Source organism: Primulina eburnea, chromosome 11 (assembly GCF_022965805.1).
Source record: "Primulina eburnea isolate SZY01 chromosome 11, ASM2296580v1, whole genome shotgun sequence".
Classification (NCBI taxonomy): domain Eukaryota; kingdom Viridiplantae; phylum Streptophyta; class Magnoliopsida; order Lamiales; family Gesneriaceae; genus Primulina; species Primulina eburnea.
The window spans coordinates 6,310,918-6,599,275 of NC_133111.1; the positions used below are offsets into that span (position 1 = coordinate 6,310,918).

At 35.4% G+C, this 288,358-nt stretch overlaps 18 protein-coding genes and 3 long non-coding RNA genes across 37 annotated transcripts in view; 11 read left to right on the forward strand and 10 right to left on the reverse strand.

Annotated features, from left to right (window-relative positions):
* Nucleotides 1-1,040: 1,040 nt before the first annotated feature.
* Nucleotides 1,041-1,954, reverse strand: LOC140804588 (uncharacterized). The gene is made up of 2 exons (XM_073160643.1): nucleotides 1,296-1,954; nucleotides 1,041-1,212 (listed from the first exon to the last, which is right to left on the reverse strand). The coding sequence occupies exons 1-2, from the start codon at nucleotides 1,952-1,954 to the stop codon at nucleotides 1,041-1,043; spliced, it is 831 nt and encodes a 276-aa protein (XP_073016744.1).
* Nucleotides 1,955-14,550: 12,596 nt separating this feature from the next.
* LOC140805048 (xylan glycosyltransferase MUCI21-like) lies at nucleotides 14,551-16,345 on the reverse strand. 2 transcript variants are annotated; one of them, XM_073161233.1, is made up of 3 exons: nucleotides 16,176-16,345; nucleotides 15,966-16,079; nucleotides 14,551-15,859 (listed from the first exon to the last, which is right to left on the reverse strand). In XM_073161233.1, the coding sequence occupies exons 1-3, from the start codon at nucleotides 16,288-16,290 to the stop codon at nucleotides 14,703-14,705; spliced, it is 1,386 nt and encodes a 461-aa protein (XP_073017334.1). In that variant the 5' UTR covers nucleotides 16,291-16,345; the 3' UTR covers nucleotides 14,551-14,702. The 2 variants fall into 2 exon arrangements, with proteins under 2 accessions (XP_073017334.1, XP_073017333.1); XM_073161232.1 differs by having other exon boundaries at nucleotides 15,966-16,345.
* A 1,534-nt stretch (nucleotides 16,346-17,879) lies between these two features.
* Nucleotides 17,880-19,666, forward strand: LOC140804521 (glucan endo-1,3-beta-glucosidase 13-like). Its single transcript, XM_073160556.1, has 2 exons — nucleotides 17,880-19,240; nucleotides 19,491-19,666. The coding sequence occupies exons 1-2, from the start codon at nucleotides 17,914-17,916 to the stop codon at nucleotides 19,508-19,510; spliced, it is 1,347 nt and encodes a 448-aa protein (XP_073016657.1). The 5' UTR covers nucleotides 17,880-17,913; the 3' UTR covers nucleotides 19,511-19,666.
* Nucleotides 19,667-20,168: 502 nt separating this feature from the next.
* On the forward strand, nucleotides 20,169-22,019 carry LOC140804179 (uncharacterized). Its single transcript, XR_012112101.1, has 3 exons — nucleotides 20,169-20,297; nucleotides 21,067-21,267; nucleotides 21,586-22,019. It is a non-coding gene; the product is annotated as an uncharacterized lncRNA (long non-coding RNA).
* A 14,636-nt stretch (nucleotides 22,020-36,655) lies between these two features.
* On the forward strand, nucleotides 36,656-37,741 carry LOC140805108 (ethylene-responsive transcription factor 3-like). The gene has a single exon (XM_073161298.1). The coding sequence runs from the start codon at nucleotides 36,838-36,840 to the stop codon at nucleotides 37,528-37,530; it is 693 nt and encodes a 230-aa protein (XP_073017399.1). The 5' UTR covers nucleotides 36,656-36,837; the 3' UTR covers nucleotides 37,531-37,741.
* A 26,004-nt stretch (nucleotides 37,742-63,745) lies between these two features.
* LOC140805261 (long-chain-alcohol O-fatty-acyltransferase-like) lies at nucleotides 63,746-65,064 on the reverse strand. The gene has a single exon (XM_073161515.1). It carries the CDS (start codon nucleotides 64,981-64,983, stop codon nucleotides 63,934-63,936), a length of 1,050 nt encoding a protein of 349 aa, XP_073017616.1. The 5' UTR covers nucleotides 64,984-65,064; the 3' UTR covers nucleotides 63,746-63,933.
* Nucleotides 65,065-78,437: 13,373 nt separating this feature from the next.
* Nucleotides 78,438-81,297, forward strand: LOC140804729 (uncharacterized). 3 transcript variants are annotated; one of them, XM_073160831.1, is made up of 8 exons: nucleotides 79,006-79,219; nucleotides 79,294-79,415; nucleotides 79,494-79,581; nucleotides 79,664-80,103; nucleotides 80,208-80,499; nucleotides 80,826-80,894; nucleotides 81,070-81,138; nucleotides 81,238-81,291. In XM_073160831.1, exons 4-8 carry the CDS (start codon nucleotides 79,984-79,986, stop codon nucleotides 81,288-81,290), a joined length of 603 nt encoding a protein of 200 aa, XP_073016932.1. In that variant the 5' UTR covers nucleotides 79,006-79,219; nucleotides 79,294-79,415; nucleotides 79,494-79,581; nucleotides 79,664-79,983; the 3' UTR covers nucleotide 81,291. The 3 variants fall into 3 exon arrangements, 2 of the variants coding, with proteins under 2 accessions (XP_073016932.1, XP_073016933.1); XM_073160832.1 differs by lacking the exon at nucleotides 81,070-81,138 and having other exon boundaries at nucleotides 79,008-79,219; nucleotides 81,238-81,297; XR_012112195.1 differs by lacking the exons at nucleotides 80,826-80,894; nucleotides 81,070-81,138; nucleotides 81,238-81,291 and adding an exon at nucleotides 80,582-80,807 and having other exon boundaries at nucleotides 78,438-79,219.
* A 4,341-nt stretch (nucleotides 81,298-85,638) lies between these two features.
* Nucleotides 85,639-95,664, reverse strand: LOC140805737 (protein ENHANCED DOWNY MILDEW 2-like). 4 transcript variants are annotated; one of them, XM_073162020.1, is made up of 18 exons: nucleotides 95,578-95,664; nucleotides 94,433-94,908; nucleotides 94,257-94,353; nucleotides 93,787-93,840; nucleotides 93,576-93,697; nucleotides 92,379-92,475; nucleotides 92,164-92,268; nucleotides 91,204-91,451; nucleotides 91,014-91,112; nucleotides 90,748-90,933; nucleotides 90,437-90,578; nucleotides 90,261-90,362; nucleotides 88,013-88,054; nucleotides 87,566-87,676; nucleotides 86,853-86,924; nucleotides 86,656-86,774; nucleotides 86,499-86,562; nucleotides 85,639-86,403 (listed from the first exon to the last, which is right to left on the reverse strand). In XM_073162020.1, exons 2-18 carry the CDS (start codon nucleotides 94,840-94,842, stop codon nucleotides 85,801-85,803), a joined length of 2,673 nt encoding a protein of 890 aa, XP_073018121.1. In that variant the 5' UTR covers nucleotides 94,843-94,908; nucleotides 95,578-95,664; the 3' UTR covers nucleotides 85,639-85,800. The 4 variants fall into 4 exon arrangements, with proteins under 4 accessions (XP_073018121.1, XP_073018123.1, XP_073018124.1 ...); XM_073162022.1 differs by having other exon boundaries at nucleotides 94,433-94,848; nucleotides 95,472-95,631; XM_073162023.1 differs by having other exon boundaries at nucleotides 90,276-90,362; nucleotides 95,472-95,631.
* Nucleotides 95,665-112,777: 17,113 nt separating this feature from the next.
* Nucleotides 112,778-133,421, forward strand: LOC140805738 (general transcription and DNA repair factor IIH subunit TFB1-1-like). Of its 5 annotated transcripts, none has more exons than XM_073162024.1 (20): nucleotides 112,778-112,998; nucleotides 113,765-113,843; nucleotides 114,309-114,367; nucleotides 114,495-114,558; nucleotides 114,704-114,830; nucleotides 125,272-125,347; nucleotides 125,666-125,758; nucleotides 126,671-126,715; nucleotides 127,456-127,512; nucleotides 129,713-129,868; nucleotides 129,984-130,049; nucleotides 130,467-130,590; nucleotides 131,324-131,380; nucleotides 131,465-131,592; nucleotides 131,663-131,851; nucleotides 131,968-132,081; nucleotides 132,249-132,326; nucleotides 132,757-132,804; nucleotides 132,891-132,959; nucleotides 133,088-133,421. In XM_073162024.1, exons 1-20 carry the CDS (start codon nucleotides 112,921-112,923, stop codon nucleotides 133,172-133,174), a joined length of 1,794 nt encoding a protein of 597 aa, XP_073018125.1. In that variant the 5' UTR covers nucleotides 112,778-112,920; the 3' UTR covers nucleotides 133,175-133,421. The 5 variants fall into 5 exon arrangements, with proteins under 5 accessions (XP_073018125.1, XP_073018126.1, XP_073018127.1 ...); XM_073162025.1 differs by having other exon boundaries at nucleotides 132,267-132,326; XM_073162026.1 differs by lacking the exons at nucleotides 132,891-132,959; nucleotides 133,088-133,421 and having other exon boundaries at nucleotides 132,450-132,805.
* A 4,528-nt stretch (nucleotides 133,422-137,949) lies between these two features.
* LOC140804192 (DEK domain-containing chromatin-associated protein 4-like) lies at nucleotides 137,950-150,701 on the reverse strand. Its single transcript, XM_073160045.1, has 12 exons — nucleotides 150,553-150,701; nucleotides 149,217-149,982; nucleotides 149,054-149,087; nucleotides 142,950-143,029; nucleotides 142,535-142,594; nucleotides 142,334-142,444; nucleotides 142,153-142,230; nucleotides 141,912-141,989; nucleotides 139,216-139,678; nucleotides 138,991-139,103; nucleotides 138,555-138,585; nucleotides 137,950-138,435 (listed from the first exon to the last, which is right to left on the reverse strand). The coding sequence occupies exons 2-12, from the start codon at nucleotides 149,919-149,921 to the stop codon at nucleotides 138,290-138,292; spliced, it is 1,899 nt and encodes a 632-aa protein (XP_073016146.1). The 5' UTR covers nucleotides 149,922-149,982; nucleotides 150,553-150,701; the 3' UTR covers nucleotides 137,950-138,289.
* A 1,587-nt stretch (nucleotides 150,702-152,288) lies between these two features.
* On the reverse strand, nucleotides 152,289-156,493 carry LOC140805120 (mitochondrial import inner membrane translocase subunit TIM50-like). 2 transcript variants are annotated; one of them, XR_012112276.1, is made up of 10 exons: nucleotides 156,113-156,493; nucleotides 154,761-154,852; nucleotides 154,422-154,458; nucleotides 154,190-154,251; nucleotides 153,977-154,090; nucleotides 153,685-153,789; nucleotides 153,477-153,575; nucleotides 153,184-153,340; nucleotides 152,974-153,096; nucleotides 152,289-152,708 (listed from the first exon to the last, which is right to left on the reverse strand). XR_012112276.1 is itself a non-coding variant. In XM_073161321.1 (10 exons), exons 1-10 carry the CDS (start codon nucleotides 156,378-156,380, stop codon nucleotides 152,663-152,665), a joined length of 1,083 nt encoding a protein of 360 aa, XP_073017422.1. In that variant the 5' UTR covers nucleotides 156,381-156,493; the 3' UTR covers nucleotides 152,289-152,662. The 2 variants fall into 2 exon arrangements, 1 of the variants encoding a protein (XP_073017422.1); XM_073161321.1 differs by having other exon boundaries at nucleotides 152,974-153,076.
* An 11,863-nt stretch (nucleotides 156,494-168,356) lies between these two features.
* On the forward strand, nucleotides 168,357-171,289 carry LOC140805680 (uncharacterized). Its single transcript, XM_073161938.1, has 4 exons — nucleotides 168,357-168,720; nucleotides 168,900-169,095; nucleotides 169,263-169,949; nucleotides 170,835-171,289. Exons 1-4 carry the CDS (start codon nucleotides 168,563-168,565, stop codon nucleotides 171,024-171,026), a joined length of 1,233 nt encoding a protein of 410 aa, XP_073018039.1. The 5' UTR covers nucleotides 168,357-168,562; the 3' UTR covers nucleotides 171,027-171,289.
* A 573-nt stretch (nucleotides 171,290-171,862) lies between these two features.
* Nucleotides 171,863-176,540, forward strand: LOC140804308 (uncharacterized). Of its 2 annotated transcripts, XM_073160225.1 has the most exons (6): nucleotides 171,864-172,926; nucleotides 173,700-173,764; nucleotides 173,863-173,985; nucleotides 174,380-175,111; nucleotides 175,411-175,627; nucleotides 175,709-176,538. In XM_073160225.1, the coding sequence occupies exons 1-6, from the start codon at nucleotides 172,644-172,646 to the stop codon at nucleotides 176,101-176,103; spliced, it is 1,815 nt and encodes a 604-aa protein (XP_073016326.1). In that variant the 5' UTR covers nucleotides 171,864-172,643; the 3' UTR covers nucleotides 176,104-176,538. The 2 variants fall into 2 exon arrangements, with proteins under 2 accessions (XP_073016327.1, XP_073016326.1); XM_073160226.1 differs by lacking the exon at nucleotides 173,863-173,985 and having other exon boundaries at nucleotides 171,863-172,926; nucleotides 175,709-176,540.
* An 18,238-nt stretch (nucleotides 176,541-194,778) lies between these two features.
* On the forward strand, nucleotides 194,779-198,653 carry LOC140806276 (zinc finger CCCH domain-containing protein 18-like). Of its 3 annotated transcripts, none has more exons than XM_073162840.1 (8): nucleotides 194,779-195,287; nucleotides 195,999-196,916; nucleotides 197,010-197,180; nucleotides 197,267-197,446; nucleotides 197,647-197,711; nucleotides 197,866-198,030; nucleotides 198,138-198,246; nucleotides 198,384-198,653. In XM_073162840.1, exons 2-8 carry the CDS (start codon nucleotides 196,006-196,008, stop codon nucleotides 198,448-198,450), a joined length of 1,668 nt encoding a protein of 555 aa, XP_073018941.1. In that variant the 5' UTR covers nucleotides 194,779-195,287; nucleotides 195,999-196,005; the 3' UTR covers nucleotides 198,451-198,653. The 3 variants fall into 3 exon arrangements, with proteins under 3 accessions (XP_073018941.1, XP_073018940.1, XP_073018942.1); XM_073162839.1 differs by having other exon boundaries at nucleotides 194,779-195,133; XM_073162841.1 differs by having other exon boundaries at nucleotides 194,780-195,133; nucleotides 197,869-198,030.
* A 646-nt stretch (nucleotides 198,654-199,299) lies between these two features.
* On the reverse strand, nucleotides 199,300-202,307 carry LOC140804430 (transcription termination factor MTERF9, chloroplastic). 2 transcript variants are annotated; one of them, XM_073160457.1, is made up of 6 exons: nucleotides 201,898-202,300; nucleotides 201,465-201,543; nucleotides 201,227-201,396; nucleotides 200,436-201,125; nucleotides 199,932-200,354; nucleotides 199,300-199,837 (listed from the first exon to the last, which is right to left on the reverse strand). In XM_073160457.1, the coding sequence occupies exons 1-5, from the start codon at nucleotides 202,210-202,212 to the stop codon at nucleotides 200,040-200,042; spliced, it is 1,569 nt and encodes a 522-aa protein (XP_073016558.1). In that variant the 5' UTR covers nucleotides 202,213-202,300; the 3' UTR covers nucleotides 199,300-199,837; nucleotides 199,932-200,039. The 2 variants fall into 2 exon arrangements, with proteins under 2 accessions (XP_073016558.1, XP_073016559.1); XM_073160458.1 differs by lacking the exon at nucleotides 199,300-199,837 and having other exon boundaries at nucleotides 200,070-200,247; nucleotides 201,898-202,307.
* A 13,429-nt stretch (nucleotides 202,308-215,736) lies between these two features.
* LOC140804813 (protein NDR1-like) lies at nucleotides 215,737-216,481 on the reverse strand. The gene has a single exon (XM_073160950.1). The coding sequence runs from the start codon at nucleotides 216,367-216,369 to the stop codon at nucleotides 215,737-215,739; it is 633 nt and encodes a 210-aa protein (XP_073017051.1). The 5' UTR covers nucleotides 216,370-216,481.
* A 16,637-nt stretch (nucleotides 216,482-233,118) lies between these two features.
* LOC140805806 (polyubiquitin) lies at nucleotides 233,119-235,228 on the forward strand. The gene is made up of 2 exons (XM_073162112.1): nucleotides 233,119-233,275; nucleotides 233,802-235,228. Exon 2 carries the CDS (start codon nucleotides 233,802-233,804, stop codon nucleotides 234,945-234,947), a length of 1,146 nt encoding a protein of 381 aa, XP_073018213.1. The 5' UTR covers nucleotides 233,119-233,275; the 3' UTR covers nucleotides 234,948-235,228.
* Nucleotides 235,229-236,707: 1,479 nt separating this feature from the next.
* On the forward strand, nucleotides 236,708-238,636 carry LOC140805135 (protein translation factor SUI1 homolog). Of its 2 annotated transcripts, none has more exons than XM_073161335.1 (5): nucleotides 236,708-236,858; nucleotides 237,679-237,772; nucleotides 237,925-238,130; nucleotides 238,217-238,270; nucleotides 238,411-238,636. In XM_073161335.1, exons 2-5 carry the CDS (start codon nucleotides 237,736-237,738, stop codon nucleotides 238,453-238,455), a joined length of 342 nt encoding a protein of 113 aa, XP_073017436.1. In that variant the 5' UTR covers nucleotides 236,708-236,858; nucleotides 237,679-237,735; the 3' UTR covers nucleotides 238,456-238,636. The 2 variants fall into 2 exon arrangements, with proteins under 2 accessions (XP_073017436.1, XP_073017437.1); XM_073161336.1 differs by lacking the exon at nucleotides 236,708-236,858 and adding an exon at nucleotides 236,910-236,934.
* A 5,228-nt stretch (nucleotides 238,637-243,864) lies between these two features.
* Nucleotides 243,865-247,274, forward strand: LOC140804708 (glucose-6-phosphate/phosphate translocator 1, chloroplastic-like). Its single transcript, XM_073160801.1, has 5 exons — nucleotides 243,865-244,663; nucleotides 244,827-245,052; nucleotides 245,663-245,885; nucleotides 246,448-246,661; nucleotides 247,051-247,274. Exons 1-5 carry the CDS (start codon nucleotides 244,181-244,183, stop codon nucleotides 247,060-247,062), a joined length of 1,158 nt encoding a protein of 385 aa, XP_073016902.1. The 5' UTR covers nucleotides 243,865-244,180; the 3' UTR covers nucleotides 247,063-247,274.
* Nucleotides 247,275-260,428: 13,154 nt separating this feature from the next.
* Nucleotides 260,429-288,358, reverse strand: part of LOC140805316 (uncharacterized) — an 85,636-nt gene continuing 57,706 nt past the window's right edge. Inside the window, exons 2-4 of the long non-coding RNA XR_012112305.1 lie at nucleotides 261,133-261,799; nucleotides 260,868-260,951; nucleotides 260,429-260,731 (exon numbers count right to left, since the gene is read on the reverse strand). This is a non-coding gene — a long non-coding RNA (uncharacterized lncRNA). The remainder of the gene's footprint in view (nucleotides 260,732-260,867; nucleotides 260,952-261,132; nucleotides 261,800-288,358) is intronic.
* On the reverse strand, nucleotides 261,978-264,760 carry LOC140805240 (uncharacterized). The gene is made up of 2 exons (XR_012112297.1): nucleotides 264,492-264,760; nucleotides 261,978-263,199 (listed from the first exon to the last, which is right to left on the reverse strand). It is a non-coding gene; the product is annotated as an uncharacterized lncRNA (long non-coding RNA).

The following is a 288,358-nucleotide window of genomic DNA, read 5'->3' on the forward strand; positions in this document are numbered from 1 at the left end:
ATATCAGTGTCTTCAGGCTACATCAATTGAAAACGAAGAATTGAGGTATGTTGCGACCGGGTAACATACGACATGTATCTGTATTTTATGATATATGTTGGATTGATAGGATTGATTGGAATGAGATTATGTGTCTATATGCCTTAATTGTTGATTGATGTGGCATACATGACATTGAGATTGAGATATCGATGTATAAAATAAATGTTTTGTTAACACAAATCATTTTATGCATACATCGATACATGACATACACGTTGAGCTATGATCCTTGGATACCCTGATATGATTTGATTGGATTCCGGGGTTTGTGAACACAATCGCTATGCCGGTATTATATGACCCGTAAAGCATAGACAATTGTGGCCCCATATGATTGGATATGAGATGTTGGGTTTGATGGCGCTTTGCCGACGCTATCATACGTGTATTCCCATATCAGCCGGTGTGCCAGCTCAAGCATTGATTTGATTTGATAGCGATTCGATTGATTCTGACATGTGCTCAGTGGATGGACATTTGACCTGATACCTCAACGACATACATGCATTGCATACCATATATCATTGTTTAGATATCTGTGGTATATATGATTGTTTGTTCCATACGGAGCTTTGCTCACCCCCAAGAGGGCTGTTGTTTTCTTTATGTGTGGACAATGGCAGGTACTCCAGGATATCAGGAGACCGGAGAGGGTACTTCTGAAGGGAGCCACAGCTTGGGCTGAGGTTTTATGTTTATGTCTTGTTCCTAGTATATATGTATATGTATCCTCCTTATCTGTACACATAGGACTCATCCTTCCCAATTTCACCTTTTTTTTAATGGGCTTGTATGCTCATGTGATAAACTGTCGTTTTCAGAGACAATTATATGTCAATTAGCCAATTCAGGATATAGCTGCGATTTCTCAACAACCCGAGCCTTACCGACTTCTCTAGCCCTGCGTTTCCACTGTCTTGACCCGCCAACTGTTAGGCTCGGTGCTAAAGGAGCCTTACCATGCATTTTTTCTAGAAAAGGAATAGACTCAGGAATCATCAAATGGGTTCAATCCAATTCAATAGCAGAATGTCCTGAACTACAAGGGCCTGGCTTATTGATTCCGTATTGTATCTATCAGTGGTCTCATGGTTCTCAGCTTCATCATTCAAAGGGCTATCTGGAGGGATAGAGGATGATTTCTCAGTACTGGACGAACTTTTCCTACTACTGCCAATGTGAGATGATGCACGCATCCAAACCCCGTAAGCCATTGTGATTTTATTAGCCTCCTTGTCGTCACAGTCGCTGACCGTATGCCCAATTCTCCACAGGCATAGCATAAGTCCGGTAGCCTCTCGTAAACCAGCAGAACAATAATGTCTTCTTCTTCCCCATTGGCTTTAATCCGAATGAACTTCATCAATGGTTGAGAAATGTTTATTCTTACCCGAATTCTCACGAAACGACCCAAGAACACCCCATTTTCTCCTGAATCCACTTCCTCCACTTTGCCAATGTGGCGTCCGACTTTGTTTAGCAATTTTCCTTGCATGAAAGCTAATGGCAGGTTATGGAATTGAACCCAAATCCCTAACTCATTGAATACCATATCATTAGGATTTTGCCAACCCATCGGTTCTTTGAAAATCACCAAGCTTTTGAAGAAATTCCAGGGTCCCTCTGTAAGGGCCCTGTTCCTGTCTCTTTGGGATACAAAATCACAAACAAAAGTATTGTCTCCCATAGCCTCGATGTGTGCCTTTCTCGATGCTTGGAGGATGCGTGGCATTTGGTGATGGAAAGTTTCCCTATTCATAGCTTTTGGGGAAAGAATCTTCGCTACCAAGCAATTATTCAAACGCTCATGTCCGATTCGTGTCTCTGAATCATCTAAAATAATGGTGTCCTTCTCCTTTGGAGCTGAGAGTCTCATCTCCTCGGCCAAACGGGAGATCTCATCTGGATCCATAAACTTTGTGACCACCCAACGTTCAATTCGAAGGATAAGGAAGAACGAAACAATCCCGCACAACGCAGGTTCCCAGCCCTAAGAGTCAAAGAACCCTAGAGAAAAATTCCTTATAACTGAAAATTGTTGCGAAAATTTAGTCCTTGCTTTAAAAATTTTAATTAAGTAAGAACTCTTTCCCTTTATTTATAATATCCTTACCATCTATGTTTTTTTCTCCCTCCATCAATTCTTCCGGTCAACTATTCACTTCGATGACGACAACTTTCCTCTACCGATGAGATCATTAAGAGAGTTTGAAGATATCTCTCATTTCTAATTGAGGGCTTCATCTTTATAAAGCGGTGAACAATTTCTCCTTCCAACCCTAGGTTTTTTCTTCTAAATCGACGATAAACTTCTGGTGGTTGTTTCTAGATCGGTAAGGCAAACTTCTAAATATGTCTAATAAATAATAAAATTCATTACGCTACCATTAACTAATTTAATCTCATTAATAATAAAAACCAGATCATGAGCTTCGTTTTGGATCTGTGGACTGTGAATGACAAATGAAGGAGGAAAACATGAGAAATTCTTCCATCAACGACATGTAAATAATTTAGTCTTGGATCGACGACATGTTAATGTATACATTTGAGCTTCGTTTTGAATATTTGAGCTCGTTTGAGCTTTGTTTATGCATATTAGAGTTTTTTTCCCAAAAATTTGTTGAAATACATGTAAGTTTGGTGGTTGACGTTTTGACAATGATGTGTATTTTTTGTGTCATCTCGATCTATAATTTTTAGAAATTTTCGATTTTTTTTCCAGATTTTAGCTCAATATTTATGTGTGTGCAAAATTTGATTCGAGAGCTACTTCGTCGAGATTAAACGATACATCAAGCCCTTAAGTTTTAAATTTTTTTCTTGTATTAACCATTTTAGATTAATTAACCATCCAGGATCATGTTTCCTTCCACACTCACCATCAATATCTATGTTCTCTTGTCTGTCGATTCTCCTCTTTCGGCATTGCACTCCAGCGACTATCCTTTACCGTCGACAGTAGAATATTACTATCGTAGGTCCAACAAATTTAAGAGAGTTTGGAGATATCTCTCATTTCCTGCCGAGGGTTTCGTCTTCTAAAGCATCGAGCCATTTCTCCTTTCCAACCGAGAGTTTTGTCTTATAAAGTGGCGAACCAAACTTTCGGCAGTCCATCCGCGGCGACCCCTTTACATGGAACTATAGGAATTATTGCAACATAGACATTATGAGTGCACACATTGTCGCTACCATCCTAATAGACGAATATAGGTGATTGAAAATGGATTTAGAGGAATAAAAATTCTGAGATAAGGCATGTTTAGGTGGAATTGGTGGAATTCCTATTGTATTTTTTTGAATTGATACGATATTATGGTTGATGACAAGTTTATGTGTATATTAACTATATTGGTACTGCAAATAGGCCTAATTGTACCATATTTTGATGCAACGTAACAATGCAATTTGTATTGAACATATGTAAACGAACCAAGACCATGTTGTTACACATATATGTAGATATACCAAATTTTAACTATATTAATATTGCAAATATGTCGCATTGTGTAAGGACCGTGTACCGTGTTATCGTAAATCTTATGTGATTATCGATAATTAATGAAATTGTCATGTGATTACGTATTTGATGTATGTCGTGACAATGAATTGAGAAATGAGTATTGAATATGAATTGACATTTATTTTTACGTTTGTAATTTTTTAGGGTTTATTTCATCTTGAGAATAAACATTTGTTGACAACATGATTAGTAGTTGGATCAACAATTGTAATTTTTTACGGTTTCAATGATTTCTTTTATGTTGGTGGAATTTGGAACGATTTCTTTTTTTTTTAATTACTAAAAGCTATTTTATACATTTTTGATTTAGATCTAAACCTGGAGCTTTATTTAAAGCTAGTCCACACTTCATATATGAGAAATCATATGATTTCTTTTATGTTTTTTTTAAAAGTTTTTACATATAAAATAAACCTATCAGAATTTTTTATTCGGATAGATTAAGGAAAAGTCTTTTGCATTGATGTTCTCGTAATTTTTTTTTCGAATGTAATAATTAAATTTTATACATATTATTGTCGGATAATCGAAGTTGGTATGATTTAAATTTATATTTTTGCAGTTGTTAAACATGGAAAATGTAAAAATCTCGTTTTATATGTATATATATATATATATATATATATATATATATATATTTTTGCAGTTTGAAACCTCAACTAGAAAGAAAACATTTGGGATTATTTACACAAAACAGAGAAATATAAGGTAAATTTCCTGACCATAATTTATAACTAATATAAAGTCAAATACCAATTCATGAGAAACATACCGTTTGCCTGGGTATTATTCTTGGTGCGCTTGTTATTAATAACCGTAGATCTTGTCAATCTTTTCATTTTGTATATGAATTTGTGAGATGTGTTTCTGAAAGATGGTGGAGTCAAACTTTTCTCTATTTGTCCAGAAAATCTGTCAAAAAACATACATAAAATTAAGAATGGATACGTAAATTTATTTCATTCAAAAAGTAGTTTCAAGTTACAAAATTGAAAAACATACTGTTTATCTTGAGCTTCTGAAAATTTTGTTTTTCTACTTGTAACTTGTAAGAGTAAAAGCTACTTTATAGGAGCTTTTTTTGAAAAAAGTTGCTCGTGCTTGGGGGTTGTGCATATGTGGTTGGCTTGTGTAAATATTTAACATTGGGTTGTGTTTATTCTTTCTTCAATGTATTGAAACTCTAAATAATTTAATGAAATAATTATAATTATTTTCATATTATTTTATTTTTAGTATGTAATTATTGATTGATTTATTAACCAAAATAAAACCTAAGTCCATGATACAAACGTTCCAGTAAAAACTATCTTCCATTTTTTTCAATTTCAACTAATAATTATTGAATGTATATATGATTATTTATAATGTTCACTTCAAAATCTTAAATAACTAATGGGATAATTATTTATAGTATTTTTATATATTATGGCTTTTAATATTATGTAAGAACTTAATTAATCAGCCAAAATAAATTAGTTTTCAAAATCTCAACTTTCGTAAAGTTAGTTTTCATAATTCTTATACATGTACCACTCATTTTTTTAAAAAAAGTTGCTCGTGCTTGGGGTTGTGTGATGTGGTTGGCTTGTGTAAAAATTTAACCTTGGGTTGTGTTTATTCTTTCTTCAATGTATTGAAACTTTAAATAATTTAATGAGATAATTATAATTATTTTCATATTATTTTATTTTATAATATGTAATTATTGATTGCTTTATTAACCAAAATAAAACCTAAGTCCATGATACAAACGTTCCAGTAAAAACTATCTTCCATTTTTTTTTCAATTTCAACTAATTATTATTGAATGTATGATTATTTACGATGTTCACTTCAAAATCTTAAATAACTAATGGGATAATTATTTATAGTATTTTTATATATTATGGCTTTAAATATTATTTAAGAACTTAATTAATCAGCGAAAATAAAGTAGTTTTCAAAATCTCAACTTTCGTAAAGTTAGTTTTCATAATTCTTATACATGTACCATTTATTATTGGTTGTATGATAAATTGTATTTTTTCTTTTTATTAGTAACTCAAATATAACCATAATAAAAATTATAATTCCTTTAAAAAATTCTGTTGGAATAATTTTTTAAGATTTTGTTCCATTGTATTTTACTTGTATGCCCATGATTGTTTTGGGAATAGACATAATAATGGTGATGTTAGAATTGGGTATATGTTGTATTGGTAAAATATAAAATCAAATGCAACTATTAAAAAGGAAATTCTTATAAAGACAACAATCCAACAATAATTAAAAAAAGGAAATTCTGATAAAGACAACAATCCAACAACCAACATAGCTGTGAAACATATCTTGAAGAAAAATAAAGCATAACGATAACTTCAGATAGCAAATCCGAACCACTATTCTTAATTCACTGATCAATGGAGGCATTTTTTAATCTGAGATTTGAGAATCGTGAGATTGATTTGGACAGAATATGTAAAAATGACTAATATTTTATCAAATATTTATACACGGTTCGGTCTTCATTTTAGGCTCTTGGGCTTCCTTATTTGAATTCAAATTCAAATTCAAATAAGGCTATGGCAGCCCAAACGACTGGAATTTAGACTGTTGTCTTAATTTATTGATTTCTTATTGAAAAAAGATATTTAGTCAGACTTAATATATTTAGCAATGAGAATGACAAATCATTTACTAAACAGCCGCACCGACAAGTCAGTAGTTAAACAGCAATTAATAAATTAGAATCTCACTTTATTTCCTTTTTTAACTAATCATTTTGGCGGGATATTTCTATATTTGGCAGAACTGTGCTTTTATATATAGATAGATTGTAAGATCAAGTGTTTGTCGTTTTACCAAAAGTTATAGTTGATGATAACCGTACAACTCACATCTTGATTCAGAACGGGAACCAATCTGCTCAGATAACATGATCTGATCAGCCGGACTCCAATTTGGTTCGAAACATTTTTTTGAAATAGTTTGAATATTTTGTTATTTAATATGTGTCACATTGTAGTTCTACATACAACAAAAAGTATATTTAATTTTCGGATATGTTGGTTGATAAATTACATTTTTAGGTACATATTGATTTAAGATAAACAAAAAACAAATATGATTTCAATCCGACCTCAACCCGATCCTACATATTTATGATTTGGTCAACATTCCGATCAAATTGGTGCAACCCATTTCATTTTGACTCGGTTTTGGATTGGATTATATACTCAATCCAACAAATCTGGATGTTAGGAACGAAAAATATTTAGAAGAATGTGAATAAACTATTGTAAAATATTTTTAAAAACTCGAGTTGCTCTTAATAATTGTTAATGTGTTTCTTGAATGGCTAAAGATAACCAGATCACTTAAACTTGTTTTCAAATGCAGAAATGGTCCAGCTAGATTAATAATATGTATTCAACAATAAACAATCTTTTAACTCAACAACTACATATATAAATTAAAGCTGATAAATAAATGTAGTTTATAAGTAAATAATACACAGATCTACGGATGTTCGAATATAAACATCTCTTACGACAACATTTTTTTAGGAAGTAATCTATTAAAAAAATTTAATTAATAAAACTTTTGTACAAACTCACTTCGACTAATACTTATGACATCATAAATCAAAATTCTTAGTATTACCCAAATAACAATACAACAAGTCTGGTTGTCTATGGAACTTTTGGTTAAGATAGACAAAACTTCAAATTTTTTAACAGGTAGCTTGAGCGGCTCGAGTTACAAATGTAACACAGATTGATCATTGATAGTATGATATAGAAATAAATGTGTGCCATAGTGAACGGCTTTGAGGAAGAAAGATGTAAAATGCTCGAAATCTCAGAGATAGTTGATTAGATATAATCAATAGTTCGTTTCCCATTGTTTTTCTTCTCAATCTGAATCTGCCTGTTTATACATTATTCTCCAACGGTATACGATCATCAACGTTCATGTGTACTGGCTTCTGACATAAAGTAATTTTACTCTGGTTTCCTTTCTATTCATAGTACAACGTAATAAATGCATCAATAAATTCTTCCAAGTACAGTAACCAACGATGTCTGAAAAGTTAATCAGAAAGAGAGACTTTGCACAACATTCTTGTCCTTTTAGAGAACGTTCTTGTTAATTAGACAATATCAAAAAATGTATATTGACAAATCAGAAATACTTATAAAGTTGATGTGATAGGGGTCAGATAGACTTGAATGCACGAGCAATATCTGTTGGATCCCGGTTTTCTACACGCCCAAACGCAGCGGAAGTTTTAAAATTTTTATTGTATTTTGACAATCAAAATAATTTTCTTTTGGGCGCTCGTATGATTTTAACAAACATTCATAGGATGTTAGAAAATTATACCTTTTGTGAATTAAATCACTTGGCTCCAACTATTCCGGGATTAGCGGAGATAGCTCTTCATGAATCCATACGAACGTTCTTCGATCTACTTCGAATTAGGTCCACGACTAGATGGTTTATTCCTCTTCCAATTTGCACTAGAAAATTGGAAGATATTTTACGTTGAGATAAAAACGAGAGACGACTCAAACTTTTCTTCAAAAGAAAGTGGCCGAAATTCTTTGATAGGAGAGGGGAGAGTTTTCGAAAAATCCTTAGGAGATGCAGGCTAGGGTTTTCAAAAATTATGAATGAATTAAATTAAACTATAAGCCTAATACACACATATATAAGCTTAGGGCCCATTAACTTAATTAAATACTTAATGGATTTAATCAATTAATTATTCTAGTCCAACTAGTTTAATTAATTAATTAATTTTTTAAAGTCCAATTAAGAACTTTAATAATATGTATGTTGATCTTGTACTCCTACAAGCTCATTATACGTATACCCATTACATTTAATTTAATTCTTTTATAAATTCAACATTTGAATTTAATATTTAAATTATAAATTCAACTCCTTGAATTTATCACCTCCAAAATTTAATATTTAATAAACTCAACTTTTGGGCTTAATAAATTAAATCCTCAAATTTTATAAATTCAACTCCTTGAATTTATTCTCTCCAAATTTCATAAATTCAACTTCTTGAATTTACTATCTCATAAATCCAACTCTTTGAATTTATTTTCTCAAAATTTAATTATCATAAATTCAACTCCTTGAATTTACTATATCATAATATAAATTTAACTGCTTGAATTTATTCTCTCAACGGGAACAAACGATCCAGTGCTTGTGTGACCCTCAATGGTTCAGGGATACAGCTAGCCGTGTGTTCACAACTCTTTGTGATTCAGGACATAATCCTTTATTCGGGCTTACCCTAGTTAGCCCCATTCTTTTCATCAACACCTTGATTAAGAATGTCAGAACTCATTTCTGATTGCACCCATCGGATCATGGTAAGAGCGTCTAGTAGCATCGCCCCATGATCCCCTAGGTATCACTGATAGTGCCTGCAAGAACCAGTCGATTATGATTAACGTATAGTACGGTCCCTTCATCTCATATATCCCGATCGAATCTGCAACCATTGGTTCATCGAGGGTTGCATATTAATTCGATAACTATGTGATAACTATAATAGTGGCATCGCATGTACTATTTGGAGAACTCCTTCTCCAACGTACATCTCGTACTCTGGCCAGAGATTCCATGCACTATTATTTCATTAGATCACATAGGATATCCACACCCGTAGGTGAGCGGTGAATCCCCGACTACAATGCACTGGCTCCTATATGTGTCGCAACTGTACCCAACCTCGCCACCTGATGACTCTCCTGGAGCCGGTAAACGAGTCAAAGCACAGCCCTAGCATATAGAGCCTCAGTGTTGTCCCGAGTCGTAAGGACTAATGGTGTACAATCATAACCACGAACTTATCCTCTCGATGAATGATAACCACTTGGAAAGTCCGAGGGAGGGTTGTTCGGTATAATCATCATATGACAACCCATCTGTATGTTTGGACATCTCTATGCCCTTACCAAGAAACGCAGTACACAACATCACATATGCTAGTCTCGAGCTCAAGCGACCTTTATCTATGTTTTAGGCGGCTGAATCGACTAGGAACGAATTTAGAATATGCAGTGTTTACAAATGAGTTTCAACATCGAATTACGATTCATTTGTATTAAAGCATAATCAAGGACTTTATCTATGCTGCTTGCATGGGTATACAGATAAAGTATAACGAAACCATTAAAAAGTAAATTATATTAAAATAAAGATTGTTTATTACACTTGAGTCAATAAATTCCCTAGCCAACCGTTGGCTTGCAGGGCATCTACTCTAACAATATCAACTAAAGATCAATTTGCGGCAAGAATATCTAATGCGGTCCAGTTGGAGTCTTGAACGCAGCTTGAACTGAAACTAAGCCTTGTCTGACTTGACTTTATATTGTTCAGCTAGAAACTTGTAATACTCGTAAGTAGTAGCTGGAACATGAAATAACTCGATATTTTTTGTTATCACAAAAACTCCCGACATTTTCAAACTAACACTAGAACTAGTTTAATTCGGTATGCTATCGGATTGAATTGGTTCTAATACTTTATCATCCAAAACTGCTTAAATTTGGTTTGGTTCAGTCCGAATCCGATAATGTCGGTAATATTCTATTTACAATCATAAATTTTATTTAATTTAATATTTTAAATATATATTCACGATATTTAATTTAATATTTTAAATATATATTCATCGTGAATATATATAATGAATAGTAAATAAAGTAACCAAAAGTACAACAAAAAAATTGTATCTTTGAGCTTCCAATCCTTATGGATTATTTTATATAAAAAAATTCATTTCTTCCAAATTTTTTATAAAAATCCAAATTATCAAAAATAATTTTTTTTATTTCAAATATAAATATGATTACTTGATTTAAAAAAAAACTCTGTAATGAATTTTTTATTTTAATCGAGTTTGGAAATTTAATAATATTAATATTTAAGAAAATATAAATTTATATGTGTAAAAATTGACACAAAATTAATAATTCAATTAACAAAATTAGTATCTGTAACGCCCCGAAAATTTTAAAGTCTACGCAAACCACATGCATGCAATTATTAAATTCCCTTGTATTTTAATTAAATGTTTTAATTGCTAATTAATTATGTGACTTACTTGTTTACTTGCTAAATGGGAATTAATTGTCATCATGCATAAAATGATATTTAAAGGGTATTCAAATGACGATCGAGGAACGTGGACCGAGGGCTGAAGAAAATGTAAAATATTTTTATTAAATGATTATTTTTTAACGATTTAAAAGATGGTCGATATTCTAAGCATTTTCGAAAATAAGGAGTTTTGAGATGATTTTATACGCCGGGACGTAGATTTTATCGGTGTTGGTTTTTCAAATAAAATTCGAGCTTTCGGGCATCCCGGCTATTAAATTCACATTTTTATTTAAAATAAAACCTTGTTTCTATTTTATTTAAAATCTAATTAATTTAATTGGGCTTTAATTTATGGCTTAATAGGCCTAAGCCTATTTAGATAATTATATTAGTATATAAAGTGTATTTTTGCTACAATTCTAGAATCACCTAATCGGCCACTCTATTTTATCTTTTAAAAACTCTCTCCAACACAACACCACACACGGCACTCTTTAATTCTGGAAAAGAAAATCGGCAGCAGCCTTGGGAGGGCTTTCGCGTGGAGTTCTAGCCTTGTCATCTCTCCTGTTCTTCGTCGTCGTCGGTTATTCGAGCGTATATAACGCAAAGGCACGCCTTAATCTCCTTTTCTCATCCATCATATCATATTATTGTTCGAATATTTGAATGCATGAAGAACACGAAAATCGTTTTCGATATTTACGGTTTATGGCATGTACAAGAGTAAATTCATGTTCCTATGATCTAAACTCATGTTTTATGTTGTGAGGGGCTGCCATGATGTTAAAAAAATTGCTAAATAGACGTCTGTACACGTTAGAAGAATTCTTAGACACAGCCGATCACCACCGAATCAAGAAAACAAGAAAACAAAAAAAAAAAGAAAACCGTTCTTTGCTGTCATGGTTTGGGTGATCGGGTTCCATGAAAAAAAAAAGGATTTGGCTTGGTCTTGGCTTGGGCCAGGGCTCGGCTAGAGTCGGTTAGGGGTCAGGGAGGAGTCCTAGTCATGCTAGGACTCGAGTCGTGTGGGCTGGGAGGAGGCCTTGCCAAGCAAGGCTCAACCCGAGAAACACTTCTGCCTTGCGCAGACTTCAGGGTTTGCGCAGGAGACGTGGGCTTGGCTTGGGGTTCAAGGGCTGGGTCAGGGTACATCCTAAGAGTCCTAGACGAGTGTTGGAGGGGTAGGTTAGAGGTTCAAGTCGTGGGTTAGGGTCTAGACATCAAAACATAGAACCCATGCAAATAGGTGTTCTCGGCCAGCACTAGCAGCGGGTTGGGTTGTCTCGTTTTTGGGTTTTGGGGGGGTTCCTTGTCGAACTTAGAGTCCAGTAGGTAACTTTGACATGTTGGGCAACTTTTGGCTCGATATGGTTCGGGGGGTAACTCGATAAAATTAAGAGATGGCTCGGGGTTGAAGTTTAGGTGTCAAATTGAGTTCTAAAACAAAGAAAAATTGGAAAACGACTCACGGGGGTCGAGTCGTGATCCATAAGGGCTAAAATAATATAAAAAGACTAAATTTAGAATTTAGGAATTTTATATTAAAGTTTGATATTTTTCGGGATTAAAACACCGTTAAAATAATTAAGAAAAGATAACTGAAAAAGTCTAAGTTTTAAGCCAAATAAAATTACGAAAAAATTCATATAAGCTTAAATAATTATTTGGGACATGTTAGAGTCATGAAATCAAGAAAATAATTGAAAACGAAAAATGTCGAAGCCAGGGGTAAAACGGTCATTTTATACCGGAAAATTAGTAAAGGTCATGGCAGTGCCCGAAATGCTGTTTTATGTTATTATGATGATTTTGAAATGTATATGAATTTCGCATGATTAAATGCTGATTTTTAAATGTCTAAAGAACGTTTATGATTGAAGAAGACATTTAAAATACATGTTGCATGCTTGGTTTCAAAGGAAATGAAAATGTTATGTTATGCACGTTTTTATAAAGTGATGTGAATGAAAAGTGTTGAAGGATGTGAAGTGATTGTGACTAGTTCGTTAATGGTGGCGATATCGTGAGGGTGATGGTCCCAGTGGGAGCCCGACGATCGTGTTTCCATTATTGCGAACAAGAGGTTATAAGGTTTGAGGTTAGGATAGGAATGTCGTGAGGGGAAAGCCCATTGGGAGCCCCGACGATCGTATTTCTATTCGATTCATGTTAGGCCAGGGCACAGTTGACCGGTGAGAGTGTTGCTGGTGTCCCCCGCCGCCCAGTACTGTGGTTATATTTCTGATGGATCCATCGAGAGGTCATGTCATGAGAGGAAAGTCAAAATTAACGAACTGAATTCAACAAAGGAAAAGGAAAAAGGAAAAGGAAAATGTTTATGATCATGTTTAAATGTTATGTCATGTTGAGGAAAAAGGAAAAAGATTAAGGTTTATTTATGCATGTCATGAAAATGTTTATGTTTAAAGTTTTATGCATCATGAAAATGTTTACGAAATTGTTTATGTTTATGCATCTTCATGAAAACGATATTTTAAGTACAAATATTTTTCACCGTTATATGTTGACTGTATTACGTATTACTCGTTACAAAGATTATGGTGTGTTGAGTCTTTAGACTCACTAGGTGTGATGGATGTAGGTGGTTCTGAGGGAGGACTTGACGGGTGATACTACTGGACTGAAGGTGCACACAACCCGAGGACCAGCGCTTCTACTTTTCCGCATTACGCTTTATGATTTCTTTTAAAGATTTTAAGACTATTTATTTATGCTTTTGAGAGATTTTTGAGAGTTTAGTATGTGCTACACTTTTCAACATTTATTGCTTTTTAGGTTTGGTAAAACGTTTTACGATTTCTGGTTTGATTATTCATTTAAATTTTCAAATACTAGTTGGATGATTTACTTTAAAATGATGCAAGATTATTTTTATGTGCATGTGCATGCAATGACCGAAAATGTGAGAGATAAAAAAAAAAATTTCTAGTACTTTTAAAGCAATAAAAGATGAGGACGTTTCAGTATCTAAAAAAGAATTTTTTATAAAATTAATTCCATTATCTATAAATTTTAAATTTTAAGAATTATTTGTTAAATAAATTTCTACGTATAATATTTATTGATTTTTCATCCTCTTACACGATTTTTCTTGTGTGAAAAAATTATATAAAAATTAATACAATTTCATAGTACTTATATAATAATAAATATATGATAAAAAGATAAATTTACATCGTAAATACTGACTAATTTATTGCTCTTATAATAGCTATAATATTTTTAGTTTATAATATTTTATAAACTCTCTTGTCCCTAAAATTTATTAAGTATCACAAAATTAAACTTTACCGGTAAGTTTTACCATAAGTACTAATTACGTAAAATAGTTTAATTAAAGTGTAGAGACAAAAAGTGTGTGGTTGAAATGTTTACAAACTAAAAATAAAAATGTTTTAGTAGTAAATTGTAAGGACTAAAAATGTGTTTTCTCTAATGTTGCTTTTGAATGAGATGCTTTGATATGAGAATGAATTTTAACAATGAATTTGATTCGAGAAGAAATTTCATCCTGATTTGAAATAACTCACGTCACAAGATCATGTGAATATTTCAAGAGTGTGTCTTATGTGAGACCGTCTCATGGATCATAATCTGTGAGACGGGTCAACCATACTCATATTCACAGTAAAAAGTAATACTCTTAGTATAAAATGTAATATTTTTTCATGAGTGACTCAAATAAGAGATTCGTCTTACAAATACGACTCATAAGACCGTCTCACACAAATTTTTCCATATTTCAGATCTATCATAATTAACATTGCATCTGAATGCATTAGTAAGAGGTGAATTTGAAATTGATCCATATAAACTCATCCAAACATGGCAAAAACTTGTGTGAGACAGTCTCACGAGTCGTATTTTATGAGACGCGTCTCTTATTTGGGTCATCCATGAAAAAAGTATTACTTTTTATTGTGAATATTTGTAGGGTTGACCAGTTTCACTTATAAAAATTCATGAGACCGTCTCACAAGAGACCTACTCAACTTTCAAATGAATCAGTAACAAGACTAAATGCTTCAACAAGTGTCTGCCTAAACCTCACAAGATTCAGCCTCACATTCTGCATATCAAGATACACCTTTCTTGCAGCCCTGTATCCACCTTTCCTAAACAAAGATCCCTGATCTGTGAACACCTCATCATCCCGGCTGTATATTTTGGCCAACGAGCTCTCCTCCGGCTCGATCTTGTAGCGTAAATAATGCACCCCCATTGCACGTGCCGTGTCACCGTAGTACGTATTTGACGCCCACTCCGTGCCTAAGAGTTCCACCTGAATCATCACTGCTCCGGTGGGCAAGAAAATCTCATTAGTCAAACCTGCACCATGTGCCCCAACCAGGACACTGCAAGAGTTTATCATCTTAACAAATTTATCCAAATTCGACACGGTTTTCAATCTTTTGACAACGATTAGCTCGAATCCCAGTTCTTTAATCAGCTGGATCATTTCATCTTCATTCAAGAACCGTCTCGAGTTGGTACGGGACAACAGCATTAGCGTTGGTTTTGGTATTTGAGAAACATGGCTGAATTTCAAACTATAAGCTTTTCTCAGAAAATCCTTGAAACTAGTCATTGAATACCCCCCTGGAATTTCGCTTGAATTCAAAGCAAGATTGTCGTGGTATCGTAACCCGACCACGGAGCCTGGAAAGCAATGCACACTGCCGTTTATAGCTGGATTCAGCACCTGGTGCCTCGTTAAACTCGACAAGACTTTACCATATTGACTCATAAGTTTTGGATTATAATCCTCGAGTATCAAAACCACCCGGGATTCAAAATGTTTCGCTGTAATGAACAAAGGGATGATGATTTCATTCATCTCATGGAAAACATTTCCGATGGCTCCTGAAGAAAAAATCACAGCAGGGTCATGGTGCTCGAATTCGCAAACCGGTGGTGTTGAGTTGCCAATTTGAAGGACATGAACTGGTGTGATTCCTGGTGGAAGACCTTCTTGTCTTGCATGAGGACGGATAACAGTTTCTTGAATCCGATTTGGGGCCGACTGTGTGTAGATAGTCATGTTCCTGGTGTCGATTTTTACGGGCTGATTCAATACACATACCACAGAGTGATATGTTCTGTCACATGCAAAGCCTGTTGATTCAAGATTTTTTCTATCTTCACCTGCATCAATTGAGTTCTCTTTTTCAGCAAATCCCAGATCAAGAAAATCTTCTTCCTTAAAAAAAATTTACAAGGAAAAAAAGAAGATGAAGAATCGGGGGGGGACCTCTGACTAGTCTGGATAGATGAAACCTCATGAATTCTTGATCTTCGGCTGTTTGATTGATAATCTTCTCGCCCACGGAGCTTTGTTCTACTATACCAGAAAAGTATCGCATCCCTGACAAAATTTGTAAAAATTTCATTGCGTTGACTATGTTTTCAGATTTTAAGAATAAAAACAGAACTAAATTCAATGTAGAAATTGTTGGCCTACACCGATCGAAAGGGATATTATTTCCCCAAAAGAAATCAATCCCAACACAAATTAGAGGAAGCGCGAGCAAGAAAATTATCGGAGTGGCACCAAAAACAGTTCTTTTTGGCTCCATCTCTCGATGGTTTTGAAACCAAAACCAGCTCTCAAGGGAAGGTATTATTGTTAATAAGCAAGCAAATATCGGTAAAGCTTTGAGTTAATCTAATGGTTATTTTCACGCTTTCAACCTTAATATTAAAATATTCGTTTGCAATGCTACCATCCATATTTTTTTTCCAATTTCCTAAAATATTTATTTATTTAATCCAATTGTTATTATAACAAATTAGATTATAAAAACCATGTTTTTATCGTAAATATTATTTATCCCAGAAACTAAAACCATGTTTTTACAACAAGTTGACATTTCAATCCGAATATTTTTCTTCAAACTTGACTTTCAGGATTATTGAACTGCCAATTCAATGTGTATGTCTTTTGCAGGTCAAATTTTCTTGCTTAAAGGAATCGTACATCGGCGAGTTTCAGGATTATTGAACTGCCAATTCAATGCGTTAAGCATCCATGAGCTTCTTCAGTTTTGCGCTTCTCTTGATCCTGAAAATTACCTCGTTCCCATCCTGCAAAGTAGTAGTGGTCATTTAACAAGTTTCCAAGGCGGAGACAGTTTTCGTTGGAAGTGATAAAAGATATATATAACTTATAAGCTCAAAGTGTAAGACAAATTGAACATTTATGGTCCATTAGAAAATAAACGAAAGGACTCACCCCTCCCATAGTCCCATTCTACGCACAGTTTTGACTCCTCCATTCTGCGAATTAAATCAACCAACAACTCGAGTTCCGATGGAAGGTGGAATCGGGTTTTTGATAGTCTGATAACTGATTTTTTGTGTCATGTTCTGTTTTAATAATTACTAATTAGTCTGTACACGCGATGCATGTGTGTACAGTCTTTTTTATAATTATCGATAGACTAAAGTGATGTTTGACAAATTATAGAGGGACTAAATTGGTATTTGAATTGTTGAAATAAAAAAAAAAAGTATGTTGATTTTTTTTTTAAAAAAAATAAAGTTGAGAGAAAAAATTGATGTCCTTTTTAAGTAGTTATTACTATTATGTTCTCACCTTTAGTAAAATAGAATAGAGAGATATATATAAATTAATAAATGTTAAAAATTTAATGCAAATCACATATAACTAATAGATAGAGCTTTTGTATTCTAAACTTCATGATGGAGGTTCAATTGATCCATTCTTACTTTTTTCATACTATCTTTTTCTATTTATTTTTAATTCATATATCAAAATTACAGTTTAGTCTATGACTATTTCTTATCATTACATTTTATTTCTATTTATTTTTAATTCATATATCAAAATTACAGTTTAATCTATAATTATTTCTTATCATTATATTTTAATCTTCGTTTAAATATAAACTATATAAATTTAAAAAAAATTTATACAAACACACACTACGGTGGATTGTTAATTAATAATTGAAGAAGTCGATGCCCGTTGTAACAGGATCGATCTCCAAATAATTAATGGCCCACTCTGCATTATGAAATATTTTTTCTCGTACAAAAATGTAAGCTGAACTGGCAGATCTAACGTTTATATTTTCAGTAAAAGTTTCTAGCCCACTTCCCCACGACCCACCCCCACGACTCCTGTGTTCTCCCCTATTTAAGCCTTCGTGTGTGCACACAAGGGCGGACATTCAACAATGGAGTCTCCCAACCACTTCACCCACTCACTTTCAGCTTTCTTCTTCGTACTATCCTCTCTCCGCCTTGTTATCGGCGACTCCGGCGTCATAGGTATCAACTACGGCCGCTTGGCCAACAATCTGCCACCGCCGCAGCAGGTGGTACGGCTCCTCAAACTGCAAGGAATTACAAAAGTTAAGCTTTATGACACGGATTCCACTGTCCTCTCAGCCCTCTCCGGCTCTGGGATCTCCGTCACCGTAGCTCTTCCCAACGAGGAGTTATCCGCAGCCGCCGCCGATCTATCATTCACTGACGAGTGGGTGCAGTCCAACATCCTTACCTATTACCCGAACACGCTGATTGAAGCAATTGCCGTCGGGAATGAAGTTTTCGTGGACCCCAATAATACTACTCATTTCCTCGTACCCGCCATGAAAAACGTCTACGCATCCCTCGTGAAGTTCGGGGCCGCTTCTTCCATCAAAGTTTCGTCCCCTATAGCTCTCAGTGCACTCCAGTCCTCCTACCCTTCCTCGTCCGGTGCTTTCAAATCGGAGCTCGCCGAATCGGTAATCAAACCACTGCTGAAATTTCTGAAGCAAACCGATTCCTTCCTCATGATGAATGTGTACCCATTTTTCGCGTATTCTGCGAACGCTGACACGATCTCGTCAGACTACGCCTTGTTCCGCGATAATGCCGGTGTTGCGGACCCGAACAATGGGCTTGTTTACAAGAGCTTGTTCGAAGCTCAAATGGACGCCGTTTTTGCAGCGATGGATGCACTGGGATTCGGTGATGTGAAAATGGTGGTCTCCGAAACCGGGTGGCCATCGAAGGGTGACGGAGATGAGATTGGTGCAGGTCTAGAAAACGCTGCCGCCTATAACGGAAACCTTGTGCGCAGAGTGCTCGCTGGCAATGGGACCCCATTGAGGCCAGAGGAGCCTCTAAACGTCTATTTGTTCGCGCTTTTCAACGAGAATGGGAAACCCGGGCCCATTTCGGAGAGGAACTACGGGCTTTTCTACCCGAATGAACAGAAAGTCTACGATATCTCACTCACGCTGCAGAGTTTGAATAAAGGTCGAGGAGTTGGGCAGACATGGTGCATGGCGAACGGTGAAGTTGGTGAGAAGAAATTGAGAGAAGCACTGGATTATGTGTGTGACGAGGGAGGCGTAGATTGCCGTTGGATTCTGCCCGGTGGCGCGTGTTATAATCCCAACTCGGCGGTGGGTCAGGCCTCGCTCGCGTTCAACCGCTACTATCAGAAGAAGGGTCGCCGGAGTGGCACCTGTTATTTCGGCGGCGCCGCCTACGTGGTCACTCAATCCCCAGGTAAAATTTTCAGTCAATCTCAAAATCTAAACTAAAGTAGTAAAATTGTTGCGTATATATTACTTGTACAAAATCATAATAATTTCAAACATTAAATCTTATTTTAACTAAAATAAATAAAAGATCATCTTTTATGAAAAAATAAATATTTAAATATAATTTTTTTACACTCCTTATTTTTACTCGATTTTTTTAAGCAACATTTAATTGATTTGAAGACTAAACAAATGTTTAATTTTATATCTTGCAGAGTTTGGTGACTGCGAGTGACCCGACCCCTTGGAGACTCGGCTTTTCTCGATCCTTAGTAGTAGTTGGATTCTTAAATCATTGTTATTATTATTATTATTATTATAAATTATTAGTAGTTAATTAATTTGTCTTGTACTCTTTTTCTTGTTTAATTTTGGTGGTGACTTGTCTAGACGTAAATGAATATAATAATTGAAGTAAATAATTATGTTTTAATTTGAAATTCGAAAAAAAAATTCCTTTGAGCTTAAAATAGGATCTTAATCATGCTTATCATATTAGTAGTGTTATTACTCGTTCAATACATAACACGTATGCTGAGTGATGAATCATGATCACTCTTCCATACATAATTCAGATGATTCATGACTTGTTAATTTTATAATATATCAGTAATATATGCCAACTTTTAACTGTTAAACAACACCACAGTTTCAAAAGGTTATGCCAATGTAATATAAACAAAAAATAGTTTTATAAATTTTATAATTAATTTATAAAAAATATCTCTACTATTTAGTTAAAGTAATAGTCTAATAGAACTGTTTGACAATTGTACGATGTTACATAAATATCCTTGTCGGTTTTAACATGGCAGCAGGTAATGATGATCTGTAAGCTAAGGATAATATAGTAAAATCGGTGATCAACTTCCCATTTTCATATCGCGCAGTGTCTTCCTCCCCCCCTTCCTATCTTCCCACCTTGCAAGTTTTCCTTCGACTAAAAACTGATTAGGGTTTCATGCTCTCTGCCAAAGAATTTGTCTTCAAAATCTAATCGCTTCCGATCGAAAATGCCGCAGGTTTCTTCCATTCATTGTTTTTTTTTCATGCGTTAACTATTGTTAAATTTAGGTGTACATTATCCAAATATCTCCGGATTATTTTCTCTTGATCAATCAACTAATTTTATTATTTTGCCCCCCGTTGGTTTTGGGGATAGCATGCAGTCTTTAATTTTTCTTCTCTCGATTCTGATCTTCTCTTGATTCTGATCTCCACAGGGTGTTAGTTTCTACTTAAGCCTCTTAAATTTGGATCATATATGCATTAATATGTGGACTTTTTGTTGTTATCTAGTTAGACCAGATACATTTTTTTTCCCCAACGCCATAGTTCAAATCCATACTGCTTTTCTTGATTGATTTATGTTAACTGTCCCACATCGGTTGAATTAATAACCTTTGAGTGGTATATATATGATTGGAGAATCTTCTCCCTTGAGCTAGCTTCTGGGGTTGAATTAGGTCCAATTCCAATCTTAACATGGTATCAGAGCCCGGGTTTCACCGTTATGTGTTGGACTGTCTATAATTAGGCCACCCGTTCTGCCCATAATTGGGTCATTTGTAAACTCCACGCTCCAGATGTTCATTCCTGGGCGTGAGAGGGGTGGGATTGGACAATCCTCCCCCTTGAGCTAGCTTTTGGGGTTGAGTTAGTTGCAAGTTCCAATCTTAACAATTTCTCCATGGCTGGCCTTTCAATTAAATTTTTATTAATGCAGCCTTTGGGATATTATTAATTGTTATATATTATTGATGATGTTCTTCTCATATTTTATTGGCGCAGGTTGTAATTATACATGTAGCAAATGCCGTAACAAAGAAATAGTGCTTGAGACATAAAAATTTTCACCCACGTCTGAGTTTTTTCAAGCATGTCTAAGCTGGAATGACTTTCTTCAATTTTTGATTCAAGAGCAGAACTTTTTTGGAGTGTATCTAGCCATTTTTGATGTCATAACGAATGTTGCTCTACATATCTTTCATGGTAATTGCCTAATTGGTATTGTGTTTGTTTATTTCTTGAAGAAGCACATTTTTCTGGCCTGGACGCTTCACAGATAACTTAATATATATGCAATTTGATATCCATGCATGTTCTTTTTACCATGGTCTGTTTGATGTTGGCTCATGTTTCTTGATTGCCAACTTTTATGAAAATGTAGATTATCTCACAATTCAAGTCATTTTGTATCAGATATTTTTTCAGCAAAAATGGTTCAATCTAGAGTTTTGATGCTACGAAATCGCAATCCTATGGTGAACCAATGCCAACTTTAATTTAGACGACTTAAAATGCATGCAGGTTTAGACATGTATCATTCAGTTGCTGGAATTGGAACACAATCTGATAATTCAGATTCAGCTTCAAACTAGATATGATCAGTGCGCTATGCATGCTCCGATCCCCGGCCCCTTGGTGGAATGGTACTCATTCTTCCACCTACAATCTTGACTCTTACAATATATTTCATTGGATGCACCTCCACTGTTTCGAAATAAACTGAATGTGCATATATGTAAAAGTAAAAGACAATGAAACAACTGTATTGCTTGCAGAGGCGGAGCCACATGAAAGCCAGGGTGGCTCATTTTTTTTACAAAAAAATTATGTGTAAATTTTGTATAATTTTGAAATAATATGATATTAGTCCGAGTAGATCAATTTAAAATAATAAAAAATTATAAATTTTAAAATTCTAGTCAGGGAAGAGTCATATTTCTGACTCCACTAGTGATTGCTTGTTGTGGCGATGATAAGATTTCTCTACAAATCAGAGGCTTTGGCTATTTTGCAAAGTTTAAACTGTGACACCTCGACCCAATTAAATAAAATACATCGGAATTTAAAATTTTCTTACAACTGGAAGGAGTTTCAAAATACATTTCCAAATATCATCAAGAGTATCAAGATGATCAACTAAATGATACATCAAAATACAAAAACATCATTTTAATGATCATGTACAAAATATTGCTTGCAAAACAAACTTCTTCCTTCCAATCTTCGTATGCATATGACTCCAATCCACAGTCAACGTCCTGGCCCGTCACTCTTATCTGCATCACATAAATAACTGAAATGAGTATAAAACTCAGCAAGTGGAACTCTTACATAGCAATGAACATATCATACTCTGAAAATCATAGCTTTAAAAACATAAATACCATCAACTCTGAAATAAATATCATAGCAATAGCATAGCAATAGGATGGTATTTCTCTTTACTCTGGTATGGATTGATATCAATAGTAACTCTGTCTGTGGTGCTCGTATCCCATCGATATAAATCGACAACTCTGAGGGATATAAGCCTATGGTCGTTGATCAACTAATTGCATGCAATCTCTGACTATGCATCTATCAATCCATAAATCAATTTGAATTCTCTCTTTGGCATTTAAACAAACACTTTGTAAACTCTTTTCTCTTGTAGTCCCTTTTTCAATAATTGAGACATAAAATGACTCCAATATATATAACAAGTGTATCAATACATAAACATGAATCAAATGAAGGGAATAACACATTAAAACCATTGAAATACCATACATATATTATCATGGGAGCACAAGAATGAAATTCCACTTACAAACCACAAGAACACCTTGAATCTAACTCCTTGGTTGAAATCCTACAACAATAATCCATAAATAACACCATCATCAACTCAATAATCAAAAACTCATGCCAATTAATCCATAAATCCAACAAATACAACAAACCCATATCATCTCTCCTCCAAAACCAAGAAATAATACAACCAAAAGCTTACCTTAGCTTCCTAGCACCAAGAAGAACTTCAATCTCAACTCCAATCACCAACTAAAAGCTTGAATCGAAGATAGGAAGTGAAAGAAATAAGAAACCCTAGGTCTCCTTGAGAGAAGAAACGAAATGAAAGAGGAAAGAATGAGAAAAAGTGAGTCAAAACATCACTTAAAATCCCGAACATGCGCGACCGCGGGTGCGCTCTAACTCTACCGCAGGTGCGCCAAGCTCACGGCAACTCCACAAAATTCTGGAAAACGACGACCGCGGGTGCGGTCTGGCAATCACCGCGGGTGCGGTGCTGCACCGCGGGTGCGGTGTCCTCTATACCGCAGGTGCGGTGTCGCTACGGGAAAAACACCAAAATCCAAGAATTACGACCGTGGGTGCGGTCCTTACACTGAGCGCGGGTGCGATCTAGTCACGGCCAAGACAAAATATAATGCAACTGAAATCGAACCAAAACACTGAAACGACGCAACTACCATCAACTAACAATAACAACCACACCTCAAGACAATAATAACCAACAATACTATGGCCCAAAATCACAACTCTTAGCATCACAACTAAACTTAAACTTAATCAATAAATCCATAAACATACGAAAACTTAAACCGTACCGTTCACCAGACTCGGCTATTACAATCTCCCCTCCTTAGAGGAATTTCGTCCTCGAAATTGACGTCACTGCACGAACAACTCAGGATACTTCTCTCTCATCTCATCCTCTGGTTCTCACGCGGCCTCTTCGATCAAATGGTTCCTCCAAAGAACTTTAACGATGTCGATCTCTTTGTTCCTCAAAACTTTAACTTTGCGGTCCAGAATCTGAACCGGAATCTCTTGGTACGTCAAATTCGGCGTCAAGTCCAATGGCTCGTGGCGAAGAACATGGGAAGGATTCGCAATATACTTCCTGAGCATCGATACGTGAAAAACATTATGGACTCTGTCAAGATCTGGCGGTAGTGGCTAACTTGTAGGCTCGATCACCAACTCTGTCCAAGATCTCAAAGGGGCCAATAAATCTCGGACTCAACTTGTCCTTCTTGCCAAACCGCATCACACCCTTGAGAGGTGCTATCTTCAGAAACACGTGATCGCCAACCTCAAACTGTAAAGGCCTACGACGAACATCCGCATAGCTCTTCTGTCTCGACTGCGCAGTCTTCATCCTCTCTCGAATAACAGCAACAACATCAGCAGTCTGTTGGACCAACTCTGGTCCCAACGTCTTCCTCTCACCAACCTCGTCCCAATACAAGGGAGATCTACACTTCCTGCCATAAAGTGCCTCATACGGTGCTATGCCAATCGTCGTCTGGTAACTGTTATTGTACGTGAACTCAACAAGAGGCAATTTAGAATCCCAGCTACCAGAATAATCAATAGTGCAAGCTCTGAGCATATCCTCTAGAATCTGAATGACTCTCTCTCTGATTGACCGTCGCTATGAGGGTGATATGCTGTACTGAAAGCTAACCGTGAACCCATAGCTCTGTGCAAACTCTTCCAAAACTCTGAGGTAAATCTAGGGTCACGATCATACACGATCGACACAGGAACACCATGAAATCTAACAATCTCTGCTATGTAATCCTCGGCATATTGGTTCATGGAATACGTCGTCTTGACTGGAAGAAAGTGCGCTGACTTGGTCAATCGATCGACAATAACCCAAATGGAATTGAAACCCTTCTGCGTCCTGGGAAGACCAGTCACGAAATCCATCGTAATATGCTCCCACTTCCACTGAGGATTCGGCAAAGATAGCAATGTCCCAGCAGGTCTCTGGTGCTCAATCTTCACCTGCTGACAAGTTAGGCACTGAGAAATAAACATGGCAATATCTTTCTTCATACCTGGCCACCAATAAAGTCGACGAAGATCCTGATACATCTTAGTGCTGCCTGGATGTATCGAATATGGCGCGGTATGAGCCTCTGTCAAGACGTCTCACCGAATATCATCACCAGCGGGAACACAAATACGGCCTCTGAAAGTCACCAAACCATCTCCATTTAATCCAAACTCTGAGTTACCTCTCTCCTCTGCTCTAGCCCTCAACTCTGTCAACTGAACATCAACAGTCTGCTCTCTACGGATCCTGTCCGTCAAAGTAGTCCGAATGACCAACGCTGAAAAGCGAGCAATGGTTCCAGGGACTACCAAAGAAATCTCCTCTCGCTGCAAGTCCAACAACAACGGCTTCTGAATCATCGAACTCAAGGAAGAACTCGACTTACGGCTCAAAGCGTCTGCTACAACATTCGCTTTCCCTGGGTGGTAACTGATAGTCACATCATAGTCTTTAACAAGCTCTAACCACCTCCTCTGCCGCATATTGAGCTCTTTCTGGGAAAACAGATACTTCAAACTCTTGTGGTCCGTGAAGATCTCACACTTTTCGCCATATAAGTAGTGTCTCCATATCTTCAAGGCGAAAATCACAGCTGCCAGCTCCAAATCGTGCGTCGGATAATTCTTCTCATAGTCTTTCAACTGGTGAGAAGCATAGATGATAACCTTACCTCGCTGCATCAGAACTGCACCAAGACCCTTCTTCGACGCATCGGTATACACAACAAAATCCTCTGAACCACTGGCCAATGCAAGAACAGGAGCTGTCGTCAACTTATCTTTCAACTCTTGGAATGAACTTTGGCAATCAATGGACCACTCGAACTTCACAGTCTTCCTCGTCAGATTGGTTAATGGCAGGGCAATCTTGGAGAAATCTGAAATGAAACGACGATAATAACCCGCCAAACCAAGAAAACTGCGTATCTCTGAAACAGTGGTAGGAATCGGCCACCTCTGAATCGCCTCAATCTTCAATAGATCAACAACTATTCCATCCTTCGAAACGACATGGCCTAAGAAAGAAATCTGATCCAACCAAAACTCACACTTCTTCAGCTTAGCAAACAGTCTCCTCTCTATCAACAACTGAAGAACCACTCTAAGATGCTCTGCATGAAGCTCTATGGTCTTGGAATAGATCAAGATGTCGTCGATGAAAACAATGACGAAGCTATCCAAATACGGCTTGAACACACGGTTCATCAGATCCATGAAGACCGAAGGAGCATTGGTCAGACCAAAAGACATCACAAGAAACTCATAATGACCGTACCTGGTCCGGAACGCTGTCTTAGGGATATCAGACTCCCTAACCTTCAACTGATAGTAACCAGACCGAAGATCAATCTTCGAAAATACACTGGCACCCTGAAGTTGGTCAAATAGATCGTCAATCCGTGGCAACGGATACTTATTCTTGATAGTCACTTTGTTGAGCTCCCTATAGTCGATACACAGCCGCAACGACCCATCTTTCTTCTTGACAAACAGAACCGGAGCTCCCCAAGGCGAAGAACTCGGTCGAATAAAACCCTTGTCCAAAAGATCCTGCAACTGCGTCTTCAACTCCTTCATCTCGGTAGGGGCCATCCTATACGGAGCCTTAGAAATAGGAACCGTACCTGGAGCTAGATCAATCACAAACTCAACATCCATGTCCGGCGGCAAACCCGGCACATCATCCTCAAACATATCAGCAAACTCTCTCACCACATCAATATCATCAATATTCAACTTAATCATTCTATCCACATCCACAATAGAAGCCAGAAATACATCACAACCTCTACACATCAACTTCTCAGCCTCAAGACAAGATATAAAAGGAAGGACCAGCGAAGTACCTGCACTGGCGAGCATACCTCCCTTATTGCCATCATCTGCAAAAGTCACCGTCTTAGCAACACAATCAATCACTGCACGATAGGTTGAAAGCTAATCCATGCCAAGAATAACATCAAAAGCAACCATAGAGATAACAATCAAATCAGCAAAAACAACTCGTTCCTCAATACGAACAGGGCACGCGTAAACAATAGACGTCGGGCACAACACATCCCCCGAAGGCAAAACAACATTGAACTGGAGGGGAAGAACATAAGGAACTATATCCAACGATCTCAAAAACAATTCAGACATAAAAGAATGAGTAGCACCAGTATCAATCAAAGTCGTACCTACTCTGCCTGAAATTAAAATAGCGCTAGAGATCACAGATGAATCATGGTTTATACCTTCCTTGGTCATCGTAAAGATGCGACCCTGCACCTTATCATTGCTCGCTCCCCTTGGACAATCTTTAGCAATATGGCCAGCCGTGCCACAACGGTAACAAGTATGAGTGACAAATATGCACTCTCCTCGATGATGTCTGCTACACTTAGGACACAGTGGCTTCTCGGGATCAACTGGAACTGACGGTGGTCTAGGACTCGATTCCACCTTGCCCTTTCCTTTAAAACGATCCTTTCCTCTCTGATTCGAGCCCTGACCTCTCTGAACAATAGCTTGATGCCTCTCTTGCCTCTCCCTGGTGATATCCTTCTCGTCTTGTTCGGCCAACAACGCCTTCGACACGATCTCTTTGAATGTCACGGCCTTGGACATGTTGATATCTCTCCTGATCTCTGCACGAAGGCCTCGAATGAAATGAGCGCCTTTGTCCTTGTCGTTTGAAGCAATATACGGAGCAAATAGACAACCCTCCTCAAACTTGAGAATGTACTCATCAACGTTCATGCCTCCCTGTCGAAGCTCCAAGAACTCAGTCACCTTCCTAGCTCGAAGTGCGTCGGGAAAGTACTTGTCATAGAACAGGTCTGTGAACTCTTGCCACTTCAAAGCTGAAACATCGACACCAACCTTAGTGGCATTCCACCAGAAACGTGCAGCCTTTACCAACATGAATACTGCACAGTTGATCCTGTCTTTATCTTCATACTGGAGATGGTCGAAGATTGCTTCAAGCGCTTTGACCCACTCGACAGCCACTAACGGATCAGTGCTACCTGCGAATTCCGGTGGATCAATTCTCTTAAAAGCAGAAAAGACGGCATCAGTGCCAACTGCCTGAGCTACTTGGCCTCTCACTTGGCCTCTACCCTGTCCTGTTCCTTGCAATCGAAGCAGCTGCTGAATCTGCTCGCTATGGACTTTGGCCTGCTCTTTAAGCAACTTGCCGAACTCGTCGACAACTCTCGAGGAAGAACTATCCTCACCCTCTACGGCTTTCCTCTTAGGAGGCATACTCTACAATGTGCTCACAAAAAGTAAATCAATAGATAACAATGAATAGATGCAAAAGAAAACATACCCGGACAGTTGAAAGTAAACGAAGTCATATGCATTGGTCCGAAGAACGGTGCTCTGATACCACTAAATGTGACACCTCGACCCAATTAAATAAAATACAGCGGAATTTAAAATTTTCTTACAACTGGAAGGAGTTTCAAAATGCATTTCCAAATATCATCAAGAGTATCAAGATGATCAACTAAATGATACATCAAAATACAAAAACATCATTTTAATGATCATGTAAAAAATATTGCTTGCAAAACAAACTTCTTCCTTCCAATCTTCGTATGCATATGACTCCAATCCACAGTCAACGTCCTGGCCCGTCACTCTTATCTGCATCACATGAAATAACTGAAATGAGTATAAAACTCAGCAAGTGGAACTCTTACATAGCAATGAACATGTCATACTCTGAAAATCATAGCTTTAAAAACATAAATACCATTAACTCTGAAATAAATATCATAGCAATAACATAGCAATAGGATGATATTTCTCTTTACTCTGGTATGGATTGATATCAATAATAACTCTGTCTGTGGTGCTCGTATCCCATCGATATAAATCGACAACTCTGAGGGATATAAGCCTATGGTCGTTGATCAACTAATTGCATGCAATCTCTGACTATGCATCTATCAATCCATAAATCAATTTGAATTCTCTCTTTGGCATTTAAACAAACACTTTGTAAACTCTTTTCTCTTGTAGTCCCTTTTTCAATAATTGAGACATAAAATGCCTCCAATATATATAACAAGTGTATCAATACATAAACATGAATCAAATGAAGGGAATAACACATTAAAACCATCGAAATACCATACATATATTATCATGTGAGCACAAGAATGAAATTCCACTTACAAACCACAAGAACACCTTGAATTTAACTCCTTGGTTGAAATCTTACAACAATAATCCATAAATAACACCATCATCAACTCAATAATCAAGAACCCATGCCAATTAATCCATAAATCCAACAAATACAACAAACCCATATCATCTCTCCTCCAAAACCAAGAAATAATACAACCAAAAGCTTACCTTAGCTTCCTAGCACCAAGAAGAACTTCAATCTCAACTCCAATCACCAACTAAAAGCTTGAATCGAAGATAGGAAGTGAAAGAAATAAGAAACCCTAGGTCTCCTTGAGAGAAGAAACGAAATGAAAGAGGAAAGAATGAGGAAAAACTGAGTCAAAACATCACTTAAAATCCCGAACATGCGCGACCGTGGGTGCGCTCTAACTCTACCGCGGGTGCGCCAAGCTCACGGCAACTCTACAAAATTCTGGAAAACGACGACCGCGGGTGCGGTCTGGCAATCACCGCGGGTGCGGTGTCCTCTATACCGCGGGTGCGGTGTCGCTACGGGAAAAAACACCAAAATCCAAGAATTATGACCGCGGGTGCGGTCCTTACACTGAGCGCGGGTGCGGTCTAGTCACGGCCAAGAGAAAATATAATGCAACTGAAATCGAACCAAAACACTGAAACGACGCAACTACCATCAACTAACAATAGCAACCACACCTCAAGACAATAATAACCAACAATACTATGGCCCAAAATCACAACTCTTAGCATCACAACTAAACTTAAACTTAATCAATAAATCCATAACATACGAAAACTTAAACCGTACCGTTCACCAGGCTCGGCTATTACATAAACTTTTTGGTTTGTGTTGTGCAATTTTTGTAGACATATATTTTGTCACTTTTTATTTTAAAAAAAATACCATTTATGTAATTGTGGGCTTCAAGTCTTCAACACAATTACAGATTGTATTTTAAAATAACATTTTCTCTTATCCATATTATTACATTTTTTTCCTTTATATTTCATAGCTACCTTAATGAATATATGGGTATATTTCAAATGTTATCTATGCATTATATATTTTACACACGCATCACGTTTCTGCACCATAATTAATATAAAATAATTAAGAATGGCATACAGTTACTAGAGGAGGGCTTGGAGTTCATTTCACCATTATTGTGGGCTTTTGGGCCATGTTTTATATCAAATGTTTTCATAAAATTATATATAATTATCAAACCCTGTATATATATATTTAAAACATCATATGTAACTACCTCGCTAAGGGAAAAAACGACATTAACATGTCTTATAGCAAAAAAATCCTCCATCCCACCATAATGTTATAATAATAAAAAGAGTAAGTTTCTTCTGAGACGGTCGGGTCAACTCTACCGATATTCACAATAAAAGGTTAGCATAAAAAGTAATATATTTAATGGATGACCTAAATAAGATATCCGTCTCACAATACGATCCGTGAGACCGTCTCACACAAGTTTTTGCCTAATAAAAAATCGTAGGAAAATTAGAATACAAAGAGTAATTCATTAAATTTTAGAACAAGTGAGGTCATTCTTCACGCATCTTAGTCTCTTATTTCCATATAGCTTCTTTTCTCTTATGTCTAATCCACTTTACAATGACCAAAAGAATCGTCATATTCCTGAGTTGTTTTTCTTTTTGGTCCAGAATCTTCCCTTGATGTTCGACACAGCTAAGTGAATTGTCCAGCTCCACATCCTTGGTAATCAAGACATGAGACAGATCTGACTCTTACTTTCGTAACATAAATACATTAAACATATTATGTATCGAAGACAAAATTTGCTGCAAGCACAAACGATAAGTTAATGTGTCAATCGTCTCAACAATCGTATACAGACCAATATAACACGAAGCTAACTTTCTTTTATGTCTAAATCTCATAATACCAAACGGTAATACTTTCAAAAAAACATACTCGTCAACCTGGAACTCTACAGGCATATGCCTTTTATTAACATAACTTCCTTGACAACCCTGGACTGTTTTTCATTTTTTTTTATCAATCTAGCTTTATCTTTCATTTTTTGCACAAACGCTGGTTTAGAAATTTGTCGTTCTGTTACATCTTATCAAAAAATCGGAGTTCTGTATTTTCTACCATATAAAGCTTCAAATTGTGCCATACCGATCATTGCCTTAAAACAATTGTTGTAAGATAATTTGACCAGAGACAATGATTCTTGCCAACCACCACTGGAATCCATGACAACTACTCGCAACATATCAGTTGAAGTTTGGATGGTTCTTTTTGACTGATCATCTATCTGGAGGTGATAAGCAGTACTCATGGCCAACTTTGAACTCAAAACTGATTGCAAGCTACCCCAGAACTCCGAAGTAAATCTTGGATCATTGTCTGATACTTTAATTATAGGCACACCATATAGTCTCACCACATGATCAGTGTACAATTTTGCTGTTTTCTTATAAATAAAAGTAAGATCGTACGGAATAAAATGAGCTGATTTAGATGATATATCAACAATCACTCAAATTACAGCATAAATGAGCAATCATGATTGGAATGAGGTATATGTGTCACAAATCCATAACATTATGCATTCTGTCACTTTAAGACTATGTAACATACCACCAAGTCTCATTTTCTCGGCTATAACACGTTGGCATGTTTTACATTTGGATCATTCTTCATACATTCCCTCCAACAATGAGTTCTCAATATGTGATACATTTTTCGATTTCTTGGATGAATGTTGTCTACTACAATGTGCAGCACAATCGATTTTTTTAGAATATTTTAATTGATTTAATTATAATCTGAATATCACCGCTCGGACCAAGATTTTAATTTTTTAAAATTAATTAACAATATAAATTTCCATGCCCATGCCATGTCGAACGGTCAAACCCTGTCCCTTTCTTACATTTAATTAAGGTTAAGTTGAAAACAGAGGTCTAATGGTAATGATTAAACGAAGAATTGGCCTTGTTCCTTGTCATTAGCCAGCTGTAATTTAGTCTTTATTTGCTGGGATAATACCTATTTTCGTCCTTCTCGTTAACCGCTTTTCCCATTTCAGTCCCTTGTGATTTTTGACTGCTTAATTAATCCTTCATGTTTTCAAAATATTCCCGAATTGATCCTTACCGTTAGTTTGGCGTTAGGGGTAACGTTGACTTGACATTAGCGACGGTTTTATAAAAACCGTCGCTAAGTAGCGACGGATTTTCAAAATATTAGCGACGGTTTAATATTTTCATTAAAAAAAATAATTTTAATAATTTTTAAAAAAAAACTTAGAATCGGACTATGCTAACAATATTAATAATCTTAACACACACTTAAAAATTTACAAAAAATTAAAGCGAAAATGTTAACTTAAGTCGAAACTAAAATCGTGTGAGAGAAAAAAAATTTAAGTGTTGTAAAGTGATGTGTATGAAAATGGAAAGAGAGTATATTTATAGACAGTTTACGACGGGTTTTGGTAACACCGTCGCTAATAGTGACGGTAATATTATTAACCTTGAAGTATAGACGGTTTTGCAATCACCGTCGCTATTTTACCAAAAGCATAAAGCAAACTGTCTATAAATATACTCTCTTTCCATTTTCATTCACATCACTTTACAACACTTAAAATTTTTTTCTCTCACATGATTTTAGTTTCGACTTAAGATAAACTTTTTCACCTTAATTTTTTGTAAATTTTTAAGTGTTAGTTAAGATTATTAATATTGTTATCATAGTCCGATTCTAATTTTTTTTAAAAAAAATTAATAAAATTAATTTTTTTATTTTATGGAAATAGTAAACCGTCGCTAATGAGGGACGAGTTAAAACATTGTCGCTAATTAGCGACGGTTTTTTAAATGCCGTCGCTAAATAGCGACGGTTTAAAAACTCCGTCGCTAAGTAGCGACGGTTTCTCATAACGCCGTCGTTAATTAGCGACGGTTTAATATTTTCATAAAATAAAAAATTACTTTTATTAATTTTTTTTTTAAAAAAAACTTAAAATTTATTTTATGGAAATAGAAGCGACGCTAATTAGCGACTGCTTTTGAAAAACCGTCGCTAATTTCTACCATTTTTCACAAGTCAACGTTAACCTTAACGTCAGGATAACGGTAGGGATCAATTCGGGAATATTTTGAAAACATAAAGGATTAATTAAGCAGTCAAAAATCATGAGGGACGGAAATGAGAAAAGCGGTTAACGAAAAGGACGAAAATGGACATTATCCCTTATTTGCTTGACCAATTTTTTTTCTAATATCGTACGACTCTCATTCGGAAAATTCGATGCTATCTGTAGGAGCAGTGTCCCCACAAGATCTGGGTCATTGATCTTAAAGAAATGGGTAGACCCGCATATGTGTAGTTAACTTTGGACTTTTGATCTTTTCATGGAGCAGTGTCTTATAAGATGGGGTGAAATATTCTCTCTCATTGGGGGTAGAAATGTTGCTTTAAACACAAAATTCAAAAACTAAAAGGCTTTTTCTTTCCCTAAAAAAATTTATGGTAAGATCACAATTTTTAAAGTATTCAAATAATATAGAAAACATGTATAGGAAATCTAATCGAACTACAAAACTTAACCAAATTGAATGATTTAGATTGATTTTAAAATAAGCAAAAATTTGTGTGAGACGGTCTCACGAGTCGTATTTTGTAAGACAGATATCTTATTTGATTCATCCATGAAAATATATTACTTTTTATGCTAAGAGTATCATTTTTTATTCTGAATATCAGTAGGGTTGACTCATATCACAATCCACAGATAAAAATTTGTGAGATCGTCTCACAAGAGACATACTCATAAAAATAAGTCAATTCGAAGGTAAACTGAATCAAAACCAATTCAATCCAAACCTATCATATGGATTTAAAAAGACAATGTATTATTTTTTTTGTAATTAAGTGTGACTTTTCTATGATATAAAACATATTACAATCAAACATCTAAATATTAATTATAGAACCGAAGCTCGACTTGTCGGCACCAGACTTGATATATCGACTAGTTAGAAGTTTGCAACTTAGCCACAAAGTTGCATTCATACATCCGTGTCAAAATTCATGGCCAAGCCACGAAATATAGCTTGGGTGTCTGCTAATACCATGGTTGGATTCATTTGCCATACCGGAGGAATACCATATAGTATATAAGACGAAGAAATAAGTGTCCGAAGCACATGAACTTGCACAAATATATTTGTATATTTTTATGGTAAAAATCCATTAATTAATTTTTCCAATTAATTAGTGAAATTTTAGGTGAAATTACGATTATATTTTAACTTAATTTCCAACGAAACCAAAATATTATTCAAATTAATCTTCCTATTTGTTTAGACATTAGATGTTTTCTTATTTACTAAAGTAATACTAATTTTTGTGTCATTTGATTTTTTTTATTTACGAAAATTTCGCTAGTCTATGTAAAATAATAAAATTGATGTTTTTGTTACGTTTTGGTGACTATTTATTTACGAAAATACTATATTTATTACATTTTTTTTAAGATTTTACTATTTATTTTTTGTTTTTGTTTGAAAAACCAACTGTACGAACATAAATTTATATAAAAAAAATGCCAAGAAATTGTGTGAGACAGTTTCACGATGTCGTATTTTGTAAAACAAATATCTTATTTGGGTCAATCATGAAAAAATATTATTTTCTAAGCTAAGAGTATTACTTTTTATTGTGAATATTGATAGGGTTGACTCGTCTCACGGATAAAAATTCGTGATATCATCTCATAAGAGACATAATAAAAAAAATATACTTATGATTTGCACGAAAATTTCCCAAAAAATACAAGCAAACAAATAAATTATTATAGCCAATATAATATTTGAAAAAAAGAAAAAACTTATGTGAGACAGTTTTGCGAGTCATATTTCATGAAATAGATATTTTATTTGAGTCATTCATGGGGATAATGCCCATTTTCGTCCTTTTCGTTAACCGCTTTTCTCATTTCCGTCCCTCATGATTTTTGACTGCTTAATTAATCCTTTATGTTTTCAAAATATTCCCGAATTGATCCCTACCGTTATCCTGACGTTAAGGTTAACGTTGACTTGTGAAAAATGGTAGAAATTAGCGACGGTTTTTCAAAAGCAGTCGCTAATTAGCGTCGCTTCTATTTCCATAAAATAAATTTTAAGTTTTTTTTAAAAAAAAAATTAATAAAAGTAATTTTTTATTTTATGAAAATATTAAACCGTCGCTAATTAACGACGGCGTTATGAGAAACCGTCGCTACTTAGCGACGGAGTTTTTAAACATAGCGACGGCATTTAAAAAACCGTCGCTAATTAGCGACAATGTTTTAACTCGTCCCTCATTAGCGACGGTTTACTATTTCCATAAAATAAAAAAATTAATTTTATTAATTTTTTTAAAAAAAAATTAGAATCGGACTATGATAACAATATTAATAATCTTAACTAACACTTAAAAATTTACAAAAAATTAAGGTGAAAAAGTTTATCTTAAGTCGAAACTAAAATCATGTGAGAGAAAAAAATTTTAAGTGTTGTAAAGTGATGTGAATGAAAATGGAAAGAGAGTATATTTATAGACAGTTTGCTTTATGCTTTTGGTAAAATAGCGACGGTGATTGCAAAACCGTCTATACTTCAAGGTTAATAATATTACCGTCACTATTAGCGACGGTGTTACCAAAACCCGTCGTAAACTGTCTATAAATATACTCTCTTTCCATTTTCATACACATCACTTTACAACACTTAAATTTTTTTTCTCTCACACGATTTTAGTTTCGACTTAAGTTAACATTTTCGCTTTAATTTTTTGTAAATTTTTAAGTGTGTGTTAAGATTATTAATATTGTTAGCATAGTCCGATTCTAAGTTTTTTTTTAAAAATTATTAAAATTATTTTTTTTAATGAAAATATTAAACCGTCGCTAATATTTTGAAAATCCGTCGCTACTTAGCGACGGTTTTTATAAAACCGTCGCTAATGTCAAGTCAACGTTACCCCTAACGCCAAACTAACGGTAAGGATCAATTCGGGAATATTTTGAAAACATGAAGGATTAATTAAGCAGTCAAAAATCACAAGGGACTGAAATGGGAAAAGCGGTTAACGAGAAGGACGAAAATAGGTATTATCCCGTCATTCATGAAAAAATATTACTTTTTATGCTAAAAATGTTTTTTTTTATTGTGAATATCGGTAAGTTTAACTCGTCTCATAAATAAAATTCGTGAAACAATCTCCTATTATTGGAAAAAATAAATAAAATAAAAAGGTAACCCCAATCTTTTTATCTAGGCAAAAACTTGTGAGACATGGTCACACGGATCGTATTTGTGAGACAGATCTCTTATTTGAGTTACCTATGAAAAAATATTACTTTTTTATGATAATAGTATTACTTTTTATTATAAATATTAGTAGAGTTGACTAATCTCACAGATTAAGATCCGTGATACAATATCACATGAAACTCACTCTTTTATCTAAGTGCGTGGATGAAATAAAAAGTAGGAACCATCGATACGTGTGCCAATGTAGACTTGTATTCCAGATGCAACAATGGTGGAAAATTAAAAAATAATTCTTGCCCAACAGCCTACCCCCCCACCCCCTTCTTTTCTCTTTTCACGCACCACACGGTGGAGCGCGCGAATAAATGAGCTGATAATATTGCAATCAAATCTCTGAGCGTTGTTTAATCTGTGAAATTGTACATTTCGATAATTTTCGTGGGTTTTCTTTGGATTTGAGCTATGCCGAGAGGAAGAGTTGCTGCAAGGCAGACGGCGGCGGCGGGGAACGGTGGAGATGCTGACGGATCTGGAGGATCGAAGGAGATCAGGTTCCGTGGTGTTAGAAAGAGGCCATGGGGAAGGTTTGCGGCGGAGATCAGAGATCCTTGGAAGAAGACCCGTGTCTGGCTCGGCACCTTTGATTCTGCTGAGGACGCCGCTCGGGCTTACGATGCCGCCGCGCTCTCTCTCCGTGGGGCAAAGGCGAAGACAAACTTTGGCCCGCCTGATATCGGCAATGGTTACCCCGATTCCAATCCTCAAAACCCTATTCTAGCTCGATTCGATGCGAACCCTAATGATCCTTTCTCGAATTCACGGTTCTACCCTCGGGAGCACCAGATTATTGCTCAGCAGAGGCCTACCTTCAGTGGGATGAGCAGCACCGTGGAGTCATTCAGTGGACCCCGCCAGCTCCACCCGCCGCCGCCTCGGTTTGCACAGAGGAGAAGGAATCATTCGTTGCCGCCGATGGCTCCAGATGATTGTCGCAGCGATTGTGATTCCTCATCCTCGGTTGTTGATGACGCAGAATGTGACATCGCTTCTTCCTCTTGTAAAAAGCCCCTGCCTTTCGACCTTAACATGCCGCCGCCCGTGGATGCCTCCGCAGCAGACCTCGATGAGCTCTATTGCACAGCTCTCCGGCTCTGAGCTATGCCCGGCGATGATAATCTCGTCCTGTGGAAGAAATCCATTGGGTTTAAATTAAATTACTGAATTTTCTTTTATTTTTTTCCTTTTATTATTTGGGAAAAAAACGAAAAAAGAAAGAGAAGATATGAGAGAAGAGTGCTTGTAGAAAGTGGTGAAGATCAAGATGTTATAAAACTTGAGGGAGTTCTTGAGGTCTCGTCTTCTACGAGTATCTGTTGTTTGAAGAGAATTTACATGTTTTAATCTTATAAACTTCAATTTTATGATCCATATGCATAGGAGATAATACAATGTGCTTTCATTGTGCTTCTATATGATATTGTTAATCTGTTTTTGCCATCTTATGAATGTCAAAAAAAGCTTATGTATTTGAAGCTCACTTTTGTGAGCATATATGACTACGTGAAGAATCGATTTTGATCTGTTCCCTTGTGTGCCTCATGGCGTTTTCTTTTTACGTTGGTGTAACAAGACAAACTTTAGTCTACACCGCACACATATATTTCTAATCTGGTTTCATATTTTTCAGACTGTGGGATGTAATCCTGGTTCTAGAGTTTGTGTAATCATCTAGATGTATGTGTAATAGGCAGTGGTTTTGTGATGGTGAGTTGAAATTTAGGTTATACAATCATGCAAGCTCATTGTCATTGTTCAAATCACCAGTCTGCATTATTCATCATGTTGTCTAGCACCTTGTGCGTTCCTTGGGACTATCTCAGTCCAGTTTGAAGTGTACAGATTGATTGCGGAGAGTTAGTTATTTTTCCTTGCTTTTTTATGCATTGCACTTATGTTCTTGTCACATCTCTGATTAGAATTGCAGCGCCTTTTTACTTTGCGTTTGTGCCTGTATAACAAATGAGGTTCTCACAGATTCAGTGCATCTATGTTTACTTGGTTTGTATTTTACTTTTTTTTATCAATTATTATTCATCACTATACTGTAACAACCTTATGTTTGTTCATTAGATCTAGTGAACACTACATGTATGTATTAGGTGTCTCCCGAGATTGAGTCTATCTGTGTAGTGAAATTTTGTAAATGCTCGGGTATTGATGTATCAATTTAGTTTCTCAATGCATTTAACGCAAGTTACCTTATATTTGTACGACTACTTTTTCTTTCTTTTAAGATATTAATTTAAATTGGTTGTGAATTCATTTGATCAATATGTTGATTGTCGTTTTCTTGTCTTTTTGACACGTTTATAATTTTTTACATAACATATGAGCACAGCCATGCATACATTCTGTTGTGGATCTAAGCGAATTGGTAAAACTTTTGGGCAAGTTTGAGGAAGACTATACCTTCAAGTAGAGAGAAGAAGATAGCTCACTCTTTTAAGTTTTGTGACAAGCTTAATTATTCATGGCATTATCTGATTTCTTTCTAGTATTTGTGGTGCGACAAACTGTGCCATTTGAGCTGGAGACATGTATGTACAATGTCTCTGGAAAACTACCACTACTGGCCCCAGCACTACAATTTCAACTGTTCTTAAGGGCACGGGGAAACCATCATTTAATTAGAGACGTGAGGTTTTGCTTACGCACTCACTTACAGATTGTGCTCGTGGGAACGCTCCACGCACACTCACAGTTACGGTTGTTCGATGAAATTTGATAATCGATAGCACGGCTCCAGGTATTTCTGATTACCTGTTTTCTATTTCTCTTGCCTTGTGTTTTTGTTCTTGTTCTTTGCTGCTCAGTTTTCATACACGATTCCATTGTTTACAGTTGACCTTAGTTATCAACCGTCATGTTTGTGCAGTATAGTATGCCTTGCCATAACTTGTAAAAATGAGGTATTAATATGTCCTGGGCAAAGTAGTTTTTTGCTGCGAGGCATGTTATACTTCATTGTTTATTTGAATAATGAGTAGTAAGCTAGTTCGACATATGTGCCAGTGCAACTATAAATGAATCGATTATTCATTTGTGTGCATATATATATATATATATATATATATATATATATATATATGGGCTCTTTGAAGAAGCGTTCAAGGAGTGAGTGACACCTCATCGGTGCTCACAAAGATGTACACGGTAGGTGTTCAGCATATCAAAACTATATATATATATATATATATATATATATATATATATATATACTTCAAAGAGCCCACTTAATTGATTAAAATTTTATTTATTATTTCGGACAATCGGATCTAAATGTTCAAAATTCAACATTTGAATTTTTTCCCTCTGAGATTGCAATCTATGTGTCACCTGCTTTAAAAGATGAAAATATATATAGAGATACACTTCGAAAATTTGAGAGAGTAATAGAAATAGATGAGAGGAGAGAAGATATGAAAATACGTGATGTGAAGCGACAGAGAGAGAGAGTTAGAAGTTTTAAAAATCCATTCAAATCTTTGGGGTGAACCAAATACAATTTTTTACAATTTGTAGTTGTACCTTAGGCTTTAATGTTTGTATGTCAATGAATTTCATGAAGTTATTAAAAGTCCATGAAAAATTTGAATACCTGTAGACTTTTATAGAGTTTATAAAAGTCAATGTTGAATACCACTTGATTTTTTAAAACTCCATGAAAGTCTATTTTGAATACCACAAGACTTCTATAGAGTATGCAAAAGTCTTGATTGAATACCTCTAGATTTTTAAAATCTACAAAAATCATTAAAAGTCAATAAATTTCCCAATAAAATATTTGGATTTTGGTTGAAATAAAATATAATAATAATAATCTGGATATCATGACATACGATTCTTGGGTCAATAAAAAATATATGATATATCTAAAATTTTTAATTAAATAAAAGGGATTTTGACTTTTTTAAATCGAGGAAAGAGAGTCGAATTTTGTTAGTCATATGAGATCATTAATTAGTTCATTAATTAGTTAGTTAGACCCACTCTTCAGACTCTCGACTCAAGTATGAAGAACTCGACCCAAGTGGGTCGAGGTGCTGGTCGAACTCTTCAAAAGAATAATGAAAAATAAATAAATAAAAATAAAAATAAAAAATAAGAAGAGAGTGAGCTCGACCCACTCTTCTAATTTTTTTATTTTTTATTTTTAGTCTTCTTATTGTGGGTAAATGATTTCATAAATGATACATGTAATTTGTATAAATTTCATAATATGATTAAAAATAAAAAATAAGAAGAGTGAGTCGAGCTTTTTAAATAATAAATAAAAAAAAGAAGAGTGGTGAGCTCGACCCATTCTTCTAAAAAAAATTCTTTTTTTTATTCTTCTTATTGTGGGTAAATGATTTCATAAATGATCAATATAATTTGTATAAATTTCATAATTTGTATAGATCGACCCACTCTTCTTAATTTGTATAGATTTCATAAAAGATACATATTATATGAACTCTTAACAATTTTATAGAATAAAATAAGAGTGGGTCGAGTTTTGGGGTTGAGTTGAGAAGGTTGGGTCGAGTTAGTGGAGTTTGGGGTTTGGTTTAGGTTTTGGGTCGATTTTGGGTCGAGTGGATATAGTTGGTAGATTTTGATCTTTTGATATAATATATAATTGATATTTATAATGATCTATTTAAATATAATTAGAATGTATATGAAGTATATAAAAAATTTATAATTATGTAAACATTTTAGTACGGGCTATATATATATTATAATTTAAGTAAGTTGTTAAAAAATTCATAACAATATGGGAACCTTATGTGAAAAATTTATCATTTAGTCGAGCCATATGAGTGGAATATCGACTGAATGTTTAATGTATCTAAAATTCATAACAATTTCATCATTTAGTCGAGCTATGTGAGTTGAATATCAACTGAATGTTTAATGTATCTAAAATTCATAACAATTTCATAATAATAGTGGAACCTAAAAAATTCATAACAAATTTCACTCCAACATGTTCACTCGAATGAATGTTTAATTGATATTTATAATGATCTATTTAGATATAATTGGAATGTATACGTAGTATATAAAAAATTTATAAATATGTAAACATTTTAATACGAGTTATATATTATAATTTAAGTAAGTTGTTAAAAAATTTATAACAATTGTGGAACCTTATGTCAAAAATGTATCATTTAGTCGAGCATGTGAGTTGAATATCGACTGAATGTTTAATGTATATAAAATTCATAACAATTTCATAACAATAGTGAAAACTAAAAAATTCATAACAAATTTCACTCCAATATGTTCACTCGAATGAATGTTTAATTGATATTTTTAATGATCTATTTAAATATAATTAGTATGTATATGAAGTATATAAAAAATTTATAATTATCTAAACATTTTAATACGAGTTATATATTATAATTTAAGTAAGTTGTTAAAAAATTCATAACAACAATGGAACCTTATGTCAAAAGGTATCATTTAGTCGAGCCATGTGAGTTGAATATCGATTGAATGTTTAATATATCTAAAATTCATAACAATAGTGGAACCTAAAAAATTCATAACAAATTTCATTCCAACATGTTTACTCGAATGAATGTATCTCAATGGGTCGATCTTCCATGTTATTCGTGTACTGAACGTGGGTCGAGCCACCTCAAAAAACTCCACTTTGGGTCTAGCCACTCCACTCTGGGTCTAGCTCAACCCAAAACCCCAACCTGTTATATATCGAAATTTACACAACTCATTCAAAATTGAAATATACTATTAAGAAAGTTTTGGATTATAATCAATTGAACTTTTGAAAAAAAATTAATTGAAGATACATATTGATGCCACCCGGGTCAAACGGTCGAGTCGGGTCGGGAACTCTGCCGGGTAGACCATCAAAAATGTTGAAGGAAGTATGAGTCTGAGCGTGGAACTTTGGGTTATGACTCCTCGAGTGCTACGAAGGACCTGAGAACAAGAAAAAAAACCACGTGAATGGGCGCCGAGGGGTGTCCGGCGTGACCACTCCGATGCTTAAGTCAGCAGGTACCCAAGCAAGAAAACCAATGTAACCAAGTGATGGTTGTGGTGATTGGTGTGTAATAAATGAGAGTATTAAATGTTCATTAATATCTGAATGAATGAATAAATGCAGAACCTGGTATTTATAGTAGAGGAAGTAATGATGATCTCGATTTTGGGGGTGTGTGAGCATTAAATATAATAGGGTGGCTGATTGTACCCTATTGTTCTGCCATATCAAATCGTACTAGTCATGTCCCATCTGTCTTGTCACCCATTAATGTTAGCCAAAGAAGGATATGTCGGCCGCGTGCACTCTACTAATGTCAACGCAATTAAATGCTTCCCTCGCATCGAGATGTCAGAGGGGAAAAACTTCTTGGGTAATTGTGCCAGAACTCGGGCGCCAGGCCCTAAACCCACAACCCGGGATATGAGTGTTTGCTTCCACATTTAACTTTAACAATATTCTGTCATGACCCGGGCGCATTCCACATGTCCCGAGAGATCCTGGGCCCTAGCAACGTCCCGGGACATATCGGGGCATCACCACTCCCTCCTTAAATAGTCGGGCTAGAGTCTACTCGCTGTCCCGATTAGTCCCATGTGCCCGGTCAGGAAAGTCATTTTATCATACTGACTGTGCCGTACTGGTACCCCTACATTGCTGAGACATGCCCTATACTGCAACCCTATCCAAAGCGTTTCATGTTCTCGAGGATGATTTATCGCAATATTTCGATATCTATGTACGTCTTTTCAACTGTAGGGTACAACTTCCAATGCTTACCTTACCCGTCCACGTGGTAAAAAGATCAGCGGCTGTGATTAACTCCCCATCCCTATATATATATATCAGCACCTTGTCTCTAGAATTCTATCAGTTAGCCTACTACTCGAAGGATCAATATGGCAAGTTCGAGCATCCAGAAGGCTCTTGTCACGGAGGAAGTTTTGCAAGAATATTCCGAGAAGAGAAAAGCTGAGATAGAAAACGAAGTGTTCCAGAAGATTATTTGCTACCGGGAAAAACTCCAGAAATTACAACTTCTTTACGAATCCGGGGAAGCTACTGCTTCGAGACTGGTGGTAAAGATGGAGAAGTACCGTGATCGCCTAAATGTGACCGAGAAGGTGAACATTTTCGAAGGCGACTACGTATACCAACTGATGCTGTTCAAGGAGAGGAAGATCCTATCGACCATCACGGGCTCCGACAGCTTTCTCAAGACGTCTACCAGAGAGTTAAGAAAATGGAGGACCATGTGGACATTTTTTGTTGAAGAAGAATACTTCAATGTAATTCGCAGAAATGCACTTAAATAAATAAAATCACCTTTCCTGCTTTTTACTTTGAGTCACGTTATAATTTTTGCCGTTAAGTGCTTGCCAGTAATCGAATAAGATATCCGATTGATGATCGAAATAATTAATGACTAATTTTAATATCCCGGGTTTAGAACATCACGCCGGGTTCATATTTCCCGAGAAGGTGATGAGTCATTCGGGCTTTAGTCTTTCGTGTCAAGGCGGTCATAATTGTGCATGAAGGGTCATCGAGCCTTAGCTGGGAACCTTTCATATTCTGAGGCGCTTCGATAACGGCACACACCCTTTTACCTTCCCGATGCGACTTTCGAGGCACTTATTGATCATCCGCGTGTATGCATTTTAGTGGATTTGATAAATTCTCTTTCCAAATAAATGACAACATTCTTTTGATTAGCTATAGGCCTTTCGAATTCCTCCGTATTAAATGCCTCTTCCCTCCTTTCTTCTATAAATAAGTACGTGGGCAAGATGCATTGATAATAATAGGATAATGTCGAGTTCAAGCGATTCTAGCACTTGTAGTAGCGCCATCTCCTCCGTTGGCGTACAGAGTCAGACACCAGCTGAGTTACGTCCATACGTGGAGAACTTCAAAAGGACTATTGACGAGTACATCTTAGCCAAGGTCATATGTACTTGGCATAAACTTCAGTTCATCGGCCTTCTGTACCTGAACGGTACAGCTCTCACCCGTTCTCAGAGGCTGGTAATGAGAAAATACAGGCGAGTGCTGGGGGTAACTCGCATTGAAGAGTTGTTGAATGACCAGAACCTGCTGCATGCCATGTTGTGGAAGGAATGACATCATCTAAATAAGATTTCGAATACCGACTCCTTCGCCAGTCTTCCCATCCAAGAAGTCACCGATTGGATGGATGAATGGAAAGACCGAGTGGCCTCTGAAATATCTGTAATACGACGCCGACCATTTCCTTAATAAAAATTTCAATGATTATTTCTCGCGTCCTCTTAATTTTCTGCCAATGTCTTAACATAAAACAAACTAATCATCAGTTGAAAAGTTGAAAAGATTGGTTTAAAACAACATAAAACGCCAGGCCCTTATGCTGTCCTGACCCATTAGCTGAGTGCTGGGATCACCTATTCCCGGGTTATCACGTAGAATGCCGGGACTTCTTATCTCCCGGTCTGGAGTCTTGTGCTAATTAATGTTCTCGGATTTCGAGGTGCTATTATGATGCCTACTTGGCATTTATATCGCTTTCGTTGTTACATTTCCCCAGAATGTGACAAGTATGACATGTGGATATCTGAGTGTGTCTTTTCAATGACTCGGTTCTATTTTCGAGGTTTATCTCAATCGTCCGTGTGTGTAGATCCACGGCCGTGATTAGTCGCCCTCCTATACAAATGAGAGAACGTTTCGACTGATTCAAGACCTTCCGTCTTGCCCCACATTACACACCACTTGCCTATAAATACGAAGGTAAGAAGAGAAGTAGGTCATTAATTCAAAATGTCGAGCTCGAGTACTTCCAGTGCCTGCAGCAGCACACACGTCCTGGTGACTCTGGACATGCGTCCTCATGTGGAGGAGCTGAAGAAGAGAATTGAACAGCGCATATGGGCGAAGGTCATGGCTGTGCGAGATAAGGTTTACGACCTGGATACTACTTACCGTAACGGTCTTGATCCTACTCGAGCACATAGAGCAAGAGCGAGGAAGTACATCCGGGAATTTGAAGTGGCTCGAGTTACAGACTTGGCTACCGATCAAGTTCTGCTACACATGATGCTTTGGAAGGAATGGCATCAGTTGGAAGAAATTATGACCTCCGAGCCCTTCGTGAATCTTCGAATTCACGAATTAACTAACTGGATAACCGAGTGGCAAGACTCTGTATCTTCAATAATGGACAACTTAACTGTACGCCGCCTTCATTTTCGACCATAATAAAAATATTTTATTGGTGCACACTACCTCTTTACTTTTCCACTCTGGATATAGAAGAATAATCATACGATAAATTGGAAAGTCCCGGTCTTTAAATGTTTCCCGGGATATAAATAAGGCCGAGATCTTGTATTATCCCCATTCTCTCATTCGCTGCTCCAGTCAATTAATGCGCAGTCATAATGATAAAACTTTCTGCTGGTGTGTTGTCAGAGTCTGTACACATTCCCAGCTATCATGACGCCTCGATTTTGGCATCTGTCTTTTCAATTTTCTCACCGAATTATGCCGCTCAAATTCCAAGGCTAATCTGGCCCGTCCAATCTATTTCGGATCAACGGCATAGATTCCTTCTTTCCCCTATATATAGTAGTTCATCGATTTTTCCAAAAATCACTTGTAAATTCATTCTGCGGCGAAGCCCTGTCTGTTTCTTCTTTCAGTCTCTCTGTTACGTAGATCTTTCCGGCAACCTCTCCGGCTATCAACCACTACTCTCGCTTTTCTCTAGTAAGTTCTCCTTTCCTCGCATCTTATTTATTCCTTTTTCCATCATGTCCAACTCTACCTCTTCTACTTCATGTAAGAATGTTAGAGGTCAATCGGAGGACAAATCCCCTACCTCTTCCGAGCAATCTGCTCAAATTTCAAGGGGTGTTCCTACTGTCTCTTCTCGGCCCCTTCCCCAAAAGGTTGCTAAAGCGTCTTCCTCCCGACCTTTGGGCTCCCCGAGTAAGGGGAAAGATAAAATAACAGGGCCCTTTTGATTTTAAACGGTGACTTCCACTCTCCGTCCGGGTAGTTTAGGAGAAATCCGGTCTCTGGGAGCTATTCCCTCTTCTTATGACATCAGAATTCCCGGCCCAAACGACCACCCCGACACCCCTCCCCCTGGATACCATGCTTTCTTCATTGAGCAACTTAAGAGTGGTCTTCGTTTTCCGGTGCATCACTTCTTTGAAGGAATTGCTCGATTTTTTAATCTCCCTCTTAATCATCTTCATCCCAATGCCTTTCGTATTATGGCAGCTACCTTCGTTTTGTTCCGTATGAAGCTTATTCCAATTAACTCCTCCATCTTTCATTATTTCTATTCTTGCCGGTTTAATGATGGGGTTTTCTCTTTTATGGCCCGGATGCATTATCGGTTTTTAACCGACATCCCTTCCTCTTTAAAGGGATGGAAAACAAAATTTTTCTTCCTTCAATTTCCGACTCTCCCAACCTGTGCTTTGGGATTTCTTCCTTCCATGCCCAAACAACCCGAGCTTCCCCGAGATTTCAAGCTTCTTCCTCCTTTCACCGATGCTTGGGATGCTTTAGGAAAGCAATCCTTCTTATCTTCAGTGTTGATTGGGTCGAATAATCTGGCTTATTATGGGATCGGGTCTCGTCCTGAAGACCCTGTAGATCAGATTATAGATGAGTTTGATCAACCCAGGTCGCAGGCGGGTAAACTGCTTTTCTTGGTTTTCTTATCTCTCCCATAGATTATATTATTATTTTTTTATTCGCTATGTCTCTGTTGTAGCCGAAGAAGATATGATCAGAGCGAGCTTCCAAGAGGCTGTCGCTAAGAGGAAAGCGGAGCAAAAGAAAATTAGGGCGGAGAAAAGGGCTAGGGAAGCCCAAGAACAGGAGGAGCGTCGGGCCAGGGAGGCGGCCGAAGCTGGTGAAGCGGAAACACGTCGAGCCAGGGAGGTGGCTGAGGCCCAAGAAACGGAAGAACGTAGAGCTAGGGAAGCGACTGCGGCCCGGGAAGCAGAGATTAATGCCCAAGCGGAGTCCGTTCCTCCCCGTGAGGGGCTTATCTCCTCAGGTATGGAGGAAGATCCGACTCCTCTGAATCGTCGCAAGAGGAAAGCCACGATGGAGCCAAGGGTGGAGACGATAGTGGTGGAAGATGAGCTCGAGGAGATGACTCATTCTCCCTCTTTTGCTGGTTCTTCCGCAGGTGCTTCTGTGGAGAGGCCTTTGGTTCTCCCCAATATTTTTGGGGATACCATCAGTTCAGATTTGATGAGGGTGATTCGAAGCTTCCTCCGGCCTGACGAGGTGGCACATCTTCAGGGGATGCACCCTAATATACTTCTGAGCGAAGGAGCATCCCGGACTTTCTCGGTAAGTCTATTATTTTGGCTTTTTTCTTCGGTACAAGCTTTCCTGACTTCTTTTATTCCCAGGGCTTACAGATGTTACTACATGGGCATGAACGGGTGGCGAAGATGGCCAAGGGAGCTCATGCCCAAACCAAGGCCGTTCAGGAGACGCACGGCAAACTTCAGGAGGAAATCGGCCGGATTAAAGAAATCCACGAGAATGTTCTTGCCCGGGAGAAGGCCGTTTGGCAGCAGCAGATGGACCTGCTCCGGGCTGAATTATCTGATGCCCGGGTAGAGGCGCAGATGGCCAGGGCAGAGGCAGAATCCTCCCGAGCCCGTGCTGAGGATTTCGAGGCGTTAGCTGCTGAGGCTAGGGAGGGGGTGCTGGCGGCCAGAGAAGATGCAGAGTACCACCGGGTCAGGGCTGAGGACTTTCAGGCAGCTGTGACCCTTTTGAAGAATACTCAAGCAGAACAATTATCACATTTCCTGAAGTCCTCTGATTTCAAGCAAATGCTGGCCAGAAAGGCCTTCCCATACTTCGAACAAGGCTTCAACAAATGCTTGGAGCAATTCGAGGAAGCCGGTCTGGTTCCAGCCGATAGGGAGGATTTCCCGGATTTGGAGAAGGCTGCTGCATCCCTCCCAGATGATGAAGAGGAAGATACGGGCAGACAGGATCCCCCCGCGAATTAAATAACCCCCTCTTTTTTTTTTTTTTTTTTTTTGTAATCTTTTTCCCTTGATGAAATATGCACGCTTGTTTTCTCCTCTGATTTTGTTTCTTTTCATGCTAAAGTAAAATCATGTGATCTCGATTGCAAAATGAAATATGGTCCTTCCGGGCCAGGACACGGATCCCTGTTTTTAAAAGATAATCCGGGGTACGGGTCCCCGGGCCAGGGTGCGGGTCTCTGGGCTTCAAAATATAACCGGGGTATGGATCCACCGGGCCAGGGTGCGGATCCCTGGGCTTTAAAATATAACTGGGGTACGGGTCCACCAGGCCAGGGTGCGGGTCCTTAGGCTTTAGAATATAACCGGGGTACGGGTCCACCGGGCCAGGGTGCGGATACCTGGGCTTTAAAATATAACCGGGGTACGGGTCCATCGGGCCAGGGTGCGGGTCCCTGGGCTTTGAAATATAACCGGGGTACGGGTCCACCGGGCCAGGGTGCGGGTCCCTGGGCTTTGAAATATAACCGGGGTACTGGTCCACCGGACCAGGGTGCGGGTCCCTGGACTTTAAAATATAACCGGGGTACGGGTCCACCGGGCCAGGGTGCGGGTCCCTGGGCTTTAAAATATAACCGGGGTACGGGTCCACCGGGCCAGGGTGCGGGTCCCTGGGCTTTAAAAAATGTTCCTTTGAATAACTTCTCCATTTGATGCGATAATAGATACAAATTTTTCTAAACATAATACTTCTTCAAATGAAAGGCATTCCATGGTCTTTTGAGGGCACGTCTTTGAGGATCTTCAAGATAATAAGCTGTGCCCGCACTGATTCTCTTAATAACTTTGAAGGGTCCCTCCCATTTGGCTTCTAGCTTTCCTACATCACCCACTGGCTTGACTTTCTTCATGACGAGGTCCCCTACTTGAAATTCTCTTACCCGAACATGTTTGTTGTAAGATCTTAGTATTCGGCTGCGATAAGCTTCCATTCGAAGAGCCGCCCGATCTCTCTTTTCTTCAATCAGATCAAGTTCAATGGACCGAGTTTGATCATTGTTGTCCGAATAAGATTCTATTCGGGCGGAAGATGACCCAATTTCCACATGGGGGACTGCTTCTGAGCCATAAACAAGACTGTAAGGTGTTTCCTGAGTGGATGATCGTGGTGTGGTCCGGTATGCCCATAATACACTGGGTAATTCTTCCACCCAATCCTTGCTTTTCCCATGGAGCCGGGCTTTTAATGCTTGTACAATGATTCTGTTTGTTACCTCGGTTTGACCATTAGCCTGAGGATATGCTACCGAAGTGAAGGACTGGGTTATCTTCATTTCTCGGCACCAGGAAGTGATTTTCTTTCCTTGGAACTGCCTCCCATTATCTGAGATTAATTTTCTCGGGATTCCATATTTGCAGACAATACTTTTCCACAAGAATTTCATAACCTCGTCCTCGGTGATTCTCGCTAAGGGTTCAGCCTCAACCCACTTGGAGAAATAATCTACTACCACGAGGAGGAATTTCTTCTGTGCCCGGGCTATAGGGAAAGGCCCCACAATATCCAAACCCCACTGGTCAAAAGGGCATGATGCGAAGACTGGTTGCAGACTTTCAGCTGGGCGGTGGTAGAAATTAGAGTGATGCTGACAACCCTGACATTTTTGAACAAAATGAGCGGCATCTTGGGTCATCTGAGGCCACCAGAATCCGGCCAATATGGCTTTGCGAGATAGCGCTGTTTCACCGAGGTGTTCACAGCAGCATCCTTCATGTATCTCCCGAAGGACATAATCCTCCCCGCCTTCTACTAAACATTTAAGCAAGGGGCCCTGATGGGATCGTCTGTACAAGACATTATTTTGAAGAACGAACCTGGGTGCTTGTCTCCTGATTCTTGCAGCCTGGACTGGATCCTCTGGGATTTTTTTATGCTCTATGTATTCCATGAGAGGGGCCATCCATGAGTTTGCTGGAGGCGGAGGTGTTTCTTCTTCAAGAGATGATACTAACCGAGTAAAACAGAGAACCTCTCGGGTGCTGATTTCTGCCAAGGAAGCAGCCAGTTTGGCTAACGTGTCGGCCTCGGTGTTTTCTTCTCGGGGAATTTGTTCGATACTCTAGTCTGTGAAGGATGAAGTTTGAGAAGTAATAAGATCCAAGTACTTGAGCATCTTCTCATTCTTGACCTCGTAAGTTCCTTTAATTTGTTGGGTAACCAGCTGGGAGTCGGAATAGATAATGATTCGGGAGGCCCCAATCTCTCGGGCAGCACGCAACCCTGCCAAAACAGCTTCGTATTCTGCTTCATTATTCGTGACCCTAGAGTCAATCTTCAGATCCAATTTAACTTTCTCTTCTAGTGGGGAGACCGAGACAACCCCCACTCCACACCCTGCTATGTTCGAGGCGCCATCCACAAATACCCTCCACACTCCTTCTTCTTCAGGCTGAATCATTTCTGTTAAGAAATCTGATAATGCTTGTGCTTTGATTGCAGCCCGGGGTTTGTATTCAATATCATACTCCCCGAGTTCCACAGTCCATTTGATCATTCTCCCCGAGACTTCTGCATGAGTCATAATTCTTCCGAGAGGAGAATTAGTGAGGACCACAATGAGATGCGAGAGGAAATACGACCTTAGCTTTCGAGCAGTCATTACCAAAGCCAATGCGATCTTTTCTAATTCACTGTATCTCAACTCGGCTCCTCGGAGGGCGTGACTGACATAATAGACATGCTTCTGATCGGTCCCTTCTTCCTTGATGAGTACGGAGCTAACAGCAATTTCGGTGGCTGAGAGATACACCCACAATTTTTCTCCGGGCTCAGGTTTTGCCAAGACGGGCAGTCCAGCCAGGTGTTTTTTCAAATTTTGAAAGGCCTGCTCGCAATTGTCATTCCATCCGAATTTCTGTGCTTTCCTCAGAATTTGAAAAAAAAAAGGTAACTACGGTGTGCAGATCGGGAAATGAAGCGTGACAGGGCCGCAATTCTCCCTGTCAGTTTTTGCACGTCTCGGACGGACTGAGGAGAGGGCATGTCCACGATGGCTTGGATTTTCTCTGGGTTAACCTCAAATCCTCGATCCGTGACCATGAACCCCAAGAATTTCCCGCTTTTAACCCCAAACACACATTTGGCCGGGTTAAGTTTTATTCTGTACTGTTTCAGAGTGGCGAAAGTTTCTGACAAGTCATCAATAAAATGAGCAACTTCCTGAGTTTTGATTAGAATGTCATCCACATACACCTCGATATTGCGACCTATCTGTTTCTTAAAAACCAGATTCATCAACCGCTGGTACGTGGCCCCCGCATTCTTTAATCCAAAAGGCATCACAACATAACAAAAGGTCCCCCCGGAAGTAATGAAACTAGCTTTGTCTTGATCTTCTGAAGCTAAAGGGATCTGATGATATCCCTGATATGCATCCAGGAAGCTTAACAGTTCACATCCAGAGGTGGAATCGACTAGTTGATCGATCCGAGGGAGTGGATAACAATCTTTTGGGCAAGCTTTATTCAAATCTCTGAAATCAACGCACATTCTCCATTTCCCAGTAGACTTTGGGACGAGAACTACGTTTGATAGCCAAGAAGGGAAATGGACTTCCCTAATGTGCCCGGCCTTTAGCAATTCTTTCACTTGTCTTTCAATTATTTTATCTTTTTCCGGGCCGAAACGTCGCTTTTTCTGCTTAACTGGCCGGGTAGACTATCAAAAATGTTGAAGGAAGTATGAGTCTGAGCGTGGAACTTTGGGTTATGACTCCTCGAGTGCTACGAAGGACCTGAGAACAAGGAAAACAACCACGTGAATGGGCGCCGGAGGGGTGTCCGACGTGACCACTCCGATACTTAAGTCAGCAGGTACCCAAGCAAGAAAACCAATGTAACCAAGTGATGGTTGTGGTGATTGGTGTGTAATAAATGAGAGTATTAAATGTTCATTAATATCTGAATGAATGAATAAATGCAGAACCTGGTATTTATAGTGGAGGAAGTAATGATGATCTCGATTTTGGGGGTGTGTGAGCATTAAATATAATAGGGTGGCTGATTGTACCCTATTGTTCTGACATATCAAATCGTACTAGTCATGTCCCATCTGTCTTGTCACCCATTAATGTTAGCCAAAGAAGATATGTCGGCCGCGTGCACTCTACTAATGTCAACGCAATTAAATGCTTCCCTCGCATCGAGATGTCAGAGGGGAAAAACTTCTTGGATAATTGTGCCAGAACTCGGGCGCCAGGCCCTAAACCCACAACCCGGGATATGAGTGTTTGCTTCCACATTTAACTTTAACAATATTCTGTCATGACCCGGGCGCATTCCACATGTCCCGAGAGATCCTGGGCCCTAGCAACGTCCCGGGACATATCGGGGCATCACATATGTTAACCCAAATTGGAATCAATTAAACTTTACAATATTGCAATGTCCAGTCTTAATACCTGGGTCAAGCTCGACCCAGGTGTGAGTTGTGAAGAGCTCTTGGGTCGAGCTCTTCACAAAATGTGAAGAACTCGACCCAAGCTCTTCACAATTTTGTCAAGAGCTTGGGTGGAGCTCTTCACAAAATGTGAAGAGCTAAATATTACCAAATACCATATTTCTTTAATTTATTTCATTTACAACTCATATCCTCTGAATATTATCAAATACTCTATTTCTTTAATTTATTTTATTTTCGAATGCACATACACACACATATATACTTAATTAATTTCATAATGTATTATTTAATTAAACTTAATTAATTAGCTAAACATGACACGACTACATATGTATTCGACTCGATATATTTAAAAAATACATTTATTTTGACAATAAATTGCAAACAAAAGACTACATTCATCATACATATATAAAATACAAATCAAGACAAACATAAATGACACATATGATTAAAAGAACAGCACACGAATTGACCATTAAAATTACTAATATTCTGAATTATCGTACTCCTCTCACAAATGGTCAATAAGAGCATCTCGGAGTGCATAGTGATCCGATTTATCTTTTATTTTAAGAGGGCGTGCAATAAACTCTTGAAATCGGGCATGCTCATCACGTGCCATTTCAACATATGGGATGGGTGCCTCACGATATTCTGTGGCTGTCACATTTCATTCTCTTTCATCTTCAATAATCATATTATGCATTATAATGCATGTTGTCATGATATCATGCAGCACTTGTTTGCTCCAAACTCGTGTAGGTCCAGTGATTATCACCTACTTTGATTGCAGTACTCCAAATGCTCGTTTAAGATCTTTTCTACAACTTTGTTGTTGTGCTGCAAAATATTTATTCTTTGGACCATGTCGATTGTGAATTGTTTGCACTAGAGTGGCCCCACTTTCACTAGTAGAATTTCCTTGATTTACTTCGCATATTCAATGAAGTAATAGGTATATAATTGCCGAAGTAGACGCACGTGAAGTAATAGGTAATCATTTTACTTCGCATTATCATCGAAATCGTATCCAAGAAATTAGCGAAGTCTTTGGTCGAAATTAGATTGATGCTGAAGTAAAACGTCTTCTATCTCGTCGATTTCGTAAAGTGCAGAAGTAATAGCTTATATATAACTGCATAGTTTACATTGAATGACGGAGTAAATATGTTATATAAATTCACAGGTTTTGTATTTTGTGAAGTAATTGATGCGAATGACTTCGATATTATGGAACTACATTCTAATTAGCGACGGTTTTTGTGAACGTCGCTAATTAGCCACGGTTTAAATACAAACCGTCGCTACTTAGCGACATATTACTTTTACCGTCGCTAATTAGCGACCGTTAATCTCAAAACTGTCTCTAATTAGCGATAAAACCGTTGTTAATTAGCGACGGAATATTTCAAAATCGTCGCTAATGTGCGACAGTATCTAAAAACCGTCGCAAATTATATATATTTTTTTAAAAAAATTATTTTTATAATTTAATAAAAAATATTTAATTTATAATTTCTTATACATATTTTTAAATAATCTCCTCAACTAATCTAAATATTATATTTTTAAATAATATATAAAATTATTTAAATTGCGATAAAATAAACTAACAACAAAATTAAATTCTCGATCATAAATTAAAAATTGAAGCTAAAAAATTTATCTAGAGTGAAAATAAAATCGTTCTAGAGAAAAAAATAGACCGAAAATGTGAAGCGGTGCGGAGGAAAATGAAGGAGGACGGGGATATTTATAGGCAATTTGTGAAGGTGTAGAAACCGTCGCTATTAGCAACGGTTATATTTAAACCGTCGCTATTAGCGATAGTGTTTGCATTGTCGTCGATTCAATTAGCGATGGATTGTATTAAACCGTTGCAATTGAGCGACGGTTGATTAATTCCGTCGCTATTTGAATCGGCGACGGTGCAAAAACTGTCGCTACTAGCGACAGGTTAAGAAAAGCCGTCGCTAATGAGCGACGATTTTTCCAAACCGTCGCTGATACACCAACATTCATGTTTCAAATTTTTAAATGGCTTTGTTTTTTGTTGGTAAATATTTGATCTTTTTTTATTTCACAATTTATATTTAATCACGAAGTAGTAAATTTAAAAGACTTCATTTTTTGTATTATAGTGAAGTAATTAATAGAGAATGACTTCGCAGTTATTGAGTTGTGGTGAAGTAATTCTTTCTTTAACTTCGACACAGTTTTAATATGACGAGTTATTTTATATTTAATTACGAAGTAGTAGATTTAAAAGACTTCATTTTTTGTATTGTAGTGAGGTAATTAATAGAGAACGACTTCGCAATTGTAGAGTTGTGGTGAAGTAATTAATAGAGATCGACTTCGCAATTATTGAGTTGTGGTGAAGTAATTCTTTCTTTAACTTCGACACAATTTTAATATGACGAGTTATTTTATATTTTATTACTTCATCACTTAAGGGAAATAATTAAAATTATGGTTCATTTTTTACTTCACTAAATTTAAGTTTCAAATTTTTTTTATCTTTTCACTTCATTAAAACAATTCTGTCGAAGTAAAATGATACAAAAAATTAGAAGTGAAGCCCGTGTTTTTTAAATTATGAAGTAAAAAATAATGTTTTACTTCGCCGCTGTTATTACCGAAGTTGATTGATATATACTACTTCATAATTAATCATTGCCGAAGTAGCTAGTGGCGAAGTAAAAGCCAAAAATTCTACTAGTGTTTGGATATATACCATCTGCTAGGTAGTATTCCATGATGTATTATTTCCCTTGTATGACATAGTTAGCGGTGGGAGCTAGCCAAATTAACAAAGAAAGAAGATTTTAACAACAAATTAATGTCATTGTTTGAACCTGGCAAACCAAAGTATGCATGCCATATCCACAACTCGTAATCTGCTACGGCTTCCAAAATGATGGTTGGTTTTCCGCTACGACCAGCATATTGTCCAGCCCAACCTGTTGGACAGTTTTTCCACTTCCAATGCATACAATTTAGGCTTCCCAGCATCCCTAGGAATCCACGTTGTTTTCCAATAAGGAGAATCCTTTCAATGTCCTCAGCATTGGGAGACCGAAGATACTAGTCACCAAACATCTCCACCACAACCTGGAAAAATCTTTTTAAACTTTCAATCGCAGTAGGCTCCCCGATTTTAATATACTCATTCGTTGAATCTGCCGCCACACCATATGTTAAGATACACATTGCAGCTGTTATCTTCTGGTATGGGAACAACCCGGGGTCCCTAACACATCTATTTTCTGTACGATGTAATTATCATGTTGTTGAACGGATTCCATAATTTGCAAGAATAGCCGACGAGACATTCAAAAATGTCGCTTGAATATTAATTCATTGTACATTGGAGACTCGGAAAAATAGTTATTGTACAAGCATTGTTCAGCGGCTAATCTGTCTCGATTAATCACAACATGCCCATGGATCAAGCCTTTACGGTGTAAATTATCACATTATTGGAAGTAATTGGAGACAACGGTAGCACTGTTTATGAGTTGACTTAAAATCATTTGTTGTTCGTCAATGCGATTTAGCTCAATTTTTATGTTGGCACTAGGTTGATCTTGTTGGTTTCTCAAACCGAATTTTAAAAAAAATTATATTTTGCGGAAGCTTAGCAAAGATCGAATCGTATAAAACAACATTTTCCACCAAAAAGTTTAACGATCAATACCTATATTAATTTAATAAATAATCAACAACAGATAGGATATACCTTTGTTGAATGAAGTCGAAATACTTTGAGTTAAGACACCGTAATTCTTCCATGCTTACTCTCTCGAACCAACGAAGTGATGTGTGGGTGTCACCAAAATATTGCTCTTCTTTTTTCTTTTTCTCGCTTACCAGTACACTGATATATTTCTCTATTTATAAATCTCAACCATTGAGAAAAATCAAGAGAAAATATATTATTGTGTAGAATATCTCTCAATTTGTTAAGATTTTTTTATCCCAAAATCATATCTTCTATATATGATATAAAAACAAACTTTTTATTTAAAATCACTTCCCTCTTTTTAGGAGAGTGATTTATGTGATTGGAGTGGAGGAGGCAAGATCTCCTCCACTACTCCATCTATTATTATATTATATATAACGTTCCATATCCTTTTATATATATATATATATATATATATATATATATATATATATATATATATATATATATATATATATATATATATATATATATATATATATATATATATATATATATGGATCATCATGAATAATGGAAAAGATCTCATCTCCGTCATAATTCAAAAATTATTTTCTCAAATTTTTTTCTAATAAATATTTCAAAGAGAAAATAATTGATATTAATAATTCAAAATTAAATATTTGGAATGTATATCTTTTTGTGATCTCTACCACAAAATATTGTTTGACAATTAATTCAAAATTAGTTGATTGAGATGAGATAAATGTATTGCTAAAGATAAACATTTTTCTTTACGATTTTCCAAACAAATTGAAATTGAGCAATGACTTAAAATTCAAAAATTTTAAGTTTATAAATAAGTGTCCGAAGTAAATCGGAGATGGCATGGGGAACTATGGACATATAATTTCAAGCTTCAATAAAATTGATAATAAATTAAACTCTTTAATTTACATATATTAATTTTATTAATTCCAAATTTATTCCACTATAAACTTGGAATTGAACTCTTGAAAAAAAGATATAAAATTAGACAACAAAATGAATAGTCCATTGATATAGTCACTACATGTGAATCAATCCTCCATAAACTGTCCATAATTAGAGTTAGATAATTTTCGCTTAACCTTTTAAATTATATCTTTTTCCTTAAGTCCCATTGATTCTCTAATGAATAATATGTTTATGATCTAATCATAAATTGAGCGCTCTTATTATTCAAGTCCCGAATCAACACTTAAAAGAACCATTTATCTATCTTCTTTTACGAAGGAATGGATTTTCTCTTGTATATTAATATTCCCAGCTATTTATTTTATTGTATTTCCAATGTACCAAGAACTTTGACACCATATAATTTGTGTAATTACTCGATATGTCAAAAAATACAATATCGTAAATAGGAGTTTATTAATTACTCAGAATTAAGATTGACTCATATATGACCATCATTGATTAATATTGAAATCTCATGAGATACGGAAATTTAAAGAGATTCAAAATTAATCATGCTCCAATCCTATATAATCAAATTATATAAAGCGTTTTCATAATAATCTCATTAATAATAATCCAGATAAGATCATTCTAAAATGAACCACGCTAACAATTTTAAATTAAAGATCCCAACTTTAATTTCTAATTGCGGACATATTTAGATCATTATATTTTAAATATTATCCTCATGTATATAACACTTATATACAAATATTTAAAATCACATAATAATAATCTTGAGATTCCAGATATTTATAAAGTATCAAAAAATATGCATACAAAAAACAATATTGAAATACTTCTCACATTAATTAAAATAATTTGTTTTTGGGCACAAAACCCAACAGATCTTCGTCGTCAGATGACGACGATGACGAGTAAAAAGAAAAACTTGAAAGACATCCCTCATGAAAATTCATTTTTGAACAAGATGAGTAAATTATCAAGAAGCCACTAGTCTTTAAATAAGTGATTACTTGTTTTTGCATCGAAGCCACAAAAATTATTTTTGTTCTGCAACTATTGATTGGGCTGCTTTTGTTTTCGCATCGACTTGGTTTTGTTTACTGTGTTGAAAAATATTTGTCACGGGCTATGTAGTTCCACTAAAAGCCTACTAAGAGTTGTTTAGTCGCAGTCAGCTGTCACGTGTTGTCTAGTCGCAACTAGAGACAACTCATCTGTCAACTCTTGTCTATATACCAGCTGTCACGGGCTATGCATTTCCACTGAAAGCCAACTGAAGGATTGTCACGTTGCAGTCAGCTATCATGGGTTGTATAGTTTCTAGCAAAGACAAGTCATCTGACACGAGTTTTAACCCACTAATAAAGAAACTCTGTAATATATCAGAGATGGATTGTACATTCAAAACAAAGTTCTTTTAATAATGTAACGCTCCGAAAATTTGAAGGTCCACGCGAACCACATGCATACAAGTTATTAAATTCCTTGTGTATTTCAATTAATTGTTTAATTGAATAAATTAATTATGTTGTGCATATTAACATGTTTAAAATATACTTTTCTACGTGGTTGCATTAAAATATATTTTTAAAGGTAATTCGAGATGTGATAGAGGAACGGAGACCGATGGTTGAAAAATGAAAAATGTTTTTATTAAATAATTATTTTTAATTATTTAAAATATGATTGATGATTTTTATTATTTTTGAAAAAATAAGGGGTTTTGAGCTGATTTTATACGCCGGGAAGTAAATTTTATCATTGTTGGATTTTCAACAAAAATGCGAACGTATTGGTAACCTGGTTAATACACTCACAAAATTTATCAAGAAAAATATTTTAATTAAACATTAATGGGTTAAATGAGCCTAATTAACATGTTAATGGCATAAGCTAGCAATTAAAGTTTGGTTAGGATTTTATTTAATATAAAAAGTGCAAACCCTTCCCCACACCCATCACAAGTCACGGCCCCCTTCCCGAACAAATCCAAAACAATCCAAAACTCTCTCCCACCAGCAAATACACGGCACACACAATATTTTGAAGGGTGAAGCTTCGGTTTTGTCAAGGAGATTTAGTCAAGGTCGTTCGTCGCCGTTCTTCGCAATCGTCAACGTTTATTCATACGTTAAATACGCAAAGGCACGCCATACTCTTTCCTTTACTCATCGTCACACCATATTATGTATTTATTTATGAAATTGATGAAAACAAATTGCATCTTTGGATATTTTCGGTTATGCATAATATGTGAATTTTAAAGCATGTGGTTTCATTCCAAAACATGATATAAGTGTGCTTGAAGAGCTGTCATGATTAGTACTTGTTAGGTGCATGTTTTATACGTTTCTACCGTCAGATCATATCATTTAATTGAGACCGTTGATCCAAATTTCTTATCCAAATTATTTTGGCTATAAATTGAAGTATCATTCAAAGCATTGACACCACTCCTACAAATTGAATAATCATTTACGATCAAATGACTTCATCTAAACGTGGTGTTGCATTCTGAAGTTTTATAAGTGATGAAAATATGAAAAGTCGAAGGAGGTGAATTGATTTTGACTAATATGATGATACAATATTATGTAAGGTCAATGCTCAATTAACTGGTGAGAGTGCCAGTTAATACGAAAGTCACAATTGAGGATGTGTATTCAATAAAAAGGGAAACATATATGTATATGATGAAATGAAATATGAAACAATATGTTGAAAGGAAAACGTTAAAGTTTATGTTCATGAAAAGCTATTTTAAATAAACTTATTTTCACTGTTGCTTATGAATGTATATGTATTGCTTGTTAGCATGATTAAGGTTTTCTGATTCAATAGACTCATTAGATGTGATCGATGAAGGTGAGCTTGATAGTAATAGAGATCTTGATGATTGATCTTGTTGGACTGAAGATGCACATAATCCGAGGACCGTCGCTAGTTTTCCGCAAAATTATGTTTAAGATTTAAGCTACTTTAAAGATTTTATGACTTAGATGCTTTTGAGAGGTATTGAGAGGATGTTAGAGTTAAATTAATTTTTGAAATAATGTTAGTTTAGGTTGGTTGAAATTTTACGAATTTATGCTTTGAATTACTTACTTTTGGATTTTCAAATAATAGTTGGTTGGTTTATTTTTAAATGATGCAAAATATTCATATTTTAAATTCTTAGTCTTTCGGCCAAATGAATTAGAGAGAACAAAAAAATTCTAGTATATTTTAAAGAAAAACGAGTAGTGGACGTTTCAGATATAATGTTTTCAAAACATTTTTTAATCTCACGAGACCTTTTTTCGTATTGTTGATGATGTGAAAAATCGTGATCGTTATTTCACGTAATGGTAGATGTTCTCGGTCGACTTGGACTCTCAATTAATAAAAAAATTACAGCTGCAATACTGATGTTGGCATAAGGTACACCAGTGGATGTTGCTGATGAATATATTAAGATAGGGAATCGACTACAATTCAATGTCTTCAACGTTTTTGTCAGGATATTGTAGAGGTGGTTGCAGAGCTGTACCTAAGGTCACTTACACCCATTGATTGATAGACTACTCTTTATTGGTGAAAAACATAGATTTCTTGGAATGTTGAGAAGCTTGTATTGTATGCATTGGAGAAGGAAAAATTGCTCAAAAACATGGGCATGACCAGGGACGTAGCCAAAAAAATATTTGACCTAAGGCTAAATGACTCGATAAACAATAGTGACATTAACTAGATATAAGCTACTCCTCTGCGATTTTTCATCGAATAAAACTCATCGATTATTGAATCAGTATCTATCCTTACACTACAATTTCTTTCAATGTAGATAATCATATTATCTGTCAATAACTCTTCTTTCATCTTATTCCAGAGTGAGGTCTTAAGAAATTTTATAGCTGAGAATGATCGTTGAGTTATTTACGTAAAAACATGAAGCGTTAAAACAAGACAAATCAAATCTTTAAGAAAAATGCACCCTCATGCTAGGGCGGAAGATTTTCCCCGTCATAGTGCCCCGGCTGAAATTTTCTGCTCGATACTCGCGTTGGGACGGAAAAACAGAAAATCCACTAAAAATATACATCATACGGAAGTTAATCTCAAACTCTATACATACCAAAAATCTAATCTTCTATGACTTCATCACTACATAAGCTGAAAAATAACTACAAAATCAATCAAGCCGTAGTTTGAATCTTACTGCATAATGAATGGAATAAACTAATTAAGTAGCAAAAAACAATCATTTCACCTCATGCAAACTCAATCTAGGCCATCTTCCGCACAAGCTTTTTCAAATCTCTTACCAGAAATTCCTTTCAAATACTCACCCTCACAACTTTTTTCAATTCGAGGTCCTTGCTTACAAAATCACAGTTATTGATAGAGTAATTTCTCTTATGATTAAATGGGTTGAAAATAATTTTAATGGGCTAAGTTAGTAAATATAATTATTTTATGGACTGGATAAAACTTTAATGTAGGCTAAAACTACATATATACTATAATTACTAATAATTTTTTTTTTATCCAGGGCTGGAGCCCACCCCAGCCTTTTGGGTGGCTCCGTCCCTGGGCATGACAATATTCAGACTGTAGTGTTTATTTGACCATTATTTTTGGAGCGGTAGTTGATTATGATCTTTGGATATGACATGCATTTTTTTGGTATGTCATGGTCTAACAATGACATTAATGTTCTCGAGACAACCAATCTATTTTCAAATCTTGCACATAGTATCGCTCATCTGGAAAATTACTTTATTGGTTGGAAAGAGTATCATCAAGGATATTATTTAGTTGATGGTATATATCATAAATAGTCAACTCTTGTGCAAATTATTTAAGATCCAAGTGGTCCAAAAAAATATATTTGGCAATAAAACAAGGATCGTGTAGAAAAGATGTCGAACGCGCATTTGGAGTACTTCAATCACGATTTGCGATTGTAGTATCTCAGACACATGCTTCGCAGGAGAAATGTTTGTAAGATATAATGACTACATGTATTATAATGTCAATATGATTATTGAGGATGAGCGTGACTTGGATACATCAATTAATATGCGATGGAAGCACTGATTCCGAATATAGAAATGGTTACTGATCAAAATATTAGATTTCAATAATTTCTTGTTCGATATAAAAAATTAAAAGATAGATAGGCAAACTTCTCACTACAAGATGCACTCATCGACCATTTATGAGATTTATATAATAATTTAGTTAATTAAAACTTGTATATTTACATTTCATTTATATTTTATAAGTCTTATTTTTAATATGTTGTGTGTTAGTTATTTATATTCAATTATTTTTATTTGTGATTACATTCAATTAAGTAATAAGTTTAAGTATTTAAAACAATAACATTACATATTTAAAAAAATTAAGTAATTCTTAAAATAGATTAAAATAATTTTTTTAATTCATCAGTATTTATAATGAATATCAATATAAAAATTATTTTAGAGATCATTGATATTTTAATTATTGTGTTTAAAAATATTTTGTAGAATAAATTAGTTGTTATGAATAAAATAATAGAGAATATTTCGAGAATATTCTTTTTAGCATAGAGTTTAAAGTTGATGAGTTGAACATAAATTTTGTATTTGATGTAAGAATTACATTATCTTGAAATTAGTACTACAACGAGATAGCGTAATGAGTTAGATATGGCTTTAACAACCAGTCGAAAGGCCTCATACGCCAACCATTATTTCTCATATTTAATTTAAATTTAGTTTAACTTTTATATAAATAATTGATTTTATTCTAATTAGTTTATTAATTATATAATAGTGTATTGACACATATGCTGTATATATAACATAAGATACGAGTTTTATATGTTTGTTCATGTATAAATATATATTCTTTTTAATTCTCAAATTATCGAGTTGGTTCATAAAATGATAAATCGTTGGGGGGCAAAATTAGAAAGATTTATGGGATTGCAAATGTATAAAGTGGAATATCCTCATCCATTGTAACATAATTGATAATATGGTATCAGTCGCCTTTGGTATGTGTTACGTATTTGTATAATTTTTTTATAATTAATTTAAAATTAAAATTAAACTTAAGAGTAAATATTTTGTGAGATGGTTACATGAATCTTTATCTGTGAGACGGATCAATCCTATCGATATTAACAATAAAAAGTAATACTCTTAGCATAAAAAGTAATATTTTTTCATTGATGACCCAAATAAGAGATTTATCTCACAAAATACGACACATGAGATCATCTCACACAAATTTTCGTCGAAACTTTATTATAAAAAGTGAAAAAAACTGAATGATTATGTGAAGAAATACACCAACAATACCAAATTTTAAAGGAATTTCAGTGTAGAGATTACATCCTGTCCCTAATAAGACGTAACAAAATTGAGTATTCATCGATGGCTTTTCGGTCCAACCCGTTCCTAATCACCTGCGGGAAGAACAACCAACCACCCGTCACCGCCACAAACCCCACCGTCAGCGGCCCCGAAACCATCCTGTGCAGCCGCCATCTGCCGGCCAGAGCCTTCTTCGCCGCCACCTCGACAACCACACAGAACCCGTGCAAGACAAAGAACCACGTCACCTCCCATGTGGGACTGGCACGTGACAAGTAATAATAGATCACCTCGTGCATCAGACCGGACACCACAAAAGTAGCCAATATCGCCGGCGGTAGTGCCCACCTGTTTCCCAAGACGCGCGCAGAGACACGGCGGACGGGATGGTACACGGTGGGCCGCAGAATACCGGTGACCATGAGATTCCACCTCCGGCCCCAGAAATCTTGAAGTGATGTGGCCAAATAAGGCTCGTTGAACTGCGGCTCGAGCTCCCATCCAAGAATGGCTCGAACAGGCGCGGCGGTAACGGCGAGAACTAACTCAACGCCGAGGTAAACGTGGCAACAGTAAAGAGCCAATATCACGTCTTGGTGGATGAAGTCCCTGTACTTGTATATGCTGACGATAGCTGCCAAAAGTAAGCATTTGACGGCAAAGATCGACGCTTTCTTCCATTTCTTGATATTTGAGTATGATGTCGGAGATTGGTCCTGTTTGGTTGAGGTTTCTGTTTTGATTGGTAAGAGGGCTATGGAGATGAAATGGAGGAGAGAAAGAGGTGGGGTTGAAGATAAAGGTCCTTGATCGAAGGAGAAGAGGAGAAGCTTGAAGTTACCCAGCCAAACAAAGTAGAAAATGGTGGGTCCGGCGAGGTGGATGTAGGACAGGTGGGTGGGGAGAACGGTGAAGAGATAGATTATCGGTAGGATGGAGAGGAGGCGGGCGGCGCCGCCTGGGATTCTGGCAGGGATCTGGTGGCAGAAGATGAGAGATGTAGTTGCTGTTAGCCATACCTTGATGAAGCTCTGAATCTCTGGATCAAAGTTCATCGACCCCATTGTTGTTTTGAGTCGGTGGTGTGCTATCAGAAGTCAAACTAAAATTTGTATAAATGATTTGATTTCTTTTCGAAATTGAATGTTCAAGGAATCATTTGATTTTTATAAATTTATTTCTTTATTTATAATTTTTTTTTGGGAAAATGAACATAAAAAATTGTTCAAAAATTGCGGTTTACACGTGTGAAACGTCAGCTCTCTCTTAAGAAGAAAAATTAAAAAACTGTAAACAATAATAAAGTTAATAGAATAAAAGCTCAACTTTGAGTATTTAATGTAAGACAAAAACTTGTGTAAGACGGTCTCATGAGTCGAATTTGTGAGACAGATCTCTTATTTGAGTTATCAATGAAAAAGTATAATTTTTTATGGTAAGAGTATTACTTTTTATTGTGAATATGAGTATGGTTGATTCGTCTCACATATTAGTATCTGTGATACGGTCTCACATAAAACCCACTCTTTATTTAAATAACTAAAATTGTAATGAAATCGACATGAAGGGATAAAATTAAATTTGTCCTTCTTTAAAAAAAAATATTCAACCAGGTGATACCTTAATGACAAAATAATATAATTAGTAGAGTAGGTCAAAATCTTCTTAATTATTTTGAACTTAAAAATTCTTTTTTCAAAATAGTTGTCCAAACCATCTTCTAAAAAACCGACGGAACCGCTAAAAAACTAGTAATGTTCTAGTTCCAGTTCCAGTTCCAGTTCCAATGTCAAGGTCCAATTTGAACCGGAAGTCCAATTCGATACCATCATACCGGTTCTGGTCTGGTTCCGAGCCCATGTTCTGCAAAACGGAACATGAAGCATACCCACGCTAAATTCTGGGTGCACCCGTGCTCCAGCTTCTGTCCGATAATTTCCGGGACAGAACATGGAGTAAAAGGCGCTCGTTTTGGGCGCCCCTGCGCTGTCCTTGCTACCTAGAAATTCCATGTAAAAAAAAAGGTGAACCCCACCCACAAGGGCCCTACACATAGCCGTCAAGCCCCGGCGTGAAGGGAGGTAAATCAGGGTTATGCACCGACAGCAGGTACCCAGAGGAGATGTTGGCAGGAGAAATTCTCCATAAAAGAAGAGCCGAGACTCGATCACTCACCAATATGAATTAAAGTATCCTTCACTCCAGACCCTTACCACACTGCCTATATCCTTGGGGGCTAGAAATTCCATGTAGCACCTAACCCAAAAGCCTTTTTTTGTTGTTGTTGATTTCAATCGAGTCTTTCTTGATTTTTGCTGCTTAATTTCAACTTATTCAATTAATATTGCCAACATAATATATTAAAAATTACAAACAACATAAAAAATAAAAATTAATTTATTGAATTTCAATTTATAATAACAACTAAACTCTTTTTTAGAAATATATCTCAATTTTCATCTCATTTAATAAAAAAATTTCTAGAATAATATTCTTCTACTTCATAGTATTGATTCACAAATATATCAAAGTGTCTTTCATCATATTCTTTTTTCAGCGTTAAATCAATCTTTTAGTAATAGAAGCATGACAAATGATTCAGAACAAGTATTGTATATATGATCTCCAAATTTCCAATTACTCGGTCGCATGTTGAGAAGGCTGATTTGGATGCTACACTTAAGCATTGAAATTAAATAATTATAAGCCTAAGAGGATGAACATGGCTCAAGAGATCTCTGAAAAAGAGGAGAGAGGCAAATAATTAGTAGAAATTGTTTTTTTTTTTCAATGGATGAAAAAATTACATAGTCTTGAATTTTTTTACATCATTATAAAATATCGAAGTTATCTCCCATTTGAAAAATGATTAAAAAAGAATTATTGTTTATTTGATGAGCTTGTTGACATTATTTTTCTTTTATATTTTTGGAGTCCTAAAATCCGTAGGAAGTTAATTTCGATTGATTTCTCTACTAAATTTGCTTCCAACTCTGGCTCATTCTCCGATTCTTGTTCACTAGAATACAATTGAAACATTTTCTAAAAGAGATTGCATCGTAGACGTCATTTTATATTCAACACTTTTCTTCGAAAATTTACCATAATATTCAAAAAAAATGTTTCTAATGAACCATCAGCTTTGACTTGGGTCCTATAAAGTTGCTTGACAACACACGTGATATGACCTCCCAACATTTTTAAAATTCATCTTCCATGCTTGCAAAAAAATTGTGATAAAATATCGTCATCTCAATTAGACCTGACCACGAGCCAGTCCGGATCGAACCCAATGGGTCGGGGTCTGAAAAATCCCGAACCATCTAGGCTGTTACAGCCTGAGTTGTGAACTTGGAAGTTCAGGTCCAGGTCAGCCCTCTCATTTTCATCTTGTTTTTCTTTATTTCTTTTTATATTTTGTGTCTGGATAGCGATTTTTGACAAATGATTAAACAAACATCGAACATTCAATTTTTTCGATCGTAAGATAGAACGTCTCGAAATCTAATATATTTCCTTCACACCTTAGGGTAAGTTTGCAATGCATGATAACATAATGAAAAACTTTGAGTGAACATGTGAGAACCCTGTTAATTTAATAATGTAATGATTCACGTTGTTCTCACTTGTTCAAATTGATTTTCCGGATGGATTGGTGTAGTTCCTCTAGGCCTAGGATACAAAGATATATCGAACCATTAACAAACAAAAAAACATGCTTGGACCAACCCCCTCCGTTTGGATTCTTATATTTAAGAAAAAGGGCAGGACCAGTTGGTAAGGTAACGGGTTTGGGTTCGCTAGAGGTTTGAATCTTTCCACAAAAATATTAGTAATGTTAATAACAAATACTTACTGTCACAATCAAATAACTCATATTCAATTTTAATATCGACGATTATATTTTAGGTGAAAAAACATATATCAAAGCAATTTGGATAATAGAAAGAGAAACTAAAGTATATATAAAAAAAAGTGAAAATATAAAACATTAAAAACATATAAAATAATAATTTCAGATTCCGAAATATATACTCTAAAAGTAAATGTTTTTATACAATAATTCACAGAAAAATAATGCAAATTTAATTTGTAAAAAAAAAAACGGGAGAGTTGGCCCTACTTTCTGTCCCTACCGGCAACCCAAATGGGCTGGTAGGAGGAGATTTGAGTTTTTTAGTCGTTTACAACAAATTTCTTAAATTCTTAATAAAATAATGTAAAAAAAAATATTTAACAAACTAAGGTGTCACACCTCTCGAACATGCGTGACTTTCATTTTTTTTTAAAAAAAAAGAAGTCACGCCCCTCTTGAAGAGGCGTGACTTGCCTTTAATTTTTTCTTAAAAAAAAGCAAGTGAGATGGCGTGACTTGCCTATTTTTTTTAAAAAAAATTAATCACGCCACGCCATCTCCATCAGAGATGGCGTGATTTGCGCATGACTTACTTTTATGCAAAAGACGCGGACTCAGCACATGTTAAAAGCTGCGACACATTAACTTTGACGCGGATTCACCACATGTTATGTGGGGACCCGGACGCTAATCATCTTCTTAATCATCTTTGGGATTTAATTATCAATTAAAATAAACAGGGTCTAATTTTTTTTTTCTTTTTTAAAATGTCAGTGCGGAAGGTAATGGAATCATGCTATTATACAAATCAGTATAATAATACAAATTTTGTACAACATTTATCTAGTTCACCTAAGGTTCAGCTACTATACTCAAGTAATGAAACCTATCTATATCCAAGTCCGGCATCACCACTCTAATCTCGATCTCTCATCATCTTCTCGACCCCGATCTTGTCCCACATGTTGTCATGCACACATACAAACAAGACAACAGCCGGATAACTCCGGTGAGAATAAATCCCAGTATAAACAATGTATACATGCAATTAACTGAATTAATATAAAAACATGCATTATATCTTATCACATGTAGCATAATCAAACAACATGTATCAATACCAGTCTGTACAGAAAACATGAATCGTAATCTACGAAACATAAATCAATACAAGTCTGTAATTCAAATCTTGTCTCAATATCTAAGACTCGACTCATCTCTCATTTTAATCTAGGGATCCCGGTGAATAGAAATGTAACAAATCTCCCACCTATATCTTACATTCGCGGTGGTTGAAATGTAACAAATCTCCCACCTTATCTCGCGCATGTGCGCCGATGCTACTGGATGTTCCGCGCATGTGCGCGCATGCAAGTCGCGCATGTGCGCCAATCCTACTCTTCACACAAAATGTGAATTCTTTTTCGGCTCTCCCGATCTGATCCGTTCCGCTTATAATCATATCAATTATCATCCATGATTATAATAATCATTTCCAAATCTTTTCAGATTAACCGGATTAATTTCTCGGGCCTTACATTTCTCCCCCTCTTAGATCTGATTTCGTCCTCGAACTCGCAAGTAATCAACTCAGATATATCAGAAGAAATGTATACAGAGTTTAAATCAGAAACTCATCTCAATGAATCTATTCTGAAATCTCAATCTTATATCAGGTTCTGTCTTTCAAATAGTTCCTTTGAGATTCTAACAATCTTATTGCGTTTTCAACAAGAGAATAATCTTCGTTCTGAAATATTTTTCTTTCACGGATCTCTAATTCCAATCTGGAATACGAATTCAAAAGTATAATATCATAATACCTTTCAAAATAGCTTTGACAAAATCAATCTCGTAATACTGGCTATACAATATCCGTATATACCAAACTACAGCTCATAACAAATCTTTTCCATCTGCTGTTATCAAGTCTGTTTATCCCATTCAAGGATATATTAAATCTTCAGCCTCGAATACCAATCGTCACCATCCGACGTTGGCATATTAAGTCTGTCTGATTTGAGCTATCTTCATTCTTTTCTGAATTAGCTAGCTACATTTTCTTTGTCACATCTCTGATCGTATCAGATCCTATCTCAGGTATCTCCGAGATATTATCCTTATACCAAAAAAATCTGTAGTACTCACTGTACAATGTGTCATCTGTATCTATCTCAATACTCATTTGATAGCTATCACTATATACTAATTCATATAGTGACAATATGCCCTATTAACTAGTGCTAGCATCCAGCACTACAGCTCCATAATTATCTTCCAATATCTGGATAGTACACTTTGGCTATCCTGGCATTCTGATTACTCTGACCACTTCTCTGACATCGATCTGTGTCATTTGGTCATGTTTGTACGTTATCTGGTACAAACTAATAGATATAGATTGAACAATCTGTTAATCACAATCATGTCATATCGTAATCTGGAAAGTATTATAGTGATCTTATTACGAAATTCATCGAAATATACTCCCCGTGTCAAATCAAAATATACAAATTCTGTAATAATTCTTCTGATCTCTATCTTTCTGTCTTCATTTGTTGACAATGCCGACATATCAGTACAAATTCTGCCACATTTCATTACAAATTCTATCATAACAGATTTAATCTGTCTATATCAAAACTGTATGTTCGAATTAACATACACTTTCTGTTACCTGAACGAATACTGAATCTACTACTGTGTATTTCTGACACTATCTGTCATTTCAAATTCGAACGATTTAGTATAAACAAATCAGTTAATATGATAACTTAAAGAAAATTACCTACCTTGTATTCGGTTCTGACTATCGATATCAAATTCTGTTGTAAAATTCTGAAACATTTGACATCACAAGATACTCATTCTCATACAGTACGAATCCCATATCTGTCACTCTGATCGATGCTCTGCTCTGATTATCGAAATCTAGTTCTGAACATTTTGATTACTTTTCTGAATCACTTCAATTCTCGAATTCAACTCTGATTCGGATTGAACTGTATATAATCTCAACTGTTCACAATGATCTGTATTAAATACAGCCGTAGAAATATAACAATACTCAGGCAGACACAAAACAACAATCGTATATGATAATCTGTCAATTCAGACCAAAAATAAGTTTCTGACATTCTGACATTTCTGATCTTTCTGATATCGGTATCATTCTCAGCCACTGATCACAATCGCAACTGTGTCAAATTCAATCAGTATACTAACTTCAGATATCGCATATTCTGAATACAATCTGTTTCAAGCAGGATTCATATCTGAATAATTTTCTGTATACAATAATCACAGTTCTATATTCGATTCAATCAATCAGATACTGCAATTATATCAGAATATCATAGATATAATAATCATGAATCATCAGAATATCTCTGAACATACTGAAACATGCCAAAGAGAAACACTAAATCAGATGTAACTCCTGGTCGGTACTCTTTTACTAATCTTTCAATTCTTTCAATTCATTTGTATCATTCTGTACATTCAATATCCTTCTGTACTGAATTCTAAAACAACAAACAGTACCTGATCTCAATTCAATTCTGAAATCTATCTTTCTGATATAAAGCAAATCTGAAATTTTATCTAGGCAAACATCAGCCAATTCGTATATCATTGGCAAATCTGCCAATGCTAAGCTCGATTTCAGTATGTCTACTGAATACATAAGGATACCATCTGTTTCTTTCTGTATCAATCGAGTTATAAACAACACAAATATTAAAGAAATTCTAAATATAGAATCATTACCGTAAAATCTTTACTCATCAGCCATATCTGGTCTGAATCTTATACTCTCTTGAAAGCAATCTATAATAATTCTGTACTTGTTCAGCATATTAATATCAATAATGCAGTCAAATGAGAAAACACAAGTACGTCATAATCTAATTCAATCTCATTCTCATCTTACTGTAGTATACAATATTTCACAAAAATCTCTGATATCCATTTTTCTTTCCCAAAAGGTAAGGACATCAATACTACAGTAAATACAGACCCAACATGTACAACATATATCAATGCAACTCAGTCAAACTAATCGTAGGGAATGCATTAGTAAATCTCAATACATATGCCATATAATCATAAAGGGAATGCATTAGTATATCTCAATACATATGCCATATAATCATAAAAGAACAGTACCTGCCACTATATGATCAAGTGCCTCTTGGGTCTGTTCCTCGGTCACTACCACCAGATGATTCTGCTCCCTGAATTCTTCGGGAACCTCTTTGGGGACAAACTCTAGCAAAGTGTCCCGTCTGTCGGCAGATATTGCATCTCCCAGTCACTCCTTGGCATTGCTCGGTGGAATGTCTTCCTCCGCAAGTTCTGCAATATACTCCCGTATAACTTGGACTGGAAACACTGGAGCTAGATGAACTACTCGATCCACCACCTAATTCCTTATACTGTTTCTTCCAAATTTTCAACTGTTCTGTCTTTTCACCTCTGCTACTGCCAATCTCAGCTCTGGAAGGCAGTTGTTGTGAATTCGGTGCTGGAAGATCATATGATGCTTCCTTTCGTCCCATCAGGATTGCTTCTGCTCTTTTGGCTCTGTTCAAAGTATCAGGAAAACTAATCGGTCGTTTCACATTCACCAGTGTACGTATCTTTGGATTCAGTCCCTGAATGAACTGACTAGATATAGCTTCATCATTCCTAGCCACGTGAGGGGCAAAACGTAGCAAGGTAAAGAACTGAGCCAAATACTCATCAATACTTAAGTGACCCTGTTTCAGATCTGAAAACTCTGCACTTTTGTCTTGTCTGTATGATACCGGAACAAATCTTTGGTAGAATCAATCTTAAAAATCTTCCACGTAATTAGTGAACTACGCTGTTCTAGGGCTTCTTTGGTTACCAGCCACCAACTTCTTGCAGCTTCCTGTAACTGATGCCCAATCAACTTAACTCTACAATCATCTGTAAACTCAAGAAATTTGAATAACATTTCCATGTCTTCAAGCCAATTCTCACAATCTACCGGCGTCTTAGTACCATGCAGAATCGGCGGTTGAAATAACTGAAACCTCTTCCACTGTATTTCCATCTGAGTTTCTGATACATCTATCTGTTCAGTCGAAGTACTATCCCTTTCTGGAATTCTCCGTGGAGGTATATCTGATTACCAAGACATTAGTACCCAAATACTACAAATCTGTTCCAATTTTCTCTGATCATCTTACTGCTGATCATGAATCAAATCTGATTCATCTTCAATAATACATATTACCAATTCAAATCAGATAATTAGATAACATGTATTTCAAAGCAGTAAAGCGTAATATCATGCTAGCATACACAATGTCAATCAACATTAAAATAGATTTCATGCTAGCAATCACATGCAAGGAAAGAAAAGTCAATCTACCCCGCTCATTCTCTTCTATCTCAGTATAAAGGACCTATCGCTCTGATACCACCTGTTGTGGGGACCCGGACGCTAATCATCTTCTTAATCATCTTTGGGATTTAATTATCAATTAAAATAAACAGGGTATAATTTTTTTTTTCTTTTTTAAAATACCAGTGCGGAAGGTAATGGAATCATGCTATTATACAAATCAGTATAATAATACAAATCTTGTACAACATTTATCTAGTTCACCTAAGGTTCAACTACTATACTCAAGTAATGAAACCTATCTATATCCAAGTCCGGCATCACCACTCTAATCTCGATCTCTCATCATCTTCTCGACCCTGATCTTGTCCCACCTGTTGTCATGCACACATACAAACAAGACAACAGCCGGATAACTCCGGTGAGAATAAATCCCAGTATAAACAATGTATACATGCAATTAACTGAATTAATATAAAAGCATAAATTATATCTTATCACATGTAGCATAATCAAACAACATGTATCAATATCAGTCTGTACAGAAAACATGAATCGTAATCTACGAAACATAAATCAATACAAGTCTGTAATTCAAATCTTGTCTCAATATCTAAGACTCGACTCATCTCTCATTTTAATCTAGGGATCCCGGTGAATAGGAATGTAACAAATCTCCCACCTATCTCTTACATTCGCGGTGGTTGAAATTGATACGTTCCTATTTACGGACTTGGCCCTCGCTGTATCGAATATCTATGATAAGAGCGACTCTACTCATAATCACATCGATACGACCAAACGTCCGGTGTCTTGGAGTATCTACCAAGACTATGCCTAGTCTGACAATGTGCAATGGGTCAGTGACGTCTCTGTCATAGTCTGGACCCTCTGTCAGTGACTCTTATTCAATAGCTCTCTGATTTCTACTTCCTATCTCAGTAGAATAAACATAATCATTAAAACATAAAGGTATAAAAACAATATCATACAAGTATGTGGCTTAGGGAAACTCGAGTAGAATCTAACTCAAGTCGATCTCCCAATAATCATCAATTTATACCTTTCTCTTTGCGATCTGATGAAGACGAAGTCTCGTATCCCAATCTGTCCATATCCAAATCTGATAATGACAATCATATAAATACCATATCAGTATATAACTCAATTCGAGACCTGTTCTGATCAATACTCCAATCGGTATTCAATCTGATCAATGTTAACGATATAATAATGAATCTCAATCAATATCAAGTCTGATCAATCTAAATCAACTGATGTTTCGACGGTATAACAATACAATCTGAATAACCCCGTCAATCTGAACATCACAGATATAATACCAGAATTCATAATCAATACCGGTATAACTCCTAATCTCAATGATAACACAAATCTGATATCGAATCTGTAATGCCCAAGAATTATAGAATGGATAAGACAAGATTATGAGATGTTATCAATTTTATGAGATCCCGAAAAGAAAATAAATTTGATGGCAATTTTGTAATTAAGTGGAAAAATACTTGATTTAAATTTGATGGCAATTTCGTAATTATTGGGGGGCTGATTTGCAAATAGTGAAAAGTTGAGGGACTAAAGTGCAAATATGGAAAGTTGAGTGGGACACTTGGCATATCATGCTTGCTTGAGATATATATTCTCATCTTCTTTAGCATTTCCAAGGAAGACAATCGTGAGTTCTTCTCTCCTTTTCCTTAAAAGTTCCCAATTGTTATAAATTGTGATTTTGAGGAATCCGTGTATCAGAATTTAAATCCGAACACAGTATCGTGATCCTCTCGCTACGAGCTACACAAGGACGTAAGTTTCATTACGTTTTGAGATGATTTGAGAATATGATGTTGTTAGAATTGAACATGATTCAGATATGGTGTTTCTACTACCGTAGGTATTGTATAATCGAAGTCAGATTAAAGAACAGACTGATTATACAATTGTTATGAATTTCAGAAGATATTGATTGAGATTGAACACTAGAATTGTATTGGTCCTAATTCAAGAATAGAAAGATGATTATTCTTATATGTTCTGGATAGATTATTCAGTAGATATGTGAAGTCAGATCGAAGAAATTATACCATATGTCTGTGTTATGAATTTCATTGTTTTCTGAGTATGAATTAGATATGATATCTGTGATGTTCAGATTGACGGGGTTATTCAGATTGTATTATTATGCCGTCAAAACATCAGTTGATTTAGATTGATCAGATTCAGTATTGATTCAGATCGTATTGTGATATCGATGACATGAATTGAATTGTATCTTGTTCAGATATTGATCAGATTATGTACTGAGTTGAGTATTGATCAGAACAGATTGTGAATTAAGTTATTCATTGATACTATGTATTCAATATTGTCTTTTCAGATTGGATATGGACAGAGTTGAATACAGGTCATCGTCTTCGTCAGACAGGGACGACAAAGGTATAATTCATGTGATATTTGGAAAGACATAACTCAAATCAGATCTCATTTGAGTTTTCCAATAAAATCACATACTTGATTATTGTTTGTCTTCTGATATGATTATGATTTGTTTATAGAATTTATATTCAAATCTTTTGAAATGAGCATGCTTTGTTTACAGATTGTTATACATTGCATTTGAGATAGGAAAGTTTGACAGATAGTCAGACTTCTAGACGTTCGGTGTATCGTACGTAGGAGCAGACACCCTCCTATTGTAGATTACTCGATACAGCTCAGACCGAAGTTTAGGAATAAGACGTACAGTCACCCCGATTGGGAGGGTAGGTGACAGCCATTGACGTCGTATTCACACCGGGATCCCTAGAGTTATAGTTGAGTCGAGTCTAGACATGATTTGACTAGAACTGCATGTGTTTAGAGATGTGGTTTCATAGACTATGAAACCCACGTTTATTGCTTTCAGTATGATAGCATGTTTATATGATGTGATTTGAATTGCATGTTTACCTGATTGGAGCTGCATGCTTATTTTGATTTGATTTCATAGATTATGAAATCTATTATATTTAATTTTATTCATGATAGAACGTCTCATGATTTACTTTGTGTATATACATGCTTACCATGTCTTATACTGGGATTTATTCTCACCGGAGTTATCCGGCTGTTGTCTTGTTTTGTATGTGTGCATGACAACAGGTGGAGCAGGATCAGGGTCCAGAAGATGAGGAGAGATCGAGATTAGAGTGGTGATCACGGACTTGGATGTAGATAGGTTTTATTACTTGAATGTAGTAGTTGAACCTAATTTTAAATTAGAGGCATGTTATACAAGATTTGTATTATTATACTAGTTTGTATAATAGATTGATTCCATTATCTTCCGCGTTTTAAAAGAAAAATTTTTAGACCCTGTTTATCTTAACTGATAATTAAGCCCCGAAGATGATTAAGAAGATGATTAGCGTCCGGGTCTCCACAGAATCTCAGTCAAATCAACTCCAAAAATCATAACAATTACAGAAACAATCTGTTCTTTAATCTGTTCTCGGGCCTTACATGTTAAAAGCTGCGACAACAAATTTTTAATAATTTCGAATTTATTATAATATTATAAATTTTCTTCTATAAATTGATTACTTGATTCTCTCCTTTCATTCACTCTTCTCGTCCATCGGTAAGTTTTTGTATAGGTTTGAATTTATCTTTTCACTTTTTTGCATATTTTTCAAAAGACGGGGACTCAGCACATGTTTTTTTTTTGTTTTTGCAGGTTCATTTTATTTGGACAAATTATATTAAGGTATGTATACTTACATAAATTATTATTTTAATTATTAAATTTATAAATGAAATTATTATTTATGTTAGACTAATTTTGTAATGTTATTTAATTTTTTTTTCAATTTTAATAATTACGTGAATTTTTATTCATTAATAATTTTTGTAAACAAGTGACTTCTTTTTTTTTTTTTTTATAATTTTCACACTTCCATTAATAATTTGCATTATTGTAAAAAAAATAATTTGTATTATTGTAAAAAAAAATTAGCGTTATTGTTTTTTTTCAAAAAAAAAGTCACGCCTACCAAGTAGACGTGACTTCAAAAATATAATAATTTGTTTTAAAAAAAAAGGGAAGTCACGCCTACCACTTCCCTTGAAAAATAAAAAAAAAGAAAAAAATCCCTTATTATTTTTTTCGGTTAAAAAAGGAAGTCACGAAAAAAAAAAAATGGGAAGTCAAGCCTACCAATTAGGCGTGACTTCCTTGTTATTTTTTTCCCTATTTATCAAATAGGCGTGATTTTCTTTATTATTTTTTAATTTACACACTTCTATTAATAAAAAACGTTAAAAAAAATAACACTTCCCTTATTTATTTTTTGTGATAAAAAAGGTTAAAAAAATTAATTTAATTATTTTAGAAATATATATTTGTATCGTCCTATCGATACAATACAATGTGATCAAAGACTGCAAATTTATTTATTGATAATTGAATGGTAGTGAAAAGCTGTAAAGTCATATGCTTTATCTGTTTTGGAAGCACACGTGAGTTGATTACTTTTTTAAAAAAAATAATTTGTGATGTTATTGAAGAACCATATTACAGTAAAAAAAAAAAAATGAGTTGTAATTTTATTAATTATTGACATATGCTTGTTTGGATTTTTTTTAATTTTTAAAAAAATTTAATTATAATTCGTGTGTTAGAGTGATATGATTTTTTTAATTATTTTTAATTATTGATATATGTTTGATTATAATTTTTTTAACTTAAATAAATATTTTTTAAAAAATACGCTATTTGATAATTATGAACCACGATAATGTTATATGTTTATTTTGTTGATTATTGTTAATTTTTATAATATTTTTATAATCATATTTTAGGATAAAACTAATTGTTAATATAATATGTTTTGTATTTGTATTTGTGTTCTTAAAAAACCGTGACTTTTGTATTTTTTTTTTTGAGAAATTAATAATAATAAATAAATTCTTAAATATTTTAGTAAAATATATTTTTCAATTGTTATTATTAAATACACTAATGTTAGATTCAATTAATTCTTAAAAAAGATTCGAAAATTTAAATATGTGTCTGTATTTAAATTTTTATTATTAAAATAACTTCGTATTTTCAAAACTCGTAGATTGTAAAAATATTATTTTAATGTAATTATTATTTTTTACTTGTAGTTAAATTTTTATTTTATATTTTTTATAATTGATATTGTATTTGTTTTGTTTATACAATATAATAATATTATTATTATAATAATAATAATAATAATAATAATAATAATAATAATAATAATATATTATTCTTATTATTGATTGTAGGATGTCGTTACATGCTGGACCTGTTGATCCTACTGTTCTTTATCAGCAACAAACACATATATCTAATTTTATTACGCCTAACAACTTGGATCACACCCTAAGAGTGCGTCGATCAGATAATTTAATTTGGGAATTGTGGAAAAGTGGTATACTACACCATCGTGTCCGATCATGTCTAAAGGAAATGGGCTTTTACGGCATCCTCTTATGTGGTGATTATGTTTATGATAATCATTTGATAACCGCTCTTGTGAAACGATGGCGCCTAGAAACTCATACTTTTCACCTGCGAGTTGGCGAGGCCACAATCACGCTACAAGATGTTGCGTTAATTTGGGGTCTGAATGTTGATGGTGATCCTATCATCGGGACTGATATATCTTGCAAGTTTACTGTATGGCAGGTTTATTCTTATGATTGGTTAGGTTTTATGCCACTTCAGACAGACTTCATATCCAATAGTTTAAAGTTGACTACTCTGTACTTACACTGTACACAAACAGTAATTGATTAAAACAGTACAGACATAGAAGTGGCACAATACTCCCGATGTGTTGTAATGTTGGTTATCGGTGGTTGTATGTTACCTGATTCTGAAGGTTGTGCGGTCAAACTGTTGTACTTGCATTTTCTGCAATATATACATAAGGTTCGTAGTTATAGTTGGGCAAGTGCTGTACTTGCATATTTATATCACGAATTGTGTTCCGCCTCTGGGTCAGGAAAACAAGAAATTGCAGGCCCTTTATACATATTGCAGGTATATTTATTACAATTTTTATTTCAATTTATACTCCTTTCTATACATATTTATTAAACTCAATTGTTTTGTAGATTTGGGCATGGTCAAGAATGATTCCTCTATGTCTTGACCGTTTAGGATACAACCTCATCGCTCGACCTGAAAATGAAAATAACGGTGATAATATTCTTCCAATTCCACCATAGGGAGCAAGGTAATAAATACAACATATGATATAAAATTGATAACGTCATCCTTATTTTATAGTATTACGAATTTAATGTGCATACAGATGGAAAAATGTATTCACGTGGACACATACACCTACACATTCTGTGCGAATCATTCGTGATGTACTTGACAAGATGGGAGATTGTCAGGTGTTTACTTCATTAAATATAAATTTCGTATATGTCATATATTATCGCTTGGGTACATGATTCATTTTTTCATTATTTATAGTTCAAATGGCTTGTTTACGACCTCGAAGCTGTGGATGTTTTGTCATTGCCCTTAGAATGTAGACATCCTACTCTCTGGCGAAGTGCGTGCCCATTGATATGTTTTCACATTGTGGAGATGCATCGCCCAAATCGAGTTCTTCGGCAATTTGGAATGTCACAAAACATTTCAATATCAGCACTTGATGGAGATAATTACATGAATGCTCGAGACGAGGACGCAAAAATTACGATTGGGTCAAACATCATAGACTGATGGTGGATGCTTGGTAAAATCGTCATAATCTGATTGTTGAGAGTGATTTGGTTGAAAATTATAGCATGAGATATGATTATGAAACATGTTATGATTCTATAACTCGACGTTTCATATCTCCTATAGAGCCTCAACAAATCGATTACGATTATCAGCCCGGAGATGCATATTTCAGACGTATAATTGTGGTAAGTGCTTGTTAAACAATTTATTTTCAACACTTTGCATTATTCTATTACAATTTAATATGCATGTGTTTGATAAGTTTTTTATTTTTATTTTAAAATAGAGAGATGAGACATCAAATTTGAAGAATTTGTTTGGAGGACTCTCTGTTGATGATCAACCGCGTGAAGCATTAGCTGAAATTGTTAAAAAAACTATCCAGACCTGTGATTTACTGTATGAAATGTCCTTTAGAACACCCGAGCAACAACATCATCATGCTAGGTCTTCAAACAGAAGGCGACGACTGAGAGATGATGATGTAGCCGATGAACCATCATTCTCGACCCCTGACTGGCGACAAAGCATGAGTACACAATCTCCGACGACTCAATCCTGGTCTCACAGCTCACATGGTACATGTTTTTATTATCTAACTACTTTGTTTAAATTCACATTCATGGTTCTTATTCAACAATATATTGATTTCACCTTCAGTGGATGATCCTTCGCATGGTACGACTACACAGTTGCCCTTAACTCTTGGTTGTGCTTCCACTTCACATGGTACATTTTTAAATTTCAACGCAATTTCTTTATATTATCGAAGTATATGTTTATTTCTACCTCCACGTCAATCCTGGTCTCACAGCTCACATGGAACATGTTTTTTTTATCTAACTACTTTGTTTAAATTCACATTCATGGTTCTTATTCAACAATATATTGATTTCACCTTCAGTGGATGATCCTTCGCATGGTACGACTACACAGTTGCCCGTAACTCTTGGTTGGGCTTCCACTTCACATGGTACATTTTTAAATTTCAACGCAATTTCTTTATATTATCGAAGTATATGTTTATTTCTGCCTCCACGTCAATCCTGGTCTCACAGCTCACATGGTACATGTTTTTTTTATCTAACTACTTTGTTTAAATTCACATTCATGGTTCTTATTCAACAATATATTGATTTCACCTTCAGTGGATGATCCTTCGCATGGTACGACTACACAGTTGCCCCTAACTCTTGGTTGGGCTTCCACTTCACATGGTACATTTTTAAATATCAACGCAATTCTTTATATTATCGAAGTATATGTTTATTTCTACCTCCATGTACTTATTGGACATCATATTTTTTAACTTTCAGGAGAGGGTACTTCGCATGGAGATTCTGTGTTTCGAGCTCCACTTCATTCCTAGAGTGTGCCTTCCTCGTATGCTAGAGCTCATACATGTCTAAGACAAAAACGATGTACGACACGTGGATGTCTAAAATCGGGTATCTCCTCAACAGCATTAATGATTCCACGATGTCTATCGGAGATAAGGCACACACCTGTTGATTCTCGAACCACATGTTTGCATAGAAGTTCCAAAAACCACTTCCAGGAGTCGTATGTTTCCTCATCAACTATGGCAAATGCTAAGGGTAAGATTTGGTTGTTTCCATCTAAACCCACAGCTATAAGCATCTTGTGCTTATACTTCGTGTATAAATAAGTACCATCAACACTAATTATTTTTCGACAATGTGCGAACCCATCTATACATGGTCGGAAGGCCCAAAACACGTAGTTTAACACCTTCAATTGAGAATTGTATCTCGGTAAATGGTTCCACTCTACAATAGTGCCTGGATTGTACTTAACAAGGGCACCCATGTACCTTGGCAAAAGACGTACTGAACTCTCCCATGTACCATATACATTTTTCACCATCCGTTTTAAACTGTACCATGCCTTACCATATGAGATTTGATAATTATATCGATCTTTCACAAGCTGGATAACATATTTAATCTCATATGAAGGATCACACCGAACAATACCGACAAGTGTTTTTGCAATCATATTTTTGTCCAAGTTATGGTGGTCTAACCCCACCTGGCTAGACATACGTGTATGTGGACCACCATATTTCATGATCTTGAAATACCCCAATTTTGATTTTAACGATGCACGAAGACCCCACCTACAGTTGATATTTGAATGTTTATTTTTACAACTAACTTTCCACAAAGTCTTTGTACTCTCTACAACTTGATACTCACGTCGAGCAATTCTAACTGAAAAGTCCTTAACTGCTGCTATCAAATGCTTTTTATCTTTAAAAAGCATGTTCGTGCAAAGTTCTCCTCTATCTGCGTTGTAATAAATCAAATTCGATGCAGACGGAATTCCAACAGAATCAGGGCGTTGTTCATCATATATTGTACTAAAGAATTGAGGTATGTCATATAAAGATTGACCGACAGACAGGACAGAAAATGGTAATGCATCGGGTCGGTGTTCAAGATTTGAAATGCCTTCAAAAGGATATGCATGCATATGATCACTGGTGTCGGTATGAGATGGACCAATATCAGCAAATGTGGCATTTTCGTCTTCATGCTCATCTTCATCTATTTAACTTGTAGTTGTATCAGGTTCAGTAAATATTTCAGTGGTGTGAAGGTGAACATCTAATGACAACTCAAGTGATCTTTGTTCATCATGTACGACAGGTGTCAGTCCATAACCCGATCCAGTACGATGTTCACTCAGTGAACAATCCAAACCTACATGATTTGTGTCAACTGAGTACCATCCTCTTGCACCAGAATCCATCCTGGTGCGAAAATCGGCCAACTAACATTTTCTTCTACGGTGTCAGTAATATACCGATCCCATCCCCCAGTCCAATCATGCGAATTAAATCGATTTTCATCTATTGGTTCGAAAAAAACAGCAAGCGGAAGTACCAGCTTCATCATGAAATCACATTGAATTGAACCCTTCAGTTATACATAGAATGTATGATTCAGAAACCTCAAAATCTACATTATGCTCAATCAAATCCTTTTCGATATACAATTCAATACACCGCATTTCATTAATAGAATCCAGCATAAACTGTAAATTGTTGTCATCATTGATGTCAAGATGCACTTCTACGCAATGTGACTTATCCATGTAGGAATATTTTGTTGACAATTTTAAATTATATTTTGAACTTTCAATATTTGTCAGATGGTATACTATTTCTTTCAACTCATGCAAATTAATAGATCTTGGTATTCGTGTTACCTTCAATGCAGTGATACTATATTTTACGGTGTGATGTCCTATAATAACATTACTACATACGAATAAAAGCACCGGCACACTGTCCATTCCAATAAAAAAATTCCATAGGTCACACAAAATAAAATGGTGATAATAAATTTTTTAAAATTTCAATTGAATAACAAAATGTGAAATATAACAAATTAATACACTATAAAATTAATTTATACATGCTTTCATTTTTATTAAGATTAATTATAATAATAATGATGATAATGCTAAATTTGTTTTACTAAACTACTACTATCAATAATAATAATATTTTTTATTTAGTAAGTAAGTAATAATAAAAATAATTATGATAATAAATTTCATACTAAATAGGGAAAAAAATAATAGTAAAATCATTTATATGTATATTTTTTTAATAATGATGATAGGTCCTACTAAATACGAATTAAGTTAATATTTTACTCAATCAACTGTAATATTTTTTTTTATAACATACCTAAATAAAACAAAAAACATCATAATTACAATTGTAAGTGTTATTTTTATTCTAAAATAAAAAATCGTATTTCTTATTTATATCTTACAAGTTAATAATAATAATATAATATTTTTATAATAATAAGTTTTCACAAATACGCACGTGGAATAAAATAATAATTAAATTAATTAATTATACAACTGATTTTATGTTTAATACGTTAAGAACAAAAATATAATATTTATATCAATAAATTTTATATTACTTGTGTAAAATAAAATAACTTTACTACTTAATTTTTTATACGCTACCTTTATAAAACAACAACATCAATAATAATTATAAATAAAAGTATTATTATTATTTTCTAAAAAAAGTTGATTATTATTCTAAAATACAAAAAATCTATTTCTTAGTTGTACCTTATAAGTCAATATTATAAATAATAATTTTTATAATAAAAAATTTTGATCCTACTCATGTCAATTAAAATAATAAGAAATAAAATTAATTGTAATATTTATTTACATGTAAGTAATTAAAAACATTATTAACCGTATTTATAATAAAAACATTTATATTATTTGTGTAAAATAAATTAATCGTTATACTAATTTTTTTTAAATACTATCAATATAAAACATTGAAGAAAAAGTATTGTTATTATCATTTGCATAATATAAAATAATAAGAATAACTGATAATACAAAGAAACATAATTAAGCATTTTAATCATAAACTCGAAACGTAAGATTATGATAAATTCATAATTTATACTCGAATACTCAAGTAAATTAATTTATATCAATGTTTACCTCAAATAGAAGTCCAAATCAAAATTTTATCTGCAAATATATAATCACAAATAAATAAATTAACGGTTTTAATCAAACGTCGAATGAAAAACTTCATTTAAAGCATACAAACCTCATGTGCTGAAATACAATGCCTTAATCGAACATCGAACGAAAATCCACAAGGAATGACCAATAACGATACATTTAAATCAAGCACAAGAATACTGCATTTGAAATGAAAGCAAACGATACATAGCAATTTTCGTATAAAAAACACGCCATGTTAGTCTTCGTCAGGGATACATAAAATCATTTTAATACATGATTTTTAATCATAAATTTTTTTAACGTCTTCTTTGTCAAAAAAAAAAAGAAAGAAACATGCATTAGTGACTGAATTGGATCGTTGTTGTTTCAGATGACAGACTTCCACCACCATCCTCTGCCACCAGGGTCCAGCAAATATTTAAATTAAAAAAAAAATCATGTCAGTTCGATAGACGTGATTTACTTAAAAAAAAATATTATTAAGCAAGTCACGCCATATGAGATGGCGTGACTTGCTTTATATAAAAAAAATTAAAGGCAAGTCACGCCTCTTGAAGAGGTGTGACTTCCTTTTTAAAAAAAAAAATGAAAGTCACGCCTCTTCGAGAGGCGTGACAACTTAGTTTGTTAAATATTTTTTTTACGTTATTTTATTAAGATTTTAAGAAATTTGTTGTAAACGGTGAAAAAGCCCGAGGAGATTTGCTCAATTTTTAATTGAACAAAAACTTGTGTGAGAAAACTTGTGTGACGGTCTCACATGTCATATTTTGTGAGATATATATCTTATTTGGGTCATCCATGAAAAAAATATTACTTTTTATGCTAAGAGTATTACTTTTTATTGTGAATATCGGTAGGATTGACACATCTCACGGATAAAAATTCGTGTGACCGTCTCATAAGAGACCTACTTTTTTAATTGTACCATTTTGATATAATATTTTAACTTTAAAAAACATATAGTGTTTTTACTTATACTCTGACAATTACATTATTTTTTATTAGGTTTCTAATACACTAATTTTAATAAAAATGAGTCTAATGAATAAAAAATATTACATTTATCATGATTGTGTTACTATTGCATGATAAAATCATTCATTTTCCATTCAAAATCATTATGAAATCAAATATAAATTAGTCAAAAATCTTAAATCTAAAATTCTAAAAAGAATCTATGGATGAATATCTCTGAAGTGAAGTCATACTACAAATTTTGTTTACGATATTCAATATTTCTTAATGGATGTACTAAAAGAAGATAAAAATATATTCTAAATGTCCAAATAAACACAAAAACTACTCAAAGCCTGACAAATCATGCAAATCTATTCTTCTAGCCAGCCAGCAGAATTCTGTGGAGAGAAGGGGAGACAAGGGCCTGAAGCAAAGCCTAATGGACGGACTCGAATTTGAGGCTTTGGTTCTTTAGAACCATTTGTTAAGGATGCTTTTGACTGGATACTATCACTGCTCTTCACGATTTTCCCATTTGGTGACTTGTTTGGTGAAGAGGGGTCAGATATAGAACGATTGCTAGCGGAATTTGAACGATCCTCGTCCGAGACCATATCACTTGGTGGCCTTTTCCTTTTCACTCCACTAAACATATTTGGATTCTCCCCCGGTAGACCATTCTCACAGGCCAAGGCTTGGTTCTTCTCCCCGCCACTGCCGCTGCTGTAACTGGTGCAACTTTCCTCCGTAGTCAACATTGTCTCCTGTTCCAGGGTTTCAATATGTGCCAAGTCTTGCTTTTCCTTAGGATCTAGGTCTGTCCGAGTTTCTGACGAGTGACCGTGCATTCTAGCAATAGCTTTGTGTTTTTGGGTCCAATCCGGACTACTCCAAAGATGAAGTATTGGTGCATTCACATTCAAATCTTCAAGTTGTTCTCCATTTATATCGCCAGGTTCAGGTATATAAAATGACTGAAACATGAAGGTAAAGCACATCATGGATCGCCAGAGATGAATTCTTTAGTTGGGTGCAATGGAACTTCAAAACAAAGAAAATAAGCACTTACATTGCCAATAAACATTTTATCATCCTCCCAAATCAAATCGTACGGAAAGTCCTCATTATCTAACCTAAAAGAAGGAAAGAAAACAAAAGTGGTCTTTGGTTCGTACTTGGTTCATTGTTTGGTTTTTTAATCGAATGGTCCAAATTTTAAAACGTACCGCTGCTTCCCCCGAGGAGCAATAAGGATCAGAAGTTTGGGCATAAACTCGAGAGCTTTATTAATGAATTTATCATCAAGTTCTCCACCAGTTCCAAAAGGTGGATGCAACCCCATGATCTATTGAAACAACAGAATCAGGAGTAAATAATTCGATTAAGACATGAAATTGGTTGACGCAGAAAGAGAAGTTCTTACCAACCGTGACCCTTCTAGTAATTCATCCGGTCTTACTTCCATCCAATCCTTTCTTTCAAAGTTGAAATCATTCTGTAAAACCAGGGAGATAAACAGAAACATATCTCAATATCTTTTACTTGTATCCTGAAAGTAAATTTCAATATCATTTATAAAACAAGCATTATCAACTACACCTGCAAAAAATTCATTGCCATGACTAGATTCCTAGACTACGAGGAATAGATTGTGCAAGAAATCTTATGGTAAATGCATTATGAAATCAATTCACTGGGCTACACGCGCAGCCTGTGAAGAAAGTGATCTTTGGGATATTGAAACCATCATGGTTAAAAAAACAAGAAGAAGAATGATATCAGATCTAGGTACTTTTGTGGCCGTTGACACGAGATGTAGATAATGGATGTATTACTATAGTTAATCGAAGTGCCTTTGGGGCAAGGTGATTTTGTTAGTAAGCTCGAATGTCGTTCAAGAGGAAAAAGAAACTATTGATAGCAAGTTTTGGTCCTGAAGATAAGGAAACAATATTTCTGACAAAAAGTTTCGACTCTAGCCAAAACTGTATTAAATAAATCATATCTAAACACGCCATATAGGCATATTCTGGGTCTTATTAACCAAAAAAAACATTCCAGAAAATGTTTCTATGACTAAACTTCTATTCTACAGTCGATTTAAAATACAATAAAAATGGGTATAGAGGTACTGACCTTAGCTTGTAGAATGTCATAGTTTTTATATGAGCAGCTCTTTCCCACTTCATTCAGCTTCTTCTTCATAAAACAGCTGAAATCGCTTGACCCGCAACAAAAGTTTACAACCTGATCACAGGAATAAAACAATTCATCTATCAACTACAACGATTGAGACACTAGGTGGTAGGTACATAATCACATCTCCGTCTAAATTGTTGTAATGGCAGTGGAATACAAAAATATATAATAAAGCAACCTTTTCACATAAAATATGTCAGGGTTCCGAAATACTCAAAACTCTTATCCAACCTGTGGCTGAAGGTTTAACCCATGCTAAGGCAACCCGAGAAAAAGAAGAAGAAAGAAATAACATGAGGAAAGGATAGTGGAAGAAAGAGAACAAGGAAACAAAAATAAATCCACCTAATGGTACATGGAATAAAAAATGATTTAGGCATTTACCATGTCACCGTCTTGAACATACCAATGAAGCTTATCAACTATCTGCAGGATAAGCTCAAACCGTCAACATGTAGTAAAGAAACATAAATAGGATGATCACAAATATTGTGGAATAAAAATACATTAAAACATCATCTAACAAAAGCACAGCATTAACCTATCCGTCATGTTGATTAAGTTGTGGGTGGATTTTAATTTTAATTAAAACAAGTTCATGAGAAGTATCTGAAAGAAGAAAGAATTCTAGCTGGCCAATAAAAACTATTCCTATCACACAAATTTATCTTCTCGAAAAAGGCTAAGTATGATAGACTGACTTCTTTCAATTTTTCCATTTTGGTGAATTGGTGACCAAAGGATGTGTATTTCATTCCTATCTAGAAATGAAGAAAGATATATTTTCATCTTGTTCTGCAGAAAGAGAGTAGCTAAATCAGTAAAACATGAGGCCTAAAGTTAGGGGTTTAAATGAAGCAAGTCGGTTAGCGAACTTTTCGAGCCGACTCGAAAAATATTTGATTTGTATTCGAATTTATCGAACTCGAACATGTTCAAATTTTTTTTTAACTGAACTCGAGTCTAATTTATATTATTCGATAGTTTGCGAGCCATTATATTTTATTAATATTAATATAACATAAGTATATATTAAATAAATAGATTTCTAGCCTTTCGAGTATTTATTTTCGAGCAATAGTAATAGATTGCGAATATGTTCGAATTTTTCGAGCCGTACTTGAATCCGAGCTTTGATTCAAACCAAACTCGAATCAAAAAATTTAAATTTTTTGAGCTTGAATATATCTATTTCAAGTCGACTTCAATAATTACAGCTTTCAGCATATTCGCCTCAGTTCGGTTCATTTACACCCCTAACGTACAGAATTCAGTGTTCCAAGAATTAGATGTGCCACTTATATAAACGTGTGCCAGAAAATTTTGGCTGAGACAATTAACGCCGATGATATTTAGCCATCCAAGTCATTGCTTGATTTCATAAATTGTTTGCCTTCTTCGATCTTTTGGAAGCATGCGACCAATGACAGAACATGTATCTATTGGCTATAAAGCTTAAGCAACCAAACAGTTGAATGACTCAAGTCCGGTAACTAATAGGTCAGCAATATTAGACCACAATTTTTTCCTCACGACCATCATAGAATCTCTTGGTTAGATCTCTTAACTGCATGTTATGTTGCCAGCAACTTACTTTCTATTGTAACATTGACTCCAGTCATAGTAAATTGGAATTGTGGTGGGCGAGGGTTTTTTGTTGGAGACATGGTAACTTGTTTACATTCAGGATACTATTAATTATTCATAAAAACAATATTAACACAAGAAACCATATTTTCTGTCCTAAGTAAAGTCCATCTCAACAGGTCTCGAATCATAGTAACATTTCTGTTTGCATACGCAAATATTTATTCTCTGTTGCACACAATCTCACTGATATTTACTAGCCACAATTTTTACCAACCTTTCCCTACAAGCTAAATTGAATAAACCTACACAAAAGCATAAGAATTTTTTCTTTCAAGTTCAGGTAAGGTTGAAAAGGAACATCCATTTGCAAACTAGCCAAAAAAAATTTACCCAAATTTCCTCAGTTATAGGATTCACATGCTCTCCGAGAATGAAGTAATAAGACCAAATTCCCATGAATATATATGTTTATTACTAGCACATTGACATACGCTCAAATATTTTTTTCTCCGTAATCTGGTTGATTAAGTATTTCACATCTTGGCAAGATACTCTCATCAGTAGGCTCTGGTGAATCCAAATGTGTGTAGCACCCCCCAAACCCCATGCTACCTCATGCTATCTTAATCTTCATCAAAGAATCTAATGAGTGTCTTAAATGCACAGCAGCTCCACATTTACACCTCACTTAAGCAACAAATACAAGTTTTAATTCCTCAGAAACTGGAACTTCCCTTGAAATAAACGTTCGCACCCTCTTTTCATTTTTCCCTGAGTACAGCTTCTCCTATTTTACATACCACCCAAATACACTACAACTTCCTTGAATGAGATTCTAATTCTCCAAACAGTATGTATTCATAAGGTCAATCAAACATGGCTCATTTTCAGAAAGTCCTGAAGGAATTGGGGCCCAGGAGTGATAGCACAAGAGTGGTTTGATTCATTAACTTGACATAAATCCACCAGGTGCAAACAAGAACATAAAGAAAACATGAAAAGAAAGACCAAAGCAACAAGCTAAAACCATAAAACAAATCACCTTCCAGTTCATCACCTGAAACAGAATATCAGTCCCACAAAAAGCTTTGGCATCATCACCACTGCCTCCTCCCTCCAATTTTTGCAGCGCAGCATGTAAAGCCTTCCGAGACACGAGTATTCAACTTTAAATAAATTGGAAAAGACAGAGGCTACCCAAAGGACTTATGCGCATACCTCAACAGAACACTCCTCCTTCCCCGAGGTGAAGTCCACATCAAATGGTGAAGCTTGTGCAAGTGCTGATGGTGCTATTTGATTTTCTATTAATTTTTCAAGCGTTACTGAGGATGAGGCATTTTTCATCACAGTCAATATTCTGCATTATGAGGGAAAAAGAACACTATTTATGATATTGCGCACGAGCATGAGGTGGTTTAATTGTAAAACCATGGGTGCTTATGTATCTGAATACAAAACTAACGGAAATATGGGAATGAGATGGTTTGAGAGAGAGGGGTAACCACAGGTAAGAAAAAGCGCAGCACCTTTTCTTTTTATCAGGATCGAGATTCAATGAATTGTCTGCCATCTTCACAATGAGCTCAACATTTCGAGAATTCTCCAATTCCTCATCAACAATTTGCCCCCTCGAAGACTCCACTGGTTCAGACACTGGGAATTTTATGTGGTTTCTGACCGGTGTCAATGTTTTTAAGTCTATATCATGTTTTCTGATGGGGAGACAAAATGTCGGAATAAAAAATCTTTATATTAAAGAACATTAACTCAAGCTAAGGCTTAGGGTACTCACAAACAGTAAATTAGTATTCGATTATTAGGAATAAGCCCCTCCCAAGCCCTTTGCACAATACCTTTGCTCACATCCACATCCTCTTCAAATGCAATCTTTCTAGTTGATGCATAAGAAACTTGAGCAATCAAACCATGATTACAAGATAAAAAAGTAATCTCCATGAATTTGCTGAGAGGATAAGGAGCACCTTGGCAAACATTTTATGTGGTATGAGCGAGGGCATCGACGACAAATGGCAAACAGCAAATCACGAACTGCACTTACTTCTAATTCCTTGCACCTGTGACATATGTGTCGAGGGCATGCAAACTGTTTGCCCCCAGCTATCTTTTTCCGGTGCTCTTCTGCGGCAGCCTCATCTCCAGGATGAAGAAGTTTTGCAACACAATGTGGATGGTAAAAGTAACCACAAGCTCCGTTGACACAACGAAAGACCTGTAAATGTACAGTGAAACATCTAACTTATTTACAGATGCCAATCTATGGCAACATATGTGACAAACTAAGGTATAAAAAAACTTAGGGTGTGTTTGGATAGTAGGAGAAAACAGAGAAATTCAAGTCATTCTAAATTGATTGCATTATTTTTGATATTATTGAGTTATTGAGTTTTGATATTATTGAGTAATACGAATTTCCCATTCTCTACACGCCATTTTGAGCTTTTGTGCAGATAATTATAATGGATTATTAATTCCCTGACACTGGACTCCAGTCAAATCATGCTCAGATCTTTTCTTTAGATGCAAATCTTTTCATCCACATGCAATGTTAAGGATTGAAGGGTGCGACATTCGTAAGATTTGATGAAGAGTCCAAGACTTACTTCAAAAGGAGTGGGGCAGATATAAAACTTCCATGGTGTAACTTCCAACGGATACGAAATAGAAGTGAGAAAGCCACGAAGTAAGTCAGTTTCTAGCTACACGAGTCACTGAAGTAAGATAGATTTAACTGTGTTGGACAGGTACAGTTAACCAAAAGGTGTTCATTAAGCTTCGTCATAGTCCAACTACAAGCCGAGTCCAAAAATCATAATTTGCTCTGTGCATATGCTAAAAAAGTTCATTTCACATGACAATGACCAATAACAAGATGCGTCTTGTGAAAACCTGAAGCTCTATCAGTATAAAAGGAACACACAAACCTCAGCTCCAGATAACTCATCAGAAGATCCCAAATTCCCACAGCCGAAGCATTGATGTTGCTTAATCTCGCAATTTTTACAATAAAATTCAACCTTTTCAATTGCCTGAATAGAAAATGCAGAGCTTTCAGTCACACCCAAGAACGAAAGGTAAATAAAAACTTAGAGAAGGAGAGGAAGGAGGAGGGAAACAACACAAGCAGAAGAAATCGTACTTCATATTCTGCCTCAGTGTAACCTAGAGATGGACATGAAGAATCAGCACCATCTTCCACAGTTGGATGGAATGACCTAAGGCACTTCCCTTCACAACTGATTAAAAAAAAGAGAGAAAAAATAACAAAAAAGATTAAAACAAGATAAAATAGCTGGATTTAGAAAGAAAAAAAAAGTAAAACATGGTGATGGTACAAAGGTCATGGAAAGTAAAATTTAACGAATATAAGACGATTAAAATGCAATATAGGAGTGATTTCATCTTTATTTCATGTTATAATAAGAAAAGGATGAAATGAATTTGCAGAACCAGAAACACTTTCGATAAAAAAAACTCTCTTGCTAGAGAAACAACAGTTGGCAATATGATTATGCATGCATTTCATCATAATTTTTATTACTGAAGAAACAACTAGAGAAAAGGGTGCATGCACATGATTTCATAAAAAACTACACAATTCGATCTCTAAGGTTAGCAGAAATTTTAACACTTGCAGAAGGATAAAAAATTCGCTGATGGTTTGTACACTTTATCATCTCAAAAACTAACAAGATAATAGAATGCATTCAAATAATCAATAAAATCAAATCGTTGTAAAACCAGTACAGAATGCGTGCATGTAATATTAAAAGTGCAAACTATGGCCACAGTAGTACATGACAAAAATGTTACTGTTTGTGAAAACAAAATATATTGCTATATAACAAAAATTAAATTACGCCAATACATGCACATGTCCAGGAAGTCCCCCCAACCCAAGAATTCCTCTTGGCTCCACGGAAATAATGCGTCACATGCTATCATCTCCTTGCAATTTGCATGAAACCATTTCTCATAAAAGGGGAAAGTTGTATTCTTCCTGTAAATTACAGGCCCCACCCAGAAAGTCTTTCTTTCAGTTTGACCTTTAAAATTAATATAACTTGTTTCTGAATTGCGGTGGGGAAGAAAGAGAATCGAAAACTATCTGGTCACCTTTTTTATAAATTATAGAGTATTGCCATGTTATTTTTATATTTAATCCCATCACATATTTTCCTCTTTCCCATAAACCTGTTTCCCAAACAAACTATTCAGTTACCTCCTTCATTTATGGCAACGTAGATAACGTAGGTCACAAGATACAGACACTGAGAGAAGTGTAAATCAATGTCTATAGCACGATAATGTCAGACTGAAGGAGAGAGTAACATACACGAGCAGTCTTCCACCATTATCACAAATTGAACAAACATCATCTTCCCCCGACTCATCGTCATCATTTTTACCAATCCCATCTTTACCCGCAGAAGCACGCTTTGGAGTAATGCAGGAATGCTGGAAAGCAAAAAATTTCTAGCAGTCAATGATTTTTGTAAATCAAGTTGCGACCGGAAAAGAGACGTGGTGATAAGCAAAAGTACAACCTTGATAGAAGGTTTGATCTTCCGGGGCTTCTCCTTGAGAAATGCAATTAAATGCTGTTTGATTAAAACAATTACAACGGATTAGAACAGAAATGGAAAGTCAGTTTATCAACAAACAAACAATTCTGAACATCTTCAGAGCAATCTTCCAGAACCAAAAAGATAGCGAAAAAACAATTTTGATTCCCAGTTTCATGCCTCGTGTATCTAAGAGTGCGTGTGCGTGTGCGTGTGATGGAAAAATCCTCATATCAAGTCCAAGATATTGAGGAGATTAAGGGAGTAACTTGAACCTCAAAACCTTCAAGATGACCACGAACTTACTCTCAACTCCATGCCACTATTAACTTTTCACAAATTGTTGAAAAAAAGGGGGACAATAAATGATAACACAAGCCTTAGTGATACCGCAACAGCTTGGATCACTGAATATTTTCTTTCTATGTTAAAAGTCTAACCAGAGAACAAACCTCGCATTTTGCCAATGTTTCGTCCCTCTTCACAGTTTCTGTAATCAAAGAGAAGTGGTCTACCAGATCATCCACGGAAGGCTGATACGTGGACATGCTAAAATCGAATGAAAAAAAGTGAAAAATGAGTTGAAAGGTAGAGAAATATCAAACATAGAGCAACTTCAATGTTAAACCTGAGCACGTTTGATAAATGATCCCACAATGCCCTCCAAGATCTTTTTGGATTCCATTTCATAAAGTGCAGGCTATGCACAGTGATCAAGATTTTCCTGATGTACTTCGCAAAGGAATTCCTAGGTTTCAAAAGCTCGATCCAGTAACCTTCTTTAGAAAACACAGAGATCTTAGGTTTCTCAAATGAAATATCAAATCTCCAAGCTATAACCTGCTTATAGATGTTTCGAATTCGACGATCAGTGGTCCCACGTAAAAAAAATTTCTTTTGGTTTCTGCTGGGACTCTCAGCTTTATTCCAGCAGAGTGGTAACTTGGCAAATGAAATGGGAGAATCCTCGTCAGCAACAAATTCATAGTCTGACACACTGCATGGCACTGTTTTATCCTCTTCATCTGGAGGTGCCATCTACTTCTTCAAATGCCCCAAACAAATCAATTTTTTAGACAACCCCGGTGTTATTCCAAGATAACACTACACAAAACAACAAAAAACGACAATTAATTCTGCGCAGCCCAAAGTGATTAATAATTGTCTAGACAATTTTGCAATGACAGTAACTTCAGATATTGAATTATTTGTAAATTGTCCCGAATATTTCTTAGTCAGGTGCTACAAGAATGAATCTTTTCCAGTTCTTTCAAACACCCCCTCCCCAAAGGACCAAAAAGAAACATAAAAACAAAAAGCAGAACAAAAACGAAACCAAGAAGGAAGAAAACAGATTACTAATGTCACGTATCCGTTCATCATTTTTCAACCTATATCTTCTTTAATTTCTCCTTTCGAACCAAAATAAGAAAAAGAAAAGAAACTAGAGATTATTATTAAAAAAAACCCACTCAAATTTCTTTAACCAACGTCTGGTAGAATGTAAAGGTCCCTTCAAAATTACAATTACAAGATAAAACAGAACCATCTTCGTCGAATTTTCACGCAATTCACAGGCATAATCACTGGAAAGTCACAATCCTACACCCGGTTTGACGAATAATAAATCTAAACACATAACAGCGTTTAGAATATCGAATTATTACCGTATGATTAAGAGTAAACGATCACCAAAAATCTCCAGGACATTAGGCAATTAAGGATCCTAGGTTCTTCACAATTTGGCTGTGTTTAAATAGAAGGTTGACTAACCTTGCAGGATTCTTCCACGGGAATTGCTGAGTTCGGTTCGCGAAGTTCACTTTATTTTGGTCCGATAAATTCGATCATCAATTTTTATTATAAAATTTTTACAATAATCAATAATTGTTATAACAATTACCGTAAATATAGATGAATAAATATCAATTTTTTTATTTACATATTTATATTCTACTATTATACCATGTAATAGTTCCGAGTGAATTTTTTTTAAGAAAATTTCATTAAGCATGTAAAGAACTACAATCGTCGTTCAAATGTTCAATCAAACAACGCGGAATCTCAAAATAAGTAGCATGACTAGCATATTCCTTGATTTAAAAGAGATTTGCATTGGCGCACAATAAATTCAAATTTTGTAGCATCATTTGTCGGGTTTTTTATGGCATCGACAACATTTTTCGCGTCAAGCTCAAAAATCACATTTGCAAGCTCCATTTCCTTGATCTAGGTAATAGCTTGGAGTAGCGCAAGAGCTTCGCATTCCTTGACAGCAGGGTTTCCTGCATTGTGTTGCATTCGGCATGCTATAAACTCTCCATTTTCGTCATGCATCACACCACTAAGTCCAAACCTGTTGCTCGAGGTGAACAATACAGCATCTGTATTGCACTTTAGGAAGGAAGCAGGAGGTTTATGACATCTCTTGCAGCTGGTATCGACATTGTTGGAGTTGGGATGCAATACTTTCTTTTTTTCCTTTGCTTGTAACCAATCATATAAATTTTGTAGTGCAAAATGTACCATTTTGTAGGTTTGTTCTGTTGATTATTCTACAGTTTTTCATTCTGTTGTCTCCATAAGCTCCATAAAATCATAACAACCTTGCCCATTTCTTTTGTAGTTAGCGAGTTCGGCATCATAAATATGAATTCTACAAAGCTTTCAACTTGAGATGAGCAGGAGTTTATACTTGACACAAATTGGGTTTCACTCCAACAGCTTTGGGCAACTCGACAGGTAAGATATATATGCCAGGTATTCTCAATATCACCCCCACACTGAACGCATGTAAGAGGAACTTGAATACCTTTACGTTGAAGAATGGCTTGAACCGGGAGACAGTTTCTGGTTGCCCTCCATAAAAAAGTGTTTTACTTTATGTGGGACTTGTAAATTCCAAATCTTCCCCCATTCTCCTGCCACTACATTTTTCTCACTCAAAGAGCTAGTCTCCAAGCCAACCCAATATCTCGACTTAACAGTATATTTCCCAGTCTTGCTATAATGCCATACCCAAGAATCTGGACAGTTTGTCTCCTGCAACGGAATTTGCAATATTGCTTTGACATCTTTGTGATTAAACAATTCATGTAATAATCCAATATCCCATTGTTGAGGGTCTGAACTCATCAAATCCGCTACTCCCAGCTCTTCCATGTTAGATATTATAGGCGTTTGTATTCTGAAATTTGTATCATGTAATAGTTCCGAGTGATTCTTGGAACTCGTTTTTATCTCTTTTTTAAATCATTTTTTATTAATTTTATAACACGTTATCAACACGAATAATTATTTTTTGAGATGTTCTCTTGAAAAGTTAACTCGTTACAAAATATTTTTAATGTTATATCAATTCATATTCTTGACATGGCATAATCTTTTGATATTTTGTTGATGTTCCCGAAGCAATATCACACAATTTTACATTGATATTTAACAGTATCAAATATCGATCTACCAATATTCTTGAAGAATATGAATATTGATTTGAAAATTAGACATCTAGCCAAATATATGATTTATGATCTAAAGATGGTTATATTCCTGAAAAATATTAGACCTAGATTTAAAGATCTAAGATCGACATATCAAATGTAATATGTAATATTATCAATTTCTTGAAGAATATTGATCGGATACAATATCCATGGATATTCATGATGAATATGGAAATCATATATAAGATCCATCAACATTCTTGATAAATACTGATGTAAGATAAAAAATTTGTCAATATTCTTGAAGAACATTGATTTTTGAAATAAGATCTGTCAATATTCTTGATGAATATTGCTCTACGACATAAGTGATAGGATCGATTTGAGAGATAATTGTTGAGCTACAATAGCTCAGGTCTTGAAAAATTGAACACCGCTAAATTAAATCAAGTTTGATTTTCAAACCAAGAGGAAGACACTCAAATAATCTTTCATAAAAACCGATTAAACATTTTGTAAATTATTTAAAAGATATGCAAGTTCAATGAGTAAAAACATTTTGGTTGAAACATTTTATCAAAACTTGATATGTAATATTTCAATATTTTAAGAACACATAAAATGATTCAACAGTGCATTTTTTTAAAACATTAGAAATGATATTGTCGAACTTCTGAATAGCAATTGAAAGTTTATTTTCCTTGGTCTACTCATTTCATTCACACAACTGAATTAGCTTCTCCAAAATTTCATCAGCTGATTTAAACATTTTAATTTTGTTGAATGTATTTTTATTCAGTGTCTTGTACAAGATGTCCTTGGCAACATTATCCAAGTTAGTCTTTCTTTTATCTTTTGAAGTCCACTCATCACGTGGCTTTTCTATACGATGTGGTGTTATGTCAGTAAGAGCAACAGTTGTATTGGCTTTCATAATCTTTATGGGTCCGTCAGTTATGACATACCCCATGTCATCGTCCTGAGAAACTAAATGAGCATGCATTATGATCTTCTAATTGTCGAACTCTTCTCTGGAGAACATGAGAATTTTGTTGAATGGCGACATGATATCAGTTTGCGCATGTGAGATTATTAAAGACAAGATACCGCTCTGATACCACTTGATATGATCGATTTGGGGGATAATTGTTGAGATACAATAACTCGATTTTTTAAAACTAAACTCGATTTAATTCATTGGTGTTCAATTTTTCAAAAATCGAGCTATTGTAGCTCAACAATTATCCCCCAAATCAATCATACCAATAAGATTTTTATTTATTCCTAAAAAATATCATTCTAAAATAGAAGATATTTCATTAATCCTAAGCATATTGATAGAATATCAAATATATAATTTATATCAATATTCCTGAATAATATATATCTTATAATTTATAATCTATACAGATCTATCTTTCTTCCTGAATAATGTCAAATATATCATATAAAATATGAAGATATGTTTTTATTCATGAAGAATATTTGATCTTTAATTATCTATACTATCTATATTATATTATTAAGTGTGAGATACTAAAGTAACTATCTTAGAAGACACCAAAATATTTAATTCCATAATTATCCTTCTTACCCTATCAAAAACATCATCAAGTCACTCTATATTTTACATATAAAAAATCTAAACAAAAATTCCTTTTTAAATCGAAAAACTCTTCTAAATTGAAAATAATTTTGTTTTAATTGTTTAGTATTATTTGATCAAATTTAAAATAATAATAACACATGTAATGCATGTACATCTTTTACTAGTATTTATTAAGAATATTAATATAGTCTAGTATATAATATCTGTCAATATTTTGGAAAATATAGATCTTGAATATTCTTAAAAAATATTGATCATAAATATTCTTGAATAATATGGATTTAGTGTGAATTATATATATATGTGTATTTATATATTTATGTTGTTCTCTCAAATAGCGCATATTATAATAATAAATATTACGTTTAGTGTATATGCTCCATAAGTAGCATAATTCATAAGATTCATATCGACATGAGATATATCTATATTCATGAAGAATGTTGATTTAAGATTTTAAAAAAATTATTAATATTTATGAAAACTATTGATTTTAGATATATTAACATTCCTGAAGAATATTGTTGACTGTTGACCAATGTATTATATCAATGTTCTCAAAGGCAAGCACATGGTCAACTCGGGTCAAAATAGAGATTGATAGGAAGATTAGTTGGCCAAGTTGAAGATTAGTGGTTAAGATGTAGTTAGTCAATTTCACATAAATATATGTGGGGCTTGTGTAAATATATGCGATGCGCTTTCACTTTCGTCCAGCTTGCATCTTGAATTTGTTTTCATTTCTTGACCGAAGCATCTCCCAGTAAACTTATTTTTGAGAGTAATAACAAGATCGATTGGTCCTAGTTCCAAAGTGGATGTAAGCTATTGGCCGAACCACTATAAATCTCGTGTTTCTGATTTCATCCAGCAAGGTTCTTAATTCTTCTTTGTTGTGCTTGTTTGAGTTCTTGGACTCATCTTGGTCGACATTTACTGTGATTCGTACACAACAAACTGGTATTAGAGCTCCGGGCTTAGGGCTCGACGAAGATGTCCCGAATGGGGGTGACCAAGGTAGATATTGAAAGATTTTATGGAAAGTCGGATTTCTCAATCTGGAGAAAGAGATTGAGAGCAATCTTGGTACAAACGAAAGTTGCTAAAGATCTTGAGGGAGAAGATAAATTACCATCAAACTTGAGCTCCGAATAAAGGGTGGATATGTTGGAATAAATGTATACCTCAATTATTCTGCATCTTGGTGATCGTGTTCTTTGTGATGTGGATAAAGAATCTATGGCTGCAGGGGTATGGCTCAAGCTCGAACATTATACACAACAAATACTCTTTTCCATCGAATCCATCTCAAAGGAAAATTGTTCGGGTTTAAAATGATGGAGGATATGTCAATTGAGGATAACCTAGATGAATTCAACAAGATAGTTATCTTCTTGGAAAATCTTGATATAAAAATAGAAGATGAAGACAAATCAATATAGGTTCTGAATTCATTACCCAATGCTTACTCGATCTTTGTTGATACAACGAAATATGCCCGTGAAAGTTTGTCTTTGGATGAAGTACAGACTGCTCTTAAGGCCAAATAAATGAATGGAAAAGCAATAAAAGAGTAAGGAGATGGAGAAGCATCGATGACAAGAGGTAGACTCGAAAAAAGGGATCACAATAACAGTAGAAGAAAGGGAAGAAGCAGATCAAAGTCCCGGACTCGGTTGAAATGTTTTATCTGTCATAAAGAAGGACATTTCAAAAGAGAATGTTCTGAAAGGAAAAGGAAGTGGAAGACAAAAGAGACAGATTCTGCAGATGAAGCCATGGTCTCTGATGGCTATGAAAACTCAGATGTGTTGGCCGTTACAAGTGATCGAGTGGAAAGTGATTGGATCTTGGACTCGGGATGCACGTTTCATATGACCCCAAACAGATAGTGGTTCGAAACTTTCAAGGAATGTGATGGGGAGAGAGAGTGATCATTGGAAATAATGCCGAATGTAAGGTCACTGGAATTGGCTCCAGAAAGCTTTGAATGAAGGATGGATCTTGCAAAACACTATCAGAAGTTAGATATGTTCCTGGCCTTAAAGAGAACTTGATATCACTTGGAAACCTATATGCAAAAGGCTACTCATACAAGGCCGAAGGTAGAATCCTAAAGATAACATCAAGTGCACTAGTGATAATGATGGGCATAAAAATCAACGGCTTGTACATCCTACAAGGTAACACTCTATGTTGGATCGAGAAAATCCTCTAAAAACTTGATGATCTGCAATAGTTCGTATTCTAAGAATGTTTATACCGATAAATTAGATTGAGTTTGAATTTAAATCAAGCAAAAAATACTCGAAGTAATCCAACGTTAAGAAAACTGATCGGTTAAAGTTTTTAATCTAGTGTAACTAATTAACTGAAGATAAGAGGGATCAGTGCTCGCATGTATCAGTTCAGTTATGGTGAGAACTGAACTGATAGACACTCAAACTGATCAAGTTAGTTTAAAGCTAGGGGTTAACAGTTAGAGTGCACAAGATATGTTTATGGATGTTCGGAGACTTTCAACTGATCCTACGTCACCCCTTCTACCACCTCGGGTAGGATCCACTAGAAGTATTTGATTAATTACAGCAAGTGTAATAACCCTCCCAGCTTAGGACTTACCACTGTGAGAACTGATCTCTGAAAAATACCTGAAATGTGTTCTCGCACACTGAGGGAAATATGCTTCTAATCTAAGCTGATAACACGTTGAAGTGTTCCTTCTGGGCTGATTGCTTCTCTTTTGCAAGCTTATATGCAATATGCGTGCCCTTCTTCTTTTCACTTGTCAGTTCTCATCATCGTCTTCACTGAGCTTCGACTTCTATTTATAGGCGTTTGGCTGAACGTACTGTGAGACTCAATTATCGTGACTGTTGCATTTTGAATCTGTTCCTCGAAATCCATTCCGGAACTTTTGGCTTTAAGCTCTGATGCAACGTCTCTTATTGTACCTTGATCGTAGAATACCTTTTGTACCTTTGTGCGCAGCTGGATAAGCTTGTCGTTTCTGCAAACTGATCGATTCCTAACTAATGCTCTGACTGGTCAGTTGAACTGGTCTTGAACAGGTGAGGTGAAATCAGTTGGCTCGTCAGCTGAATTGATTTCACTGATTCAGTTGAACTGGTCAGTTGGACTCTTCATCAGTTGGATGGGCTTCTGAAGGTCTTCTGCTGAACCACCTGTTAACTGAACAATCAGTTGAACTGCTCTTGATACTTCAGTTGTACTGGTTCAATTCGATCAATCAGTTGGCACTTTCAGTTTGCGTCTCGATAGCTTCAGTTTAAGCTTGGTAACTGATCAGTTCGAAGTTGATCAGTTTCAGTTTCTGCGCACTTAAGTAAACTCGTTAGAAACAAATAAACAAGTTTTGTTAACATCAAAATCAAGATTGCGAATATGAAATGTTCCAACACTCTACAACTCATGAACAACTTGCTTTCTGAGACAAAAAACGACATGACTAGGATGTGGCATTTGAGACTAGGACACATCAGCCAAAGGGGCATTGATGAATTAAAAAGACAAGTCGTTTTTGGTATTATTTTCATGAAATGGATTTTTGTGAACATTGTGTTCTTGGGAAACAAACTCGTGTAAGGTTCAACACTGGGAACCATAATACCAAAGGCATAGTTGATTTATTCACTCTGATATATGGGGCTCTACCTCAGTAAAAACTTTGGGTGGGGCGAGTTATTTCATCACCTTTGTGGACGATTACTCAAGAGGAAGGTATGGGTGTATAGGTTAAAACACAAGAGTGATGCATGGAAAACATTTAAACAGCGGAAGTGCCTAATTGAAAATAAAACAAGGAAAAGGATTAAAAGGCTCAGAACCGATAATGGCCTAGAGTATTTGAGTGAGGAGTTTTCTCAAATTCGTAAAAATTATGGAATAGCAAGACATAAAACAGTGAGGCACACTCCCCAACAGAATGGTGTTGCTGAAAGGATGAATCGAACCATCCTAGACAAGGTTAGATATATGTTGAACTTTGCAAACCATGGGAAACATTTCTATGGGGAGGCCAGGCTGTTGCAACTGCTATCCACATCATAAACAGGTCGCCATCCACAACATTAAAATTCAAGCCACTAGAATAGGTTTGGACAGGAAGACATGTTGGCTATACACATTTGAGAATCTTTGGTTGTCCAGCCTATATCCATGTTAATGAAAGAAAAATGGAGCCTAGATCAAAGAAATGTGTGTTCTTAGGTTATCCAGAAGGTGCAAAGGGTTATAAATGTTGGCTTAAGGATGAAAACAAGTCAAAAGTGATCATAATCAGAGATTTGGTGTCTAATGAGCAAGATATGCTAAAAACAGATCCTACAACAATAATATACAATAAGGAGCAACAAAATGATCATCACACTGAAGGTGAGGGATCTGAATATGATGTGGAACAAAGACGAGAAATGAAACCTTGAACATGCATAAGCATATGAAATTTCACATTCTGAGGACCAACCGAGTTTGAGTCAATATCGGCTAACAGGAGACAGAAAGAGAAGGGAGATCAGACCACCTGTCAAGTATGGATATGCTGATATATCTGCCGAGCATTGTCTGTCATTGTTACATCGATAAATAATGAGCCTAGCACTTACAAAAAAGCTGTGAACGGTGGTGAAAGTGAGTTGTGGTAGTTAGCAATGGGCGAGGATATCAAATCCCTAAACAAGAATAATACTTGGATTCTTGTGGACAACAAGATAACCAAAAGTTAATCGCATGCAAGTGGATTTATAAGATTAAAGAAGGAATTTGTGGAGTTGAAAGGGCGAGATACAAAGCCGGATTAGTAGCCAAAGGTTACACTCAACGAGAAGGAGTTGACTTCAATGAAATATTTTCCCATGGTAAAGCACACATCTCTCTGAGTCCTACTCTCTATGGTAGCATTCCATGACCTTGAGCCAGAATAAATGGACGTAAAAACAGTGTTTTATGTGGTGAACTAGAAGAGACAATATATATGTCACAACCAGAGGGCTATGTGAAGGAAGGGGATGAAAATAACGCATGTCTTCTCAAAAGATGCTTATATGGGCTGAAACAATCATCTAGAAAATGGTATTTGAGGTTCGAGAGTTTTATGGTCAGCAATGGATATCTAAGAAGCTGTTATGATAGTTGTTTCTATCATAAAAGACAGAAAGATAAGACCAGAGTGTACCTTGCATTGTATGTGGATGATATGCTAATTGCAAGTAATAGTGTGACAAAAATGGACTCTTTAAAGGATCTCCTAAGTTCTGAGTTCGAAATGAAAGAATTGGGTCAAGCCTAAAAAATTCTAGGAATGGAAATATACAGAGACAAGGGAAAGGGGTTGTTACACATCACACAATAATGATACATTTCAAAAGTTCTCAACAAGTTTAATATGTTGAATTCGAAACTAGTAATTACCCCTATTGGTGCACACTTCAAATTGTCACCTAAACAAAGTCCTAAATTTGAGGATGAAGTTTCTGATATGAAGAAAATCCCATATTCAAGTGCTACTAGCAGCATAATGTATGCGACGGTTAGTACTCGGCTTGACATAGCATATGTTTCAAGCCTGATCAGTAAACATATGTCCAATCAGAGACGTGAACATTGGATTGTTGTCAAGTGGGTGTCTTGAGATATCTAAAAGGGTCTTATGAAATTGGGTTGAATTAGACTGACAAATGGAATGAATGTGAGAAGGCGATTGGGTATGTGGATTCTGATTTTGCAGGAGACATAGATAAAAGAAGATCACAAACCAGATATGTTTTTGCATTATATGGGAACATAGTTAGTTGGAATTCAACACTTCAACCAATTTTAGCTCTATCTACCACTGAATCAGAGTATATATCAGCAACTGAGGCATTCAAAGAAGCTTTATGGATCAAAGGCTTGGTCGAAGAGTTGGAGGGAAATGCAACTAAGGCTGTGGTTTGGTGTGATAGTCAAGGGGTAGTACAACTGGACAAGAATCATGTACATCATGAGAGGACCGAGCACATTGATGTGAGATTTCATTTCATATGAGATGTGTTGTCTCAAGGAAAGATCAAAGTTTAGAAAGTTGCCACTGAAGACAACCCGACAAACATGTTAACAAAAGTAGTGACTGGCACAAAATTTCAACATTGCCTTGCACTACTCATAGTTGGTAGACCACCTTAGATGGGAAAGTGACAGAACCAGGAGGAAGAAAATGGAGTTAATGCATCATTCAGGTGGAGGTTTGTTGATTGTTGACCGATGTATTATATCCATGCTCCCAAAGGCAAGCACAGGGTCAACTCGGGTCCAAATAGAGATTTATAAGAGTTGGCCAAGTGGAAGATTAGCAGTTAAGAGGTAGTTAGTCAATTTCACATAAATATATGTGGAGTTTGTGTAAATAAACGTGATGAGCTTTCACTTTCTTGCAGCTTACATCTTGAATTTGTTTTCATTTCTTGACTGAAGCATCACCTTGTAAACTTACTTTTGAGAGTAAGAATATGATCGATTGCTCCTGGCTTCCAAAGTGGATGTAGGCTATTGGCCAAACCACTATAAATCTTGTGTTTCTGATTTTAACCAGCAAGGTTCTTAATTCTTCTTTGTTGTGCTTGTTTGAGTTCTTGGATTCATCTTGGTCGAGAGATTCTGTGGTTCTTAAACAACAAATATTGATTAAAATATAAGATTTTTCAACTTTTATGCGGAATATTGATGTAAGATCTAGCATTTACCAATCTTCCTAAAGACTATTGATATAAAATATAATATTCATTAATATTCTAGAAAATAAAGATCTTGCAATCTATAATTTATCATTATTCCAGAATAATATTAATTTGATAACAATTAGAAATATATTTCAGCAAATTATTAATGATATTTTTTTATGATTATAGTAAATTTTATTTTCGTTTATATAGATGACATTCTAATCTTTTCTGATAATATTGAAACTATTTTTAAACATTTAGATATGTTTAAAAAAATATTATTCAGAATGGTTTATGTATATCCAAACCAAAACAAAAATGTATTTGTTTCATACTAACATTAAATTTATTGGTCATATCTTTAATAAAGGAAAATTGTTTCAATTCAAAGAAGTACTGAATTTGGTTCTAAATTCTCTAATATTATAACAGATAAAACTCGGTTACAGAGATTTTTAGAAAGTTTGAATTATATATCGCCTTATGTAAAAAAATATTAATGAGGATTCTGCTATTTTATATAACAGACTTAAGAAAAATCTTTTACCTGGAATAATAAAGAAAATGTTAAAAATCTTCCTTGCCTAATGTTAGCTAATCCCTAATGGGAAAAAATTGTTGAAACATATGCTTCTGATATAGGTTTTGCAGGGATTTTAAAACAAATTGATCCTTCAATAAAACAAGAATATTTATTAAGATTTTATTCAGAAAAATGAAATAATGCTAAAAATAATTACTCAACAATAGCAAAAGAAATTATTGTTATTGTTAAATGTATATTAAAATTCCAAGATGATTTAACACAACCAGAAAATTTATTATTAATATTGATTATAAATCTGTTCAAAAAGATTTTAAACATGATGTTTTTAAACAAATGTTTGCTCGATGACATGCTAATTTAGCCATTTTTTATTTTGAAAAAATTTATAAAAAAGTGAAGATAATGACTTACTTTACAGAAATGAGTCAATGTGGCTGAGGAGACTATTTTTTTATAGATGAAGATGAGGAAGGGGAAGAGCCCCTAGTATTATAGCACAAAATGGTAAACATAGGCTTATAGCTCAAAACATATCTAGCTAATCAGCTAGTAATAATGATCATTTATAGGAGGAATAACAAGATTTTTGAAACAAAAACAGAAAAAGATGAGAATTATGATTCTCAAACATCATATGCCAATATTACTAAAGAAGAAGAAAATGATTCAGCTCTTTATAAAGAAAAGAAATATCGAGATCTTATTCTTCTCATAGAAGAAAATGATATTCAATGGGAAAATACTACATGGATCATTATGGAAAAATACTTAACCAATACATTATATCTATATGGTTCATATAAACAAAGAGGATTTTGTGAAAACTTTCTACTGTCTACTAAAAGTGTAGAAATTATTCACTTTTATAGTAATACTCAACAACAAGGAAGTTATACCTTCTCAAAATTTATTATAAAGAAGATTATATCTATTGAAGAATAGAATATATCTCCATTACCAGAAAAAAGAATTTTATTCTCAAACTTATAAAATGAGTTTCAAATTTAATTATCGAGAATATATCAAAAACTTTAATAAAACTTTATACTATGAAAATTAGAAAAAGAAAACATTTTTTATTTTTAAAAATTTGTGAAAATATTTCCAAAATCCAGTTCCAAATTGATTTTTCATTTGGTGGAAAATATTTGGTGCTTCGGCCACAATTTTTGCCAAAGCCTTTCAAAACACTCATGGAGAAATGGATTTCTTTTTCTCCAAGCGTTCAAATACAGTTCTGAAAGTTGGATTGATGGCAAAACTATATGTTTATTCTTAATAGAATAGGTATTCTATGGATCTGGAAATGGACACCAGAATTCGGTTATGCTGAAAATGAAATCCCTTGTATATGGAAAATAAGCCTTATAAAATTCTGGGAAAAGATGCTCATAGATGATCTTGAGACAGGAAAACCTTATGATTATGAGACAATCCAGAAGTTGGAAGAAAAAAAACATTATATAAACAAGAATTTGAAAAGAACAAGAAAGAGGACAAGTTTTATCAGTCCCTTCAAAATCATTATTCATAAATTTACTGAAGTTTTTTCAAAAAAATAAAAACTTGATTTATACATTGAATGAATAAAGAAATATCTCTATAAAAACATAGGAGGTTTATATTCAAAATCTGATAAATCAACGACTTCATAAACAAATGATACTCACTTTGCCAAACTTATGCATATGCAAGATGCTCAATATCCAGACGAAGACATTCCTGAATTTTCAATTGATGATGTATTTCAAAGATTAAATGAATCATTAAAGGACAATATTAAATGACAAGATGGACCTACTATGGACTACTTGAAGAACAAAATGAACCTATTTTGGACTATTTGAAGAAAGTGACATATCACCATATGTGAAAGTGACAACCATATTCGAAAGTGATATACCACCATTATATAATTTATTGTTTATATTTTTCTTCGAAAAATCTGTTTTTATTTTCTTTATATATATGCATATTTGTAAACATGTAAAAGCACAGTTGAGTTTGTTCCTCTCTTTCTCTCTTGTAAAAATTTTATGTCTACATAATAAAGCTTTCAGATTCTAGTTCACTAATTTGTAAGTATTTATTTTATTTCAGTTTTAATTTTTAATTTTCTAATTTTAACTCTAGCTTAGAAGATAGGCTAAATCTTTGGTGTTACATCATAATCGTACTAAAATATGATATAATTCTATTCAACTCTGAAATTCAGAATGATTTATTATTGGTTAAAACAAACAGGTTCGAGTTTAACCAGGAATTTATAAAGTTCATTTTGTAGCTCGTTGTCTTTTTTTGCCAAGAGACGGCGCTTAAAGGCTTTTATGGGTGATTTTATGAACTTATATCTTTTTTGGTGGCCTCAGTAAAATCATTTATTGTTTTGTAAAAGATCCATGCATAATAAATCAAATTGAATAGCTTGGGTTTGAAAATATTTATAATATGATAATAATGTTAATAATCATATATTTATGTTAATAATAATAATTATTGTTGTTAAAAATTAAACAATAGCAATGATAATTATATTAATTATAATAGAATTTGTATTAAAAAATTAATAAATATTATAGGATAGTTCTTATTGGCTATTAATCAATTTATATATTATGTAGATGATGATATGTTTAATATGTTATAACATATATGAAGATAATTTTGTTTTTAAAACACATTCAAATAAAATCTTAAAAAAAAGTTAGAGTAAGATATTTTATTAAAACAACTTATAAACTTATTTTGACAGCTTATAAACTTTTCTAAAAAAAATTACCAAACAAAATTTTAACTTTGTTTAAGAGAGCTTATAAGCTCTATTAAACACCCTCTAATTAAATATGATTAGAAAGATTTTATTTTAGAAAATAGTTTTTGTTTAAAAAAATAAATTTCTCATTACTTAAAATATTGGTTAGAATTTATGTAATGACTCGAATCATTTTTTAATGAAATACTAATTAAAACATGATTAAAGAGTTTTTAATTAAGCATTATTAAGGAATACATTAATTGAGGATCAACATGTTTGATTCACCGAATTTAATCTACTTCCATTTACATTATCCTGAAAAATCGAACTATACAAATGCGATTATAACACGTGGCATATAATATTGAGTTCAGATATTCTGAACTAGTCCGGATGCAGCTTATAAGTGGAAGCTGATTTCATTTGTTTCCTACACCGCTTTCCCTCAGCTACCATCTCTCGAGTTCTAACTATATACCTTAGATTTTCTAGCCAGTTTCTATGGTAGTTTATGTCGGGAAGCTTCGAAGCTAGTGTCGACTTGAGGATGGGTCGGTGAACCGAGACACACAGATTGAGATGTCATTGGCAGGCTGACAATAGATGCATGTTGTTAGGATCAAGCGCTTACCACTAGCCAAAAGCTGTAGCTGTTAGCCAATGCACAACTTTATTTCCTTATGATTGTGGTAGAGCAGAGTGAACCTACTTGGGTGCTAATGGATCGGGCTGTTAGGCCCATGAGTCCGGAGAAGTACGTGTCTATCTGCTAGTGATATCTGCTATCCCTTAGAGATTAGTCTTACCATTTCCCTACCATCGGTCCTCTCCCCAGCAGAGACAATATTATCCGTTAAGATCTAGTGTCACTCTTTTTCGGCCCACTTAGCCAACCAGATCAAGTAGCGCAACGTCAGCAGCTTGACGCATTAGAACTTCTCAGGAGTCAACCCATCTCAGTACTAATATTACTCATGCATGCTTAACCCAACACATATATAATCCTAAAGCATTAAATAGTTATTTAAGGATCATTAAGAAGAAATTTGAAATACATTTAGTTACTATCAATATGTTGGTATGTCTAAGTTCAGACGAGTAAAATTTCTGATAGATTGTTTCAGTGAGGTACATGATGTATTAACTGAGATATCCAAGCATAGTATACATACTTCTATGTTGCATATTTATATGTTACATGATATATGTTTTACTGCTTTGAAATATTATGCATGACACATCACGTTGAGCCTAATATCTTTTGAGATATACCTCGTTTGTTGAAGCCGCTCAGCCATGTTCTGTATCGTTGGACGATTGGGTATGGAGAGCTACAGTGTCCAATGAGACTCGCTGGCTCTAATGACCCTGGACATTGTAGGTCCACGTGTTGATGCTGAGTGTGAGAGTCAAAACATGTCTAGGACACATTAGAGACTGCACACTCAGGTACTTCTAGACTGAGCATGAGATTTTTGACTTGATCTTTGATATCCGAGCATATTGCATTTCACGTGCATCATATCATACATTCTCGTATTGAGCGAGTGTCGCTCACATCCTTGTTTTCATCCTGGACACCCTATTCCATGGTGTAGATCTTACGTTAGACGGTTCGGACGGCTAGGGCAGTAGCTAGAGTAGTTGGGTTTTCTGAGTTGATCTAGTTAAGGTTTTATTTGATTTATCGTATTCTCGTGTATGATTATGATTTAGTTGTATTAAAGATTAAGACCATGATTATTGTTCTATTATGTTTGAGTTGTAAAATGATTAAGTTATTTTGTTTCCGCTGTTTAATTGTTGTTATCAAGTATAATCATTCATGCTTATTAGTATGTGTATTTAGTAGTGACTCGGATGATAGCACTGCACTGTAAATATTTCTTCATTCTTTTTTCCCTTTACCTATATCTCAACTCAACATTTATTTTTTATATTATTCTATGATGGTTTCAGCAAGCAAACAAGTACCCAACTTTAAATTTATTTTTCTGATGTTTGTTCATCGTTTGGTGTTTTGCGCATTTTTTAGTCTTTTGTTGAATATTTTTCAAATGAAATTATGTGTAGACGGATTTTGATTGAATTTCACTTCATAAGGAATTGATTTTGACTAATTTTTAGTTCACGCTGATTGCTTCTTGACCGATTTTGACATATTTTAATTCATGTAGACTGATTTATACTGAATTTTACTTCAGGTAAACTGGTGCCGACTGAATAGAATGTGTTGATTGGTTTTCAGTTTCATGTGGATTGATGTCAACTAATTTAAAGTTCATGTCAGTTGGTGTCGACTGACTAATAATTCATGTGGATCGGTGTTGACTGATTTTCATCACATGAGGATTGATGTCGACTGATCTTCATTTTGTGTTATTTATTTTTATAACATTATTAATCAATAAGAGTTGCAGATGGTGTAGTGACAAAACTCCTTCGAATAAATAAACAAATACAATGTTATCCGTGAAAAAACATATTATCTGTAAGATGAGATCCTATTACTAAAATAAAAAACTTGAAACTCTTTGAACAAATTAGACCTATTTATTAAATTTTGACTTATTTGAACGAATTTTGAAATTATGATGTATAACTTTTGTCAATCATGTATCTTTGAAAGAATAATTTTCATCAAATTTTATTTTTAAAAATATCATCTCCAAATGTATTTAAAATTTTTCAAAAATAAGAGAAATCTTTTTTTTTAAAAAAAAATTGAAGCAGCCCTGCCAAATTTGCTAAGTACCCATTGCCAATCACCGACTTGCAATGCCGTCCCTTCATGAATCTTCCCATTGCTCATTAAATGAGGTGTATTCAATTCAGAGTTTTGATGACTTTTAATGACTTTTTTAAATGATAGACTTTTATAGATTTGATAAATTTTTATTGACTTTTATGGAATCTCACAGATTTATGTGGATTTATGTAAACTTTTTTGCAAGATTTTTATAGACTTTTGTAGATTTTTTTTTATAGAATTTTATAAATTTTGTACTTAACTATAACATGTGATTTTTTATTAATTTCTTTGAACCAATAATTAATTGACATATATAACATATTCAATTTGAAATTATTTTTAATATTTATATTAATAAATAAATTTACTTATTTAGAAGTTAAATCGTTTAATCCTTACATGTATATATATGTGGATTTATATACATGTTTGTAAATTTTTTAAAATACATCAATTGATTAATATGTAATCTTATTTTTAAATTGATAATATGAATGTAAAAATAATATTATTTATTATTGTGTGAATATAATTTTGTATAAAAATATCATAGCTTACATATTAATTAAAAATACGAAAATGAATTTAAAAAATCATTGTTGTTACGAAACTATTCAATTATTAAGAATTAAACAACATTTTTTTGATCATCTTTTATTATTATTGAATATTACATTAATTTGTATAAATCATAAATTAAAAATCACAAAATCAATTCTATAATTCAAAATTTCTCTGTGTTATAAAATAAAATATTATTAAATGAACAATCAGCAAAAAAATGAAAATTTGAAAAAGAAAGATGAAAATATATATAGAGATACGCTTCGAAAATTTGAGAGAGTAATAGAAATAGATGAGAGGAGAGAAGATATGAAGATATGTGATGTGAAACGACTAGAGAGAGTTAGAAGTTTTAAAAGTCCATTCAAATCTTTGGGGTGAACCAAATACAATTTTTTACAATTTGTAGTTGTACCTTAGGCTTTAATGTTTGTATGTTAATGAATTCCATGGAGTTATTAAAAGTACATAGAAAATTTGAATACCTGTAGACTTTTATAGAGTTTATAAAAGTCAATATTGAATACCACTTGACTTTTTAAAACTCCATAAAATCTACAAAATTCATTAAAAATCAGTAAATTTCCCAAAATACACCCCCTAGACGCCATGGAAAACCTAATCCTCCACGATTCAATTTTAACTGGGAAAATGTTGTAGATATTCCGTTCATTGGATTCGTCAGTTGAATCATTGTCGCCGCCGTTGGGTTGGATGCATCCCTGTGATGGATACGCAGGTGATGAAACGTGCCAAGTACAAGTCTTCTGTCAAGGACATCGGTGTTCCTGGCGTTCTCAAATTGGTGATGAACCTTTATTGAATTTCCCATGTTTTATCTGATTTATGGTTACAATCGTACTTGTTATTCAATTTTGAGCTCTGCTATTTCATCAAATCAATGGTTTGTATGTGATGTAATAATTTTGAGAATCAATTTTGAGCGACATGAACAACAGTTTCTCGCCACATTTCATAAGGCTGTCTTTCTTACCATCTGTTACGAGTTACGACCCAACAATGAGGATCAAGTAAATGCGTTTGGTGGAATGAGTATTCTTGGTTGGTATCATGTGTATAAATTATTCTTCTGAATGGGAGAAATCGATAGGCAGAACATTTGTCCCAAAACACTGCGACTATCAATTCAAAATTATATGACTTTAAATTTCCAATAACGAGATAATAATTGCTGACAATTGGTGCTCCCGCTGAGGAATTCACACAATCAAATTTATGAGTTGTCCAAAAATTTCTTCACAAAATATTTAGTGAATTGAGCGCAACAAATTGGATTTGCTTTGGATTGGTATATATTTGTATTTCCCTTGTTCACAGCTTCCAGAGGCATCAAAAGTGCCTAAGCATTTAATTCCAAATTCTTCAATTTCTAAATTTGTAGTTGCAACACAATGGGCGCTAACCTGTTAAAACTACTTTTTATTTCCTATGTTTTTTTATATGGCTACTATCATATTTTGAGCAGTTTTGATAATGCATCAAATATTGAACCCTAATAAATTTTTATGTCTTATGGTGTCAATATTATTATTTTATGTGTTTGTTTCCAGACTATGGAAAGGTTTGTGTTTATGCCCAGTGATCCAAAATCATCTGCAAAGCTGAACGTGGAATTTGGGATGATTAAAGGTTCTTATGCCTTATCAATTTCCCTTTCTGTTTGGACCCTTAGGATACTCTCTTCTAAATTGATACTTTCTTCTAAATTATGATTTTGAGTTTTGTTATCAATTTTGACATTGAAGCAGCAGTTAAAGATATTACTATTGGCGTAACGCCCTGGTAAACCATCCTCGTGTAGTGGAAAAAAATACGACGAATGAAAGATCCTTATATTATTGAAAGATTTCTCATAGATTTGAGTTCTTTGTCCAAGTCCATGGTATTGAAAATAATTTCAAAGCTATAGACCATGTTCCGTCCTTTTAAAAGAAACGTATATCATCTTTAAACCATGTTAAAAAACTAAAAAGTTCAAATGAATTGAATACCCATTCTCTCCAACTTAATTGTGTATCCTTGTCTTGTGTTTCATTATTGAAGTGCAACAATGACCCTGAGATGTCTTTAATTATCTTCATTTGCAAGTTGCAGGACACAAATTTACCAAGGAGGGTGCTAAACAGGCCCTACTGAATCTTACTCAGGACCAAGTTTGTTGTTATAAATTAAAGATCTGATTCAGTTCCAGAATCTTATTGAGTACCTTTGTGGAGTGAAATGTTACTGTCCGCCTTGGTTTTGATCTAATTAACAAGCATGCCATTTGTGTTGTTTCAGGGTGGAAATTATATTCTTGAGTTCGATAATTTTCCGGATCGTGATGTGTGTCGGGACTTTGTTGGTGAGTTACAATCACGATTGAATATGCCGAAGGGACTTACATTAAATTATTCCACTAAGGAGTATGAGATTCAAGCATGCCTCTTCTTTTCCCTTTTAAGTAGCTAATTAACCTGACACATCGGTAATTGCTAACTTATGTGCAGCCACTGCCATTGCATTTCACAATGAAGTTGGAGGAGTGACCTCTGACAAGCTTGGGGCACCAGTTGGTACTGAACAACTTAGCACATCAGAAATGGAGTGTCGAATTAAGCTACTTCAGGAAAACAGGTGAACACATTTTCATACAATTTAATAGTCAATGAGTTGAGCTCTTTGCTAGGATCTTTAGAGAGGAATGAGGAAGTGAATGAGTCGAGCTCTTACTGGGATCTTTAGAAAGGGTCGGATTGGTTGAGACATTGATGAGATCTGGGTTTGGGACGAGATCCTGCAGGAGTATTCTCAGTCAAATCTTTGTGTGAGTCTTTATTTCCGATAAGTGGTTTTCCTTTATTTTTTCTCTTTCATGTCATTTGAAAAGCTTCGATCCCACCAAAGTTTCAAGTCTGCCAACTTGTGAGATGATGCAAAAGAGGCGGTTTTCGTGTGCTCTGTATCTGAATTGGTGTGTGATGTGCAAGAAAGAAGTGGAGAATCGGGATCATCTGTTTATTCTGTAGAGCCTTGCCCTAGCCACTACTAAACAGAATAATAAGCATGCGTGATTAAAACTTTATACCAACAATTAAATAGCGGAAACTAAATAACTTAATTATCTTACATATCAAATGTAAACATAACAATAATCTTAGTCTTAAAAATTAATACAACTATATCGAAATCATAATATTGCACGAGAATACGAGAAAGCAAACAAAACCTACACTGGATCACCACCGTCCGAACCGTCCAACAGGAGAACTGCCCCGTGGAATGGGGCGTCCAAGATGAAAACAAGGACTTGAACGACAATAGCCCAATATGAGAATGTACGAGTATACAAATTGATATGATGCATGTGAAATGAAATATGCTCAGATATAAAGTCAGTAATCTCATGATCATTCTAGAGACGTCTGAGTGTATAGTTTCTGCTCTGCCATATGCATATTTTGGCTCTCACACTCATCATCAAGACGTGGACCTACAATGTCCTGGGTCATCAAGACTCGGATATCAAGGATCAAGTTTCGCTTCTCGTCCAGCCAGTGCAATTCCTGTCGTACATTGTAGCTCTCGATACCAACCGTCCACGAAATAGAACAGGGCTGAGTGGCCCAAACAAACTAGGTATTCTCAAAAGAGACTAGACCCAACATGATATCCTTGCATGATATGTCAAAGCAGTAAAACATGTATCAGATAAATACGCAGCATATAAGTGTATAATACGTTTGGATATCTCAGTAAGTGCATCATGTACATCACTAAAACAATCTAACAGAAAGTCTATTCGTATGAACCTAGACAAACCAACATACTGAAATCACTATAATGCCAAATTCAGAATTATTAAACATGTTTCAAAGTTCTTCCTAATGATCTTTAAATCACTATTTATTATTTAAGGCTTTAGGATTATATCTGTGTCCATCGTCAGCCCATTGATAATGTCTCGATCTGCGTATCCCGTTCACCAACCCTTCCTCGAGTCGACGCTAGCTCCGAAGCTTCCCGACACTAAATTGCCTTAAAAACTGGCTAAAAACTTAAGGTATATGGCTAGAACTAGAGAGAAAGAAGTGGAGGAAAAACGGTATATGAAACAATGAAATCAACTTCTATTTATACATTTCATTCGGATTAGTTCAGAATATCCGAACTCAATCTTATCTGCCACGTGTTATAATATCATTCGTCTACTTGGATTTCTCGAGATAATGTATTTTGAAGTAGATTGAGTGGTCCATTTTAAATTTTGTGGATCCCAACATGTTGATCCTCAGTTAATTCTTAATAATTCTTGATTAAAGACTTTTTAATCATGTCTTAATTAGTATTCATTCAAATAAGGATTCTGATAATTACATGTTCGTTTTTTCACGAGCTGTCTTTGGTTTAGAGCTTTGGGGCAGATGAGTTTGGTTTGGGAAGCTCCAAAATCTTCGCACTTGCTATTTGTTGTAGATCTTAGACGCAAATTTGGAATGAGGGGTATAATTTTTTGGACAATATTAGTTCATTGTATTTGCTGGTCATTATGGTTGAAACGGAATAGACAAATTTTTGACAGCAGGGCATCTAGTTGGATTTGGAAGCATGTAGTATCGATATCAGATTTATTGAGGGATTGAAGATATATATGTCGTTGATTTGAGCAGGATTTTTGTTTTTTCTCTTTTTTTCTGTGTGGATCATTTGCTTATAGTTAATGAATATAACATAGTTTCCTATAAAAAAAAATTGACATTAGCATTGACAGTATCTGACAAGACAAACATTTTGGTTTATTGGGTTCTTAGCAGATATCTTTTTGAGATCAAGCATGATTTCACCAAGATCTGCTTACCCGAAAACACCACCCATGGATGACTTGACATCTAATAAGTCATGATTGATTGAACTTTCAATTGGTCCTCTGGTTAATGTACTACAACTTTATCTTCTCATTTTTTTTGTTGATAAGAAACAATATTATAAAATTTAAAGTAATAAGGTTTACATCAGTGGACTAGAAGTTCACTGTCATAATATTTTGAAGACTACCGTCCCAAAACGAGATCCTAAAACAAGAAAATCTTTAGTGGTACACATATTCCCACTGTCTTAACAAATCAAAAGCAGAAACATTCTTGAAATCTTTGTGAATTCCTATCCAAGTGGCGACATTTATCTTGATCTTCTCCCAGCATTTGTCAATATTTGATTCTTTTGCTTCGAAGATCCGTTGATTTCTTTCAAGCCAAACCGTCCAGCAAATACATTGAACAACAACTTGCCAAAAGATTCTTCCTCTCTTTCCCGTGTGTAGTCCCAGATCCATGCTGAATAAATCTTTTGTTGATTTAGGTATGATCCAAACCAACCGCAACTCTCTCAACGCTTTAATCCACAATGATAAAGTGAACGGACAATGGATTAGAATATGATCCTGAGTCTCTAAATCATTTCTGCATAAAACACACCAATGTGGGCAGATGGCGGTCCCTGGGCATCTTTTTTGAATCATCTCCGAGGTTGGTATCTTACCCTGAGTGGCTGTCCAAGAAAAAATCTGAATTTTCTAGGGACGGGGACTTTCCAGACAGCATCAGAAAGAATAAATTTTGGATATAGATTATCTGAGAAAAAAGACTCGTAGAAAGAACTCACAGAAAACAAACCCGACGAATCCCCACTCCACCGAACAAAATCTTCCACCCCCTCGACTAATCTAACTGGCTCTAAAACTTCTAATAACCCTGACAACTCCTCTAACTCTACATCTCTCACCCCCTTTCTGAAATGGAAATCCCAGAATGATCACAAGTTGCACTATCAATTTGAGCAAAGAAAGAAATAGCTAAATTGTGGGAAGATGATAGCTGAAATAATGCTGGAAAACAAACCTTGAAAGAACAGTCCCCTACCCAAATATCCTCCCAGAGTCTTACCTTATTCCCTCCTCTCACCAACATTACAATCTTATTCCTAAAGGTTGGGTATATCCGGGAAATAAACTTCCAAGGGCACCTATATGTCACATTTCTTGCCAACCCCGCATCCCACCCATTTTCTTGTAACCCATATTTACTAACAATAACTTTTTTCCATAATGATCCTTCTTCTTGGATAAATCTCCACCACCACTTCCCAAGCAAGGCTGTATTTTTGAAGCTGATTTTCGCAATGGAACTGATGAAGGTATAATACTAATGAATTCAAGTGAATAGTCATATACTAATAGTGCAGGGGTATGGTTGACTGCATTCATTCAGGTATCTAGAATGTTTTATTTGGCCAATGTTGCCCCTTGCACATCTTCTGACCGTTCGCTACCCCATTTCCTGTTGCCGGTCGCCGGCGACCAGTTTCATTTTTTCACTTTCTCGTTCTATCCTTCCCTCTTTCTGCTTCTTTCCGAGAGCAGGGGCACCGTCATGTATGCAAGCAGTAACGCATATCGTCGGGGAGGGTCTTACAAATCAGAGTTATCTGTTAGACTCGAGACGATTAGGATTGAATTTAAGACTTTCACCTTGAGATTGGGAACTAACGGTAGCTCGATATGGTGGTCGGAAAAAACTAGGTCTTCATGCTACATGCTGGATTTCAACCGCGACGAAGCACGTTGGATTAACCTTACGATCAGAGATTTCATCTATTCACCACAAACAGGGTCTTCTTTTCGACGATTCAGAGGCATTAACTCAGTGTTCACAATGCAGAGCTTTGAAAACAAACGAGGGAGATATCTCGAGCTGTCTAAATTTAATAAACAGGGTAAAAGGCTAAATACTATCGTGCCTAGCGGACTCAACGCAATTGGGTGGATTAAGATATCCAGTGCAATGGATAGGCTGGTATCGGGAAGTTACAAGAGGGAATCAACACAACAAATTCCATTTCACGGAAGAACTCAACAAGGATATACAGTAATTCCACAGAATAAGGGCAGCGGGGTAAGGAGAAGTGAAGGAGGGTCTTGGTCATCAACGGAGCAGAGCAACACGCTGCGGGTAAACAGAAAATGGAGTGAATCCATAATCATCACCAGAGGCAGTGTATCTTGCTCATGGAAGATAATTGAAGAAGTTCTTTGGAAAGCAACGAAAAACAAGACAGAAATATTTCCTTTTCAAGCTGACAAAGCTCTTTGGTGGCCCTCAAATCAGGATGAATATTCCTTTTACATTAACTTAAAGAAAGGCTTTTTTAATTTCGGTATATCCTTGGAATTTGAAGAATGGTCCAAAGACATCAATACTTTGGATTCGGTGGACAGTTGTTGCAACAGCTGGATATGGATTTATGGATTACCTTGGGAACTTTGGACGACAGTTGCATTTAAAACTATTGGTGATTCTTGCGGGGGACTGCTGGCCATTCACCCAGACACACTACACTTCAGGGAGCTCGGTGCAGCGAAGATCAAGGTCAAGGGTACTGAAGGAGGCTTTATTAAAACAAATATGCACATTCCGCTGGAAGGGAAAGCTTTAGAGATCAGAATCAAAGTGGAAACATTCGATCATCAGGGTTACGAGCAATATGAAAAACAAACGTATGCTCAAGCAGTTGTCAACGGAAAAAAGATTTTGGCGGGATGGGGAAACAATAATATCTACAGCACGTTAGCAGAGGATGAGAAATTCTTACTCAGGAACAATAAAGGAAAAGCAGTACAGGCGGAATTTCCCGTCCAAGATCAAGACTCGGCAGGATACAAAGACATATGTGGTCCTCAGAGTGGGAAGGGCAGATTGGATGAGAATCAGAGGTCAGAAGCATCAAGACAATTACCAAATAATTCTGCGAGGAAGATTGAATCATTGAAAAATCCGACTGCTGCAAAGGTGCTGAAGATTATGAGGAACATTGACCCGAAGCATCAATCAGATTTTACAAGTTCGTCAGTTGGATCCATGGACAGCAACCAGAATCAGGTGCAAGCAAATCAGCCCGCAAATGAAAGCGCAAAAACAACAAATCCAGAGCTTTGGAAAACATACTGCCGAAGATGCAAAGTTGATAAAAATGTGGGAGCTAAGAAACCATCTCTAAAGGACAAAGGGGATTACAATTTCTATGACAATGGGTTGCTCTTCAACGAAGCAGAGGTCGTGAAGGTAGACTTAGATGATGAGGAGCTTCAAGATTCACAAGATGAACTGAGAGACATGGAGAGTGATTCGTCTGACTCTGCAAGCGTTGGTTACATCGGTTCGGATAGCTCTGATAAGGTTGCTGACGAAGGACTAGATTTGGATGGTCTATTCTCGCCAACTACGATCACAAAGGCAAATACAAACGCTGAACTTCGAGTTAATTCAAGACCTTCTGTGGGACAGGTATTTAACGGATTTCGATCACCCTTTCTCAATCAATCCTTTTCGGTAAATTTAATTTTTCCTTCCTCTTTTAAAGTATTGGGTACGTCTAGTGGTTTGTTAGGCAGAGGGATTAGTATAGTTGATGAAAAGCCTTGTAATGAGAGGGTTATATCACCAAGGAAAGAGGGGGAGATTGAGGATGTTAATGGACAGAAAGGGTCAGGGACGAGGATTATTGAAAGAATTTCGAATATGGGTACGGGAATAAACAAGCCGTTGAAGAGGGAGTTGTACAGATTACAGTGTGGCATTAGCTATGAACGAGGTAGCAATTCGAGGGATCCCAAGCTGTTTATATGAAGATTTGTGCGTGGAATATAAGAGGTGGCGGTGCGGCGAGGAAAAGAATTTTGGTCCGATCAATAATGCAAAAGGAAAAACCTGACATTGTGGTCCTCTTGGAAACAAAACGAGAAAAAATTGAGAAAAATTTTGTAGCTAGCGTGTGGAAGTCAAGATTTGTTGATTGGGTTTGTTTACCATCGGTTGGCAGGTCTGGGGGTATACTAGTTATGTGGGATCCACGCGTGGTACGAGTGCATAATAATCTGATTGGGGAATTCTCAGTCTCCATTGAGATTATCGGGATTGACAACAATAATTGGTGGTTCTCAGCCATTTACGGGCCGGTGCAAGCGAGATTGCGAGAGTCATTTTGGGATGAGTTAGCGGGGTTGAAGGTAATCTGTGGGGAGGCTTGGTGTCTTGGAGGTGACTTCAACGTCGTGCGGAATTTGGGAGAAAAACTAAACAGCCAGTCCTTAACCACTAGCATGTCCTGTTTTGATACCTTGTTGGAGGAATTGGAGCTCTTTGATCCACCACTTCTGAATGCTAAATACACTTGGTCCAATTTTAGATTGGTGCCGATTTGCAGCCGATTGGATAGATTCATGTTTTCAGCGGGATGGAGAAATTTATTTCCCTCTTTCAGACAAACCGTGCTTCCAAGAATAACATCTGATCACTGCCCCGTCTTGCTTGACACAAAAAGGTTGAGATGGGGCCCTGCTCCCTTCAGATTTGAAAATGTTTGGCTTTCACATCACACATTCAAAGATCTAGTGAGGACGTGGTGGAACATTGGGACTGTCCAGGGGTGGGAGGGATTCAAATTTATGCAAAAGTTGAAAATGATCAAAAAAGATGTATCGGAATGGAATAAAGAAGTTTATGGTGATGTCCGAGTCAGATTCTATGAGTTGAACAATAGGATTAGGCAGCTCGATGAGATGGAAGCCGATGGACAGTGGTCAGAACAGCTTAATATAGAGAGAAGGGAACTAAGGTGGGAACTGGAAAAAATAGCCTTTGCAAAATTTCAGATCCAAAGCCAAAAGGCTAAAACAACTTGGCTACAAAAGGGTGACCAAAATTCAAAGTTCTTCCACGCTTTGTTGAGCGGCAGAAGGAATAAAGCAATGATTGAAAGACTGGAATTGGACGATGGACGCATTGTTACTGAGGAAAAACATATCGAATATGAAATTATCAATTTCTACAAGAATTTGTACACGAAGACAGTGAGTGAAGGGGGGGGTTCGGCTGAGATGGGGAGGGGTCTTAATGGGGTGGATTGGTCACCGATTCAAAGTGTTAATGCAGAGGATTTGGAAAAAAATTTTGAGGAAGAAGAGATTAAAAAAGCCGTGTTTGATTGCGATGGGACAAAAGCACCGGGGCCTGACGGATTCACTTTGGCTTTCTTTCAGGAAAATTGGGATACCTTGCGAGGCGACCTATTAAAGGTGTTCGCTGAATTCTATGAGGATGGGATCGTTAATGGGATTACAAATGAAACATACATATGCCTCATCCCAAAGAAAAATGATGCAAGTAAGATATCCGAGTTTCGACCCATTAGTTTGGTGACGAGTTTGTATAAGATTTTGTCAAAGGTGTTGGTTAACAGATTGAAAAACGCGTTGGGTAACACAATCGCGGAGAACCAGTGTGCTTTTATCAAGGGCAGACATATATTGGACTGTTGTCTCATTGCGAATGAGATTGTGGAAGAGTACCGTAGGAAGAAAAAACGAGGATGGGTGCTGAAAATTGATCTGGAGAAGGCTTACGATAGGGTAGACTGGCAGTTTTTAGATGAGGTGCTGAGGAACAAAGGCTTCGGTGACCGATGGAGGAGGTGGATTAGAGGATGCGTTTCCAATGTGTCTTTCTCTATATTCATAAATGGAAGAACATGTGGAAAGATAAAAGGTGAACGAGGGCTGAGACAAGGCGATCCCTTATCCCCATTCCTCTTCAATTTAGTAGTGGACGTCTTGGGAAGGATGGTGGATAAGGCAATGCAATCACACGAGCTGAAGGGACTGGATATAGGAAAAGACAAGCTTCAATTCACACACCTACAATTTGCAGACGATGCTCTATTCTTCGCGAACTCAAAGAATGATGTGATGAAAATAATGGATATACTCACACAATTTGCCACAAAATCGGGGCTGAAAATCAATATGGGAAAGAGTGTTGTCTTAGGTTTGAATTATCCAGACGAAGAGGTGGAAGCAATGGCACTCGCTTTCGGGGGTAAAAGAGATTCATGGCCGATCAAATACTTGGGCTTACCTTTGGGAGGGAACCCCACTAAGACTGTATTTTGGGAACCGGTTGTTTCGAAAATGGCAAAGAAATTAGCAAGTTGGAAAAAAGCATTTCTATCGAGAGGGGGGCGCTTAGTCTTGATAAGGGCAGTTCTTTGTGCGATGCCTTCATATTTCATGTCCCTTTTCAGAGTTCCTAAAAAAGAGGCAGCAAAAATGGAAAAAATAATGAGAGATTTCTTGTGGGATGGGGAAGAAGGGGAGAAACATTGCCATGTCGTCGGTTGGAAACAAGTATGCAAACCAAAGGAAAAAGGTGGCTTGGGCATGGGGAATATTTGCCTAAGAAACAAGGCTCTCCTTGGTAAATGGTGGTGGAGATGCTCGGCGGAGAGGGAGACGTTGTGGAAAAAAGTCATTAAAAGCATATACGGGCTACAGGATAATGGGTGGGACTTGGGGTTGGCGGAGAATACAACATTTAGGAGTCCTTGGAAGTTTATATCTCGATCTTACCAGGCTTTTCATCAACTTATTAGAGTGGTGCCTAAACAGGGTAACATTATTCGTTTTTGGGAGGATGTCTGGGAGGGAGGGGAGTCGTTTGATTCTAGATTTCCAGCTTTGTTCCGTATTTCTTTGTCAACAAACAAACCTATTTGTCATTTTCTCATTGTAAATAATTCGGGGGGGTCTTCTTCGGCCAATTGGGATTTGAGGTTCAGGAGAAATTTATCAGAGGATGAGTTGAGAGAGTTTACCACCCTATTAGGGATTTTAGAGAGAGTTAGCTTGCAGTTGGGTTCGCCAGATGTGAGAGTTTGGTTGGGGGATTCGTCGGGGCTCTTCTCTGTAAAATCTTTTTACAATTCCTTCTTTCCTTTATCTATCTATCCTCAATTCAATTGCTTCCATATGATCTGGAAAGTGCATGTCCCGCAAAAGGTTAGAATTTTCTCGTGGATTGTGGCATTGGGGAAGCTTCCGACGTGTGATCGTGTGCAAAGAAGGTGGAGGGAATGCGTTTTAAGTCCTCAGTGGTGTTGTTTATGTCGACAGGATGAAGAGCAACAGGATCACATTCTACTGCATTGCCCTTACTCAAGAAGCATTTGGATTTTGGTGCAAAGAGAAATGGGAGCTCAATGGACCATTCCTAACCAGGCTACAGAGTTGTTCGAATCTAATTTTGAATGCCCAGTGGTAAAGAAATACAGGGAGTTTTGGTATATGATCATCCACGGAGTACTATGGTCACTATGGCTAGAAAGGAATAGAAGAATCTTCGATGATGTGCACGACTCGGTGGATCAGATATGGGATAAAATAAAGTTCAGAATTGCTTCGTGGACTGTGACCGTTAAAGATTATAGGCACTTAACTATATCGGATCTGACTAGGGATTGGCAATTTATATTGTCGGCTTAAGATGTTTAAAATTTAAAATTTTTAGATTATCTTAGCGGAGTAACTTTGTAACTATCGCGGATCACTCATCCGCTTTCTACTGTAATCTGTAACTTCTAAGTATATTAATAAATCTAGTTTTTCATCAAAAAAAAATGTTGCCCCTTGCACTGCTCTCTACCTGATTTTTTGTTTCTTTCTTGCATGTCTGAGTTGTATAAATATGATGTTGTATATGGCTGGATGATTAAAGTCTAAATAAAGACTTATTTAGATACCTTCTTTTTTCACTTTGGAGATAGCCTTTTGCCCTTGTATATGAGATGTTGTGGGCTTATAGATACTCGCTCAATAAATAGTTGATTTATATTTCATTCCATCATATTCAAAACGTTAGCTATGATGCTCATGAACTAACTGAAAATAATAACAAATATATTTGTTTTTGCAATTTTCTTATGCGAGATCGTTTACAGCCTTCGTTTCAGTATCGTGTTTTCATATTTAAAGTAAATCTTAGGTTGTCATATTTGTGGTTATGGTTTAATATAAGTTATTAGCGAATCCTACAATTTTGGCCACAACGAATTCTTTCTTGCCCTTCTAAACCAATTTATCTTACAATGCGAACAAAAGGGGGTTCTTTTCCTTCTTTATGTTCTGCTGTTTGAATTTGATACTCTTAACTGCACCTATTTAATTTAAAATGCTAAAAAATGTGAGTGGCAGCGAATTGCAGAGACTTCACAAGCAGTTTGTTATTGGAGGTATCTTGACAGAGGCTGAATTCTGGGCGACAAGGAAGGTTCGCTACTGGAATTTGAACTCATTTTTAAATATTTACGAGAAACAAATAGAAATGAAAAGGAAAGAAGGTGTAAATTTTCCTCTGCTTTATTTTTTTCTTCTTGTTTGTTCTCAAAATCTCAAGTTGGTTTAATAAAAAGTGAAATAAAATTTCAAGGTGGTTGGGACTTCTTTTCTGCATTCCAAATTGTTTTTTTACGGATAGTCACTTGTATTGTCTTGAAATAAGTTTGGTAGAAGTGGTATTTAGTTGATTTAGTGGAGCTACTGGTGGAACATCGGTAATCAATAATTATTGTTCACCTGTTGAGAGCAGAAATTGCTGGAGCTGGATGACAACAGACGGCCAAAACAGTGGGTTGCCTTGAAAAATGAAATGTGGACTGTAAAACCATTATCTGATGGCCAGGTACCTACCTAGCTCCTTCAGCACTCTTATGCTTATGTACATGTTTGAGTACACATTTTATGCGTAAATAGGGTTGTTCTTAATTCTTATGATGTACTTGTTTTATGTAATCAAAAGTGGATTTGCTAAGTCCAATTGAATCTTGTCATCCGAATGTTGGCCCTTATTTGATTAGCCACTTCAATGTTCTATCACAGAGGATTGAGATGACATGACCCTTTCACATGCTTGATTTTTTTTTTTTTTCATTTTTAATCTTTTAGTTTCATTCACACCCATATCCTCTCTCAAACGGAACCATCTCACACCCTGATAACCAGAAAAGGGGTGATTGAAAAATTGAAAAAGAACTAGGAGTTCGGCCGATACTATAGAGAGATAAGTTATGCATTTTATATTATCAGGCCAATCATCTCTTCTTCAGGCATTGTTTGGTCTTCTTGATGGGCATTAGATGCCAAATGCCAATGCTAATGGAGCATTGGTATGGGAAGATTTGCATCATTTTCATGAGTAGAAAACTGCTGTTTCTGGATGGCCATGGGTGGTGTGGATAGTGGTGAAGTTGGAAGTTGAAACTTTATTTGCTACATATATGATGTCACCCCCATTGTGGCAATTAATATTTGCTTTGATGGATCTGAATTATTATAGAAAGAGTTGTTTTTGGATTGTCATTGATGATTTTGTTTTTTTTTTGGCTGCAAAAATAAATATAGATGCAGCATTATGAAGTTGCATGTGTGTGTGTATTTGAAAACTTGTTAGAACAGGCACAAACTATTGGCTGCTCAGTCTTTCTAAACCTAGGTTTATTTGCATGTATTAAGTGTTAACCCTGATAAGTTTCTGCAGTCTTCCATTATTTTAACATGGACCTGTCAATCTCAATTTTAATTGTTGTGTTTTCAGTCAAACAGAGTTACATTTAACCTGACACCAGAGATCATTCATCAGGTATGTTTCCTTCTTTCTTCCAGTGTTTTTTTTTGGTCTGTGTAGCAGCAGTAAGTGAAAATATACCTCATCCAGATGGTGTGCTCCAAGATAAGTTCCTATACCACAGGCAACAATTGAAGTATCTGAATCCAATTCACTTGTTAGTGTTGAAAATTATGGAGAAAAGACAATCTTAAATGGGATACGATTGATGTGGCTTTGTTTAGCCATTATACTAGGGACATGAGCGTAACTGAATGATAAAATTGGGAAAACAATTTCCTTTATGATTCTGTAGAAAATGATACAATTGTTTAAGTTTTGTGGTTCAGAAAATTCTTTCAATATTCAAATTTAAGCAGCAGTTTCTGATTTAAGATCTTAAATCTATAATAACCAATTTTTGGGGATGATAATGACATGATGCCACAATAAGTTCATAAAATCTGACATTTCTATGAGATTTACAGGATAAGTATACCCTTTATGTTTTGTTATTGAATAAGCTTACTAATCGGTAACCACCTTGTGTTGTCAAATCTTCTTCAGTTATATAAATTTTTTGGATTTAGAGTGAAATATTTGAACAAACCACTGATGTGTAGGAGAAAGACAAAAGTTGAAAATATATTTTTCTTTTATGTGCCTCTTTCTTTGCTTTGTTGTTTTTCACAAGTTGTTGAATGCTTGAATATTTTTCTTATATGCATCTGCACTCTTTTTTAACATATGGATTTTGATTCTGAATTTTTATTCAGATATTCGCCGAGAAACCAGCTGTTCGCCAAGCATATTTGAATTTTGTCCCAAACAAGGTTAGAATACCTTGACTTCTGAAGATATTTTGAGATGTTTCTGTTTGCCAAATATTTTATTGTGGTTCCTTTTCACTGACTTCTCCCTTGCACTCACTAGCACACTAGTAAACTTTATGGTTGATGCGATGTTCGCATGTCCTTTTGTGATTTTCAGTGGGTTTCCTGAACTTTTGGTGCTTCATTCATGGTTCTTTTTTTTAAAAAAAAAAACAAACAAATTTTAGGGTTTCTAGTGTTAAGGGTTTCTACTCTCGGGGTCTTTTCATTGAGGGATTGCTTCATGCTGAAATTCTAATATTATTTAAATTATAGTTCCATATGGTTCATAGTCTTTATCCAGTTTTGTTAACTCATGTCAGTGTTAGAGAACATTGTAGTCGTAGCAATTGGTCCAATTTCCAGGATCTCACATGCTAAAGATCATGGCGATCACGTGTGCAGAAGCGAACCTAGGACTGTCAGGATTGTGGTGTGTTTAGAGGAATATGATAAAAATAACTCAAGGTAAGTTTTTTTCCATGGAGAGGAAACTGGATTCAATTGGAAATCATTGGGAGCTGTGGATGATTTGAAGAAGCTAGTGGAACAACCCTTATATTCATAGGTCAAAGACCAAGATCAGAAGCCTTTGATGAAGGATTTGAGGAGCTGAAACAAACAATGTGAGGTGTCTAATTACCTGGTTTTGATGGTCATGATATAATTGAGTGGATTTCCAAACTGAACAATGTTTTGAAATTAATGAAACACCCTCCCTCATGTGATAAGGTTCAACTTTATATTTGTATCTATGGGCCACCAATGCTTTCATTTCCACGGGTGAAGGAGATTCCTGTGTTGGGCTAGGAAGATTAGCGGAGGAGCAGATAAAAAGAAATGGTAGGGGAAAAGCTACAAATCTTTATGAGCAGCTTGCTTCACTTACAAGACCAAAGGTCGGTTTGAACAGTATGAGTTTCCCTAAGCTAGAATGATGGAGATTATGTGGAATGATAATGGGTTGCTTCTTTAGTGGTTTACGAGATGACGCGATGAGGGTCATGTCAGTAGCCACGGTGCGGTTACATTAAAACGAACAATGGAGTTGGTGAGGGATGTTGAGGATGAAACAGGCCATAGAGACGGACAACACATGGTTATGAACAGGATATAATATTGGTAATGGGAAATTCAACTCCAGTGGGCTTATTGTTCGGGCTCGGAATCAATAATTGGTTCAAACTACCAAGCCCGATCAGTTATCTGATGGTATTCTAATGCGATTTATGAGAGAGGGGCTTACGTTTGTGAAAGCGGTCGAGTCTGGGGGAAAAATTCCTCCCTTTGCCCAATAGTTCATGGGCCAGGGGCTGATAGTGAACCATCAGCAAATTCTCTCTGTGGTAAACGTCTGGAAAATAAGCCAACAGATGGTCAAGCTGTTAACCATCAAGAATATTTACAAAGAAAGGAGAAGGATTTATATTTTTGATGGAGAGCCTTACAAATCTTCACATCGATGCCCTCATAACTCAATGTGTGTAACGAGAAGAGTATTAAGGGGATGGAGAGGTGAATTTCAATACCGAGAAAACTGAGAGTAGATATTTAGGAGAAAAATAAGCGGGGAGAGATTTTTGGCCAGGGTTATAGGAAATCATTCGATATTTTGAAAATCTCTATGATTGTATTTCTTATACTTAACTTTTATTTTCATGGTTATTGTTCTTCACCCAAAGTTAGATTGTTAACTCACTAGCCTTTTGTGTTTGACGATCTTTATATTTTGTAAAACCCATAGAAAGATTTTTATGCATCTACTGAGTTCGGTTACTTAAATAGTAATAATATTTAACATTTGTAACATATCTGTTAATGTGCTTCAAGCTAATTTCATTTTTGGGCGGTGCTATCCAATGGTTGCAAAAGAATCAGCTAATTTTACTTTGTGAATTTTGTCAAGTTATATGGCGCAGGGACAGAGACTTAAAGTTTTGTCACTGTTTTGAAAATTATTTATGCGTTTGATATTTTGTGGTTAAAACAATGCTATCATGTTCAAAATTCTGTCTAGGCAAATGATAAGTGGTTTGTATAGTAAGAACGTATACCTTTTCTTTTGCAAAAGCCTTGAAGATATAGTGCGGTTCGAGTGTTTGTTATTTATTGCCATAACCACGAAAATCACTAGAAAATGAATTTTCCTATTTTATTCCAGATGACTGAGAAAGAGTTCTGGACCAAATACTCAAGAGCAGAATATTTTCACAGCACAAGAAATGTGGTTGCTGCTGCAGCTGAGGCTGCTTTAGACGAGGAGCTTGCTGTTTTTCTGAAGCAAGACAAGATGTTGGTTGATGAAGCTCGTAGAAAGGTGATTTTGAGATTGAATTTCTTTATATTGTGCTTGAGACGTTCTCATCCAGCATATTGTATCTTTTGTGATTATCTTTCCCTCATTTTCGTGACAATTTTTACTCAATTTTCAGATCAGGCGTGTCGATCCAACTGTGGACATGGAAGCTGATAAGGGTGATGACTACATACATCTCCCGGTACATTTTTGGTGCTGATAATCTGCAATCTTATTACTAGAACTTGTCCTTGAACATTTTTCCAAATAGAGGCTTTCTAGTTTCTTTGACCCACTTTGCATTTAATATGTTGTTTCTGCTCTCAAGTTTATGAACAATATCTGATATCCAAAATAAGTTTTTTGTGTTAATGACATTTGACATTTCCTTGATATTTAGTTTCCCATCCATTTCTTGTAATTTGAATTTTATATGTTGTCCCCTTTCTTATGTTTGCAGCTGCAATTTGGTATTGATTGTGTGTTATTCTATAATCTATGTATTTTTATTCTCTTTAAGCAATTTTTTCCTGTACAATTGCGTATTGGCATTCATGGCATGCTACAGTTTGATCAATGAATTCATTACTCTCATTAAACGTACTCCAATGAAGTGTAGGATCGTGGTCTACTTAATGATGATACCAAGGATTTTTTAGATGCTCAATATGAGCCGTATCGAAGATCGTTCTCACAAAATCTCAACCAACATGCAGCTGTTGTTCTTCAAGGAAGAGTTGTAGGTTGGTTTTTCAGAGCCTTCTAATACTTATTTATCAATAAGTATGGCTTTCTGCTTTTAGGAAGTGAGGATTTTCAATGTGACTTGAAGTTCTTACATAATTTTCTGGTTTGTCAGAGTATGGCCTTGTTTGTTGCTTTTGATACCTGTTGAAGCTGGGATTATTATTTGCAGCTGGCCGGCAATGTAGAGAGTCTAGAGACAGCATGACTTGTTTTGTTTTGTGCAGATCCAGTAGGTGGCATAGCTAATGCTATATTTAATAAGGGCTAGCTGAATTTGATGAGAGATGGGAATGTTATTTTCTGATGGTGAAACTAGTGTGATTTATCCAAGTCATCCTTGGAGAGTCTAGATCTTTTTCTGTAGTGTTCACATTGGTGAGTGCACGTGTATGTGGACACGGGAGCATGTGCTTGTGTTAGCCTTCTTTGCAGCATCTAATTGTCTGCTATAACTTATTTAATAGGGTGCTTATTCATAGAGTTATAATCAAATTTTGTTTTATTATCCATAAAAAACTTCAGGTTTTGTTTTGGTTGCAAATTCTGCTTCTCATTTGTTGTTTATTCATCGCTGATTGCAGTCACCTCTATAAGAAGCCAAAGCAGTTTCAGTATTATCCAATTAAATTACTTCAACATGTTTAGATCGTAAAATAACTACTTTGCACCGTTGCTGAATTATAGTACAGCCTGACTTTTTCTTTTTTTGTTTGAACAATCTGATAATAGATGTTGGTCTAGGAGACGCAAGGTCTGTTGCTGAAGCCCTCATCAGGACAAAACAAGGTTGGTATTTTAAATTCAAGGGTTTCTTAGTTTCCATTTTTATTTGTTATAAGTATGCTTGCTGACTTGTAATTATATTTGCAGCTGAATTGGCTAATGATTTATCTGATATAAATTTGGATCGAGAACGGTCAGACAGGATTTCTCGAGTGGCCGAGATTGAGGATCTTCGGGGGCCTCAAGACCCTTCAGTTGCACCCCTACGCATAATGGTTTGACCTGTTTTTTTGGGAATTACATTAGAATCTTATTATTTTCTAATTTTTTTATTTCTATATACAGGATCCTCGGGATTACTTTGATTCTCAACATAATGTCCTAGAACCATTGGGGGATGCGGGTTCAGGTGCATATACAGTATTAAGTAGTGTCAGGTCCAGCGAAGCCTATGATTCCTTAAGGGAACTCATATCTGACGTTAGAGTCAGAGGTCTGAAAGAACCATTTATGAATCAGGAAGTCCCTTTCAAGGTAACGGCACTTTGTGCATGAACACTTTTTGATATGGTTTATGAAAGAGAGAGGCTTGCATACTTTACCAATGGCTGATGCTGCAAAATTTTACTGCTTTGTGTTATTGTTTACAGGTCCTCAACGTGTTGACCCAGAACATCTCTAGCACCAAGTTTAATATTGGGAAGAACCCTCATGGAAGTGTTTTGGATAGCTTGCCAAAAGTTCTTAAAGAGGAACTTTTACATGTAAGCTCTGACCCAAACTTATACTTATTAAATAACTACATTCAAAATGTTTCAATTATGACATTAGTAAATTTTTTATATCAATTGAATGAAAGCTTGTTTTTTGTGGCAATTTGTGTATATCAATCATTGGTGATGTTCGAGTGAGAGAATATCTTTTATTTCAGCACTCAACGTCTATCCAGGAATTATTGAAGCACTTTTGGTCATCGTACCCGATAACCACGAAGTACCTTTATATGAAGGTTAGTTCTCACGTTTGAAATCATTGTTGTACCATTATTGAATTCTTTATAGCTAGTCTAACAAAGTATTGCAACGTGTCTCGACACGAAGCTACAATGAGCTTCTCCTTGTGTTTTCTTCAGGGGACTGCCACATAATCAGCATAATGTTTTAGACGAATAAGTTAGAGGTGGGTGCTAGGAACTTTTGGCTGAGGGAGTGGTAATTTGACTGGGAAGAGGGGAGGGATTTTCCCCTGGTTTTATATGCCCCTGACTGGTGAAACCAAAAGAGTTATGACGGGTTGAACCTCGACCGTAACCTTGAACCTCGTGAAACTGAGGGTGTGCAAGAATTTAGATGAAATTGTAGTGAAAGAAGATGATTGTTATTCCATCGTCAAACCAATATTGAATCAATTTTTACTCTCGAATGTTCGGTCACTAACAGGTAGCTAGATTGAAAGATGCGATGTCACAAGTGTATCCAAAGCTACAGGTACTTCAAGATCTTTTAGACGTGTTATCTTCTCAATGCATTCTGCATTGCCTATATGACCTTTTTAAAATTTCAACTGGTGGCAGGAAATTAAGGTATCCGTTCAATCGGATTTCAGGCATCAAGTTTCGCTTCTCGTTCAGCCGATGCAACAGGTATAGTATTATCTCCCCATTGAGGTTGCATCAAGATTTTTGCTTTTCGTTCTAAATATTGATGCCTGCATCGTGGTGTGTTCTCGTCTCTCGGCTGACTCCAATTTGCGTGCAACTTGTTGATTCAGGCTCTAGACGCTGCCTTGACACATTATGAAGCTGATGTACAGAAGAGACTTGCTAGGAGTGGAGAAAGACTCAACGGCATGGCGTAGTAGTAATTTTAATCTGTCATTATCCGCATTGGGATTGCATGGGTATATTGCACATTCTACAAAATTTTGTTAACTGTGGTCAGGAAGAGTATCCCTATCCCTTCTTCTTCTTTTTTTTTTTTTTTTTCAAATTCTTGGGTATGCAAACGTTATACTTCCCTTTTTTAAAAGAACTAGTAATAGACATGTTCTAGACACGAATACACATAATCTATTTATAATTTGTTGGTAATATTTAGTTATAAAATATTTATAATCTTTTTGTCTTGAATTCATCTCCTTAAATTGAAATCCACCTCCTTAACATTTAATGAAACAAATATTAAATAGTTGAAATCAAAATCTCATCTTTAAACAATGTAATATTTTTAAAAATTAACAAGCATATAAACATAAATAAGAAAGAGTACGAATGTTAAATTTCTGAATAAAAACTAATAGAAATAAATATTTTCGAGTTCATGAATAATGGAACATACAATTTTCCGACCCAAACCAACATAGTCATTAATTTTTTTCATGTTATTATACATAATTGACGTAACAAATCATTTCTTTTATTTTTTGTATTAATTTAGCACTTAATTGAAAAAATAGTGTTGTATAATTCATACTCGTTTTGTACTTGTACTATGCACGAAATGTTATTTTACGTAATTAATGGTTAAAGTAATAAGTATTAGCGTTTGAATAATAATTTAAAATTATTGGTATAATATAATAAATATATTTAAATTTTAAATATTATTATAAAAAATTATTATATCAAAATATTTATGTCATTTGAGATAACACTAAATTGTTGGATAGAAGGGAATGAAAACCTATCAGACTATCCAGAAATGGACCCCTACTTTCACATCTCTTCTTTGCAGACGACATGGTCTTATTTGCGGAGGCTTCAAACGAACAATTACATGTCATTCTTGAATGCCTACAAAAATTTTGCTCAAGCTCAGGACAAAGAGTCAACATTTTGAAATCCTGTATTTATGTCTCCAACAATGTGGAAGATGAAGTGGCAAGGAACCTGTCCTCCAAGTCCGGAATTCCCTTAACTAAGGATTTGGGTAGATACCTTGGGGTACCTTCTTTACATGGAAGAGCTAAGGGAAGCCTATTTAAACAAGTGCTGGAGAGAGTAAAGTCAAGACTCGAGGGCTGGAAAACAAAATATCTAAACCTAGCAGGAAGGCAAGTGCTAATTCAGTCAGTTCTTAATGCTATTCCGGTGTTCACGATGCAAACATGCCTACTACCGAAAGGCATATGTTCGGAAATGGAGAGAATTATCAGAAGCTTCTTATGAGGAGGAAAACTTGGGGAGAGAAAGTGTCACCTGGTCAATTGGGAGACAGTGAACAAACCAACAAACAAGGGAGGATTAGGTTTGAGAAACCTCAATCAAATGAATGCAGCACTCATGATGAAACTGGGCTGGAGACTTATAGAGGAAAAAGGAAGTCTATGGACAAAAGTCTTGCAAGGAAAATATAGGTGCAATGCCGACAGCTACAAGAGCATCAAACCTAAACAAGGCGCCTCGAATGCATGGCAGGGCATTTCTAAAGTAGCAGCTGGGCTGGATCAAGGAAGTAAAGCGGTAGCTAGAAACGGAAAATCTATTCTATTTTGGATGGATAGGTGGTTGATGGAGGAACCCTTGCAGAAGGTCTTGATAAAAGATATCACAAGAGAAGAGGTAACCAAGAAAGTCCATGATTATTGGATAAAAGGAGAAGGATGGAACTGGAAAGCTTTAGAAGGAATCCTACCTATCGAGATAGAGAACAAGCTGGCAGCGTACACATTGATGGAAGATGAAAATATAGAGGACAGTAGATGTTGGAGAGGAACCAACAGCGGACACTTTACAGTAAAATCAGCTTATGACATGATCAATAACTCATCCAATCAAGGAAAAGATCATACCTGGAATGTCATCTGGAAATTGCATGTACCCAACCGTATGCGCGCGTTATTATGGCTTGTGCGTCATAAGAAGATCATGAGTAACGACGTCAGAGTAAAGAGAGGATTTACGATGGATGGTAGGTGCGCTATGTGCTTACATGAAACTGAAAATGTGGATCATATATTCCGCAAATGCATTGAAGCAAAAAGCATATGGCGCGAGTTGATATCACCAGGTAAGTATAAAGTGGATTTGAGTATGAATTTTGATGAGTGGTTGAGGGGAAATCTCTCAAACGATAAACACAAAGATGGAAAACTAGAATGGAAAAACATGTTTGCGATTGCAATTTGGTGGATCTGGAAATGGAGAAATGAATATGTTTTCAATGAAAAGAAGATGAATATTCGAATGAAGGTGCGCTGGATCAAGGAACAATACTGGGTCATTAGGACTGCTTTCTCTACAAGAAGAGTTTTGTCGAACAACGTAAAAGTCTACACCGATCATTACATTAAATGGACTCCTCCGCCAAAAGATTGGTGCGCACTGAATGTGAATGGTTGTGTTACACTTCAAAACCAAAGGGCAGGAGGAGGAGGACTTCTGAGAAACGAATTTGGAGATTGGATCGTAGGGTTCATCCATAACATTGGCACATGTACAAGCGAGGAAGCAGAACTATGGGCAGTGTACAGAGGACTTGAAATAGCTTGGAAGCTAGGACACAAAAAGTTAATGCTTCAATGCGATTCAGAGATAGTCGTTAAATGGATACAAAGCGAAGGGAAACCATGTTCGTCATTGCTCAACCTAGTATCAAGATGCAAGAACCTTCTTGCTAAAGATTGGGAAGTTAAAGTACATCATATCTATAGAGAGGAGAATAGAGCAGCAGACTTTTTGGCATCGGCATCCCTTGAACACGATAGAGGCTGGAGCATTATCGAGGACCCCCCGACAAGACTGAAGGAGATTATGGAAGAAGACAGACTAGGACCGAGCATATGCTGGAGAGTGATAATTAAATAGATACATTGTAATTGGTGACCCCACCCAGTAGATCAAAAAAAAAAAAATATTATGTCATTAAATTGACTTATTTATCTTGTTTAAGTGAAAATGTCCTCAATAAAAAGAATATAACAAAATATTTAAAAAAATCATATATTATTTTGTTTATCAAAATTTTAAATGATATAAATAAATATTTTTAAAAATTCAAATTTTTTGTGATTTATTAGATGACTAAATTTTGATTAAAAATTAGATTTTGTTTTTGGAATGTTAAAAATATTTATATTAAATTTCTATTAAGATACATATATAAAGTTCTATGAAGATACATAATAATAATAATAATAATAATAATAATAGTAGTAGTAGTAGGTCTCTTGTAAGACGGTCTCACGAATATTTATTTGTGAGACGGGTCAATCCTACCGATATTCACAATAAAAATTAAAACTCTTAGCATAAAAAGTAATATTTTTTCATTGATGACCCAAATAAGATATCTGTCTCACAAAATACAACCCGTAAGACCGTCTCACACAAGTTTTTGTCTAAAATAACAGTTTACGGACATAGTTTACTAAAAATTGACGACACTCTTTTAAAAAATTTAAAAACCTAATATTATATTAAAAAATTTATATTTTATTTTGAATTATATAGAGTAGTAAAATTAAATATATAAATGTAAAACACAGTTCAAAATCATAATCGAATGATATAATCAATGCCGATACTTAAATGCAGTTTATATTTTCAATGAACATCAAATTTGAATTTTATCTTTAAAAAATAAATTGAAAATAATTTACATTTAATTACGTATTTATTTCCTATTTATTTCAAATATTTAAAAGCTGTTTAAATAAATTTTCTCATTTTTGTTAAGAGCTGTTTATTGACTTGAGTGTTAGTATCAACGTTGGGCAACTTCTAATGTCTTTAACGTTTATTCATGATGTAAGTGACAACTCACAAAGTTTGTTGTTTACCGATCTATGACCAAGTGAACCCGTCTATGAGCTTTTTTATGAGAACGTCTACGAGCCTTTTTACAAAACCGTCTACGAGTCTGTTTACGTGAACCTGTGTACATAGATTCTACGAGCTCGTTTACGATCCATTCGTAACGTACATTGACCCGTCTATGTTAGTCGTCTCCGCCAGTAATCTACGACTATTTGGATATGTTTACGATCAAGTCAAATCTTCTTACTTCGATCTACGTAATCCGAGCAACTAAATTTTTTGACATCAGTGAAACGATTTTATGAGTCGATTTTGTGATATGTATATTTTATTTGGATCACACATGAAAAAATATTAATTTTTATGTCAAAAGTATTATTTTTTTATTACAAATATGTGCATGATTAACCCGTTTCACGAATAAAAATTCGTCGAACCATCTTACAAAAAAAACCTACTTTAATTATAAATATTTTTTTATGCACATTAATATCTTTTGTTTCTGTTATTTGTTTAAATAGTTTTCGTCCTTGCTTCTTTTTGTGGGGCAAAAAGGTTTGAAAAGACGAAAACTGATTTTTTAATTTTTTTTAAATCCTTTTCCTGAAGGGTTATTAATCCTCATTTTATCATATGATCTAGTAAGAATAATTTTGAATTTTAATTGAAATACATGAGAGAACTTTTTTTATTTACACGAATATCACAAGAAGGACCCAAAAGTCACATTTTTCCGCCTGATCATGCAAATGAACACCCAAAAAAAGTAGTATTTTGAAGGAATATACATGAAACTAATTGTTCTCTCTACCTTAATTGCCCCCAGTTCCATGCCTGTCCCCGACAACTGAAGAAAGTGACCTATATCTAAATGTAATACCAGAAAATTACAATATTCGGACTAACTTAATTTTGATCCTGCAATCAACAAATGATACCCAAAAACAGTTTAATCCGATCTACTATTCGAGGCTCAGTAACATAAAAAGAAAGAAATGTACAACCTTATCGGCGTTTACATAACAAACTCTAGGTGATGGATTATATGAATCCCTACTGAACAAAAGTTTACCACTTAAATATCACTAAACAAAAATTACAGCTAATATAAATCAAAGGTAACCGACATATTGCTACTCGAAGCAATGACAAATGTCTATTTCTAGCGAAGAAAATGAAGCAGCCGAAAGGGAGTTGAATTTAGTTCACACCAGTTTTTAAGCCTTCACACTTATAGACTCCTTCCCGTCTTTCTCAGCATCATCTTCATCATCTTCCGAATCAGCTAGTTTAGTAAGTTCCTCCTGAATCATGATCTTTATCGATGATTTTCTTGGCGTCAGATCCTCATTGAATTTTTTGGCTGAAAAAAAAAACAGCAATTTATATTAAGCAAAAACAGGTTGTAATAACTGGAAGAAGAAAAACCAGCTGAACGTAAGGGAACCTAGTGAGACTTTAAGGTCAGATACGAAACATTACCGAGTAGCGTCAGAACATCGGTGAAAGTAGCCTGAAAATTATATTCAATTTCAAGTCAGTTGAAATCAAAAGATGAAAAAAGAACACATGACTCAGTAATACAAGTGTAAAAAGAACGAAAAAATATTCCACCATCTTGCCCTTGAATGAAGAGAAAAGCCAAGGCAGATTTTTTTAAAAAAGAATTTCCAGAGACATCAACAGATATAGCACAAATACCATCTTGCAAAACATAATTTGATTCTTGATTAAAGTACAAATAAGACGCACCAATTTCCAAAAGGACTAGAGAGGAAATAAGACCATGCCTCCAACTATAACAGCATTTATCAAGCAGACACAAATCAAGAGCATGAAAATGTTCAACGTATGTCTTTCCAGTGTCGTCTTCCATAGCACGAACCTGAAAACATAAAAGAGGACTTCTCGTACTCACCGTATTGAAGTCAACCTCTTTTAGGAGTTCACAAATTGCATTCCGAAGCTCATCATCACTTGGTGTTACTTTTGCCTCCTTGAGTTTGTCTTTACCTTTCAGAACTTTTTTCCCTTATTTGAACATAACCAAACAATATCAGAATAGCAATCTATTAAAAAGAGAAGGTTTTCATACAATACAAAAAAAGTTTTATCTGCTAACAATTGATCATGCATTTCTTACCCGTGTTTGTGCTTGACGGAGACTTCTTTGAACTTGATGTCTTCTCCTTGACTATATCATCTTTCTTTTTACCAGAAGAACTCTTTGAACTCGTGCTTTTATTGCTTTTAGTGCGACTATGTGGTGATTTTACAGGTGCCTTTTCAGGTGGAGGATTGGCCTTCTTAGATATTGTAACTTTCTTGGTTTTGGCTTTTCCAGTCGATCCCTTCTTCACAGAAGACTTAGCCGATCCTTGCTTCTGCTTTACTTTGTCCTCATCAGTTTCTTCAGATTCATTCTTTTTCTCTTCACTTTCAGCTCGCTCAGACATCTCATCCTCATCCTCTGACTTCTCCAAAACACCATTTGTATCTTCATCTTCATGTGCTTCATCATTCTTGTCCTCTGATTCATCTTCTGAATCGGGTGTTCCCTTTGTCTCCTTCCCCTTTTTGGATGTACTCTCAGTTTTCTTTGAACTCTGGATATGACGAAGATGAAAAGGATTTAAATATAATCAGCAAGGAATTTTTCATATGGCTTGAGACACCAAGTTAGTATGATACTACTATTTTTCTTCAATCTAATTTCAGAGCCAAGCTTCCAGTTGTGGGGAAAAAACAATGGTATGCACATATTCTCCCATAAGTGTTTGATTGTGTTTCTGCGATTTTCTTCCGTTTCTGCCTATGGTTAGGATGGTCGAAGTTCGTTTAATAAGAGAACCTCAAAGATCTCACACTCACAATTGAGGATATATTCTGAAACTTAAATTTTATAAATCACAAACCAAGTATTTTTGCAGAAAAAATAAACAGACTCCTTGATCAACCAAACTCAAAAGACCAATCCTAATGAACTTAAAATTCTGAAAGACCTATCCTGCGAAACCCAAATCCTAAAGAAAATAAAAAGAAACAAAAACTAGAGTCACCAACTTTCTAGCTTCACGCTGTTTATTCTTGAACTTCCCATGTGTGGCTATTGTAAATAATATCCTTGGTCTACGTCACCAGGGCTCGGAGATCGGGCCCCTGACATAAGCTTCTTTATTTTTATTTTATTTAATTAAGGAGTCTAAAAGGAATTAAAGTAACAGTGGCATACAGGCTGCATTAATAAGATCAAGAAGACTATAGAATGACGTACGGATGTTTTGAGTGAATAAAATCTAATATGATTGGTTAAGAAATGATATGAATCAATTTAGGAAATAGTTATTAAAGCTGTTATGATTTGGTTAAGAAATTATATGAATCAATTTAGGAAATAGTTATTAAAGGTGTAGGATGCACTAAAGGGTAAAAATAGTGTAGTTTTAGACAAAAAATGATGAAAGCTATCATCAAAATGATGTGCGCTAACAGATAATAGTATATAATTGAGATCTGTGAAGAATGACGTATATATAGCATCAAATTCTAAAAACAAAAACATTAAACAACTATTAATTGGTGCACAACCAAATAAGAATAACTGCTGCATTTGTATTAACAATGCACAATATTAATCAGGCACAGCAAGGAATTCACATCGGTCATTGGAGGGGTGATTCCTGCACGAGTAGGTGCAATATCTCGCTATAACCCATGCCAAGAAGGATGCCTCATGCTATTTTATTGACTATGGTTAAGGGATAATTTCTGTTTCAAATGCAACAGCCGTTCCCAACTATTAGTTTAAATAAATTTTAGATCTTACCTCCATTGTATCCAATCATCACCCACTCAATTACCAGATGCAACTTCCTAGATCCTTTGTCCTCCATTTAACACTTTCGTCTCATATCAGCATCTTAACTAGCCCCACCCCCTCCCTTTCTCCATGTTTTTCTCTTTCCCCAACTTCCTTTCATCTTCTCTCTTTCGATTGTTCCAAAGGCAAAAACACATGCTGCCATACTTCAAAACCATATATATTCTCCTTCCCTCAAACTCCTGTTAATGGCAATTTCAAAAAAAAATTATTACTCAAAATTAATTAATTAATCCTTAAGCCATCACCTCTGCCTTGCTGCCAAAAAAACCACCTGTTCCAGACCCCACATCCAACGGCGGCGGCGGCTAGTGTAGTTGTTGCTGCCACCAACACTACCACCAGCGAGTTCCAAAGGCCACCACCGCCCTTAACCTTCACTTCTCTCATGTTTCCTTTTTTTTTATTTTTCTCATTTATCTATTAACAACTTTGAGACACTTCTGCAGTGCCATCAGCTTGGTTGTTGCAGTAACCCAATTTGGGATTAAGATGCACATTTTGGGGATAAAATCGCCTCAGTAGTTTTTGAAATGGCATTCTAGTCCTACGCCCAAAGCTTTTGGAAGCTTTGAAGACAAAATTTAGGTTTATTTCTTCATTTTCAGACAGGGTATTATGGTAGATTGACACTTGTGATGGAAAACACATTCCCAGCAAGGACAAATCTGTTAACCAAGTATGTAAACAACATGGGCAGAATGCCAATCTTCCCAAGAAAGATCACAAGATGCGAACCAAATGCATATAAGCTTGATTATTATAAAATTCAATACTTAATCAGAGAACTACAATCAGCCATAGTAGATAAAAGACATTATAAACAAAATGACAATCAGATTTATGGTTTATAATGTCCCCGAGGCATCGGATAATAGTTAGGTAGTTGCCCAATCTTGAATGCATAAAAAAGCAAGTCAAAATCTCAACCTATTTTAATTTTAATCAAGAAAATTTACCTTAGCCGAGCCTTTTGAAGGAGTGCTACTATACAATGCTGACTTGCTGACCCGTTTTCTCTTTTGGCCCTTGCTAGACTGGTCAACATTCATGATACTTAAATATGATTGAACCCAGTGGGCTAAAAAACTTAAAATTGAAGCAAAAAATATATATTTATATATAAACTTAGTGTCACTTACAAATATGTTTTAAAAAAAATGGAGGAAATACAAAGAAAAAATCAGCTACGTGTCAAACCTGTTCTTTATCTGCAAGCACCTCAGTAGTTGCATTAGGTGCCATCAAAAACTCAATCAACTTTGCAATGATATCTTCCTAAAATAGGAGATAGTGTAATTAAATATACACTTTGATAGGAATTAAAGCCTTGTGAAAATAATGAACTTGCTGCTCTTCAAGTAGGAAGAATATCACAAACCTTTCTTGTATTAGCCTTGGAAACTGGTATATCAAGAACATCACAGAACTCCACGAGCTTCTCTTTCACGATCTTGTCAAGTTTTTCTTTTACTTTTATGGTTTGCTTTTCCTGAGACAATGTTCACATAGAAAGCTTAAAGTCAAAACATTATAAAGAGTCAAAAAGATCACATACAATGGATTAGCAGTTATTCTTCACCTCATTATCATGCCAAACAAACCCAGAGAATCTTGACATGTTGTTCTTAAATTCAAGAGCCTGGAGTCACACGCACAAGAAGTTTAGCCAACTACAGACAACCAGTAACATGTTAATGTGCAGGTAAAGACAAAAAATGATAAGTTCATTTTTCAGTTAATGCTCAGCTTAATAACCTTTACAACGAGGAAAACCAAGAAACTTACCAAAGGTTAGTTCAAGCGTATGATATTTGTGTAATCGATAATGAAATATAGATGAAAGATACCAAACAGTTATTATCCCATGATGATCAAACCAAGGAGTTCAGAATGCACAACTGAGGATCATGTGAGAGAATAATCATGCTCCCTTGAAACAATGTGATATGATGCTTGACCAAAAATTTCTGTATCTAAGGTATTAAAAGCATTACCTTTCCTCTCCTGCCAAAAAGCATATTATGCAGCAATCTAAAGGTATCATCATTCTTCTTTTTTGACAACTTATATGCCACTGTAACCAAAATAAATTTCATGAGCAGCAATAGCAAAAAGAATTACTACTATTTCCACAGCTAAACCATAGAAAGATATGCAATTTTTACACCCAATCGAAAGAGCAAAAAGACGTGAAGATTACCAATCACAAACATTTAAGTACAAATGTGACTACATGTGTTTTTTGACAAAAGCAAATATTCCAGCATCTCATTTTACGACATTCTTTTCTTATTCGAAAGAGAAAATAGCAACTCACATTCAGCAGTGCACCCAGTCAAACAGACAGACGAGATGGAGCACTTTATTGAAAAATGCATAAGCAATCGTATCTTACACTGCTAGCAAAAACTTATCAAACAACTAAAACAAAAGATAAATTTTACTTTGGTCATAAAGATTGAAGGATTTTGGCATGAAATAATTCCAATTATTTTAATTGATATACCAAACCTAATGCAAAGTAATATAACATGAGATCCATGAATTGATTAGAATGACCTAAAGATGTGAAATTTACGACATTCCTTCTGTTTAATTATAGACGTGGTTTTCAAATGACAACTGTAAATCCCAAATACAAAGAAAAAAATTCAAATCCATTGTATGTAGGTTAAAATTTATCACTTCATCACGTGATAAGATAAAATCAGTTTGATTGTACTGTTAAGTGCTAATCATTTCACATAGGAAGTTTAGAAATAGAATGCCAAGGCAATCCAAGCAACTTGAGCCAGAAGGTCTGAATTGATGGAAAAGTGTGTATTAACACTTTCCCTTGCTAGCAAGACACCACACATGGCTTCTTAATTCATAAACAAGAAGTCAGCTATCAATGGATGATATGTTTTAAACTTTAACATCATCATAAACTATTGTTTTTTAAGTTTGTGGAATCAAGAAATATGGTAATTAGTCATGTAGTAACATCATATACAATATTTTTCAGAAAACGAACTCCTGCCCCCATGTCCCCGATCCCACACCCCATGAAAAAAGAAAGACAAATAAACAAAACCAAGCTCCCAAAATCCTAGGTAATCCCAAAAGATGAAAAAATAAATAAAAGGGAAATTATAAATATTATTATTCTTCGGGAGGATGCTGAATCCATGATCAGATCCAAATCCTCCAGTTTAAGATTACAAAGACTAAAAGCAGTAACAAGGCCATTTTGTCTTTTCCATATTCATATAAAGAAAATGTAAAAGGTCAATGTTTCCTGGAAACTGTACCAAGGAAAAGATAACTTAATGTTTACATAATAGGATCTGCTCAAGGCATTCCCTTACGAAAAAAATAGGGCCGAGCATACTGTTCCAGCTTAGTTAGAGAAGATTATAGTCTCCTAATTATGTTAGCAATATAGTATAATTTATTTCCTTATAAATATAGTCTAGGTATTTAAATGCATATGAACAATTGCAACATTTATTATTTACACGAGCATTCTACATATATGCGACAAGTGCGCAAACAAATAGCATATCCCAAGAGCTCATTAAAAGCAATAAGAGCTACTCAAACAGAAAGTGGTAGAGAGGGGGCTTCTCAGAGAAATCTCCTAATAATTTCCAATTATCAACCTCACATAACAGCATTTCCAAATTTTTATAGTCAATTAGATAGTTGGTTTGTCGTGGAATTTTCATTTTTAGAGCGGGTACCCTAACTAAAAAGGACGGAGTAGACTAATCGAGTCATCATTACTTTGTTGGAGCATGATAGAGAATGATGGGAGTTGAGTGACAGGAGGTTTGGCTACTAGAGAGCTCCCCTAACAGTATCCATAGCTGGTATATTAAATGCGAGGATGACGAATCAAGATATCACATTTTACTATCTCCCAAATTCACAGCATCTCTATTGAATAAGATTTGGAAGTAAAATGGTTTCCGTCAAGTGCGACCAAAAAAGTAACACACTAAAGGGAAACTTGTTAAATGTCTGAACGAGAAAGAAAATCCAGAGTCCAGAAGTTATGATAGTTAGTAATAATGACAACTGCTTCTAAGTATGCCTGACTACGTGACTAGGGGCGTAAATAAACCGAATCGAGCCGAATACAAGGAAAATTGTAATGCTTGAATTCAGCTCAAATTAGGTAGCAAAGAGACCGAGTTTGATTCGAAATGTGAAAATTTTAATATTTTTTGATTGGATTTGGTTCAAATCAAGGCTTGAGTTTGAGTCGGCTCGAAATATTCGAACATATTCGCGAGCTACTCGAAATATGTTTATTTACTATATAATTATATTATATTATTATAATATTAAAGTTTGTGAGCGGCTCTCAAACTATCGAACAAAATAAATTGAGCTCGATTTCAGTTCGGAAAAAAGTTCAAACCATTAATTTGATAATTTTGAATGCAAATCAAATATTTTTCAAGCCGGATCGATCCGTTTACATTCCAAGGACAACAATTTTAAAAGAAGAAAGGGTGGGTGTTTAAGGTAGACTTTGATAAAGCTTATGATAACGTGGATTGGAATTTTTTGGAGTTTGTTCTACAACATAAAGGGTTTGGAAAGAAATGGAGGAAATGGATTAAGGGATGCATCTCGACTGTTTCTTTTTCAATCCTTATAAATGGTAGGCCGAGGGGTAAATTCAAGGGAGAGAGAGGTCTAAGGCAAGGAGATCGACTTTCTCTCTTTCTGTTTAATCTGTGGTGGATGTGTTGTGTAGATTAGTAGACAAAACGAAGGCAATGAACGAGATCCGGGGAATGGAAGTTGTTAGAGAGAAAGTTGAGGTATCACATACTCAATTTGCGGATGATACTGCCTTTTATTGAGAGTGAGAATCATATGCGGTTTTTGTTAGAGATTCTGAACTAATTCTGCCAAATCTCATGATTAAAAATCAATTTGGAAAAAAAGTGCATTGTTGGGAATAAATTGTACAAAAGTAGAAATGGACGGGCTGGCTACAGAGATTGGGTGTAGGAAATATCTAAGGATTCCATTAGGGGGCAATTCAATGAAAACTAAATTTTGGGAACCTGTAGTGTCTAAGATGTAGAAGAAGTTGGCGTGCTGGAAGAAAGCCTTTTCATCAAAGAGAGGACGATTAACTTTGATTTCGGCAGTGTTGAATGCTCTTTCAATGTATTTCATGTCTCTTTTTGGGATACCAAAAGGTGTAGCGTAGGTCATGGAGAAGATCATGAGGGATTTCTTATGAGATGGAGTTGATGGAGATTCGCGTTGTCATTTGGTCACGTGGGAGCAGGTTTGTAAACCGAAAGATAGAAGGGACTGGGTATTGGGAACATTTGTTTGAGGAATAAGGCACTTCTGGGGAAATGGTGGTGGAGAAGCTATGTCGAAGGGGAGCCGTTTTGGAAGAAGGTTATTATGAGCAAATATGGGATGCAGGATAATGGATGTAATGTGAGTTTAGCAAGAAACGTTACATTTAGAAAACCCTGGAAATTTATTTCTTGTACATATCCAGCTTTTAATCAGCTGGTGAAAACAGTGGCAACCGGGGGGGGAGAGGATATCATTAGATTTTGGGAGGATAAGTTGTGGGGAGAGTCATCTTTCAAATAACGTTACCAAACTTTATTTCAGATCTCTTTGCTTCATAACAAGCCTAATATCCTGTTCATTTAAGAGGAAGAAAATCGGTCTAATTCTTCGTTATCACGGGTTTTGCACTTCCGAAGGGATTTCAATGATAGGGAAGTGAGTAAGTTGAGTTCTTTGTTAGGGGTTTTAGATAATATTAGGGTGGATGTGGAAGGTGAGGATTTCAGGGTAGGGGGATTCCTCCTGATCTTTCTCTGTTAAATCTTTCTATGAATCATTCTTTCCGCTCAGTGTCTTTTCTTATTTTCCTCATTTTCAATATATTTGGAAAGAACCGATCCCACACAAGGTAGAAGTATTCTCGTAGACTATGCCTCTAGGTAAATTGCCAACTTGCGACACGTTAATTATTTAGTATTTATATTACAAAATATTGTGAGCATTTAATTTTTTATTAAAACTAAATAAATATAGAGACTAAATCTAATTCGTATTAATTAAATAGTTTAATTGTGTAAACTAAATAGTCCATGTACACCACAAGATCCTAAAATTTAATATTAATTTATGGTTCCGGCTACGGTTACACATAATTCTGGTTTCAGTTTCTTATTTTTAAGAACTTAAGATCAATTTAAATTTCAGTTACGGCTACACATGTTGTTCTAATTTCTTTTTTTTTATTTTTACGAAGCATAACCGATTTTTGGAACTGAAACCGAAACAATTTTGGTTATGGGCTTTCAAATACAGTTCGGTTTTGTTCGTCGGGTCTATACTTGGGAACTATGGAAGAAATGAACAAATAGATATCCGAAGAGACGCAAACATACAAATCTCAAACACAAGAGGATATCAAATTTTAGGTTTACACTTTTGGCACGACCAGAAAAAAGATCTAAGAAAATTTTGATTTAGTTTACAATTAATTGGGTGGCAACTGGCAACCTATATTAGCCCAACTCAATAATTGTGTAATTTATTCGTATCGAGATAATGTATTCGAATTGGGATGTCGATATTTACTATATAGTTTTGAAAGATTGATCTAAGGATGTCCTTCAATTACACATTTATTTTTATTAATGATTTCATTTCTTATAGAATAAATTAAAAAATAGCCTTCATTTTAGAAACATGTTGTAGACATTGATTTAAATTTTTAACAGCATAATTGTTAAATATTTGAAGGAGTCTATTATGTAGTGCTGGTCCAAAATCTTACTGAGGATGAGAGAGCATATGACCAAGTATCAATAAGTTGGGTCATTGTGCCACAATCAACCTTGAGTCACCACAACGAAGTGAAAGTCACAGCCTAATCGATGTAATCAACAATCCACCTTTCAAATATTATTGTTTTGTTATTTGATAAAAAAATATAATCACATGTTGGTCAATTCGATCAACTTGGAGCAATTGATCCAACTTCATAGTAACAATATCCACACTTTAGCTTCTCATATACTCCATTTCTCGTTACACTATTTTCCCCCAATTCATCTCATCATACGATGCAAGCAGCATGAAGTTCTAATGAGTAAAGGAATTAGACTTGTTAATAAAAGTGAAAGATCCTACTTTCATCATGCACTAGCTAGTGAGATCAATATCTCTAGGTTGTCAGTCAAAAGAAGTTTACAGTCAAATAAGAGTTTGGAGCACAATTTATTACACGATTAGCGTTTTCATCTCTTTTAAATTCTAAAGTAATTATCATCATATAGATCTTTGTTTCATACAAGAATTTTTTTAAGGCCGGTATTATTATATTCTTTGATTTGAGAGTGAGCAAAAGAAAATTTAGTATTCTTTTGGTAAACTAATAATCTCATTATAGTTAGATTTAATTATACGTTCCCATTGTCATGATCTTAATTTGATTTATTTCCTTATAAATTGTTTGAAAATCGGTTATATACATTTCCTGATTCCCATGTAAAAAGTAAAGTTAAAAGTAAAAATAAAATAGTCATACACACACACTAGAAAGCAAGTATTTACTGAGCAGCGGAAGAATTTGTTGCAAGTAGAAATGCTAATCCAACTAATTCTTTTCTCTAAAACCCAAAGAACTCCATAACTTCCACAAAGCGAAAACATAACAGACTCAAAGTACTTGCAAGCAACAAATTAACAAGGTCATGAGAGACTCCTAAGAGTCTCAGAATGTCATTATATTCGGACACTTAAATGAGTGAGCCCACATAATCACAGGTAAAATTGCAGAAAATAAACTACTTTAAAAATTGTGAGTGCATCATTCAGTTCTCTTTGCTGCATAGTTGCACATAACCAATATACAATTTAAGGCCCATAAAAAAATTGATTCGCTAATAAATGCTCTCATACATTGATGCTCAAGTAACTTTAGTCAGCTTATGTACCGATCGACCAAAGAAGAAAGTACAGAAACTGGACGATAATGCAGTTGACACATATGTATCAAGCTTTGCATAGGTGTATTTAAAAGAGGCAACAGAATTAGATAAAAGTATACCGTTTGGGATATCTTTTAGTGCAGTTCCACGACCCTGCCACATATAACAGTACACCAAGGAGTAAGTTTCAATTCAAGGATAAGACATTGGCGTTTCATAAGTTGAAAGATTAGATTTATCCCAGGGTCGTGGAAAAAGAAAGTGCAAACCAAAAGGTAATACCTTTTCAACATGGAATTCCTTGGTTGCATCCTTCTCAATGGTGGCCACCAACCTTTCCACAGATTTCCGTTCACGTACTGGCCGGTCAGTTGTGTAAGTCACTGGAGTTTTTGGATCCTCCTTTTTCTCTGTTGATGTTTCATGTTCTTCGACCTTTTTTTCATTTGATGTTTTAGGCTTCTGCTTCGTGTCTACATGTTCCTTTTTCTTAATCTTGTCCTTTTTTCCAACATCATTCTTTGTTCTGGGACGCTTCTTCGTCAGAGCTTTCTCTGGTTTAGGCTGTTCCGACCTTTCCTCATCTTCCACTTCATCAACTTCCTCCTCGACCTTAACTCCAGTCTCCTGGGTTTTTCCCATGACATCATCGTCCATTACCTCATCCTTCGCTTCCACATTCCCTTCTTCAACAACTGCTTGCTTATCTTCTTCTTTATTTTCTTTCTCTCCTTCACCATCTTCCCCTTCTTTCACTGCCTCTCCATCTTTTACTGTTTCTTCAATTTCCTCGGTTTTATTGATCTCTTCACCCACATCCATATTATGAGCCTCGACCTTCTCATCGTCCTTTTTATCCTCTTTCATTTCAGTCACTTCGTCGTGATGCTCCTCTTTGTTATCCATCAGCCCCGTCTTTTCCTCCAACTCACCATTCCCATTTGCCAATGACTCGGGCTTATCAGGCACTATATCTCCCTCGCCCATAACAATTTCCGGTACAAATATTTGACCTTACCAAAACACGCTTTTGAGGTCCAACAATAAACTGCACACAAATTCAAACACAGTATTCTAACTAATCACAATAGCAGCTAAATTAGGAGAGTAAACAAGGAAAGAAAAATCTTGAAAAGGAAAAAGAATGATATCTATCCAATTTGAATGAAACAAGAAAACGCAACCCAGTAAACTCACAGTTAATGCAAATCCAGATTGTAATCAGCTTTAACCTATGAACAGGAAAATAGCGCATGCAGAATTGCATTGGCGATCAAGGCAAACACGTTACAACCAACTACACGCAAAATCCACGCTCACGCATGGAGAGCTTACAATCCCAAATAATCAACCCAAAATCACAGCCGACAATTGTCATCTCATCAAGAAAGTTAAAACAGAACTTCGGATTCCATAAAAAAAGACAGCAGACAGCTAAAAGAATAGAACTTTTTCATAAATAACAGCAAACCCTAACCCAAAGAGATACAAATTCGAAATCAAATCAACACAAAAAGACCAAAACCATACCGAAGTAGAAATACAAAAATTGGAAAAAAAAAATTAACATATAAAACGAAGCTAAAATGATCGAAACCGCGCGGATTCGGAAGCTTACTCTGAAAATATTCGAAGCTCAGTGTCCTCCGACTGTGGTGATTTTGTAATTATTATTATCCTCGTCGAACCTGAGTTCTCAGGATCCGCTATTTATAGCTCGGACTTGAAAAACGGATTTTAAATCCAGTTTAATGCCATGTCGGATCGTAGGACAATGCTAAAACGGGATCTAAACTAACGGCTAACATCTACCTACACCAATGGACGGTCCGGATTGAAATTATCTACCCGTGGACTTTGAACTTAGTTCAGCTAGGGCTCATCGAAATTCGAAATTTGTGATTCAAGATTTGGTCGGAACTTGGTTTATCATTTTTGTACTTAAATAAAAAAAGATACCTACCTATGCACCTCAAACATAATTCCTTGGAACATGTTGAAATCGATGGAGGGGTTTAGGTAAAGGTAAATGAATACCTCACAAATTTTTTCTTCTTTGATTAAATATCAGAGATCAAATTCGGTCTTTTAAATTGAGTAGACAACTAAAGAATGAGTGCGAAAAAATCCTGCCGAACTTAATAAATCAAATGAAATCAATAGATCACGATTAGTAGATAGATTTAAAAAAATTGTAGCTGAAAGTAAATAACACAAGATAATTTATGGAAACTCGAAAGATAGTATGGAGCAAAAAATGTCTGGAGCACTGACATCAAACGATCGTAATATTTATGTATTTTATACTCAGAACGTTCTCTTATACTCGGATTTATTGATTATATGCTTTCACTATTTAAATAAACAAATAAGATATGTTCGACTGACAAAAAGATTAAGCAAGCAGTAATGATATTAGATAATTCAGTAACGAATGCATTTTCCTTAATCCGGTAGACCCTTAATAATTTAGAAAATATCTTCTGAAATATACACGACGATCTTCTCAAATGTGGTCTGCTGAATTTTCTTATTTGCTGAATTTTAATACTTTTGTATTTTTAAGACTTGAACACATCATGAAAACTAATAAATAATTAGCACAAAGAACGTATGGATGAGCTTACTATAACACTTCCACAGACCCAATTTTCTCAAGTTCAAAATACCAAGAAACAAAATCATATATCTAATTGGACGAAATCATGTATAATAATTTAATTATGAAATGAGTAAAAACGGCGTTGGCAATTAACATTTTACTTCGTAACTATATCTCTTTCTAAAAATTACCAAGAGGTTGTAAATTAAAATGATGATGATCATAGTAATTAATATATAACACAAAAACAATATTTTTAGTAAAAGAATTAAAATAAGTAATATCTCTAAATAAATACTTTCAGAAAATAAGGAAACTTTTAAGTTTTTAATCTCATGAATGTAGTAATAATTTTAATAGCTTTAGTACTAAAAATAAATAAAATATGCAAAAAAAAAAAATTTGAGAAAATGCCGAGGGTAAAAAAAGTGAGTCATTTGAGACACATTTCTGTATCTAGACAAAAACTTGTGTGAAACGATCTCACAGGTAGTATTTATGAGACGAATCTCTTATTTGGATTCTCCATAAAAAAATATTATTTTTTATTCTAAGAATATTACTTTTTATTGTGAATATAGGTAAGATTGACTCGTCTCACAGATTAAGATCCGTGAGACGGTCTCATGTGTATCTAAAATGAAAATAGAAACGGACCGAGAAACATCCAAAATTGGAAAAACAAGTAACTGACTATCTACTCAATTAATTCGAAAACCACAACCCATGATTTTACTTGGTCTCAAAGCCTGTTAAAAAAAATTCTCCATTCACATGCAAAACCATCTCCGACAAAATTCAGTTGTTAGCTATTTCATCTTTCCTAGAACACTGCAGTAGCAACAAATACAGACAGGAGTTCTCTCCAGAGTGAAAAGAATTACAATTATTAGCTATTCTGCTTCCAATATTATATATCCACCTTATACAACAGAAATTAAACAAAACTAACGACACAGAGCTCGTCGAGGAGAGTATCTCACGTTTTTTAACCATATTAATGTCGATCACCATAATGGGGCAAGAGAAATAGCTTTTGTTCAATGAAGCAGAACACCACCATACAAAGACTTTCATTTTCAGGATCCACCTGTTTCTTCAAGGAACTTGGCTCCCTGACATATATCTAACGTCTCCAGAAACGACTTTGCTGCTTGTGCTCTTCCATCCTCCTGAACATAAGACAAATATATGTCAAAATATTATCAGCAGCTCACCAGTTGTGAATATAACAAAGGCATGCAACAAAGATCGATTGTTGAGAAATAATTTTACACGGTGTGTACCACCAAATACTTCACACATTCAGACGAAAGAATTTTACCCATCCTTAAAAAAAAGGAGAGAATGTATAAATATTATGGAAAACAGAATAAGATCAAAGGATTGAACAAGGCAACATTTTCCTTACAATAGCACGCATAACGAAAAACAAACCTTTGATGCTCTTTAGAACGTTCCTTGAACTCATTGGCAATATCACACCCTTCATATGAGGCTAGAACAGTTCGAATATCAGCTGGTCTGTGTTTAGCAACATCTGCACTCAAACAATGCTCCCTGTTTATTTCAAGCAATAAAGACTGGAATAAAACTCCCCAAAGATCATGTAGAATTTGCGAGTTTCATTGTGAGAGGAATTCTTACATTCAAGGAATGGAATAAGATCTAAAAGTACGGCGTCGTCTGCTTCGCCTTGCCACTCTTTAATTGGAACACAGTTTTCACGCTGAAGACAACTCTCTAAGGCATGACCACTAATGTATAGAACTTTTGCAGGATCCCTGTTAAGCATTGAAAGGTCCTGCAGCAGGAATTGCTCATAATTATTTAAAACAAAAAACAAAAAAATAGCATAGAAAAAAGAAGTGAAAATTTGAAAACAGAAACAAAAAACAATTGATAAGAATATCCCCGAAATTCAATGTGAATGTATCTACCCTAAAGTGCTTTCCATCTTTGTATCTCGTTGCACCCCTTGAAAGCCTATAGCGAATACAGTGCTTCGGATCCAATCTTTCAACAACAGGATCAACATACTGAAATGACAAGAAAGGTATATATTAAAAACTAAGAGAAACCAAGAAAATAACAAATAAAATGGGGAACTTGTTTCCACATCCACATATCTTAAACATAAACGCTCACCATACTTAGCTCGTCAGAATATACTACAATTTCATAAAACTGAGCTAAATGCTCCAAAAAAGCATCTACTCCAGGCCTTTTGAATGTTCTCCACCCCCGATCACGCTTCAGAGAAAAAAACAATGAATCATAATATCAACTTAGTTACATCTAAACCTGAACGACGAAAAAAACTCATGAAATCAACCTTCACAGGAAAAGAAACTAAATGAGAGGGAAATGTAGACTATTAAAATTGAGTGTGAGGGAAGAAATCAAGCATATTCAACACGAAAGACAGAAAAAAACACACCTTCCAGTCAGAAAAAATTAATGTTTTGTTAAGATCAAGAACAAGGGTAAAAACATGTTGCTCCAAAGGATGCAAATCTGGCAGGAGCTTGTCAGATGTTGGTTCAGTAAAACCCTGTAATGAAGCAATAAAATATGTTCCAAGGAGGAATAAATAATGATAAATTAAGGAAATACATTTTTTAAAATTGTGAAAGTGCTATTAGTTGTTTACCCGAACGTGTTCTTCGGTTAACCGCCTGAGGTCAAGGTATATGTCAACTAACTTGGCAGGTACTGTAATATTTAACAAGAACGAAGCATCATGAAAAAACAGACAAGATTATAAAAGCTGAATTCCGAGATGAACTCGTACAGAAAACAAACTAGCAACAAACAAATTTAGATTTTTTGTCTTACAGAAAATGCGGAGAGAAACGAAAACAATATGGATAATAGAACTTCACCTGCCACTGCAGCAGCTCGTGCATAAGATTGAAATTTCTGCACAAACCATTTTGTAATTTGTTAACTCGACTTCTCTGGTGATTATATTTCAAATACATTATCAGAAACAAGTATAAGCCTCCAAAGATTAAACGTATTAAGAAGGCTCACACAATTAGACATCTAGGTCAACTATCTTTTATTAAAAAAGAGCTCCTCACATCATTTAATAGCTTTCCAACTAAAACAACTACTTCTAAATAATAAGAAATGATAGGTAACAATGTCAACTTTTTCTACATCATGGGAATGGAGTCAATGGACAGAAGCATAAAGTATAAGAATGCTGTTAGACGCACGTCATAAGTAGATGCATCTTCCCCAACAGTAAAAAAATTTGCCGAGTCACGAAAGGCCTTTGTCTTCTGATCAACCTCATCCAATGAGTATGCTGCATAAAATGCCAACTTATATTTGATCAATAACTTATAATAAAGTCAAACAAAGACATTCTATGATATAGCCCAGCAGTTCAAAAATAAAATCAGAAGCAGTTCGCACTCCAAACCAAGACCATAATCAACATGCCTGTGAAAATTCAGTAGACAAGGTGGTAACGGAGCTTGAAAGAGCTTTTTTTTCATTTTATTATTCTAATTTATAAGCAAGCGTTATGGAAAAATCGAAAAAGGAAGGAAAAACAAGGCACACTAGTAGCCTCACAGATGCAAATAATCAGGTAACCCAGGAATCTAACTTTATTTAGTCAATATTATGTATGAACCAAGAAGATAATATAAGACAGCTCCTGGGAAAAAAAGTAACACATGAAAATAATGTCAATTAACATCTATTCAGTAAGCAGACAGTTCATAAACAAGTGGTCCTTCATTCCTCTGAGTCTTGCTCCTTGACACTTCAATTGGAAGTTAGGATTTTGCTACATGAGATACACCAACAAAGAAAGAGCTACCAAAATGTAAAATAATATAAGTGACACGAAGATACATATAAGCATCATATTGCACAACTACACAAGAAATCAAAAAGAATCTGACAAACACAGTTGAAAGAAATAAAATTAGGGTGTCACGTCCATGAGTCAATAAATTCAGAATAGGGAAGCAGACTTACGCAACAGCCATCTCAATACTTTGTAATCTTTTTATTTTCTAATATACCAAAAACAAAATAAATCAATTGAGAAATTCATTCATAAACCGGTCAAGAAACTTATTAAATAGAGTGCACGAAAAAAATGATTGTTTATCCACTTAAAAATGATTGATCTACGCACCCACTTACCCATCAAAATATTTGTGCATTCTAAATAAAAATACATAAGGACTCATAAAACAAACATATAAGCGAGTGTTTCTCCAGATAAAAACACAGATGAAAAATGCTACAGTTCACATTCTCAATCTCAAGCCATTGTTGCACTCGGTGGAAAACCTGGTGATTATTTTCCAGGTCATCATAAAAAAAGGTTAGGCTTTCCTTTTCTAATCGCCTCATTACTCGACAAAACAGTTTCCAAATAGTCAGCAATGACACATTACAAATTTGAAATCACAACATTCACATTCCAAAACGGGGAAATCATAGTAACACCATCGCTTGGAAAGAATAGATCCATTCATCAAGTAAAAAACAGGATTATCACACCAATTTCATATAGCCCAGAAGTGATTTGCTGAAAGAAACGAACCATATGTGGCATAGCTAGCAGTGGCAACGCCACCGCTAACAGCGGCAATGAGGCCGTACTTGAGAAAGCTCCAAGAATTCTTCTTATCAACGGCGACAGTAGGCGTAGTAGGAGCCTCACCCGGCGGTGGAGGAGTCTGATTGCCAATAATCGAGGATGAGATTATGGGTTCTTTGGGAGGTTCTGTTCGAACGACCGAGGCGAATCGGCGATAATTCCTGGAAATGATCGCGGAGAGACGCGATCGGGAAGGGTTGATGGCGTACATTATTGAAATTTATGGTGATCTAACTTAGGGTTTAGACAAGTTTTAGGGTTTTGTGCGGGGTTTTTGCGATAGAAAGAAATGGTTACTGAAGTGCAGAGATGATTTTGAGGAGACGAAAGTGCCCTTTGGGTTTTAGTTATTTTTAGTAATTATCAATTTTGGAAATATATTATTTTTCCTCCTGTCAAAAAACAAAACAAATAGATTATTTCGGCTAAAAAAATTATGATAAATAATAAAATCTCAAACTTAGAAATATATTAAACTAACATTTTTTTTAAATTTTCTTCACTTAATTGTATTTTTTTTCAAAAATTGAGATACATGTTTACGGAATTTCTTTGAAAATATTCCAAAAATAATTGCATCATTATATACATAATCACACACTAATTTTCAACTCTTATTTTCAACCTCCACTGATGATGATTATGATACAATGATTGTCTTCATTATGTGTTTTTATACTACCTCGTTAAAAACCTTACTAGGAAAAACTCATTGGGATAAAAATCATAGTAAGGAAAAACGAGTGCAGTCACGTAAACTTTCATCATGTTAATACGAACGATTCTTCATAAATTTCATAGATTGTACATTCCAATGTTATATATATCGAAAAAAAAATTACATGATATGCATCATCATTGTTACATCTACATCCATGAACTAAACAATGTTGATGTACAACACATTGTTCACTTTCAAAGAATATCAAATTGAATATCAGATTCATTTGCAGACACAAAATGTATAACTAAATCATATATACGGAATTTCTTTGAAAATATTCCAAAAATAGTTGCATCATTATATACATAATCACACACTAATTTTCAACTCTTATTTTCAACCTCCCGCTGATGATGATTATGATACAATGATTGTCTTCATTATGTGTTTTTATACTACCTCGTTAAAAACCTTACTATGAAAAACTCATTGGGATAAAAACCATAGTAAGGAAAAAAGAGTGCAGTCACGTAAACTTTCATCATGTTAATACGAACGATTTTTCATAAATTTCATAGATTGTACATTCCAATGTCGATCATTATATCTTACTATTTCATTTTTCTCATTTCGCTTTCGAATAAAAACTCATTTTTACCCAACAGGTTTTACACCTTCAAGTGTATGGACTATATGTCCAAAAACGTTATGTTTATTTAGCGAATTCAATTCAACCTGGATGTCATATTTCCATTTTATCAAGTCCGGTCGATTTTTACATTCACCAAAAAATTTTGGTCTGTGATCTTAATTGTCATTTATGATGTCGAATGTCACATTGTAAGAAAATATCTCATCAATTTATTTTATATTTTTTGGTTCCATAGTTTACAGTGTTAATATAATTGATAGAGATTTCACGATTCTCGTCAGTTTGTGGTTCTAATAGAATATTTTCATCATCATTTGTTCTGCTGGAATATCATTCTCTATTTTGTGATCATCGTGTTTCTCTATGCATTTTTTCGAGGATTTTTATCCTTGGAACCAATTGGATTTCCACACTTCAATCGTTTTATGACATCATGAGTGTCTTCAATTTGTTTCTTTGGAATTTCAATTCAAGCAGGGGCATTTATAACATGTATATATGATTTAGTTATATATTTTGTGTCTGCAAATGAATCTGATATTCAATTTGATATTCTTTGAAAGTGCACAATGTGTTGTACATCAACATTGTTTAGTTCATGGATATAGATGTAACAATGATGATGCATATCATGTAATTTCTTTTTCGATATGTTTTTTTTCTCCCTCATTAAAATGACAATCATCAAAACGTGTTGTAAACACATCGCCTGTCTGAGACTCAAGATATCGAATGATTGATGGGCTATCATAACCGATATAAATTTCGATCTTTCTTTGATGTCTCATTTTTGTTCGTTGAGGCGGTGCAATAGGCACATATACCATACATCTAAAAATTCGCAGATGAGAAATGTCTGGTTCTTTACCAGATGCAAGATGCAATGAGGAGTATTTATGATACGCACTTGGTCTTATGCGAATTAATGGAGCAACATGTAAAATTGCATGTCCCCATATAGAAATAGGGAGTTTTGTTTTCATAAAATTGGTCTGACAATTAGTTGTAGACGTTTAATCAATTATTTGTGTGTGTACATGAGCAACATGATGCTCAACACTGATTCACATTGACATACAATAATCATTGAAAGTTTGAGAAGTAAATTCACTAGTATTATCAAGTTTAATTTTTTTGATTGTATAATCGAGAAATTGATTCCGCAATTTTATTATTTGAGCAAGTAATCTTGTAAATGCCATATTTCGATTTGAAAATAAACATACATGTGATCATCTTAAAAAATAATTCAAAAATAATTACATCATTACATACATCATCACACATTAATTTTCAATATTTCCAACTCTCATTTTCAACAATTTCAAATTTATTAGATAATTATGTACTAGTGTTATCTGCACCGAAATTACGAGATCACTCCTTTCATTATGAGTGGTGACAGATAGATCATGCTATTCAAGCTTTTTTTCTTGTTTTTCCCTGAGATTTGGAGAAAGATCACTGATCCTTTTTCTCGAAAGGAAGAGAGTGAAATTCTTTTTCCTCCATAAGGACCAGGAGATTGAATCTAGTCGTGAGAAGAATACTTGGTATAAATAACTCGTTTCTTGGTCTTCGATCCCCTCAGTCAATATGAATGCCCCCAATCAGTGCAATGTAATATGTCTATTTATTTATCTTTTTTTTGTCTGCACATGTTGTCGGTCCAACGTGCAATAATTTGAGATAATAAATTTGAAATTAAAGAATAAATTAGACACCGAGATTTACGTGAAAAACTCCTAAAAATTATTAGGGTAAAAATCAAGATGAAATGATTTCCATTATAATGTTTTATGGTGTAACCATTCACTGTGTTTCCAAAGAGAACACACACTCTTAATATAGGAGAACAAATCACCTCACAAATATTATAAAACTAATAGAAAGAATAAGAAAACTCAATAGGAAGCTTGAGAATAAGATTATCTCAACTGATGGAGGAGAGCTCTATTTATAGAGCTCCCCTGACTTGTGAACGTGAGAAGGCACATATCAATTGTATTTGCCTTCATCCAAATTTGACAAATTATGCAACACGTTTCTTTTCTGCCTCATTAATATTCTTTCTTGACTATACACCTAGCTGGCACTATTTTACCGACATTTATCCCACTTGGTGATTTGTTTGAGAATCAGACACATCTCCACACATCTTTTCAATATTGTCATTACATACTGCTTACGTTTCTGCTAGGTCACTTGAGGATCTACACCACTCAAACTTATCAATGTTCACTGACTTGGTCAGAAAATCAGCTATGTTATCTTTTGTATGGATCTTCTGCATAGTCACACTTCCTTCTTCTACTACTTTCAAGTGAAATTGAACTCCAATGTGTTTAGCCTGGAATGAAAGGTTGGATACTTTGCGATGTGAAGACACTCTGACTGTCACAAAACAAATGAACTTTCTCTTTTTTGCGTCTGATCTCCTCGAATAACATTTTAATCCATATTGTTTCCTTACAAGCTTGAGTAGATGCCATGTATTCTGCCTCCGTTGTAGATACCCCACAACTGTCTGCAATTTTTAACTCAGCTTACAGCTCCTCCTGCAAGTGTAAACACATAACCAGTAGTAGATTTTCTCTTATCAGGATCACCTGACTGTAAAATCGGATCCTCCATAACATAATGTATCATTTGATGTACCCTTAATGTATCTAAGGATCCTCTTAACTGTATTCCAATGCTCTCGTCCAAGATTCGTCATATACCGAATAACTGCTCCCACTGCTCGAGCAATGTATGGTCTTGTACAGATCATGGCGAACATCAAACTTTCCACTGCTGATGCATATGGTATTCGAGACATCTTCATCCTCTCTGCTTCACTGTAAGACACATCTCGGAGGATAACTTGAATTTAACAGGCTGAGGGGTCGATATTAGCTTACTATCTTGTATGTTGAAGCGTTGCAAGACTTTTTTTCAAATAATTTTTCTGGGAAAACCAAACTTACATTCTGTCTCGGTAAACTTGCATCGCTAGAATCTTGTTTGCTGGTCTCAAGTCCTTCATATCAAATTCCCTAGCCAACTGTGCCTTCAATCCTTAGACCTAATCTTTGTTAGGGCCTGCTACCAAAATGTTGTCCACATACAACAGCAAATTAATATATTCATCACCAGACCTCTTTAAAAATGTGCAAGGGTCTGCACTTAGTCTGTTGTATCCAAGACTCATGATATATGAATCAAATCTCTTGTACCAACACCTCGACGTCTGTTTGAGACCATATAAATATTTGTTCAACCTGCAAACCAAGTTTTTTTTGCATTTATCCGCAAAATCTTTTGGCTAAAGCATATAAATTTCTTCTTCAAGATCTCCATGAAGAAATGTCATTTTCAAATCTAGTTGTTCTAGATGTAAGTCAAAAACCGCACGCAATACCAACACTACTCTGACTGTCGTAAGTCAAACCACAAGAGAAAATATCTCATTGAAGTCAATGCATTCTTTCTGAGCATATCCTTTTACCACTAATCTAGCACGATACCGCTCCATTTGATTATTTCCATCACGCTTGATCTTATAGACACATCTGTTTCCAATGACTTTCCCCCTTGTGGTAGTGTAACAAGATCCCAAGTTTTATTCATGTCTAATGCCTCAAACTCTTCTTGCATTACTATCATCCATGAGGATACATCCGAGCTTTGAGTAGCCTCGTGGAAACTTAATGGCTCACCATCATCTAATAATAGACAATATGCAATATTACTTTCAGTGACATAATCTGAAAGTCAACCTGGTGGTATTCTGTCTCGAGTTGACTGCCTCACATCGGAAACCTCAGGCTCAACATGTTCTTGTTCTTCGTGCTCTGGTTCTACTTTACAAGAAATTTGACTTTCGTCTGTCTTATTTTCCACCTGAAATATAGTAGTTTCTGAATTCAGTATGCATTTCTCCCTTTAATTTATCTTCCTCGAAGATAAAATCTCTGCTGATGAGAAACTTGTGAGTATTAGCATTTCACATGCGAAACCCTTTTACTCCATCAACATAACTCAAAAAGATGCATTTTCTGGATTTTAAATCCAACTTCGATATTTTTTGCTCATTGTACAGAACGTACACATGACTTCCAAATGTATGCAAATGAGAATAATCTATCGGCTTCTCGGTCCACATCCCATCGGAGTCTTCAGGATCAATCGCCACTGAAGGAGAACGATTGATGATATAATAAGTGGTTTTTACTGCTTCCTCCCAAAATGACTTGTCTAGAACCGCAGTCCTCAACATAGCTCTTGCTCTATCCAACAAGGTTCTGTTTATCCGCTCTGCCACTCCATTCTGTTGAGGGGTGTAAGCCGTCGTAAACTGTCTTTTGATGCCCTCATGTTGACAATATGCATCAAATTCGTCACTGGTATATTCTTCTCCATTGTCAATCCTCATACATTTGATTTTCTTTTCAGAATCAAGTTCAACCCCGCGCTTTGAAATCTTTGAAGACTTGGAAAACATCTGATTTCTTCTTGATTTGATTTACCCAACATCTCCTATAGAAATCATCAATGAACGAGACAAAGTATCTCGCTCCTCATAAGGATACAACTGGTGCTTGCAAAACATCCTAATAAATCAGCTCTATTATGATTTTGCTCCTGGTAGTAGAAGTGTCAAACCTTTATCTGTGTTGTTTACTGGTAACACAATGCTCACAAAAAGGTAGTGACACTTTTGTAAGTCCCGGCAACAACATCCGTTCTGAGAGAATTTTCAACCCTCGTTCTCATATATGACCAATCTTTCTATCCCATAACATTGTTGATTCTTCTCCTGAACCAATTGATGCAACAGCTAGTTCCGTCTTTTCGTGTGTTTCTCCCAAAAGTACATACATATTTGCAGCAACTTTTTCCGCTTTCATAAACACAAGCGCATCCTTCACAATTTTTTCATGATCCCTTTTTCGATACAGGTTTTGCACCCAATGTCATCCAATTGCCCCAAGTACAAGATTATTCAAAAGTCCTTTCACATGTCGTATCTCTTGTATGGTGCGAATGGTGTCATCAAACATTTTAATTTTGATAGTACCGACTCCAACGATTTCCAAGACATGGTCATTTCCCATTAATAAAGATCCTCCTGAGACTGGTTCATAATGATCAAACCATTCTCTCCGAGATGTCATGTGCCACGTCGCTCTTGAATAAAGAATCCATGTGCACAAAATTTGTGCCCGCCTTCTGCAATTATGGCCGCTTCGCTGAATATATTTCACACTGCCTGAAGTACTGACCACATTTCCTTGAGAACTCTTGTCGATACTCATACACTCTTTTTTGAAGTGCCCTTTATCGACATATTTAAAGCAGTAACTGTGACACCCTGACCCGTTTTAAAATAATAAACTCTATAATGCGGAAGCTTTTTTTAAAAAAAAATACTTGGAGGAAAGTTTGCGCTTTAAAAATTTGGCAGAGTTTCCCCGTAAAAAGGAACTCACCACCTGCCTCAATCAATAAAACCAATACATCATAAAAACTCCCACAACTAATATATAAAGATGTACAAAATCAAAAGCATTCCATTTAGATTACCAAAATACCGAGTCAAATTTAAACTCCCAACATACCAGGTGGGTTACAACAAAATATATTAGCCAACTCCAACCATTACAAAACAAAATACTTTCTTAACCATCCATTGACAAAATAATCATTTCATCCTTCCTCCAAACTTGGCACATTTCCTTCTTCTGTCTCAACACCACGCCGTATCAGTCTCGGTTACCTGCATATGCATATCATGAACATAACTGAAATGAGTTATAAAAACTCAGCAAGTAGACCTTTAAATAACAAGTACATATACCATAGTGTACATAAGGAATCCATACCATTTCTTAACTGTAATATGCCATCAGTCAATAAAATGCGTACATAACAATTATAAGATGGCATCTATAGAACAATTCATTTCTTTTCATTCGTATGGCATTGATAGGTCATCAGTCAATGGTACACATGTACGTCTCAGTCAAAATCAGTCACAGTACATGTCATTATGTTGATCAACTTCAGTCAAGTGGGTTTAGAATTACCATAGGTAACACCACAATACCATATAACCATCAAGCCATAAAAACATTTATTGAATCATTTTATCAAACACGTGGTGTGCGTGCTAAAGAATTAGCTCCTTTACTTTGCCATTGGCATCAATTCCATTTCTTTTCAATATATCAATACATACCATATACATAATCAATGATTTAAAGGAGCTAAAATCATTTATAACATCATTTACCATATACATAGCGCATGAGATGCATTCAAAGGAAAATGTCTACTTACAACCCAATACACAAGTAGTTGCTTGGCTCTTGAGGGATTCCTACAACACAATGATAGTAATAATACCATCAATCATTAAATTAACAACCTTACCTCATCATTCAAATCAAACAACCCAATATCTTTCCTTCAATTACTAACCCAAAGAAAATAATCTTTCTTACCTTGATTCTAGACTCTTGAGGAGAAGAACTTCTAATCTCCAAGCAAATATTAAGGTTTCAATCAAAGATTAATGTCTTGGAAGAAATTGGATTGAAGGAGAAATGAGGAACCCTAGCTTCCAAACCGTGAGAAGAGAAAAGAAGAGAATGGAAATGAGGAAAATGAGAGTCTCATTCGATTTTATGCCTTAAAATCACCCAAAACACGCTTTTCCACTGTACAGGGCTCTGGGGTGGTCGAGTTTTACCGCCCGAGCGCGGAACATACTGTCCAAAACCCAAAAAGACAGAACCAGGCGTGCTGGGGCGGTCAAATATTACCGCCCTAGCGCGACACGTTCTGTCCCGGCACGCGCTCTGCGCACAGCTACTGTAAAGATCGCTTCCGAAACTCCTCTTCCCTTCGGAATTTGAAAAAATTGGTAAACAAGAAAGTTGTAGCTCTATGCCTTGGCTTTCATCTCCAATTGACCTCATGTCATTTGAAGGTATGAGTAAAGAGTTGTGCTCATTCTCCCAACATGTGTCATTCTAGGAACGACGATATGCACGACACACTTCGGGGCGCTTTTGGCCTATCTTCCACAATGATTTGAACGAAACTCAAAACACGAAAGTTATAGCCTTATATCTTATCTTTCTAATGAAAGAGGTCTCACATCAATTGGATCAATATAAAAAAACATTATGCTAAAAACCACAACCACTGCCACAGTTTCATACCGTTAAAGCACTTCCATTACCTATTTAACACAAATTCAACCTTCTATTCTACCCATCCATTATATATTTCATTCTATAACATTCTTTACCATTCATATCATAATGTAAAGTCATAAACCATCACAATAAAATACCGTAATTCATAATAAAAGACATGAATGATCGGTTATTACAGTAACTATTTTTCTTCTTACTTCTTGACTCTGATCTAACTTGCCTTTGGCTCCCACTGTAGTCACGGTCCATTAATCTTCCTCTTATCATCGACAAAGCATCTGTCTGCTTCGAAGTTACCAACCTATCTTCCTTATTCTTGCGTCGGCTTTCTTCACCGAGAACCGCAGTTAAGACATCGTCGAATTTTAGAGAGCTCATAAGAATATTGTTGGTTATGTTGATGATAAGTTGACCATATGAATCTGGTAGACTTTGAAGTAAAAGCTCTGCACGTTCATTTTCCCTATTTTATGCTCCATGGAAGTGAGTTAGGCAAATAGAGTATTTAATATGTTGATATGCTCGGTCATCGATGAGGATTCTGTCATCCGAAGAGTATAAAGTCTTCTCCTTAGGAAAATCATGTTGTGTAGCGATTTGACCTCGTCTATCTTTTGAGAGTATCCCAGATAACTTTTTCTGTTTTTTTCTCAAAAGTAATTGACAATAATTCGTTTGCTATAGTCAAGTGTAAATTGACAATATCATTATCATTCATCTCATTCCACTTTCCATCGTCCGTAATTTCCACCGATCTATCTCCAATAGCCGTCAAACAATTCTCATTTCTTAAAATTGCTTGTATCTTTATTTTTCACATTAGTAAAATTGGATCTACCAACTGGTCAAATTCTTCATTGACAGAAAAAAAGTAAAATTGTTTCCGTTGAACTTTGTTATCTCGTACATGCCCCCCAATATTATGTCCACAACAATTTAGTAGACTAAATAAAATAATCATGTCTTAATAAAAAATCTCAAAAAAAATTTTCTGATGTGGAAGATTAGTCTATGCTGCAACCACAGAGCATACTCAGAATTTTAAGAAACTTTAAACCAAGGCTCGGATACCACTCGTTGTTCCCATGTGCAGTAATTTGAGATAATAAATATGAAAATAAAGAATAAATTGGACACCGAGATTTATGTAGAAAACCCTTAAAAATTATTATGGTAAAAATCACGGGTAAGATGAAAAGATTTTCACTATAATATTTTATGATGTACAACCACTCACTGTGTTTCCAAAGAGAACACACACTCTTAATATATGAGAACAAAACACCTCACAAATATTATAAAACTAATAGGAGGAATAAGAAAACTCAAGAGAAAACTTGAAGCTTGTGAACGTGAGAATGCAAATATCAATTATATTTGTCTTCCTCCAAATTTGACAAATAATACAACACGTTTCTTTACTACTTCATTAATATTCTTTCCTTGCTATGCACCTATCTGGACCCATTTTGCCCACACATGTTGTGTGCAAAGTGCATGTATAATTGATTTTTTTTTCTATTGTTATAAAAAATTGGAAATTACTTTTTAAAATTAAAAATAAAATTCAAATTTTTATGATTTTTATTAGTTTGTTTGAAATATTATATGTGAAACCGAAATTAGATGGATAGGATGTGCAAATTTTCGGAAAGTCCATATCGTTAAAAATGAGATAGGGTAAATTTGAAAAAAAAAGTTGTTATATCACTGTAACAAAACAATTAATATCTATTATTTGACTTTAATAATAGAAATAGATATAAATTATGCATATTTACAATAATAAATAAAAAAAGTTGTATAAAAAAATATTTTTCATGAGCGATTCATACAGGATATTTATCTAACAAAATTGATTTGTGATACTGTCGCACAAAAAATTTAGTGTTAAATAAATGGCAAAAACTTGTGTGATACGATCTCACGGGTCGTATTTGTGAGACAGATCTCTTATTTGAATCATCCATGAAAAAGTATTACTTTTTATGCTAAGAGTATTATTTTTTATTGTGAATATGAGTAGGGTTGAGCCGTATCACAGATTAATATCCGTGACACGGTGTCACATGATACCCATCCTAAATAAATATGTCTCAATTTTCCTTCTTTGTTTTACTTTAGATTTACCTGTCAACTTAAATCAATATTTGAGACGAAGAATCAACTAAGCGATGCTATCCATGCAACACAAAATAAAGGGAAAAAAGGGATAAAAGTTTTTTTTTTTTAAAAAAATTGATAGTTCGAATATTTGATAACTCAATTGTTCAAGCAACAAATAAACAATTCAAGAAAAGACAAAAACTTGTGTGAGACGGTCTCACGGGTCTTATTCGTGAGACGGATCTCTTATTTGGGCTATCCATGAAAAAGTATTACTTTTTATGCTAAGAGTATTACTTTTTATTGTGAATATGGGTAGGGTTGATCCGTCTCACAGATTAAAATCCGTGAGACGGTCTCACATGAGACCCACTCGAAAAGACAAAAACTTGTGTGAGACGGTCTCACGGGTCTTATTAGATTTTTAATGGGTTTTTTTAAAATAAAAAACCATGAAAATATTATTAGATCACATCAAAGATAATTATAGAAGAAGATGAGACTCTTTCTATTATACCAGATGTGGAAAAACAACTCTAGCAAAATAATGAGCAACCTGATTTGTTGATACAAATACAAAACGACACGATGATATATCCCTGACAGAATTCTACACTTCTATTATTAGACTTAAGCTTGAAAAAACTTATCAATCGTACGATACTTCAACTACTAGAAATGCATCATATTCCACAATGACATGTGAAAAATCAATGCTCTTTAGCCAATTGAGAGTTCATCTGATACTCACGTACGATAATTGAGTTGGAATGTATCGACAAAATACATTTTTACTGTTACTAAAATTCGATAGTTTCAAATAATTCAATCATAAGTAAAATGAGAATTTTTCATCACAGACAGATTAACATTTATACATCAACATATTGTCAGGAGGTTTTTGTCAACGCATAACCTAAAGAATATTATTAATTTTTTTAAGATAAATTTTGAATTTAGTTGATAATTATATATATTATTAAATAGAAAACTTGATTTTTTTTAGGAAAAAAATAAAATCAATTATTTGAGGCATGATAGTCTTGAATCGATCATACCATTGTAATTTTTTTTTTTTTGAAAAATATGACAATATACTCGGAATTGAACGATAACAAATTAATTTGAATATCAACTAATTATCATTTATGCTGATACCTTAGATTTATTATATAATATTAGTATACTGACGCACACGTTGCGTGCTTGTATAATATTTTTATAATTCATTTGATTTAAATTTAAATAAGGATCAAAATATAATTATAAGAAATAATGATTAATTGAAAATAAAAGAATAAAAAAATGACATTAGTAAGAATTAAACCTATAACCTAAACCCCAAAGAACCATGATTCTATCTGTTGAATTAAATATAACTTATATTAAAATTTTAATATTTTATTAATATATGTAATTATTAAAACAGACCATGACAAGTTAGTTACTCTAAATATCTCAAACTTAATAAAATAGTATTGATAATATAATTTAATAATATTATTTCTGTAAATGTTTTTTTTTCCGTAAAAAAATTTAATCTCAACCAATATACTGAACCAAATCCCGCCATTTTGTAGAACAAAGTCGACTGAGACGGCGTTTCGAGGTTTCATTTTGCTCCTAAATCAAATCCCAGATGAATGCACCGTCACATTATCTGAAACAGGATTGCGAATTTCGACGTTGATTTTAAGAAAACTTCAAAAGTTCTCCCATTTTTCTGATCTAGCGATTAGGGTTTGTGTTGAAAGTTGAAACATATGAATTTGGGCGATCTCAACAAAGTATGGGAAGTCAGAACGCTGAAAAGGAAGCCAAAAGAAGAAGAAGCTCGAAAGATTTTAGACAGAGTCGCGAAACAGGTTCAACCCATCATGCGTAATCACAATTGGAGAGTCAAGATACTTTCTGAATTCTGGTATCATATTTTTCTGTTTTATCGTTTTACGTAGCTAGACACAGATGCTACGGTTTTGTTATGCTTTTTCGTGTTCTTTCCCCGCGCATTTACTCATGAAATCGAGAAAATGAAATTACAAAAATCACAAGTTATGTAACTTTTTCTATGTCAATTTAAAAGGTATCTAAAATTTTCAGCCCCAAGAATCCTGCTCTTCTGGGGTTGAATGTAGGACGTGGTATACACATAAAACTGAGGCTTAGAAGGCCAAACAGAGACGAGGAATTTATCCCTTTTCATGAAGTTCTAGATACAATGCTTCATGAGCTCTGCCACAATGTTCATGGACCTCATAATTCCAGCTTCTACAAGCTATGGGATGAAATTCGAAAGGTGAGTGGTAAATTTCTCTGTCTGAGATGCTATCACACGTGATTATAGCTGGTTTCTTGTTTTATTCTTTTGTCGTTTTAAAAGTTTTCTCGTCGATAAAATATGATGCCCGAACTTCACGTCATGATCAGACACTAACTTATTGTCTGACAATGTGATATGCACAGGAATGCGAAGATTTCATAAACAAAGGGATAAGTGGAACAGGGCAAGGATTTGATCTCCCTGGAAGGCGATTGGGTGGATTCTCCCTTAAACCTTGTTCATCCCTTCGCCAAGCTACATTGACTGCTGCAGAAAATAGAGCCCGTCTTGGAACCTTGCTACCTTCTGGCCCCAAACAAATCGGTGGCGATAGTTCTATCATGGTTTCACTAACCCCTGTTCAAGCTGCTGCAATGGCTGCAGAAATGAGATTACGTGATAACGTTTGGTGTGGCTCGGAATTTTGTGATGATTGTGAATATGATGAAAATAGCCATCCCTCGCCAAACTCTTCAGATTTACTATATTCTTCTGGAATCTCAAATGTACTCGGATATGATAGAAAAGATCAAAAGGCAGTATCACGTAAAAGAAGCCATGAATCTGATGATGTTTCAGTTCTCCAGTCTGCAAGTGGGCATCTGAAATCCACTACTCGAGACTCTAACCATCCAATTAGAAAGCCTTCTAGTAAGACTTGTCCAGAGGAGTGCACACCACATGCTCAATCATCTCTTGGTGATCAAAATTCTATTGTCGTGGATTTGTCGGGAGAAGCTTCAACTTCCCTATCCATGTGTAACCATGAAACATTGCATGATGAGAATTACACAATGTGGCAATGCGCAGTGTGCACTTTGTTGAACCCGGTGAGAACTGTCCTTATTTTGCAACTTTATCATTCTTATCATGTTTACAAGTTGAAATGTTCCTTAAATTGATTGTAGCATGTTAGTTTGATACCAAACCTCGTAGCGAGGGAAAGTTGTGCTACAGCAGATCAGCTGAGTTTTTCAATGATCTATCGGGACTATGTCTTTTAACTGTCAACAGTTGAAGCTCTACATAATGATATATTCATATGAAACATTTGGACGGTTTAATGTTGAATGGCTTTTAATCTGTCTAAATTAATTTAACAGGAATTTAATTTAAGCTAAATTAGATATGTAGTTGCCCTTCGATTTTCCTTGAGTGATTACGGCCATTGTTTAGTTTTGTTTTTAGTGTTTTTGGAGGTTTTGTTCTGAAAAAATGAATTCTTTGAAAATATGTGGGGAAAATGAAATGAATGCTCGGTTTCTTTTTAAAAAATCACTGTAGTGACTAGTGATCAATTTGTAAATTTTTGTGTTAACTGGTTTTTTAATGACGCGTGCATAGTTAAAACTGTAAAAAAAAAATACTGTAGCGCATTATAAATTATATATAATAATTGAATATTTTCTGGGTAACGAAAATTTTGATTTAAAAAAACCCCAAAAAATTTTGGATTTAAAGTAAACAGTAGTGATTACGTCAGGAGATACAGAAACTAGCTCTTAAAACAGGAAATGAAAGAGAGATACTAGTGGTGTTTTTGTTTGAAGATGGGAAAATGAGCTTTAAAAACAAAAGCCTATGTGTTTATAGTAGCTTTGGCTATGAATAAGTTGAACTTTTGGTGCCCTTGACAAGTTTTCTTCTGCAATAATACTCTATTTGCTGTTGTGTTCTCCGATGTATTTGACGAGTTGTTCTGCTGTCGATTGCAGCCACTAGCTCCAATATGCGAGCTCTGCCGGACTCTCAGACGTGAAGATGATAATCTGAAACATGTTGGATGGTTTTGCAAATTCTGTACCTTGGAAAATGATGTAAAGCTGGAGAAATGTGTGGCATGTGAAGCCTGGAGATATTCTTATGGTCCTCCTGTATCTTCTTCAGCGCCCAATCTTTCCACCTGAGGACAAATTAAACTTCCTCGATTTTTTGTTATAGTATGTTTTGGATACAAGCTGTCTCTTTGGTCTGTTATTTCCATCATATTTCTTTATGATTCTATTTAACACATCACAGTATGTTTTGGATACAAGCTGTCTCTTTGGTCTGTTATTTCCATCATATTTCTTTATGATTCTATTTAACACATCACAGTATGTTTTGGATACAAGATTTGACATGTTCTCTTTGGTGTTTTACTTTAATCGATATTTCATGATTCTATTTAGCACATGATTATGTTTTGATTTTATAACAATATGATGATTATGTGGAAGATCATATTATATTTCTGTTTAGATTATTTTGCTTTAACCACAAAGTATTTTATGTTTTGGTAATATTATTAAGGAACAATCCATATACCATGTGTGCATGTGCATGTGCATGTTTATAAAAAAGATCTTATCTTTTGTGAGTAGGTCTCTTGTGAAACGATCTCATGAATCGTTATTTGTGAGACGAGTCAATCCTACTGATATTCACAATAAAAAGTAATACTCTTAGCATAAAAAATAATATTTTTTCATGAATGACATAAATAAGATATATGTCTCATAAAATACGATTCGTATGATCGTCTCACATAAATTATTACTACGGTCTGTCTTGGATAGTAACGTTTTATTTTATTTTTACAAAAGCTCTGTTATCTACCTTATTTTTAAAATTTTTTGAAATTCTTTTTTTAATTAATTGTTTTAAAAACCCAAATAGGACCCGAAGATTTTTGTAAGATGTTATAGAATGAAAGCCACTTCCGAATAATTATTAAATCAAAAATCGATAATAACAATAACAACAATAATAATAAAAACATATGCCGCCCCTCTCCTCGCTGCCATCTTTTCGTAGAGTGTCTCAACCCCCTCCACCGCAAACTATGAATTCTCACGGCCCTGCCACACTTCCGGGCCGCTTTCTTTCTTCTGCTCAACTACCCATCTTCTCCTACAATTCCTTCTCTCTACCTTTCTTACCTCATCCTTTTTACATTCCACGAATCCCCTGAAAAATGAAGAAAAAGGCTCGCTCGCTTTTCGTCTGTTTCTTGAATCTCTACCTACAAATGAACATTCTGAAGAAGCACCCTTTTTTGCTCTTTCCTTTCTGTATGATGTGTTGTACCAAAGAGTCTGAAAAGTGTAAATAGTTTCTCACTTTTGACCCGTACCTCTAACATTTTACCTGGGTTTTGTGGTTTCGGCAGATCTTTGGGTGTGTCTTCCTGCAGGTTTAACGACGGTTATTTTTATTTTTTGTTGGAATCTGGGTCTTGGAATAGTTCGGGCATGGTCAAAACTCAAAAGTGGGTAGACACCGACAAGAATTTGGGATTTTGTGTTGTTTCTGTTGACGCTTGCAGCTATTTAGGTGTTCTAGGCGTTTGTTGAGGTAGTAATCCACCTTTTTGGTAGAATTTTGTGGGGTCACGTTTAAGTTTTCAAGTTAGAATTTGCGAAGGATTGCTGTATGTTCATAAGCTTGGGACAAGGGTGCTTTTAACTTCTTAAGTTACTGTTTTCTTAGTGTTATGATATCTGAAAAAGCTCTGTTTCTTTAAGAATACTCTGTTATCCACTATGGCTACACTTGAGAATTGTTTTGTTGAGTGGAAGGAGGAATATGTGTCTAAAGAGAGGGGAAATCGTGTGGTCCACTATTTTTTGAAGGGTAATTCTGGGGAATCCGTTCTTGCTGTTGTGGGCACTGAGAGGAGTGTGAGGCACATGTTTTATGTCGTCTCTGAGGAGTTCTTGAGCGTCCATGGACCTGAGAACTTGGTCCATGCTGGCTTCAGATGGAGATCACGGCGAGAAGTTGTGAATTGGCTTACATCTATGTTGTCAAAACAGCACTGGCAAGGTGATTATGCAATTGTGCCTTTCTTATATCCCTTTTCTTGAACTCCATGGAGTTTGTTCTAATGATGATTTTGGATTTGTCTGACTGTGATAATCTTTAGTTACCAAACATCTGATAAATGCAGTATGTGCTTTCATAATTTATTGCCTAAGTTTTATGTTTGTCCAATCTCTCTCTTTTTCTTTTTGTTACCAGTGAGGAGTTTGAGCCATCCAATTATTTTTTTTTGCATTCCTTATTTTTTATATTTAAGCAATTATATAGTGGTGGAACTGTCATTTGTCTTTATCTGAAGGAAATGAGCATAGCATGATAAAAAGTTATAGCTTGATGTTCCTTCTTGCCCATGGCTGGTCTATTTTCCTGAAGGTTCCAAAAAGCTATCTGTTTTTGTTGCTTATCTGTTCAAAGTTCATTTCATGTGTCTGCCATGTATCTTTTGATTCCTTTTATCAAGTTTAAATCTTCAATCAATTATTCACACTTTTCTTAGTTGTTTCCCATGCAGTATATAGGTTTTGCAAGTCATTGGTATCGAAGGGTTTTTTTTTATTTGTATTGTATATTGTTGTGCAGTTGAAAAATCACACGAACTTCTTCTAATATTAATGCTAAATTGTTTGTACCGGCACCCTGATAATTTGTGTATGTATATAAATGCTCTACATTTATTATCCGTAGTAATAATTTTTTTGATTCATGCCTGGTCATATTTATAGATAGTGTGAAATATATTACATTTAACTGAATATATTGCAACTTTTTCATGATAGAGTCTCCCAAAGATGATCCTACTTCCAAATATGATGGTCATCGGCTGGATTGGCAATCTCACAAGGTAATTATTTTGTGGCATTGAATTTTCATCTTGCTGTGTTTCGGTTTACCAATTTTTTTGAGATTGTTAACTTACCTATTGTTGACTGTATATATCAGAGTCCCCTAGCAAGAAACTTGAAAAGTCATCACTTAGGCATTGCATGGTCGGGTTTGGCATGGACCTGCTGTAAACAACTGAAGCACTACCCGTCATTTTACCGGAATGGGGTTTCAATAACGGTAAATCACCTAAAATAGGATTTTTTTAAAAAAATTTATTGTGTTCTCATCTTTTTTTCCTTCTTGATTTTTTTTATGTGAGGGTCATGAACCATCTGTTAAGTTTTCCAGGTCATGTATATTCTATGAAATTTCATACTGTTTTAGGCACAGGCCTCTCTTTGACTTGGTTTGTGTCTAACCGAAAGTTTTAGGCACAGGGCTCTCTTTGACTTGGTTTGTGTCTAAACGAAAACTCCAATGTGTATAAGAAGTTAAGAATTGAGGTGTAGTAATACTGCCTGCTCCCTCCCTGGCCATGTTCTCCTTTTCGTTGTAGCACCTGTGATTTTGATTTCCATTATTTACCACTTTTTGAATCTCAAATTCCTTCACTAATCTTTTCGTGCATCAGGTACAATCGTTTGTCTTTGTGATGGCTGAAAAAGAGAACCGTTATGTTGCATATGTGGAAGATATGTACGAAGACAAAAAATGCCAGAAGAAGGTCAAAGTGAGATGGTTTCATCTCAACAAAGAAGTCGCGGGAGTTGTTTCATTACGGAATCCTCATCCTAAAGAAGTTTTCATCACTCCATACTTACAGGTCATCAGCGCGGAGTGTGTTGACGGTCCTGCTACAGTCTTAACTCATGAGCACTTCGAGAAATGCCTTGCAGTTTTTCCTCGTGATTTGTTAGGAAACATGCATTTTTGCTTCAGACAATTCAAGAGTAACAGAGTAAAGACTTTTAAATTAAGTAAATTGAGAGGATATTTTGATCAACCGATTTTCTCTTGTTTTAGCCCCGAATTTTTCGAGGAAGACTTTAGCTCTGACGATGATTCAAAAGTTGGAGCGAAAAGGAATAGAAGTCGCAGAGATCATCAGAAACTTTCAGATGATTTACCATTTCAGCAACTGAAGTGTGATCTATTGAGTAGGGGGTCGAGTTTCCTCAAGCATGTCGAGGGCCAATTTTGGAATGCTCCGACTTTTACGCTGAATGAAAAAGTAGAGGTTCTTTGCCAAGATAGTGGTATTCGTGGCTGTTGGTTCAGGTGCTCAGTCTTGGAGGTTTATAAGAGACGGATGAAAATTCTTTATGAAAATATCAAGGATGAAGATGGTGACATCAATCTTGAGGTATGCTCTGTTATACTTCATTTGCAGTTGTAATTATATACGTATAGAGAACATATCACACCAGTAGTTACCAAATTTTTCACTGTATGAAATCATTTTACTTTGGAGGACTCAATGAATTAAAGGTTACTTCAAAACCCTTGATTTCTTGTCTCACAGTTTTCTTTTTTTTTTTCCTTTTTCCCTTTCAGCGTCCCAAATTGTACCAATATTTGCTGCATCACATCATATGCAGTCATTGCATGTAGTACTTGCTCCTTAATTATGAGACACTACCTTACTTATCGTCTTGACTATAGGAATGGATCCCCACATATAGAGTGGCCCAGGCGGATAAACTGGGAATGAGGCATCCAGGTCGCCCAACTGTCAGGCCCGTGTATCATTGCAATCAAAGGAGCCTTACCTTCAAGATTGGAGACCCAGTTGATGCCTGGTGGAGTGATGGATGGTGGGAGGGGGTCATTTCCAATTCTTATGATAGTAAAAACGGGTGTTACCAAATGTACATTCCAGGTTCTTACCCCCTTTTCTTTATGGATTTCGGAAATTATTTATATCTAGTGCATTTTCATTAGAAACTCAATCTGACATCAGGTGAAAGGTTGTATCTGAACGTTGAGTTAAAGAACCTTAGAGTTTCAAGAGATTGGGTTGGTGGACAATGGGTCGATATCAAGCCAAATCCCAACATTTTCAGCGTCATATCTTCAACCAATATGGACACCAAGGTTTCGAAGTCACCAGCTGTTTCTAAAGAAACCAAATCTGACAATCATCCAACTTTCTGTCATGATATTGTCACCGCTCACAAACTCAGTGCCATCGAAGAGGAAATTCATGACTCAGCAGACATGACATTGACCAACGCCCCTCTAAAAGACACTTATGGCAACAACGAGCAGCAGCATGTAGTTGAAGCCGAAGAAATCAAGAAGTACATTGACCATGCCCACAAACAAGATTTAAGGAAACCAGGGATTATGACTTGATTGATGCAGAAGTTCATGATAAAGAAAGTCCGCTGAATGGCAACAGTGATGAAGCTAACCGTGAAATCAAAGACAATTTGGTGAAACTTGAAACTACTGAGCTAAAAAACGAGGGAGAAACAATGAAAATTCAGACGACTTCATCGCCCACATGAATCACCGAATCGCCTCATCTTGCTCTGCATTCTAGTAGTTATTATATGTGTTTATAGAGTTTTCCTCGATGGATAAATTAGCTGTACGTAGTAATAGGTTATCGAGGCATTAGTATCAAGCCGCACAGAAACAAGGCTAGAGTTTTCTTGAAGGTTCTGTTTATCACCTTAACTTATCGCTTTGTAGACTGCGACCTCTATGTTTCTACCCATCACTGTAAAAAAATGTTTGCATTTCGTACTTCCACTCCAGGGAAAGTGCTTGTTATTGTTGTTTTAGTTATCGAATCAACTTTTGCTACAGAAGCTCGTTTATAGTCCCGATTGCAAGTCACGGAAAGAAATGACGAGTTTTCGATGCCAAGGATACATTGATCAATCATACTTTTCTGATTATAGAACATTAAATCTTAATCATACGAGATATTCTTAGAAACTTCCACATATTTCAGCATATGGAATTCACTAAGAAACTCCTTATAGACAATCTGTCGATCTCTATTAAACAACATTTGTCAAATTCAACTTTTTCTACCAACTACATTTGTCAAATTCAACTCTTTGGACTTGACTGTCTCAACATGAACACATAATCCGATAATTGTGTGACCTTCAATAGTTCAGGGATACAGCTAGTCTTCGGTTCACAACTTCATGTGATTCAGAATAACATTTATTGTTATTCGGACCGACCCTAATTAGCCTCATTCTTTTCATCAACACATTGATCAATAATGTCAGAACTCAAGTATGATTGCACCCATCAGATCATGGTAAGAATATCTAGTAGCATCGTCCCATGATTCCATATGTATAACTAATTGTGCCAGCAAGAACTTTAAGTTGTGGTTATCATATAGTATGGTCCTTTCAACTCATATCCAGATCGAAATCTGCTACCATTGGTATATCGGAAGTTGCATATGACTTCGTCAACGATGTAATGTATATTTGAGTAATAATAGTGACATCGTATGTGCAACTAGGAAAATACATTTCCCTAAAACATATTTATGCTTTGGCCAGAGACTTCTTGCATTATTAACTCATCATATCACATAAGATATCTTCATCCGAAGTCAAACGGTGAATCTCTGACTACAATGTATTGGCTTCTACGTATTTCGAAACTACACCTAATTTCGCCACCTGATGACTCTGAATGAAGTCGGTAAACAAATCAAAGTACATGCTAGTACGTAGAGCATCTACGTTGCCCTGAGTCAAATGACTAATGATGTACAATCATAACCACGTATTGTTCCACTCAATAAGTGATAACCACTTAGATAGTCCGATGAAAGGTTGTTCAGTGCATAATCAAATGATCATCTATCTGTATGAATGGATATCTTCATGCCATTACCAATTAAACATGACATTTACATTACAGATGCTAGTATCAAGCTAAGCGGTATTTATTTATTTCAGGCGGCTGATTCGACTAGGAACATGTCTAGAATATACGATACACTTCTTAATAATTTTTATGATCTTGCCTTGAGGGACAGATCTCATGGTACTTTTTACATATTCAATAACTTTATCTATGCAGGCTTGTATTAATATACATATAAAGTAAATATTATAATTAGATAAAACTTGTAAAATATTATTAAAATAAAGATTTTTTTTTTACATATGAGTCAATAAAACATAATCCACAAGTTGGCTTACTGGACACCTACTCTAAGTCTCTAACGGTTTTATAATTGCATAAACACAAAATTGACATAACCAAGTTTCGGAAAAAAAAAAAACAGGCTTAATATTTCGTTCAATATTCAAACGAGACAAAAAAGATCGATCTTGTAACATATCAATACCCATGGATGATTTGATAAATTTTTAATGGCTTTTATAAAATCTTTCTTAGACTTTTTTGAAATATTTTTTTTATAGATTTTTGTAAATTTTTTTATGAAATTTTATAAATTTTGTATATGATTATAACATATTAATTTTTTGTTAATTTTTTGAATCAATAATTAATTGACATATATTTTTAAAATCAATATTAATAAATAATGTTACTTATTTTAAAGTTAAATCAGTTAATCTTCAGTTTTGATATGCTGCACACCTATCGTGTACACTTATGTGAGCACTGATAAGGTGTTACTCATCAATTAGATGTGCAATTTTTCTATATTTCATCACCTCCAATGGGTGAGTGACACATCATCGATGCTCACACATGTGTGCACCATAAATGTGCAGCATATAAAAACTGAGTTAATCTTTATATGTATATGTGTATATATATGGGGTTTATATGTATGTAAATTTTTAAAAATGCATCACTGTATTAATTTATCATTGTGCGTAGATCTAATTTTTTATAAAATTATTTTAGTTACGGATTAATTTAAAAAAAAAAAAAATCAATTTTCAGTTAAAAATTCACAAAATTTTTTTATTTTATATTAAAAAATTATTTTTACTTTCAATTCTATGTGCCAATAAAATTTTATGATTTTTTATATCTAGTGTTTCAATTTTATTAAAAATTTATAATTTTAATTTTATAAACATTGTAGAATTTCAAGATTAATGTTGTTAAATAAAAAAATAAAATTTAGTTTTAAAACAAGAAAACAAATTATTTTATCAATTATATCATATATATATTTTTTCTAAAAATTATAGCTTAAAATATTAATTTTTATTATATTTTTTTATCATATTTGTTGCGAGATTTTAATTTTTTTAGATAATTTTTTATTATTATCAAATATTATATTTATTTGTATAAATCATAAAATAAAATCACAAAATTAATTATATAATTCAAAATTTTTTATGATATTAAAATAAAAAATTATTAAATAAACAATCAATCAGAAAATTGAAAAATAGGAAATATATATACATATATGAGTGAGTCTCATGTGAGACCGTCTCACGGATCATAATCTGTGAGACGGGTTAATCCTACCCATATTCACAATAAAAAGTGATACTTTTTCATGGGTGATCCAAATAAGAGATCCGTCTCACAATAATACCCGTGAGACCGTCTCACACAAGTTTTTGCCTACATATATAAATTTTGAAAATCAGATAGAGTTATACAGATAAATGTCAGGAGATAAGATGAGAATAAAAGATGTGGTGTAAGATGAGAGAAACAAATAACTTGTGTATGAGTGAGACCATCTCCAATCTTGCACCAATATGATGTAAAACACCATTTTGGTGCAAGAAATGACCATCCTAAAATAGCGCAGCCCCCTTCCTCTGCGCCAAATTTGGCGCAGAGGAAGGCCCTTGCGCCAATTTGGCGCAGGGTTGTATTTTTTTATTATAAATATTTATATTAAAAAATATAAATATTATTTAAATAATAGTATAATATATATTTTATTATTTTAATAAATAGATATTTAATAATAAAAATTAAAGAATAATAATTATTGATTTTTTAAATATTTATTTATTTATGGTAATTATTAATAATTAATAAATAATTTTATTTAATGATTTATAAATAATATAATTAAATACAAATGTAAAAAAATAATATAACAATACAATTCATAGCTAAATTGAAACACATAATTGAAATACAGATGCAACTTGAAACACATAATTCATATATAAATGCAAATACAATAAATTAATATGTGTAATATCAGCATTATAAATAATTAAAAATATATTAAATAAAAAATAATAATTAATATATGTAAAATAAAGATAATATTTCGAGAATATTTTTTTTTGTGTAAGATTTGAATTAAATGAGTTGAGATGAATATTTTATTTGGTGCAGAAATCACACTATTTTAGTGTAAAGTTTGCACCAAAATAGATTTTGTGGTTGGAGATGACCTTAAAAGTTTAAAAAATTCATCCAAAATCTTTGGGTTGAACAAAAGACAATTTTTGACAATTTATAATTGTATATTAGGTTTTAATATCCATATGTTAATGAATTTCACGAGCTTATAAAAAGTATATTGAAAATTTGAATATTTGAATACATCTAGACTTTTATATATTTTTTAAAAGTCAATACTGAATATCACTGACTTTTAAAACTATACAAAATTTATTTTAAATACTACTATGCTTCCGTAGAATATTCAAATACTTCTGTACTTTTAAAATCTACAAAAATCATTACATTTCTTACCATGAATACACCCTCTTACAATCTGGATTAACATTCAGTTTGTCGGTTCAATCAGATAATAGACCATATATACATAATCAAAGACAAATTAAAACTGTAACAAAATTCCGAAACCCGTAGACATAATCAAAATCAGAATTCATCCGCAGAGCAGTGAAGGCCGGAGAAAAGACCGACTTGCCTCCTCTATAGAGGAAAGAAGCCAGAAAACCGAAGAGCTGCTGAATCTTGAAAGGAAAAAGTTTCAGTCAACGGGTTCGCTTTTCGGTCCAATACAGAGTCGTCGATGGCATTAGTGTTTGGCCCTTAGCTTTCCCCTATCTTTGGAAAAAAATTATTCTCAAAAATTGGTTAGATTTGATGTATTTTGGATTTGAATAAATTTTAAAAAATATTTATAACAAATTTTTTTAATTATTATCTTTCTACCATCTTTATCTATCATGATCGGATTAAATGACAAATTTATTATTATTTTTTATTTTGTATATTTGAATCTTGAGATCCATTTTTATAGTTGTCATTATTCAATAATAATTTATTTTTATATTTATAAAATTAGGATGTTGTTGAATGTTTAATTTTGAAATAATTTTTTTATAGAATTTAAATTTGAATAATTATATGTTATATTTGATTATTTTATTTTAATAATTTATTTTTATTCATTAACCATAGTTAATTAATTATATAAGAGTTTATGTAGTTTATATAACACAAATATATAATTGAAATGTTATAAGGAAATATATGATAAAATTAATTTTAATTTTTCAATTTTTTAATAATATGAATAATGTGTTTTAAATATTGATTTATGTAAAAGATAAATAAAATTATTTTTGTAGGACTGAGCGCTTGCCGCTTTACCAAAAGCTATAGCTATTGGTAATGGTGCAACTCAAATCTTTTAAACCACACAACAGCTTGACCACCACGGTTCGATCGCTCTACCGGACAATTATTGCACCCAACAATCTCCCTTCTAATAATTGCACTCATTTCAATCAATGAGAATCGAACTCGTGACCTTGGCTCTGATACTAATTGTAGGATCGAGCGCTTGCCGCTTTATCAAAAGCTATAGTTAGTGGTAATGGTGCAACTCAAATCTTTTAAATCGCACAGCAGCTCAAGCACCACGGTTCCATCACTCTACCAAGTAATTTAACTCTCAATTATTTTTGTTTCGCCATGTTAACAAAAGTCTAAATAACATATGTGAATTGAAACGGACCCAATACAAACAAATTATTTAGTAGAAAAAATTGGGAACTTGTCTATTGTTAAAACAATATTATGTAAACAAGAAATAATTAGTCAACTTGATAATCGATATTATCATTTCCTAGTGCCAAAGGTACTTGTACTTTGTTTTTGTTTTAGTTTTTTAATATTATAAATTCAAAGTTCCAAAAATTTAAAAAAAATCAAGGAAATGATCCAAAGAATAATATCCCTCCTAATGAAACGAACAAACTCGCCACGAGCACAAGTAGGAATTAAGATGTACTTTGGGGCATGTGTGCTGACAAAATACAAATCAAAAGTCATACAATATTAATTAACTCAATTAATATTTCAATTAACTTAATAATATGAAGAGCCAAAAGTTTTCAATTAACTCAAGAACGTGAAAAGTCAAAAAACATTTATACAATCACGAGCCACAACTTAATCAATAATGTGAAGAGCCAAAAGAAATTCTCACATTCATGAGACAAAATTTTTATTCACTTTAAATTTACTTGAAATTTCCAATAAAAAGTAGCTTGGTGAATTAAATTTTTTATATCCATCCTATTTATTGTGGGGACCCGGACGCTAATCATGATCTTAATCATCATTGGGACTAATTAATTAATTATAAAAATAGGGTCTAAATTTTTTTTTAAAATAAAAAGCGGAAACGTAATGTAATTTACTCAAATTACATATTAAACATGAACATACAAATCTTGTGTTATCTACAAGAATTCAACTAGGTTCAACTATATATCAATGCTGAATCCTAAGTTGCTTCAAAGCCCGGATTTCCACGCTATCTATCTTCTCTCATTCTCTTCTTGACCCTGATCCAGCCCCACCTGTTGTCATGCACACAAACAAAACAAGACAACAGCCGGATAACTCCGGTGAGATATAAATATCCCAGTATAAACAATGTCTACATGCAATCATATAAAAGCATATACGAAAGCATATAAGAATTATTCAGAACATGTCTCAAATCAGAAACATAAATCAATATCAAACATTCAATAAACATGAATGATATAACCAATGTAAATCAACATGGCGTATCAGACTCAACCCAACCGACGCGTCGTCTCAGACTCGACTCCACTGACGCGTCGTCTCAGACTCGACTCAACTCTAACCTAGAGATCCCGATATCTGGATATAAGTAATTATATCGAATCTCAGTCGATAGAATCAATCCTAAACGACATCGATATAATTCATATATCAGTGTCTGGGCGAATCAGCCGCAGAATTCACGAATCAGTCAAGAATTAGGCGAATCAGCCAATAACCAGACGAATCAGCCTGTAATTAAGCAAATCAGCTTAAGTTTAGACGAATCAGTCAAGAATTAGGCGAATCAGCCAATAACCAGACGAATCAGCCTGTAATTAAGCGAATCAGCTTAAGTTTAGACGAATCAGTCAATAACCAGACGAATCAGCCGGTGACTAGGCGAATCAGCCCATGAATCAACGACTCAGTAATCAATACATGCAGTGGCTATGAGTCAATAGCCTACAACCATCAATCTCATCAATTACAAATATCAATGTAATAAACTAAGTATGTGATTTAGGGAAACTCGAGTCAAACCTCACTCGAGTTGTGCAATCCCAACTCAACATTAATTTATACATTTCACTCTGTTACTCTGACTCTGTCGAAGTCTCGAACTCAAAGCCTGTCAATACTCAATCTGACAATAACAATATCGAGGGTACAATATCAATACACCACTCAATCAATACTGGATATAATCAGAATTCAATCAAATTCTGTTTCAACAACATAACGTCATAGTCTCAATATACCCAGCATTATCATATCAGTCAGATATTAATTCTAACATCTCATATTCGATAACAAGTCCATTCTGATATTAATTCTCAATCAACTCAACTCTAAAAATCATAACAATTTCATATGGTACCTGTTCCTCAGTCCGGTTTCAATTATACGATGTCTAACATACCAAGAACATCATATATGAATCATATCAGATTCTGACAATACCATAATTTCAAAACATATCAAAACGTAGTAAAACTTACGTCCAGTCGTAACCTACGTCGATAGGAACTCAATACCGAAGTCGGATTCAAAATCAGACGGACGGATTTCTCACAAAAGGCGTAAGGATTTTTCAATTCTTTTCCCGAACCTTTCTCGATTCTTCTCATTCTGATTCTCTGAAGAATTCGTGCATATATATATATATATATATATATATACATACACGAACGCATGTAAGGCAAGTGGCTCGCCCTTTTATGCTGCACGTCTCGCGCTCGGGCGGACATAAAGTTCCGCCCGGGCGCGGAACTCTCGGCCCTCGCATTTTGCGCAAACGCGCTCGGGCGGTCAAAGACTTCCGCCCGGGCGCGAACTGTTCGGCTTTCTTCATTGTCATGTGGCGCTCGGGCGGACAAAAACCTCCGCCCGGGCGCGAAGCATTCGGCCCAAAATTATACATTTCATATTTTTCGCCCAATTCGGTCTCGGGAGGATCTGTCTATGATCATATCAGTTCAAGATCAATAATCTTAAATTAATAACACCGTAAATCTCGGGCATTACATTTATACTAGTGACTTCCTATAATAGATGACTCATATACAAGTGAGGAGCGAAAAATAAAAAAAAAAGTTCTAGATATCGCAAACCTCTATAAAATTTAACTACGAAATCGTTAATTAATTGATCATGAACTTTTAACTCGAACTATTTCTCTTCTTCCAAACCGAGCTAGAGTTACGTACACACTAAGTATGGAGCTCGATTACATAAATATGGTTACTCTAAACAAAATATGTGAATTGAAGTGGATCCAACACAAACAAATCCATTAGTAGTGGACATTATTATAATAATAAGTTTTTTAAAATCTTTGGGAACTTGTCTATTATCAAAACAATGTTACATAGCCAAGAAAATAACTAGTCAACGAGGTACAACTTGACTTGGCCCCAAAGGATTTTTTAAAAAATAGTTTTATTTTTTTATTTTATAAATAAAATAAGATATATCAGAATTCGAATATCTAACAAACAATGTGGGGCCCTTAGCTCCTAATCGTTATTACAACGCAATCTGATTAGGGTTAATTAATCACGGCGGAAAACGGGTTTAAAATTTCTTTTACGACGAGCCCAAAACATCTCTTCTAGATTTATAATACTAAAAATAGTATTTAATCTCAAATCATAAAACATGCCCACACGAAATCAAAACCAATCACATACAAACATCTCATATCCTCGGGACATGCCCCGGTATATAGATACATATACATATATACTGGGAACAAGACAAAAACATAAACCTCAGCCCAAGCTGTGGCTCTCTCCAGAAGTACCCTCTCTGGTCTCCTGATATCCTGGAGTACCTGCCATTGTCCACACACAAAGACAACAACAGCCCCGGGGGTGAACAAAGCTCCGTATGGAACAACCAATCATATATACCACAGATATCTAAACAATGATATATGGTATGCAATGCATGTATGTCGTGGAGGTATAGGGTCAAATGCCCATCCACTGAGCACATGTCAGAATCAATCGAATCACTATCAAATCAAATCAATGCTCGAGCTGGCACACCGGCCGATATGGGAATTCACATATGACAACGTCGACGAAGCGTCGTCAATCCCAAATCTCATATCCAATCATATGGGGCCACAATTGTCTATGCTTTACGGGTCATATAATACCGGCATAGCGATTGTGTTCACAAACCCCGGAATCCAATCAAATCATATCAGGGTATCCAAGGATCATAGCTCAACGTGCATGTCATGTATCGATGTATGCATAAAATGATGTGTGTTAACAAAACATTTATTTTATACATCGATACTCAAATCTCAATGTCATATATGCCACATCAAATCATCAAATAGGCACATAGACACGTATTCCAATCCAATCCAATCAAATCAATCCAATCATATATCATATAATACAGATACCTGTCGTATGTTACCCGGTCGCAACATACCTCAATTCTTCGTTTCCAGTTGATGTAGCTTTAGATTGCAGTAATATAATCTATCTACATCAATAACATATTCATTCCAATCAATAACATACTCTAAAATCATTAATATGAGTTTCAAATATCATTTGAAACTTCAAAAATTCATATCAAATCCAAATCATATCATAATTCAATTCCGACTTCGAATATACGTTTATTGTCGGTTATTTTACTACATATCAGAAATTCAACTTCAAATACATGCTATTCCAGCACCTTGATATTTATAGCTGCTGGAACTAGAAGAAAATTACCTCAGTCTGAAGCCCTCGACGCGACGATTACAAATATATAATTTGTTTCGCGTTTAGACAACGTTTCAAAGTCGAATCGGAAGAAAGAAAATCAAATTCCCGAACTTTATCTCGAATTCTACGATAACTATTGACGGAAGAAGGAAAGAAGAAATTTATTCTCCTCCCACCGCCTCTCGCGCTCGGGCGGTAGAATTCTCGCGCCCGAGCGCGAGACATTCTGCCCCCGGTTTCAACTTACACCGCGCTCGAGCGGTCAAAAATTACCGCTCGGGCGCGAGGTGTTCTGCCCGAATATCAAGTTTTCATTCCCTGGCGCTCGGGCGGTCATTTTCTACCGCCCGGGCGCCACATGTTCTGTACAAATTTTAAGTTTGTACTAAATTGGCGTCCGGCCTCTCAAATCAATTCGTACAACATCAATTCATATTCAATATTCATTTTCCAATACTCATGGTCAAAATGCACATCATATACATAATCACATATCAAATTCATTAATTATCGATGATCACATAGGATTTACGATAATACGATACACGGTCCTTACATTTCTCCCCCTCTTAAAAGATTTCGTCCTCGAAATCTCAAACATCACTATATACATAACATTGGTAAACATACATATGTCACCAGTTATAGTACATATCAAAACTAAAATCAGAATAAGGATCAGAATACATCGAATACAATGGAACAGATGTCATAGAATCAAACAAATGTGGATACGAATCTCGCATCTTGCTCTCCAATTCCTACGTCGATTCTTCAACACCATGTCGTGTCCATTGCACTCGTACCAGAGGAATCGATTTATTTCTCAATATCTTTTCCTTTCGATCCATAATGCGAACAGGTTGTTCAACATAGGAAAGAGAAGGATCCAGCTCAACCTCATCAGGTTCAAGTACATGTGATGGATCAGGTTCATATTTCCTCAACATAGAAACATGAAACACATCGTGAATAGCAGATAGAGCTGGTGGCAATGCCAATCGATACGCAAGATCACCAACTCGATCCAGAATCTCGTATGGACCAACATATCGAGGAGATAACTTCCCTCGCATGCCGAATCGAACAGTGCCTCTAAAGGGAGATATCTTCAAAAACACTCTGTCACCTTTCTGGAATTCCAAGGGTCGTCTTCGTTTATTCGCATAACTCGTTTGACGATCCTGAGCAGCTCTCATCCGCTGCCGAATTAACTGAACCTTATCATTCATTTCCTGTATCATTTCAGGTCCAGTCAATTGTTTCTCACCAATTTCATTCCAGAATAACGGTGATCTACATCGTCTCCCATATAAAGCTTCAAACGGTGCCATACCTATACTCGTCTGAAAGCTATTGTTATAAGAAAATTCAACCAATGGTAAGGCATCTTGCCATCCCATTCTAAAGTCCATTACCACAGCACGCAACATATCTTCTAACGTTTGAATCGTACGCTCGGTTTGGCCATCAGTTTGAGGATGATAAGCAGTACTCATAGCCAAACGCGTACCCATCGCTTCCTGGAAACTACCCCAGAATTTAGAAGCAAACCTGGGATCACGATCAGATACAATTGAGACTGGCACCCCGTGCAGTCTCACAACATTCTCAATGTATAAACGGGTCATTCTCTTATAAGAATAAGTCCGTTCATACGGAATAAAATGTGAAGATTTCGAAAGCCGATCAATAATCACCCAAATAGCATCACAGCCCTTGGGCGAACGAGGCAAATGAGTCACAAAATTCATAGCAATATGTTCCCAATTCCATTTCGGGATTTCAAGACTATGGAGCAATACCCCCGGTTTCATTCTCTCGGCTTTCACTTGCTGGCAGACAAGACATTTCGAAATAAATTCAGCAATGTCCTTCTTCATACGTCTCCACCAGAATTGAGGTCTCAATGTCAAATACATCTTCCGACCTCCAGGGTGAATACTGTATTTGCTACAATGCGCTTCTCGAAGAAGGGCAGATCTCAAATCAGAGTCGTCAGGAACTACCAGCCGACCATTAAGTCGTAAAGAACCATCAGAAGAAATCTGAAATCCAGACTGATGTCCAGCAGATACCAGTTCTTTCGACTTTAGGATATGAGCATCGCTTCGTTGGGCCTTTCGTATTTTCGATATCAAATTCGGCTCAATTTGCAATGCTGAAACAGTGACAGAATTCCAATTCGAGTGAAAAGTCCAGCCAGAAGTACATATATCCTCATGTACCTTGGCGACACACACAGAAGCTAAAACAGAATCATGAACTTTACGGCTCAGGGCATCCGCAGTAACATTCACCGATCCAGGGTGATATTGAATCTCACAATCAAAATCCTTCAGGAGATCCATCCACCTGCGTTGCCTCATATTCAAATCAGATTGAGAAAAGAGATATTTCAGACTCTTATGGTCCGAATAGATAATAAACTTTTCTCCGTACAAGTAATGGCGCCAAATCTTCAGAGCAAATACAATGGCAGCCAATTCAAGATCATGAACATGATAACGAGTTTCATGAGATTTCAATTGACAAGACGCATAAGCAACCACCTTGCCATGTTGCATCAGAACACAGCCCAAACCTTTACCAGACGCATCTGTACAAACCACAAATCCTCCGGTACCTGAGGGAATAGTAAGCACAGGTGCTGTGGTCAATCTCGTCTTCAATTCAAGAAAACTAGCTTCACATTCATCTGACCAAATGAATCGCTGATTCTTCTGTGTCAGTTGAGTAATCGGTTTAGCTATTTTCGAAAATCCTTCAATAAAACGGCGATAATATCCAGCTAAACCCATGAAGCTACGGATCTCAGGAACATTCGTAGGTCTCGGCCAATTCAATACAGCTTCGACCTTCGCAGGATCAACAGATATGCCATGTCTCGAAATGACGTGGCCCAGAAATACCACTTTGTCCATCCAGAATTCGCATTTGGACAATTTGGCATACAAATGACTAGTACGAAGAGTTTGAAGTACCAGTCTCAAATGTTCAGCATGCTCCTTTTTCGATTTCGAATACACAAGAATATCATCGATAAACACAATAACGAATCGGTCCAGATAATCTCGGAAGACCCGATTCATTAAATCCATAAAGATAGCATGAGCATTCGTAAGACCAAAAGGCATAACCAAGAATTCATAGTGGCCATACCTCGTACGAAAAGCAGTCTTGGGTACATCTTCGTCTCGAACTCGTACTTGATGATACCCAGAACGAAGATCAATCTTCGAGTATACAGAAGTACCCTGAAGCTGATCAAACAAGTCATCAATACGAGGAAGTGGGTACTTATTTTTCACAGTAGCCCGATTCAGCTGCCTATAGTCGATACACATTCGCATCGTACCATCTTTCTTCCGAACAAATAAAACTGGAGCTCCCCAAGGTGATACACTCGGTCGAATATATCCCTTATCGAGAAGATCCTGTAATTGTTCTTTCAAATTCTTTCAGTTCCAATAGTGCCATGCGATAGGGAGCTTTAGAAATAGGCGCAGTCCCCGGCACAAGATCAATACTAAACTCAACTTCTCGATGAGGAGGAAAATCAGGAATCTCATCGGGAAATACATCTGGAAACTCTTTCGCAACAGGAATCTCAGATAAAGAAGACTCCTTCTTCGAAATATCAATAGCGTAGATAAGATAACCCTCATCTCCGCTATTCAACAATCGAGACATCTCCAAGGAAGATACCAATGGAATTTTGGCTTGGGAACCCTTGCCATAAAAATTCCACTTGGGTCCATCAATAGGTCGAAATCGAACTACTCCATGACAACAATCAACAGTAGCTCGATTCGTCATCAAGATATCCATGCCAACAATACAATCAAAGTCGTGCATAGGGAGGACAATCAGATTCAGAAATATCACATTATCCTCATATATCAATACACAATTATGCACAACTTTCTCAGACAATATAATCTTCCCTGCTGGCGTGGCTATCGACAAAGTATCATACAACGGGGTACACTCAATATCGTGAGATGCAACAAATGCATGAGATATGAATGAATGAGATGCTCCTGTATCAAATAAAACACGTGCAGGATAATCGCAAAGCGTGCAAATACCTGCAATCACACCTCCAGGAGCTTCTCTTGCCTGATCCTCAGTCATGGCGTACACTCTAACTTGGGGAGGAACTTGGGCACTCTGACCACCCGGTCCTCGATATCGTGGGACACTCGACTGCTGAAAAGATGGAACAGGAACAGCAGGTCTCATCATACTAGGGCCACCTCTAAATCCTGGCTGGGGTTGAGCAGAAGTCGTACCCCTGTTCGGACATACTCGAGAGAAATGGCCTTCCTGCCCACATTGATAACAAGTACCAAACATACCTCGACACTGCTCGATAGTATGTTTGCCTCCACAATGACTACAGTAGGGAGCTATCACAGGACTCCCTCGCTGTGATCCACTAGAGCTCGAAGAAGACGAAGAAGCAGATCCAGTCTTCTTGAACTTCTTACCCCTCGGTCGCAAAGTAGGCTGCTGAGCTGACACCGGTGGTGGAGGAGTATACTGTGGACCTCCCCGCCTAAGTCCAGCCTCGGCTGCCTTGGCTCGTTCAACTGCCTCTGCGTAGCTGGTAGTCAATCCAGAAACAACATAGGTATACAAGACAGGATGTAAACCATTTACAAACCTGTTATATTTTGCCCTCGCATTCCCAGCTACGTGAGGTGCATATTTCAACAAAGTAGAAAACTTTGAAGCATACTCTGCAACAGACATCGTTCCCTGCTGCAGATTATTAAATTCATTCTCCTGAGCAGTATAATAAGAAGGAGGGGAATACTGTTCCAAAAACTGGGCCTTGAAGACATCCCATGTGACTTCAGTCCCGGCCTCTTTCAATCCAATCTCAGCGGCTTCCCACCAAGATTTAGCTCGGTCTTTCAACTGATATAAAGCAAGTTTCAGTCTCCGAGCCTTGGAATACTCAACAATATTAAACAAGTGCTCGATATCCTTCAGCCAGGCCTCAGCTCTTTCAGCACTCTCAGTGCCAAAGAACTTCGGTGGTTTCAGATCCTGAAATCGAGCCATCACAACATCCATGGACAATCCTTCAAATTGCCCAACAATCCTCTCAGTACTACTACTCGCGAAAAATAAAAAAAAGTTCTAGATATCGCAAACCTCTATAAAATTTAACTTCGAAATCGTTAATTAATTGATCATGAACTTTTAACTCGAACTATTTCTCTTCTTCCAAACCGAGCTAGAGTTACGTACACACTAAGTATGGAGCTCGATTACATAAATATGGTTACTCTAAACAAAATATGTGAATTGAAGTGGATCCAACACAAACAAATCCATTAGTAGTGGACATTATTATAATAATAAGTTTTTTAAAATCTTTGGGAACTTGTCTATTATCAAAACAACGTTACATAGCCAAGAAAATAACTAGTCAACGAGGTACAACTTGACTTGGCCCCAAAGGATTTTTTAAAAAATAGTTTTATTTTTTTATTTTATAAATAAAATAAGATATATCAGAATTCGAATATCTAACAAACAATGTGGGGCCCTTAGCTCCTAATCGTTATTACAACGCAATCTGATTAGGGTTAATTAATCACGGCGGAAAACGGGTTTAAAATTTCTTTTACGACGAGCCCAAAACATCTCTTCTAGATTTATAATACTAAAAATAGTATTTAATCTCAAATCATAAAACATGCCCACACGAAATCAAAACCAATCACATACAAACATCTCATATCCTCGGGACATGCCCCGGTATATAGATACATATACATATATACTGGGAACAAGACAAAAACATAAACCTCAGCCCAAGCTGTGGCTCCCTCCAGAAGTACCCTCTCTGGTCTCCTGATATCCTGGAGTACCTGCCATTGTCCACACACAAAGACAACAACAGCCCCCCTTGGGGGTGAACAAAGCTCCGTATGGAACAACCAATCATATATACCACAGATATCTAAACAATGATATATGGTATGCAATGCATGTATGTCGTGGAGGTATAGGGTCAAATGCCCATCCACTGAGCACATGTCAGAATCAATCGAATCGCTATCAAATCAAATCAATGCTCGAGCTGGCACACCGGCCGATATGGGAATTCACATATGACAACGTCGACGAAGCGTCGTCAATCCCACATCTCATATCCAATCATATGGGCCACAATTGTCTATGCTTTACGGGTCATATAATACCGGCATAGCGATTGTGTTCACAAACCCCGGAATCCAATCAAATCATATCAGGGTATCCAAGGATCATAGCTCAACGTGCATGTCATGTATCGATGTATGCATAAAATGATGTGTGTTAACAAAACATTTATTTTATACATCGATACTCAAATCTCAATGTCATATATGCCACATCAAATCATCAAATAGGCACATAGACACGTATTCCAATCCAATCCAATCAAATCAATCCAATCATATATCATATAATACAGATACCTGTCGTATGTTACCCGGTCGCAACATACCTCAATTCTTCGTTTCCAGTTGATGTAGCTTTAGATTGCAGTAATATAATCTATCTACATCAATAACATATTCATTCCAATCAATAACATACTCTAAAATCATTAATATGAGTTTCAAATATCATTTGAAACTTCAAAAATTCATATCAAATCCAAATCATATCATAATTCAATTCCGACTTCGAATATACGTTTATTGTCGGTTATTTTACTACATATCAGAAATTCAACTTCAAATACATGCTATTCCAGCACCTTGATATTTATAGCTGCTGGAACTAGAAGAAAATTACCTCAGTCTGAAGCCCTCGACGCGACGATTACAAATATATAATTTGTTTCGCGTTTAGACAACGTTTCAAAGTCGAATCGGAAGAAAGAAAATCAAATTCCCGAACTTTATCTCGAATTCTACGATAACTATTGACGGAAGAAGGAAAGAAGAAATTTATTCTCCTCCCACCGCCTCTCGCGCTCGGGCGGTAGAATTCTCGCGCCCGAGCGCGAGACATTCTGCCCCCGGTTTCAACTTACACCGCGCTCGAGCGGTCAAAAATTACCGCTCGGGCGCGAGGTGTTCTGCCCGAATATCAAGTTTTCATTCCCTGGCGCTCGAGCGGTCATTTTCTACCGCCCGGGCGCCACATGTTCTGTACAAATTTTAAGTTTGTACTAAATTGGCGTCCGGCCTCTCAAATCAATTCGTACAACATCAATTCATATTCAATATTCATTTTCCAATACTCATGGTCAAAATGCACATCATATACATAATCACATATCAAATTCATTAATTATCGATGATCACATAGGATTTACGATAATACGATACACGGTCCTTACAAACAATCTGCAGTTAATTTGATTTGATAGCTCAATTAAGGATAATTCGCATCCAAATCGACTTATCTGCTCTAGTTCTTTAGTGTATATTGTAATTTAAATTAATTCAGAAACCAAATATCTTTAAAACTAATATATTATCAAAATATACAATCACGTCTCATCTCAATTAATATCGAAAAGGTACTTTGTGAATTCATATCATTTTTTTTATATCCATCCTATTTATACAAGTGAGTTCCTAAAATGAATGACTACGATCTATTTGATATAATGGTTGAGATCAACTCTCCAAAAGGTTCTACTATCTAAACAAATATAAATACTTTCTATCTACAATATTTTACACAATTTATATAAGAGTAGATATCTTGTGAGACAGTCTCACAAAAGTTATCTTTGAGACGGGTCAACACTGCCGATATTTACATTAAAAAGTAATACTTTTAGCATAAAAAATAGTATTTTTTCATGGTTGACCCAAACAAGAGATCCGTCTCATAAAATACGACTCATGAGACCGTCTCACACAAGTTTTTGCTTTCATATAATATACAAAGAATTATATACATATATAGAACGAGAAATAAGTAGAATACTCTAGATGTTATTGAGATTTTATAAAATTCAAATTCAAAATATTGTTCGAGTATGTTTTTTGTGAGACGGTTTCACGAATCTTTATCTGTGAAATGGATCAACCCTACTGATATTCAAAATAAAAAGTAATAATCTTAGCATAAAAGTAATACTTTTTCATGGATGATCCAAATAAGAGATCGGTCTCGCAAAATGCGACCCGTGAAACCGTCTCATATAAGTTTTTGTCATATTGTTAATTAATTGATGATGAATTTAAACTCTCAATTATTTTTGTTAGGCCGGGTTAACAAAAGTCTAAATAACATATGTGAATTGAAATGAACCATGTACAAACAAATTCAATATTTTGGGAACTTGTCTATTATCAAAACAATATTATGTAAATAAAAAATGATTAGTCAACTTGATAATCAATCGTGTCAAAGGTACTTGTACTTTGTTTTTGTTTTTTTTTTTTAAATCTAAAATTAAAGTCCCAAAAATATCAAAGAATCAAGGAAACGATCCAAGGGCTGATATCCCTTCAAAGGAGACAGAAACGGACAAACTCGCCACAAAGGATGTATTTTGGCGGCGGCAAAAACTTGTGTGACACATTATCACGGGTTATATTTGTGAGACAGATCTTTATTTGGGTCATTCATGAAAAAATATTACATTTTATGTTAAGAATATTATATTTTATTTTGAATATCGATAGAGTTGATTCGTCTCACAGATTAAGATGAGTGAGATCGTCTCACATGAGATTCACTAATTGGCTACATGTGTGCTGCATCTGCAACTTCTGCACATTGGATTTTTCGAAACTTGGAAAATGTAATTATTTTTTTATGGGAAGTTTTGTGAACTGGACGAGGCTACTTTGGTAACAGAAAACCAAGCTGTCATCAACCCACGTCGCAAATCTAGGAATTTCTCTTGTTTATTGTTGCGATAAACATGTTAATCAAAGTGTTCCAATCATTTCCCCTACATGAATTGATAAGCATTTGATCCAAATATCTTTTAAGAAAGATAAGATTTCACTGAATCTTTGAGAGAGAGATTCGAGGGGTTTTGAACTCCAAAACTGTGTTCATACGTATATATAACAGTGATGTGTTTTTCATTTCTGATCAGTTGGTAACCCCCAAGATTTTGATGGTAGTTTTCGTCACTTGTTCTTGTATACCTATTCGGCCGTCAGTGCATGCATCGGCTGGAGTTTACTCGTTTGGTTTCTTGAAACTACTTAAAATAACAGGTTTCTGTAAATTTGTCCGAATGGGTTGTTTGTGTTTTTATGGTACCTTTTTTATAGGGCTCGAGACTGTTTTCAAATGATTCCTGATTCTTGAAGGTACAATCACGTGTATGTATAACATACTTTTGGGAAAGCAAAATACTGTGTTATATTGGTGGGATTTCAGTTTATATTATTTTTCGTATGCGGTTGAAGATACAGAGATTTCATGTGTTCTTTTCTGGGTGATTTTTTTTTTGGCAAGTTCTCTTTTTGTGTGCATGTTGCATTGCTGGGAAATCAATTTATTACTAGTTTGGCAACAATAGATTTCATTTTAATGGAGTTAAATACTCGGTTCAATGAGTTAATCGGTGAAACTTTTTTATCTTAGTATAGCTTTAGATCCTAAAAATTCATTTGACTCATTTAACAGTGATGATATTTGCAAGCTTGCGAAGAAGTTTTATCCTGGAGATTTCACAGATCAAGAAATTGTTGTTTTGAAGTATGCATTGATACATTTATAAACTCGATGTGATGCAGAATTTAAAGGTTTCTACACTTGTTGAGTTGTGTCAGCAATTGACCGAGAGTGGACGGTCAAGTGTTTATGTTATGTTGACTAGATTGATTCATCTTGTTTTGACATTGTCTGTGTCTACTGCCACTATTGAACGGGCTTTTTCAGCAATGAAGCATGTGAAGACGGCACTTCGCAATAAAATGGAGGTTGACTTTCTTGCCGATTGTTTGACACTCTATATTGAACGAGATTTAGCTAAACATATTGATGTAAATTCTATTATTGATGAATTTTTATGTTTGTTTTAGTGTTCTGTCACAGTTCCAGCCTTATTCATCGCTGTATGTTTGCAGTGAATAGATGAAAAATGGATTCATGGCAAGCTTGTGAGGTCGTTCATGATAGAATCTTAAAATTGGAACCCAAACATATAGCTCAGAAGATCATCGGGTATGTTTACTTGAAGGGTCTTCCTGATCATGAAATGATTCGGTTGGCTATGGCGCCGGATACATTAATCCTCAACTTGATTCAAAATGCCAAAGCCGTTCTTAGTTTAGCCTCACCACCAGTTATTTCTCCCCCAATTTCGCCAAACATGAACCCGAGCCCGTTATCTGGTCCTTCTATCCAGTTTCCATCATTTTCACCAGCTTCACCGGGCACATTTTCAGCCCCCATTCAAAGGGTGCCACCGCCTTATTGGAACTCTCTGCCTGTGCATAATAGGCCGATGACTTGTTCTGATCCTATACCCGAAGAGTATGGTTTAAATGATCAATTTAGTGTGGATGACCCGTTGGAGACAATGAGTTTAGGACCAAATGATTACTATAGTCACGAAGCTGCATTTGACAATTTCGGCATTAGGGGTTGCCGGAATTATTTGAACTTCATTGATTTTCCGGTTAAGACTTGTCACTATTTCAGTAGGGGGTTCTGTAAGAATGGCAGTAATTGTAGGTATTTGCATGGAGAATTTTTTCCCGATGCCTACATCAATGATTTTGGTCCTAATTCATTTGATGTCGGTGCCGAAGATCAAGCCTTTTCACCGGGGTCCCTCGAGAAACTAGAGCAAGATATTGCAGAGTTACTAATATCTCAAGGTGGCAGCCCGGTTTCGATTGCTTTTCTACCTATGATGTACTATGAGAGATACGGAAGAACTCTACAAGCAGAAGAGTACTTGACTGAAAGCCAAAGACATGGGAAAGCCGGTTATAGTTTGACGAAAGTTCTTGAACGCCTTAAAAACAGCATTAAGCTAATTAGCAGGTGTGATTGATTCGGCCCCGTTGTTTTTGTTGAATTTATGGGTTTTTTCTAAGTGAAGACGAACATTAAGTTGGTTCAATATGTGTGATTTAGGCCTCATGGACAGCATGCTGTGGTGCTGGTGGAAGATGCTCCGAAATATGTGACTGATGTTCACGGTGACAGAAACGACCCTGGTCCAGTCGTTAGCGGTTCACGCCAGATTTATTTAACTTTTCCCGCAGAGAGTACCTTTACTGAGGAAGATGTTTCCAATCACTTTAGGTAACGTAATTTGATATCATTTCCCACTGTAAGTAACATGTTTTTTTCAAATAAAAGAGGTTCATTTTCTAAGGTCTTGTTTATAGTTCTTTCGGTCAGGTTGAAGACGTAAGGATCCCATGCCAGCAGAAAAGGATGTTTGGTTTCGTAACCTTTGTGAGTGCGGACACCCCGAGGTTGATTCTATCGAAGGGAAATCCACATTATGTTTGCGGTGCCCGAGTTCTTGTTAAACCTTACCGGGAAAAATCTAAGCACATCGATAGGTAACTTCAGGCTTTACTGTGACCTCAAGACTTGAATATGAGCCCGCCGTTTATAATTCTGTAGATCTTGATGTAATTGTCATTCTTGTTATATATTTCTAACTGTGTCTCTTTCTGATAACTTCATTTTTCCTCATCCTTCTATCTTGGAAATGGTCACGGTTTCTGAGTCATTGAAGAGTGTTTTCTTTTTGACGCAGGAAGTATCAAGAACCTTACTACTATCACTCGCATCCAATGGATCACGATTCCGAGTTTCAAGCCAGTAAAACCCTTAATTCCTAAGTCCCCTGTCATGCTCCTACATTATATACTACGATCTTTTGCAGACGAATAACTCGTCCGAGCTTGTAATACAATTAACAAGTCCTAATTCTAATGCCTAATTGTCTTTTCTCGACTCATTCCCTTTGTTGCAGCAGGATTGGAATCCTCTTGGCTGTTTAGGCGGCAGCTAATGGAAGAGGATAAACTTGCCCTTCAACTCGAGACCATGCGTCTCTCACAACTCCAATTATCTGGCAAACATCTAACTACTCAATCTTGCTTGGGTTATTCCATGGATGATCTAAAATTCCCCAAAGGTTGTTTCGCGTTTTCTTTATTTTCGGCACATCTCCTCAAACCAGTTTGATTTGGATTCTCCTCTCGACAACACTCTACTAACGTTTGCGGAGTAAAATTTTTGCAGGACGCACCAAATTCCAATCAACGGATAGCCACAACCATTGTTTCGATGTTGTGAACCATGGCTCTACTAGTGACAAGTACCCCACTAACAATTGCAGTGATCAGGAGAGGTTGGCAAAGCATATATTATTCAAAATTTATATATATAATTTGAATTTTTTTTTCCACCAGTCTATATATTTCTCGCCTTTAAATACTTCGTGCAAGATTGAATTCATACCTAAACTTTGATGCTTCTCTTTTTCAGTGCTCAAGGACTTGATCTACCCGACAGCCCATTCACAGCCGGCAGCAGCATTTCGGCGGTCATATAGGTTCTTCGGCCCTTCCGAAGGGAGACGACGGATTTATAGAGTTAATAAAGTAGGCGTTTTACAAGCGAAGATCATTTGTTTTAACGTGACATAGTTCGTCTTCTGCTACACCTTCCACTCATCTTGGTAGCTAGCGGAAGCACGCGAGGACTACATATCATAGATGAATTCATAGAAGGAATCATATAGTCTCCAATATTCGGTTAGCAAATTCTCTCGTTTCTTGGTTTTTTGCTTAGCGGTCTTAGTTTCTTGAAAAAGAATGGTGTATAGAAGTTAGGACTTGGTGGATGAAACAAAGTTTGCTGAATAGTGTAATTACATACAAAGACTGCTGTTTTTTTGAAGAACTTCACCAAATAAATACATGGTGAGGGATAATAGTTTGAACAACTTATTTCAGTGCCATCTTTTACCTTTAATAAAATGAATGGCATTAGCTCATAGTCTTTTGTATATTTTTACTTGCTGCTGCATGCATTTGAAAATAATATAATATTTGCAGCAATTTATTTGTATATTTTCTTTAAAGCAACCTGCTAGTAATAAACAAATAACAAAGAATGTGGAATCCAATGATATATTTATTTTTCAAACTTTATATATCTAGTAATTGAGTAGGTTTACGAGAAGGGTCAATAATGTTCATATTTATAATAAAAAATAATATTTTTTGACATAAAAAATAATATTTTTTCATGGATGATCCAAAGAGAATATCCGTTTTATAAAATTAATGTGAGATTGTCTAACATGAATTAATTATACATATAAGCATCACACAATTACTTTAAAATAAACAATTTTTTGTCAAATACAAATTAAAATATACTCGATTAAATAAACATGTAAATATAAAGTAGCACATTTTTTTGGCCACCAAAGCTGTCTAAAAGGAAAGATTCAAGAATTTACTAACTGGATTCCGTTATTTTTTAAGCATGTTGTACACATGGATTTGCCTACTGCTTAATGGAATTCTTACTTCTCGCAGGAAAAAAGTCCTGTCCCCACCACTGATTCTTCGGATACGGATGAATTCGACAGTGGAAGAACCAGCTCCTTTTGCAGTTAACAAGCACAAAAATGGGGAGTATACAAGTAAAAATGAAAAAAAAAAAAAGAGGAAACGAATATAGTGGACACTGTAGTGTAATGTAATGTATCAGCAGCAAAGACAAGATACTCCAAGTTAGTAGTGTAATGTAATGTATCAGCAGCATTAACCTTAAGTTTTGCAAGCGAATTGCGCATTAAAATCTTCAAAAATGGATTTATACTTGTAGATCATGTTCTCCTTTGTTGTCTTGACAGTATATGATCGTATATATATCAGCAGAAGTGTTGAGCCACCGAGATGGAATACTTGATAGAACAGTGCGTCGACCTGCCACATGTATCATTGATATAGAACCATAAATCTAGGAATTCGAAAAGGCAAGTGAACCATTCTTCAGACACTAATCAAGAGGCTGGTTTACCATTGATGGGTATGTTGACTGTCGATTCAATGCACATCTTGTTTAGTCAAATGGAGACCGTTCTCTTCTCTTAGCCATCGGTAATAGACTACAAAAACTTGAAGCCCGCTATTGCCTTTGATATTTCTTAGCAAAATCTTTGAGCAGTAATCTCTGGCGAAAATCTAGATATTCATCTATGCTAGTCCCCGCCCACTGCTGGCAAAAGCATTCATCAGTTGGAACAAATGAACTCAAAGGAAATGGCCCCTTCGGAGCTTTCTTCAACGAGACCAAAAATCGATGGCGGGGTCTGATTCTTTGGTCCAAAGACAAGCTAAGATACATTGGATATTTGGTCAGAGATCGGACCTCGTTTCGAAGTTCATTGATCAAGTACATATATTTAGGTTTCAGATTTCCTTCCAATGACAAAGAGAAAACCTGATCCAATAAACATGTATGTCAAACCAATCCCACTCGTGAGTACATTTATGAAACTAATTTATAGAAAAGCGTACACACCTGTGTAAGACTGGTCAACACTTTCAAAATGTCTGAATTGTGCATACCAATACTCCTCAAGAAATTGATTCTAGGGAGTAAACCATCTTTAATGCTGTAGTGAAGGATTTGAGGATGTTTAGTGACCATCTTGACTATACTCTGTCTGGGTGCTCCCAACTCCTTCACTAGAAAACTGAGACGGCTATTCCACGAAACATCTATCCGCTGAACCAGGATTTGAGGACTTAACTGCACAACTTTACTTAATTCACCCTCTTGGATTCCTATCTCCTCTAGTAAGTACTTCACTGTCGGTTTTAATGAATTTTCTACACTGTAAGATAAAAGTGATGGTGTGGCAGTAATTATCTGACCTATTCTAGATTCTGGGATGCCCAAGCTATTCAGAAAAGCAACACGAGGCTTCAAAATGTTTTCCACAGTGTACTGCAGAATTTGTGGTTGTCTTAAAATGATTTTCTTGATATCTCTGTGTTTAACACCAACATTCAACAAATATTCTAATCTCTCCTCCGCTGATTCAACATTTATCTGGAGGGATGACATATGCCTCTCATACATTTGGATAAAGTGAGATTCTTTGAGCCCAAAAGTGCTCAAATAATCAAGAAGTGGAACATATCTTTCGTCCAAGTCTAGTTCTTCTAACAAATGGAGAAATTTGCCCTTAGCAGAGCTCCCTGCATCCTGGAAAATCATGTAACCCAGTTTACTATAGCCGTTACGAAGTAAAGGGACATACTCAGCAACTTAGTCAAAATCACAGATACATTGTCCTTCAAATCTACCTTTGAGTAACCGATACCAGCCAAGTTATTAAAAGTATGCAAAGAACTGATTTTCTCTATCTTATTAACATTGTCCAGGATATTCTTTGCAGTTGATCTGCCCCGCCCGTTTGTTCTAGAGGGTGATGATTGCACAACCAAATCTTCATCTACATGCTGCCCGCTGTTGCCTGCGTGCAGGAATCTCTTCCAATCACAAACATATCTCAAGAGTTCTAACTTTCTATTTTAGTTGTACCTTGTCTAGTGTCAGTTACACTTCTTAACTTTAACCGTCGCCTATCTGCTTCAGAAATCTTAACTTCTCCAAATTCATCCTGGATAGTTCACTCAGCATTAACAGGACAAAAACGAAATCATGGAAAACAAGCAAACTAAATCAAATCACATATTTGACTCATCAATCATCATCTAACGTGTACCTAATACAAATGCTCGAGCATTCAGCTAAACAAAACTAAAGAATCAATCCACGATTAAATCCATGGAAAATCCAATTTTTTTCATGAACAAGAACTTTAAACGAAAAACCACCATGCAATGATTTTGAAGCTCCAGACATAGACTTTTCCCGAGCAAATACAAAAAACGTGCAGAAAACAGTAGAATAACAAAAACTCACTCGGCAGTAAAATCAATTAATTAAATGAGAAGAAAAATAGAGAGCATACATCGGAAAACGAATCATCTTCACCATTCCTATCGAGGCCACTTCCGCCTCCACCGTCGTCTTCATCATCGTACGGAGACAACGGTTGGCCGTACCTGGACCGTCTACTGGTTTTCAAAATCTTGGGATTGGAATGCGATGACGCAACACGCGTTTTACTACAGCAATCTTTACTGTTCACTCTATTGTTAGCCCTCGAATTGGACAATGGGTCTGCACCGGAATTCAGTAAAGACGCGGCAAAAATGTGAACTGCCACAGGATGGGAGCAAGAGGGGATTTTGGAATAGTTCAGTGAGAAGGAGAGAACAGCCATATTCGAGCTTAATATAAAGAGCTGGCGGAATATACCGATACCTTATACTCCAAAACCCTCAACAAAGACGATATTTTTACAAGAATTGTGGTCCTTGTAATTCCAACCTTATCTTGTCCGAGTTTCTTGAAATGAAATCCAACCTGAAACCAAAAAAACTATTTACAAAAATTTACGTGAGACAGTGTCATTGATTGTATTTTATGAGACATGTATCTATTCGGGTCATTCATGAAAAAATATTACATTTTATGCTACAAGTATTACTTTTTATTGTGAATATGAGTATGTTTAACCCGTCTCACAGATTAATATCCGTGAGACCGTCTCACAAGAGACCTACTCAAAATTATTTTAAATAACTTAAAATGGTTACCTTTACTTTATACAGAGATGGCAATGAGACGGACAGGCCGTGACGGGGGTGGGGCCAGATTTACCACTCATCTCCGTCCTCGAATTCTATCCTTACCATCATATCCGTCTAGATCCTCGTTTTTTCGAGTTCGGAGATTATCGTCATCTTCGTTCTTATTTCTGTTTCAAAAATATTAATAGAGAAAAACGGAAGGTAGGTACAAAGATTATGTGAATCGAAACTCGTTATTATCTATTATTGTTAGTGAAAATATTAATATTAATAATATTATTATTTAAAAAATTGTAAAAAGCCTGGACATTATGTCAATCAATGTTGGACTAAAACAAAACTTAATAAATTGTATATTGATGAAAATCTCAAACAAACACTATTCAAAATAATAATAGATTCAAATATGGATTCTGAATATAGTAGTGAGAGTGAAAATAATTCAGAATCATATGATTCCAAAGAAATTCTAGATAATGAACTAATTTTCTCATATCAAGAAGAATGTGATAATTGCATACAAGGAAAATCTTGTATAAATCATATAAATAATAATGATGATAAAAATGATTATTTTATATACTTATGTCTCAATTTCAAGATCTTAATATCAATGTTTTAACTAATAATAATATTCTAGAATTCCTTAAAATGATTAAGGATCCAATTCTAAAATCTACAATTATAGATTAAATGGAATAATGCTTCAACTAGTAGTAAATAATATTCTTGTTAAACAAGAACAAATTTATTCTATGAAAGAAGTAAAAAAATCTTTTACAAAAAAATATAGTAACCAAAGTTCAGTATATAATTTTAAAAATTTTGATAATCTTCAAGATATATCATTTCTTGAACAAATAAAAAAACATTTATTTTTTTAAGTATTATTATATCTCAGAAATGGTATACTAATATCACTCTATTAATTGATAATTCTTATAAGAAAAAATTTATTGCTATGATTGAAAGTGGTGCAGATTTAAATATTATACAAGAAGGATTAATTCTTACAAAATATTTTTATAAAACTACTCATTCTCTTTCTCATGTTGGAAGAGAACATTTAGAGATAAATTATAAATTACCAAAAACATATATTTGCAAATATAAAACTGTATTTTAACCATTTTTTTATTAGCAAAAGATATTTATATCCAACTTATACTTGAACTTCCTTTTATTTATCAAATTTATCCTTTAACTTATGTTGATGAAACAGATATTATAGGATCTTATCAAAGTAATCATATTTTTTTTCAGTTTATAAATAAACAAGTTCATATAATCTTAAATGAATTATAAAAAAAGATTGATAGAAAAATTTTTCGGATTGATTATTTAAAAGAAGAGGAAAACTTTTAAGTATAGATGATAAATTACAAAATCCTAAATAACATGAAAATATTAAATTCATTTATAATATTTTTTTAGAAATATGTAATGATCTTCCTAATGCTTTTTGGAATAAAAATAAACATATTTTTTCCCTTCCATATGAAGAGAATTTTAAATATTCCTACCAAGGCTCGTTTTTGTCAAATGAATTCTGAATATTTAGAATTATGTAAAAAGAAATTCATTATTTATTAGAAAAAGATTTAATAACACCTTTTCAATCTCCTTGGTCATGTACTATTTTTATGTTATTAAACATTCTGAGGAGGAAAGAGAAGTTCCTCGATTAGTAATAAATTATAAACCTCTTAATAAAATTTTAAAATGGTTCAGACATCCTATTCATAATAAAAAAAAAATTATTACATAGACTTGTTAGTGCTATTATATTTTCAAAAGTTTATTTAAAATCAGGATTTTGACATATTTAAATAAAAGAATCTGATAGATATAAAATTGTTTTTAATGTTCCAATAAGACATTATGAATAGACAGTAATGTCATTTTGCTTAAAAAATACTCATTCAGAATTTCACAAATTATGAATGATATTTTTATTCTTATATTAATTTTATAATTGTTTATATTAATGATATTCTAGTATTTTCAAATGATATTGAAACGTATTTTAAACACTTAGATATGTTTAAAAATATTGTTATCCAAAATAACTTTGTTATATCAAAATCTAAAATGATTTTGTTTCAAACTAATATTAGATTTCTTAGTCATATGATTGAAAAAAGAAAGATTAGTTATATCCAAAGAAGTATTGAATTTGATTCAAAATTTCCTGATATTATAACTGATAAAACTAAGGTACAAAGATTTTTAGGAAATTAAATTATATTTCTTCTTATATTAAGAATCTTATTGAGGGTTCAGCTATTTTATATGATAGATTGAAGAAAAAATCATTTACCTTGGTCAAATAAACATACCGAAGATGTTAAAAAAATTGAAGGAAAAGTTAAAAATCTTCATTGTCTTATGCTTGTAAATCCTCAATGTGATAAAATTGTTGAGACTGATGCTTCTGATATATGTTTTGGAGAAATTTTAAAACAAATAGATTCCAAAACAAAGCAAGAATATCTCATTAGATTTTATTCTGAGAAATGAAATAATGCCCAAAAAAATTACTCTACAGTAGCAAAAGAATTTTTGACTATTGTTAGATGTATTTTAAAATTTCAAAATGATTTATATAATCAAAAGTTTATTATAAAAACTGATTGCAAATCTGCGAAATTTATGTTTATGAAAGATTTAAACATGATGTTTCTAAGAAAATGTTTGCAAGATGGCCTACTCATTTGGCTCCTTTTAATTTTGACATTATTTACAAGAAAGGCGAAGATAATCACCTACCAAATTTCTTAACCCGATAATATTTATCTTAATGCTCTAATTTACATATATGAGTTCTCGAGGAAGAGAAGATTCCTCATATAGAAGAAGAGGTGGTAGGGAAAAATCTCCTAATATTATTGCTCAGCATAGAAAATAGAGGCTTATAGCCCAAAACATTTATAGTTCATCAGCCAGTAATACTGAGCAAAATGATTCGTTATACAATGAATTTCAAGAATTTCTGAAACAAAAACAGAGAAATAATACAGATTTGTAGTCTCAAGCATCATATGCTAATATCATTAAAAATAATGAAGGTGATTCAGCTCTGTATATAGAAACAAAATATCGAGATTTAATTCTTCTTATAAAAGAAAAAGATATCCAATGGGAAAAAACTATATAGATTATCATAGAAGATATTTAACCAATATATATATCATATGTATATGTTCTTATAAACAAATATGATTTTATGAAAATCTTCTATTATCAACCAAAAGTGTTGAAATAACTCACTTTTACAGTAACACTCAACAGAAATGAAGTTATAACTTCTCAAAATTTATTATAAAAAGATTATATCTATTAAAGAATGTTGTATATCTCCATTAGCAGGAAAAAAGTTTTATTATCAAAATCATCAAATGAATTTTAAATTTAATTTTTGAGATTATTTTAAGAGTTTTAATAAAACTCTATTTTATGAAAACGAAAACATACATGTTTTTAAAATATGTGAAAATGTTTTACATTACCTAGTTCTTAATTAGTTTTTAACATGTTGGAAATTTTTTTGTCTATCATCAAAAATTTTGCAAGAGATTTTCATAAAACCAATGAATACTTGGTTAAGTATTTCTCTAAGTATTAAAAAATTATTTTCAGAACATTGGATTGATGGCAATATTTTATGTCTATTCTTTATAGAATTTGGTATTCCATGGATATGAAGATGACAACCTGAATTTCGCTATACCGATGAAGGCATTCACTGTTTATGGATAATTAGTTCCACAAAATTTTGGAACAAATTATTATGGGATGACCCCAATACAGGAAAACCCTATGGCTTCGAAACTCTTCAACATATGGAAGTAAACATTTCTTTATTTCAGAAAGATTTTAATAAACAACAAGAAAAAGAACAAGATTCGATGAGTCCATTCAAGATTTTTACTCAGAAATATTCTGATATCTACTCCAAAGAGAAAATGATCGAAGTTTATATTGAAAAAATGAAGAAAGATCTTTATAAGAATATTGGATGTTCATACTCCAAATCGGATAAATCTATATCTTTTGAACAAAGCGAAAACCAATTCATCCATTTAATACAAATGCAGGATGCTCAAGATATTCCCAATTTCTCTCATATTAGTGATATATTTGAAAATGTTAAAAATTAAATAAAAGATAATATTAAAGATTATTAAAATATTCATCTTTAATAATGACATTAATAATGTTAAAGTTAGTGGAATATCACCAAGAACTTTTGACTTTTGTAACTATGTTACTATTTGCTTTTATAAAGCATTGTACTATTTATATTTTTAGTTGGAATTTGGGATTTCATGTTCGGCTCTTCCTTCTATATATATGTTGTTTTGTGTTTTTAGAAGGACACAGTCGAGTTTACTCCCCTATATTCCCTCTTTTTAAACAACCCTTCTTAAGATTCTATAAAAGCTTTCAAGTTCTGAAGACAACTTTGTAAGTTTACTTTATCATTTATTTTATTTTTTTATTTAAAGTTTATAATTTTTATTCTATAAAGATTAGCCTGAATGATAGGCTAAAATATTCGTGCTAAATCATTACCTTTCTATGATACGATCTAAATTGGCAATTTGTATTTTCTTGTTACAGTATACTCTGAACCTAATTTGTAACTGACAGACATTTTGTTTTGAAACTCTATTTAAATCATAAGATGATCATATATGGACAAATCTTAATCCTGATGTGATTATAAACTCCTGTTCATTTCAATATGATTCTTAATTTGCTTGTTTAAAATTTGCAATTGTGCATTTTTTTCATTACTTGAATTTTAGAATTATATTTGAAATAAATGGCTGAGGATATGAATTCACAGACATGGAATCCATTTTTTCTTGCGAGAAGTAGAAAGACGATTCTCTCATTTGTTAATTTTGGAAATGAGTGGTGGGGCCAACTAATTTATAATTAAGTTATAAATTAAACCACTCAATAGTGAATTAATGGTAAATGAGGATAAGAAGTAATTGAAGAGGTAAACGGAAAATTACTAGCTTCAATTACGAATTGTCTATGGAGGATTTATCCATATGTAATGATTATATCAATGGACTGCTCAATTTTGTAGAGTAAGATATTTCATAATGAAGAAGAGTGCAATTCTATATTTTTAGTGGAGTAATTATGGAATTAATAAATTAGATAAATTAATTAAAGAGTTTAATTATTTATATAATTTATTGGAGCTTCTAATTATGAGTCCATGGTCTCCGGTACGCTTTTCAAATTAATGACGGATTAAAAATGCAATTTAGAAATCATGTATGGAAAAATGTTTCCATAACTCCAAAAGTTTGGAGATAAATATAATTGATAATGAGATATTAATTATATTAAATAATAATTATGAGATAATTATATATTTGGATTATTATGGTAATATCTAAAAGTTGATTATAATATCTTTAATTTATTGTGAATAAATTATAGATATTATTTGGTATATAAAAATAAGTTAGAATAAGATTCCAATTTATTTTGATAGATCCTAGAAATCTTATTTAATATCTTTAATTTATTATGAATAAAATTTAGATATTATATCTAAATAAGTTAGAATAAGATTCTGATTTATCTTGATAATATTCTAAAAATCCTATTTAATATCTTTAATTTATTGTGAATAAAATTTAGATATTATTTAACATTTAAATAAGTTAGAATGAGATTCTAATTTATTTTTTATAAGATTCTAGAATCTTATGACCTTTTAAAATAGTTTTAAAATACATAAGATATTATTATTCAAACCAAATAAAATCTTGGCCTATCCTAAATGTGATGGCCATTTTTTGGAGTCCAAATTGGGATAAGATTTGGACTCTTGGTTTTGAATTAATTTAAATAGGATCTTAGACGTCTCTAACGGAACAACTCATTCTCTACTTTTTTCATGAGTTGAAAATAGAGTAGAGAATAAATAAAAGTTTTGATTTATAGCTTTTGCGTTTTTGAGTGTCCACACACTACCGTCGATAGGAAGGATCGTGCTGAAAGGTCGTGGTTTCTACGCATTCGCGAAAAAAGAAAAACTACAAGAGGTTACTTTTCTAGTAATTTTTTTTAAAATTCATAGTTAATTTATATTCATATGTACGATTATAATTTATGAAATTATGTAATCGCTTCCGATGTGTTTCGATTTGATCGAAAATAAATTTTTTTTTGGCCGGAATTGTTCCAGAGGCCATATATTTTCCAACAAATGGTATCAGAGCCAAGTTTTTCATATGAATATAAATTAGGCAAAAACTTGTGTGAGACGGTCTCACGGATCGTATTTGTGAGACGGATCTCTTATTTGGGTCATCCATGAAAAAGTATTACTTTTTATGCTAAGAGTATTACTTTTTATTGTGAATATGGGTAGGGTTGACCCGTCTCACATATTAAGATCCGTGAGACGGTCTCACATGATACCTACTCTATAAATTAAATTAATTTAAATTTTATAAGGGTGAGATTTATTGTTGAAATGCGTAAACTTTTTTGTGTAAATTTAGTTTGTTTTTTTATTTATCGCAATTTTTAAATTTTATTTATATATATAATATCAAAACCATTTTTTTTAAATGGATCGTGTCTAGCTTTACAAGGAAGAAGAGTTCTTCTTTGTCCAAACGATGATCTCCTCCCAATTCAGTGTTAATTGGAAAATGTTTCTCGATTGCCGAAATCAGAGTAACGATGCAGAGCGTGGTTGGTTCGACGGCCGCGACTCATGTTCGCTGACTCGAAAGCGCGATTGCTCCAGTAGAGAAACTCGCTGGTTAGAGCAGTCGTGCGAGAAAAGTGGCTTGTCGGACGAGCTAAACTCCGGTGATATCGTCGAATTGTGGAGAAGATGGTGGTTGCTGAAATTTGTTTCTCCCATGGCCTCCATGGCTGTAGTCTGTAAAAGGGAGAAAGAAGATGGAAGGAGGCGCTCCTTCCAATGGGCTACAATTTTTTTGGCCCGAACATTTTTTAAGTTGGCCCAAAAATTAAAAAAAAAATTAAAATAAATCTGAGTGACCGATTTATGAAATGACAATAGATTTAATATTGGCCCAGTTTTGAATTGGGCCAGCACGTATTTAAATCTAGACCAGTTTCGAACTGGCCCAACATATTTAAATATAGCCCAGTTTCGAACTAGGTCATCACAGATTTAAATCAAAATTTTTTAATCTGGTCCAATTCACCATGAAATAATTAAAAAAAAATTATTTTTGGATTTGTATGACAAATCTTGTTTTTTTAAAACGTTTAGCCCAATTTTAACTTAATTTATTAAAAATAAGTTTTAATTTGTTGAATGTAAAATATTGATTTTATAATTTGATTTGTAGTATTAATTTGAAATTAAATAAAATTGTTTATTTGATTTTTTAATTTTATTTTTCAATAAAAAATGTGGTTAGAAGTACACGATTGAAAATTACAACTTTCAACAATATCTCACTCTCAATTTTATGCCGCTCATCATGTTTAAATTTGATTTAAATGTGGGTATTTTATATGTCTTGAATCATGTTTAAATTAGATTTAAATTTCATGATGTTCATTATATTGCACATATCATTTAATAAAGACCAATAAGATTGGACCTTTTATAATTAAATCATAAGATGTTTTAATTAAATAATTAAAAGTTTGAAAAACTTTAATGATTTTATAATAATGATTGGGAGAAGAATATATGACAATAAATTCTACAACCTCCACTATTAACAAAAGCAACAAAGCAACGTGAGGTTTAAATGACGCATAGGACGTACTCCCTAAGAAAGGTTTTCATTTAAATCAAAATTCAAGGCTTAGTTTATGAAAGGATCATATTTTTTAGTATGATTTATAATTTATCTACCCTAAGACGGAAATTATGGATTGTAATTTAAAATCCAAAATAGTGGGTTACACTCATAAGGATGCAACTGAATAGTTTAAATGCATCTAGGTTGAATTAAAAGGTAATTAATAATAAAATTGAAGATATGAGATATCTTAGTGTTTTATTTATTAATAGAGATAGTCTCGATTTAATCGTCATTTAATTCGTCCGACCCTAAGGCGGCTTATAAAATGTGAGATTAAATTTCCTTGGAATTGGTAGAATAAATAATAATGTGTCTTGCATCATTTTTATGATTCCTAAATTGATTAGTTGACTATGATATTTGTTCATTTTATTAAATGTCGTTTTGTACATTAATTTCAGCAATCATGTCTACTGGTCCTGTTCTTGCTTTACTTAATGAAAGGTTGATTGGTGAAAATTTTTTGAAATGGAAGAGTAACATTAACATTGCCCTCGTCTGTGACCTCAAATTTGTATTAACGGAGGAGTGTCCTCCCGAGCCCCCTTTGAATGCTGCTCGTAGTGTACGAGAAATATATGATCGATGGATTGCGGCAAACAATAAAGCCAAGGGCTACATGTTAGCCGGAACGAACGATGTGCTTAGACTTAAGCACGAGCATGTAGAGAATGCTTATGAGATAATGGATTCTCTGCAAGCTATGTTTGGTTAGCAATCTAGTCAATCTAAGCATGAGGCTATTAAGAATGCCATGAATGCTAAGATGAAGAAAGGCCAATCAGTTGGAGCGCATGTTTTGAACATGGTTAACTACTTCACAGAAGCTGAGACTCAAGGTGCGACCATAGATGATGGCACACAAGTGAGCATAATTTAGGAATCATTGCCCCCGACTTTCCTGCAATTCAAAAGCAACTATGTCATGAACAAGCTTAATTATAACATGACACAATTGCTCAACGAGTTGCAAACCTTTGAGGCCATTTCCATTGGAAAAGTCCAAGAAGGTTAGGCAAATGTTGTCAAGGTTAAGTCACCTTCCTCCAAAGCTAGTTTGAAAAGGAAAAATAAGGGGAAAGGAAAGGGAGCTCCTAAAAAGCAAAAGAATTGGAATGGTTCTAATGGCAAAAAGAAGGGTGACACTGCAAAGCCCAAAGGAAAATGTTTTCACTGTGGGATCGATGGTCATTGGAAAAGAAACTGCCCCAAGTATCTCGCTGACCTAAAAGAAAAGAAGAAAGGTAAATATGATTTACTTGCTCTAGAATCTTGTTTAGTAACCATTGATTCTTCTATATGGATAGTTGATTCGGGCGCTACTAATCATGTTTGTTGTTCTTTGCAGCTACTTAGTTCTTATGAAGAGCTTGCTGATGGGTCCTTCACGATGAGAGTTGGCAATGGTGCAGTAGTTTCGGAAAGAGCAGTGGGAGTTATTAAACTTAGATTTAATGATAGACATTTGGTCTTGAACGATGTTTATTTTATTCTTAGTTTTCGTAGAAATTTGATTTCTGTTTCCAAGTTGCATGAACAATTTTATTCGCTTTCTTTTGATAATAATGAGATTGTTATTTTGAGAAATGGTCGTATGATTTGTACTTCTTCAATCGAAAATGGACTATATATTCTAAGACCAAATGAACAACCACTGCTTAATGTCGAAATGCTTAAAGTAGAACATCCCAAACTTAAAAAGCAAAAGGTTTTTCATGAAGATAAAACATATCTGTGGCACCTAAGGTTGGGGCATATATCCTTAGAAATATTAAACAAACTTGTAAAGGATGGTCCTTTAAGAGAGCTAAGAGTTGGCACTCTTATTGTTTGTGAATCTATTTTAGAAGGAAAAATGACTAAGAGACCTTTCTCTGCAAAGGGCAATAGGGCCAAGGAACCACTAGAGCTTATACATAGTCATGTATGTGGTCCTATGATTACACAAGCTAGAGGTGGTTATGAGTATTTTGTCACTTTTATTGATGATTACTCAAGGTATGGATATATTTATCTAATGCATAGAAAATCCGAGACTTTTGGAAAGTTCAAAGAATTTCATGCGGAAGCCGAAAGGCAACTAGGTAAATCTTTAAATTGTCTTCGATCAGATCGAGGCGGCGAGTATCTTGATACCGAGTTCAAAGATTATTTGCTAGAGCATGGTATTTTATACCAACTCACTGCACCTGTACACCTCAGCAAAATGGTGTTGCTGAAAGGAGAAATCGCAGTTTTCTTGATATGGTGGAATCAATGATGAGCTACTCATCACTGCCAATCTCGTTTTACGGTTATGCAATAGAGACAGCCACTTACATTCTGAATGCAGTGCCATCGAAGTCAATCCTTAAAACACCTCAAGAGTTGTGGAATGGGAGAAACCTAGTTTATCTCATTTTCTCATATGGGGATGCCCAGCACATGTTCTGGAAGGAAAGACTGGAAAATTGCATCCACGTTCAAAAGTGTGTTTGTTCGTGGGATACGCCAAGGGAACGAGAGGAGATTGGTTTTATGATCCTTAAGATAATAAGGTAATTGTATCGACAAATGCCATCTTTCTTGAAGATGATTATATGACTAACTTCAAATCTCGAAGTAAGACAGTACTCGAGGAGTTACTCAATGATGAGATCATTCAAAGTCCAACTAAAGTTATTAAGGAAACCATTAATGATACCATTGAACCAAGTCAAGATATCATACCACCTCGACGTAGAGGGAGGGTAGTTAAACCACCCCTCCGCTATCGTCAAGATGAAGAGGCAAATGTTGTTGTCACCGATGGAGTGGAAGATGATCCATTGTCATTTCAACATGCCATGGAAGATCCTGACAAAGAAAGGTGGCTTGAGGCTATGAACCAAGAGATGCAGTCGATGTACTTTAATTCTGTCTGGATTCTTGTAGATACACCTGAAGAGGTTAGACCTATTGGGTGTAAATGGATCTATAAGAAAAAGAGAGGTGTAGATGGAAAAGTAGAGACTTTCAAAGCAAGATTGGTTGCGAAGGTTTATACCCAAAGATAGGGAGTCGATTATGAAGAGACTTTCTCGCCTGTGGCCATGCTTAAATCTATATGCATCTTACTTTCAATTGCTGCTCATTTTGACTATGAGATATGGCAGATGGATGTCAAGACGGCCTTTCTGAATGGTCATCTAGACGAGGAAATCTACATGAAGCAACTAGAGGGTTTTATAGTCCAAGGCCAAGAGCAAAAGGTTTGCAAATTGCCTAGATCCATTTATGGACTAAAGCAAGTCTCGAGATCATGGAACCATAGATTTGATGAAACAATCAAATCTTATGGCTTTGATCAAAGTGTTGATGAGCCTTGTGTATACAAGCACATCAAAGATGGAAAAGTGGTATTCATAGTGCTTTACGTAGATAACATTCTTCTTATTGGGAATAATGTTGAAAAATTTTCTACAGTAAAAGGGTGGCTAGCCAAGCAATTCCAAATGAAAGATTTGGGAGAAACAAATTATATTCTTGGAATTCGAATCGTTCGAGATCGTAAGAACAAATTGTTGGCATTGTCTCAAGCTACTTATATTGATAAGATGTTATTGCGTTATAGAATGCAAGATTCCAAAAAAGGTTATCTACCAACCCGACATGGAATCGTCCTCTCTAAGGAGCAGTGTCCTAAGACACCGCAAGAAGTCGAGGGCATGAGACGTGTTCCCTATGCCTCTGCAGTGGGCAGCCTTATGTACGCAATGATGTGCACTAGGCCAGACATATGTTATGCTGTGGGGATAGTCAGTCGTTTTCAGTCAAATCCTGGTTTGGATCATTGGATATCGGTAAAGAATATTCTCAAGTATCTTCGAAGAACGAGAAATTATATGCTTGTCTATTCAGGTGGGGACCTTAAAATAGACAGTTACACTGATTCTGACTTTCAATCAGATAGAGATACTCGAAAATCGACGTCTGGATCAATGTTTACTCTTGGTGGCGGATTTATCCATATATAATGATTATATCAATGGACTGCTCAATTTTGTAGAGTAAGATATTTCATAATGAAGAAGAGTGCAATTCCATATTTTTATTGGAGTAATTATGGAATTAATAAATTAGATAAATTAATTAAAGAGTTTAATTATTTATATAATTTATTGGAGCTTCTAATTATGAGTCCATGGTCTCCGGTACGCCTTTCAAATTAATGACGGATTAAAAATACAATTTAGAAATCATGTATGGAAAAATGTTTCCATAACTCCAAAAGTTTGGAGATAAATATAATTGATAATGAGATATTAATTATATTAAATAATAATTATGAGATAATTATATATTTGGATTATTATGGTAATATCTAAAAGTTGATTATAATATCTTTAATTTATTGTGAATAAATTATAGATATTATTTGCTATCTAAAAATAAGTTAGAATAAGATTCCAATTTATTTTGATAAGATCCTAGAAATCTTATTTAATATCTTTAATTTATCATGAATAAAATTTAGATATTATATCTAAATAAGTTAGAATAAGATTCTAATTTATCTTGATAATATCTTAGAAATCCTATTTAATATCTTTAATTTATTGTGAATAAAATTTAGATATTATTTAACATTTAAATAAGTTAGAATGAGATTCTAATTTATTTTTTATAAGATTTTAGAATCTTATGACCTTTTAAAATAGTTTTAAAATACATAAGATATTATTATTCAAACCAAATAAAATCTTGGCCTATCCTAGATGTGATGGCCGATTTTTTGGAGTCCAAATTGGGATAAGATTTGGACTCTTGGTTTTGAATTAATTTAAATAGGATTTTAGGCGTCTCTGACGGAACAACTCATTCTCTACTTTTTTCATGAGTTGAAAATAGAGTAGAGAATAAAATAAAAGTTTTGATTTTTAGCTTTTGTGTTTTTGAGTGCCCACACACTACCGTCGATAGGAAGGATCGTGTTGAAAGGCCGTGGTTTCTACGCATTCGCGAAAAAGAAAAAACTACAAGAGGTTACTTTTCTAGTAATTTTTTTTTAAAATTCATAGTTAATTTATATTCATATGTACGATTATAATTTATGAAATTATGTAATCGCTTCCGCTGTGTTTCGATTTGATCGAAAATAAATTTTTTTTTGGCCGAAATTGTTCCGGAGGCCATATATTTTCTAACAAATGGTATCAGAGCCAAGTTTTTCATATGAATATAAATTAAATTAATTTAAATTTTATAAGGGTGAGATTTATTGTTGAAATGCGTAAATTAAATTAAAAAGAGAGAGAGAGAGAGATAATTGGCTAATCAAAAGGTGAAAACAATGGAAATTCAAATTAAAATGGTCAAAACAATGGAAATAACCGCGGGTGAAAACCTCGCCCAGCACCAGCCCCGATCCGGTGCACCGGACTTCAGCTTAATTCCGTTCTCGTTCACTTTCTTCCCTCCGCTGCCGACCGCCACATCGCCCGCCACCTCCAGCTGGTGGCTCTTAGTATACCAAAACATAATCTTGAACTTCACTCTGGTAACCAACCGGACCCCGAAGTTCACAGTTGACCCATTCGAAACCGCTTCGATCGCCGCCTCCCACGGCACCCCAGTAGCCTGCACCAACGCTACGCGAGTAGCTTTCTTCTTGTGACCCTGGTAGAACGCCTCCACCGTGTAATTAGCTATAGAGGAACTCGAGTCCTTCACGCCGTACAAGAACGTCAGGCTAATGTTGTTGTAGCGCACGCCTTTGTATTTCATCCGATTGGCGAGCTGGAGTTGGAAGGAAATGGAGTGGTTGTAGGTGGAATTAGTGGTTCTGTTGAGGGCAGGGACGTAAAATTTCTCGATGGAGCAGGTGGGGTTGGAGGTGCGCAGGCTGAGCCACATGAAGAGAGCGGTGAGGCCGGAGGTGAATATGAAGCTGCAGCAGCACCGGCAGCATCCGCCGGTGTCGCTCTCCGCCATGCCGGAGGGATGTTTGATTGGGGAGGGGGTGGAGAATTTCGCGTGGCACTCCCTTTTTTCTGAAGAAAAGTTGCGTGATTATTTTTATTTTTACCATGGGACAATGATACACGTGCTTGTACGGATAAAGTTCCATTCCCCGCCCATTTTCAATCAAAAAATATATAGTATAGTAGGTATATATATTTGTACATAATTCTTTTTAAATCCGGCTGGACTCAAACCCAACCCATATTGTCAAATTTTCATTTATTTTTTGAAGGAGAAACGAAAAATTTATACTTTAATTATGTTAGAATTAGATACATCAATCAACCAAAATAAGTGCAAACCATCAACCGAACACGAAAATGAAGGTTGAGACAAAGCGTAGTCTATGTTCACAATCTACTAAGATTATCAATACTCCTAATCTAGTAGAGTCAAAATATTTGAGACAAGCAATGCTTGATGTTACATCTTGAACATCAATTAAAGAATCAGAGAACACCCAAACACCACTAAAATTAACATGCACTACTAGTTGCAAGGTTCTAAAATTTGCTAGGCAGTCAGGCGCTAAACCAGCTCCTAGGCCGCCTAGGCGGAGACTAGGCGCCGCTAATCAGATTTTACGGTATCAACATAATAAATAACATACTAGAACTCAACACAACAACATCAAATTTAAAATGCGTTTAAAATATTCCCTACATAATCTATTGTGTCATCTCAATAAAATAAGAAAGAATTCAGATTTCTTCCAAACTTCATATTTATATGTAGGAAGCCTTAATTTAATGATTACACTACTAATTGAATATCACAAATTTAATCCACTTATTTTTCTCTGAAATTTTCAACAACTTGTTTTTCATCGAACTCAAAATCAATATCATCATTGTGATCATCTTCTTCTTCTTTGATCCTCGTGAAGTTCTCTAACCTAGAGCTTATTCGAGGTTGTATATTTTCATTTGCCCCAGTTGCTTCATCAACTATTTACCAAGTGAGTTCTGAACTTGGTTCAACTTCATTTTCTTCCCCACCATCCACAATCCAACCTTGTGCATTTGAAACATCTTTTTCAAGAAGGACGTCAACATTTCTTTCTTTTTCTTTTTTTTTTCCTTGTTAAACAATCTATCATTAAATTGGACAAATACTAGATTGTTCAACCTATTGACATCCAACTATTTATTTTCTTTGTATGAATCTAAAAGAAAACCGAGAAAGTAATTAGTATAGTTAGTAATATGAACAGACACTTTTAAAAATAATACAATAATTTAATTAAAGTTTAAGTTTACTCCTTCAAATGCACTCCAATTTTACCATGTACATGGATAAAATGTATCGCTATTTTTTTCACATGCTTTTGCAGCCGATGTTTCCTAAATAACCCAGTCTTTTTATCTCTATATTTTTCAAATTCCTTATTAATAATTATATCTTGCATTTCAAACTCATCGGCATGCATTCAAAAATCCTTGTTGCGACTTCTCCATAAAGAGCAATAGAACTATCTTTGTAGTAAAAGTAGGGATTTAACAAAAAGGTTGTGGTATACAATGATGTATCAAGTCTATCTTTCATTTTTGACTCAATAATCACTATGATAGTGTAAGGCCCGTTTATGATTATTGTGATCTGGTATGATTGTTGATAATTGAGATGTGTTTATAGACGGAACGGATCAGACCGGGATAGCCGAACAAAGCTTTGAAATTATGGGCGAGGAGGAGCCCTCGCGCATATGCGCGACCCTGCCGGGCGCATATGCGCGAGGTAGGCAGAGCATTGTGCGCACATGCGCGGTTTGAAAGACGTGCACATGCGCGAGGAGGACAGTAGCCAAGATGCAATAACAGAACATTGCGCGCACATGCGCTGTAGTGACCCGTTCCAGAATCACCTACTAATGAAGAACTAAGCATGCAATTAACTTAATTAATAATAATCAGAGATAACAGCGGAAAACTGACACCAAACGATAGTTATACAACCCAATCGAAAATCCAGAACAACTCAACTAAACTGAAATATACGATACAACCATATCGAAACAAAAAGATACCGAAGAACTAAACCAACCAGCTACTCAACGTCCTCCTCCTCCTCCTCCTGAGCTGTCCAACCTGAGGCCTGCCCCATGGGAATGGGGTGTCCAAGATAAACAAAACCGAGGACGTGAGCGATAAGAACGCCCAGTACAAAAGCATGAGTATACAAACCTATATGAAATGCACATGCTATGATATGATACCAGGGTAGTCAAGAAATAGGAGTCACAAAGGATCTCAAAATGCTCAGTCTAGAGGCGCCAAATGGATAGTGCCGCGCGGTACTCCTCTGGGTCACTGCATCCACTACAAGAACAGACGTGGACCTAAAATGTCCCGGATCACCGAAGCCCTCCGGACCCGTCGGCCACTGTGTACTCTCGGTGTCCATGCGTCCACAAGACAAGACAGGGCTGAGCGGCCCCACAAGATATAGCTTATCTCGAAAGAGATACAGCTCAACAGTAAAGGCTATCTCGAAGGTGATACGGCTCAACATGAAATGCAACATGCAGTAATAAACGTGACATAATAGCATGCATCATATGACATATATCAATGCACCATATAATCATGCAACACATATAAGAATGTATACTCGACCAGGATATCTCGGATAGTACTTTCGTACCTCTATCACAGCAAGCCTAGCCTTACGCAACACCGCTAATCAGGTCTAGAACAAGCCTACGCATCAAAAGCATACCCAATGAACAATACTACCATGCTAGACTAGCAAAACCAGTACTACCAAAGGTTTAGGGTTTACCTTCGTCCGTCGACAGCCCTTTGATGTCGATTGCCTCGTAACTCAGGCGTCGCTACGCTACCAATCCTGGCAGCTCTTGGCTATCGCTCGACCGACAACTAACCCTAGAAACCTTCCAAACCTCTCAACTAGGAGACACAACTTCAAGAATTTGCAATCCAAAATGAGGAATTCCGAGCACTATTTATAGGCTATGTTCGGATCCACCGAACACACTTCGGAACGTCCGAACTCCTACGTGTCCATCGGCTCTTGACACCTCATGATCGGATCCACCGAACCTACACTTCGGATCATCCGAACTTGCATGCAAACTGACGTGTCGATCAACTCTTGACACCTCATGATCGGATCCACCGAACCCACTTCGGATCGTCCGAACTCTTCGGTGCTACCGGACCATCTTCGGTCCGTCCGATCATGACCATGGTCAAAATTACACATTAAACCTTCTTAATCACCATTAATCCGTTAATTACCCAATTTGGAATTCGGGCTACTACATTCTCCCCCCCTTAAAAAGATTTCGTCCTCGAAATCAAGTTTATAGGTTGAACAAAAACTGAAATAACAACATCGTTATTACATCTCAATTGTTGTTGAATACAACTGATATTTGGATTACAACAGAAAAAACACAAATACCTCCATATTACAACCATAGTACAACTCAAAAGAGCTCTGGATGCTCCGCACGCATACGACTTTCTAACTCCCAAGTGGCTTCTTCAGTGCCTCTGCGCTGCCACTGAACTAAGACAAGAGGAATGATCTTATTCCGCAATACCTTGTCTTTGCGATCGAGAATCCGCACTGGTCGTTCCACGTAAGACAAATCCGTATTTAGTTGAACTTCAGATGGATGCAAGATGTGAGACTCATCTGCTACATATCGTCTCAACAAAGATACGTGGAACACATCATGAATCCCAGACAGATACGGAGGTAATGCTAACCTGTAAGCCAAATCTCCCACACATTCCAGAATCTCAAAAGGACCAATAAATCTCGGAGATAGCTTACCCTTGAGACCAAATCTCAAAATCCTGCGAAAAGGCGAAACTCGGAGAAACACTTTCTCACCTGGCTGAAAATAAAGAGGTCGCCGCTTGGTGTTCGCATAACTAGCCTGTCGATCCTGAGCGATCTTAATCCGCTTCTTGATTACTGCAACCTTATCAATAGCCTGCTGGACTAACTCCGGTCCCTCAACATGTCGTTCCCCAACTTCATCCCAAAATAATGGAGTACGACAACGTCGTCCATACAACGCCTCAAATGGTGCCATACCAATACTACGATGGTAGCTGTTGTTGTACGCGAACTCAATCAAAGGCAAATGATCCTGCCAAGCTGTTCCGAAATCCATCACACAAGCTCGCATCATATCCTCAAGTGTATGGATAGTCCTCTCCGTCTGACCGTCGGTCTCTGGATGATAAGCTGTACTCAAACTTAGTGAAGTGCCCAATGCTGACTGGAAACTACCCCAAAATCGTGAGGTAAAACGAGGATCTCTGTCACTGACAATACTAACTGGCACCCCATGCAAACGTACAATCTCTTGAATGTACAATCGAGCCATACGATCGAAAGTGAAATCACGGTTATATGGCAGAAAATGAGCAGACTTGGTGAGTCGATCCACCACTACCCAAATAGCATCACTATTCCTCGAAGACAATGGTAAGTGAGTAATGAAGTCCATCGCAATATGCTCCCACTTCCATTCAGGAATAGGTAAGTTCAGCAATAATCCTCCCGGTCGACGGTGCTCTGCCTTAACCTGCTGACAAACAAGACACTTGGAAACAAACTGATAAACGCTGCGCTTCATCCCTTTCCACCAAAATCGTGTCCTCAAATCTTTATACATTTTGTTGCTTCCTGGATGGACACTCAACTTGCTTCGATGGGCCTGAGATAAAATCTCTTCCCTCAAAGTATCATCTTCTGGTACTACAACCCGATTAGACAAACACAGAAGACCATTAGACTGATAATGGAAATTACTATCTCCACCAGCCAACCGAGCTAATCTCTGAGTCTTGAGATCAGACATCTGAGCATCTCGAATCCGAGCGAACAAAGCTGGCTCAGATAGAATGGTAGCAACACGAATGCTCTCCATACCTTTCCGATGTTTGAAATTAAATCCCAATGAACAACAATCCTGGATAGTACTAATCATAGCACTGGTCTGAAGTGCAGAGGCTCTCACCTTGCGACTAAGAGCATCGGCTGTGAGATTCGCAGAACCTGGATGGTATTTGATCTCGCAGTCATAATCTTTAAGTAGATCCATCCAACGACGTTGTCTCATGTTCAACTCAGCCTGAGTGAACAGATACTTCAGACTCTTATGATCAGTGAAAATTTCAAACTTAACCCCGTACAAGTAATGACGCCAGATCTTCAGCGCAAACACAATAGCAGCTAATTCTAGATCATGAACAGGGTACTTCTCCTCGTGAGGTTTTAACTGCCTGGATGCGTAAGCGATCACATGACCATTCTGCGTCAACACACACCCTAAGCCTTGAAAAGAAGCATCGGTGTAAACACTGAAACCATCAGATCCTGACGGTAACGCCAAAACAGGTGCAGAAGTCAGAAGTCGACGAAGCTCTCTGAAACTATCTTCGCACTCAGATGACCACTCAAATGGAACATCCTTCCGAGTAAGTTGCGTCAATGGTCTAGCTATCTGAGAGAAATTCACAATGAAGCGACGATAATACCCTGCCAGACCTAGAAAACTACGGATCTCAGCCACCGTCGTAGGACGTGACCAATTCAGCACTGCTTCGATCTTGCTGGGATCCACAGAAATTCCTTCCTTGGAAATCACATGACCAAGGAATACTACACGATCAATCCAGAACTCGCACTTACTCAGCTTAGCATACAATTGCTTCTCGCGAAGAATCTGCAACACAATCCTCAAGTGCTGGATATGCTCTTCCACACTGTGAGAATAAATTAAGATATCGTCAATGAAAACCACAACAAACTGATCTAGAAAATCCCGAAAGACTCGATTCATCAGATCCATGAACACCGCTGGCGCATTCGTCAATCCAAATGGCATAACTAGAAACTCGTAATGCCCATATCGAGTACGAAATGCAGTCTTGGAAATATCATCATCTCTAACTCTCATCTGATGATAACCCGATCGCAAGTCAATCTTGGAGTAAACAGAGGTACCCTGAAGCTGATCGAACAAATCATCGATACGAGGTAATGGATACTTGTTTTTGATCGTCACACGATTCAGCTGGCGATAATCAATGCACAATCGCATAGATCCATCTTTCTTCTTGACAAACAAGACTGGAGCTCCCCAAGGTGAAACACTCGGGCGAATATAACCTTTATCAAGAAGATCCTGCAATTGCTGCTTCAATTCTCTCATCTCTGACGGAGCAAGACGATAGGGGGCACGAGAAATCGGTGCAGTCCCTGGCATTAACTCAATGCCAAATTCCACCTCTCTAACCGGAGGAAAACCAGGAATCTCATCTGGGAAAACATCAGGAAATTCACAAACCACTGGAATATCCTCTATACCAACACTACCTGTGGAGGAATCAATCGCATAGATGAGGTAGCCTTCCCCGCCCGACTCTAAAGCACGACAGGCTTTCAGAGCAGATACCACTGGCATCGGAGGTCGCGCTCCCTCACCATAGAAAAACCAACTAGAGCTCTCAGTCGTACGAAACTGAACAAGCTTCTGGTAACAATCCACGGTAGCTCGGTAGGTAGTCAATAGGTCTATACCTAGAATACAATCAAAATCCTCCATCTCCAGGATCATAAGATTCGCAATCAATTCGTTACCCTCAAAATCTAAGGGACAACCCATCACTAGACGCTTCGCTAACACCGAATGACCCATCGGAGTAGAAACAGAAAGAATGACGTCTAGAGAAACATACGGTAACTTATGACGCTTAACAAATCGTGCAGAAATGAATGAATGAGATGCTCCGGTATCAATAAGAACAAAAGCAGGAATACCGCATAAACGAAAAGTACCTGCTATGACTCTCTCCGTTTCATCTGCAGCCTGATCCTGGTTCAGCGCGAAAACCTGACCTTGGGCACGAGGTCGAAGATTTGAACTACCCACTGCCTGACCCTGCCTCCTCTGTTGAACAGTCGTCTGAGATCCGGAACCAGATCCTGCTCCACCTCGCAACTGAGGACAATTCTTCTTGAGATGACCCATCTCTCCGCACTGAAAACAAGCTCCCGCGGCTGATCGGCATTGCTCCGATGGATGGTTCTTCCCACAATGCACACAAGAAACCTTCTTCTTACCAAAGCGGAAAACACCGCTAGACCGTGATCCAGATCCAGAAGAAGAAGAACCAGACTTCTTGAAAGACTGAGATCGAGGGCTCAAAGTACTCGGAGGTCTAGAAGAAAGAATAGCCCTACCACGCTGGAGACTGATCTCTGCCTGGCGACACCGGTTCACTAACCCATCATACGAAGTAGGATTATCACAGACAGTGACTCGATCAAAAATCTCCTGGTTAAGACCCTGGAGGAAATGGTCATACTTGGCCTCAGAACTGCCACTGATATGAGGGGCAAAGGGTAACAACTCGAAGAACTTCTGCTGATATTCATCAACAGACATACTCCCCTGCTTAAGATTCAGGAGCTCAATCGTCTTTGCCTGGCGAAGGGCTGGAGGAAAATACAGCTGCATGAAAGCTGCACGGAAATCGGCCCAAGTCACCCTACCCTGGGACTGGACTATCGGCGCAGAAGTCGATCGCCACCACTTGCGCGCACGGCCCTCGAGAAGAAAACTAAGGGTCTCCATCTGCTGCTCCTCGGTGCACTGGAATGCACGGAAACAACTCTCCATGCGCTCTAACCAATCCTCAGCATCATCGGGAGTCTCACCGCCGACTAAAGGCTTAGGCCCCATCTGAATGAAACGGTGCAAATCAAAATGCCTAGGACCATCCCGACGATGACGATGTTCACGATGACGCCTACGATCGTCCTGGTCACCCCAACGACCTACACTTCCCTGACTACTCTCATCACCAAAGTGGTCAGCCATCGCTACAAGATAGAATGGGGAAAAATGGTCAACGAAAATCCTAAAACAGAATCTATATCCCAAAATCGTAAGCATGCTCTGATACCATAAATGTAGTGACCCGTTCCAGAATCACCTACTAATGAAGAACTAAGCATGCAATTAACTTAATTAATAATAATCAGAGATAACAGCGGAAAACTGACACCAAACGATAGTTATACAACCCAATCGAAAATCCAGAACAACTCAACTAAACTGAAATATACGGTACAACCATATCGAAACAAAAAGATACCGAAGAACTAAACCAACCAGCTACTCAACGTCCTCCTCCTCCTCCTCCTGAGCTGTCCAACCTGAGGCCTGCCCCATGGGAATGGGGTGTCCAAGATAAACAAAACCGAGGACGTGAGCGATAAGAACGCCCAGTACAAAAGCATGAGTATACAAACCTATATGAAATGCACATGCTATGATATGATACCAGGGTAGTCAAGAAATAGGAGTCACAAAGGATCTCAAAATGCTCAGTCTAGAGGCGCCAAGTGGATAGTGCCGCGCGGTACTCCTCTGGGTCACTGCATCCACTACAAGAACAGACGTGGACCTAAAATGTCCCGGATCACCGAAGCCCTCCGGACCCGTCGGCCACTGTGTACTCTCGGTGTCCATGCGTCCACAAGACAAGACAGGGCTGAGCGGCCCCACAAGATATAGCTTATCTCGAAAGAGATACAGCTCAACAGTAAAGGCTATCTCGAAGGAGATACGGCTCAACATGAAATGCAACATGCAGTAATAAACGTGACATAATAGCATGCATCATATGACATATATCAATGCACCATATAATCATGCAACACATATAAGAATGTATACTCGACCAGGATATCTCGGATAGTACTTTCGTACCTCTATCACAGCAAGCCTAGCCTTACGCAACACCGTTAATCAGGTCTAGAACAAGCCTACGCATCAAAAGCATACCCAATGAACAATACTACCATGCTAGACTAGCAAAACCAGTACTACCAAAGGTTTAGGGTTTACCTTCGTCCGTCGACAGCCCTTTGATGTCGATTGCCTCGTAACTCAGGCGTCGCTACGCTACCAATCCTGGCAGCTCTTGGATATCGCTCGACCGACAACTAACCCTAGAAACCTTCCAAACCTCTCAAATAGGAGACACAACTTCAAGAATTTGCAATCCAAAATGAGGAATTCCGAGCACTATTTATAGGCTATGTTCGGATCCACCGAACACACTTCGGAACGTCCGAACTCCTACGTGTCCATCGGCTCTTGACACCTCATGATCGGATCCACCGAACCTACACTTCGGATCATCCGAACTTGCATGCAAACTGACGTGTCGATCAACTCTTGACACCTCATGATCGGATCCACCGAACCCACTTCGGATCGTCCGAACTCTTCGGTGCTACCGAACCATCTTCGGTCCGTCCGATCATGACCATGGTCAAAATTACACATTAAACCTTCTTAATCACCATTAATCCGTTAATTACCCAATTTGGAATTCGGGCTACTACATGCGCGGCTAGATGCGTGCATCTGCGCGAGTGTTTGTGCACCGAGACAGTAGGTCTCGCGCATATGCGCGGCGATGGTGCGTGCATATGCGCGAGCTGCCGAGACTCGAAGGTCTCGCGCATATGCGCCGACGGGGGTCGCGCATATGCGCGAGACGTGCAGTATGCACATTGAGCCACCTAGACTTCTCATGCAACGTGTGTGTGTGTGTGTGTATCTATATATATAAGCTCTCATTCAGGATGGAAAAAGGAAGGAAAATCGAGAAACCGAGGCCAACTTCAAGTTCTTGATTTTAGATATGGATTGTGCAAGATCCGTCCGTCCGAATTTGAATCCGACTACAGTACTGAGTTTCTATTGACGAGAGCTTAAACTATTTGATATGGACAGATTTGACTTCGAGACCGAGACTTCGTCAGACCGAGAAGAGAAATGTATAAGTCAATGTGGTATCGGGAGAACGACTTGAGTATGATATACTTGAGTTTCTCTAAATCACATACTTATTGTTATTGTGTGTATTGATTTGAATTGATATGATTTGTTCTATTGATTTATATAAAGCATGTATTAGACGAGTATTAGACGAGTGATCTTGTGACATAAGTGCCGGATAGTGATGGAATCGTTACTGGCACATTGCACATTGTCACAGGATAATGATTTGGCGAAAGTGCCAAAGTCTGGGACGGATATGTCAAGACACTGGATGTTTCGTTATATCGAAGTGGATAGAATTGGAGTTTCTTCTATTACTGATATTCGATATGGAATACCAACGTCTGGAAACCGGGATTTCTAGACTAGGATTGAGTCTAGTCTGAGACGTGGAGTCATGAGTCTGATTGACGATTTTATATTGGTTATGTTTTAGATTTGACACACGTTACTGATATTTGTTACATGCTTTTACATTGTTCATATGATCGCATGTTTCGTTGATTTATACTGGGATGTATTTCTCACCGGAGTTATCCGGCTGTTGTCGTGTTTGTATGTGTGCATGGGAACAGGTGAGACATGATCAGGGTCGAGGAGATGATGAGAGATTGTGATTAGAGTGGAGACTACGGACTTTGATGTTGTAGATAGGATTTAGCACTTGACATTTATTTGTTAAAACCTAGTTTAAAAGTTTAATGTTTGTTGTATAAGACTTGTACTTTTATACTGATATGTACATTAGATTGAAACCATTACGTTCCGCAATTTTAAAAAAAAAAAATTAGACCCTGTGTTTATAATTGATTAAATTGTCCCAATAATGATTAAGAACATGATTAGAGTCCGGGTCCCCACAGATTGACTGATTATTTGATTCGACATTGTTCAAGGCCACCTTAATATCTTCTTTTGCACGAAGAAGCTCCTATATAGAAACCACATGGATAGCTATTTTCGTCAACCAATCGAAGAACTCTTGCCAAAGGAGCAAATATTTTCAAACAAAGCGTCACACAATTCCAAAAAATCATGCTCAAACAAAGCTTCACACCATTCTAAAAACTCATGTTCATCACATTAGAGTAAGCCAATTTCCCTTTGTTTATCTTTGACCACTTACAGTTCTCTCACATATCACTTGTAAACATGACCTTTAAACTAGATGTTTTCTCAATCAAATTTTGCACTGTGAGGAAGTTTGATGCAAACATTGTAACTCCTGGTCGGACTATGTCTTTTTTCTTCGTAAAACTTCTCATCAATGACAAATTCTTATGGTGAGCATAAATGAAAATTGTAAATGACTTGGCTTGGTCAATAACTTTTTTATATCTTGGAAGCTTGCCAATACTTTCAATCATGATATTTACAGTATGAGTTGCACATGAAATTCAAAAAATCATATGCCGTTTTTCTTTCATCAATTTAGCCACAACCATATTGTTTGTGGCATGGTCTGTTACAATGTGAACAACATTTTGAGCTCCTATTTGTTCAACACACTTGTCAACATACTCAAGAATAAGTCCAGCTGTATGTGCTTCGTCTGAAGACTCCTTAGACTCTAAAAATACAGTACCCTCCTTGCAATTAACACTCAAATTTAATACGCTTCTTTTTTCTATCACTCCATGCATCTGTCATAATCGAGCACCCATTCTTCGCACATTCTTCTTCGTTCTTCTTCAACGGTTTCTTTGTTCTTTCAACTTCAGCTTTCAAAAGTGGCTCTCTAAGTTGATATTGAATTGGAGGCTTGAACTCGGGTCTAAATTGACCTATTGCCTCCATTAGTTGCTTGAAGCTATCATTATCAAGAGCATTGAATGTGATTCCATTTTCATAAGCTCATCTTCCGACATATTGTTGTACTTGTTGAGTTCTCTCTTTGAAAAGAGCCTCATTTATTATTTTTTTGGCGAAGCACTTTGCTCCCACTTGAACTTACATTTTCTGGAGCAATCATCGATACATATCTATCCATGGGGCCAAGTAGATGAGGTTTTTTAATTCCATCTACCCCTTCAATTTCAGAATATTCTTCTTCGTCTAAAGAAATATTCACCTTTGCTCTACAAATTTCTTCTTCCATTAATTTGTTTTTCGTTTTGTTCCTCCCTTCTAAAATAGCCAGTTTGCACTTATTACGATCTTCTTGAGATGTGTTTCGACAACCAGATACATTTCTAAGTATATTTCCTATGTGCTACTTGATCTTATACACTCCACCAGACATCATATTCCCACACAACTTATATTTAACTTTGTCGAGGTTCTTAGGATCAATCAACATACCAAACTCCTATCCGATGTCATTTGAAATTCTCTTAAGAATCCCAGATTCAAGCTGAGTGACGGAAGCATTCGACAATGTCTTGCTTGTCATTGTTTGTGAGGACCCGGACGCTAATTCGATTCTTAATCATCTTTGAGACTGATTAATCAATTATAATAAACAGGGTCTAACTTTTTTTTTTTAGCATACACTGTTACATGTGGAACGTAATGGCATTCATATATTATAAATATCAGTATAAATTAAGGTACGAGTCCTGTACATCATACATTTATTCAAACTAGGGTTTATCAACTAAACATCAAGTGTCCAAACCCTATTTCTACTCCAAGTCAGTAGTCTTCACTCTAATCACGATCTCTCTTCATCTCCTTGACCCTGGACCTGTCCACATGTTGTCGTGCACACATAAAAACAAGACAACATCCGGATAACTCCGGTGAGAATTATATTCCCAGTATAAATCAACGAAACATGCATTTCATATAACAGATATAAAAGCATGAAGCATATATTCATGTCATGTATCGCAATCAGAAACATGAATCGATATCAAACTATAAATCATACTCTGGACATGTACCACAATCGGGAACACGAACTAATAATACTATATCAATTCCTAAGAACATAATCCATATAGAACTATCAATCAGACTCGTGACTCCATATCTAAGACTAGACTCATTCCTAGTCCAGGGATCCCGGTTTCCAGACATTAGAATACCATATCGATCACCAGTAATAGAAGAAACTCCAATTCTATCCACATCGATATGATATCGATCACCAGTAATAGAAGAAACTCCAATCCTATCCACATCGATAGCTAATCGTCTGGTGACCTATACGTGATAGAATTTGTCACTTTCGCCAATTCACTATCTTGTGACATCGTGCAATGTGTCCGTGGCGATCCCACCACTATCAGGCACTTCTGTCACAAGATCACTCATCTAATACTCGTCTAATACATGTTTCCTATCAATCAATAGAACAAGCATATCAAATTAAATCAATGCATATAATAACAGTAAGTATGTGATTTCGAGAAACTCAAGTATATCCTACTTGAGTCGATCTCCCAATACCACATTGACTTATACCTTTGTCTTCTCGATCTGACGAAGTCGAAGTCTCGAAGTCAAATCTGTCCATATCAAATCTGAAATGACAATATCGAATAGACTGTATAAAAATACAGCTCAATTCAATACTTGCTCTGATCAATACCCGAATCAAAACATAATCTGATCAATGTCAACGATATGACGATATAATCTCAATCAATACTGATTCTGATCAATATCAACCTACTGATGTTTCGACGGCATAACAATAAAGTCTCAGTAGCCCCGTCAATCTCACATCACAAATATAATAACACAGCTCATAATCAATATCAGTACAACTCGAAATCTTAACAATAACAGATCATAATCTCAACTCTGTATAATCTCGTAATATCAATAATACAGTATCATTATATACAAATCAATAACTCATCTGATACCAGCTCTGAATAGTATTGAATGTACTATATCAATATAAAACTCAAATCAATACTGGATAAAATCAGAACCTAATCAAATTCGGTTTCAACGGCATAACGGTACCATATAAATATACTCAACAATATAAATCAACAGATATCAATTCCTGTAACTCATACTCGATAACAATACAAATCTGATATCAATTCTCAGTCTAATCACTCTGAAAATCATAACAATTCCATACGGTCTTTGTTCTTTGATCCGGTTTCAATTATACGATGTCTGATATCGTAAGAACAACATATACGTCTTCTATCTGATTCTGGCAATACCATAATTTCAAATTATATCAAAACGTAATAAAACTTACGTTTTGTTGTAGCCTGCGTCGATAGGAACTCGGTACTGAAGTCAGATTGAAAATCGAACGGGCGGATCAAAATATAAAAGCGTAAGGATTTCTGGCAAACTTCCTCGACCCTTTTCTCGTTTCTTATGAATTCTGAAACAATTCATGGTATATACATATATATACATCTTCGAGCATTCCAAGACCAAGTGGCTTATTTTCCTTCTGCATGTCGCGCCGGAAGTTCTATCCGGTACTTGCTACTGGAGTGATCGCGCATATGCGCGCACTGACATCGAGCATATGCGCGAGACCTACGGTGTCCGCACATTATCCCTCGCACATATGCGCGCCTCCATCCGACGCATATGCGCCAACTTCTCTGCCATGCTCGCGCATGTACGCGCATTCAAGCCGCGCATGTGTGCTAGTACACACCCTTGCACATACATTCGCGTCTTTTCTCACCTTTTCCGGTCCACTCCGTTCCGTCTATAATCACATCAATTAATCAAGAAATCATTCCAGATTAATCTTAGATTAATGTAAGCAAAATCTCGGGCATTACATTGTTACTCTCTAAATTTGTTTGATTCCAAGAAGCAAAATAAAGAGAAAAAATAATGCATTAAGAGCCATTATATATTAAGAGCCATATATTAGTACTGCATAATTAATTCTGCCCAACATCCACCAAGTTTTTTTTAGATGATGGATATGAGAAACACATATAGAGAATTAGTATGAGATCCTACATAGTACATACACACAGGAATAATAGCCAAGAAAACCCACAAGTTACCACTGACACCAGAGATGAAATTTAGAAACAATGATTTAGAAATGAATAGAATAAGTTAATGTTTAAACTTAGCCTATTCAAAGATAGCATCAAGGGAAGGAAAATACGAGAATGAAAATACCAATGATAAATAATTGAATATAATAATTTAAGGTTTAAACTTAACTTAGTCGAGAAAAAATGGGAAAGAAAACACCAATGCTAATAACTTATATGCTTTTCTTCAAATACCGAGGACTTTCACACTCACCTAAAATGAGAAGATTGATATAATGATAAACCAGAGGTAGTTGTTTAATAAAGTAGTACAGAACAGTGATGAAAATTCTTCAAATCTGTTTCATGTACTTGAGGTAGCAAAGGCAGATATATCAAGAAATGCAAGAAACCGAAAGAAAAAAGAGATAGAAGAAAGACATCGATGATGTTCAACAAGACAGGAGATGTAAATATTTCCCATCAGGCTTCTCGATTTCTTTTGTGATGAGTTAGATATAGGGCAGCCTCTTTTTTACTTTTAATTTTTTAATCGGGCTTTAAAATATTAAAACCCCAAACATTTTTTTTTCAAAACAAATCAAACCTATGTAAGGATGTCCAGGCCGGCCTAGACCAGCCCTAGGCGCGCCCAAGAGCCCCAGGTGCCTAGGCTGGCCGCCTAGCACCTCATCGGTATGGTAGGTCGCCACATTTTAGAACATTGACTAGTCGCATACCAAAATAAATAGTTGAAGTCTCTGCTTACGCCCCTGATCTTGGGTGAGAGATACCCACACCAGCAGCAGCGCATATAATACCAAATTGTTCTCGAATCACCGCACCAAAAACATAATTACCAAGGAGACGAGACAAGCATACATTGCGAGCTTTCCTAAATCGATCAAAATAGGAAATGACCCAATTTAGCTTAATTGCTTTGTTGGGAATCGGACAATGGTGATTCACTTTACAAAGCTCTTTCCAGTCGGCCCAAACAATTCAGTAATAGTAAATCGGTCCTTCAAGATAGAAATAATTACAACGATTTACAGAAGAACAATTTACAAGATAGTTTTCTCACAATATTCCAACGTATACAGATCTATCATGTACTTTTTTACACAAAATTTATTGTGTTTATTTTCTCACCAATTAAATATACGGAATGATATTTCTGAATATAAATTTAGCAGTCGATAGTAGACCGACGCTTTTAACTTGTCCAAAATGCCGACGACTCTTTTTAATTAATGTATTATCAAGTTGGAGGCGGCGAGTGGATTCATAATTGGTCAAAATAACTAGTGGGAAATATTTATAATAATTAGTTTTTTTAAAAAAAATTTAATAATATATAATTATTTAATGACAATTATCCAATATTTAATTTATTATTTAAAATCGCAAAAACTTGTGTGAGACGTCTCTTATTTGGGTCATCTATGGAAAAATATTATTTTTTATGTTAAGCGTATTACTTTTTACTGTGAATATCAGTAAGATTGATCTGTCTCATAGATAAAAATTTGTGAGATCGTCTAACAAAAAACCTACTCATTTAAAATATGGTTAATCAAGCCATGTAACACAAACACAAAAGAATATTAAAAGTGATGTCATAAATGATAAGAAGTGAATAAAAAATAAGACAAAAACTTGTGTGAGACGGTCTCACGGGTATTATTTGTGAGACGGATCTTTTATTTGGGTCACACATGAAAAAGTATCACTTTTTATGCTAAGAGTATTACTTTTTATTGTGAATATGGGTAGGGTTGACCCGTCTCACAGATTATGATCCGTGAGACGGTCTCACATGAGACTCACTCATAAAATAAACATTGATGGTATCACGCGGAAGGCTGTTTTGTAGCATTATCCTCCACTCAAAGAAAAGAACAAACGGTGCCGTTGCCGTGTAGGTTCGGTGCACCACACCTCACAATTGACACGCGTCGTTAACTAATTGGACACTGGCTTCCATTCTTGGCCTTTATATACGGCCCCCTCTTTTCCTTATTCTCATCTCAAACGCAAAGGCTCTCTTCGATACTCTCAATCGCGAGGCTTCTCTACCAATCGTTCAGCTTTCGATTTTAAGGTAGCGCTTCCGTTTTTGTGTTTTAAATGATTTTTGGTTGATGAATTTAGATCTATCTGTTCTGCGGTCTATTTTGTGTTGATTCGAAGGGTGACTTCTAGGGTTAGGCGTTGATTTTTTTTTTAAAGTGGAGGTTTTGATTGATTTTGTATGGTTTGTTCTTGAACCGATAAAAATTTCTTATTTTATTTTGTATTGACGTTCGATTTACGTTTATGTCGCTCGATTAGGTCTTCTCTTCGTCGGGTACCTGATATATGTTATCGTTATGTTCCGTGTTTGTTGATTTTTGGATTTGTAAGTCATATCTCCTGCAGATTCAGCGCCAGATTGTTTTTGGTGTCAAGTGATCGTTACTTTTTCTTATCGGATTTGTGTCGAAAGTTATTTATAGTCTTATACTCGTTTACAATTGATCCATCTGTTTTAATCTTTACGTAAATTATATTAATTCGATATAGGTTTAAATCATGACGAATTGGTCATGTTATCCTGATTTTTTAAGCCGTTTTTTATTTGTTTACAGATGCAGATCTTTGTGAAGACCCTCACCGGCAAGACAATCACCCTTGAGGTGGAAAGTTCCGACACCATCGACAACGTCAAAGCGAAGATCCAGGACAAGGAAGGAATTCCCCCAGACCAGCAGAGATTGATCTTCGCTGGAAAACAGCTCGAGGACGGACGCACCCTAGCCGACTATAACATCCAGAAAGAGTCCACCCTACACTTGGTGCTCCGTCTCCGTGGTGGCATGCAAATATTTGTCAAGACCCTCACCGGCAAGACCATAACTCTTGAGGTTGAGAGCTCCGACACCATTGACAATGTCAAAGCTAAAATCCAGGACAAGGAGGGAATCCCCCCAGACCAACAAAGGCTCATCTTCGCCGGAAAGCAGCTGGAGGACGGCCGAACTTTGGCTGACTATAACATTCAGAAGGAATCTACCCTTCACTTGGTTCTCAGGCTCCGTGGTGGTATGCAGATTTTCGTCAAGACACTTACAGGGAAGACAATCACTCTTGAAGTTGAAAGCTCCGACACCATTGACAACGTGAAAGCTAAAATTCAGGACAAGGAGGGAATCCCACCAGACCAGCAGAGGCTGATCTTCGCTGGAAAGCAGCTGGAGGACGGCCGGACATTGGCTGACTACAACATTCAGAAGGAATCGACCCTTCATTTGGTTCTAAGGCTCCGTGGTGGCATGCAGATTTTTGTCAAGACGCTTACCGGGAAGACCATCACTCTTGAGGTTGAGAGCTCCGACACTATTGACAACGTGAAAGCTAAAATTCAGGACAAGGAGGGAATTCCACCAGACCAACAGAGGCTGATCTTCGCTGGTAAGCAGCTGGAAGATGGCCGCACACTGGCAGATTACAACATCCAGAAGGAATCAACTTTGCACTTGGTTCTTAGGTTGAGGGGAGGGATGCAAATCTTTGTGAAAACTTTGACCGGTAAAACTATTACTTTGGAGGTGGAGAGCTCAGACACAATAGACAATGTAAAGGCAAAGATTCAAGACAAGGAGGGTATTCCACCAGACCAGCAAAGGTTGATCTTTGCTGGAAAGCAGCTTGAGGATGGAAGGACACTTGCAGACTACAACATTCAGAAGGAGTCCACCCTTCATCTCGTCCTCCGTCTCCGTGGCGGTTTCTAAGTGGTCCTGCTTTAATTTGTACTGATTGTGGAGTTTCACCTGGCTTCTCATTTTATTTCAGGAAATATGTCTCGTGCTGTGTTTGATGATCAATAGATTTTTTTTTAATGTTTCTGGCGTCTTGTTGAATGTTGAAACAATCACTTGGATTTCGTCCGTTTATCGATAAAACGTTATGTTTTTAGTCTACACATGATGTGGTTATTCCAACCCGTGTTGTAACTGTATGGTGTTGATTTCCTATGCTGATGTATTAGATTCTTGTGGATTTTCTCGCTTAATCCGTAGCCAATTTATCCACGCAAATTGCACAAGAGTCAAAAGATGACGACCAAGTTAATTCAATAAATGCTACAGAAGCTAAAACATGGGCTGAACAATTTGCTACTCTTGAGGGGATCGTGTAGCAGATCCACATTACCAGCGGCCGACCGAGAAGGGGTGCACAAGGAGATAATCGATATCTTGCTCTGACCACGGTAATCTTATCGTGTGAGCTCCTGGATAATTGTTTAACTCGAAGATGTCAGTGTGCGGAAGGGGGAATTGAGAGGGAAGATGAGATTGAGACTTACGAAAAGAAGTCATCCAGCAGCAGAAAAGTAGGCAGAACGGGTAGAGCCAACCCGTCATAACCCAACAAAAGTTTTGGAAATACAAAACAAGAGCTCAAACAATGTGAATCCTAAGACAAATGCCAAATTAGCATGTGTCATTTATATGTTCCAGTTTTCACATTTAAAGGAAAATGAGTTAAAATGGAACATGATAGAAATTACTAGGCTCTTATGTATAGAATTAAAGCTCTCATCCCCTGGGATTGGACACCAGGCAGAGGTTACTACGCAAAAATGAAATGCCCAGAACCCTTCTCTTTTTCTGCTTACTTATCGAGGGGGAAAAATGGAAGAGAAAGACAGCATGGAATCTTTTATATATACTAGTAAAAGATGCACATGCATTGCATGTGCTATTATTATTTTTAATTTGATCAAATAATATTAAATAATTAACACGAAATTATTTTTCGATTTAGAAAAGTTCAATTTAAAAGGGAATTTTTATTTTGATTTTTTTCTATTTAAAATATGGAGTGACTTGAAAATGTTTTTAGTATGGTAAGAAGGGTCATAATGGAATTAAATATTTTGGTGTCCTCAAAGGTAGTTATTCTAAGGCCCTCACACTTAATATATATATATATATATATATATATATATATATATATATATATATATATATATATATATATATATATATATATATATATATAATGTTTCGGGGGGGTTGTTTTTAATGTTCCCCGCCTCCTCTTTGGACGGTGCAGCATTAAATTTTTATTTTTATTTTTTAAAAAAAGTTGTTTTTACAAATATTTTTTCAAAACACTATAAACTAATAAAAAAAACTCTACATGTTGCTTGGATATAATATATTTAGTATTAAATATAAATAATTTTTTTTTCAAATTATATTAATTAGTTTAGTTACGTTTTTATATTTAAAAAGAATTTTCTCAACTATTTGATTTAAATATGATTTTTCATATCTAAAATAATATATAAATAAATTTAAAAACTATTTATCATTTTTAACTGAGAAAAATATTGAAATTATATATTTTTAATAATCTTAATTATTATATATAATAATATAAAGATTCTCAATTATATATATGAAATTGTGGACGGAATACATTTTATATATTTTAAAACTCTGACAAGAAAGTTCGTTTGAGGACATTTGAAAAATCGCGTTACGCTTTCTAATTATTTGGTTTTGATTTTCTTTTTGTTTTCTTTCTGTTTCCTATTAATTATCATGAAATCGCTCACATTTTGTTCCATTCAGACTTATCCGAATTCGAGGGTTCCGCTGTCGATCATAAATCGAACCCTATACTCGGATCGGGTACGCTTTTTCGTTCCAATTTTGTTTCCAATCCAAGCTATCGCATCAGATCTCTTCAATTCATCGTAGTTCTTCGGTGATCCGTTTGATTTTTTATTTTATTTTCTCCACGTTTGTTTTTGTCGAATTGATCAAGCTGTTTGGCTTGTTCTAGCTGTTGCTTTGTTTAATACTCGTTCATACGGATTTGAATTTCGTTGTCTGTGAGTCCTGTTGACATCCGTTGGTTCTGGGATTTTTTTCCTTCTCCGGTTGTTACCTTCTTTTGTATTTTCTTTCATTGTATTGTAATTTATGACCCTTTTGCTTGTTTTTCTGTGGATTTTCTGCTATTGAAATGTAGGATTTCTGATTCTTGATCATTGTTGTTGGCTTGTGAGGACCTGGGATCGCTCTGTCTCTCTATTAATCTCCAGGGCCTAGTCTATTTCCCATTTTCGCGTTGTTCTTTTTTTTATGAATTTCGTGATATTGCCTGCTTTTGATTTTCACCTTTTTAATTTAGTTCATGCACTAATTATATACTGAAAGGGAACCCCTAATTGTTATCTTTTATTCTACATTTCTATGTTTTTCACTCTACCAAGATTGTTCGAATGAACAAACTTGTGCACCATCATAGTTTCTAACCCCATATAAATTGGACATGTTCTCACGGATACCAACTTTTTTTGTTGTTTATGAGAAACTAACTATTTGCTCAAGAGTTTGATTTTTTCCACATTCATTCCTAGTCCTAGACATGATAAACTCTTCTTGTATCGTCACTTGGTTATATCTTCACGTGGCTCATTTTATATTTGCTATTTTATTTAATCAGGCCTGAACACATAATTTTAGTCCAGGATTGTTGCATTCATCGCATCAACCAAGTTTCATGTCTGATCTTGACATCCAGATACCAACAACCTTCGGTATGTTTTATGGTGCACGTGTTTTGTGAAAACTATTATCTCTATTTTGTTACTTAATCTTGCTTTGAACGTGGAGATCTAAATAAACAGTTTGAATGTTGGGAATTGACTAAGGTGGCCGCTTTACTTTAATTCATTGACCTAATTTGTAGATGCTTTTGCCGATGCAAATGCGGAGAATTCTGGTGCTGGATCAAAGGACTACGTTCATATTCGTATACAACAACGTAATGGTCGTAAAAGCTTGACAACTGTCCAAGGATTGAAGAAAGAGTTTAGCTATAACAAAATCCTCAAGGATCTTAAGAAGGAATTTTGCTGCAATGGAACTGTTGTTCAGGACCCTGAGCTAGGCCAGGTATACACTTTTGACAAAGTTGGATGAAATCTATAAATTTTCCCTTCCTTCGATTCTGAATTATGATCGTGACTTTTTTTGTGAAGGTTATTCAGCTTCAAGGTGATCAACGGAAAAACGTCTCTTCCTTTCTTGTTCAGGTGATTGATGGCTCACCTCTTTCCCCACACCCTCGTTACATCTCATGGATGGAACCAAAATAACTTAACATAAACAAGCTTAATTTAAAGGATGTCTATGAATATCTGCCTCATTTTAGTCCATTTTTTATCGCAAACAGGCTGGAATTGTGAAGAAGGAGCACATCAAGATTCATGGTTTCTGAGCTGCTTTATCCATCTTTATATCTTGCTGTTTGCTATCGTGTGTCCGTGCTGTAATACTATTGCAAGTCGCATATATTTCTCTTATACGTGTTGTGTGATGTTAGCAAGATGCTTTTGGTTGCAGTGGATGTGAAAAATAGTGATGCTTGTTATTCAAATGTCTTTCTGCATTATGTTTTACTACCTTTTTTCCCATGTCTTATTGTGTTCTTCGAACTTAATTTGATGAAAACGGGTAGTGCGAGGTTCTTTATTTTCATGCTTATTTAATGCCCTTCGCTTGGAATTAATAGCAACTTGATCTGGTGCTGAGGTCAATGGCTGTTATTGATATTTGTGTTGTGAACTTATTTTACGTACATGCACATAATGTGACTCGAGTCTGTGATCTAAGATGTAAAAATCCTGCTACTTCAACTAGAAAAGTGGTTAGGCGCAGCAGGCTTGATTCTGTGATCTAAGATGTATATCATTTGAAGAACCAAGTTTATTTATATATAAATTGATTTAAATCTAAAATAAATAAAAGAAGATGTATATGTAAGTCGATTTAATTATTTTTTATTTTTAAAATGAATGAATTGGGGCTCCAAATTTCATTTTCGTAAATGGTCTAATTTGAAATATAGATAACTTTAATATAATGAGTTGATCAATAATTTAGAAAAATATTTATTTTAAAACTATTAACAAATTTATCATTTGAAAATTTTAAATAGTACGGAAAAAATGTCAGTGATTTATTTTAAAAATTAGTTCACATATAAAAAATATAAGTTGAAGTTCAAATTCAATAATTGTTTGTTTTTTTTAAAAAAGTGGATCGATACATATATACTGTTTTTTTTTTTTTTTATCGAAATCAAAATAAAAGATTTTCTTTCAAAAATTTTAAAAATATAAATTCAAAAATTTTGCATACGAAAATTCGAGTTTTCATATTTCAATTATTTTTTTATAATTAATCATATTATTATTGTTAATAAAAAAATAAAAAATAAGTAGATAAATATGCATATATATATTTTTCGAAAACTAAATCAACACTTATTTAAAAAAATAATTTTTTTAAAACAGAAATGAGTTTGATTTTTTTAAAGATAAATTAATTAATATTTTAAAAATAAAGATTTTTTGTTGACTAATTCACTATCTAAAATGATCTGTTTTTCAAATTATTAAACTTGAGTTTCAACTCTATTTTTTTTTAAATAGTATTATTATTTTACTAATAAGATATGTATCAAATTCGATAAAAATAATACTAACAATGATTTTTTTTTATTAAAAGAAAAAACTGCGGACATTGCCATGAGCGACGTAGCAAAATCATAGCGTCCAAGTTACTACAATTTTGCACTGTGGGCGGACGCTGATTCATCATGACGTTTTCCCTTAAAATGTGGAAAATTTCATCATTTCCTTTATTTTTGAAATTAATTTTTTTTTTTAAAAAAAAACACTTTCCTGTCGTGTTTGGGGAGTGCAAACACTTATGCTCGCTCACACATTGTAATGCTCCAAATTCGACTCTCACTGTATCAAGACGAAAATTTCCAATGTGCTTATGTCATCACTCACACACGTCATAAGAAACTTCTCAGAGGGTCACATTCTCATAATTACCTCAAATCAAGCACGCTTAACTATCGAGTTTTTATGTGATGAGCTATCGAAAAAAAGATGCATCTTCTTGATATGAGTAGTACATATCAAATCTTTTAAACCCTCCTCAACTGCACAGTCTCATACCTGAACAATTTTGGAATCACTATTCTTCCAGTGTGATATCGGTTCATTCATGTTTCATTCGCCCAGAAGTCTGCCAAGAGCCGCTCATTTTTTGTGGAACCTCATGGCACCAGCGATCATCAGGCCTCACATGCCCACCAACGATCACCGGGCCTCACATACCCACCAGTTTTCACTTGGTTCGTCCCCGAACCGCACCGTACTTGGAGAGATCGGCTCTGATACCAAATATAACGCTTCAGATTCGACTACTGTCCCCATTGTACCAATACGAGTCTCTCCAACATTCTTATGTTCTCACTTACACGCACCCTAAGAAATTTCCCAGAAGGTAACTCATCCAATAATTGCGCCAAGTCAACTACGCTTAATTTTGGATTTCTTATGTGATAAGTTACCGAAAAGAAGATCAACATTTTTGATATGAGTAATACCTATCAATCTTTTAAGTCTTCCTCAACTGCACATCTCATACATGAACAATTTTGGAATCCTTCTTCTTCCGGTGTGATATCTGTTCATTCATGTTCCTTTAACCTAAAAGTCTGCCAGCAGCCGCTCATTGTTCATGCAATCTCGTGACACCGACAATCACTCCCGCCCTCTTCAACCCCGGGTCTCACACACCCCATCTCCTCGGGTTCTCTCTTTCTACCCTTCTTAGTTTTTGGATTATGGATGGGACCCTTTTTTGTGTGGATGACTCCATATTTTTATATTGTTACATCTGACTATAGCTTCCGTATAGATCTTCACAAACTTGTTCGAATCAGTTGTGGACTCACAGTGCCTCCTATGATTCTGCTTGCTCTGAGTTTTTGTTGATGACTTGTACACCTCCACTCCACTGGTGGATTTGTTCATCTTTAGATTTTTTGATTTTATCTTATCATTATCTAGAAATTTCAGGGTTGGTTTTTTGACGTTACTCTAGTTTTTATGGCGTTATATTTTCATATATATAGCACCACACTTTCAGGTATCATGCTCTTAGACCATCTCCAACCCATTGCACTACATTCTGCACTATATTCTGCACTACAATAGTGTAACACTAAATTCATCTCCAACCTATCTACACTACATTCTACACTAAAAAAGAATATTCTCAGAATATTCTTATAATATTAATTTTAATTCAATAATAACTATTTATAATTTCATTTCACAATTATACATAATAAATGTAATTATATTATTTCATTATTTATTAGAAAATCGATTAAAAAAAATAGAATTATACAATCTATTTAATTTTTAAAAAAATTTTAAAAAAAATTAAATTATTATTTATGTTTCAAGAATAAATTATTTTAAAAGTTTAAAAATAAAAATATTAATTATATAATTAATATATAATAGAATATTAAATATTTATAATTATTAAAAAACAAAAAAAAATTAAAAAATAAAATAAAATAGATGTGCTGCGCCACATGTAGAGTTGCTTTTAGAGCAACTCTAGTCCAGCACCATTTTTGGTGCTGGATTGGAGTGAAAATCCTTGCTCCACAATGGAGCAACTCCATTGTGGAGCAAAGATTGGAACTCCATTGTGGAGCAAAGATTGGAGTTGCTCTTAAGAGCTTATTTATATACTAATATACTCACGCGTTGCGTGCTTGTATAATATTTTTTATAATTCATTTGATTTATATTTAAATGAGGATCAAAATATAATTATAAGAAATAGCGAGGGACTACACTGTAATTTTGATATATAAATTTAAAATAAATTAAAAAATAAAGAATAAAAATATGAACTCGGTGAGAATTGTACATATAGCTTAAACCCCAAGAAACAATGACTTTATACATTGAACTACATATAACTTACATTTAAATTTTAACATTTTATTAATATATATAATTATAAAAATAGACCATGACACCAAAATTAGTTACTCTAAGTGTCTCAAACTTAATAAAATAATATAGAAGTATGGATATACGAGTAGAGATTTGTCAAACCCCATCACAATTGACCGTGTTTCTTTGAAAAAATATTTTTTGATTTATTTAAGGCTGTAATATTTCAACGGGATATAATAAACCTACTAAAAAGTATGACTTTTTCTCAAAAATGTAATGAAGGTGAAAAAAAGTTTAATCACTAGTATTCATAAAATAATACAACATTTTTTTAATAAATAAATATTAAAAATAATTTGATATATTCAAGTTTACTAACTACCTTAGGTTCCTCTTGAGTAGGTCTCTTGTGAGACGATCTCACGAATCTTTATCTATGAGACGGATCAACCCTACTGATATTTACAATAAAAGATCTATGAGACGGATCTCACGAATCTTTATCTCACGAATATTTATCTATGAGACAAATAATAGATCTGTCTTATAAAATACAACTCGTGAGATCGTTTCACACAAGTTTTTGCCAAATATTTGTATAACAAAAAAACTTTACCCTATCACAAATTATCTTGGATTTTGTGAAAACCACTTGGAACAAATTTTGAATTATCTAAAGCAATTGATACCTTACAATATATGAGACAACAATGGTCCAATTATAAGAGAGTTTGATGAAAATAAGTTTGCACGAGATAACATGGAAGAAGATGTGATTGACTTTGTCACTCGATCCATAGATGGATAATGAACGTGATAATTTAGACATTTTTTCGATTTTCATTACTTAAAAATATATGCATTTACCTTTAACTTTTATTACATTTTCTGTATTTTTGAAAGAGTGCGTCTCATATGCAACATTTAGATATACGTGATATGGGTCGACTCGATCCATATACACAATAAAAAAATAATATTTTTCGCTTAAATTAACTTATATTACATAATATTTGTTCATAATATAATTAAAAATAAAAATATTTTGTAGTGAAAAATAATATTTCAAACATAAAAATAAAAATTTGCATGAATCAAGTACCTTAGAAAATTAATAAAAAGTTGATACGTTAGACATTAGAGTTTTTGTGTGTTCTTGAAATAATTAAAATATTGCTCATAAAAACTATTTTTTTCATTGCTCATTAAAACTATCTCAACGATTTGACATGCTTCGTGCGAACCTTGCTGCCATACTTAAAGTTCTCCCTTCCCTTGGATGAGCTTTGTAGCCCTTAGATATGTAAACGAGCAAAATCAAGTACTATCTGTTTCGATCTCGACGCGATAAGCTAAACAAACAATCTCGAATGAGTTTTTTTATCGAACCAAATTCCGAACAGCTTTGTTCGTTCACATCTTTAGTACTGCATTAAAAAATAATTAATTAAGCTGAAATTAATGTTTTTTCAAAAGTCCAAATCGTAAGCTTTTAAAGAGCTTTAATGAATTTTAAAAAAATGTTTCTTATCTATTTATCAAAAAAACAAATTAACTCAATTTTTAATCTAAAATATTTTTTAAAATCCGAATTTTTTTTTATTCAAATATTTTTTAAAAACCAAATGCACTCGAAACCTCGATTTTTTTCCCCAATTATAACAATCTAATGCACCAAAAAATATCTTTGTTTTTAAGAAATTATTTTTTGAAACCAAATGCACTCAAAACCTAGAATTTTTTTTATTCAATTATAACAAACTCATGCACCAACTTTTAAAAAAAAAAAAAAAACCAAAACTTTTTCCCGACGGCAATTCAGTTTGCGCGCATTCGTTCCCTCCATCTCCATGTAAAACCATGCTCTTCTGATTTCTGGGTACTCGCGAAGTTCTATATTATTCCATTGGTGTAAACTTTTGTCCTATTCCATAACTAAATTGCTGACATACTTTGTTGTCAAAGGTTCTTTTCCAAGTCAGAAACAAGTAGCTTGTTGTACTTTTCTGGGGTTTTAGGCGCTTTTCAAGAAATCTTCAAGTTTTTCGCCTAAATATTCACGAAATTAGTTTCTTTGAAATCATCGAGTTTTTCCCGGGTCAAACTCCTACCGTGATTTTCGCCGGGAAGTTTTTCTGATATTCTTGTGCATATATCACTATGATCTCTTCTTTCAAGCAGCCAACTTTATCGATTCATGGGTTAAATTTAGTCCAACATAGGACACAATTTCTCTCCAGCAGGTCGCCGGCTTTTGCTTCTCCGCTGGCGGAAACTACTCGCCGGGGCTTAAATGTTTCTCTTTCTAAACCTCTCTACGTTGATCCCTTTTCTGTTCGTGACGAGAAGGAGCGATCTGTCATCAGGTGTGAGGCATATGAAGCCGATCGGTCGGAGTCCATAGGCAAATCTCCGGAGCAGGCGGCTAAGAAAGTGAAGATCGGAGTGTACTTCGCGACGTGGTGGAGTTTGAATGTGATCTTCAATATATATAATAAGAAAGTGTTGAATGCGTATCCATTTCCATGGTTAACTTCGACGCTGTCCTTAGCCGCTGGCTCACTCATCATGCTCGTCACTTGGGCTCTGAGGATTGCTGAAGCCCCAAAGACAGATCTTGAATTTTGGAAGACCCTTTTCCCCGTGAGAATTTTGAGAACTTTTGCTTCATCTTTTGGTTCTGGTTTACTTCGTTTCTTGGATTTTTGTCAAATTTTCTGATTTGTGTTTGATATTATGTGTGCTTTGGTTTCTGGGGTTGTTCTTGTTTTCTAGTATTGTTTTCATATTGGATTTTTGTGCTTAGGTTGCTCTTGCACATACAATTGGGCATGTGGCTGCGACTGTAAGTATGTCAAAGGTTGCAGTTTCATTCACTCACATAATAAAAAGTGGTGAGCCTGCTTTCAGCGTTTTGGTCTCAAGGTTCCTCTTGGGAGAAACATTCCCACCAACCGTCTACTTCTCCCTTCTTCCCATCATCGGTGGTTGCGGCCTCTCCGCCCTCACCGAGCTCAACTTCAACATGACTGGTAATTCCTACAACTTGAGCCAGCCTAACAGATCGAACTTTTTTGCCCGAGTCTTCTAAAAATGTTAAAGGTGAAGGTAGAAGTGTGTCACTGTCATTTTAATAAATATCATCTAAGTTTGAACGGTTAATGAGTATTTCTTCACAGAAACACGTGATTCTTGTCCAGGTAGGTGGCTACAGAGGGGACTTGCTTATTAGAGGCATGCATATAGACATATATTAGGTATTAGGCCCAACGTTCAAGGTAAATCATGTGCTTTATTGAAGTGAGGGGGAATAAGGCATAACATTAAAGAACTTAGATACTCAGAAAAAAAAAAGCACTTGTTTCTATGTATTTCACAAACTATTGTCCAACAACGAATGAATATTAATTAGTTTATACACATAAATTAATAGCTGTTTTTGTAGCATTTCACTTTTGATTCTCTATTCCTATGTTTGAAGTGCTTCTTTACACCAATACTTGTTCTTCACCAGCCAAGTCACGTGCTTGATGCTTCTATAAACTCTGTATCAGAAGGTCCTTATATTTCTGAAATTTGCACTGAATCACGAGTTTCTTGGATGTAGATTGACAGAATTTCCTTGTTTGCTTTCGAAATCAGGTTTTATGGGCGCGATGATATCGAATATGGCGTTTGTTTTCCGAAATATATTTTCCAAAAAAGGAATGAAAGGCAAGTCCGTAAGCGGGATGAACTATTACGCATGCTTATCGATGCTGTCGCTCTTGATACTTACCCCATTCGCAATTGCTGTGGAGGGACCACAGTTGTGGGCTGCTGGATTTAAAGAATCCATGTCTCAAATCGGACCTCAGATCATATGGTAATCACTTGACCCTGCCTACGCTCGTCTCATTTGTTTTCTTGTATACTAGAGACCGGATGCATGTGCAACTACTTATGAAATGAACATATATTATATATAGAGATCAATAATGTAATTACTCTCGTGCATCACACACAAGAAACCTGGATTGAGTGGCACCTTTTCCTTTGAATAATTCTCAAGTCGTCGTTCACGCACTTGAATGAACAAATGGAGAATTATTGATGTAATCTCAAACATAGATTATTGCATCAATGCAAAAGCAATATTAATTTCTAACCAACAACAAGAGGGGGAGCATTTCTAAGTCCTAATCAAGAGCAGAGTTATGCAGAACGTTTTAATCGTGCGCGGTGATCATCAGTTTCTCCTATCACTGTGTTTTGTTTTGGTATTCGGGCTCATTACCAACAAGAACCAGATTATATATGGATTGATCGTGGCTCCAATCCAGCCTTGTGGCTTCCTATCTTGTTAAGGCGAGGCGATCGAGTAGGTTCCAAAGCTTAGTCTTTACGAGTACTACTTGATTGATCATTTCTTGGTTGTATATATGTAGGTGGATGGTGGCTCAGAGCGTATTCTACCACCTCTACAACCAAGTATCGTACATGTCACTGGATGAGATATCTCCGTTGACGTTTAGCGTCGGAAACACGATGAAACGTATTTCAGTGATCGTTTCCTCTATCATCATCTTCCAGACGCCCATACGACCTGTCAATGCTCTCGGAGCTGCAATAGCCATTCTTGGAACCTTTATATATTCACAGGTACTTAATTTTCCTCATATTACAGATTCTTTTGACGTTTTATGCCGTTCGTTTGCGTCTTTTTTCTTTCTTCCTTTTCAGTTCCTTTGTAAGCTAATCGTACAGCCACATTCATTAGCATTTTGTATACTTTTGGATTAATTTGATATTAGCTCGGACAGATCAATTTAAAATATCAAAAGATTCTAGATGATAGGGTCATATTACTGTCTCCGTTATTGATCGTATAGGAAAATGATTGTGATTCCAAATGACTGATTAAGGATCAAGGAAACTGTGTTAAAAAAAGATTATTTATGTTTATTGTCTGTATGAAATATTGAATTCCATTCACATAGTTCATTTTCTTGGCTTTAGCTCATTTTTGTGGCTTTTGTTTTTTTCTGTAGGCGAAGAAATGAAGGCATTCAAATTGGGAATCCAGTATTATTAACCAAAAACAGAGAAGAGGAAAGGTGGTACAATAATGAAGGACGACTGGCTTCACTTTTTACATGGAAATAAAGGTTTAATTTTTATTTTTTTTCAAAGTTTTATACAAGTTCGAAATAGGCATATTTTCTCGGTTTTGATTTGTGTTTTTGAAGTCGAGAACGATGAACTAAGAATTTTGTAACGATTGAAAATTAAAAGCATAGATTTCTAAGTTATGATTTCAAACCTATTTTAGCCCTCTTGATGAAGTTGATATTCATGTTTTTCGATCTATACTCTTTGTATCAATAATTGTAATGGATTTTAAATACACCCAAAATCGGTGATATATGATATAGGTTTGAATTATTTCTTCCAATCAAATCTCTCCAAATGTGACCTGAAATGAAGTCTTTCAACGAACAACCGAATCTATTTTATTCGAGGCAAAAAGTTGTGAGACGGTCTCACGAGTCATATTTTTTTATACGGATATCTTATTTAGTTCATCCATAAAAAAATATTACTTTTTATGCTATAAGGCATAGTTTTGTACATTTAATTCTGAAAATACTTCTCATTCAGTAGAGAATCTTCTATTGAATTCGGAATAAGGGACCAAGATATGCTTCGAGAGGAAGATGGTGGAGCAGTGTTCATTCCCAATCAGTCATTATCAACTGCCCTTATCATTAAAGACAATATTGATTCAATGGAGGAGGGAGTATTGGTCAATGCAGATGATATAACCCACAAGGGTGAATCAGCGGGTTCCTCAGAAATCAATTTGATAAATAAAGGAAAAGCTAAGATTATTGCTAATGAGGGCATGAATCTAGGACTGACACAAAAGGGTAACAAAGAATGGAAAAGACTGGCTCGAGGAGATTTATCGAGATTTCCGGATAATGCAACATGGATCATTATAAAAGAAGAAGGAAAAAGAATCAGAGAACAAGCTAAACTTGCTAGAGATCCCGCTAAGATGGTGAAAAACATCTACGAGGTAATTAATGCAAATGAATCTAATCTGGCGGTGGCTGCTCAGCAGTCCCGCCAATCATTATGAATTGCTTTGTTTGGAATGCACGTGGGCTTGGGAACCCAAGTGCATTCAAAGAGTTACGGCGCCTCGTGGCTAAAAGTAACTCATCTTTACTATTTATATGTGAAACTAAGCTATATAAGCATCAATATGAAGAGTGGAGGAGATATTTTTAATTCAAAGAAATTTTTCCAGTTGATTGTGTAGGGAGAAGAGGGGGGTTTGGTTTTGTTGTGGAAAGAGCCGTATGAGATTAAAATCACTTTTTTTTCAACGGGTCATATTGATTGTATTGTACTACATGAGCACAAGACTTGGAGGTTTACTGGTTTTTATGGTAGCCCTATTCCAGCAACAAGACATATATCATGGAAACTTCTTAAAAGATTGTATAATCTACATGATTTTCAGAAGCTACCTTGGCTTGTGGGGGGAAATTTTAATGAGATTCTATTTGAGAGTGAAAAAAGTGGGGGTACACTTAGATCTTTGGCTCAAATGTCAGATTTCAACGAGGTGATTAATGCATGTGGCCTAAATGATCTGAATTTCAAAGGCAATCAATTTACTTGGTGTGACAGAAGGTTCAATGCAGAGATTATCTTTGAGAAACTAGAAAGATTCTTTTGCAATCTTGAATGGCACAATCTTTTTCCAATGGCTGAAGTGCACCACCTGGAATTCTTTAGGTCGGACCACATACTTATCTCAATCTCTATGAAGTCGAGGTGTGAAACAATCTTCAAGAAAGGACCGAAAAGATTTATGTTTGAGCACAAATGGATGCTAGAAGGGGATTTTAAGGAGATTATGCAGCAATGATTACCAAGTAACAACCAGGTTGATCTACCGAAGAAATTAACTATGTTTAGCGAGTTTCTTCAAAATGGGCTGGATCCAGATTTTCTCACCTACCAAGACAAATCGAATCGTTGCGCAAAGAGCTGGCCAGTTTACTGACTCCTGATAATGCTGTAAATAAGGCGGGCAGAATAGCTGAATTAGAAGGTAATATCGAGAAGCTGACATGTCAAGAGGAAATGCACTGGAAACAAAGGGCTAGGACAAATTGGTTGGCTCAGGGAGATGGCAACACTAAGTTTTTTCACTCTTATGCATCTGAAAGGTAAAGAATCAATAATATCAATGGGATTTTTGATGAATGTGGGAATTGGTGCTCGAAAAATGAAGACATCGCATAGATTTTCTTGAAATACTATGCTAACATATTTACTTCTTCTAATCCAACTAATCATGATATTGAGGAAGCAATTTTTAATATTGGGCTGATTGTGGATGATAATATGAATAGTAATCTTTGTGCTCCATACACTGCCATGGAAGTCAATAAAGCTTTGTTTGACATGCATCATTCTAAAGCTCCGGGGAATGATGGTTTTACTACTCTTTTCTTTCAGAAAAATTGGGATATTGTGGGTGATGAAGTTACAGAGGCTATTCTCGACATTTTGAATGAAAATGGTGATTTATCATCTTGGAACTCAACTCTCATTGTTCTCATCCCTAAAGTGATGGAGACATCAATACCGAAGGACTTTCGTCCTATTAGTCTGTGCAACACATGCTACAAAATTGTTTCTCGTACAATCACAAACAGATTAACGCCAATCTTATCCATAGCTGTCGATCAGTTCCAAAATGCATTTGTCCCGGGTCGTTTAATTACTGATAATGTTATTATTGGATTTGAATGTATGCATCGGATTCGCAATAACAGGAAAGCCAAGAAGGGATTTGGAGCTTTGAAGTTAGACATGAGCAAAGCATATGACCGCGTAGAATGGAGATACTTGGAAGCCATCATGCTAAAGTTAGGCTTTGCTGCAAGTTTTGTAAGGTTGATCTTAAATTATATATCTACTGTCTCTTATTCATTCCATGTTAATCACAATACTTATGGTAAGCTGATCCCAAAGTGTGGTATTCGTCAAGGTGATCTTTTATCTCTATATCTATTTGCTTTATGTGCTCCAAGGACTTTCGGCCATATTATCTCGTGCGGTGCAAATGAAACTGTTTCAAGGAGTTAAAATTGCCCATAATTGTCAAGAAATATCTCACTTACTGTTTGCAGATGATAGCTTAATCTTCTTTCGTGCTATGGAAACAGAGTGCATACAGCTTCGAAGATGTTTGAGAGATTATGAAAGAGCTGCTGGCCAAACAGTAAATTATGATAAATTGGCCCTCACCTTCAGTCCGACTGTTTCTTCGGATACTATAAATGCAATCCAGACTATCTTCTCTATACCGGTCGTTCAAGGCCATGAAATTTATTTGGGCCTTCCTACGTTCTCTCTTTGTAGTAAGCGCATTCAATTTTCTAATATTCGTGAAAGACTTATCAAGAAGATCAATGGCTGGGCATCACGGTTTTTCTCTGCTGGAGGAAAAGAAACTCTGATTAAATCAATCTTGCAAGCCATACCCTCTTATGCAATGTCTTGCTTTAAGCTACCAATTTCATTATGCCATGAACTGGAACAGTTGTGCGTTAAATTCTGGTGGAATAAAAAAACCGAAGGAGGGGGAATGCATTGGGCTTGCTGGAGGAAATTATGTAGACCGATTCAATATGGAGGTATGGGGTTTCGTAATCTCTCTGAATTTAATCGTGCTCTTCTTGCTAAACAGGTATGAAAAATTATTACGGAGCCTTCCTCGCTTATGGCACAAACGCTCAAATCTCGATATTTTAAAGATTGTGACATTATGGATGCTACTTTAGGATCGAATCCATCCTACATATGGCGATCGATCCTTTGGAGTCAAGATCTTATTCCAAAAAGATTAGTGTGGAGAGTGGGGAATGGATCCCACGTCAATGCACTTACTGATTGCTGGATTCCTAGTCTCTTTTCTGGGAAAAGCTCGATGACAGGCTCAAGTGGTTTGAGTAAGGTTCAAGAACTTATTTCATGTAACAGAACGTGGAATGAAGTTGAGATACGCTCCAGATTTCCTTCCTTCGAAGCATGATGTATTCTTGATATACCTTTGAGAAATCAACACATTGAAGATGTTAGATTCTGGAAGTGGGAAAAGAAAAGCAAGTACACAGTTAAATCGGGCTACCTGGCTCAAATTGGATGCTTTGATCCACATGAATCTCTATCGGCATTCTAGTTGGAAAAGTGGTGGAAAAAGATTTGGCAGCTAAACATCCCACAGAAAGTTCGAATATTTTTTTGGCGTGCGAGCAATGAATTAATTCCCTCTGAACTGGACTTGTTTAGAAGACATGTACATGCCAATGGATGCTGCTTTTATTGTAGCTCTTCGAAAGCTTCAACAAGCCATTGTCTAATATTTTGCCCCCTTGTAAGGCATATCTGGAAAGGTACACTTTTTTGGCCATATCTAAAGAAATACGGTGTGCTGTCTTTTATATCATGTGGGTTGTGCCTAATGGATCAAGTTTCACCTGCTGAATTTGAATTGTTTGCAATTCTTGCTTGAGCAATTTGGAAAGAGATTTGTATTTTAAAACATAATAGCCATATTCCCAACAAATGTATTAAAGTTTAGTGGGCAATGTCATATCTTGATTCTTGAGCAATTTAGAACAGCTAGAGGTGCTTGGAATTTAGCTTCAGGGGAGGTGCAGAGTAGCAGGGGTATGAGGTGGGTGCCTCCTCCGTTGGGGCAGTGGCGACTTAATGTAGATGCTGGGTTTAATGATATTGTTGGTAAATATAGTGTGGGTGCTGTGATTCGAAATCACTTTGGAATTATTTTTTCTGCCTCAGCCATAGGCATACGTAAACCAAGATCAGTGTTGGACGCAGAGCTCTCGGCTATTCAGTTTGGTTTGATGCTTGCTGTTAGATGTAATGTTTCTGATGTTTGGGTCTTTTCGCACTCCTGTAATGCTGTTAAAGAGGTGACTTCAAAGTCTAAGGCTCGCAACCACCAGAGACTGTTAGTCTTGAACATATTAGATATCTTGACTTCTGGTAGATTTAAAAAGTTAGATCATGTTAATAGAAATACAAACAAGTTAGCGCACTGTTTAGCTCATTTTGCTTTATCTCATCCTTTTCATTCATGTTGGATGGACGGTTTTTACCCATCGTGGTTGATGGATGTAGCTACTGTGGATTTAATTAATGCATAATATCTGATTTCTTCTCAAAAAAATGTGTAATATATAATACAAGGATAAGTTAAGGATAAATAAGATGTAGGATATTATATTTAATGTTTGGTATGATTTTAATAAGAGTGATTAATTTATATATTAGATTGTAATGACAAAATTAATATTATCATAATAAATTTTATAATTTCAAAGTTGTTGCTTGAGTTCATATTTTTTATCTGTTCATATGCCGATAGTGCTTGCATGATTTATTTATTTTTACCTAATTTTATATATTATATAATATGATAATCGAGTTCTTGATTTTGTGAGTCAAGTCAAATATCAATTTTTAAAGTTAATCCGGTAATACTAATAATTTTATTGATATTTATAAAAATTATTTATATAATTATCTCGAATTCATTTATATAATTATCATAGTATATAATATATAAAAATAAATAAAAATATTTATTGGATTTTAATTTCTACCTACTAGCATAGATATAAAAATCATTTATAAATTGGGGGTATTTAAGTCAATTGTAGTGTATTTTTTTATCCTTCTGAAAATTATTTATCAAGGGCCCATAATAATATCGTGGGTTTTTTAAAAAGGTACCAAACATGGGATATGGAGGATTATTTATCAATCCCTCCCTTGTCTCATGTACCAAACTATGCCTAAGAGTATTACTTTTTATTGTGAATATCGGTAGGGTTGACCTGTCTCACAGATAAATATTCGTGAGATCATCTCACAAGAGACCTATTCCTTATTCGAAGAGCATTGGAAAACATTCAATTAGAAACACAAGATAAGTCAGTCTGTTTTTTATTTTTTTTTATAAAATTTAAATTTAAATTTTATTTTTGAATAAAAAGTAGATAATAATACATTTTTAAACAAGAAAAGATACTAAATACATCAAAATAAATTTTGTACCTGCAATAAATGGTTGAGAACTTTGGACAATACTTTAATCTAAAAAAGTGAAAAAAATTCTTGACTAATCTCATATTAAACCAACTTTAACTTGTAAAGCTTGAAACTTTCACACGCTTTGCGCTTTTGAGAACTTTGGACCACACTTTAATTTATAATTTTAAAACTCTGGTAAGATAATTCTATGAAATTTGTAAGGCTTAATAGAAATGTTACGGAAATGTAAGCAAATTTTGTGATTGATTTTATTGATAATAAGGCTTATATAGCCATACAACTCTAACTGAAAAAGAGAAAAAACAGTCCACAAATTTATTTGAGGGTCACGGCTATTGAAAAAGTCAATAAACAAACAACTCTAAATTATTGGTATTTATTCTAACAGTACTTTGAAATAGTCCTAAGATATTAACTCCGACAATTCCTCCCTTGAACTTATTGTTATTGATAATGCAATTAGCTCATCTCGGGAACAGTGCACACTCCAAGTTCTTCACGGAACTTTTGGAAATCTCCCAATTTTAGCGGCTTTGTCATCAGATCAGCAACTTGATTTTGAGTTCCACAATAAACCAGATCAACAACTCCTTCCTTTGTAAGATTTCTAAGAAAGTGAAATCGCACATCTATTTGTTTGGACCGACCATGTAAGACTGGATTTTTGGATAACTTGATGGCAGAATTGTTGTCACACATCACCATGGTGCTTTCTTCTTGTAGATAACCAAGTTCTTTCAAAACATTCCTCATCCAAACAGCTTGGCATGCACAAGTTGCTGCTGCCACAAACTCCGCCTCAGTAGTTGATAAAGTGACAATGGGCTGCTTTCTAGATGACCAAGCTACTGCACCCTCACTCATCATAAACATGTAGCCAGAAGTACTTTTACGATCTTCTATATCTCCTGCATAATCACTATCTGTGAAAGCCAACAAGTTTTCTACTCCTCCCTTCTTGTAGAAGATTCCATAATTCATGGTTCCTTTCAAATACCTTAAGGTCCTTTTTGCTGCTTGGAAGTGCAACTCAGTTGGATTGGCCATAAATCGACTAATCAGACTTACAACAAACATGAGACCAGGTCGTGTGGCTGTGAGATACATGAGGCTTCCCACAATCTGTTTGAAATAAGTCTCATCCACTTTGCCTCCTTTCTCATCTCTGCATAATTTATACCCCGGAACCATGGGATTACAGACTGCATTGCTTTCCTTCATCCCAAAACTATCCAACACTTCTGCTGCATATTTCCTTTGACAAATAAAAAGGCCTTCTGTCTTCTGTAGAACTACTATTCCATGGAAAAATCTCATTTTTCCTAAGTCAGTCATATTAAACTCTTTCTTCATTGAACATTTGAATTCAATTATCATATCTGCATCATTACCAGTGAACAAAAGATCATCAACATAGATACTCACAATGAGAATCTTACATTCATTGCTTCGTTTGATAAATAAAGTGTGTTCACTGTGACTTGCTTGAAAGCCCTCCTTAATGAAATAAGATTCAATCCGACTAAACCAAGCTCTTGGGGCTTGTTTTAGTCCGTAAAGCGCCTTATACAGCTTGTACACTTTCTGCTCATTTCCCTTCTTTTCGTACCCCTTCGGTTGCTCCACATAAACTTCCTCGCTTAGCTCTCCATATAAAAATGCAGATTTGACATCTAGTTGGTAAAGCTTCCAGCCTTTGTTTGCAGCAAGTGCTATGATCATCCTCACAGTGTCCATTCTTGCTACAGGTGCGTACACCTCTGTATAATCTACTCCATGTTGTTGGGAATAACCTTTAACCACCAACCTTGCTTTATATTTGTCAACTTCTCCGAGCTCATTCAGTTTAGTTTTGTAGACCCATTTCACTCCTATTCTTTTTGCCCCAGCTGGTAAATCTACTAACTTCCATGTTTGATTTTTTTCAATAGAAATAATTTTTCATTTATGGCCAATCTCCATTTCAGACTTTCCACAGCTTCCTCAAAATTCACTGGATCTGAAGATACAATAAGTGCCATATTCATTTCTTCTAATAGACCTTCACCTGAAACATAGTCTCTCATCCACATGGGAGGATATCTAATTCTGTTCTCCCTGGCATTCATGCCTACTTCATTACTGGTACTTGAGGAAACATGTGCATCTTCGGTTTCATCAAATTCAGCTTCTTCCTCTTATGTATTTTCTTCACATTCTTCTTCATCATGGGTAGCACTTTCACTATCTTTCCATTCTAATTCTATTGACAGGTCCTTTTCGTAGCCTGCATCCCAATTCCATTGACTTTCTTCTTAAAAAAACACATCTCGACTCAAAATAATTTTTTTTTGTAATAGGATCATACAATCTGTACCCTTTTGACTCATCACTAATACTAAGAAGTACACATTTCATGCTCTCATCATCGAGTTTTGTCCTCTTAGCATCTGGAATATGAACATGCCCAATACATCCAAATACTTTGAAGTGCTCCACTGATGGTTTTTCTCCACTCCAAGCCTCTTCTGGAGTCATTTCCTTAACAGCTAGTGTAGGTGATCGGTCCAAAACATACACTGCCCATCTCACTCCTTCAGGCCAGAAAGTCTTAGGCATCCCTTTTTCTGATAACATTGATCTCACAAGGTTCATTATCGTTCGATTCTTGCGTTCGGCTACTCCATTTTTCTGCGGAGTGTAAGCCATAATTAAGTGCCTTCTTATCCCATTCTGCTTGCAAAATTCGTTAAAATCCATAGAGTTAAATTCTCCTCCCCTATCTGTACGCAAACACTTATAGGCAAACCAGTTTCCTTTTCCACAAACACTTTGAAACACTTGAAGAGATAAAATGCTTCTGATTAATCTAATAAAAAATATATCCATGATTTTCTACAGAAATCATCTATGAAGCATAATATGTACCTCTTTTTACTGTTGGAAACAGGAGTAATAGGGCCATAGATGTCTGTATGAACCAATTGTAATTTCTGAGTTGCTCTCCACTTGCTTTTCTTTGGAATTGGATCACGATGTTGTTTGCCCTTCATGCAATCGGAACACACAACAGAGGAAACTGATAATTGGGGTAGTCCAGTAACCATACCTTTTGATTGCAACAGAGTTAGTCCCTTGTGGCTGAGATGAGCATATCTACAATGCCATAGGTGAGTTGTGTCTTGTGTTGTGGTGTTGAAGCATGATTCCTTTTGAGACAACAAAACGAACATTCTGTTTGTTGTCATGTTTGTCTGAATAATCAGACCCTTTTGAGGATGATATATTCGACACATTCTTGATTGAAATAGTATGGCCAAGCCTCTCTCCTGTAGTTTACCTATACCCAAAAGATTATTCTTGAGTTGAGGTATATAATAAACTTCAGTGACTACATGAGTTACTCCACACACCATCAACTTCACACTTCCCTTTCCGAGTACATTCATTTTAGTGTCATTTCCTAGTTTTACCACATGTCTAAAGGTGTCATCCATCTCATGAAATACTGATTTATCTCCACACATGTGATTTGAGCATCCCGAGTCCAAGAACCAGACCTCTTCTTTTTTGTGTTGTTCATCTCTACATATGACATCAACAAGAGCTCTTCTTGTTCATCTAACTCAGCATAATTTGCCTCCTTGTCCAAGGCAGGACATTCATATTGATAATGACCGAGTTTGTGACATTTATAGCATTCAATCGTGGCTCGATCGAAACTTTGTCTTCCTCTTCCTCTACCTCGTCCTCTAAATGTGCTTCTACCTCTTCCTCATGCAGGAAACTTCTCCCCCGTACTTACTTTCAAAGCATGATCTTCTCCATTTTTCCTTCGAAACTTCTGTTCATGCACAATCAAGGAGCTCTGCAGCTCATCAACAGTGAGAGAATCCATGTCCTTTGACTCCTCAAGAGAACATACAATGTAGTTGAACTGTTCTGTTAAGGACCGTAGGATTTTCTCCACCACTTTGACATCTGCATGTCTTCTCCATAGTTTCTCATGTTATTAGCAACCAGCATCACTCTTGAGAAGTAGTCGGAAACCGATTCTCCAACTTGCATTTCCAGAATTTCAAAATCTCGACGAAGTGCCTGGAATTGTGCACGTTGAACCCTTGCATTTCCTTGAAACTTTCTCTTCATTGACTCCCAAATTTGTTTGGACGTGTCCTTTTGAAGGATGATTTTCAAAATTAACTTGTCAATTGACTGAAAGAGATAGTTTTTCATCCTTGAGCTTAAGATCATCCGATGTCTTTTTCTGTGCGGCTGTCAAAACTTCTGTTTCTCCAGGTTCAGAGTAACCAATTTCGATGAGATTCCAGTATTCCTTAGATCGCAAAAAGTTTTCCATCAGCATACTCCAGTGGTCATAATCTCCATCGAACTTAGGAATGCTAGGTTGAGCAAAACCAATGTTTCCTTCTGCTGCCATTTCTCAATCACTCCCCAAGTGTTTCACTCTTACTCTCAAGTGTTTTGCTCTCTTAGATTAGGATACTGCAGTTCCTAACCACACTCGGAAATCTCACGGTCAGGCCTCTCAACGAGGCTCTGATACCAATTTGTAAGGCTTAATAGAAATGTTACGAAAATGTAAGCAAATTTGGTGATTGATTTTATTGATAACAAGGCTTATATAGCCATACAACTCTAACTGAAAGGAGAGAAAAAACAGTCCACAAATTTATTTGAGGGCCACGGCTATTGAAAAAGTCAAGAAACAAACAATCCTGAATTATTGTATTTATTCTAACAGTAATTTAAAATAGTCCTAAGATATTAACTCCAACAATACGAGATTGCTACTGTATTTGTATCAACCTTCTTTATCTTTGGTAAATTTTGAATATATTCCAATATCTTGAGTATTTTTTCCTTATCAAAAATATTTGTTCGCCCATTTTATGTTTGGAAGTGTTTATCTAAAATTATCGAAATATTTGTGTGGGCTCGACTCGGATAGCCGTGATATGTGATAACCGTGATATGTGCTTGGCTATCTGAGCCCTTTTCTTATGTGTAGTGCTTCTTGGGGTGAGATCAGTCCGGTTCAGTGGGAATTGTTTGATTCTTATCCTGATTTAATTGTATCATATGTGGGTCAAATACAATTGGCTCGGGCTTTTTGGCGATTCGAGTTGAACTTGGGTTGGGTCATCTATTCGGGGTATAATATTTTTTTATATTAATATTTATATTGCGACACCATAGTTATTGTATAAAATAATATATGTTATAAACCATAAAAGAAAATAGAGAATGAATCACTAGGTAATCATCTAAAATAAGAATATATTTATAACACTCCTCCTTAGATGATTATTTGCAGAAACAATCGATTCTTCAAACATCCATTTGGCAAGACGAATGATTAGAAACTTCATCAAGAATCAACAATGTCTCGTTAAAACTTTTGTCGGTGAAATACATTGGGAAATATCCGAACGAAAGAAAAAGAATATATCAATAGATAATTTCTTTAGATGTTTTCCCAACGATATATGCATCTTGTTAAAACCTTTCTAGGAAGAACCCAATGGAACAAAATTCTAGTGAAGAAAAAAGAGTACGATATCTCTCGCTAATTATTAATTGTCTCATTAAAAATTTAGTTTTTAAAAACCAAGAGAGAAAATTAATAGACGAGGAAAAAAAATACAACTTTGATTGCTTCCTCTATTGCAAGCATCACTTAAAATCATCAACTCTTCGTATTCCGAACTTGTACACTTATTTGTCAAAATTTGATGTAGTGATAATTTTGTAAAAAGATCTGTCATATTGTCTTCAGTTGTTGATAATCTCTTTATTTAAATCAATAGTCAGAATGATATTGCAAAGAAAGTCAGTCATGTGTATTTCTGGTTGTAACAGTCTTCCTTGGAAAAAAGATATACATCACTGTGTAATATGTGAGATGTGATGATGTATAAATTCCTATATATGGTATTTCAAGACCAAATATTTTTTCTTCATCTTTCAAGTTGGAGAAAATGATACTTTGAGCATCAAAGGGTCAAACAACCACAAATTTATGCAACTTATAAAATTATTTTCTTACGCTTTCTTTGTACTATATCTTATGTGCGTATATTCTTCTAGAAAATGTACAATCTATAGGTATTAGATCTTTAGTCACATTCTTTAGGAATTAAACACTTTTAGAACTTATGTCGACATTCTTTAAGAAATTATAATAAATTTATCGATTCATAAGATTATCAACAAAAATTCAACCAAAAGGGTATGAAATTAATATTCTTCAATAATATTGTCAAATATTGGATCTTATATAAATATTCTTCATGAATATCAACAAATCTTTGATATTTTGATCAATATTTCTTTATAAATATTTATATACTTTGATATAGATATATCTTTCGATAATATTTATAGGACTTGTATCTGTTATCATATCTCAATCATGAATATCTTTAGATTCGCAATATTTAGTATTATATAATATCTTAATAATGATTTCTCTCAATATAAAATCATGTTGTGCTATTTTAGAGTCATTAACATCTTGATATTTCATGGGCACCAATATATCAATAATTATAATTGTGCTATTTCCATATCACTAACAAATATATCATAAAATTGAGTATTGAGAACACGTTGTGATATTTCAATAGCATCAAGAAAATGAGAAATATGTTCATCCTCGGTCGTTTACATCATCGTGCTAATAACTCGTTATAAACTATAAAATAAAGAGATATGAGTAGAGTGAATTCATAAAAGAAAAGACAGAATGAGTCAACACTCAAGTGCAATTTTCATTAAACACAATTACCCTATTTATAAGAAAGATTACGACATACAAATCTTTACATATATTATATTGTCATATTTATCTTAATTACAAATCTTTCAGATCTAGCTAAATAAGGTCATCATCTATAATAAGAATATATTTATAAAAATATAGCTAATTATGAAGAAAACGATAATTTTGATCTGATGAGGATTTTATTATGTAAATTACGCAAAAAAATAAAATATTTAAACCAAAGTTTTTTCTTTATTGATTTTTTGGATCTGAGATTTGGCGAGATGTAATTTTTTATTATTACTATTTTACAATGCTTTACTCTATCTCTTTACATTTATCCTTGTCACATAAATAAATATAACAAAATATAACTAGATTAAAAAACTACTTCAATATAATCACAATTTCTATTTAAAATTTACTACAAATAAAATTAAAATTGTAATTATTTAAGCTAAAGAATTAGCCAAACAACAACAAAAAAATATTCTAAAATATAACCTCCAACTTGCGCAGCTATATTTTTCTCGAGGTTTACAGACCAATTTTCTCTCATAAACCTATATTCTATTTACAAAAAAATCAAAACTAATCGAGCTTATATTTTCTAGGCGCGAAAAAATCGACGTTTAATAGTCGATAATGGGTTCGCCGATCTTCAAATTTCTCTCAAGGGTCCAGGGCAAGTTAAAGAGCTTGGCCATAACGAACTTGAAAATCTTGTTTACGTTGATGTTATGCGTTGAGCTTGAAAAGAAAAGGGTCGCTTTTATCGCTTTTGCATATGCTCTTGCCTGCATTTATTCACAAATAATTCAATCGGACGTCTGTTGATTTTACAATGGACTTCACATATATTAATAAATATTCATCGATATTTTAAAAATAATAATAATATAAAAAAACTACAAATAATCTCGTTAATATTACCTGAGTAATAACGGACCATTGAATATCGGGTGGCATTTGGACAAAATCATCAAATTTCGTTCCTACTAATATAGGAATTGCAGTCTGCATGTGAAGAAGAAAATTATTAAAATAATTCTTTCTCAGTTTTTTTTTTTAAAATTATTACAATAATATGAATTTCGCTTTAATTTCCGACTTTGTGAAAAAAAGAAAGCGATAAAATGTCTTCGAAGATTAAACTTTATAGAAAGTGGCTTAAAGTTAAAGTAATGTAATTTGGTACCTGATTCCATCTTCTTGCCTCACTGTACCATCCAATAATACTGCATTCAGCACCAAATTAATACTATAAATTAATAATAAAATGAATAATTTATCATTTAGAATACAATGTTGTTATTTACGCTCCATTTTTTGAACTACGGTGAGCCTTTCTTAATATTAATTAGTGATCCTCGGAGAACAAAGTATTTTAAAATAGACAAAAACTTGTGTCAGACGATCTCACGAGTCGTATTTTGTGAGACAAATCTCTTATTTGGATCATCTATGAAAAAATATTACTTTTGATGCTAAGAGTATTACGTTTCATTTGAATATCGGTAGGATTGACCTGTCTCACAGATAAATATTCGTAAGACCGTTTCACAAGATACATACTCTTTAAAATAAGGGATCGTTTTTTGTTCGTGGTATGAGACAAATAGTATGGAGATAAGTAATACTTTTTTAGTAATAAAATATATAGAAATGATAGTTAATATAATGTTTGATGGCAAAAATTTGTGTGGGACGGTCTCACGGGTCGTATTTGTGAGACGAATATCTTATTTTGGTTATCCATGAAAAAATATTATTTTTTATGTTAAGAGTATTACTTTGTAGACAAAAACTTGTGTGAGACGGTCTCACGGGTCGTATTTGTGAGACGAATCTCTTATTTGAGTTATCTATGAAAAAGTATTATTTTTCAGGAAAAATATGAAAACAAGAGGATTAGGACACATTGCCTCAATTTCCCTTGCATCTTCATGGGTCAACAATGGCATTATAACAATTTCATAATTCTCCATAAAAACCACCAACCAAAAATTAAGAGCAAGAGGGGAAAAAAGTGAAGGCATTAGATGGGACAAGACAAACAATTTAAATGGTTTTAAGTGAATGCACATGAATCCAGTGACCACCACATCACACCAATTGAGGCCTTGTTTTTCAACTTTCAAGACTCTACTTTTGATCTAGAATATAAGGTTAAGAATTTGCACGAAACAGAAAAGCAATAAGACCTTACAAATATGTCTCAAACTCCAAGGAAATCTAAGAAACACGCCTCTATTCAACCACCGGCATCTGCACTCCCATTTAACAAGCAGAAGAAAGAGTTTACATCTGACGGTGTTGGCTCGAGGGTTACTGATAAAATGGCTGCAACATCAATCGCAGCAGCTGTTGGGACCAGAGGTACGGTTGCATCCCTAATCATGCAAGAAATTAAGTACTTTACCCAGCTCGAATTACATGGTCCGAGCAGCTCCAACAAGCCATCATCAGGTAAACTTGTGAACTTTGCATCCACGTGTGAGTTTGCGGGACTCAATATAGGATCAGTTGTCAATATATCAACTAAGAAAAAGAAAGGAAACAAATGCAACATTCCGAGGATGTGTTCTACAGTAGAAGTAGCAGAAAGAAACCAGCTGAGTGGGTTTTCACGATTCACTTACCGGAATCTGAAAGCTGATCTTAAAAAGTCTGCAGCTTTAGACCATGTTATCAGATAATTTAGAGAAGCTAAGTTTCTTAAGACGATTTGTAATAGGATTCACCCATGTCCTGTCGGGATTCCCACATTTCACGTCCACTATTTCAACAACGCTTGGTCCTTTCTTGACGGCTTTTTTCCTTATAGGGGTTCCATCTATTGAAATATCACAAGATGTAAGCATTGGGATATGATGTGTACCTCCAGAGTTGAGCTTTGACCTCCTTACATTTTCAGGGCATTTACGATTTTTAGCAATGTTTGGGACATTGCTGCTTGCTTCATCTTTTGATGTTTTAGATTTTGGTTCTCTTGGAGTCGAGTCCCCAGTTGGAACAGAGACAGAAGCGCATGACTCGGACACCTTGGTAGCATGTTTTGCAGAGTCTAATTCTCGGGACATAAGGGCACCAATCGTCCCAGTCGTTCCTATTTTAACAGATCCTCCCCCACCCCTGATAGCTTCTAATGTATGTACCATAATGCTGCAACTACTGCACAAAATCAGTAAAAAAAATTCTATGATCGAAGATGGTGTATCTTTCAGTTGGTTCTACTAGATATTGAATCGATCAATTGAAGATCCTGCATCAAAGCGCATTTTTCAGTTAGTTCTAGTAGATATTGAATCTTTCAATTAAGATCCTACACCAAAGCAGCGGGTCATGCAACAAGTGCTCCTAAACAATATTACATTTCTCTAAATACTATTCGAACAGCACAGGTATCTCTAAACTAAATGCAGTTGCATAACACAGAACAACCTTGAATATAAGTACTCTGATTGTGATTATATGTATGATGGTTCACATACGTTTAGATATTTCCATTGTTTCATTAGAATAACTTCTATATTATTTCTAACGGTAACAAGAACATTTTGTTCAACAAGCATTATCTTAATACCTTAAACGAATCTGCACATCTATCTACTCAAGGGCAGGCACAACGGAAGTCAGAGGGAGCATCCATGAAGGAACATCCCAGTTCAAATATATATTCATATTGAAATTTGACAATTCGTAAAAGAAGGAAAAAAAAAGATGAAAACAACTAAATCCTTTCATTACTGAAACGCAACTAGGTGAATGCAGAATGATTAACATCTGCAAAGCTGTGATATAATAACTTTCGATGTTTATTGCATTGGCACATAATGGTTGGATAATCAACTTTCATAGGCCACCTACTTAAGAAAATAGATGCTTCACTGCTAAAAGGTCTAGGACAGGCCGGACTCATTAAGCCAGTTGCCAAATTGAAAAGCTAACTGTTCAAGCATTGGAGCTCCATTAAGACAAATAAATAAGAGGTCTTGGTTACAGAATATTATGTATTAACCAAAGGCGAAAACCAACCACCTCCAAACTCTCAACCCAACATAATAAACAGTCATTAAATCAAAATATTAGAAGAAAGATTTTTTTTTTCATGGAAGAGTGGTCAGCGAGAGATCCAACACCTTTTGTTAGAGCTTCTAGTTCATTTGCAGATATGTATAGTTTAGGTCTATAAACATCAGAAAATGGGACGAGATATTTGCCACAAAATTAAGATCTCCCTTATTTTCTGGAGGCATTGGCTCCTCGAAGTTGCCAAAATTCTTCACGATTCGATTCTTAGCACATTGCTAATCATACAACCGTAGCACAAAAACTGCCCAGAAATCATCAAGAATCCAGGTATCAGCAGAAACTGGGATGGGTGGATATTCAATAAAAACTTCAACTTTCAACTCTGGTTTTTCTAAGAATATAACTAAACAAAGAATTTTAACACAAGGCATCTAAGAACACACATAATTATTCAAAAAACAAATGAATCATGAACAATTTCAAAAATCAAGAAATTGAAAACGATTAAGAATGGAAGTTTACCAACAAATGAGTGCTCGTACGAAATGAGTTTGATTTGTCAAATCTTGGGGAAAAAAACAGCGACGTGGGTCGTATTGTTGTCATCAAGAAATCAATCAACTCTTACCAAAGTGGGTGAGTTTGGAGAACTTTATTATTTCAAATTCAAGAAAGTGGAAGCAAGATCCGACATAGTTTCTAGCGTTTCGGCTCCCCCAACAACCTTTGCTTTGACAACAATGGGCCCCATTTTGGGTTTGTCTCCAAATCTATATGGATGATTGATGAAGTTTCATGTGTCATAATATATATATATATATATATATATATATATATATATATATATATATATATATATATATATATATATATATATATATATATATATATATATGAAAAGTATATTTTATCAGAGTATTTGTCAGACAAGATTTTTGTAAAAACTTTATGCAAATATATTTTAAAAAAATTTTCTCGAAATACAATTTTTAAAGAATAATTGAAAGATATTTTCTGATATTTTTAAAATAAAACAGTGGTTAAACTGGTAATAAATCGCAAATGCAAAAAAATGAGAAAAATAAAATTACAATTAAAAGATTTTGAAAGAATGTTTGTCCAAACACCTTAATTTATTTTTAATTATAAAAATATTTTTATATAACATTTGTCAAAACACATATTTATTCTTAAAACAACTTTTAAAATATCTTATAATTTTTATTAAAAATATTTTTTAAAAAACTTTTTATTTATAAATATTCATACTTTAGCATTTTTAAAATAATATATTTCAAACTCAAAGCCTAACAAACTAGCTCAAAAAACAAGTTGACTTTGAGCTCGCGAAACTGAGCCGAACATCCTGAAACTCGAGCTCGGCTTAATAAGTTTAACGAACGATTTCGAACTAGCTTTCTACCGAGTCGAGCTTTGAGCAACTCGAGAACGGTTGTTTTACAACATACTATTGCAAAGAAGGACCAATTTGCCAATGCCTCGGCCAAGAGTTGAGCACAGGCCTATCGGTATACTCAGGTTCTATCTCGTAAGACTATCGAATTGAGCCGATCGAATGCTTTGTAGATTCGGCAGCTTACCTTCTTTTAGAAATTAGCATCTTCCACTATAAAATTCACATACGCATATTACAATGTTAATAAAAGAAAACAATAGAAATATGACAAATAATTAAATCTCCCGACAATATATATACCTCTAGCTTGTTTTTATCAATAATCTGTCATGTCCTTATTCTCACGAGTATTCCAAGTAAATTCTCGCAAAAATGGCTCAAATTAGACAAGTGATTGGGTAGCCGACACCGAAACAATATACGAAATCGAAGGGCTAACCACACACTCCGATTCAGCAATACAGAAATGAAAAGCACATTTGTTTAGCCTGTTGCAAATAACAAAACACGATAGATCGAGATGAAGTCTATACAGAGATAATTTAAACCTAGAGTTGTGCATAATTTCATTGAATGCGTGACAAGTATTAGCATTGTAAAAGTATAATATTTAGAGTTGTGATGTATATGCATGACCTAACTATGCTTAAAAACATAATAAAAATATGATAAAATGCATGTGATGTGTTCACTTGTGAGGTATTTTCACCAATGCTGACAACATCTCTAACAACATTTTTAGTCGTGAAATTTTTATTTTCTTACTCTAGTTTCTCCAAGTAAATTTTCACATAGGACAATATCATAGAGTACATGGAAAGATATAAGACTTGTCTTGTCACTAAAAGCTTTAGACAGAAAGAAGACATTGATAATAAAGATAATTTTTATGTGGTTTCTTCAAAAGACTCTTTAAGGATTATAATGACTTTGGTAACACATTTCGATCTTAAGCTTCATCAGAATGTAAAAATGTGTTTCTAAATGGTGACATTGATGAAACGATTTATATGAGATCTTGTTGCATTGCCCAAGGGTATGAAGTTCATTTGGTTGCAAATGGATAAGAGGGATTCAAAAGTTAATGTTTAAAGATATAAGGCAGTTCTTGTCATTAAAGGTTTTACACAGAAAGAAGATATTGATTATAAAATGACTTTATCTCTTGTTTCTTCGAAAGACTCTTTAAGAATTATAATGGCTTTAGTGACGCATTAAGATCTTGAGCTTCATCAGATGAATATGAAGACTGCGTTTCTAAATGATGATATTGATGAAACGATTTAAATGGTGCAGCTAAAAAATTTTGTGTCCAAAGACACAAATAATAAGGTTTGTAAATTAAAGAAATCCATTTATGAGCTCAATCAGACATCTCAACGATAATATTTCAAATTTATCAAGTAATCATCTCGTTTGTTTTTGAGCTGAATTTTTTCGATTATTGTGTGTACCACAAGTTCAGTGGGAGCGAGCATATTTTTTTTTGTTTTATATATTGGTGAAATCCTACTTGCTAGCAACGATATAGATTTGTTGTGTGATATAATGTGATTTCTAGCTAATAATTTTGAGATGAAAGATCTTGGTGATGCATCTTTTGTATCGGGTATTCAAATACATCGAGATCGCTCTCAAGTTATTCTTGGATTATCTCAAAAAAGGTATATTTAGAAAGTTCTCGAGCTATAAGAGATACAAGACTGTAAAATAGCGGATATCCATGTGGCTAAGCGAGATAAATTTAGTCTCAAACAATGCTCAAAAATGATTTTCAGTGAAAAAATGCATAAAATTCCTTATGCACATGCAGTGGGGAATCTGATGTATGCTCAAGTTTGTACATGTCAAGATATTGCATAAGTGATAGGAATGCTGAGAAGATATCTAAGTAATTCAGGAGTAAAGTATTGGAAAACAGTCAAACGACTCTTATGGTATTTACATATTACATGCTCATATCTCGGAGATTAGATCAGTTTGAGATTATTTGTTATACTAACTCTGATTTTATGGGATGCCAAAATAGTATGAAAAAACTATGTGACAGTAGATTTTATGGATTGTTATGTTGCATCCAATCAAGATTCTGGTGGTTAAAGCAAGAGTTCAGAGTAGGTAGTTGTCTATAAATCACTCTGGTCCAAACTCCATAATTGTACATTCAATTATTAAGGGACTATCACCCAAAAAGGTTTGTGTGCACATTATTTGTATGAGTGTTTGGTCAATTAAAGATATTCAGTTTCAGTGGGAGCCCGTAATTTTAAATATTTTATAGACATGTTCAGTAATTCTGTTTATGGTCATGTAAATTTATTTTCTGTAGAAATAAATTTCAAGTCAAGTCACACTTTGGTTATGGTTTAAAGTTTGATTTCAATAAGGTTAAGGGAAGACTAATTAGAAATAGACATGTTATGATCATATTATACGAAATTTTCATGCTACACATCCACTTCATAATTAATGTCATTCAGTTGTCTCAGCATTTTTTATTATTGATGGGTCTAGTTGAAGACTGCTTTAATCTTTGTTGATGTGATTGATTGACCAGATTGGTTATAGATACGTTTCAAAATGACAACATTTTATAACTCATAAGATTATTTTTACAAACATAATTATAATGTTACACATATAGCTCTAATGGGAGATTGTTAGATCAATTTTATTTATATGAGCTTATATGTGAATGATTATGCGTTGTGAGTTGTATATTAATATAAACTCAAAATAAAGTGATCAACTAATGTTTTGGGTTTGGACTTTAATGTATCTAATAGGTTGTGGGCATATAATGTGTAAAAACACAAATTTAATTTATGTTTTCATGATGAGCTAAAACAGAAATATCATAAAATAATGATTTACATTATCTATATATAGATCATGGTACTCAGATCGCGGGTAATCACGTTCTATGTTCTCTTTCCGATTAAGAAATTAGTTCTGAAGAGAAAACTAAATGTTATTTTCAAGAAAAGACCGCGTAGATCTGGAAGATCAAGACACGTTCTAAAGAATTCATAATTATGGCTTAGGTATGCTTTCGCTTAAGTTTTCAATCAAAATTTTAATGATTTAATACTATGGATACTATGGTTTATGGCTTTACCTCAACAATATACATAAACCCCCATGGTTACGTCTTCCTGCAAATGAAGAATAGAAAGAAAGTCAATGGGATGCGGCATGATCAATAACATATATGTATTTATATTGTATATATAAGTATATATAATAAAAATATTACCAGATTTGAAGGATATATTAGCAAAAGAGGCAAGATAATCTGCCTTCTTATGTTCTTGAGCATCATTTTTAGATGATCTTTTCTGGGTTCTCTCCGGATAAGCAACATGACAAACATTCCAACATTTTCTTTTCGATTTTCGTTATTATCTCAACTCAAATTAACCATTCTACACGAAAACACAATCAATCCATTGATCCCAGAAATATAGAATCAAGATAGGCTATAGAATTTTTTGTTAATTATTCAAATATCAGTCTTTTTTTGGTGGAATACCAAGAAACCAATGTTGGATTGTTTTGAGCCGTTTCCCCTCCCTTTAAAATCAATGTGTTTTTCTACTTTTCATTCTCTTTTTTCCTCTTCCAGATTTAGCATATGGGATGGTGGACGCCATATATGGATCAAAAACTAGAAAAATAAATTATATGAACCTATTGTAAGAAAAAAAATGACACATACCAATTCAAAAAGAGAATTATTAAACGTGTCGACAATGATGATGGTCATTGCCACATCTTTTGACAAAATATGCGTACGCCGCCTCAACTTTAGAAGATTGAAACACGCATGCTCATCATCTTTTTGACAACCAAGCTCCCGCAATAACTCATTGACGAATTTGATGGTCGGAAGTTAGATATGTCAAAACGGGTTGGCGGAGCAGGCCAGCCCGCAACCCGCCATTAGGCGGGGTGGGCCTCTAAGTGGTCAACCCAGCCCAACCCACCTCAGGCCGCGGGTTAGACGGGTCGACCCGCTTATTTTTTTAAGAAAAAAAGCTAAAGAGTATCGCAGTAAACATAGAAGAAAAATATATTTAAATCAAATCGTTTCATAAAATACTTAAAAACATTGAAATAAGAAATTAAGAAAGCATACAACATAATCCATAGAAAGTAAAGTGTTTAAACTGAACACGAAGATTGAGACATGGAAGAGAACATAAAGTCGAGGAAAGAGACGTTTGTAAATTTTAAAAAATATTATGCCTTCAACAATACACATAATTAGCAAGCGTCCGCCGGGTCCACAAAATTTCACTACAACTCGTCAGACTTCAAACGAAACCGCTTTTAGGTTCACAAACAACTGCTATGCTTAAAAATTATTTTAATATTCATGAATAAAATTTACAAGAAATTTCTTCCCTTTTGTTTTCTTTATGTATATCTGTAAATTTCTATCTTTTTATTTTCTTTATGTATATTTGTTCTAAAAGTACATCATCAATATATTTGTTCTAAGACATTGAGGTGCATGAAACTTATTCCAATTTTTATATAAAACTTAAAAATATAAAATTTTATCTTAATTTGGCGGGTTGGACCCGACCCATCTTGACCCGCAACCCAAGCGGGCTCAACCCATTTGGCTTGCCTCCAAACAGGCTGCTATTTTATCAACCCAACCCAACCTGTTCGATTTTTATAGCGGAGCAGGCCGACCCGACGGGCCTAACCCAATTTGACAAGTCTACCGGAGGTAATTCTCGATCTGCTTCCACATATTATTTATCATGTTCATAGTTGGGTAGAAACATGATTTTGTTGAAAAAACTCTAATATTTAGTATCAGAGTCGAAATACCTCTGTCTTGAAAATATTTGTTTTCATTTCTGAAATTCGAATATCATGAAATTTTGGAAAATATTATTTATGGAATTTTTGCGTAAGAAACTTGAAGTTTGAAGATCAGACATAATAATATTAAGAAACTTACATGATAATTTCTTCTGAATATAAAGAAAAATTATTTCTCGGTTGAAGTTCTCTATTATACCTTGAGATCTTGAAGATGACAATATTCAGTTTCTGATTTTTTAAAATTTTTGAGAAAAGAAATTTTCTAGACGAAGGTTTCTGAAAATTTTATTATGAACACATTCGGAGAGGTTGAATACGATGTTCGATATAATGAAATAGACAAATCAACTGCCATCATATTTGAAGCATTTAATGTGAATTCAACATATCACATGAAGTCAGAAGATGAATTAAATTGTCTGCAAAGTTTATATTATTTTAATATATTTTTTTAAAAAAATTAATTTTGAATATTATAATAATATATGGTTATGAAATAAGAAATGTGAGATAGAATCCAAAAATTTCAATTATGAACGATGTCATATTTATTTATGTTTGTGGGGACCCGGACGCTAATCAAGTTCTGAATCATAATTGGAACTAATTAATCAATTAAAAACAGGGTCTAAATTTTTTTTTTTTTTAAATGCGGAACGTAGTGAAATTAAAACATATATACATATCAGTATATAAAATACAAGTCATGTATTACAACACATTTATTCAAACTAGGGTTTGACAACTACTATCAAGTGTTCAACCCTATCTCTAGTCCAAGTCCGGTGCCACCACTCTAATCACGATCTCTCTCTTCATCTCCTGGACCCTGATCCTGTCCCACCTGTTGTCAAGTACACATACAGACAAGACAACAGCCGGATAAACCGGTGAGAATATACTCCCAGTATAAATCAACGAAACATGCAATCATATAAACAATATAAAGCATGTAATCAGGTAACAGATATATGTAACAAAGTCTGAAACATAATCAATATCAAACTGTCAACAATACTCGTAGCTACATCATTCAGACTGACACAATCCTAGTCTAGGGATCCCGGTTCCAGAAGTTGGCATGCGTATATCGACTAGCAGTAATAGAAAAGACTCCAGTTCTATCCACGCCGATATGGTATCGATCAACAGTAATAGAAAAGACTCCAGTTCTATTTACATCGATACGGTATCGATTACCAGTAATAGAGGAAGTTATTATTCTATCCACATCAATATAGTACCGATTAACAGTAATAGAAGCAACTCTAATTCTATCCACATCGATATGACATCGATTAACAGTAATAGAAGAGCTACTAATCTATCCACATCGATACAATACTGATTAACAGTAATAGAAAAAGCCACCATCCTATCCACATCGATAGCCAAACATCCAGTGACAGTCTTTGGCACAACCGCCAATACACCATCTTATGACATCGTGCAATGTGCCTGTGGTGATCCCACCACTAACGGCACTTCTGTCATAAGATTACTCTTCTAATACCTGTAATCTATAACTCAAGAAAACAAGTATATCAATCAATCAATGCAAGTATCAATGCAACAAATTAAAGTATGTGATTTAGGGAAACCCAAGTCTAAACCGACTCAAGTCCATCTCCCAATACCACATTGACTTATACCTTTCTTTCGTCGGTTTCTGGCTCAGTCGAAGTCCTGAACTCACAATCTGTCTGGTACTGACAATATCAATAATCTCATATCGATATACTAGTCAATTCCATAACAATCTGATCAATCTGGATGTAATTCAAAATCAACGGTATAACGGTACAATTTTAATCTCCCCGTCAATACCAATACACCAGATAACAGGTACAAGCTACAACGCATATCCAATACAATCCGTAATCCAATCACAGTTCAAATCTGTCCGGTATAAATCAATATACCCTAAAATTCATAACAATTCCATAATCAGTCCGTTTCTTAATCTGACTTCGATTCTATGATGTCTAACATGTCAAGAACATCATACATGAATCCTATTCAATTCTGACAATAGCATAATTTCAAAGCATGTCAAAACGTAGAAAAAATTACGTCACGTTGTAGCCTACGTCGATAGGATTGCAGTACTGAAGTCAGATTACAATTCAGACGGACGGATTTCTCAGAAAAGGCGTACGGATTTTCAACACCTAAACAAGAACTTTTCTCGATTTCCTCCCTTCGATTAAAATGAATTCTGAAGGAAGATAAGTATATATATTCCCACGTTGCATGCAATGATACGTGTTCCTTTTTCAAATCTTTTGGGCGGCGCTCGGGCGGTAATAAACTACCGCTCGAGCGCGGCAGTTTCTGTCCGAGCTCTTTTCGGATTATACATTGGCGCTCGGGCGGTCATAAATTACCGCCCGGGCGCCATCTCTTCTGCCCGAAGCATTCCCCTACAGAACATTGGCGCTCGGGCGGTCGTAATCTACCGCTCGAGCGCCACTACTTCTGTCCAAAACTTACACCAGTTATATGAACTCTTATTTCGTGTCCCGATTAATCTTTTCGTAATCATATCAAATTATAAATCAATAATTACCGATTACTAGGATTAAATTTCCGGGCATTACATTCCTCCCCCCCTAAGATATGATTTTGTCCTCGAAATCACAAGCAATCTATCATATCAACAAGGAGTATATACAGAAATGTATTCCAAATTTACATTAGTGAAATAATGCTGGGAATTCCTGTCTCATATCAGATTCAGTCTCCCACGTAGCTTCTTCAACACCATGACGAGTCCATTGTACTTTTACCAACGGAATCATCTTCGTTCTGAGCTGTTTTTCTTTACGATCAATAATCCGGATCGGTTTCTCGACATAACTCAATGTCTCGTCCAGCTCAGTCTCGTCTGGTTGAATTACGTGCGAGTCATCAGGGAGATATTTCCGCAGCATAGATACATGAAAGACATCATGTATTCCGGATAACGAAGGCGGCAAGGCGAGTCGATAGGCACGATCTCCTATCTTCTCGAGGATCTCATATGGACCGACGTATCGTGGAGACAACTTTCCTTTCTTGCCAAATCTGACAATTCCTCTGAAAGGTGAAATCTTCAGGAACACTCGGTCTCCTGCCTCAAATACCAACGGTCTAGGTCGAAGGTTGGTATATTTGGCTTGTCTGTCCTGGGCTGCCTTCATTTTCTTCTGAATCAATTTTACTTTTTCAGTCATATCTCTGATCATATCAGGTCCAGTCTCAGGAACTTCAGAGATATCATCCCAATACAGAGGGGATCTGCATTTCTTTCCGTACAACGCTTCGAATGGAGCCATCTCAATACTCGTTTGATAGCTGTTGTTGTACGAAAATTCGCAAAGAGACAATGCATCTTGCCAGTTAGTACTAAAATCAAGTACTACAGCTCTCAGCATATCTTCCAATGTCTGTATCGTACGCTCTGACTGTCCGTCAGTCTGTGGATGATATGCGGTACTAAGATGTAACTTCGTACCAAGAGCTTGTTGCAGGCTCTGCCAGAAGTGCGAAATAAATCGAGGATCACGATCTGAAACAATCTACTTCGGCACTCCGTGCAATCTAACCACTTCTCGGATATAAACATTAGCCATCTGGTCATATCGGTATGTCATCTTGTATGGAATAAAACAAGCAGATTTGGTCAATCGATCAATCACGACCCAAATCGCATCACAACCTCGGGAGGATCTCGGTAATTGTGTCACAAAATCCATGGAAATGTGATCCCATTTCCATTCAGGAATGGACAAACTCTGTAACAATCCTCCTGGTTTTCTTTCTTTCAGTCTTCACCTGTTGGCAATTCAGACACTTGGCTACAAATGTAGTCACATCAGATTTCATTTGTTTCCATCAATATTGTGTCTTTAAATCATTATACATTTTTCTGCCACCAAGATGAATGCTAAAACGACTGTTGTGCGCCTCTATCAATATCCGCTGTTTCAACTCTGAAACATTTGGCACAACAATACGATTATTCACATACAAAATACCGTCACAAACTCGATATTCGGATCGATGTCCAGCTCTGACCATCGTAATCGACTTCTGTATATTCTGATCACTTTTCTGTGCCGCTTTAATTTTCACAATCAGCTCTGGTTCCGCTTGAATAGTATACAATCTCATTAGTCTCTTATCTGTCTCAAATACTAGTCCAGACAAACAGCAGTCTTCTATCAAATTCGAAACACCTATCGTCGATAAGGATAGTGCACATACCTTTCGACTCAGCGCATCTGCTGTTGCATTGGACTTCCCTGGATAATATTTGATCTCACAATCAAAGTCCTTCAATAAATCCAGCCATCTTCGCTGTCTCATATTCAACTCTGATTGCAAAAACAGATATTTCAAACTTTTATGATCAGAATATATTTCGAATTTCTCACCGTAGAGGTAATGTCGCCATATCTTCAAAGCAAAGACTATGGCTGCCAATTCAAGATCATGAATTGGGTAACGAGTTTCATGGGGTTTCAGCTGTCTCGAGGCATAAGCAATCACATGCCCCCGCTGCATCAAAACACAACTCAATCCTCGGTGAGATGCATCACAATAAACGACAAAGTCACCAGTACCTGAAGGAATCGTTAACACAGGCGCACTGGTCAATCTCTTTTTCAATTCCAGAAAACTGGATTCACAGTCTTCTGACCAAATAAACGGAGCATTCTTCTGAGTTAACTGTGTAATCGGTTTGGCAATACTCGAAAAATCTTTAATGAATCGGCGATAATATCCTGCCAAACCATAAAGCTGCGTATCTCTGGTACAGATGTCGGTCTCGGCAACGAAATCACTGCCTCAACCTTACTGGGATCAACTGATATACCGTCTCCCGATATAATATGCCCCAGAAATACCACCTGTTTCAACCAGAACTCGCATTTCGACAACTTAGCATACAGGTTCTCTGCCCTCAAAATTCTTAACACAGTCCTCAGATGATTAGCATGTTCAATCATATTCTTTGAATATATCAATATATCATCAATGAATATGATAACGAAATCATCCAAATATTTCTGAAAGACGCGGTTCATCAATCCCATAAATACCGCCGGTGCATTCGTCAAACCAAAAGGCATGACAATAAACTCATAGTGTCCATATCTGGTTCTGAATGCAGTCTTGGAGATATCAGAGTCCCTGACTCTCAATTGATGGTATCCAGATCTCAAGTCGATCTTGGAATACACCGAAGAACCCTGCAACTGATCAAATAAATCATCAATACGAGGCAATGAATATTTATTCTTTACCGTTGCCTTATTCAGTTGCCGGTAGTCGATACAAAGTCTCATCGACCCGTCTTTCTTCCTCACGAACAGTACTGGAGCACCCCAAGGAGACACACTCGGTCTAATGTACCCCTTGGCCAGTAAATCCTCCAACTGTTCTTTCAGTTCTTTCAATTCGATCGGTGCCATCTGGTATGGAGCTCTCGAAATCGGAATTGTTCCTGGCATCAATGCTGAAGTCTATCTCTCGCATCGGAGGTAATCCAGGAATCTCGTCTGGAAAGACATCAGCAAATTCACACACCACTGGCAAATCCGCCAATGATGGGCTCGATTTCAGTAAATCCACTGAATATACCAGGAATCCATCCGCTCCTTTCTGCAACAATCGAGTCATATTCATTGCAGATATCAAAGGAATTCTAGAACGAGAACCCTTACCATAAAATTTCCACTCCTCAGCCATCTCAGGTCTGAATCGAACTATCTTGTGGAAACAATCGACTGTAGCTCGGTACTTGGTCAACATATCGATACCGATAATACAATCAAAGTCAGATAACCCAAGCACAATACACTCTAACTCAATCGTATGCCCATCGTACTGCAGTATACTAGATTTAACAGTTTTCACTGACATCACACCTGTCCCTAACGGAGAAGAGACAGACACTACAGCAGACAATGACTCAATAGGTAACGCATGACTCAATGCAAACCTCTCAGAAATAAAAGTATGCGATGCACCAGTGTCAATCAGCACATATGCAGGATAACCAGAAATAAAACAGTTACCTGCCACGACATCATCAGGTGCATCCTGTGCTTGATCCTCAGTCAAAGCGAATAGTCGGGCCTGCTGTCGAGGAGGCTGGCTCGCTGTCTGGCTCCCTCCTGGCCTCTGCTGTGACTGAGTAGACGGTGCTGGCTGAAAGGAATGAACGGCAGAAGATCGTCTTCCTGTCTGAGCCACTGATCCAGATGACTCAGCGGCCTGGACTCCCTGGGCATCACGCCGTGGACACACTCGGGCAAAGTGTCCATGCTGTTTACAGATGCGGCAATTGCCGAACACTCCTCTGCACTGTTCGGTGGAATGCCTCCCTCCACAGGTGCTACAGTATGGTCCTGTATAACTCTGGCCCTGACTAGTCTGTCTAGAGCCACTCGAACTAGAGGAGCTACTTCCAGCTTTCTTGAATTTCTTCCCCTTAGCTTTCAGGAAGTCTTTCTTCCCACTGCCACTGCCGCTCTCAAATCGGGGAAATGGTGAAGGCATCTGTGAACTCGGTACTGAAGGCACAAACGAAGCCTCTTTCTGTCTTATCAATCCGGCTTCGGCTCCCTTAGCTCGATTCAGAGTATCAGTGAAATTGTTTGGCCTCCCGGTATTCACCAAGGTAAAAATTTCAGGATTTAGACCATTTATGAACTGGTCTGCAACGGCCTCATCACTCCCAGCCACATGAGGGGCAAATCGGAGCAGAGTAGAGAACTTAGCCACATAATCCTCAATGTTTAACTGGCCTTGTTTCAAGTTTGCAAACTCGGCTCCCTTGTCCTTCCTATATGAAACTGGAAAGAACCGTAGATAAAATTCAGTCTTAAACGCATTCCAGGTAATGGCCGTACCTCGTAATTCCAAAGCCCGTTTTGTTGTGTTCCACCAGTGTTTAGAACCGTCATGCAACTGGTGTCCGATCAGTTTCACCCTCTTTTCCTCAGTATATTCCAAAGATTCAAACAACGATTCAATATCGTCCAACCAACTCTCACATTCTACGGAATTCTCCGTTCCTTTCAAAGTCGGTGGATGGAATGACTGAAATCTTTTCAGCAATTTCTCCATTGCTGTAGGTGTCACATCCATGGGAGGATTTGAGGTACTCCCATGTTCTGGCATTCTTCTCGGAGGCATATCTGATAACCAAAAAGGTTAGCAATTCCAACAATAATCCTGTTTCAAGCCTCCTCGGATCATCTTACAGCTGATCCATTCCAATAATATATAATACCAGATCAATATCAGATAATTCAGGTAGCATATATTAAAACAGGAATCATGCTAGCAATCAAAAGCAGGAAAGAAAATCAATCTACCCCGCTCACTAGCTTCTATCTCAGTCTTAGGGATCTATCGCTCTGATACCACCTGTTGTGGGGACCCGGACGCTAATCAAGTTCTTAATCATAATTGGGACTAATTAATCAATTAAAAACAGGATCTATTTTTTTTTTTTTAAATGCGGAACGTAGTGAAATTAAAACATATATACATATCAGTATATAAAATACAAGTCCTGTATTACCACACATTTATTCAAACTAGGGTTTGACAACTACTATCAAGTGTTCAACCCTATCTCTAGTCCAAGTCCGGTGCCACCGCTCTAATCACGATCTCTCTTTTCATCTCCTGGACCCTGATCCTGTCCCACCTGTTGTCAAGTACACATACAGACAAGACAACAGCCGGATAAACCTGTGAGAATATACTCCCAGTATAAATCAACGAAACATGCAATCATATAAACAATATAAAGCATGTAATCAGGTAACAGATATATGTAACAAAGTCTGAAACATAATCAATATCAAACTGTCGACAATACTCGTAGCTACATCATTCAGACTAGACACAATCCTAGTCTAGGGATCCCGGTTCCAGAAGTTGGCATGCGTATATCGACTAGCAGTAATAGAAAAGACTCCAGTTCTATCCACGCCGATATGGTATCGATCAACAGTAATAGAAAAGACTCCAGTTCTATTCACATCGATATGGTATCGATTACCAGTAAAAGGGGAAGCTATTATTCTATTCACATCAATATAGTACCGATTAACAGTAATAGAAGCAACTCTAATTCTATCCACATCGATTAACAGTAATAGAAGAGCTACTAATCTATCCACATCGATACAATACTGATTAACAGTAATAGAAAAAGCCACCATCCTATCCACATCGATAGCCAAACATCCAGTGACAGTCTTTGGCACAACCGCCAATACACCATCTTATGACATCGTGCAATGTGCCCGTGGTGATCCCACCACTAACGGCACTTCTGTCATAAGATTACTCTTCTAATACCTGTAATCTATAACTCAAGAAAACAAGTATATCAATCAATCAATGCAAGTATCAATGCAACAAAGTAAAGTATGTGATTTAGGGAAACCCAAGTCTAAACCGACTCAAGTCCATCTCCCAATACCACATTGACTTATACCTTTGTTTCGTCGGTTTCTGGCTCAGTCGAAGTCCTGAACTCACAATCTGTCTGGTACTGACAATATCAATAATCTCATATCAATATACTAGTCAATTCCATAACAATCTGATCAATCTGGATTTAATTCAAAATCAACGGTATAACGGTACAATTTTAATCTCCCCGTCAATACCAATACACCAGATAACAGGTACAAGCTACAACGCATATCCAATACAATCCGTAATCCAATCACAATTCAAATCTGTCCGGTATAAATCAATATACCCTAAAATTCATAACAATTCCATAATCAGTCCGTTTCTTAATCTGACTTCGATTCTATGATGTCTAACATGTCAAGAACATCATACATGAATCCTATTCAATTCTGACAATAGCATAATTTCAAAGCATGTCAAAACGTAGAAAAACTTACGCCACGTTGTAGCCTACGTCGATAGGATTGCAGTACTGAAGTCAGATTACAATTCAGACGGACGGATTTCTCAGAAAAGGCGTACGGATTTTCAACACCTAAACAAGAACTTTTCTCGATTTCCTCCCTTCGATTAAAATGAATTCTGAAGGAAGATAAGTATATATATTCCCACGTTGCATGCAATGATACGTGTTCCTTTTTCAAATCTTTTGGGCGGCGCTCGGGCGGTAATAAACTACCGCTCGAGCGCTGCAGTTTCTGTCCGAGCTCTTTTCGGATCATACATTGGCGCTCGGGCGGTCATAAATTACCGCCCGGGCGCCATCTCTTCTGCCCGAAGCATTCCCCTACAGAACATTGGCGCTCGGGCGGTCGTAATCTACCGCTCGGGCGCCACTACTTCTGTCCAAAACTTACACCAGTTATATGAACTCTTATTTCGTGTCCCGATTAATCCTTTCGTAATCATATCAAATTATAAATCAATAATTACCGATTACTAGGATTAAATTTCCGGGCATTACAATGTTGATCAGAACCCAACCATGGTATTTGGCTAAAATGTTTTGTTGATAAATTTGGCTATATATATATAATATAGTTGTTCATATTTTGTTCATATTAAATTATATAAAGTTGTTTATAATTTAAAATAAATATATCAAGTAAAATTGTGAATATAAAATTATTTAATGAAAAGTTTTTACTTATAAATATTCGTATAAATATGGATAATTAAGTTAAATAATAATTATAAGGTGACGTAAGAAAATATGATCCGAAGCAGAAGCGGATTCATGTAAGGACTCACGTGGGCCACGTCCTCCCCTAAATTTTTAATTTTTTTAGTTTATATTAAATGTTTAGTTAGCTTTAAATTTTTTTAGTTTATATTAATTATGTTGGGCCACGGCCCTCCTAATCTTAGTACTAATCAAATGTTTAATGGGCTTTCAATTAAAATACTAAAGAAATGAATTGGGCCATCAATGAATTGAGAATCTCTTTGTAAAAGCCTATGTATTATTAAAACTGATGGGGAAAAAAAAAAGAAGAGAAACTCGGCCTCATCAAAACTATAGCTCGGAGCGCCGTCTTCTTTCATCACAGGGAAGTAGGGTTTAGGAAGAAAATTTACTCATCTCCTATTTTCCTCTAATTTCTACTGTTTTAAGGTAAGCACAATTACTCTTTTGATTTGTTGTATTATTTTCGAAACTTGATGTATATGTTGGCAAATATTTTAGAAAGGATAACAAGTGAATTTGATAATGTTAAGTTTTGGTGTTCATGAAATATAATTTATTAATGTTGGTTTGATGATCCTAAGAACTGAATTGCTACTCGTTAATTTCAGTAATCAAGTTCATGAAATTTCAGAATGTTTACGGGAGGAGTTCCAATGTAATTTGACAACTTAGTATGACTTATAAGTAGAAAGGTTATTTAAATTTATGGTTAAGACTTAGCTAATGACATACACAATTGCCGATTTAATTAAATGGGAACATGGATATTTAGTGCTAATTCAATTTCAGTATGTGGTCTTGTTTAGAATTTGACTAAAGGTATATGATGAAAATGTCCAAATTCAGGCTTTGTCATTTATAGTCTTTTATAAATCGAATTATGATGTCTTGAGGTGAAAGGGTTTTGGTCCAAGTAGGTATTAAATTTAATCTTAAAACTTAATAATAGCAACCTAACATTGAGGTTTGGATAGAATGCTTCGGGGAGCTAGCTTCTCAATATTTAGGATGTTGTATTGTATGGATTTAAACAGTAATATATAGTTGTGCGGGAACTTTATTTACCAAACACCTAATCTAATAACCTTGGTTTTACCAAATCGAATTATAATGTCTTGAGGTTTGTTTGTTTATATTTTTTTATACACTTTGTTTATTATATTTTGTCGAGATTTTGAAGTTTAGCAGTGAGTATTGATATATATTATTGCAGATATTTTATTTATGGTGTTAGTATATTTAAATGACTAGATTTTATTTATTGTGTCAGGTGTGATTTTATTCATAAATGAGAAAATCTGTTACAATCGATAAATTCTTTCAAAGGAGGAGATATAATTGTTGGGGAAATACACCGAAGCGATGCCGACCGAGATGATAATATAGTACCCAAACTTGCGGAATAAAATAACTAACAAGAACACAAAGATTTGCGTGGTTCACCCAATATAGGCTACGTCCACGGAGCACTGCAACTATTATAACCGGAAGAAATTTTACAACAAGTGTATACAACAATACACTCAATATCTCACACTCCCAAACCCTGAGTATAACCGAGAAAATATTTTCTCTAACTCACACAAGAGAATACCCGCACTCAAGAAAAAAATACACTCTTTTTTCTATGCACTCTCTATTTATCAAAGCTAAAAAGCTTTTGATTTTGGGATACTAAAAACATATAAGGAAGGCTCAATGTATAACAAATTTTCCTCGTTCATTTTTAGAAACTTTCGATGTGGGATTCGTGATTTCTGAATATTTTATTTTGACGTGGGCCCCACCTTATTAAAATCTCACCTAACAATTCTCCCACTTGAAGACTTGATTTCAATCATGACTTCACATCATCATTGCAGCAGCTCATATCTCTCCATTTATACTTGCAGTCCGACTGAAGTTGAACACAACTTCAGTTTGTCAATGGTTACTGTCTTTGTGAGCATATCGGCTGGATTTTTACTTCCAGGAATCTTCTCAAGCATCAAGACTCCATCTTCCAGCACTGATCTGATGAAATGGTACCTTACCTGTATATGTTTTGTCCTAGCATGATAAACAGGATTTTTTGCTAAGTGAATAGCACTCTGACTGTCACAGTGTAATGTGTTATCTTCAAGCTTCTGACCCAATTCCTCCAGAAATGATCTCAACTATATCATTTCCTTGCTAGCTTCTGTAACTGCAACATACTCAGCCTCAGTAGTCGAAAGCGCAACAATCTTTTGCAGCTTAGACACCCAGCTTACAACTGTACCACCTAATGTGAACACATATCCAGTAGTACTTTTCCTGCCATCCAGGTCACCACCCATATCGGCATCGACAAAACCCTGTAAGCCCAATTTTGACCTCCTGAAGCATAAAGAACAACTAGCAGTACCTTTCAAATACCTGAGAATCCACTTAACTGCTTCCCAGTGTTGCTTTCCTGGATTACTCATAAACCTGCTCACGACTCCCACTGCATGTGCTATGTCTGGTCTTGTACACACCATTGCATACATGAGGCTTCCGACAGCAGAAGCATAAGGAACCTTATTCATATAAGCCTTCTCCTGCTCCGTCGATGGTGATTGTGCTTTGGTTAGTTTGAAATGGCTAGCCAAAGGAGTACTCACAGATTTAGCTTCATCCATATTAAATCTGCTAACCACCTTTTTTACGTACTCTTCTTGAGATAACTTCAAGAATCCATTCACCCGGTCTCTAAAGATCCTCATTCCAAGGATTTGCTTTGCAGCACCCAAATCCTTCATGGCAAATTCCTTTGATAAATCTTTCTTGAGTTTATCAATTTCTTCCGGACAAGCTCCAGCTATCAGCATATCATCTACATATAGCAGTAGTATGATATAAGAACCGTCAAACTTTTCACATAACAGCAGTGATCAGCTTGACACCTTAAGAAACCATTTTCACTCATGAATCCATCAAACTTCTTGTACCACTGTCTTGGAGCTTGTTTGAGACCGTACAAGCTCTTCTGAAGTTTGCACACCATTCTCTCTTTTCCCCGTACTTCAAAGCCCTGTGGCTGCTTCATATAAATTTCTTCATCTAGGTCACCATGAAGAAACGCAGTCTTTACATCCAACTGCTCCAAATGTAAGTCTTCCTTCGCCACTAGTCCAAGTATTGTCCTGATAGTGGTTAATTTAACCATCGGAGAGAAAATTTCGGTGTAATCAATTCCTTCCCGTTGTTGGAAGCCTTTTACAACAAGTCTTGCCTTGTACCGCTTGCTACCATCATGCTCTTCTTTTAACCGGTACACCCACTTGTTATGTAACGCTTTTTTGCCTTGTGGAAGTTCTGTCAACTCCCACGTCTGATTGGATGACAGTGAATCCATCTCATCTTCCATGGCCAACTCCCACTTGACTGAATCATCATTTTTCATTGCCTCTTCATAGGTCTCCGGTTCACCTTTGTCTGTCAGCAAAATATAATGAAGTGCAGGGGAGTATCTCTCAGGTGGTCTAATGGTTCTCAAAGATCTCCTGAGTTCAATCACCGGAGTTTGTGGGTCATCATCTTGTGCAGTTTCTTCTTCATCTTCCTGGTTACTGGTTTTCGATTCATTAACAGGAATATATGTCAATGGCACTTCATCGATTTTCTTGACTTCAGGACATTCATCTCCAGCTCCAATGTCTGACTTGTCCTTGTACAGAAGTTGCTCATTAAATATTACATCCCTGCTCCGAATGATCTTCCGATTTTGGTCATCCCAGAAACGATAACCAAATTCATTATCTCCATAACCAATAAAGAAACACTTCTTTGATTTAGGATCAAGTTTTGTTCTGCTTGCTGAATCAATATGAACATAGGATAGACATCCAAACACTTTCAAGAAAGAAAGATTTACTTCTTTGCCGCTCCATACCTCTTCGGGTATTCTGCAGTCAAGCGGTATCGAAGGTCCTCTGTTGATCAGATATGCTGCAGTGTTAACAGCATCAGCCCAGAATGATTTTGGCAATCCAGAATGCAATCTCATGCTCCTTGCGCGTTCATTCAAGGTCCTGTTCATTCTTTCAGCTACACCATTCTGTTGAGGTGTACCAGGAATGGTTTTCTCCATCTTGATCCCGTTCTGTGCACAATATTTCTTGAACTCATCATCTTCATATTCTCCACCATTATCAGACCGTAAGCACTTCACCTTCAAGTTGGTCTCATTTTCCACCATGGATTTCCACCTTTTAAAGGTCTCGTAAACATCAGATTTATTTTTCAGAAAATAAACCCAAACTTTTCTACTCGAATCGTCAATGAATGTGACATAGTATCTCGAGCCTCCAAGGGATGTCACAGGAGATGGCCCCCATACATCAGTATGAACTAGCTCCAACTTTGCTGCTTTCGGTTCTCTACCGCCTTTTGAAAAGCTCACCTTCTTCTGCTTTCCAAAGATACAGCTTTCACATAGTTGGTGTTCAACAGTCTTTAATTCTGGTAGCTTTCTTTTTGACACCAACATCTTCATTCCCTTCTCACTCATATGTCCAAGTCTATAATGCCATAGACTTGAATTGGCTCCAGCATCAACAGCTGCTAATGTGTCTCTGCAACTGGAAGTCATATACATTGTTCCAGTTTTCTTTCCTCGAGCAACAATCATGGCTCTTTTGTTCACTTTCCAGGAACCATCACCGAATGTCACATTGTGGCCTTCATCATCAAGCTGTCCCACCGAGATCAGATTGCGTGTCAATTTTGGTACATGCCTGACTTTGTTGATTTTCCAGACAGATCCATTTGACATCTTCATCAATACATCACCCATACCAACAATTTCCAAGGGTTTTCCATCAGCCAGGAAAACTTTTCTGTAATCGCCAGCGATGTAATTGTCGAACACATCGCGATCACCAGTGGTATGAAACGAAGCTCCCGAATCCATAACCCAAGAATCAACAGGGCTTTCCATGGATAATAGCAGAGCATCATGTACTTCCTCAGTTACTGCATTGGCATTATTCTTCGTTGATCTGCAGTTCTTTTTCAGGTGACCAGTCTCACCACAGCTCCAGCACTTCAAATTCTTTTCAAAGTTACTTTTGTCTTTACCATTTCTTGACTTGGACCTTCCGCGCCATCGGTTAGAATTCTTTTCGCTACTCCTGCCCCTTCCTCTGTTCTCGATATTTAGAGCAGATCTCGATGATGTTCCTTCACCCGAATCCATCCTGCGAACTTCTTCAGCAAGAATTTGATCCCTGACATCATTGAATTGTAGCTTTCTTTTTCCAACAGAGTTGCTAACCGCTGCCCGCATTGGTTCCCAATTATTTGGTAAAGACGCCAAAAGAATAAGAGCACGAATCTCATCATCAAAATTAAATTCAACCGATGTTAACTGAGAAACAATCGTGTTGAACTCATTGATATGTTTAGCCACCGAAGCACCTTCTCCCATCTTCAAGTTGAATAACTTCTTCATGAGATGCACTTTGTTGTTAGCTGATGTCTTTTCGTACATGTCCGATAAAATGGACATCATCTCTTCTGTGGTTTTTGCCTCCGTCACGTTATGTGCTACATTCTTTGTTAGGGTCAATCGTATGACACCTAAAACCTGTCGGTCAACGAGCTCCCAGTCATCATCCTCCATCTTTTCCGGTTTCTTTCCTGATAGAGTTTGATGCAGCTTCTTACTGTACAGATAATCTCTTATCTGTAACCGCCAGAACGAAAAATCTGTTCCATCGAACTTGTTGATACCCGGTCCTGATCCATCATCTCCGGCCATCACTTCTCTAGCCTTAGCAAAAAATCTAAAAAATCTTTTCTGATGTAGAAGATCAGACAAAGCTGCAACCACAGAGCATACTCAGAATTTTAAAGAATTTTTTCACAACAAGGCTCTGATACCAGTTGTTGGGGAAATACACCGAAGCGATGCCGACCGAGATGATAATATAGTACCCAAACTTGCGGAATAAAATAACCAACAAGAACACAAAGATTTACGTGGTTCACCCAATATAGGCTACGTCCACGGAGCACTGCAACTATTATAACCGGAAGAAATTTTACAACAAGTGTATACAACAATACACTCAATATCTCACACTCCCAAACCCTGAGTATAACCGAGAAAATATTTTCTCTAACTCACACAAGAGAATACCCGCACTCAAGAAAAAAATACACTCTTTTTTCTATGCACTCTCTATTTATCAAAGCTAAAAAGCTTTTGATTTTGGGATACTAAAAACATATAAGGAAGACTCAATTTAGAACAAATTTTCCTCGTTCATTTTTAGAAACTTTCGATGTGGGATTCGTGATTTCTGAATATTTTATTTTGACGTGGGCCCCACCTTATTAAAATCCCACCTAACAATAATCAACTAGATCCTCCCATTTCTACAGTCCCATCTATACCATCAGATGATAATCTTCCACCAGAGATTCATTCTCAAAAGTTAAGAAAGGTTGAAAGTGCAGGGGTTGATCTTTACTTCTTAGAGCGTGATCCAGGATTACGTCGACAAATATGGGAATACTCTCCCAACGAGCAAGAAGAAATTCGTCGGGCTTATCTAAATCTGAAAGCATATCAGCCTATACTTTCAGAATATCCACTAAATAAAAACAATCTTCATCTCCGCAGGTTTCAATCATCCTGGTATGAGCTTTTTCCTTCGTTGGAGTATTCTCCAGTAAAAGATAAAGATTTCTGTTTTCCTTACTTTATCTTTAACAAGCCATCAGGATGTCTTAATCAAAATGCATTTACTGTTGTTGGATTTGATAATTGGAAGAAGGCTCGAAGTGGAAAAACATGCTCTTTCCAATGTCATATTGGGAAAGATAATGTATCTTCACTTCATCGTATGGCTGAAAAAGTATGTGAGGATTTAATGAACCAACCTCAACATATACCAAGATTTTTCAACAAAATTAGCTCAGAAGCAGTTGCAAGGAATCGCCTTCAATTGAAAGTTGGTATATATGTAGTTCGGTTGCTTGCGCTTCAGGACGTTCCTTTCAGAGGTCATGATGAGAGCCCTAATGCATCTAATCGTGGAAACTTTCTTGAATTTCTCGATGTGTGGTGGCCTTGTATAACGATGAGCTTTCAGATGCAATACATAAAGATCCGAAAAATGCCAAGTATACATGTCATGATATTCAAAAGTAAATACTTCACATGTTCTCAGTGAGAGTGAAAAAATGTAATTCGTGAAGAAATTGCAGAAAGCAAGTATTGCATAGTGATCGATGAAGCCCGTGATGAGTCAAAAAGAGAACAAATGTCTATAGTGTTGAGGTTCGTGGACAAAAATGGATGCATACAAGAACGTTTTTTTGGGCTTGTTCATGTGTCAGATACGACAGATTTGAAATTAAAGAAGGCTATATATTCTTATTTGAGTCATTACAATTTGGATGTCCAAAATATTAGAGGTCAAGGTTACGATGGTGCTAGCAATATGAGGTGAGTTCAATGGATTGCAAGCTTTGATTCTGAAAGATTGTAAGAGTGCTTATTATGTTCATTGTTTTGTCCATCGATTGCAGTTGGCTCTTGTTGCGGCAGCAAAAAATGTAACTCACATTCATCAGTTTTTTGATAAATTAACTTTCATAGTTAATATGGTTGGTGCTTCGTGCAAGCGTAATGATGAATTGAAAGAAGCTCAGGCATATGACATTGCTTATTTGATTTCTATTAATGAACTCGAGACAGGGCGTGGACTTAATCAGATATGTAATTTACAACGAGCAACTGATATGCGTTGGAGTTCTCATTTTAGATCATTATCGAGCTTGATCAAGATGTTTAGTGCAGCATGTACTGTATTGCTCAAAGTTATGGAAGATGGACTTCCTTCCCAAAGAACAGAAGCAATGTCTGTTTATGATGAAATGAATTCATTTGATTTTGTATTCATATTGCATCTAATGAACGAGATTATGGAGATCACAGATGTGCTTTGTCAGACATTGCAAAGTAAGTCTCAAGATATTTTGAATGCAATGGAGCTAGTTTCATCTACAAAAACATTAATTCAAGAGCTAAGGAATGACAGATGGGATGATTTTCTTGAAAAAGTGAAGTCTTTTTGTGTGGCTCGTAACATTGATGTTCCTGATTTTAGTGCTCAGTATGTTGATAGGCGAGGTCGAGCCCGTCGTCATCAAGGCAATTTCACCATTGAGCATCATTATAGGGTGAACTTTTTTTATGCCACTATAGATTCACAACTGCAAGAAATTAATGTGCGTTTAGTGAAGATGCGATGGAATTACTCATGTTTAGTTCTGCTTTAAATCCTCAAAATACAAGTGATTCATTGAGATATATGGATATATACAAACTGGTTGAAAAGTTTTATCCACAAGATTTTACTAGTGAAGAAAAAGAACGGTTAGAGATGCAGTTGAAGCACTATGAGCATAATGTAGTCAAAGGGTCACACTACAAAA

Bases quoted from the DNA above. Each gene is read 5' to 3' on its own strand.
- LOC140804588 (XM_073160643.1), bottom strand. From the start codon at position 1,954: ATGGATCCAGATGAGATCTCCCGTTTGGCCGAGGAGATGAGACTCTCA. The intron at 1,213-1,295 runs GTCAGCGACTGT...TCACATTGGCAG, and splicing joins TGTGGAGAATTGGGCATACG to TAGTAGGAAAAGTTCGTCCA.
- LOC140805048 (XM_073161232.1), bottom strand. From the start codon at position 16,290: ATGGAGCCAAAAAGAACTGTTTTTGGTGCCACTCCGATAATTTTCTTG. The intron at 15,860-15,965 runs GTCCCCCCCCGA...CAATTGATGCAG, and splicing joins TCTATCCAGACTAGTCAGAG to GTGAAGATAGAAAAAATCTT.
- LOC140804521 (XM_073160556.1), top strand. From the start codon at position 17,914: ATGGAGTCTCCCAACCACTTCACCCACTCACTTTCAGCTTTCTTCTTC. The intron at 19,241-19,490 runs GTAAAATTTTCA...TATATCTTGCAG, and splicing joins CGTGGTCACTCAATCCCCAG to AGTTTGGTGACTGCGAGTGA.
- LOC140805108 (XM_073161298.1), top strand. From the start codon at position 36,838: ATGCCGAGAGGAAGAGTTGCTGCAAGGCAGACGGCGGCGGCGGGGAAC.
- LOC140805261 (XM_073161515.1), bottom strand. From the start codon at position 64,983: ATGGGGTCGATGAACTTTGATCCAGAGATTCAGAGCTTCATCAAGGTA.
- LOC140804729 (XM_073160831.1), top strand. From the start codon at position 79,984: ATGAGATATGATTATGAAACATGTTATGATTCTATAACTCGACGTTTC. The intron at 80,104-80,207 runs GTGGTAAGTGCT...ATTTTAAAATAG, and splicing joins CATATTTCAGACGTATAATT to AGAGATGAGACATCAAATTT. The intron at 80,500-80,825 runs GTACATGTTTTT...TTTCACCTTCAG, and splicing joins CTGGTCTCACAGCTCACATG to TGGATGATCCTTCGCATGGT.
- LOC140805737 (XM_073162020.1), bottom strand. From the start codon at position 94,842: ATGGCACCTCCAGATGAAGAGGATAAAACAGTGCCATGCAGTGTGTCA. The intron at 93,841-94,256 runs GTTTGTTCTCTG...TTAATCAAACAG, and splicing joins AAACATTGGCAAAATGCGAG to CATTTAATTGCATTTCTCAA. The intron at 91,452-92,163 runs GTTTGTGTGTTC...GTACATTTACAG, and splicing joins ATGAGTTATCTGGAGCTGAG to GTCTTTCGTTGTGTCAACGG.
- LOC140805738 (XM_073162024.1), top strand. From the start codon at position 112,921: ATGGATACGCAGGTGATGAAACGTGCCAAGTACAAGTCTTCTGTCAAG. The intron at 125,348-125,665 runs GTTCGCTACTGG...TGTTGAGAGCAG, and splicing joins AATTCTGGGCGACAAGGAAG to AAATTGCTGGAGCTGGATGA. The intron at 126,716-127,455 runs GTATGTTTCCTT...ATTTTTATTCAG, and splicing joins CACCAGAGATCATTCATCAG to ATATTCGCCGAGAAACCAGC.
- LOC140804192 (XM_073160045.1), bottom strand. From the start codon at position 149,921: ATGGGCGAGGGAGATATAGTGCCTGATAAGCCCGAGTCATTGGCAAAT. The intron at 142,231-142,333 runs GTTTGTGATATT...CTCCTATTTTAG, and splicing joins CCAAGGCTAATACAAGAAAG to GAAGATATCATTGCAAAGTT. The intron at 139,104-139,215 runs GTAAGAAATGCA...TGTTCAAATAAG, and splicing joins TCCGTCAAGCACAAACACGG to GGAAAAAAGTTCTGAAAGGT.
- LOC140805120 (XM_073161321.1), bottom strand. From the start codon at position 156,380: ATGTACGCCATCAACCCTTCCCGATCGCGTCTCTCCGCGATCATTTCC. The intron at 154,459-154,760 runs GTGCGTCTAACA...TGGTTTGTGCAG, and splicing joins AAGATGCATCTACTTATGAC to AAATTTCAATCTTATGCACG. The intron at 153,790-153,976 runs GTGTGTTTTTTT...TTTTCTCTGAAG, and splicing joins TAATTTTTTCTGACTGGAAG to CGTGATCGGGGGTGGAGAAC.
- LOC140805680 (XM_073161938.1), top strand. From the start codon at position 168,563: ATGAATTTGGGCGATCTCAACAAAGTATGGGAAGTCAGAACGCTGAAA. The intron at 169,096-169,262 runs GTGAGTGGTAAA...TGATATGCACAG, and splicing joins TATGGGATGAAATTCGAAAG to GAATGCGAAGATTTCATAAA. The intron at 169,950-170,834 runs GTGAGAACTGTC...TGTCGATTGCAG, and splicing joins TGTGCACTTTGTTGAACCCG to CCACTAGCTCCAATATGCGA.
- LOC140804308 (XM_073160225.1), top strand. From the start codon at position 172,644: ATGGCTACACTTGAGAATTGTTTTGTTGAGTGGAAGGAGGAATATGTG. The intron at 175,112-175,410 runs GTATGCTCTGTT...TCTTGACTATAG, and splicing joins ATGGTGACATCAATCTTGAG to GAATGGATCCCCACATATAG. The intron at 175,628-175,708 runs GTTCTTACCCCC...ATCTGACATCAG, and splicing joins TTACCAAATGTACATTCCAG to GTGAAAGGTTGTATCTGAAC.
- LOC140806276 (XM_073162840.1), top strand. From the start codon at position 196,006: ATGGATTCATGGCAAGCTTGTGAGGTCGTTCATGATAGAATCTTAAAA. The intron at 197,181-197,266 runs GTAACGTAATTT...TCTTGTTTATAG, and splicing joins GATGTTTCCAATCACTTTAG to TTCTTTCGGTCAGGTTGAAG. The intron at 197,447-197,646 runs GTAACTTCAGGC...TTTTTGACGCAG, and splicing joins AAATCTAAGCACATCGATAG to GAAGTATCAAGAACCTTACT.
- LOC140804430 (XM_073160457.1), bottom strand. From the start codon at position 202,212: ATGGCTGTTCTCTCCTTCTCACTGAACTATTCCAAAATCCCCTCTTGC. The intron at 201,126-201,226 runs GTAGATTTGAAG...ATGATTTTCCAG, and splicing joins CTGGTATCGGTTACTCAAAG to GATGCAGGGAGCTCTGCTAA. The intron at 200,355-200,435 runs GTGTGTACGCTT...TTATTGGATCAG, and splicing joins TGTTGACCAGTCTTACACAG to GTTTTCTCTTTGTCATTGGA.
- LOC140804813 (XM_073160950.1), bottom strand. From the start codon at position 216,369: ATGGCGGAGAGCGACACCGGCGGATGCTGCCGGTGCTGCTGCAGCTTC.
- LOC140805806 (XM_073162112.1), top strand. From the start codon at position 233,802: ATGCAGATCTTTGTGAAGACCCTCACCGGCAAGACAATCACCCTTGAG.
- LOC140805135 (XM_073161335.1), top strand. From the start codon at position 237,736: ATGTCTGATCTTGACATCCAGATACCAACAACCTTCG. The intron at 237,773-237,924 runs GTATGTTTTATG...CCTAATTTGTAG, and splicing joins CCAGATACCAACAACCTTCG to ATGCTTTTGCCGATGCAAAT. The intron at 238,271-238,410 runs GTGATTGATGGC...TATCGCAAACAG, and splicing joins TCTCTTCCTTTCTTGTTCAG to GCTGGAATTGTGAAGAAGGA.
- LOC140804708 (XM_073160801.1), top strand. From the start codon at position 244,181: ATGATCTCTTCTTTCAAGCAGCCAACTTTATCGATTCATGGGTTAAAT. The intron at 244,664-244,826 runs GTGAGAATTTTG...TTTTGTGCTTAG, and splicing joins TTTGGAAGACCCTTTTCCCC to GTTGCTCTTGCACATACAAT. The intron at 245,886-246,447 runs GTAATCACTTGA...GTATATATGTAG, and splicing joins ATCGGACCTCAGATCATATG to GTGGATGGTGGCTCAGAGCG.